The sequence below is a fragment of the Engystomops pustulosus genome, chromosome 7 (genome assembly GCF_040894005.1).
Source record: "Engystomops pustulosus chromosome 7, aEngPut4.maternal, whole genome shotgun sequence".
Taxonomy (NCBI): domain Eukaryota; kingdom Metazoa; phylum Chordata; class Amphibia; order Anura; family Leptodactylidae; genus Engystomops; species Engystomops pustulosus.
In genome coordinates, this window is record NC_092417.1 from 39,295 (window position 1) to 327,652 (window position 288,358).

At 48.0% G+C, this 288,358-nt stretch overlaps 2 protein-coding genes across 2 annotated transcripts; both read right to left on the reverse strand.

The window, feature by feature from the left end:
- Positions 1 to 3,161: 3,161 nt before the first annotated feature.
- Positions 3,162 to 75,305, reverse strand: ARHGAP30 (Rho GTPase activating protein 30). Its single transcript, XM_072114411.1, has 12 exons — positions 74,998 to 75,305; positions 46,136 to 46,238; positions 45,891 to 46,035; positions 27,743 to 27,825; positions 27,443 to 27,550; positions 20,008 to 20,135; positions 19,581 to 19,743; positions 19,340 to 19,440; positions 19,086 to 19,163; positions 8,113 to 8,613; positions 5,876 to 6,045; positions 3,162 to 5,174 (listed from the first exon to the last, which is right to left on the reverse strand). Exons 1-12 carry the CDS (start codon positions 75,101 to 75,103, stop codon positions 3,285 to 3,287), a joined length of 3,576 nt encoding a protein of 1,191 aa, XP_071970512.1. The 5' UTR covers positions 75,104 to 75,305; the 3' UTR covers positions 3,162 to 3,284.
- Positions 75,306 to 75,651: 346 nt separating this feature from the next.
- On the reverse strand, positions 75,652 to 170,148 carry NECTIN4 (nectin cell adhesion molecule 4). Its single transcript, XM_072114412.1, has 9 exons — positions 169,942 to 170,148; positions 99,296 to 99,649; positions 98,925 to 99,215; positions 98,735 to 98,846; positions 90,695 to 90,846; positions 81,507 to 81,654; positions 78,807 to 78,888; positions 77,232 to 77,303; positions 75,652 to 77,001 (listed from the first exon to the last, which is right to left on the reverse strand). The coding sequence occupies exons 1-9, from the start codon at positions 170,000 to 170,002 to the stop codon at positions 76,696 to 76,698; spliced, it is 1,578 nt and encodes a 525-aa protein (XP_071970513.1). The 5' UTR covers positions 170,003 to 170,148; the 3' UTR covers positions 75,652 to 76,695.
- Between the last annotated feature and the right edge of the window lie 118,210 nt (positions 170,149 to 288,358).

Genomic DNA, 288,358 nt, shown 5'->3' on the forward strand with positions numbered 1-288,358 from the left:
CTACTGGTAGGTCAGACCTAGATGAAGGGTTTATTCCTGAGGTGTGAGCCATGTGGACATGATGTGTAGTTATGGGAGCATGTCCATCATTGTGATGGGATAACCTGTATCTACTGGTAGTTCAGACCTTAATGAAGGGTTTTATTCCTGAGGTGTGAGCCATGTGGACATGGTGTGTATTTATGGGAGCATGTCCTTCATTGTGATGGGATAACCTGTATCTACTGGTAGTTCAGACCTCGATGAAGGGTTTTATTCCTGAGGTGTGAGCCATGTGGACAAAATGTGTAGTTATGGGTGCACGTCCTTCATTGTGATGGGATATCCTGTATCTACTGGTAGTTCAGACCTCGATGAAGGGTTTTATTCCTGAGGTGTGAGCCATGTGGACATGATGTGTAGTTATTGGAGCATGTCCCTCATTGTGATGGGATAACCTGTATCTACTGGTAGCTCAGACCTAGATGAAGGGTTTATTCCTGAGGTGTGAGCCATGTGGACATGATGTGTAGTTATGGGAGCACGTCCTTCATTGTGATGGGATAACCTGTATCTACTGGTAGTTCAGACCTCGATGAAGGGTTTATTCCTGAGGTGTGAGCCATGTGGACATGATGTGTAGTTATGGGAGCACGTCCTTCATTGTGATGGGATAACCTGTATCTACTGGTAGTTCAGACCTCGATGGAGGGTTTATTCCTGAGGTGTGAGGCATGTGGACATGATGTGTAGTTATGGGAACACGTCCTTCATTGTGATGGGATAACCTGTATCTACTGGTAGATCAGACCTGGATTGAAGGGTTGTATTCCTGAGGTGTGAGCCATGTGGACATGATGTGTAGTTATGGGAGCATGTCCATCATTGTGATGGGATATCCTGTATCTACTGGTAGTTCAGACCTCGAAGAAGGGTTGTATTCCTGAGCTGTGAGCCATGTGGACATGATGTGTAGTTATGGGAGCACGTCCATCATTGTAATGGGATAACCTGTATCTACTGGTAGTTCAGACCTCGATGAAGGGTTTATTCCTGAGGTGTGAGCCATGTGGACATGATGTGTAGTTATGGGAGCACGTCCATCATTGTGATGGGATAACTTGTATCTACTGGTAGTTCAGACCTCGATGAAGGGTTTATTCCTGAGGTGTGAGCCATGTGGACATGATGTGTAGTTATGGGAGCACGTCCCTCATTGTGATGGGATAACCTGTATCTACTGGTAGGTCAGACCTAGATGAAGGGTTTATTCCTGAGGTGTGAGCCATGTGGACATGATGTGTAGTTATGGTAGCACGTCCATCATTGTGATGGGATAACCTGTATCTACTGGTAGTTCAGACCTCGATGAAGGGTTTATTCCTGAGGTGTGAGCCATGTGGACATGATGTGTAGTTATGGGAGCATGTCCATCATTGTGATGGGATAACCTGTATCTACTGGTAGTTCAGACCTCGATGGAGGGTTTATTCCTGAGGTGTGAGCCATGTGGACATGATGTGTAGTTATGGGAGCATGTCCGTCATTGTGATGGGATAACCTGTATCTACTGGTAGTTCAGACCTCAATGAAGGGTTTATTCCTGAGGTGTGAGCCATGTGGACATTTTGTGTAGTTATGGGAGCATGTCCTTCATTGTGATGGGATAACCTGTATCTACTGGTAGTTCAGACCTCGATGAAGGGTTTTATTCCTGAGGTGTGAGCCATGTGGACATGATGTGTAGTTATGAGAGCACGTCCTTCATTGTGATGGGATAACCTGTATCTACTGGTAGTTCAGACCTCGATGAAGGGTTTATTCCTGAGGTGTGAGCTATGTGGACATGATGTGTAGTTATGGGAGCATGTCCTTCATTGTGATGGGATAACCTGTATCTACTGGTAGTTCAGACCTCGATGAAGGGTTGTATTCCTGAGGTGTGAGCCATGTGGACATGATGTGTAGTTATGGGAGCATTCCCTTCATTGTGATGGGATATCCTGTATCTACTGGTAGTTCAGACCTCGATGAAGGGTTTATTCCTGAGGTGTGAGCCATGTGGACATGATGTGTAGTTATGGGAGCACGTCCATCATTGTGATGGGATAACCTGTATCTACTGGTAGTTCAGACCTCGATGAAGGGTTTTATTCTTGAGGTGTGAGCCATGTGGACATGATGTGTATTTATGGGAGCATGTCCTTCATTGTGATGGGATAACCTGTATCTACTGGTAGTTCAGACCTCGATGGAGGGTTATATTCCTGAGGTGTGAGCCATGTGGACATGATGTGTAGTTATGGGAGCATGTCCTTCATTGTGATGGGATAACCTGTATCTACTGGTAGTTCAGACCTCGATGAAGGGTGTATTCCTGAGGTGTGAGCCATGTGGACATGATGTGTAGTTATGGGAGCACGTCCATCATTGTGATGGGATAACCTGTATCTACTGGTAGTTCAGACCTCGATGAAGGGTTTATTCCTGAGGTGTGAGCCATGTGGACATGATGTGTAGTTATGGGAGCACGACCTTCATTGTGATGGGATAACCTGTATCTACTGGTAGTTCAGACCACGATTGAAAAGTTTATTCCTGAGGTGTGAGCCATGTGGACATGATGTGTAGTTGTGGGAGCATGTCCTTCATTGTGATGGGATAACCTGTATCTACTGGTAGTTCAGACCTCGATGAAGGGTTTTATTCCTGAGGTGTGAGCCATGTGGACATGATGTGTAGTTATGGGAGCACGTCCATCATTGTGATGGGATAACCTGTATCTACTGGTAGTTCAGACCTCGATGAAGGGTTTTATTCCTGAGGTGTGAGCCATGTGGACATGATGTGTAGTTATGGGAGCATGCCCTTCATTGTGATGGGATAACCTGTATCTACTGGTAGTTCAGACCTCGATGGAGGGTTTTATTCCTGAGGTGTGAGCCATGTGGACATGATGTGTAGTTATGGGTGCACGTCCTTCATTGTGATGGGATAACCTTTATCTATAGGACTATTTTTTATCAGAGATGTGTTTCTTCAGCCCTTGATGGAGGGTTCTATCCTAGAATGAGGACATGATGTGTGTGTCTTTCTGACCATGTGGTGCGTTTGTCGTTGAGGTGTGGGCTCACTTGATATTGATGTGGTGACAGTCGTTTGCCTTGAGTTATCAGCTGCCATTGGCTTTTATAAAACATTGATCAGAGGCTTTTATAAAATACATACTTGTTACATGAGGACAATTTACTCGTCTAGAGGGTAAACAGACCCTAAATAACTGCACTTGAGAAGAAGGGGGCATCTTAAAGCAATGACCGGCGCTGCTGGTGACACTTGCTGTGGTCATTGATGGCAGACGGTTGGCCCAGCCGTGGCATGCTCAGTCTCTTACTTTGTGGCACTTCTTTTGTGTAGGAGTCAGGTTCTTGGCTATAAACTGCGTGAAGTCCATGGACGGTCTCTCTTCCTACAATGCTTGAGCCCTGTAGTTCTCCCTCTCCGCATGACATACAGCTATGTGGTCTATGTGTTCTGCTAGAGGCAGACTTCACTGTGAATCTTGGAGCATGAGGAGTTATGTTTAACTTTGACGTGTCCATAATTTCATAGGAGTCTCCTATACAATACGTCTGCATGCGTCTAACTTGGTTCTGAGATTGCCGCTCTTTGGCCAAGGCCATAGCTGTGTCAAAGGAAATACTGGTGGCGTTTCTCCAGCTGGATCGTCTCTCTGGAGCAGCGTCAGACGTCTCGGGTGGTTTCATGTGACTGCTCTTCTCTGGCTTTGGTGACTTTGAGTCCTTGTTTGCTGACAACAAGGGGCTTCCATGTATCTTGCTCTTTAGCGCTGGATGCAACTTAGCGAACTGTGGCTTTGGTGGTACAACAGGTACAGATTTTACTTGCAGGATTTTATTGGCTGTGGCCATCATTTTCATAGACACACTTCTGTCAGGGTGAATGTCTGGCTCAGCTGCCGGCTGAGAGATTTGGTGCAGGCTCGGCCTGATCTGGTAGGTTTCATTGTCTTCCTTTGAGTTGACGTGATCTGTTTCTTCTTGCGCTTGTGAATCCCTTATCTTCTCCTCCAGGGTTCTCTGGTCACACAGCAGATCATCTCCTGTAGCTTCTTCTGATGATATAGTCAGACACAGAGAGTCATCATGAGAACAGCACTGATTGTCAATGATGAACCTAAGGTCTTCTACAGATCTTCCATCAGTGCAGGAATTCTGCACTTGGACTGGAGAAGGAATGGTTTCTGAGCTGCTTTCTCTTCTGAAGGGACAGTGGACTGTGTGGTCTGCGGCATGACCACTGTTGTGTGAGTCGGACATTTCTGCATTGGGGTCTTCCCCCGTTTCACAGTCATCATTCTCTAGTGCGGCATCTGACAGCAGGATGTTGATATCTTGGGCAAAAGTCATTGGTTGTTGGGATAAATCTGGAGCCTCTAGAAGGTCTTCATCCTGTCTGTGACATGTATGAAGCTGCTCTTCTCCACATTCTGTTGTATTCCCAGCTTTTTTATGAAGATCAGACACAATCCTTTCCTCAATTTCTCTACTTTGTACAGTTTCCACTTCATCTTCTACGTAAAGTCCACCATGTTGCACTTCTTCTGGAGAGGGTGGGACAGATCTGATGTCCGAGTTAGGAGGGTCCACAGTCTTCCCTTCTCTAGATCCAGGATCGTCTATGATTTTGTCCCTGTCTACATCATCAGTCGCAGGAGCATCGGACCCTTCTGTGCAGACCACGTGCTCTTTGTTTTCCCAATCTTCTGTGTTACTTTGTTGACTGAGATGATTGTCCACCTCTATGCAGTCTATTTCATTACATTGTGTTTCTGCGTCTGTGAGGAAATGTTCTTGGTGATTGGATGCATCAGATCTGAGGTGATCTTCTTCAATGGTCCCTTTTATCGGGTCTGAATCAGTATGAAGCGTCTCATGTAGAATACACTGCTGCTCCTCAGAAGATGGCTCCTCATTCTCCAGGTTCATCTCTGGAACTTGACTTATTGGACTGAGGTCATCGTGAGCGCTCAGATAAACGTCTTCTAGGCTCTCATGCATCTCCCTCCAATGTCCAGCCTCATCCACAAAGCCCGAAGGAATGAAATACATCTGCCCAGCCTCATCCTCCGTACACAGGTCATCAACTGGAGGTTCTACAGAAAATTCCTGCATCTGAAATACAAAAGCAATAGCAGATTTTGAGACTGGGTTCATATAGAGCAGTGGTGTAGACTGTGAGTTCTGAGGAGACCGGCTCGCTTGTTTCCTGTAAATTCCATCATGGACATAGACTTCATGAGATTATGGCTACGTGTTTATAGTTCACGCAGGCGTCTCATGAAGTCTACGTCCAAGATGTCCAACCAATTAAGAAAAAGATGGATTTTAGAGGAAGCAACGAGCCGGATCACTTTGTTTATCTTTTGCTTTGATTACTTGATCGTGACATTCGAGATCAGACCCGGCGTAGGATGAGGGTGAGCTGAAACATCTCTACAATTATCTCACTAACATTAGATGACCTCATGGAAAGTCTTAAGAGCTTATCATGTATTGGTTACAGAGAGACCAGGTGATCACTGCTGAGGCCACCTTAGCCGGTTCGAGGATGGGTGCAGCCAGCGAGGAGCACATCCAGAGGCCACTAACTGCAGCCGACCTCATGATGTATCTGCAGAGCTGGGGCTATCGTACTATGATAAATGACCTCCAGTGTCTTTTGGGAACCTGCTGGTCCGGACCTCATTGTGTGCATTTGTTACTCTGTATTAGATCTGGTCTCCTGCTTCCTCTATGAAGTGACTTCCTTCATCCCAACATTGACTAAGTCCATGGTGAGGTGGGGCCTGGTGTTTAGGGTGGGGAGGACTCGCCTTGTTTTCAGTGTGCAGGTCATACACCAACATCTCACTGTCCAGGGTGTTCTCTGGTGTTTTCTCAATGCTGGTGTCCTGGGTGTCCAGAAAGGAGAAAGTGTCCTGGACTTCTAGTGAAATCCGGGCAGTGTCGGTTCCTGGCTCCTCTGTCGCTGTGACTTCTGCTCCTAAAATTAGAAAAATGATAGAAATGGCAAGTAAAGGGCAAGAAGTTCTGAATATCTGAATATATTGAAGATGCAGCTGCTATGGGCCCCAACTCTTTCTGACTTCTTAGATAATCCAAGAAGACATGAGAGGTTCTGAGAGTCTTCCTGACTTCTTAGATAATCCAAGAAGACATGAGAGGTTCTGAGGGTCTTCCTGACCTCTTAGATAATCCAAGAAGACATGAGAGGTTCTGAGAGTCTTCCTGACTTCTTAGATAATCCAAGAAGACATGAGAGGTTCTGAGAGTCTTCCTGACTTCTTAGATAATCCAAGAAGACATGAGAGGTTCTGAGGGTCTTCCTGACCTCTTAGATAATCCAAGAAGACATGAGAGGTTCTGAGAGTCTTCCTGACTTCTTAGATAATCCAAGAAGACATGAGAGGTTCTGAGGGTCTTCCTGACCTCTTAGATAATCCAAGAAGACATGAGAGGTTCTGAGAGTCTTCCTGACTTCTTAGATAATCCAAGAAGACATGAGAGGTTCTGAGAGTCTTCCTGACATCTTAGATAATCCAAGAAGACATGAGAGGTTCTGAGAGTCTTCCTGACTTCTTAGATAATCCAAGAAGACATGAGAGGTTCTGAGAGTCTTCCTGACTTCTTAGATAATCCAAGAAGACATGAGAAGTTCTGAGAGTCTTCCTGACTTCTTAGATAATCCAAGAAGACATGAGAGGTTCTGAGGGTCTTCCTGACTTCTTAGATAATCCAAGAAGACATGAGAGGTTCTGAGGGTCTTCCTGACTTCTTAGATAATCCAAGAAGACATGAGAGGTTCTGAGAGTCTTCCTGACCTCTTAGATAATCCAAGAAGACATGAGAAGTTCTGAGAGTCTTCCTGACTTCTTAGATAATCCAAGAAAACATGAGAGGTTTTGAGAGTCTTCCTGATCTCTTAGATAATCCAAGAAGACATGAGAGGTTCTGAGAGTCTTCCTGACGTCTTAGATAATCCAAGAAGACATGAGAGGTTCTGAGAGTCTTCCTGACTTCTTAGATAATCCAAGAAGACATGAGGGTGGTTCTGAGGGTCTTCCTGACTTCTTAGATAATCCAAGAAGACATGAGGGTGGTTCTCAGAGTCTTCCTGACTTCTTAGATAATCCAAGAAGACATGAGAGGTTCTGAAGGGCTTCTTGACTTCTTAGATAATCCAAGAAAACATGAGAGGTTCTGAGGGTCTTCCTGACCTCTTAGATAATTCAAGAAGACATGAGAGGTTCTGAGAATCTTCCTGACTTCTTAGATAATCCAAGAAGACATGAGAGGTTTTGAGAGTCTTCCTGACTTCTTAGATAATCCAGGAAGACATGAGGGTGGTTCTGAGGGTCTTCCTGACCTCTTAGATAATCCAAGAAGACATTAGGGTGGTTCTCAGAGGTTTCCTGACTTCTTAGATAATCCAAGAAGACATGAGAGGTTCTGAGAGTCTTCCTGACTTCTTAGGTAATCCAAGAAGACATGAGAGGCTCTGAGGGTCTTCCTGACTTCTTAGATAATCCAAGAAGACATGAGAGGTTCTGAGAGTCTTCCTGACTTCTTAGATAATCCGAGAAGACATGAGAGGTTCTGAGGGTCTTCCAGACCTCTTAGATAATCCAAGAAGACATGAGGGTGGTTCTCAGAGTCTTCCTGACTTCTTAGATAATCCAAGGAGACATGAGAGGTTCTGAGAGTCTTCCTGACTTCTTAGATAATCCAAGAAGACATGAGAAGTTCTGAGAGTCTTCCTGATCTCTTAGATAATCCAAGAAGACATGAGAGGTTCTGAGAGTCTTCCTGACTTCTTAGATAATCCAAGAAGACATGAGAGGTTCTGAGAGTCTTCCTGACTTCTTAGATAATCCAAGAAGACATGAGAAGTTCTGAGAGTCTTCCTGATCTCTTAGATAATCCAAGAAGACATGAGAGGTTCTGAGGGTCTTCCTGACCTCTTAGATAATCCAAGAAGACATAAGGAGGTTCAGGATTTATTCCTGATCATACATAAATGTGTCTGGCCGGATACAAGGTGGATATTTACCTTGGTGACTTTGGTTCTCTTGTTCCATCACTCGGCTTGGTCTCTGTTGGCAGGTATCATTGGACTCTGCTGGCAGAGCTTCTGCTAGTGAGAACTTCTTGGTGCTTCCTTGTGGAGCCATCACGCTAAGCCCTGGACACTCCATGCCTCGGGTCAGACGAGATAAATTTGATGTAATATGGAAAGGCAGAGTAACAGAGAATGGTCCAGAGATATGGACTCCCACACACTTCTCTGCCCGGTTTTGGGTGGATTTGGGTGAGCGGCCGGTTGGGTTCCCTGTTATGGGAGATCTTTCTAGTTTTGGTGTTGTGGGCTCGGACTTGGCTTGACCTTCTTCCCGATACTCTGCATCATGTGTGTCCATTGAATGTGGATGTTCCTCAGGATCCAAGAATATAAACTCATTCTCTTTGGATGGAGATCCAAGACTTTCTCTTCGGAGTGAGAGTTGGTTTCTGGGAGAGCGTAACGACAAACTGTTCTGCTCCACGTCACTGGCTGTGAGAACAACGGGATAAGATCTTCAGTGTTACACAGAGGAGACTCCACAATAGGTCAAAGTATAGGGAAGAAAAAACATAGCTGTGACAACTGGAAAGAGAGAAGATCTTGTTCTCCTAAAGTAGTGGTGCCCTCAGCACATTACACAGGCAAACTGCACATAGTATACACCCTTCACATAGTACACACATTGTATATACTACACACCCTGCACATAGTACACCACCTGCACATAGTACACACCCTACACATAGTACACACATTGTACATACTACACCCCCTGCATATAGTACACACCCTGCACATAGTACACAGGACCCATGCACATAGTACACTCCCTGCACATAGTACACCCCCCTGCACATAGTACGGCCCCCTGCACATAGTACACACCCTGCACATAGTACACACCCTACACATAGTACACCCCCCCCTGCACATAGTACACCCCCTGCACATAGTACACACCCTACACATAGTACACACATTGTACATACTACACCCCCTGCATATAGTACACACCCTGCACATAGTACACAGGACCCATGCACATAGTACACTCCCTGCACATAGTACACCCCCCTGCACATAGTACGGCCCCCTGCACATAGCACACACCCTGCACATAGTACACCCTCTGCACATAGTACACTCCCTGCACATAGTACACCCCCTGCACATAGTACACACCCCCTGCACATAGTACACACCCCCTGCACATAGTACACCACCTGCACATAGTACACACCCCCTGCACATAGTACACAGGACCCCTGCACATAGTACACCCCCAGCACATAGTACACCCCCTGCACATAGTACACAGGACCCTGCACATAGTACACCCCCTGCACATAGTACACCCCCTGCACATAGTATACACCCTTCACATAGTACACACATTGTACATACTACACACCCTGCACATAGTACACCCCCTGCACATAGTACACACCCTACACATAGTACACACATTGTACATACTACACCCCCTGCATATAGTACACACCCTGCACATAGTACACAGGACCCATGCACATAGTACACTCCCTGCACATAGTACGGCCCCCTGCACATAGTACACACCCTGCACATAGTACACCCCCTGCACATAGTACACTCCCTGCACATAGTACACCCCCTGCACATAGTACACACCCCCTGCACATAGTACACACCCCCCTGCACATAGTACACCACCTGCACATAGTACACACCGTGGCCATAGTACACACTGCACATAGTACACCCCCTGAACATAGTACACCCCCTGCACATAATACAAACCGTGCACATAGTACACACCCCCTGCACATAGTACACCCCCTGCACATAGTATACACCCCCTGCACATAGCACACACTACACATAGTATACACCCCCTGCACATAGTACACACTACACATAGTACACCCCCCCCCTGCACAAAGTACACCGTGCACATAGTACACACCCCCTGCACATAGTACACACCCTGCACATAGTACACACCCTGCACATAGTACACACCGCACATAGTACACACTTCACTGTTAATGAGACATGTGGCCCATATGATGTTTTTCTTACTGTCTAACATGAAATCTTAATAAACCTTTCCTATTTTAGGTCAATTAGGAACCAAAATATACATATATCTATATATACACACAAACACATGTATAAGATGTATAAAGAGGCACATTCAGGTATCTGGAAACTGCAGCCAAGGATGAACCAGACTTGTGCAAGTTCATAATTCTCTTCCTCATATTACAAACATTCCCTTAATGTTACAAAAAGACGTGTTATTCAGATGTGCCTTCAAATACATCCAAAAAAAATCAATGAGTACCCCTGACTATGGGCATCAAGCCGCCACTTAAAAAAATTATTTATACAAAATTACCGTGCAAAAACGTTACCATGTGGTGTGAATAAGCGGCATCGATCTCCTTGTGCTCATCTCTAGTCCATAATCCAATGTCATTCCATGAATATTCGGAAGCCGCACCAAACACACTAACGGGCAGATCACCGAGGGCTGCGCATGCTGTGCCTTTACCTGGGTGAAGTTGTTACAGCGCGAGGTGTAACATGGAAGAGCTGCAGCCGCTCGGTCTAATGAATTATGTCACGTTCTCATGTTCTTGTAATGTTGGTGTTTTGTATTTATGTGAAGCAGGTTAAGTAGGTAAGTAAAGATTTTATGTATTTGTGAGCTGGTGAAATAATGTTATGAGAAGTTTCGGTATAAGCTCATCTGTGATTGCACCGCGCATGTCTGAGGCTTCCACCGCGCATGTCTGTGGCTTCCACCGCGCATGTCTGAGGCTTCCACCGCGCATGTCTGAGGCTTTCCCCGCGCATGTCTGAGGCTTCCACCGCGCATGTCTGAGGCTTCCACCGTGCTTGTCTGAGGCTTTCACCGTGCATGTCTGAAGCTTCCACCGCGCATGTCTGAGGCTTCCACCGCGCATGTCTGAGGCTTCCACCTCGCATGTCTGAGGCTTCCACCGCGCATGTCTGAGGCTTCCACCTCGCATGTCTGAGGCTTCCACTGCGCATGTCCGAGGCTTCCACCGCGCATGTCTGAGGCTTCCACCTCGCATGTCTGAGGCTTTCACCGCGCATGTCTGAGGCTTTCACCGCACATGTCTGAGGCTTCCACTGCGCATGTCCGAGGCTTCCACCGCGCATGTCTGAGGCTTCCACCGCGCATGTCTGAGGCTTCCACCTCGCATGTCTGAGGCTTCCACCGCGCATGTCTGAGGCTTCCACCTCGCATGTCTGAGGCTTCCATAGTATCATAGTATCATAGTATCGTAGTATATAAGGCTGGAAGGAAACGCAAGTCCATCAAGTCCAACCTTTAAGAATTAAATAAATGTTTTATCCCCATGACCTGTGATATTTTTGCTCTCCAGAAAGGCATCCAGGCCTCTCTTGAACATGTACATAGAGTCGGCCATAACAACCTCCTGCGGCAGAGAGTTCCACAGTCTCACTGCTCTTACAGTAAAGTACCTTTGTCTATGATGATGGTAAAATCGCCTCTCCTCTAGGTGTAGAGGATGTCCCCTGTCTATGGTGATGGTAGAACCTCCTCTCCTCTAGGTGTAGAGGATGCCCCCTGTCTATGGTGATGGTAGAACCTCCTCTCCTCTAGGTGTAGAGGATGCTCCTGTCTATGGTGATGGTAGAACCTCCTCTCCTCTAGGTGTAGAGGATGCCTCCTGTCTATGGTGATGATAGACCCTCCTCTCCTCTAGGTGTAGAGGATGCCCCCCGTCTATGGTGATGGTAGAACTGCCTCTCCTCTAGGTGTAGAGGATGTCCCCTGTCTATGGTGATGGTAGAACCTCCTCTCCTCTAGGTGTAGAGGATGCCTCCTGTCTATGTTGATGGTAGAATCGCCTCTCCTCTAGGCGTAGAGGATGCCCCCTGTCTATGGTGATGGTAGAATCGCCTCTCCTCTAGGCGTAGAGGATGCCCCCTGTCTATGGTGATGGTAGAACCTCCTCTCCTCTAGGTGTAGAGGATGCCCCCTGTCTATGGCGATGGTAGAACCTCCTCTCCCCTAGGTGTAGAGGATGCCCCCTGTCTATGGTGATGGTAGAACCTCCTTCACCTCTAGGCGTAGAGGATGCCCCCTTGTCCTGGTCACAGGCCTAGGTATAAAAAGATCTTTGAAGAGATCCTTGTACTGTCCGTTCAGGTATTTGTACATTGTAATGAGGTCTCCCCTCAGTCGTCTTTTTTCTAAACTGATTAATCCCAAATTTTTTAATCTGTCAGTGTAATTCCACCGCGCATGTCTGAGACTTCCACCGCGCATGTCTGAGGCTTCCACCGCGCATGTCTGAGGCTTCCACCGCGCATGTCTGAGGCTTCCACTGCGCATGTCTGAGGCTTCCACCACACATGTCTGAGGCTTCCACTTCGCATGTCTGAGGCTTCCACCACACATGTCTGAGGCTTCCACTTCGCATGTCTGAGTCTTCCACCGCGCATGTCTGAGGCTTTCACCGCACATGTCTGAGGCTTCCACCGCGCATGTCTGAGGCTTCCACCACACATGTCTGAGGCTTCCACCGCGCATGTCTGAGACTTCCACCGCGCATGTCTGAGGCTTCCACCGTGCATGTCTAAGCTTCCACCGCGCATGTCTGAGGCTTCCACCGCGCATGTCTGAGGCTTCCACCGTGCTTGTCTGAGGCTTCCACCGCGCTTGTCTGAGACTTCCACCGCGCATGTCTGAGGCTTCCACCGCGCATGTCTGAGGCTTCCACCGCGCATGTCTGAGGCTTCCACCGCGCATGTCTGAGGCTTCCACCGCGCATGTCTGAGGCTTCCACCTCGCATGTCTGAGGCTTTCACTGCGCATGTCTGAGGCTTTCACCGCACATGTCTGAGGCTTCCACCGTGCTTGTCTGAGGCTTCCACCGTGCTTGTCTGAGGCTTTCACCGCACATGTCTGAGGCTTCCACCGTGCTTGTCTGAGGCTTCCACCGTGCTTGTCTGAGACTTCCACCGCGCATGCCTGAGGCTTCCACCGTGCATGTCTGAGGCTTCCACCGCGCATGTCTGAGGCTTCCACCGCGCATGTCTGAGGCTTCCACCGCGCTTGTCTGAGGCTTCCACCGCACATGTCTGAGGCTTCCACCGCGCATGTCTGAGGCTTCCACCACGCATGTCTGAGGCTTCCACCGCGCATGTCTGAGGCTTCCACCGCACATGTCTGAGGCTTCCACTTCGCATGTCTGAGGCTTCCACCGCGCATGTCTGAGGCTTCCACTGTGCTTGTCTGAGGCTTCCACCGTGCATGTCTAAGCTTCCACCGCGCATGTCTGAGGCTTCCACCGCGCATGTCTGAGGCTTCCACTGTGCTTGTCTGAGGCTTCCACCGCGCTTGTCTGAGACTTCCACCGCGCATGTCTGAGGCTTCCAGCGTGCATGTCTGAGGCTTCCACCGCGCATGTCTGAGGCTTCCACCACACATGTCTGAGGCTTCCACCGCGCATGTCTGAGGCTTCCACCACACATGTCTGAGGCTTCCACCGCGCATGTCTGAGGCTTCCACCACACATGTCTGAGGCTTCCACCGCGCATGTCTGAGGCTTCCACCACACATGTCTGAGGCTTCCATCGTGCTTGTCTGAGGCTTCCACCGCGCTTGTCTGAGGCTTCCACCGCGCTTGTCTGAGACTTCCACCGCGCATGTCTGAGGCTTCCACTGCGCATGTCTAAGGCTTCCACCACACATGTCTGAGGCTTCCACCGCACAAGTATGAGGCTTCCACCGCGCATGTCTGAGGCTTCCACCGCGCATGTCTGAGGCTTCCACCGCACTGTTTGAGGCTTCCACCGCGCCTGTTTGAGGCTTCCACCGCGTATGTCTGAGGCTTCCACCGCGCATGGCTGAGGCTTTGGCCGCGCATGTCTGAGGCTTCCACCACGCATGTCTGAGGCTTCCACTGTGATTGTCTGAGGCTTCCACCGCGCATGTCTGAGGCTTTCACTGTGATTCTCTGAGGCTTCCCCTGCTATTCTCTGAGGCTCCCACCTCGCATGTCTGAGGCTTTCACCGCACATGTCTGAGGCTTCCACTTCGCATGTCTGAGGCTTCCACCGCGCATGTCTGAGGCTTCCACCTTGCATGTTTTAGGCTTTCACCGCACATGTCTGAGGCTTCCACCGCGCATGGCTGAGGCTTTGGCCGCGCATGTCTGAGGCTTCCACCACGCATGTCTGAGGCTTCCACTGTGATTGTCTGAGGCTTCCACCGCGCATGTCTGAGGCTTTCACTGTGATTCTCTGAGGCTTCCCCTGCGATTCTCTGAGGCTCCCACCTCGCATGTCTGAGGCTTTCACCGCACATGTCTGAGGCTTCCACTTCGCATGTCTGAGGCTTCCACCGCGCATGTCTGAGGCTTCCACCTCGCATGTCTTAGGCTTTCACCGCACATGTCTGAGACTTCAACCGCGCATGTCTGAGGCTTCCACCGTGCATGTCTGAGGCTTCCAACGCGCATGTCTGAGGCTTCCACCGCGCATGTCTGAGGCTTCCACCGCACATGTCTGAGGCTTCCACCGTGCTTGTCTGAGGCTTCCACCGCGCTTGTCTGAGGCTTCCACCGCGCTTGTCTGAGACTTCCACCGCGCATGTCTGAGGCTTCCACTGCGCATGTCTAAGGCTTCCACCACACATGTCTGAGGCTTCCACCGCACAAGTATGAGGCTTCCACCGCGCATGTCTGAGGCTTCCACCGCGCATGTCTGAGGCTTCCACCGCACTGTTTGAGGCTTCCACCGCGCCTGTTTGAGGCTTCCACCGCGTATGTCTGAGGCTTCCACTGTGATTGTCTGAGGCTTCCACCGTGCATGTCTGAGGCTTTCACTGTGATTCTCTGAGGCTTCCCCTGCGATTCTCTGAGGCTCCCACCTCGCATGTCTTAGGCTTTCACCGCACATGTCTGAGGCTTCCACTTCGCATGTCTGAGGCTTCCACCGCGCATGTCTGAGGCTTCCACCTCGCATGTCTTAGGCTTTCACCGCACATGTCTGAGGCTTCCACCGTGCATGTCTGAGGCTTTCACTGTGATTCTCTGAGGCTTCCCCTGCGATTCTCTGAGGCTCCCACCTCGCATGTCTGAGGCTTTCACCGCACATGTCTGAGGCTTCCACTTCGCATGTCTGAGGCTTCCACCGCGCATGTCTGAGGCTTCCACCTCGCATGTCTTAGGCTTTCACCGCACATGTCTGAGGCTTCCACCGTGCTTGTCTGAGGCTTCCACCGTGCTTGTCTGAGACTTCCACCGCGCATGTCTGAGGCTTCCACCGCGCATGTTTGAGGCTTCCACCACACATGTCTGAGGCTTCCACTTCGCATTCCTGAGGCTTTCACTGCGCATGTCTGAGGCTTCCACCGCGCATGTCTGAGGCTTCCACCACACATGTCTGAGGCTTCCACCGCGCATGTCTGAGACTTCCACCGCGCATGTCTGAGGCTTCCACCCTGCATGTCTGAGGCTTCCACCTCGCATGTCTTAGGCTTTCACCGCACATGTCTGAGGCTTCCACCGTGCTTGTCTGAGGCTTCCACCGTGCTTGTCTGAGGCTTCCACCGTGCATGTCTGAGGCTTCCACCGCGCATGTTTGAGGCTTCCACCGCGCATGTCTGAGGCTTCCACCGCACATGTCTGAGGCTTCCACCGTGCTTGTCTGAGGCTTCCACCGCGCTTGTCTGAGACTTCCACCGCGCTTGTCTGAGACTTCCACCGCGCATGTCTGAGGCTTCCACCGCGCATGTCTGAGGCTTCCACCGCACATGTCTGAGGCTTCCACCGTGCTTGTCTGAGGCTTCCACCGCGCTTGTCTGAGACTTCCACCGCGCATGTCTGAGGCTTCCACTGCGCATGTCTAAGGCTTCCACCACACATGTCTGAGGCTTCCACCGCACATGTCTGAGGCTTCCACCGCACAAGTATGAGGCTTCCACCGCGCATGTCTGAGGCTTGCACCGCGCATGTCTGAGGCTTCCACCGCACTGTTTGAGGCTTCCACCGCGCCTGTTTGAGGCTTCCACCGCGTATGTCTGAGGCTTCCACCGCGCATGGCTGAGGCTTTGGCCGCGCATGTCTGAGGCTTCCACCACGCATGTCTGAGGCTTCCACTGTGATTGTCTGAGGCTTCCACCGCGCATGTCTGAGGCTTTCACTGTGATTCTCTGAGGCTTCCCCTGCGATTGTCTGAGGCTCCCACCTCGCATGTCTGAGGCTTTCACCGCACATGTCTGAGGCTTCCACCGCACATGTCTGAGGCTTCCAACGCGCATGTCTGAGGCTTCCACCGCGCATGTCTGAGGCTTCCACCGCGCATGTCTGAGGCTTCCACCACACATGTCTAAGACTTCCACCGCGCATGTCTGAGACTTCCACCGCGCATGTCTGAGGCTTCCACCGTGCATGTCTAAGCTTCCACCGCGCATGTCTGAGGCTTCCACCGCGCATGTCTGAGGCTTCCACCGTGCTTGTCTGAGGCTTCCACCGTGCTTGTCTGAGACTTCCACCGCGCATGTCTGAGGCTTCCACCGTGCATGTCTGAGGCTTCCACCGCGCATGTCTGAGGCTTCCACCACACATGTCTGAGGCTTCCACCGCGCATGTCTGAGGCTTCCACCACACATGTCTGAGGCTTCCACTTCGCATGTCTGAGGCTTCCACCGCGCATGTCTGAGGCTTCCACCTCGCATGTCTTAGTCTTTCACCGCACATGTCTGAGGCTTCCACCGTGCTTGTCTGAGGCTTCCACCGTGCTTGTCTGAGGCTTCCACCGTGCTTGTCTGAGGCTTCCACCGTGCTTGTCTGAGGCTTCCACCGTGCATGTCTGAGGCTTCCACCGCGCATGTCTGAGGCTTCCACCGCACATGTCTGAGGCTTCCACCGTTCTTGTCTGAGGCTTCCACCGCGCTTGTCTGAGGCTTCCACCGCGCTTGTCTGAGACTTCCACCGCGCATGTCTGAGGCTTCCACTGCGCATGTCTAAGGCTTCCACCACACATGTCTGAGGCTTCCACCGCACAAGTATGAGGCTTCCACCGCGCATGTCTGAGGCTTCCACCGCGCATGTCTGAGGCTTCCATCGCACTGTTTGAGGCTTCCACCGCGCCTGTTTGAGGCTTCCACCGCGTATGTCTGAGGCTTCCACCGCGCATGGCTGAGGCTTTGGCCACGCATGTCTGAGGCTTCCACTGTGATTGTCTGAGGCTTCCACCGCGCATGTCTGAGGCTTTCACTATGATTCTCTGAGGCTTCCCCTGCGATTGTCTGAGGCTCCCACCTCGCATGTCTGAGGCTTTCACCGCACATGTCTGAGGCTTCCACCGCACATGTCTGAGGCTTCCAACGCGCATGTCTGAGGCTTCCACCGCGCATGTCTGAGGCTTCTATCGCGACTTATAGGACAGCAGCTTTATAACCATCACTGTGTGATCGGAGCTCATGAGCTTCCCCAAGTGGTGGCCACGCTTATGCACATTTTGTCATTGTAGGGATTTGGTTTTGCCGTTATCACTACCACGCATGGAATATTGGAAGAATTTATCGAGCCGCAGGTTCCAGGATCAAAAATTAGCAAAACTTTTTACAATTTCACATTAGTATGAGAGCGTTGTTGAAAATGGAGTAACATATTGGAGCAGACTTAAAGAGGACCTTTCACCACCTCACATGGATGGACATACCATAATGTGGGGGCTGCTTCACAGACTATGGGGCACTTTGAGTTTTATTTCTAGTTGCTGTGATATCAGTCCTGGTATCTGACTATTGTAGTCCTCTGCACTGTCGGAGAGGAGGTGATGGAGCAGAGAAGGAGGAGCATGTATTATGCTAATCTCTGATTAGATTATTGTCACAGGTGCTTCTGCGATCCCTGTCTTGGGACACGTGTCCCTCTGTTTGCCCCTGCTCCGGACTCACCTGTCCCAGCTCCTGCTCCCCAGTGGACTGCTGTGCGCATGCATCCCCCCCTCCTAGGGCACACGCACGCCGACTGTTGGAATATTAAAGGGCCAGCGCACCGCTTAAGAACCAGCGCCTCCCTTCCTTCCCCGCTGGATCTTTGTGTGCCTACGCCATTGTGAAAGCTTCCCTGCGCCATTCCTAAGTATTCCTGCGTTCCTGCTCCTGCATTCCTGCTCCTGAGTCCTGTGTTCCTGCGTTCTCGTGTTCCTGTTTTCCCGTTCCCATCTGCCTGCACCTCCCATTGTTGACCCCGAATTGGACTTGACGTTGCATCTCTGCCGCCTGCCCTGACCCTGTGCCTGGAGCGGACCACAACACTGTCTCCTGCTAAGGTACCTCGACCTCAGCTGCCACCGCGGGCTACTCGCACCTGTGGAACGACCCAGTGGTATCCTGCCGCAGCAAGACCATCCCGCTTTGCGGTGAAGACCAGTTGCCCCTTATATTCCGGTCTCAGGTGTCAGCTTGTACCATCTCCCACAGTAGTCCAGAGGATCCACTGACCCCAAACTCTGACAATTATCATAATACACCCCCTCCTCTTCTGCCCCAGCACCTCCTCTCTGACAATGGAGAGGATTACAATGGTCAGATACCAGCAATAGATCTGCTGCTCTGCCCATGCCCAGGCATGTAACCATGACAAGGGGGCATCTTCTGTCACCATCATCACCATACACAGGATTCTGTACTGTAAGATCAGGGAGACGATGGGTGTCTCTTATGGCTGACACATGGCTCAGGGTCAGGAGGAGCCAGGGTACCTTCCTTATAAGATACTCAATGTTTCCTAACACAAGGCCGTAGACATTCGCCTTTCTCTAGATGGACACTTTGGGATTGCAGAATGGACTTATGGCCTCAGCACTACAGCCCACAACGAGGCGTCTCAGTTTTATGACTCTATACAAACAGATACTTGGACCTTCCCTCACACCTGCCATGGTAAAAGTCTTCTTCTCACCATGTGCAACATCGGGGACTGAGCTCAAGGAATCCATGCTCTTGGCTGGACGAAGGCTCATTTTTCCTGACTTGACATCTGTAAAAGAAATGATTTGAAGATAAGATTCTGGAGGCCACGAAGCCGACATCATTCTCCGAGAGTGCGGGTCCTTCTTACTCAAATGCCTTGGACAGTGCTATAGACCAAGAAATAAGAGGAGAAGGTGGACATTTAGTCAATGACCTGTTCTGTAGAGGACCTTGACCTCTCACCTTTATCCTCAGGTTTATGAGACTTGCGCTTGGAGTCTTGATTGGATCTTCCAAGGTTGAAGATGGATTTCCATTTCTTGGCCTTCAGAGATCCTTTCCTCCTGTGGAGATTATCACAGTTATGGGTCTCTCCATCTCATGTTCATACATTTGGAATTCCTCGATAGGTGCGAGCCACACAAAGGATTGTAGGGTTTCATTAGTGTCACACGTATGTATTCAATGTTCGAAAGGGACTTACTTGTGGTCTGAGAACTCGATGATTGTGTGGTAAGGGCGCATCTGCGGTGGACCGTCACCATGATTCAGCATGTTTGGTAGATTGTAGGACAAGGAGCGGAAATAATCCTCGGGGACGCAGGTTGGCCAGTTCATTGAGACACCAGGGCCTTCATTATCTTTCCCTGGAGGTACAACACAAAACGGACATCAATGGACATCAGCTGCGGAACCTTCTAGGGCGACTGGATGAAGTGACTATTGGGAGAACCTGAGGTAGTAACTGAGGCAGAGGCCATGATGAACATCTAAATATCATACATAACAAAGGTAAATCAGCGGATGACAAAGGGACAGGTAACTGCCAACCAATATGACGACAAAGAAACCATATATGGATCCAGACTTGGCCGTGTTCTGGCCGTGAGATTATGGTGGGAATGTCCTACCATGATTTGTCCCGTCACCAAACAGCTGTTCCACGTGTGTCAGGATGAATTCTACCACAATGGACTGGACTCTGACCTCCATGAAAGCGGCCGTGCTATGAAACCCTGAAGACTCGATGTCCTTGGACCTGTCGGTGGAAATGGGAGTCATCAGAAGAGCGTACATGAGAAATGATTGTCTCACTATTGGCAATGTACACGGTTACTTAGGGTTAGCATTGAGGTATCTGATCTCTGGTGCCCCGTAAAGGGGTCTGCCATTGTGTGAACCTGTCCTGCCCTGACCTTTGCCTGATTACCACGCCTCACCCTTTGCCACTCGTTCTTTTTATAGTCAGTACAGATTTTGCCCTCACTGACCACTCATCATGTTACGCCATTGTCTCTCCACCCCCCGTGGTCCGCTGCCACTGGACAAAGACTTCTCCAGAAGGTGGTGGCCTGTTCTGCTGCCCAACATTCCCAGGAGTCGTCCCGCACCATACTTGTGAGGTGCCATGGGTAACGGGAAATGCACCAAGGTGGCCACCAATGGGGGACAATACTAAAGATGTGAGGGAAAAGCTCCTCTGCTGCTGGACAGTTGGTTGAATGGACACCAGTAATGTCCTCGGGATCCTCTATGGCTGAATGTCTCAGACCTGTCTCTTCTTCTATAACATAAGGGCTAGAGGAGGAGGAGGAGGAGGCTTTTTATTTTTTTAGATTTTAAAACTTTTATTTCATTTTAATAGAGCACAAAAAACCCAATATAAATATCGTTATTTCATTACTATGCAACAACTTTTACAACAATTCCCAAAACCCAACTCGAGTATCAACCCACTCGCTCCCAGACCACCCGACCCAGCCGGGAGAAAAAGAGAGAAAAACCCAACACCCCAGAACAATGGGGGGAGATCCTTAAACCTTTGCCCCCTACCACCCAGATCTCTTCCAGGTATGCTGCCCCCCCCTTTCCCAGGCTTTTACCTTTCTTATCCTTCATGTAGGATGGACTTTGCGGGACGCCCCATTTATTTGCTATCCCTAATCTGGCCAAACACAATATCTTACTAATTACTTGTCTTATAGCAGATTCTTGTCTGCTTGGTTCAAATACCGCAAGAACAGCCGCCTGCGGTGCCCCGGGTAGAGCCATAGACTCCTCTACTAAGGGCAGGACCAGGCGACACGTACGGAGGCAGCGCCTACTAGTGGAGATGACTTTCACATCCGTATTCAGTGATAACTGGGGGTGTAGTATAGCTACACGGAGTCATTCTGGGGACCCAGGACGTCCCATCTCCTTTTCATGTTTTACGGGATGTAATAACTTCAGCCCACGCCTGTAACATTCATTTATAAATAAGTGAAATATTTCTCCGTGATCTCTAATAATGGGGCTCATTTACTAAGGGTCTGAATCGTGCATTTTCTTCGGGTTGCCTGAATTTTTCCATTTTTCCCTGAATTGCCCCGGGATTTTGGCACACCCGATCGGATTGTGGTGCATCAGCGCCGACTTTCACGCGACAGAAATGGGGGGGGGGGGCGTGAGGGTTTCGGAAAAACCGCGGAATTTAATTGTGTTGCAAGATCAGCACTCACATGAACCGGGACGAAGAAGGTGAACTCCGGCGGAATCCCCGCAGAACCCGAATCAGCGTCTGAGAACGCGGCGGTGGATCGCGAATGGACCGGGAAAGTAAATGTGCCCCAATGTGAACATTGAGGGGCAGATTTACTTACCCGGTCCATTCGCGATCCAGCGGCACGTTCTCTGCACTGGATTCGGGTCCGGCCGGGATTTATTAAGGCAGTTCCTCCACCGTCCACCAGGTGGCGCTGCTGCGCTGAAAAGCATCGGAAAGCACTGGAGTACACCGAGCCGGGCTGAGTGAAGGTAAGTGCAAGCTCCGCGACAGATTTTTTGTTTTAAATGCAGTGTTTTTTTCCGAATCCGTTTTCGTTTGGCCACGCCCCCCGATTTCCGTCGCGTGCATGCCGGTGCCAATGCGCCACAATCCGATTGCGTGCGCCAAAATCCCGGGGCAATACAGGGAAAATCGGAGCAAATCGGAAATATTCGGGTAACACGTCGGGAAAACGCGTGTTTCCTATACTTATCGTTATTAACCTATCGCATGCTCTACAGCTGCGTCCACTTACTGAACCTGAGCTGGGACCCCCAGACCCCCGTGTTGTACCGTTACAACCAGAATAGTGAGCTTCATCCGCCCTTATTCTATTCCGTATCAGCTCCGTCACCATTGAATCACGAGTCATTTGTATCAATCCTACCCTATCAGCCCTCGAAGATGGCATTTTCATCCAGGTGGAGACATTGGGGCAGATTTACTTACCCGGTCCAGTCGCGATCCCGCAGTGCGTTGTCCGAGGAAGGATTCGGGTCTGCCAGGATTTATTAACATCGTGTGTCCAACTTCCTGCATCTGTCGCTTCTGTCGGAGTTCTCCTTCTTCTTCCCGGTGCATGTGAGTGCTGATCTTGTGACACAAATCCTTTTTTAAATTCCGCGGTTTCTCCAAATCCATCGGCCACGCCCCTCCCCCCGATTTCTGTCACATGAAAGCCGGGGCCGATGCGCCACAATCCACTCACGTGCGTCAATATCCTGGGGCAATTCTGCTCAAAACGGAAATAGTTGGGAAAGCTTAGAAAAATGTGTCGGACCCTCAGTAGATGAGCCCCGATGTGCCGCATATTATTCATAATTGGGATAATGTTCAGTTCCAGATTTCTGGCGCGGTCAGCTGTTACCATCACCCCCGGTATTTACCGGCGCCGTCCCTACAGTTGTACATCCAGCTCAGGAATTTCCTCAACAAGCAGCAGGACCGACTTTCCCAAATTATTTTTAGCCCCGAAAAATGGGAAAATGTAATAATGAAATTGAGAATCTCCCGGAAAGTGTCGTGTGGTTTCTGTCACCGGGATATGTCATCCCTCTCCCCCCACTTCCCCAGCCCCTAATCCATTCTGGGGTCTGATATATAGGGGGGAGGGGACACCCCGATACAGAGGAGTGTGATACTGATCCTTGCTGTAGCTGTAGAGAACCTGCACCCGGGTAACAGAATCGTCCACAAGAAGCGACGCTCCACCCGCTCAAAGGCCTTAGCGGCGTCTAGCGACAGGATGGAGCCACCTCCCCGCGTCCCGGCTGTATGTCAGATTATAATCCGCTCCTCCTGCCGGGATTAACCCATTGTGGTCCGGATGGACAATGTCGGCTGTTGCACTTTTCAACCTCGTGGCCAAGATTCTTACATCACAATAAGAAAGGTGAGGTCTATACGCAGCCACGTCTGGTGCATCTGACAATGGAGGCCTCCATCATCGAATCCGGGACCAAACCCTTCTTAATGATGCAGGAAAGAATAGGGATCACTGCCTGATGTAGACATTGATAAAGTGCGAGGGGCAGTCCATCTGATCCGCTCCTTTTATCACCAGTCCCCCCAATAGCCCACTCTTTCCCTGTGGGAGTCGAGGGAAGGGAATGGCGCCAAGGAGATCGTCCGCTTCAGCGTCCGAGAGGGTAAGTCCCGACTGGTATAAGGAGGAGTAAGATTTACTGAATGTATTTTTCTCATGGACAGTTTTTCCCTCCTGGTTTCGAGACGAAACATCGGACACTACGCAGGTCACAGAATATAAAAATGAACCTAAGCAGTTTATCCATTTTAGTGGCAATAAACTTAACCCCTTAAGGGCGCAGGGTTTTCGCTCATTTCTCGTTCTCCATCTTCAAAAATCCATAACTCTTTCACTTTTCCGTGTGCGGCTTATTTTGTGTTACTTTCCCGTGATGTTATTTGGAAAAAAATTCCTAATGTGGAAAAATTGAAAAAAAAAAAACGCATGTGCGTCACGTTGTTGTGGCTCAGTTTTTACGCCTCTCACTCTGCGCTCCACATAACACGTCCGCTTTATTCTGTGGTTCTGTGCGATCGCGGTGACACCGGATTTATCGGTTTTATTGTGTTTTATTACATTTTCAAAAATTAAACGAATGTGTAAAAAAAAAGAAAAAAATCGTCTTCTGCCGCTAATAACTTTTTCATACTTTGGTGCACGGGGCGGGGGGCGGGGTCATTTTTTGCGAATTGAGGCGACGTTTTCATTGCTGCCGTTTCGAGATTGGTGCGACATTTTGATCACTTTTTATTTCATTTTTTATGTCATGTAAAAAGGTGTAAGAGTCGCGTTTCGGACATTTGGGCGCCATTTCCCGTGTCGGAGGTCACCGCCGGCCGTAACCGTTTTTATATTTTGATAGATTGGGCATTTGGGCGCCATTTCCCGTGTCGGAGGTCACCGCCGCCCGTAACCGTTTTTATAGTTTGATAGATCGGGCATTTGGGCGCCATTTCCCATCTCGGAGGTCACCGCCGGCCGTAACCGTTGTTATATTACGATAGGGCATTGTGGGACGCGGCGACACCTGATGTGTCTGTGATTTTTTACTGTTTATTATATTTTATATCAGTTCTAGGGAAAGGGGGGGATTAGAATTTTAATATTTTATTACATTTTTTTATTTTTTAAACTTTTTTTTTTCTCCCACTATTTCTTAGACCCTCGGTACATTAACCCTAGATGGTCAGATCCTTCCTACCATATACAAGGCAACTGTATCGCAGTATATGGCGTTTCTGCCACTGGCTCATTGTAACGAATCTGCATAAACCATTCAGCCTCGGGTCAGACAAAGACCCGGGGCTACCGATCACCGCGCCCCAATGACGGTCGGGGGAGAGACAATCGGAATACAGATGGCGATGCCCACGCACTGCCGTCTTTTAAATGCCGGCGGCAACGGAGAGGTTAATAGCTGCGATATGCAACGACCCCCACCCGTGTATGAGGAGGACTCAGCCCGTGAGCAAAGCAGCCGGCAGCCTCAAAAAGATAGCGGCACATGGGCGCCACCATCTTGCCTAGGATGGTCGCTCCCCGTGACGTCATCGGGGAGGGGCGATTCGTCTCCATGGTAACCTCGGGTCTTCCGAAGACCCAAGGCTATTTCGTTTTAACCTCTTCATTACAATGTGCTGATAGAACTGTAGTATGGCAGTATATGATAGGATTGATCAGACAACCTAGGGTTAAAGTACCCCAGGGAGTCTGAAAAATAGTAAAAAGAAAAATTAAAAAAAAAAAATTATAATAAAAAAACCTAAAAATTTCCCTAGAACTGACATAAATATAAATAAACAGTAAAAATCATAAACACATTAGGTATCGACGCGTCCGAAAATGCCCGAAATACCAAAATATATCAACGGTTTTTCAATGCGTTTAACCCCGTAACGGAAAATAGCGCCCAAAGTCGAAAATGGAACTTTTTTGCCATTTTAGAAAAATATTAAAAAATTTATAAAAAGTGATCAGAAGGTCGTACAGTCCTAAAAATGATATCATTGAAAATATTAACAAATGTCACAAAAAAAGACACCACCCACAGCTCCCTACAACAAAGTATAAAAAAGTTATTAGCGCCAGAAGATGGCAAAATAAAAAAAAACATCATGTAAATGTCTGAAAACATTATAAAACCTATACAAATTTGGTATCCCCGTAATCGTACCGACCCAAAGAATAATGTAGACATGTCATTTGGGGCGCTCAGTGAAAGCCGTAATATCCAAGCCCACAAGAAAATGGCAAAAATGCATTTTTTCCCCATTTTCACTGCATTTGGAATTTTTTCCCACTTCCGAGTACATGGCATGGAATATTCAATACCATCACTATGAAGTGCAATTTGTTACGCAGAAAACAAGCCCTCGCGCAGCTCTTTACGTGTAAAAATAAAAAAGTTATAGATTTTTGAAGGTGGGGAGTGAAAAATGGAAATGAAAAAACAGGAAAGGGCCCGGTCCTTAACCTCTGAAAATCTGACCCGTTTCTGACCTTATTTCCCTGATACCTGATATCCCCATTACCCCGAGAAAAACTAATGATCGCATCTCTGTCTTGAAAAGATAATGGGGCTCATTTACTTACCCGGTCCTGTCGTGATCCAGCGGCGCGTTCTCTGTGGAGGATTCGGGTCCGGCTGGGATTCACTAAGGTCGTGCACCCGATGTCCACCAGGTGGCGCTGCTGCGCTGGAGTCCGTCGGAGTTCACTGTCCTATTCCTGGGTGCAGGTAAGTGCGTGTCAAGCCACACTATTTTTTTTAAATTCCGTGTTTTTTCCAAATCCGTCAGGTTTTCCTGGCCAATTAATCCCAGCCACCACTGATTCCTCCGCTGTCACCCTGTTTCTTGTCCAGTAGCGCTGTCCGACCCGCCGGAGGGTCCCATTGCCTTCGCCGTCCGTCCTGTTCCACATCTTCTCCAATGTATCTGATGTCCCATTCTCAGCCCCCGTATGATCTTCTGTTTCCTTCGGGAGCCCCTCCTGCAGATTTACCTCCTCCGGCTACTTCGTTGTACCCGAGAGTGCAGAACAGAACTTTACCACCGGCTCTGACAAACGTCCTGAACTTTCTCACTTTAACCCTTAAACAGCTGGGGTTCCCCTTATCCTGTGCCCTTCCCACAAGCATTGTACATTAAACCAATCCTAGAGAGTGTCAATGTGAAAAAGCATCAAGTAAATAGAGAAATAAACCCAGTTCAAAACAAGTCCAGATAAAAACTCCGGTACCGCCGCAGCTTAGTAATGGGTCAGTCTCCAGAATCGGATCCAGAGCAGATAAGTCCAACAAGAGGCGGAGTCTTGACCAAACAAGGGTTAATGAGGGGTGTTAGTGAAATAGTAAGGGTTAATTACCCCGCCCCACAAGAATTAACCCTTAGTACCCCAGACCGGTATCCAAAAGGAAAACAGATCCAAAGTAGCCTGAAATGAATCAGCAATCGGTAAACCATCATAAAGCTGCAGTACAGCGGAGAAGTCTCCGACCACAGACAGGCCCAACATCCGTCCTATCCATCCAAACTGAGGCTCCAGACAGAAGGTGTCCCCCTCAGGAGAACAGCATGCCCAGGAGCGCTCGCTAAGCAGGGATCACACCTCATGGATTGGGGGTCCGCTGCTGGCACTCCGATTTTTCCTGGGTTCGTCCCGGAACTTTCTTACGCAGGGCGGCTGGTCCGCATAACGTCAAGCCACGCCGGCCAGCGGTCCATCGCCACGTCTACATCCTCTGGACAGAGCTCCTCAGGCAGGTAAGGGAGGAGACGCATGCACCCGTCTGCGCCTTGCATCACGCCATGCAGCGGACCCCCACCCACGATGTATGCGCCAGCACTAGGATGTGTCCGGCCGATGCTCAGTGCGTCCCAGAATCTCCCGACGCTACGATCGCTCCGCGGAGAGGAGGAGAGGAGCCGGAATGACATCTTACACCTGAATGTACCCGAGGGCTAGAGAAGGAGGATGAGCTGTGGACAAGGGGTGAACCACAAGAACCTACCTGAGAAGATTCGGGGCCCACACGATGGCCAGGTTTCTTGTGTGCATGTTGGTTTGAGCGCTGTATGAGGCCATTCTAAGCAGGTGTCTTATTAGATATTCCAAGGTCCTAGAAGACATAGAGAGAGTTGTACATCCATTAAGGATCTCTGATTCTCTAACATGAGATCCATGCTGCAGGACATAAATAGCATTGAGGTCCTGCCTAGGAGAGCATGAGGTCACTTTTTGTGCTCCGCCACCTCCTGGGCACCAATGGTCCATGGACACCTGCCTGCAGAGCTATCAGTAGGGTATCTACCTGTAATGTGGAAGCGGAAGCTCCTTCAGCACTTCTCGTATCTTTACCAGTCGCTGCTCCTCCAGTTGGATGGCCACTGCATCCTGAAGGAACCAAAATGCAAACAAATATCAATGACAATACATTCTAGGATCATCAGAGAGACAGATCTTATGAGTGCTGGGAACATAATGATGTACGTCTCAGGGTGGCGACATCTAGGCTGTGTTGGGAGTAGAGGACCTCTGATGGGGGTCTGGGGATGGTGGGAACAGAATGATGTACGTCTCAGGGTGGTGACATCTAGGCTGTGTTTGGAGTAGTGGAGAGGACCTCTGATGGGGCCTGTGGATGGTGGGAGCATAATGATGTACGTCTCAGGGTGGTGACATCTAGGCTGTGTTGGGAGTAGTGGAGAGGACCTCTGATGGGGGCCTGGGGATGGTGGGAACAGAATGATGTACGTCTCAGGGTGGTGACATCTAGGTGTGTTGGGAGTAGAGGACCTCTGATGGGGCCTGGGGATGGTGGGAGCATAATGATGTACGTCTCAGGGTGGTGACATCTAGGCTGTGTTGGGAGTAGTGGAGAAGACCTCTGATGTGGGCCTGGGGATGGTGGGAACAGAATAATGTACGTCTCAGGGTGGTGACATCTAGGCTGTGTTAGGAGTAGTGGAGAGGACCTCTGATGGGGGCCTGGGGATGGTAGGAACAGAATGATGCACCTCTCAGGGTGGCGACATCTAGGCTGTGTTTGGAGTAGTGGAGAGGACCTCTGATGGGGGCCTTGGGCTGGTGGGAACATAATGATGTACGTCTCAGGGTGGTGACATCTGGGCTGTGTTGGGAGTAGTGGACCTCTGATGGGGGCCTGGGGATGGTGGGAACATAATGATGTACGTCTCAGGGTGGTGACATCTAGGCTGTATTGGGAGTAGAGGACCTCTGATGGGGGCTGGGGATGGTGGGAACATAATGATGTACGTCTCAGGGTGGTGACATCTAGGTGTGTTGGGAGTAGTGGAGAGGACCTCTGATGGGGGCCTGGGGATGGTGGGAACATAATGATGTACGTCTCAGGGTGGTGACATCTAGGCTGTGTTGGGAGTAGTGGAGAGGACCTCTGATGGGGCCTGGGAATGGTGGGAACAGAATGATGTACGTCTCAGGGTGGTGACATCTAGGTGTGTTGGGAGTAGTGGAGAGGACCTCTGATGGGGCCTGGGGATGGTGGGAACATAATGATGTACGTCTCAGGGTGGTGACATCTAGGCTGTGTTGGGAGTAGTGGAGAGGACCTCTGATGGGGGCCTGGGGATGGTGGGAGCATAATGATGTACGTCTCAGGGTGGTGACATCTAGGCTGTGTTGGGAGTAGTGGAGAGGACCTCTGATGGGGGCCTGGGGATGGTGGGAACAGAATGATGTACGACTCAGGGTGGTGACATCTAGGCTGTGTTGGGAGTAGTGCAGAGGAACTCTGATGGGGCCTGGGGATGGTGGGAACATAATGATGTACGTCTCAGGGTGGTGACATCTAGGCTGTGTTGGGAGTAGTGGAGAGGACCTCTGATGGGGCCTGGGATGGTGGGAACAGAATGATGTACGTCTCAGGGTGGTGACATCTAGGTGTGTTGGGAGTAGTGGAGAGGACCTCTGATGGGGGCCTGGGGATGGTGGGAACATAATGATGTACGTCTCAGGGTGGTGACATCTAGGCTGTGTTGGGAGTAGTGGAGAGGACCTCTGATGGGGCCTGGGATGGTGGGAACATAATGATGTACGTCTCAGGGTGGTGACATCTAGGCTGTGTTGGGAGTAGTGGAGAGGACCTCTGATGGGGCCTGGGGATGGTGGGAACAGAATGATGTATGTCTCAGGGTGGTGACATGTAGGTGTGTTGGGAGTAGTGGAGAGGACCTCTGATGGGGGCCTGGGGATGGTGGGAACAGAATGATGTACGTCTGAGGGTGGCGACATCTAGGCTGTGTTGGGAGTAGTGGAGAGGACCTCTGATGGGGGCCTGGGGATGGTGGGAACAGAATGATGTACGTCTGAGGGTGGTGACATCTAGGCTGTGTTGGGAGTAGTGAAGAGGACCTCTGATGGGGGCCTGGGGATGGTTGGAACAGAATGATGTACGTCTCAGGGTGGTGACATCTAGGCTGTGTTGGGAGTAGTGGAGAGGACCTCTGATGGGGGCCTGGGGATGGTGGGAACAGAATGATGTACGACTCAGGGTGGTGACATCTAGGCTGTGTTGGGAGTAGTGCAGAGGAACTCTGATGGGGCCTGGGGATGGTGGGAACATAATGATGTACGTCTCAGGGTGGTGACATCTAGGCTGTGTTGGGAGTAGTGGAGAGGACCTCTGATGGGGCCTGGGATGGTGGGAACAGAATGATGTACGTCTCAGGGTGGTGACATCTAGGTGTGTTGGGAGTAGTGGAGAGGACCTCTGATGGGGGCCTGGGGATGGTGGGAACATAATGATGTACGTCTCAGGGTGGTGACATCTAGGCTGTGTTGGGAGTAGTGGAGAGGACCTCTGATGGGGCCTGGGATGGTGGGAACATAATGATGTACGTCTCAGGGTGGTGACATCTAGGCTGTGTTGGGAGTAGTGGAGAGGACCTCTGATGGGGCCTGGGGATGGTGGGAACAGAATGATGTATGTCTCAGGGTGGTGACATGTAGGTGTGTTGGGAGTAGTGGAGAGGACCTCTGATGGGGGCCTGGGGATGGTGGGAACAGAATGATGTACGTCTGAGGGTGGCGACATCTAGGCTGTGTTGGGAGTAGTGGAGAGGACCTCTGATGGGGGCCTGGGGATGGTGGGAACAGAATGATGTACGTCTGAGGGTGGTGACATCTAGGCTGTGTTGGGAGTAGTGAAGAGGACCTCTGATGGGGGCCTGGGGATGGTTGGAACAGAATGATGTACGTCTCAGGGTGGTGACATCTAGGCTGTGTTGGGAGTAGTGGAGAGGACCTCTGATGGGGCCTGGGATGGTGGGAACAGAATGATGTACGTCTCAGGGTGGTGACATCTAGGTGTGTTGGGAGTAGTGGAGAGGACCTCTGATGGGGGCCTGGGGGTGGTGGGAACATAATGATGTACGTCTCAGGGTGGTGACATCTAGGCTGTGTTGGGAGTAGTGGAGAGGACCTCTGATGGGGCCTGGGATGGTGGGAACATAATGATGTACGTCTCAGGGTGGTGACATCTAGGCTGTGTTGGGAGTAGTGGAGAGGACCTCTGATGGGGCCTGGGATGGTGGGAACAGAATGATGTACGTCTCAGGGTGGTGACATCTAGGTGTGTTGGGAGTAGTGGAGAGGACCTCTGATGGGGGCCTGGGGATGGTGGGAACATAATGATGTACGTCTCAGGGTGGTGACATCTAGGCTGTGTTGGGAGTAGTGGAGAGGACCTCTGATGGGGCCTGGGGATGGTGGGAACATAATGATGTACGTCTCAGGGTGGCGACATCTAGGCTGTGTTGGGAGTAGTGGAGAGGGCCTATGATGGGGCCTGGGGATGGTGGGAGCATAATGATGTACGTCTCAGGGTGGTGACATCTAGGCTGTGTTGGGAGTAGTGGAGAGGACCTCTGATGGGGCCTGGGGATGGTGGGAACAGAATGATGTATGTCTCAGTGTGGTGACATCTAGGTGTTTTGGGAGTAGTGGAGAGGACCTCTGATGGGGGCCTGGGGATGTTGGGAACATAATGATGTACGTCTCAGGGTGGTGACATCTAGGCTGTGTTGGGAGTAGTGAAGAGGACCTCTGATGGGGGCCTGGGGATGGTTGAAACAGAATGATGTACGTCTCAGAGTGGTGACATCTAGGTGTGTTGGGAGTAGTGGAGAGGACCTCTGATGGGGGCCTGGGGATGGTGGGAACATAATGATGCACGTCTCAGGGTGGCGACATCTAGGCTGTGTTGGGAGTAGTGGAGAGGACCTCTGATGGGGGCCTGGGGATGGTGGGAACATAATGATGTACGTCTCAGGGTGGTGACATCTAGGCTGTGTTGAGAGTAGTGGAGAGGACCTCTGATGGGGGCCTGGGGATGGTGGGAACAGAATGATGTACGTCTTAGGGTGGTGACATCTAGGCTGTGTTGGGAGTAGTGGAGAGGACCTCTGATGGGGGCCTGGGGATGGTGGGAACAGAATGATGCACCTCTCAGGGTGGCGACATCTAGGCTGTGTTTGGAGTAGAGGAGAGGACCTCTGATGGGGGCCTGGGGATGGTGGGAACATAATGATGTACGTCTCAGGGTGGTGACATCTAGGTGTGTTGGGAGTAGTGGAGAGGACCTCTGATGGGGCCTGGGGATGGTGGGAGCATAATGATGTACGTCTCAGGGTGGTGACATCTAGGCTGTGTTGGGAGTATTGGACCTCTGATGGGGGCCTGGGGATGGTGGGAACATAATGATGTACGTCTCAGGGTGGTGACATCTAGGCTGTGTTGGGAATAGATGACCTCTGATGGGGCCTGTGGATGGTGGGAACATAATGATGTACGTCTCAGGGTGGTGACATCTAGGCTGTGTTGGGAGTACAGGACCTCTGATGGGGCCTGGGGATGGTGGGAACATAATGATGTACGTCTCAGGGTGGTGACATCTAGGCTGTGTTGGGAGTAGTGGAAAGGACCTCTGATGGGGCCTGGGAATGGTGGGAACAGCATGATGTATGTCTCAGGGTGGTGACATCTAGGTGTGTTGGGAGTAGTGGAGAGGACATCTGATGGGGGCCTGGGGATGGTGGGAACAGAATGATGTACATCTCAGGGTGATGACATCTAGGTGTGTTGGGAGTAGTGGAAAGGACCTCTGATGGGGCCTGGGAATGGTGGGAACAGCATGATGTATGTCTCAGGGTGGTGACATCTAGGTGTGTTGGGAGTAGTGGAGAGGACCTCTGATGGGGGCCTGGGGATGGTGGGAGCATAATGATGTACGTCTCAGGGTGGTGACATCTAGGCTGTGTTGAGAGTAGTGGAGAGGACCTCTGATGGGGCCTGGGGATGGTGGGAGCATTATGATGTACGTCTCAGGGTGGTGACATCTAGGCTGTGTTGGGAGTAGTGGAGAGGACATCTGATGGGGGCCTGGGGATGGTGGGAACAGAATGATGTACATCTCAGGGTGATGACATCTAGGTGTGTTGGGAGTAGTGGAGAGGACCTATGATGGGGCCTGGGGATGGTGGGAGCATAATGATGTACGTCTCAGGGTGGCGACATCTAGGCTGTGTTGGGAGTAGTGGAGAGGACCTATGATGGGGCCTGGGGATGGTGGAAGCATAATGATGTACGTCTCAGGGTGGCGACATCTAGGCTGTGTTGGGAGTAGTGGACAGGACATCTGATGGGGCCTGGGGATGGTGGGAGCATAATGATGTACGTCTCAGGGTGGTGACATCTGGGCTGTGTTGGGAGTAGTGGAGAGGACCTCTGATGGGGCCTGGGGATGGTGGGAGCATAATGATGTACGTCTCAGGGTGGTGACATCTAGGCTGTGTTGGGAGTAGTGGAGAGGACCTCTGATGGGGGCCTGGGTATGGTGGGAGCATAATGATGTACGTCTCAGGGTGGTGACATCTAGGCTGTGTTGGGAGTAGTGGAGAGGACCTCTGATGGGGGCCTGGGGATGGTGGGAACAGAATGATGCACCTCTCAGGGTGGCGACATCTAGGCTGTGTTTGGAGTAGAGGAGAGGACCTCTGATGGGGGCCTGGGGATGGTGGGAACATAATGATGTACGTCTCAGGGTGGTGACATCTAGGTGTGTTGGGAGTAGTGGAGAGGACCTCTGATGGGGCCTGGGGATGGTGGGAGCATAATGATGTACGTCTCAGGGTGGTGACATCTAGGCTGTGTTGGGAGTATTGGACCTCTGATGGGGGCCTGGGGATGGTGGGAACATAATGATGTACGTCTCAGGGTGGTGACATCTAGGCTGTGTTGGGAATAGATGACCTCTGATGGGGCCTGTGGATGGTGGGAACATAATGATGTACGTCTCAGGGTGGTGACATCTAGGCTGTGTTGGGAGTACAGGACCTCTGATGGGGCCTGGGGATGGTGGGAACATAATGATGTACGTCTCAGGGTGGTGACATCTAGGCTGTGTTGGGAGTAGTGGAAAGGACCTCTGATGGGGCCTGGGAATGGTGGGAACAGCATGATGTATGTCTCAGGGTGGTGACATCTAGGTGTGTTGGGAGTAGTGGAGAGGACCTCTGATGGGGGCCTGGGGATGGTGGGAACATAATGATGTACGTCTCAGGGTGGTGACATCTAGGCTGTGTTGAGAGTAGTGGAGAGGACCTCTGATGGGGCCTGGGGATGGTGGGAGCATTATGATGTACGTCTCAGGGTGGTGACATCTAGGCTGTGTTGGGAGTAGTGGAGAGGACCTCTGATGGGGCCTGGGATGGTGGGAACATAATGATGTACGTCTCAGGGTGGTGACATCTAGGCTGTGTTGGGAGTAGTGGAGAGGACCTCTGATGGGGCCTGGGGATGGTGGGAACAGAATGATGTATGTCTCAGGGTGGTGACATCTAGGTGTTTTGGGAGTAGTGGAGAGGACCTCTGATGGGGGCCTGGGGATGTTGGGAACATAATGATGTACGTCTCAGGGTGGTGACATCTAGGCTGTGTTGAGAGTAGTGGAGAGGACCTCTGATGGGGGCCTGGGGATGGTGGGAACAGAATGATGTACGTCTTAGGGTGGTGACATCTAGGCTGTGTTGGGAGTAGTGAAGAGGACCTCTGATGGGGGCCTGGGGATGGTTGAAACAGAATGATGCACCTCTCAGGGTGGTGACATCTAGGTGTGTTGGGAGTAGTGGAGAGGACCTCTGATGGGGGCCTGGGGATGGTGGGAACATAATGATGCACGTCTCAGGGTGGCGACATCTAGGCTGTGTTGGGAGTAGTGGAGAGGACCTCTGATGGGGGCCTGGGGATGGTGGGAACATAATGATGTACGTCTCAGGGTGGTGACATCTAGGCTGTGTTGAGAGTAGTGGAGAGGACCTCTGATGGGGGCCTGGGGATAGTGGGAACAGAATGATGTACGTCTTAGGGTGGTGACATCTAGGCTGTGTTGGGAGTAGTGGAGAGGACCTCTGATGGGGGCCTGGGGATGGTGGGAACAGAATGATGCACCTCTCAGGGTGGCGACATCTAGGCTGTGTTTGGAGTAGAGGAGAGGACCTCTGATGGGGGCCTGGGGATGGTGGGAACATAATGATGTACGTCTCAGGGTGGTGACATCTAGGTGTGTTGGGAGTAGTGGAGAGGACCTCTGATGGGGCCTGGGGATGGTGGGAGCATAATGATGTACGTCTCAGGGTGGTGACATCTAGGCTGTGTTGGGAGTATTGGACCTCTGATGGGGGCCTGGGGATGGTGGGAACATAATGATGTACGTCTCAGGGTGGTGACATCTAGGCTGTGTTGGGAATAGATGACCTCTGATGGGGCCTGTGGATGGTGGGAACATAATGATGTACGTCTCAGGGTGGTGACATCTAGGCTGTGTTGGGAGTACAGGACCTCTGATGGGGCCTGGGGATGGTGGGAACATAATGATGTACGTCTCAGGGTGGTGACATCTAGGCTGTGTTGGGAGTAGTGGAAAGGACCTCTGATGGGGCCTGGGAATGGTGGGAACAGCATGATGTATGTCTCAGGGTGGTGACATCTAGGTGTGTTGGGAGTAGTGGAGAGGACCTCTGATGGGGGCCTGGGGATGGTGGGAGCATAATGATGTACGTCTCAGGGTGGTGACATCTAGGCTGTGTTGAGAGTAGTGGAGAGGACCTCTGATGGGGCCTGGGGATGGTGGGAGCATTATGATGTACGTCTCAGGGTGGTGACATCTAGGCTGTGTTGGGAGTAGTGGAGAGGACATCTGATGGGGGCCTGGGGATGGTGGGAACAGAATGATGTACATCTCAGGGTGATGACATCTAGGTGTGTTGGGAGTAGTGGAGAGGACCTATGATGGGGCCTGGGGATGGTGGGAGCATAATGATGTACGTCTCAGGGTGGCGACATCTAGGCTGTGTTGGGAGTAGTGGAGAGGACCTATGATGGGGCCTGGGGATGGTGGAAGCATAATGATGTACGTCTCAGGGTGGCGACATCTAGGCTGTGTTGGGAGTAGTGGACAGGACATCTGATGGGGCCTGGGGATGGTGGGAGCATAATGATGTACGTCTCAGGGTGGTGACATCTGGGCTGTGTTGGGAGTAGTGGAGAGGACCTCTGATGGGGCCTGGGGATGGTGGGAGCATAATGATGTACGTCTCAGGGTGGTGACATCTAGGCTGTGTTGGGAGTAGTGGAGAGGACCTCTGATGGGGGCCTGGGTATGGTGGGAGCATAATGATGTACGTCTCAGGGTGGTGACATCTAGGCTGTGTTGGGAGTAGTGGAGAGGACCTCTGATGGGGGCCTGGGGATGGTGGGAATAGAATGATGCACCTCTCAGGGTGGCGACATCTAGGCTGTGTTTGGAGTAGTGGAGAGGACCTCTGATGGGGCTTGGGGATGGTGGGAACATAATGATGTACGTCTCAGGGTGGCGACATCTAGGTGTGTTGGAAGTAGTGGAGAGGACCTCTAATGGGGGCCTGGGGATGGTGGGAACAGAATGATGTACGTCTGAGGGTGGTGACATCTAGGCTGTGTTGGGAGTAGTGGAGAGGACCTCTGATGGGGCCTGGGGATGGTTGGAGCATATCGATGTACGTCTCAGGGTGGCGACATCTAGACTGTGTTGGGAGTAGTGAAGAGGACCTCTGATGGGGGCCTGGGGATGGTTGGAACAGAATGATGTACGTTTAAGAGTGGTGACATCTAGGTGTTTTGGGAGTAGTGGAGAGGACCTCTGATGGGGGCCTGGGGATGTTGGGAACATAATGATGTACGTCTCAGGGTGGCGACATCTAGGCTGTGTTGGGAGTAGTGGAGAGGACCTCTGATGGGGGCCTGGGGATGGTGGGAACATAATGATGTACGTCTCAGGGTGGTGACATCTAGGCTGTGTTGAGAGTAGTGGAGAGGACCTCTGATGGGGGCCTGGGGATGGTGGGAACAGAATGATGAACGTCTTAGGGTGGTGACATCTAGGCTGTGTTGGGAGTAGTGGAGAGGACCTCTGATGGGGGCCTGGGGATGGTGGGAACAGAATGATGCACCTCTCAGGGTGGCGACATCTAGGCTTTGTTTGGAGTAGTGGAAAGGACCTCTGATGGGGGCCTGGGGATGGTGGGAACATAATGATGCACGTCTCAGGGTGGTGACATCTAGGTGTGTTGGGAGTAGTGGAGAGGACCTCTGATGGGGCCTGGGGATGGTGGGAGCATAATGATGTACGTCTCAGGGTGGTGACATCTAGGCTGTGTTGGGAGTATTGGACCTCTGATGGGGGCCGGGGGATGGTGGGAACATAATGATGTACGTCTCAGGGTGGTGACATCTAGGCTGTGTTGGGAGTAGATGACCTCTGATGGGGCCTGGGGATGGTGGGAACATAATGATGTACGTCTCAGGGTGGTGACATCTAGGCTGTGTTGGGAGTAGAGGACCTCTGATGGGGCCTGGGGATGGTGGGAACAGAATGATGTACGTCTCAGGGTGGTGACATCTAGGCTATGTTGGGAGTAGTGGAAAGGACCTCTGATGGGGCCTGGGAATGGTGGGAACAGCATGATGTATGTCTCAGGGTGGTGACATCTAGGTGTGTTGGGAGTAGTGGAGAGGACCTCTGATGGGGGCCTGGGGATGGTGGGAGCATAATGATGTACGTCTCAGGGTGGTGACATCTAGGCTGTGTTGAGAGTAGTGGAGAGGACCTCTGATGGGGCCTGGGGATGGTGGGAGCATTATGATGTACGTCTCAGGGTGGTGACATCTAGGCTGTGTTGGGAGTAGTGGAGAGGACATCTGATGGGGCCTGGGGATGGTGGGAACAGAATGATGTACGTCTCAGGGTGATGACATCTAGGTGTGTTGGGAGTAGTGGAGAGGACCTATGATGGGGCCTGGGGATGGTGGGAGCATAATGATGTACGTCTCAGGGTGGCGACATCTAGGCTGTGTTGGGAGTAGTGGAGAGGGCCTATGATGGGGCCTGGGGATGGTGGAAGCATAATGATGTACGTCTCAGGGTGGCGACATCTAGGCTGTGTTGGGAGTAGTGGACAGGACATCTGATGGGGCCTGGGGATGGTGGGAGCATAATGATGTACGTCTCAGGGTGGTGACATCTGGGCTGTGTTGGGAGTAGTGGAGAGGACCTCTGATGGGGCCTGGGGATGGTGGGAGCATAATGATGTACGTCTCAGGGTGGTGACATCTAGGCTGTGTTGGGAGTAGTGGAGAGGACCTCTGATGGGGGCCTGGGTATGGTGGGAGCATAATGATGTACGTCTCAGGGTGGTGACATCTAGGCTGTGTTGGGAGTAGTGGAGAGGACCTCTGATGGGGGTCTGGGGATGGTGGGAACATAATGATGTACGTCTCAGGGTGGTGACATCTAGGCTGTGTTGGGAGTAGTGGAGAGGACCTCTGATGGGGGCCTGGGGATGGTGGGAACAGAATGATGTACGTATCAGGGTGGTGACATCTAGGCTGTGTTGGGAGTAGTGGAGAGGACCTCTTATGGGGGCCTGGGGATGGTGGGAACAGAATGATGCACCTCTCAGGGTGGCGACATCTAGGCTGTGTTTGGAGTAGTGGAGAGGACCTCTGATGGGGCTTGGGGATGGTGGGAACATAATGATGTACATCTCAGGGTGGCGACATCTAGGTGTGTTGGAAGTAGTGGAGAGGACCTCTAATGGGGGCCTGGGGATGGTGGGAGCATAATGATGTACGTCTCACGGTGGTGACATCTAGGCTGTGTTGGGAGTAGTGGAGAGGACCTCTGATGGGGGTCTGGGGATGGTGGGAACGGAATGATGTACGTCTCAGGGTGGTGACATCTAGGCTGTGTCGGGAGTAGTGGAGAGGACCTCTGATGGGGGCCTGGGGATGGTGGGAACATAATGATGCACGTCTCAGGGTGGTGACATCTAGGTGTGTTGGGAGTAGTGGAGAGGACCTCTGATGGGGGCCTGGTGATAGTGGGAGCATAATGATGTACGTCTCAGGGTGGCGACATCTAGGCTGTGTTAGGAGTAGTGGAGAGGGCCTATGATGGGGCTTGGGGATGGTGGGAACATAATGATGTACATCTCAGGGTGGCGACATCTAGGTGTGTTGGAAGTAGTGGAGAGGACCTCTAATGGGGGCCTGGGGATGGTGGGAGCATAATGATGTACGTCTCAGGGTGGTGACATCTGGGCTGTGTTGGGAGTAGTGGAGAGGACCTCTGATGGGGCCTGGGGATGGTGGGAGCATAATGATGTACGTCTCAGGGTGGTGATATCTAGGCTGTGTTGGGAGTAGTGGAGAGGACCTCTGATGGGGGCCTGGGTATGGTGGGAGCATAATGATGTACGTCTCAGGGTGGTGACATCTAGGCTGTGTTGGGAGTAGTGGAGAGGACCTCTGATGGGGGTCTGGGGATGGTGGGAACATAATGATGTACGTCTCAGGGTGGTGACATCTAGGCTGTGTTGGGAGTAGTGGAGAGGACCTCTGATGGGGGCCTGGGGATGGTGGGAACAGAATGATGTACGTATCAGGTCGGTGACATCTAGGTTGTGTTGGGAGTAGTGGAGAGGACCTCTGATGGGGGCCTGGGGATGGTGGGAACAGAATGATGCACCTCTCAGGGTGGCGACATCTAGGCTGTGTTTGGAGTAGTGGAGAGGACCTCTGATGGGGCTTGGGGATGGTGGGAACATAATGATGTATATCTCAGGGTGGCGACATCTAGGTGTGTTGGAAGTAGTGGAGAGGACCTCTAATGGGGGCCTGGGGATGGTGGGAGCATAATGATGTACGTCTCAGGGTGGTGACATCTAGGCTGTGTTGGGAGTAGTGGAGAGGACCTCTGATGGGGGCCTGGTGATAGTGGGAGCATAATGATGTACGTCTCAGGGTGGTGACATCTAGGTGTGTTGGGAGTAGTGGAGAGGACCTCTGATGGGGGTCTGGGGATGGTGGGAACATAATGATGTACGTCTCAGGGTGGTGACATCTAGGCTGTGTTGGGAGTAGTGGAGAGGACCTCTGATGGGGGTCTGGGGATGGTGGGAGCATAATGATGTACGTCTCAGGGTGATGACATCTAGGTGTGTTGGGAATAGTTGAGAGGACCTCTGATGGGCGCCTGGGGATGGTGGGAACATAATGATGTACGTCTCAGGGTGGTGACATCTAGGCTGTGTTGAGAGTAGTGGAGAGGACCTCTGATGGGGGCCTGGGGATGGTGGGAATGGAATAATGTACGTCTCAGGGTGGTGACATCTAGGCTGTGTTGGGAGTAGTGGAGAGGACCTATGATGGGGCCTGGGGATGGTGGGAGCATAATGATGTACGTCTCAGGGTGGCGACATCTAGGCTGTGTTGGGAGTAGTGGAGAGGACCTCTGATGGGGGCATGGGGATGGTGGGAACAGAATGATGTACGTCTCAGGGTGATGACATCTAGGTGTGTTGGGAATAGTTGAGAGGACCTCTGATGGGCGCCTGGGGATGGTGGGAACATAATGATGTACGTCTCAGGGTGGTGACATCTAGGCTGTGTTGAGAGTAGTGGAGAGGACCTCTGATGGGGCCTGGGGATGGTGGGAGCATAATGATGTACGTCTCAGGGTGGTGATATCTGGGCTGTGTTGGGAGTAGTGGAGAGGACCTCTGATGGGGGCCTGGGGATGGTGGGAGCATAATGATGTACGTCTCAGGGTGGTGACATCTAGGCTGTGTTGGGAGTAGTGGAGAGGACCTCTGATGGGGGTCTGGGGATGGTGGGAATGGAATGATGTACGTCTCAGGGTGGTGACATCTAGGCTGTGTTGGGAGTAGTGGAGAGGACCTCTGATGGGGGCCTGGGGATGGTGGGAACAGAATGATGCACCTCTCAGGGTGGCGACATCTAGGCTGTGTTTGGAGTAGTGGAGAGGACCTCTGATGGGGGCCTGGGGATGGTGGGAACATAATGATGTACGTCTCAGGGTGGCGACATCTAGGTGTGTTGGAAGTAGTGGAGAGGACCTCTAATGGGGGCCTGGGGATGGTGGGAGCATAATGATGTACGTCTCAGGGTGGTGACATCTAGGCTGTGTTGGGAGTAGTGGAGAGGACCTCTGATGGGGGCCTGGTGATAGTGGGAGCATAATGATGTACGTCTCAGGGTGGTGACATCTAGGTGTGTTGGGAGTAGTGGAGAGGACCTCTGATGGGGGTCTGGGGATGGTGGGAACATAATGATGTACGTCTTAGGGTGGTGACATCTAGGCTGTGTTGGGAGTAGTGGAGAGGACCTCTGATGGGGGTCTGGGGATGGTGGGAGCATAATGATGTACGTCTCAGGGTGATGACATCTAGGTGTGTTGGGAATAGTTGAGAGGACCTCTGATGGGCGCCTGGGGATGGTGGGAACATAATGATGTACGTCTCAGGGTGGTGACATCTAGGCTGTGTTGAGAGTAGTGGAGAGGACCTCTGATGGGGGCCTGGGGATGGTGGGAATGGAATAATGTACGTCTCAGGGTGGTGACATCTAGGCTGTGTTGGGAGTAGTGGAGAGGACCTATGATGGGGCCTGGGGATGGTGGGAGCATAATGATGTACGTCTCAGGGTGGCGACATCTAGGCTGTGTTGGGAGTAGTGGAGAGGACCTCTGATGGGGGCATGGGGATGGTGGGAACAGAATGATGTACGTCTCAGGGTGATGACATCTAGGTGTGTTGGGAATAGTTGAGAGGACCTCTGATGGGCGCCTGGGGATGGTGGGAACATAATGATGTACGTCTCAGGGTGGTGACATCTAGGCTGTGTTGAGAGTAGTGGAGAGGACCTCTGATGGGGCCTGGGGATGGTGGGAGCATAATGATGTACGTCTCAGGGTGGTGATATCTGGGCTGTGTTGGGAGTAGTGGAGAGGACCTCTGATGGGGGCCTGGGGATGGTGGGAGCATAATGATGTACGTCTCAGGGTGGTGACATCTAGGCTGTGTTGGGAGTAGTGGAGAGGACCTCTGATGGGGGTCTGGGGATGGTGGGAATGGAATGATGTACGTCTCAGGGTGGTGACATCTAGGCTGTGTTGGGAGTAGTGGAGAGGACCTCTGATGGGGGCCTGGGGATGGTGGGAACAGAATGATGCACCTCTCAGGGTGGCGACATCTAGGCTGTGTTTGGAGTAGTGGAGAGGACCTCTGATGGGGGCCTGGGGATGGTGGGAACATAATGATGTACGTCTCAGGGTGGCGACATCTAGGTGTGTTGGAAGTAGTGGAGAGGACCTCTAATGGGGGCCTGGGGATGGTGGGAGCATAATGATGTACGTCTCAGGGTGGTGACATCTAGGCTGTGTTGGGAGTAGTGGAGAGGACCTCTGATGGGGTCTGGGGATGGTGGGAACGGAATGATGTACGTCTCAGGGTGGTGACATCTAGGCTGTGTTGGGAGTAGTGGAGAGGACCTATGATGGGGCCTGGGGATGGTGGGAGCATAATGATGTACGTCTCAGGGTGGTGACATCTAGGCTGTGTTGGGAGTAGTGGAGAGGACCTCTGATGGGGGCCTGGGGATGGTGGGAACATAATGATGTACGTCTCAGGGTGGTGACATCTAGGCTGTGTTGAGAGTAGTGGAGAGGACCTCTGATGGGGCCTGGGGATGGTGGGAGCATAATGATGTACGTCTCAGGGTGGTGATATCTGGGCTGTGTTGGGAGTAGTGGAGAGGACCTCTGATGGGGGCCTGGGGATGGTGGGAGCATAATGATGTACGTCTCAGGGTGGTGACATCTAGGCTGTGTTGGGAGTAGTGGAGAGGACCTCTGATGGGGGTCTGGGGATGGTGGGAATGGAATGATGTACGTCTCAGGGTGGTGACATCTAGGCTGTGTTGGGAGTAGTGGAGAGGACCTCTGATGGGGGCCTGGGGATGGTGGGAACAGAATGATGTACGTATCAGGGTGGTGACATCTAGGCTGTGTTGGGAGTAGTGGAGAGGACCTCTGATGGGGGCCTGGGGATGGTGGGAACAGAATGATGCACCTCTCAGGGTGGCGACATCTAGGCTGTGTTTGGAGTAGTGGAGAGGACCTCTGATGGGGGCCTGGGGATGGTGGGAACATAATGATGTACGTCTCAGGGTGGCGACATCTAGGTGTGTTGGAAGTAGTGGAGAGGACCTCTAATGGGGGCCTGGGGATGGTGGGAGCATAATGATGTACGTCTCAGGGTGGTGACATCTAGGCTGTGTTGGGAGTAGTGGAGAGGACCTCTGATGGGGTCTGGGGATGGTGGGAACGGAATGATGTACGTCTCAGGGTGGTGACATCTAGGCTGTGTTGGGAGTAGTGGAGAGGACCTATGATGGGGCCTAGGGATGGTGGGAGCATAATGATGTACGTCTCAGGGTGGTGACATCTAGGCTGTGTTGGGAGTAGTGGAGAGGACCTCTGATGGGGGCCTGGGGATGGTGGGAACAGAATGATGTACGTCTCAGGGTGGTGACATCTAGGCTGTGTTGGGAGTAGTGGAGAGGACCTCTGATGGGGGCCTGGTGATAGTGGGAGCATAATGATGTACGTCTCAGGGTGGTGACATCTAGGTGTGTTGGGAGTAGTGGAGAGGACCTCTGATGGGGGTCTGGGGATGGTGGGAACATAATGATGTACGTCTCAGGGTGGTGACATCTAGGCTGTGTTGGGAGTAGTGGAGAGGACCTCTGATGGGGGTCTGGGGATGGTGGGAGCATAATGATGTACGTCTCAGGGTGATGACATCTAGGTGTGTTGGGAATAGTTGAGAGGACCTCTGATGGGGGCCTGGGGATGGTGGGAACAGAATGATGTACGTATCAGGGTGGTGACATCTAGGCTGTGTTGGGAGTAGTGGAGAGGACCTCTGATGGGGGCCTGGGGATGGTGGGAACAGAATGATGCACCTCTCAGGGTGTCGACATCTAGGCTGTGTTTGGAGTAGTGGAGAGGACCTCTGATGGGGCTTGGGGATGGTGGGAACATAATGATGTACATCTCAGGGTGGCGACATCTAGGTGTGTTGGAAGTAGTGGAGAGGACCTCTAATGGGGGCCTGGGGATGGTGGGAGCATAATGATGTACGTCTCAGGGTGGTGACATCTAGGTGTGTTGGGAGTAGTGGAGAGGACCTCTGATGGGGGTCTGGGGATGGTGGGAACATAATGATGTACGTCTCAGGGTGGTGACATCTAGGCTGTGTTGGGAGTAGTGGAGAGGACCTCTGATGGGGGTCTGGGGATGGTGGGAGCATAATGATGTACGTCTCAGGGTGATGACATCTAGGTGTGTTGGGAATAGTTGAGAGGACCTCTGATGGGCGCCTGGAGATGGTGGGAACATAATGATGTACGTCTCAGGGTGGTGACATCTAGGCTGTGTTGAGAGTAGTGGAGAGGACCTCTGATGGGGGCCTGGGGATGGTGGGAATGGAATAATGTACGTCTCAGGGTGGTGACATCTAGGCTGTGTTGGGAGTAGTGGAGAGGACCTATGATGGGGCCTGGGGATGGTGGGAGCATAATGATGTACGTCTCAGGGTGGCGACATCTAGGCTGTGTTGGGAGTAGTGGAGAGGACCTCTGATGGGGGCATGGGGATGGTGGGAACAGAATGATGTACGTCTCAGGGTGATGACATCTAGGTGTGTTGGGAATAGTTGAGAGGACCTCTGATGGGCGCCTGGGGATGGTGGGAACATAATGATGTACGTCTCAGGGTGGTGACATCTAGGCTGTGTTGAGAGTAGTGGAGAGGACCTCTGATGGGGCCTGGGGATGGTGGGAGCATAATGATGTACGTCTCAGGGTGGTGATATCTGGGCTGTGTTGGGAGTAGTGGAGAGGACCTCTGATGGGGGCCTGGGGATGGTGGGAGCATAATGATGTACGTCTCAGGGTGGTGACATCTAGGCTGTGTTGGGAGTAGTGGAGAGGACCTCTGATGGGGGTCTGGGGATGGTGGGAATGGAATGATGTACGTCTCAGGGTGGTGACATCTAGGCTGTGTTGGGAGTAGTGGAGAGGACCTCTGATGGGGGCCTGGGGATGGTGGGAACAGAATGATGTACGTATCAGGGTGGTGACATCTAGGCTGTGTTGGGAGTAGTGGAGAGGACCTCTGATGGGGGCCTGGGGATGGTGGGAACAGAATGATGCACCTCTCAGGGTGGCGACATCTAGGCTGTGTTTGGAGTAGTGGAGAGGACCTCTGATGGGGGCCTGGGGATGGTGGGAACATAATGATGTACGTCTCAGGGTGGCGACATCTAGGTGTGTTGGAAGTAGTGGAGAGGACCTCTAATGGGGGCCTGGGGATGGTGGGAGCATAATGATGTACGTCTCAGGGTGGTGACATCTAGGCTGTGTTGGGAGTAGTGGAGAGGACCTCTGATGGGGTCTGGGGATGGTGGGAACGGAATGATGTACGTCTCAGGGTGGTGACATCTAGGCTGTGTTGGGAGTAGTGGAGAGGACCTATGATGGGGCCTGGGGATGGTGGGAGCATAATGATGTACGTCTCAGGGTGGTGACATCTAGGCTGTGTTGGGAGTAGTGGAGAGGACCTCTGATGGGGGTCTGGGGATGGTGGGAACATAATGATATACGTCTCAGGGTGGTGACATCTTGGCTGTGTTGGGATGATGGGAACATTTGATGAATGTTTTCAGGATAATGGACACATCTGATGATTTTTTTTGAATGAAGGACATCCCCTGCAGTTAGTTGGTGGTCAGAACATGTAACGAGTTTGGGTGGATGGTGGGGACACGTGTCTGGCTGTGGAGATCTGGGAGACCATGTAACTTCCCACGGGGAGAAATCTGAACTGGACAACATTATTTTAGTCATTCTGGAGACCGGGCGATGATCGGGGGATTTTTTCTGAGATTGGGAGTCAAGGAGTAATTTTTAGGAGGAGGAAATTGACCTCTGGCTCATGGGGTAAGTGTCCCTCACATACATACAGCAAACTTGTCATAGAGCTGATACGTTAGGAGGGGATTCGGCAGTTCTCTGAAATAAGCTTTGCAGAGGGAGCTGACGCAGTGGACATCCTGTAGGTAGGTACTCTTGTTCAGGTCTGGGGGCTTCTCTATGTCAAACTCTTGTCTGGATTGTTAAAATGATACAAGAAGAATGGATTATTGGACCAATATTAGATCTTTGTTTCCTCTTCTATTTTTAGCATCTTCTTCCATGGCGCACTTACCTCAGCTTCTGGACATTGGAGGCGATGCCACACAACCGGTAGATGCCATCTACAATCCCATGCTCCTCCACAAACTCTGCACAGCTCTTCAGGACCTGAGGAACTGACCACATCGGCCGATTAGTGGTGAAGGTCACGTAGACCAATGGTTGGACTCCATGGTATCAGGAGGGGAAGAGGAGGTTTAGTTATCAGGGTGAACTTGAAGAAATAGTGAAGTGTCACAAATGGAGTAAAAGTGTTGGTGAAAATGTTTGAAGCATTAGAATCAGTTTCATTACTGGAGAGGAGAAAAGAACCTTTCAATTTACAGTAATGGGTTAAGCCCAAAAAGGACGAGCGCCAAACCAGACTGGTATATAGGGGGGACGCCTTCTGGTTGTTCTGTATTGTGGACGGCACATGAGGAAACATATAGGACCTTTGGTAGCTTCAGTGTAAGGGGTCACCGTCATATGTGTTCCTTATCTGCTCCCTGCAATACAAGGTCCCTGCATGCGAGGGCTCACATTCCATATGAGAGCGTGGATGGAGACACGAGGTGAGGACACAATCTATATGGAGGGTATATGGAGACACGAGGTGAGGACACAATCTATATGGAGGTTAGATGGAGACACGAGGTGAGGACACAATCTATATGGAGGGTAGATGGAGACGCGAGGTGAGGACACAATCTATATGGATGGTAGATGGAGACACGAGGTGAGGACACAATCTATATGGAGGATAGATGGAGACACGAGGTGAGGACACAATCTATATGGAGGGTAGATGGAGACACGAGGTGAGGACACAATCTATATGGAGGTTAGATGGAGACACGAGGTGAGGACACAATCTATATGGAGGGGAGATGGAGACACGAGGTGAGGACACAATCTATATGGAGAGGAGATGGAGACACGAGGTGAGGACACAATCTATATGGAGGGTAGATGGAGACACGAGGTGAGGACACAATCTATATGGAGGGTAGATGGAGACACGAGGTGAGGACACAATCTATATGGATGGTAGATGGAGACACTAGGGGAGGACACAAACTATATGGAGGGGAGATAGAGACACGAGGTGAGGACACAATCTATATGGAGGGGAGATGGAGACACGAGGTGAGGACACAATCTATATGGAGGGTAGATGGAGACATGAGGTGAGGACACAATCTATATGGAGGGTAGATGGAGACACAAGGTGAGGGCACAATCTATATGGAGGGTAGATGGAGACACGAGGTGAGGACACAATCTATATAGAGGGTAGATGGAGACACGAGGTGAGGACACAATCTATATAGAGGGGAGATGGAGACACGAGGTGAGGACACAATCTATATGTAGGGTAGATGGAGACACGAGGTGAGGACACAATCTATATGGAGGGTAGATGGAGACACGAGGTGAGGACACAATCTATATGGAGGGTAGATGGAGACACGAGGTGAGGACACAATCTATACGGAGGGTAAATGGAGACACGAGGTGAGGATACAATCTATATGGAGGGTACATGGAGACACGAGGTGAGGACACAATCTATATGGATGGTAGATGGAGACACGAGGTGAGGACACAATCTATATGGGGGGTAAATGGTGACATCAGGTGAGGACACAATCTATATGGAGGGTAGATGGAGACACGAGGTGAGGACACAATCTATATGGAGGGGAGATGGAGACACGAGGTAAGGACACAATCTATATGGAGGGGAGATGGAGACACGAGGTGAGGACACAATCTATTTGGAGGGGAGATGGAGACACGAGGTGAGGACACAATCTATATGGAGGGGAGATGGAGACATGAGGTGAGGACACAATCTGTATGGAGGGTAGATGGAGATGCGAGGTGAGGACACAATCTATATGGAGGATAGATGGAGACACGAGGTGAGGACACAATCTATATGGAGGGTAGATGGAGACACGAGGTGAGGACACAATCTATATGAAGGGGAGATTGAGACACGAGGTGAGGACACAATCTATATGGAGGGTAGATGGAGACACGAGGTGAGGACACAATCTATATGGAGGGGAGATGGAGACACGAGGTGAGGACACAATCTATTTGGAGGGGAGATGGAGACATGAGGTGAGGACACAATCTATATGGAGGGGAGATGGAGACATGAGGTGAGGACACAATCTGTATGGAGGGTAGATGGAGACGCGAGGTGAGGACACAATCTATATGGAGGATAGATGGAGACACGAGGTGAGGACACAATCTATATGGAGGGTAGATGGAGACACGAGGTGAGGACACAATCTATATGGATGGTAGATAGAGACACGAGGTGAGGACACAATCTATATGGAGGGGAGATGAAGACACGAGGTGAGGACACAATCTATATGGAGGGTAGATGGAGACAGGAGGTGAGGACACAATCTATATGGAGGGGAGATGGAAACACGAGGTGAGGACACAATCTATATGGAGGGTAGATGGAGACAGGAGGTGAGGACACAATCTATATGGAGGGTAGATGGAGACACGAGGTGAGGACACAATCTATATGGAGGGGAGATGGGGACTCGAGGTGAGGAGACAATCTATATGGAGGGTAGATGGAGACACGAGGTGAGAACACAATCTATATGGAGGGGAGATGGAGACACGAGGTGAGGACACAATCTATATGGAGGGTAGATGGAGACACGAGGTGAGGACACAATCTATATGGAGGGGAGATGGAGACACGAGGTGTGGACACAATCTATATGGAGGGTAGATGGAGACAGGAGGTGAGGACACAATCTATATGGAGGGTAGATAGAGACACGAGGTGAGGACACAATCTATACGGAGGGTAAATGGAGACACGAGGTGAGGATACAATCTATATGGATGGTACATGGAGACACGAGGTGAGGACACAATCTATATGGATGGTAGATGGAGACACAAGGTGAGGACACAATCTATATGGGGGGTAAATGGTGACATCAGGTGAGGACACAATCTATATGGAGGGGAGATGGAGACACGAGGTAAGGACACAATCTATATGGAGGGGAGATGGAGACACGAGGTGAGGACACAATCTATTTGGAGGGGAGATGGAGACATGAGGTGAGGACACAATCTATATGGAGGGGAGATGGAGACATGAGGTGAGGACACAATCTGTATGGAGGGTAGATGGAGACGCGAGGTGAGGACACAATCTATATGGAGGATAGATGGAGACACGAGGTGAGGACACAATCTATATGGAGGGTAGATGGAGACACGAGGTGAGGACACAATCTATATGGATGGTAGATGGAGACACGAGGTGAGGACACAATCTATATGGAGGGGTAGATGGAGACACGAGGTGAGGACACAATCTATATGGAGGGGAGATGGAGACACGAGGTGAGGACACAATCTATATGGAGGGGTAGATGGAGACACGAGGTGAGGACACAATCTATTTGGAGGGGAGATGGAGACATGAGGTGAGGACACAATCTATATGGAGGGGAGATGGAGACATGAGGTGAGGACACAATCTGTATGGAGGGTAGATGGAGACGCGAGGTGAGGACACAATCTATATGGAGGATAGATGGAGACACGAGGTGAGGACAAAATCTATATGGAGGGTAGATGGAGACACGAGGTGAGGACACAATCTATATGGATGGTAGATGGAGACACGAGGTGAGGACACAATCTATATGGAGGGGTAGATGGAGACACGAGGTGATGACACCATCTATATGGAGGGGAGATGGAGACACGAGGTAAGGACACAATCTATATGGAGGGGAGATGGAGACACGAGGTGAGGACACAATCTATTTGGAGGGGAGATGGAGACATGAGGTGAGGACACAATCTATATGGAGGGGAGATGGAGACATGAGGTGAGGACACAATCTGTATGGAGGGTAGATGGAGACGCGAGGTGAGGACACAATCTATATGGAGGATAGATGGAGACACGAGGTGAGGACACAATCTATATGGAGGGTAGATGGAGACACGAGGTGAGGACACAATCTATATGGATGGTAGATGGAGACACGAGGTGAGGACACAATCTATATGGAGGGGTAGATGGAGACACGAGGTGAGGACACAATCTATATGGAGGGGAGATGGAGACACGAGGTGAGGACACAATCTATATGGAGGGGTAGATGGAGACACGAGGTGAGGACACAATCTATATGGAGGGTAGATGGAGACATGAGGTGAGGACACAATCTATATGGAGGGTAGATGGAGACACGAGGTGAGGACACAATCTATATGGAGGGGTAGATGGAGACACGAGGTGAGGACACAATCTATATGGAGGGGAGATGGAGACACGAGGTGAGGACACAATCTATATGGAGGGGTAGATGGAGACACGAGGTGAGGACACAATCTATATGGAGGGTAGATGGAGACATGAGGTGAGGACACAATCTATATGGAGGGTAGATGGAGACACGAGGTGAGGACACAATCTATATGGAGGATAGATGAAGACATGAGGTGAGGACACAATCTATATAGAGGGGAGATGGAGACACGAGGTGAGGACACAATCTATATGGAGGGTAGATGGAGACAGGAGGTGAGGACACAATCTATATGGAGGGTAGATGGAGACACGAGGTGAGGACACAATCTATATGGAGGGGAGATGGAGACATGAGGTGAGGACACAATCTATATGGAGGGGAGATGGAGACACGAGGTGAGGACACGATCTATATGGAGGGTAGATGGAGACACGAGGTGAGGTAACAATCGATGTGGAGATCACACAAGAGGAGAGCCAAAACATTGTGTATATACTCCACCACAGTGGAGGAGAGCTGACACATCCACTATATACTACACCACACAGGAGGAGAGCCGACATATACTTTATATACTCAATCACACAGGAGGAGAGCCTAAACATCCTCTATATACTACACCACACAGGAGAGCCGACACATCCTCTATATACTACACCAAACACGAGGAGAGCTGACACATTGGGGCAGATTTACTTACCCGGTCCATTCCCAATTCCAGTGGTGCGTTCTCTGCGGTAGATTCGGGTCTTCCGGTGATTCAACCAGTTCCTCCGACGTCAACCAGATGTCGCTGCTGCGCTGAAGTTCCCTGAGGTCTGCCGGAGTTCACGATCCTATACTTGGTGAAGGTAAGTGCATGTCCCACGACACTTTTTTTTAAAAAAAATGCGGCGGTTTCTCCGAATCCGTCGGGTTTTCGTTCGGCCACGCCCCCCGATTTCAGTTGCGTGCACGCCAACGCCGATGCGCCGCAATGCGCTCGCGTGCGCCAAAAACCCAGGGCAATTCAGGAAAAATCGGCGCAAATTGGAAATATTCGGGTAACACCTCCTCCATATACTACACCACACAGGAGGAGAGCTGACACATCCTCTATATACACCACCACACAGGAGGAGAGCCGGCACATCCTCTATATACTCCACCACACAGGAGGAGAGCTGACACTTCTTCCATATACTCCACCACACAGGAGGAGATCCGCCACATCCTCTATATACACCACCGCACAGGAGGAGAGCCGACACATCCTCTATATACTCCACCACACAGGAGGAGAGCTGACACATCCTCCATATACTCCACCACACAGGAGGAGAACCAGCACCTCCTCTATATACTGCACCACACAGGAGGAGAGCTGACACATCCTCTATATACTACACCACACAGGAGAGCCGACACATCCTCTATATACTACACCACACAGGAGGAGAGCCAACACGTCCTCTATATACTACACCACACAGGAAGAGAGCTGACACATCCTCTATATACTAGACCACACAGGAAGAGAGCTGACACATCCTCTATATACTACACCACACAAGAGGAGAGCCGACACATCCTCTATGTACTACACCACACAGGAGGAGAGCTGACACATCCTCTATATACTACACCACACAGGAGGAGAGCCGACACATCCTCTATATACTACACCACACAGGAGGAGAGCCAACACATCCTCTATATACTGCACAACACTGGAAGAGAGCCGACACATCCTCTATATACTACACCACACAAGAGGAGAGCCGACACATCCTCTATATACTATAACACACAGCAGGAGAGCCAACACATCCTCTATATACTGCACAACACTGGAAGAGAGCCGACACATCATCTATATACTACACCACACAGGAGGAGAGCTGACACATGCTCTATATACTCCACCACACAGGAGGAGAGCTGACACATCCTCTATATACTACATCACACAGGAGAAGAGCCGACACATCCTATATATACTACACCACACAAGAGGAGAGCCGACACATCCTCTATATACTACACCACAGAAGAGGAGAGCCGAGACATCCTCTATACACTACACCACACAGGAGGAGAGCTGACACATCCTCTATATACTACACCACACAAGAGGAGAGATGACACATCCTCTATATACTACACCACACAGGAGGAGAGCTGACACATCCTCTATATACTACACCACACAAGAGGAGAGCCGACACATCCTCTATATACTACACCACACAGGAGGAGAGCCGACACATCCTCTATATATTACAACACACAGGAGGAGAGCCAACACATTCTCTATATACTCCACAACACAGGAGGAGAGCCGACACATCCTCTATATACAGCACCACACAGGAGGAGAGCTGACACATCCTATATATACTCCACCACACAGGAGGAGAGCCGACACATCCTCTATATACTACAGCACACAGGAGGAGAGCCAACACATCCTCTATATACTCCACAATACAGGAGGAGAGCCGACACATCCTCTATATACTACACCACACAGGAGGAGAGCCGACACATCCTCTATATACTTCACCACACAGGAGGAGAGCTGACACATACTATATATACTCCACCACACAGGAGGAGAGCCGACACATCCGCTATATAAAGCATCACACATGAGGAGAGCTGACACATCCCTTATATACTCCACCATACAGGAGGAGAGCTGACACATCCTCTATATACTGCATCACACAGGAGGAGTGCTGACACTTCCTCTATATACTACACCACACAGGAGGAGAACCGAAACATCCTCTATGTACTACAACAAACTGGAGGAGAGCCGACACATCCTCCATATACTCCACCACACAGGAAGAGAGCCGACACATCCTCTATATACTGCACAACACTGGAAGAGAGCTGACACATTCTCTATATACTACATTACATAGGAGGAGAGCCGACACATCCTCTATATACTACACCACACAGGAGGAGAACCGAAACATCCTCTATGTACTACAACAAACAGGAGGAGAGCCGACACATCCTCCATATACTCCACCACACAGGAGGAGAGCCGACACATCCTCTATATACTACAACACACAGGAGGAGAGCCAACACATCCTCTATATACTACACCACACAGGAGGAGAGCCGACACATCCTCCATATACTCCACCATACAAGAGGAGAGTCGACACATCCTCTATATACTACAACACACAGGAGGAGAGCCAACACATCCTCTATATACTGTACAACACTGGAAGAGAGCCGACACATCATCTATATACTACACCACACAGGAGGAGAGCCGACACATCCTCTATATACTGTACAACACTGGAAGAGAGCCGACACATCCTCTATATACTCCAGCACACAGGAGGAGAGCCGACACATCCTCTATATACTCCGCCACACAGGAGTAGAGCCGACACCTCCTCTATAGACTACACCACACAGGAGGAGAGCCGACACATCCTCTATATACTCCACCACACAGGAGGAGAGCGGACACATCCTCTATATACTACATCACACAGGAGGAGAGCCGACACATCCTCTATATACTCCACAACACAGGAGGAGAGCCGACCCATCCTCTATATACTCCACCACAAAGGAGGAGAGTAGACACATTCTCTATATATTACACCACACAGGAGGAGAGCTGACGCAACCTCTATATACTACACCACACAGGAGGAGAGCCAACACATCCTCTATATACTACACCACACAGCAGGAGAGATGACACATCCTCTATATACTACACCGGACAGGAGGAGCGCTGACACATCCTCTATATACTACACAACACAGGAGGAGAGCTGACGCAACCTCTATATACTACACCACACAGGAGTAGAGCCGAAACATCCTCTATGTACTACACCACACAGGAGGAGAGCCAACACATCCTCTATATACTACACTACACAGGAGGAGAGCCGACACATCCCTTTATATACTACACCACACAGGAAGAGAGCTGACACATCCTCTATATACTACACCCCACAGGAGGAGAGCCGACACATTGGTGCAGATTTACTTTCCCGGTCCTATCGCTATCCAGCGGCGCGTTCCCTGTCAAGGATCCGGGTCTTCCGTCGATTCACTAAGGTAGTGTTCCCGAGGTCCACCAGGAGTCTGTGCTGCGCTGAAGTCCATCGAAGTGCACTGGAGTTCACAATACTATTTCTTGTGCAGGTAAGTGCGTGTCAAGCGACACTTTTTTAAAAAAATTCCGCTTTTTTTCCGAATCCGTCGGTTTTTCCGATGGCCACGCCTCCCAATCTCTGTCGCGTTAATGGCGGTGCCGATGCGCCACTATCAGATTGCGCGTGCCAAAAATCCGGGGCGATTCGCCATAAATCGGAAAAATTCTCGAAACCCGATGAAAAAAAGGGATTCAGGCCCTTAATAAAACAACACACAGAAGGAGAGCGGACACATCTTATATATACTACACCACACAGGAGGAGAGGGGACACATCTTATATATACTACACCGCACAGGAGGAGAGCCGACACATCCTCTATATACTACATCACACAGGAGGAGAGCCGAAACATCTTATATATACTAAACCACACAGGAGTAGAGCTGACACATCCTATATATACTCCACAACACAGGAGGAGAGCTGACACATCCTCTATATACTACACCAGACAGGAGGAGAGCTGACACATCCTCTATATACTCCACCACAAAGGAGGAGAGCCGAAACATCTTATATATACTACACCACACAGGAGGAGAGCCGACACATCCTACATATACTCCACAACACAGGAGGAGAGCTGACACATCCTCCATATACTACACCACACAGGAGGAGAGCTGACACATCCTATATATACTCCACAACACAGGAGGAGAGCTGACACATCATCCATTTACTACACCACACAGGAGGAGAGCTGCCACATCCTCTATATACTACACCACACAGCAGGAAATCTGACACATCTATTATATACTACACCACACAGGAGGAGATCTAACACATCCTCTATATACTCCACCACACAGGAGGAGAGCTGACACATCCTCTATATACTACACCACACAGGAGGAGAGCCGACAAATCCTCTATACACTCCATTACACAGGAGGAGAGCCGACACATCCTCTATATACTACACCACACAGGAGGAGAGCTGACACATCCTCTATATACTACACCACACAGGAGGAGAGCCGACACATCCTCTATATACTACACCACACAGGAGGAGAGCTGACACATCCTCTATATACTACATCACACAGGAGGAGAGCCGACACATCCTCCATTAACTACACCACACAGGAGGAGAGCTGACACATCCACTATATACTACACCACACAGGAGGATAGCCGACACATCCTCTATGTACTACATCACACAGGAGGAGAGCTGACACATCCACTATATACTACACCACAGAGGAGGAGAGCTGACACATCCTCTATATACTACACCACACAGGAGGAGAGCCGACACATCCTCTATATACTACACCCCACAGGAGGAGAGCCGACACATTGGTGCAGATTTACTTTCCCGGTCCTATCGCTATCCAGCGGCGCGTTCCCTGTCGAGGATCCGGGTCTTCCTTCGATTTACTAAGGTAGTGTTCCCGAGGTCCACCAGGAGTCTGTGCTGCGCTGAAGTCCATCGAAGTGCACTGGAGTTCACAATACTATTTCTTGCGCAGGTAAGTGCGTGTCAAGCGACACTTTTTAAAAAAAATTTCGCTTTTTTTCCGAATCCGTCGGATTTTCCGATGGCCACGCCTCCCAATCTCTGTCGCGTTAATGGCGGTGCCGATGCGCCACTATCAGATCGCGCGCGCCAAAAATCCGGGGCAATTCGCCATAAATCGGAAAAATTCTCGAAACCCAATGAAAAAAAGGGATTCAGGCCCTTAATAAAACAACGCACAGGAGGAGAGCGGACACATCTTATATATACTACACCACACAGGAGGAGAGCGGACACATCTTATATATACTACACCGCACAGGAGGAGAGCCAACACATCCTCTATATACTACACCACACAGGAGGAGAGCGGACACATCTTATATATACTACACCACACAGGAGGAGAGCGGACACATCTTATATATACTACAACGCACAGGAGGAGAGCCAACACATCCTCTACATTCTACACCACACAGGAGGAGAGCTGACACATCCTCTATATACTACACCACACAGGAGGAGAGCTGACACATCCTCGATATACTCCACCACAAAGGAGGAGAGCCGAAACATCTTATATATACTACACCACAAAGGAGGAGAGCCGACACATCCTATATATACTCCACAACACAGGAGGAGAGCTGACACATCCTCCATATACTACACCACACAGGAGGAGAGCTGATACATCCTCTATATACTCCACCACACAGGAGGAGAGCTGACAGATCCTCTATATACTACACCACACAGCAGGAGATCTGACACATCCATTATATACTACACCACAAAGGAGGAGATCTAACACATCCTCTATATACTACACAAATCAGGAGGAGAGCCGACACATCCTCTATATACTACACCACACAGGAGGAGAGCCGACACATCCTCTATACACTCCATTACACAGGAGGAGAGCCGACAGATCCTCTATATACCACACCACACAGGAGGAGAGCTGACACATCCTCTATATACTACACCACACAGGAGGAGAACAGACACATCCTCTATATACTACACCACAGAGGAGGAGAGCTGACACATCCTCTATATACTACACCACACAGGAGGAGAGCTGACACATCCTCCATATTCTACACCTCACAGAAGGAGAGCCGACACATCCATTATATACTACACCACACAGGGGGAGAGCTGACACATCCTCCATATTCTACACCACACAGGAGGAGAGCCGACACATCCTCTATATACTACACTACACAGCAGGAGATCTGACACATTCATTATATACTACACCACACAGGAGGAGATCTAACACATCCTCTATATACTCCACCACACAGGAGGAGAGCCGACACATCCTCTATATTCTACACCACACAGGAGGAGAGCCGACACATCCTCTATATACTACACCGAACAGGAGTAGAGCCGACACATCCTCCATATACTACACCACACAGGAGTAGAGCCGACACATCCTCTATATACTACACCACACAGGCGGAGAGCCGACACATCCTCTATATACTACACCACACAGGAGGAGAGCTGACACATCCTCTATATACTACACCACACAGGAGGAGAGCTGACACATCCTCTATATACTACACCACACAGGAGGAGAGCCGACACATCCTCTATATACTCCACCACACAGGAAGAGAGTTGACACATCCTCTTTATACTCCAACACACAGGAGGAGGGCTGACACATCCTCTATATACTACACCACACATGAGGAGAGCCGACACATCCTCAATATACTACACCACACAAGAGGAGAGCCGACACATCCTCTATATACTACACCACACAGGAGGAGAGCTGACACATCCTCTATATACTCCACCACACAGGAGGAGAGGTGACACATCCTCTATATTAGACACTACACAGGAGGAGATCTAACACATCCTCTATATACGACACCACACAGAAGGAGAGCCGGTACATCCTCTATATACTACACCACACAGGAGGAGAGCCGACACATCCTCTATATACTCCACCACACAGGAGGAGAGCCGACACCTCCTCTATATACTACACCACACAGGAGGAGAGCCGACACATCCTCTATATACTACACCACACAGGAGGAGATCTAACACATCCTCTATATACTACACCACACAGGAGGAGAGCCGACACATCTTATATATACTACACCGCACAGGAGGAGAGCCAACACATCCTCTATATACTACACCACACAGGAGGAGAGCGGACACATCTTATATATACTACACCACACAGGAGGAGAGCGGACACATCTTATATATACTACAACGCACAGGAGGAGAGCCAACACATCCTCTACATTCTACACCACACAGGAGGAGAGCTGACAAATCCTCTATATACTCCACCATAAAGGAGGAGAGCCGAAACATCTTATATATACTAAACCACACAGGAGTAGAGCTGACACATCCTATATATACTCCACAACACAGGAGGAGAGCTGACACATCCTCTATATACTACACCACACAGGAGGAGAGCTGACACATCCTCTATATACTCCACCACAAAGGAGGAGAGCCGAAACATCTTATATATACTACACCACAAAGGAGGAGAGCCGACACATCCTATATATACTCCACAACACAGGAGGAGAGCTGACACATCCTCCATATACTACACCACACAGGAGGAGAGCTGATACATCCTCTATATACTCCACCACACAGGAGGAGAGCTGACAGATCCTCTATATACTACACCACACAGGAGGAGAGCCTCCACATCCTCTATATACTACACCACACAGCAGGAGATCTGACACATCCATTATATACTACACCACAAAGGAGGAGATCTAACACATCCTCTATATACTACACAAATCAGGAGGAGAGCCGACACATCCTCTATATACTACACCACACAGGAGGAGAGCCGACACATCCTCTATACACTCCATTACACAGGAGGAGAGCCGACAGATCCTCTATATACCACACCACACAGGAGGAGAGCTGACACATCCTCTATATACTACCCCACACAGGAGGAGAACAGACACATCCTCTATATACTACACCACACAGGAGGAGAGCAGCCACATCCTCTATATACTCCACCACACAGGAGGAGATCCAACACATCTTCTATATACTACACTACACAGGAGGAGAGCTGACACATCCTCTATATACTACACCACACAGGAGGAGAGCTGACACATCCTCCATATTCTACACCTCACAGAAGGAGAGCCGACACATCCATTATATACTACACCACACAGGGGGAGAGCTGACACATCCTCCATATTCTACACCACACAGGAGGAGAGCCGACACATCCTCTATATACTACACTACACAGCAGGAGATCTGACACATTCATTATATACTACACCACACAGGAGGAGAGCCGACACATCCTCTATATACTCCACCACACAGGAGGAGAGCCGACACCTCCTCTTTATACTACACCACACAGGAGGAGAGCCGACACATCCTCTATATACTACACCACACAGGAGGAGAGCCGACACCTCCTCTTTATACTACACCACACAGGAGGAGAGCCGACACATCCTCTATATACTACACTACACAGGAGGAGATCTAACACATCCTCTATATACTACACCACACAGGAGGAGAGCCGACACATCCTTTATATGCTTCACCACACAGGAGGAGAGCCGACACATCCTCTATATACTCCACCACACAGGAGGAGAGCCGACACATCCTCTATATACTCCACCACACAGGAGGAGAGCCGCCACATCCTCTAAATACTCCACCACACAGGAGGAGAGCCGACACATCCTCTCAATATTTTAACACACAGGAGGAGAGCCGACACATCCTCTAAATACTCCACCACACAGGAGGAGAGCCGACACATCCTCTATATACTACATCACACAGGAGGAGAGCCAGCACATCCTCTATATACTACGCTACACAGGAGGAGAGCCGACACATCCTCTATATACTACATCACACAGGAGGAGAGCTGACACATCCTCTTTATACTACACCACACAGGAGGAGAGCTGACACATCCTCTATATACTACACCACACAGGAGATACATCCTCTATATACTCCAGCACACAGGAGGAGAGCCGACACATCCTCTGTATACTCCATAACACAGTAGGAGAGCCAACACATCCTCTATATACTACACCACACAGGAGGAGAGCCGCCACATCCTCTATGTGCTTCACCACACAGGAGGAGAGCCAACACATCCTCTATACACTACACTACACAGGAGCAGAGCTGACACATCCTCTATATACTCCACCACACACAAGGAGAGCTGACACATTCTCCATATACTCCACCACACAGGAGGAGAGCCAACACATCCTCTATATACTACACCACACAGGAGGAGAGCAGACACCTCCTCTATATACTCCACCACAAAGGAGGAGATCCGACACATCCTCTATATACTACACCACACAGCAGGAGAGCTGACACATCCTCTATATACTACAACAATCAAGAGGAGAGCCCACACATCCTCTATATACTACACTACACAGGAGGAGAGCCGCCACATCCTCTATATACTCCACCACACACGAGGAGAGCTGACACATTCTCCATATACTCCACCACACAGGAGGAGGAGAGCCGACACATCCTCTATATACTCCACCACGCAGGAGAAGAGCCGACACCTCCTCTATATACTACACCACACAGGAGGAGAGCTGACACATCCTCTATATACTGCACAACACAGGAGGAGAGCCGGCACATCCTCTATATACTACACCACACAGCAGGAGAGCTGACACATTCTCTATACACTGCACAGCACAGGAGGAGAGCCTACACATCCTCTATATACTCCACCACACAGGAGGAGAGCTGACACATCCTCTATAAATTGCACAACACAGGAGGAGAGCTGACACATCCTCTATATACTACACCACACAGGAGGAGAGCCGACACATCCTCTATATAATCCACCACATAGGAGGAGAGCTGACACATCCTCTATATACTACACCACACAGGAGGAGAGCCAACACATCCTCTATATACTACACCACTCAGGAGGAGAGCCCACACATCCTCTATATACAGCACCACACAGGAGGAGAGCTGACACATCCTCTATATACTCCACCACACAGGAGGAGAGCCGACACATCCTCCATGTACTCCACCACACAGGAGGAGAGCCGACACATCCTCTATATACTCCACCACATAGGAGGAGAGCCGACACATCCTCTATATACTCCATAGCACAGTAGGAGAGCTAACACGTCCTCTATATACTACACCACACAGGAGGAGAGCCCACACATCCTCTATATACTACACCACACAGGAGGAGAGCCGCCACCTCCTCTATATACTCCACCACATACGAGGAGAGCTGACACATTCTCCATATACTCCACCACACAGGAGGAGAGCCGACACATTCTTTATATACTACACCACACAGGAGGAGAGCCGACACATTCTCCATATACTCCACCACACAGGAGGAGAGCCGACACATCCTCTATATACTCCACCACACAGGAGAAGAGCCGACACCTCCTCTATATACTACACCACACAGGAGGAGAGCAGAAACATCCTCTATATACTGCACAACACTGGAGGAGAGCCGACACATCCTCTATATACTACACCACACAGCAGGAGAGCTGACGCATCCTCTATATACTTCACCACACATGAGAGCCCACACATCCTCTATATACTACAACACTCAAGAGGAGAGCCCACACATCCTCTATATACTACACCACTCAGGAGGAGAGCCCACACATCCTCTATATACTACACCACACAGGAGGAGAGCCGACACATCCTCTATATACTCCACCACACAGGAGGAGAGCTGACACATCCTCTATATACTGCACAACACAGGAGGAGAGCCAACACATCCTCTATATACTACACCACACAGCAGGAGAGCTGACACATCCTCTATATACTCCACCACACAGGAGGAGAGCTGATACATCCTCTATATACACAACACAGGAGGAGAGCTGACACATCCTCCATATACTCCATTACACAGGAGGAGAGCCGACACATTCTCCATATACTCCACCACACAGTAGGAGAGCCGACACATCCTCTATATACTCCACCACACAGGAGAAGAGCCGACACCTCCTCTATATACTACACCACACAGGAGGAGAGCTGACACATCCTCTATATACTGCACAACACAGGAGGAGAGCCGACACATCCTCCATATACTCCACCACATAGGAGGAGAGCTGACACATCCTCTATATACTGCACAACACAGGAGGAGAGCCGATACATCCTCCATATACTCCACCACATAGGAGGAGAGCCGACACATCCTCCATATACTCCACCACACAGGAGGAGAGCCGACACATCCTCTATATACTACACCACTCAGGAGGAGATCTGACACATCCTCTATATAATCCACTACACAGGAGGAGAGCTGACACATCCTCTGTATACTCCACCATATAGGAAGAGAGCTGACACATCCTCTATATACTACACCACACAGGAGGAGAGCAGACACCTCCTCTATATACTCCACCACAAAGGAGGAGAGCCGACACATCCTCTATATACTACACCACACAGCAGGAGAGCTGACACATCCTCTATATACTACACCACACAGGAGGAGAGCCGACACATCCTCTATATACTCCACCACACAGGAAGAGAGTTGACACATCCTCTTTATACTCCAACACACAGGAGGAGAGCCGGCACATCCTCTACATACTACACCACACAGCAGGAGAGCTGACACATTCTCTATACACTGCACAGCACAGGAGGAGAGCCGACACATCCTCTATATACTCCACCACACAGGAGGAGAGCTGACACATCCTCTATAAATTGCACAACACAGGAGGAGAGCTGACACATCCTCTATATACTCCACCACATAGGAGGAGAGCTGACACATCCTCTATATACTCCACCACACAGGAGGAGAGCCGACACATCCTCCATGTACTCCACCACACAGGAGGAGAGCCGACACATCCTCTATATACTCCACCACATAGGAGGAGAGCCGACACATCCTCTACATACTCCATAACACAGTAGGAGAGCCAACCCGTCCTCTATATACTACACCACACAGGAGGAGAGCCCACACATCCTCAATATACTACACTACACAGGAGGAGAGCCGCCACCTCCTCTACATACTCCACCACATACGAGGAGAGCTGACACATTCTCCATATACTCCACCACACAGGAGGAGAGCCGACACATTCTCCATATACTCCACCACACAGGAGGAGAGCCGACAAATTCTCCATATACTCCACCACACAGGAGGAGAGCCCACACATCCTCTATATACTCCACCACACAGGAGAAGAGCCGACACCTCCTCTATATACTACACCACACAGGAGGAGAGCAGACACATTCTCTATATACTGCACAACACTGGAGGAGAGCCGACACATCCTCTATATACTACACTACACAGCAGGAGAGCTGACGCATCCTCTATATAATTCACCACACATGAGGAGAGCCCACACATCCTCTATATACTAAAACACTCAAGAGGAGAGCCCACACATCCTCTATATACTGCACAACAGAGGAGGAGAGCCGACACATCCTCCATATACTCCACCACATAGGAGGAGAGCTGACACATCCTCTATATACTGCACAACACAGAAGGAGAGCCGACACATCCTCCATATACTCCACCACATAGGAGGAGAGCCGACACATACTCCATAGACTCCACCACACAGGAGGAGAGCTGACACATCCCCTATATACTCCACCATATAGGAGGAGAGCTGACACATCCTCTATATACTACACCACACAGGAAGAGAGCCGACACATCCTCTATATACTACACCACTCAGGAGGAGAGCCCACACATCCTATATATACTACACCACACAGGAGGAGAGCCGACACATCCTCTATATACTCCACCACACAGGAGGAGAGCTGACACATCCTCTATATACTGCACAACACAGGAGGAGAGCCGACACATCCTCTATATACTACACCACACAGCAGGAGAGCTGACACATCCTCTATATACTACACCACACAGGAGGAGAGCTGATACATCCTCTATATACACAACACAGGAGGAGAGCTGACACATCCTCCATATACTCCATTACACAGGAGGAGCGCCGACACATTCTCCATATACTCCACACAAACTGTAGGAGAGCCGACACATCCTCCATATACTCCACCACACAGGAGAAGAGCCGACACCTCCTCTATATACTACACCACACAGGAGGAGAGCTGACACATCCTCTATATACTGCACAACACAGGAGGAGAGCCGACACATCCTCCATATACTCCAACACATAGGAGGAGAGCTGACACATCCTCTATATACTGCACAACACAGGAGGAGAGCCGATACATCCTCCATATACTCCACCACATAGGAGGAGAGCCGACACATCCTACATATACTCCACCACACAGGAGGAGAGCTGACACAGCCTCTATATACTCCACCATATAGGAGGAGAGCTGACACATCCTCTATATACTACACCACACAGGAGGAGAGCTGACACATTCTCTATATACTACACCACACAGCAGGAGAGCTGACGCATCCTCTATATACTTCACCACACATGAGGAGAGCCCACACATCCTCTATATACTACAACACTCAAGAGGAGAGCCCACACATCCTCTATATACTACACTACACAGGAGGAGAGCCGCCACATCCTCTATATACTCCACCACACACGAGGAGAGCTGACACATCCTCTATATACTCCAGCACACAGGAGAAGAGCCGACACCTCCTCTATATACTACACCACACAGGAGGAGAGCAGACACATCCTCTATATACTGCACAACACAGGAGGAGAGCCGACACATCCTCTATATACTACACCACACAGCAGGAGAGCTGACGCTTCCTCTATATACTTCACCACACATGAGGAGAGCCCAAACATCCTCTATATACTACACCACACAGGAGGAGAGCAGACACATCCTCTATATACTACAATACACAGGAGGAGAGCCGACACATCCTCTATATACTACACCACACAGCAGGAGAGCTGACGCATCCTCTATATACTCCACCACACAGGAGAAGAGCCGACACCTCCTCTATATACTACACCACACAGGAGGAGAGCTGACACATCCTCTATATACTGCACAACACAGGAGGAGAGCCGACACATCCTCCATATACTCCACCACATAGGAGGAGAGCTGACACATCCTCTATAAACTGCACAACACAGGAGGAGAGCCCACACATCCTCCATATACTCCACCACATAGGAGGAGAGCCGACACATCCTCCATATACTCCACCACACAGGAGGAGAGCTGACACATCCTCTATATACTACACCATATAGGAGGAGAGCTGACACATCCTCTATATACTACACCACACAGCAGGAGAGCCGACACATCCTCTATATACTACACCACTCAGGAGGAGAGCCCACACATCCTCTATATACTACACCACACAGGAGGAAAGCCGACACATCCTCTATATACTCCACCACACAGGAGGAGAGCTGATACATCCTCTATATACACAACACAGGAGGAGAGCTGACACATCCTCCATATACTCCATTACACAGGAGGAGAGCCGACACATTCTCCATATACTCCACCACACAGTAGGAGAGCCGACACATCCTCTATATACTCCACCACACAGGAGAAGAGCCGACACCTCCTCTATATACTACACCACACAGGAGGAGAGCTGACACATCCTCTATATACTGCACAACACAGGAGGAGAGCCGACACATCCTCCATATACTCCACCACATAGGAGGAAAGCTGACACATCCTCTATATACTGCACAACACAGGAGGAGAGCCGATACATCCTCCATATACTCCACCACATAGGAGGAGAGCCGACACATCCTCCATATACTCCACCACACAGGAGGAGAGCCGACACATCCTCTATATACTACACCACTCAGGAGGAGATCTGACACATCCTCTATATACTCCACTACACAGGAGGAGAGCTGACACATCCTCTATATACTCCACCATATAGGAAGAGAGCTGACACATCCTCTATATACTACACCACACAGGAGGAGAGCAGACACCTCCTCTATATACTCCACCACAAAGGAGGAGAGCCGACACATCCTCTATATACTACACCACACAGCAGGAGAGCTGACACATCCTCTATATACTACAACAATCAAGAGGAGAGCCCACACATCCTCTTTATACTACACTACACAGGAGGAGAGCCGCCACATCCTCTATATACTCCACCACACACGAGGAGAGCTGACACATTCTCCATATACTCCACCACACAGGAGGAGGAGAGCCGACACATCCTCTATATACTCCACCACACAGGAGAAGAGCCGACACCTCCTCTATATACTACACCACACAGGAGGAGAGCTGACACATCCTCTATATACTGCACAACACAGGAGGAGAGCCGGCACATCCTCTACATACTACACCACACAGCAGGAGAGCTGACACATTCTCTATACACTGCACAGCACAGGAGGAGAGCCGACACCTCCTCTATATACTCCACCACACAGGAGGAGAGCCGGCACATCCTCTACATACTACACCACACAGCAGGAGAGCTGACACATTCTCTATACACTGCACAGCACAGGAGGAGAGCCGACACATCCTCTATATACTCCACCACACAGGAGGAGAGCTGACACATCCTCTATAAATTGCACAACACAGGAGGAGAGCTGACACATCCTCTATATACTCCACCACATAGGAGGAGAGCTGACACATCCTCTATATACTACACCACACAGGAGGAGAGCCCACACATCCTCAATATACTACACTACACAGGAGGAGAGCCGCCACCTCCTCTACATACTCCACCACATACGAGGAGAGCTGACACATTCTCCATATACTCCACCACACAGGAGGAGAGCCGACACATTCTCCATATACTCCACCACACAGGAGGAGAGCCGACACATTCTCCATATACTCCACCACACAGGAGGAGAGCCGACACATCCTCTATATACTCCACCACACAGGAGAAGAGCCGACACCTCCTCTATATACTACACCACACAGGAGGAGAGCAGACACATTGGGGCACATTTACTTACCCGGTCCAGTCGCGATCCAGCGGCGCGTTCTGTGCTCTGCATTCGGGTCCGGCCGGGATTTATGAATGTAGTTCTTCCGCCGTCCACCAGGTGGCGCTGCTGCGCTGAAAGTCATCTCATCGCGCCGGAATTCACCACCTCGGACCAAGTGAAGGTAAGCGCTCCCCAAGCGACACTTTTTCGGTTTTTAAATGCGGCGGTTTTTCCGAATACGTCGGGTTTTCGTTCGGCCACGCCCCCCGATTTCCGTCGCGCGCATGCCGGCGCCGATGCGCCACAATCCGATCGCGTGCGCCACAATCCCGGGGCAATTCAGGTACAATCGGCGCAAATCGGAAATATTCGCGTAACACGTCGGGAAAACGCGAATCGGGCCTTTAGTAAATGACCCCCATTCTCTATATACTGCACAACACTGGAGCAGAGCCGACACATCCTCTATATACTACACTACACAGCAGGAGAGCTGACGCATCCTCTATATAATTCACCACACATGAGGAGAGCCCACACATCCTCTATATACTAAAACACTCAAGAGGAGAGCCCACACATCCTCTATATACTGCACAACACAGGAGGAGAGCCGACACATCCTCCATATACTCCACCACATGGGAGGAGAGCTGACACATCCTCTATATACTGCACAACACAGAAGGAGAGCCGACACATCCTCCATATACTCCACCACATAGGAGGAGAGCCGACACATCCTCCATAGACTCCACCACACAGGAGGAGAGCTGACACATCCTCTATATACTCCACCATATAGGAGGAGAGCTGACACATCCTCTATATACTACACCACACAGGAAGAGAGCCGACACATCCTCTATATACTACACCACTCAGGAGGAGAGCCCACACATCCTATATATACTACACCACACAGGAGGAGAGCCGACACATCCTCTATATACTCCACCACACAGGAGGAGAGCTGACACATCCTCTATATACTGCACAACACAGGAGGAGAGCCGACACATCCTCTATATACTACACCACACAGGAGGAGAGCTGATACATCCTCTATATACTACACTACACAGGAGGAGAGCTGATACATCCTCTATATACACAACACAGGAGGAGAGCTGACACATCCTCCATATACTCCATTACACAGGAGGAGAGCCGACACATTCTCCCTATACTCCACACAAACTGTAGGAGAGCCGACACATCCTCTATATACTCCACTACACAGGAGAAGAGCCGACACCTCCTCTATATACTACACCACACAGGAGGAGAGCTGACACATCCTCTATATACTGCACAACACAGGAGGAGAGCCGACACATCCTCCATATACTCCAACAAATAGGAGGAGAGCTGACACATCCTCTATATACTACACCACACAGGAGGAGAGCCGACACATCCTCTATATACTCCACCACAAAGGAGGAGAGCCGACACATCCTACATATACTCCACCACACAGGAGGAGAGCTGACACATCCTCTATATACTCCACCATATAGGAGGAGAGCTGACACATCCTCTATATACTACACCACACAGGAGGAGAGCTGACGCATCCTCTATATAGTTCACCACACATGAGGAGAGCCCACACATCCTCTATATACTACAACACTCAAGAGGAGAGCCCACACATCCTCTATATACTACACTACACAGGAGGAGAGCCGCCACATCCTCTATATACTCCACCACACACGAGGAGAGCTGACACATTCTCCATATACTCCACCACACAGGAGGAGAGCCGACACATCCTCTATATACTCCAGCACACAGGAGAAGAGCCGACACCTCCTCTATATACTACACCACACAGGAGGAGAGCAGACACATCCTCTATATACTGCACAACACAGGAGGAGAGCCGACACATCCTCTATATACTACACCACACAGCAGGAGAGCTGACGCTTCCTCTATATACTTCACCACACATGAGGAGAGCCCAAACATCCTCTATATACTACACCACACTGGAGGAGAGCAGACACATCCTCTATATACTACAATACACAGGAGGAGAGCCGACACATCCTCTATATACTACACCACACAGCAGGAGAGCTGACGCATCCTCTATATACTCCACCACACAGGAGAAGAGCCGACACCTCCTCTATATACTACACCACACAGGAGGAGAGCTGACACATCCTCTATATACTGCACAACACAGGAGGAGAGCCGACACATCCTCCATATACTCCACCACATAGGAGGAGAGCTGACACATCCTCTATATACTGCACAACACAGGAGGAGAGCCCACACATCCTCCATATACTCCACCACATAGGAGGAGAGCCGACACATCCTCCATATACTCCACCACACAGGAGGAGAGCTGACACATCCTCTATATACTACACCATATAGGAGGAGAGCTGACACATCCTCTATATACTACACCACACAGGAGGAGAGCCGACACATCCTCTATATACTACACCACTCAGGTGGAGAGCCCACACATCCTCTATATACTACACCACACACTAGGAAAGCCGACACATCCTCTATATACTCCACCACACAGGAGGAGAGCTGACACATCCTCTATATACTGCACAACACAGGAGGAGAGCCGACACATCCTCTATATACTACACCACACAGCAGGAGAGCTGACACATCCTCTATTTACTACACCACACAGGAGGAGAGCTGACACATCCTCTATATACTACACCACACAGGAGGAGAGCCGACACATCCTCTATATACTACACCACACAGGAGGAGAGCTGACACATCCTCTATATACTACACCACACAGGAGGAGAGCTGACACATCTTCTATATACTGCACAACACAGGAGGAGAGCCGACACATCCTCCATATACTCCGCCACACAGGAGGAGAGCCGACACATCCTCTATATACTACACCACACAGCAGGAGAGCTGACACATCCTCTATATACTACACCACACAGGAGGAGAGCTGATACATCCTCTATATACACAACACAGGAGGAGAGCTGACACATCCTCCATATACTCCATTACACAGGAGGAGAGCCGACACATCCTGTATATACTACACCACACAGCAGGAGAGATGACACATCCTCTATATACCACACCACACAGGAGGAGAGCTGACACATCCTCTATATACTGCACAACACAGGAGGAGAGCCGACACATTCTCCATATACTACACCACACAGGAGGAGAGACGACACATCCTCTATATACAACACCACACAGGAGGAGAGACGACACATCCTATATATACTATACCACATAGGAGGAGAATAGCCGACACATCCTCCATATACTCCACCACACAGGAGGAGAGCTGACACATCCTCTTTATACTCCACCACACAGGAGGAGAGCTGACACATCCTTTATATACACCACCACACAGCAGGAGAGATGACACATCCTCTATATACTACATTACACAGGAGGAGAGCCGACACATCCTCTATATACTCCACCACATAGGAGAAGAGCCGACACATCCTCTATATACTACACCACACAGGAGGAGAGCTGACACATCCTCTATATACTACACCACACAGCAGGAGCGCTGACACATCCTCTGTATACTACATCACACAGGAGGAGAGCTGACACATCCTCTATATACTACTCCACACAGGAGGAGAGCCGACACATCCTCTATATACTACACCACACAGGAGGAGAGCTGACACATCCTCTATATACTACACCACACAGGAGGAGAGCTGAAACATCCTCTATATACTACACCACACAGGAGGAGAGCCGACACATCCTCTATATACTCCACCATATAGGAGGAGAGCCGACACATCCTTTATATGCTCCACCACACAGGAGGAGAGCCAACACATCCTCCATATACTACACCACACAGGAGGAGAGCCCACACATCCTCTATATACTACACCACACAGGAGGAGAGACAACACATCCTCTATATACTACACCACACAGGAGGAGAGACGACACATACTCTATATACTACACCACACAGAAGGAGAGCCGACACATCCTCTATATACTCCACCACACAGGAGAAGAGCCGGCACCTCCTCTATATACTACACCACACAGGAGGAGAGCTGACACATCCTCTATATACTGCACAACACAGGAGGAGAGCCGACACATCCTCCATATACTCCACCACATAGGAGGAGAGCTGACACATGCTCTATATGCTGCACAACACAGGAGGAGAGCCGATACATCCTCCATATACTCCACCACATAGGAGGAGAGCCGACACATCCTCCATATACTCCATTACACAGGAGTAGAGCTGACACATCCTCTATATACTGCACCATATAGGAGGAGAGCTGACACATCCTCTATATACTACACCACACAGGAGGAGAGCTGACACATTCTCTATATACTACACCACACAGCAGGAGAGCTGACACATCCTCTATATACTTCACCACACATGAGGAGAGCCAACACATCCTCTATATACTACAACACTCAAGAGGAGAGCCCACACATCCTGTATATACTACACTACACAGGAGGAGAGCCGCCACATCCTCTTTATACTCCACCACACACGAGGAGAGCTGACACATTCTCCATATACTCCACCACACAGGAGGAGAGCCGACACATCCTCTATATACTCCACCACACAGGAGAAGAGCCGACACCTCCTCTATATACTACACCACACAGGAGGAGAGCAGACACATCCTCTATATACTGCACAACACAGGAGGAGACCCGACACATCCTCTATATACTACACCACACAGCAGGAGAGCTGACGCATCCTCAATATACTTCACCACACATGAGGAGAGCTCAAAAATCCTCTATATACTACACCACACAGGAGGAGAGCAGACACATCCTCTATATACTACACTACACAGGAGGAGAGCCGACACATCCTCTATATACTACACCACACAGCAGGAGAGCTGACGCATCCTCTATATACTCCACCACACAGGAGAAGAGCCGACACCTCCTCTATATACTACACCACACAGGAGGAGAGCTGACACATCCTCTATATACTGCACAACACAGGAGGAGAGCCGACACATCCTCCATATACTCCACCACATAGGAGGAGAGCTGACACATCCTCTATATACTGCACAACACAGGAGGAGAGCCGACACATCCTCCATATACTCCACCACATAGGAGGAGAGCCGACACATCCTCCATATACTCCACCACACAGGAGGAGAGCTGACACATCCTCTATATACTCCACCACACAGGAGGAGAGCCGACACATCCTCTATATACTACACCACTCAGGAGGAGAGCCCACACATCCTCTACATACTACACCACACAGGAGGAGAGCCGACACATCCTCTATATACTCCACCACACAGGAGGAGAGCTGACACATCCTCTATATACTGCACAACACAGGAGGAGAGCCGACACATCCTCTATATACTACACCACACAGCAGGAGAGCTGACACATCCTCTATATACTACACCACACAGGAGGAGAGCTGACACATCCTCTATATACTCCACCACAGAGGAGGAGAGCCGACACATCCTCTATATACTACACCACACAGGAGGAGAGCTGACACATCCTCTATATACTACACCACACAGGAGGAGAGCTGACACATCTTCGATATACTGCACAACACAGGAGGAGAGCCGACACATCCTCCATATACTCCGCCACACAGGAGGAGAGCCGACACATCCTCTATATACTACACCACACAGCAGGAGAGCTGACACATCCTCAATATACTTCACCACACATGAGGAGAGCCCAAACATCCTCTATATACTACACCACACAGGATGAGAGCAGACACATCCTCTATATACTACACCACACAGGAGGAGAGCTGACACATCCGCTATATACTACACCACACAGGAGGAGAGCTGACACATCTTCTATATACTGCACAACACAGGAGGAGAGCCGACACATCCTCCATATACTCCGCCACACAGGAGGAGAGCCGACACATCCTCTATATACTACACCACACAGCAGGAGAGCTGACACATCCTCTATATACTACACCACACAGGAGGAGAGCTGATACATCCTCTATATACACAACACAGGAGGAGAGCTGACACATCCTCCATATACTCCATTACACAGGAGGAGAGCCGACACATCCTGTATATACTACACCACACAGCAGGAGAGATGACACATCCTCTATATACTACACCACACAGGAGGAGAGCTGACACATCCTCTATATACTGCACAACACAGGAGGAGAGCCGACACATTCTCCATATACTACACCACACAGGAGGAGAGACGACACATCCTATATATACTATACCACACAGGAGGAGAAGAGCCGACACATCCTCCATATACTCCACCACACAGGAGGAGAGCTGACACATCCTCTTTATACTCCACCACACAGGAGGAGAGCTGACACATCCTTTATATACACCACCACACAGCAGGAGAGATGACACATCCTCTATATACTACACCACACAGGAGGAGAGCCGACACATCCTCTATATACTCCACCACATAGGAGAAGAGCCGACACATCCTCTATATACTACACCACACAGGAGGAGAGCTGACATATCCTCTATATACTACACCACACAGCAGGAGAGCTGACACATCCTCTGTATACTACATCACACAGGAGGAGAGCTGACACATCCTCTATATACTACTCCACACAGGAGGAGAGCCGACACATCCTCTATATACTACACCACACAGGAGGAGAGCTGACACATCCTCTATATACTACACCACACAGGAGGAGAGCTGACACATCCTCTATATACTACACCACACAGGAGGAGAGCCGACACATCCTCTATATACTCCACCACACAGGAGGAGAGCCGACACATCCTTTATATACTCCACCACACAGGAGGAGAGCCAACACATCCTCCATATACTACACCACACAGGAGGAGAGCCCACATATCCTCTATATACTACACCACACAGGAGGAGGGACAACACATCCTCTATATACTACACCACACAGGAGGAGAGACGACACATACTCTATATACTACACCACACAGGAGGAGAGCCGACACATCCTCTATATACACCACCACTCAGGAGGAGAACCGAAACATCCCCTATATACTCCACCACACTGGAGGAGAGCCAACATATCCTCTATATACTCCACAACACAGGAGGAGAGCCAACACATCCTCTATATACTCCATTATACAGGAGGAGAGCCAAAACATCCTCTATATACTCCACCACACAGGAGGAGAGCTGACACATCCTCTATATACTACACCACACAGGATGAGTGCCAACACATCCTCTATATACTACACCACACAGGAGGAGAGCCGACACATCCTCTATATACTCCACCACACAGGAGGAGAGCTGACACATCCTCTATATACTACACCACACAGGAGGAGAGATGACAGATCTTAGAATTATCTGATCTGTGTGTATTGACATTCTGGTCGTTTTTCTTTCCTCTTTCTATAACTCTTCTTATTAATAGATCTTGATTATGGTGGTGTGGCCTACATCAGCATCCGCCTGAGACCCTGACACCTACCGTAAGTTCCATATTGTCCATTGACATATATCCTGCTTCTCTATTGTATCTATTACAAGGAGCTGAGTGTGACCCAAACCCTCCTAGGAATGGTGCTTGTTCTTTTTCTGTGACAGTTATGGTCCCTTATGTAGGAGGTTGGCCGATGTACCATGTCCATCATCCCATAGAGATCTTACATGGACAAGAGTGCAGTAGTGCGGCGATGAAGACAAGTCCACACACTTACCTTCCTGTCCTGATAACTGGAGATGTTCCAGCAAATCACACCCAAAGATTTTGTCTTTGACCGTCTTCTTTTTGACTTTCTGTCTGGCCTTCATGGCTAGCGACATGGCTGTAGACGTTCACGCCTGGCTTTGTGCAAGTGCCGGACTCTCATGGATTTATGGCATCTTCGGCACCTGCTTCTCTGATGTCTCCTTCGTTGTCTACATTTACTTTTCTGCAGATAAGATACTGAACTTAATCATTTACAGGAAGTGGTTCGGGTAGAGGAAGCAGCCGTGTTACAGAGACCATCACCACCCTGATACGATGAATGTTGCACCTAGTCCCTGCCCCTTTTTGCTGCAAATGTAATGATCAGAATTTAGAGGAAGCCCGAGTGACTGTCTGAGAACCACATCCTCCTCAGAGCATCACCCAAACCGCACAACGCTGAAATAAAGTGAGAATCTTGGAGCAGGTTGTTCTGAAGGCCCCACGGACCTTCAAATCCCACCCCCATTGTATCACCGGCAGGGGATGTTCTCAATGAGTGGTGGACACCCAATGGTTAGAAGGTTGGATATTCCATCCACTGGTGATGTGGCCCAGTGTGGGGCCCATTTTTATTATACATGTCCATCACTGTGGCGGAAATGAAGACATTGACACTGGGTCATTTGTGATCTTAGTTTTTGTGATTTACAGACATTGAGCTTCAAGTATCAATCATCATCTATGTACAAGAATTTCCCCTGCGACGACGATAAAAACACCCCAGCCCCCCACATAAATATAGTATGTAGAAAATCTATACAGTACACATAAATATCCGAGACCTCCCTCTCAACTTACATGTTCTTAGACCTGAAAAGACATTTACATCAGTATGTACAATTACTAGAGAGTGCGTAATGTCCAGCATGAAGAGCAGTCCACCACCAGGGGCTGGCTCGTCCGGTGGGGCCCTGCTCAGGCTTCAGTGTCATCTGCACGTCTGTCCCACAATATCTTCTTCATCAAGATCCCTTTTACTTGGGACAAAGTGTGTAAGGTTGGGGTTTTCTTCTGATTGTGGAGTGGACCCTATAAACAATGAGTTAAACCGTAGCTAAAATTTCACAAGAGTCCCACAGTGAGTCATGTTTACGAGGCCTCGGTTCCTCTTCTTGGATGCAACAGAAAGAGAAAACCTACTGCTGTCACCATGTGTTGTCTATGTGGTTATATGGTATGGGACCACCATACCTGGCGTAGGAGGATGACACCTAGCATAAGGAGGGTGCTAAGAGGTTGAGATATCCTGGAGACCTTAGTCTACTCCTCACACAGAAGAGCAAGATCCTACCACAATGAAACCAGTGCAAACCAAGAAAGCAGAGACCCGATTTCAGATACTGAATCCCATGGACCTGGGGAGGATGCCGCGTACATGACTGTGGTGATGCAGTGTTGGTGGTGACACCTGGAATGGCTCCAGTCATCATTAGGACCCCACATTGGGTGTTCAATAGATCTTCTTGGATAAGGACCAGATCAGGATTTAATGATGGTAGGAGGGCATGAGTGGCTTGGAACATGTCTGAAAATCAGCCCCACAGCTGCCATTCCTGCAGCTGCATGGCCCTTGCCCTTCCCCCATGCCAGCACTAAAAAGTCGTCATGATATTGCGTCATGGCTCCTCGCTCACAATGTGAGAGTCTTATATGGAGGTGACAGTTATACGAGGTGTCCTCGGCCATTTATATAGATACCATTAGTTGTCGGCTTGGCTCGTAGAGTCCCATTCTCCTGATAGAAATGGCTCATCCCCTGCTTGATGAATGGTTGGGTGGACAAGATTCCTGTGCTCCCTCTTTCACTCAGCTCAAGTTCTTTCTCCTCCACTGGTTCCTCCGGTGCAATGTCATCTTCTTCCTCCTCCTTCATCTCATCATCTGGAACAGTTGCCAGCAGTTCAGTCTGAGTCTCGATTTCCCGCACGGTGGTCAATGTGGAGTAGCTGCGTCTGTCCGCCTCTTCCCCCTGTCGGGAGGAAAGCAGCAATAATAGGTCAGTATGATACATGTCCAGTCGTCTTGTGGGCCTCCCCTTCTCATATAGGATTGCAAGACATAAATGGAAAAGCCTTGTCCGCTTGGTCGAGATTTTATTTGGGGTTCTCTAAGGCACCATATTTAATCTCTTCCCCTGTTTGGTCCCCTGCCCCTGTTACGGCCCTGTGTACAAGTCTGGATCACACATGATATGCTCACCATCATGGAGCTGATGCTGGGGTCCCTCAGGCTGTCAGGGTGGAGTCCTCTCAGATGCAAACTCTCCTCCAACTAAAAGCAGAGAAAATACCAGAAGATTATTGTGTACACCGCCCTGGTAGGTGACTAAGCAACTGGAGATATCCCCCGAGCACCTCCCCAACAGACACCCAGTGGCAGAATCTTCATCATCTCCAGGCATTAGTATGATGGTGGGACATTTTATGATGTTATTTGCACCACAGCCTGTATGTGGATGTACATACCTGTATACATGTATCTGTGCTGGTCATGTGTGGATGTGCAACACCCTTGTCAATACATGGTCAGAGGGGGAGTTGTGAACAGTGCCCTTCACAGGCTAGGAGCTGACAGAGGGAGTCGCAAACCCTCCAGTAAGGTTCTAGACCTGGTCATCAGGGGTTAACAAGCAGTAGATCCTGCCTGAGCAGGCAAGAGTTAACTATACAAAAGTTATTATCCAATTGTATTCCTTTATGTGAGCTGGAGTGTGATTGGAGAGTGAGCCACCACCTGAACAGGGGATCATAAAACCCCTGGACAGGAAGGGGCAATGCTTCTTAGGATCCAGCTCTGTTACCAGAGAGATCTTAGAGCACATGCTCTGACCACCGGCCTCCTAGGCCTCAGCTCTTAATATAGAGCTCACAGACTGTCAGTGGCCAGACACCTTCAGTGTCACACACAGAACACCCAGCTTCCATACCTGGACACAGCTACCTCCCAGCCTGCACCTACTACCAGGCTGGTGAATCTACTCCCGAGGATCACTCTCCATGACCACTCCAGTAATACGGACTCTCCAACAATCCGGCATCTGTAACAAGATCGTTGCCTCAGTCTGATCCCTGGATACGGCTGTAACACCAAGGGCTCTCCATCCATTACCCAGGGACTGATTCTATGAACATTAAAGGGGTTGCCCCAGGGAGATCCAGTGCATCAGCCTCTCTCTCCATATTTCTTGCACACACCACCTGCTGGAGACCTGCCAGGCTGTAGGACAGCAGCAGGCCGCAACCGCTGGCCACTCTGGTATTCTGGTCCCTGGCTGCCTGCAACCCCCAAGAAAAGGCTAGGCCCCGGTGGGGGATGTTGCAGATGTACATACATGTATCTGTGCTGTCATGTGTGGATGTACATACATGTATCTGTGCTGTCATGTGTGGATGTACATACATGTATCTGTGCTGTCATGTGTGGATGTACATACATGTATCTGTGCTGTCATGTGTGGATGTACATACATGTATCTGTGCTGTCATGTGTGGATGTACATACATGTATCTGTGCTGTCATGTGTGGATGTACATACATGTATCTGTGCTGTCATGTGTGGATGTACATACATGTATCTGTGCTGTCATGTGTGGATGTACATACATGTATCTGTGCTGTCATGTGTGGATGTACATACATGTATCTGTGCTGTCATGTGTGGATGTACATACATGTATCTGTGCTGTCATGTGTGGATGTACATACATGTATCTGTGCTGTCATGTGTGGATGTACATACATGTATCTGTGCTGGTCATGTGTGGATGGAGATACCTGCATCCTTGTATCCGTGCTGGCTGTGTTAGAGTTCAATCTTCTCCGTGACGTCTGCCTGGATAATGTTGATAGCTCCTCACTGAAAAGCATGATACAAAACATGAAGCACAACAAACAAGAAAGTGTACAGACTTACCATAAAATGAACCATAACACAGAGATGGGACTGATCGCTGCTCCCAAACATGGTCACTGGACGAACTGCTGCCCCCTTATACTTGACTGACTGCTCCACCATATCATGGACACAGGACTGACTGCTCCACCATAACATGAACACAGGACTGACTGCTCCACCATAATATGGACATAAGACTGACTGCTCCAATATAACATGGACACAGGACTGACTGCTCCACCATAACATGAACACAGGACTGACTGCTCCACCATAACATGGACATAAGACTGACCGCTCCACCATAACATGGAAAAAGGACTGACTGCTCCCCCATAACATGGACACAAGGCTGACCGCTCCACCATAACATGGACACAGGACTGACTGCTCCACCATAACATGGACACAGGACTGACAGCTCCACCATAACATGGACACAGGACTAACTGCTCCATCATAACAAAGACACAGGACTGACTGCTCCACCATAACAAGGACACAGGACTGATCGCTCCACCATAACATAGACACAGTACTGACTGCTCCACCATAACATAGCCACAGGACTGACTGCTCCACCATAACAAGGAGACAGGACTGATCGCTCCATCATAACATAGACACAGGGCTGATGGCGCCACCATAACATGGACACAGGATTGACAGCTCCACCATAACATGGACACAGGACTGACAGCTCCACCATAACATGGACACAAGACTGACTGTTCCACCATAACATGGACACAGGACTGACGGCTCCACCATAACATGGACACAGGACTGACAGCTCCACCATAACATGGACACAAGACTGACTGCTCCACCATAACATGGACAAAGGACTGACTGCTCCATCATAACATGGACACATGACTGACCACTGTACCATAATATGGACACAAGGCTGACCACTTCACCATAACATGGACACAGGACTAAATGCTCCACCATAATACGCACACAGGACTGACTGCTCCACCATAACAAGGACACAGGACTGATTGCTCCACAATAACAAGGACACAAGATGGATTGCTCCACTATAACATGGACACAGGACTGACTGCTCCCCCATAACAAGGACACAAGACGGATTGCTCCACTATAACATGGATACAGGACTGACTGTTCCACCATAACATGGACACAGGACTGATCGTTCCTTCATAACATGGACACAGGAATGACTGCTCCACCATAACATAGACACAGGACTAAATGCTCCACCATAACATGGACACTGGACTGACTGCTCCACCATAACATAGACAGGACTTACTGCTCCACTATAACATGGAGAGAGGACTAACTGATCCACTGAAACAGGAACACAAGACTATACGCTTCACCCCAAAACGGACAGGGGATGAATGTTCCACCATAACATGGACAATGGATCAACTGCTTCACTATAACAAGGAAAAAGGACTGACTGCTCCACCCCAACATGGACACAGGACTGACCGCTCCACCATAACATGGACACAGGACTGACTGCTCCACCATAACATGGACACAGGACTAACGGCTCCACCATAACATGGACACAGGACTGAGCGCTTCACCATAAAACGGACACAGGACTGACTGCTCCACCATAACATGGACACAGGACTGACTGCTCCACCATAACATTGACACAGGACTGACGGCTCCACCATAACATGGACACAGGACTGAGCGCTTCACCATAACATGGACACAGGACTGACCGCTCCACCATAACATGGACACAGGACTGACTGCTCCACCATAACATGGACACAGGACTAACGGCTCCACCATAACATGGACACAGGACTGAGCGCTTCACCATAAAACGGACACAGGACTAACTGCTCCACCATAACATGGACACAGGACTGACTGCTCCACCATAACATTGACACAGGACTGACGGCTCCACCATAACATGGACACAGGACTGAGCGCTTCACCATAACATGGACACAGGACTGACTGTTCCACCATAACATGGACACAAGACTGACTGCTCCACCATAACATGGACACAGGACTGGCCGCTCCACCCCACAATGGACACAGGACTGACTGCTCCACCATAACATGGACACAGGACTGACAGCTCCACCATAACAAGGACACAGGACTGATTGCTTCCACAATAACAAGGACAGGGGACTGACTGCTCCACCCCAACATGGACACAGGACTGATCGTTCCACTCTTACATGGACGGCTTACACTGACTGCTCTACCCTAACATGGACAGGGGGCTGACCGCTCCCCCATAACATGGATACAGGACTGACCTCTCCACCCTAACATGGACACAGGACTGATCGTTCCACTCTTACATGGACACTGGACTGACTGCTCTACCCTAACATGGACAGGGGGCTGACCGCTCCCCCATAACATGGATACAGGACTGACCTCTCCACCCTAACATGGACACAGGACTGATCGTTCCACTCTTACATGGACACAGGACTGATTGTTCCGCTCTTGCATGGATCACTTTGCCTTATCACGGACACACCTCTACCAACCAGCCAAGGCTCCATCCTCCCAAGTTTAGTCATACATTACCCTCCTCTCCATGGACTTACATTTTCTCTGAGAGTCTCTTTGTTTTCCTTTTGTGATGTTGGTTCACCAGGACCACAATTATGACCAGAATCAGCACAAGGAGAGCCGTCACCACCGCCACCGACACCAGCGACACCGACATGAGGTCCACCTTCCGAGGTTCACTGGCTGGAGAGAGAAAAAGAGGCATGAGTTGCTTTGATTACCTCCATATCATTGTTCCAAAATGACAAATCTTATCCATCAGAGAGCTACAACTATCAGTATGAGAGAAGCAAATAACCCGCTAGGGATCGCTAAAATCCGACTATGTCAGGACTGAATACAGGGAATGCTACAACCCCCACTATGTGTATTCCGACCAACTGAGAGCACTACCACCCCCACTAGGGGACGATACAACCCTCCGTATCTTTAGTCTAACCACCTGGGAGTTCTGACCACAAAAACTACTATGGAAGACATGACCACAATCTCCACTGTGTCAGACATCAGCCCCAGGGAGCTCCAGAGCCCTAACTGTGTCAGACATCATCCCCAGGGAGCTCCAGAGCCCTCACTGTGTCAGACATCACCCTCAGGGAGCTCCAGAGCCCTCAATGTGTCAGACATCACCCTCAGGGAGCTCCAGAGCCCTCACTGTGTCAGACATCATCATCAGGGAGCTCCAGTGCCCTCACTGTGTCAGACATCACCCTCAGGGAGCTCCAGAGCCCTCACTGTGTCAGACATCACCCCCAGGGAGCTCCAGAGCCCTCACTGTGTCAGACATCACCCCGGGGGAGCTCCAGAGCCCTCTCTGTGTCAGACATCACCCTCAGGGAGCTCCACAGCCCTCACTGTGTCAGACATCACCCTCAGGGAGCTCCAGAGCCCTCACTGTGTCAGACATCACCATCAGGGAGCTCCAGTGCCCTCACTGTGTCAGACATCACCCTCAGGGAGCTCCAGAGCCCTCACTGTGTCAGACATCAGCCCGGGGGAGCTCCAGAGCCCTCACTGTGTCAGACATCATCCCCAGGGAGCTCCAGAGCCCTCTCTGTGTCAGACATCACCCCCAGGGAGCTTCAGAGCCCTCTCTGTGTCAGACATCACCCCCAGGGAGCTCCACAGCCCTCACTTTGTCAGACATCACCCTCAGGGAGCTCCAGAGCCCTCACTTTGTCAGACATCACCCTCAGGGAGCTCCAGAGCCCTCACTGTGTCAGACATCCCCCCCAGGGAGCTCCAGAGCCCTAACTGTGTCAGACATCATCCCCAGGGAGCTCCAGAGCCCTCACTGTGTCAGACATCACCCTCAGGGAGCTCCAGAGCCCTCACTGTGTCAGACATCATCCCCAGGGAGCTCCAGAGCCCTCACTGTGTCAGACATCATCCCCAGGGAGCTCCAGAGCCCTCACTATGTCAGACATCACCCCCGGGGAGCTCCAGAGCCCTCACTGTGTCAGACATCACCCCCAGGGAGCTCCAGAGCCCTCACTGTGTCAGACATCACCCCGGGGGAGCTCCAGAGCCCTCACTGTGTCAGACATTACCCTCGGGGAGCTCCAGAGCCCTCACTGTGTCAGACATCACCCCCAGGAGCTCCAGAGCCCTCACTGTGTCAGAAATTACCCCCGGGGAGCTCCAGAGCCCTCACTGTGTCAGACATCAGCCCGGGGGAGCTCCAGAGCCCTCACTGTGTCAGACATCACCCCCGGGAGCTCCAGAGCCCTCACTGTGTCAGACATCACCCCGGGGGAGCTCCAGAGCCCTCACTGTGTCAGACATTACCCCCGGGGAGCTCCAGAGCCCTCACTGTGTCAGACATCACCCCCGGGAGCTCCAGAGCCCTCACTGTGTCAGACATTACCCCCGGGGAGCTCCAGAGCCCTCACTGTGTCAGACATCACTCTCAGGGAGCTTTAGAGCCCTCACTGTGTCAGACATCACCCCCGGGAGCTCCAGAGCCCTCACTGTGTCAGACATCACCCCCGGGAGCTCCAGAGCCCTCACTGTGTCAGACATCACCCCCAGGGAGCTCCAGAGCCCTCACTGTGTCAGACATCATCCCCAGGAGCTCCAGAGCCCTCACTGTGTCAGACATCACCCCGGGGGAGCTCCAGAGCCCTCACTGTGTCAGACATCATCCCCAGGGAGCTCCAGAGCCCTCTCTGTGTCAGACATCACCCCGGGGGAGCTCCAGAGCCCTCTATGTGTCAGACATCACCCCCAGTGAGCTCCAGAGCCCTCACTGTGTCAGACATCACCCCCAGGGAGCTCCAGAGCCCTCACTGTGTCAGACATCCCCATCAGGGAGCTCCAGTGCCCGCACTGTGTCAGACATCACCCCCGGGAGCTCCAGAGCCCTCACTGTGTCAGACATCACCCTCAGGGAGCTCCAGAGCCCTCACTGTGTCAGACATTACCCCCGGGGAGCTCCAGAGCCCTCACTGTGTCAGACCCCAGTGAGCTCCAGAGCCCTCACAGTGTCAGACATCACCCCCGGGAGCTCCAGAGCCCTCACTGTGTCAGACATCACCCCCGGGAGCTCCAGAGCCCTCACTATGTCAGACATCACCCCCAGTGATCTGCAGAGCCCTCACTGTGTCAGACATCACCCCGGGGGAGCTCCAGAGCCCTCACTGTGTCAGACATCACCCCCGGGGAGCTCCAGAGCCCTCACTGTGTCAGACATCACCCCCGGGAGCTCCAGAGCCCTCACTGTGTCAGACATTACCCCCGGGGAGCTCCAGAGCCCTCACTGTGTCAGACATCACTCTCAGGGAGCTTTAGAGCCCTCACTGTGTCAGACATCACCCCCGGGAGCTCCAGAGCCCTCACTGTGTCAGACATCACCCCCGGGAGCTCCAGAGCCCTCACTGTGTCAGACATCACCCCCGGGAGCTCCAGAGCCCTCACTGTGTCAGACATCACCCCCGGGAGCTCCAGAGCCCTCACTGTGTCAGACATCACCCCCGGGAGCTCCAGAGCCCTCACTGTGTCAGACATCACCCCCGGGAGCTCCAGAGCCCTCACTGTGTCAGACATCACCCCCAGGGAGCTCCAGAGCCCTCACTGTGTCAGACATCACCCCCGGGGAGCTCCAGAGCCCTCACTGTGTCAGACATCACCCTCAGGAAGCTCCAGAGCCCTCACTGTGTCAGACATCACCCCCAGGGAGCTCCAGAGCCCTCACTGTGTCAGACATCACCCCCAGGGAGCTCCAGAGCCCTCACTGTGTCAGACATCACCCTCAGGGAGCTCCAGAGCCTTCACTGTGTCAGACCGCATCCTCAGGGAGCTCCAGAGCCCTCACTGTGTCAGACATCACCCTCAGGGAGCTTTAGAGCCCTCACTGTGTCAGACATCACTCCCGGGAGCTCCAGAGCCCTCACTGTGTCAGACATCACCCCCAGGGAGCACCAGAGCCCTCACTGTGTCAGGTCTATCAGGGTGACTGTCAATATGGATGTAACAAATCACAATAGTTATTGGAAGTTATCCTCCTCTCCTTCTTGTATTACACTGAAGTCAGGTCTTGGAGCAAAACAACCCCCTCACATAGGAGCCCTACAACCCTCGCTTTGTCAGGTTTGACCACAAGCCCCTCTATGTCACACCAGACCACCTATGAGGGCTTCAACCCTTTGTGTGTCAGATGTGACCATGAGTAGAGTACTAAACCCTGACATTATATATCAAGACCACTAGGGGGCATTAAATTTCCATTATGTTAGGTCTACTACAAGAGGTGCTACATGAGACATCTGGTTATCTTGAAACTCTGGATCTCGCAGTACATACCTTTTGAATACCCAGAAGGACCTACATTCCTAGCATGACCTAGGGTCATCCAGGAGCAGTAGAACACATCTAGTGTCTACAGTGAGACATCCCATAAACTGAGGAGGTGGGTGTCTGATCTGATCGCTCCATCCGGCATAGGGTGTGACAGAACCAACTTCTCCGGTTATGGAGCAGGAGATGATGACATTGTTAATCTTTGAAGTGCTAAACTCCACCCTGACTACACCTTCATCTCGGATACATTCACTCTCTTGGGTGATGCATCCATGGGAGGTCACATACAAAGTCATCATTATGGTATTTCTTACAATTTTACACTTGTTGCTGTCTGGACACTTGGGACATTGTGCAACGCTAGACTATGGAGGTGGACCACAAGTAGTGGAGGAGGAGAACCATAAATATCCTATTGGAGGATGACAGAGACGCTGGAGGAAGACTATCATAAAAAACTCACTAGATGTGGACAGCCATAAACATCCTACGAGAAGTAGACAGCCATAGCCAACCCATTAATGAAGGACACAGACAAGCATCCCACCAGAAGATGACAACCACAGGCATCCCACCAGAAGATGACAACCACAGGCATCCCACCAGAAGATGACAACCACAGGCATCCCTACAAGAGGTAGACATCCATAAGCATCTAGCAGAAGTGGAAGCACTCCACCACACCTGGCTAAAGGCAAGCACTCCGCCACACCTGGCCACTGGCAAGCACTCCGCCACACCTGGCTACAGGCAAGCACTCCGCCACATCTGGCCACAGGCAAGCAATCCGCCACACCTGGCCACAGGCAAGCGCTCCGCCACACCTGACCACAGGCAAGCAATCCTACACACCTGGCCACAGGCAAGCACTCCGCCACACCTGGCTACAGGCAAGCACTCCGCCACATCTGGCCACAGGCAAGCAATCCACCACACCTGGCAACAGGCAAGCGCTCTGCAACACCTGGCCACAGGCAAGCGCTCCGCCAGATCTGGCCACAGGCAAGCACTCCGCCACACCTGGCCACAGGCAAGCGCTCTGCCACACGTAGTTACAGGCAAGCAACCGGCCACACCTGGCCACAGGCAAGTGCTCCGCCACACCTGACCACAGGCAAGCAATCCTACACACCTGGCCACAGGCAAGCACTCCGCCACACGTAGTTACAGGCAAGCACTCCGCCACACCTGGCCACAGGCAAGCACTCCGCCACACGTAGTTTAAGGCAAGCACTCCGCCACACCTGGCTACAGGCAAGCAATCCTCCACACCTGGCCACAGGCAAGCACTCCGCCACACCTGGCTACAGGCAAGCAATCCTCCACACCTGGCCACAGGCAAGCACTCCGCCACACGTAGTTTAAGGCAAGCACTCCGCCACACCTGGCCACAGGCAAGCTCTCCGCCACACCTGGCCACAGGCAAGCACTCCGCCACACCTGGCCACAGGCAAGCACTCTGCAACACCTGGCCACAGGCAAGCGCTCTGCCACACGTAGTTACAGGCAAGCACTCCACCATACCTGGCCACAGGCAAGCACTCCGCCACACCTGGCTACAGGCAAGCACTCCGCCAGATCTGGCCACAGGCAAGCACTCCGCCACACCTGGCCACAGGCAAGCACTCTGCCACACGTAGTTACAGGCAAGCAATCGGCCACACCTGGCCATAGGCAAGCACTCTGCCACACCTGACCACAGGCAAGCAATCCTACACACCTGGCCACAGGCAAGCACTCCGCCACACGTAGTTACAGGCAAGCACTCCGCCACACGTAGCTACAGGCAAGCAATCCTCCACACCTGGCCACAGGCAAGCACTCCGCCACACGTAGTTTAAGGCAAGCACTCCGCCACACCTGGCCACAGGCAAGCACTCCGCCACACCTGGCCACAGGCAAGCACTCCGCCACACCTGGCCACAGGCAAGCGCTCTGCCACACCTGGCCACAGGCAAGCGCTCTGCCACACGTAGTTACAGGCAAGCACTCCACCATACCTGGCCACAGGCAAGCACTCCGCCACACCTGGCTACAGGCAAGCACTCCGCCAGATCTGGCCACAGGCAAGCACTCCGCCACACCTGGCCACAGGCAAGCGCTCTGCCACATGTAGTTACAGGCAAGCAATCGGCCACACCTGGCCACAGGCAAGCACTCCGCCACACCTGGCCACAGGCAAGCGCTCTGCCACATGTAGTTACAGGCAAGCAATCGGCCACACCTGGCCACAGGCAAGCACTCCGCCACACCTGGCCACAGGCAAGCACTCCGCCACACCTGGCCACAGGCAAGCGCTCTGCCACACATAGTTACAAGCAAGCACTTCGGCACACCTGGCCACAGGCAAGCACTCCGCCACACCTGGCCACAGGCAAGCACTCCACCACACATAGTTACAAGCAAGCGCTCTGCCACACATAGTTACAAGCAAGCACTTCGCCACACCTGGCCACAGGCAAGCACTCCGCCACACCTGGCCACAGGCAAGCGCTCCGCCACACGTAGTTACAGGCAAGCACTCCGCCATACCTGGCTACAGGCAAGCGCTCTGCCACACGTAGTTACAGGCAAGCAATCGGCCACACCTGGCTACAGGCAAACGCTCCGCCACACCTGACCACAGGCAAGCAATCCTACACACCTGGCCACAGGCAAGCACTCCGCCACACGTAGTTTAAGGCAAGCACTCCGCCACACCTGGCTACAGGCAAGCACTCCGCCACACCTGGCTACAGGCAAGCACTCCGCCACACCTGGCCACAGGCAAGCACTCCGCCACACCTGGCCACAGGCAAGCACTCCGCCAAACCTGGCCACAGGCAAGCACTCCGCCACACCTGGCTACAGGCAAGCACTCTGCCACACCTGGCCACAGGCAAGCACTCTGCCACACCTGGCCACAGGCAAGCACTCCGCCAAACCTGGCCACAGGCAAGCACTCCGCCACACCTGGCTACAGGCAAGCACTCCGCCACACCTGGCTACAGGCAAGCGCTCCACCATACCTGGCCATAGGCAAGCACTCTGCCACACCTAGCCACAGGCAAGCATCCGCCTGTATCGCACTTTCGTCAGACTGTTCGTCTTTTTCGGGGATTACACGGCTTGGACAGTTATTTAACAGGTGTCTGCGCTGCTTCCATGTGACATAAATAGATGATCCAACGGATTCAGACTGAGCGCAGGATTTATCTTTCAAATTGTGCCGCAAGCCCCAGCACTTACATTCACCGGGAAGAAGAAGGAGAACTTCAGGGACCTGAGCGGGGAAGCGACACATGCAGGATATCGCGTGCAGGATCTTAGTGACTCCCCGCACAGCACATTATACACGGACAATGCACTTACATGCACCAGGAAGAAGGTGAACTCCAGGGACCTGAGCGGGGAAGCGACACATGCAGGATATCAGACGCAGGATCTTAGTGACTCCGCGCACAGCGCATTATACACGGCCAATGCACTTACATGCACCAGGAAGAAGGAGGTGAACTCCGGGGACCTGAGCGGGGAAGCGACACATGCAGGATATCGGGTGCAGGATCTTAGTGACTCCCCGTACAGCGCATTATACACGGACAATGTACTTACATGCACCAGGAAGAAGAAGGTGAACTCCGGGGACCTGAGCGGGGAAGCGACACATGCAGGATATCGGGCGCAGGATCTTAGTGACTCCCCGCACAGCGCATTATACACGGACAATGCACTTACATGCACCAGGACGAAGAAGGTGAACTCCGGGGACCTGAGCGGGGAAGTGACACATGCAGGATATCGGGCGCAGGATCTTAGTGACTCCCCGCACAGCGCATTATACACGGACAATGCACTTACATGCACCAGGACGAAGAAGGTGAACTCCGGGGACCTGAGTGGGGAAGCGACACATGCAGGATATCGAGGGCAGGATCTTAGTGACTCCCCGCACAGCGCATTATACACGGACAATGCACTTACATGCACCAGGACGAAGAAGGTGAACTCCGGGGACCTGAGCGGGGAAGTGACACATGCAGGATATCGGGCGCAGGATCTTAGTGACTCCCCGCACAGCGCATTATACACGGACAATGCACTTACATGCACCAGGACGAAGAAGGTGAACTCCGGGGACCTGAGCGGGGAAGTGACACATGCAGGATATCGGGCGCAGGATCTTAGTGACTCCCCGCACAGCACATTATACACGGACAATGCACTTACATGCACCAGGAAGAAGGTGAACTCCAGGGACCTGAGTGGGGAAGTGACACATGCAGGATATCGGGTGCAGGATCTTAGTGACTCCCCGCACAGCGCATTATACACGGACATGCACTTACATGCACCAGGAAGAAGAAGGTGAACTCCGGGGACCTGAGCGGGGAAGCGACACATGCAGGATATCAGACGCAGGATCTTAGTGACTCCGCGCACAGCGCATTATACACGGCCAATGCACTTACATGCACCAGGAAGAAGGAGGTGAACTCCGGGGACCTGAGCGGGGAAGTGACACATGCAGGATATCGGGCGCAGGATCTTAGTGACTCCCCGCACAGCGCATTATACACGGACAATGCACTTACATGCACCAGGAAGAAGAAGGTGAACTCCTGGGACCTGAGCGGGGAAGTGACACATGCAGGATATCGGGCGCAGGATCTTAGTGACTCCCCGCACAGCGCATTAAACATGGACAAAGCACTTACATGCACCAGGAAGAAGAAGGTGAACTCCGGGGACCTGAGCGGGGAAGAGAAACATGCAGGATATCGGGCGCATTATACACGGACAATGCATTTACATGCACCAGGAAGAAGAAGGTGAACTCCGCGGACCTGAGCGGGGAAGAGATACATGCAGGATATCGGGCGCATTATACACGGACAATGCACTTACATGCACCAGGAAGAAGAAGGTGAACTCCTGGGACCTGAGTGGGGAAGCGACACATGCAGGATATCGGGTGCACGATCTTAGTGACCCCCCGCACAGCGCATTATACACGGACAATGCACTTACATGCACCAGGAAGAAGAAGGTGAACTCCGGGGACCTGAGCGGGGAAGTGACACATGCAGGATATCGGGTGCAGGATCTTAGTGACTCCCCGCACAGCACATTATACACGGACAATGCACTTACATGCACCAGGAAGAAGAAGGTGAACTCCGGGGACCTGAGCGGGGAAGCGACACATGCAGGATATCGGTCGCAGGATCTTAGTGACTCCCTGCACAGCGCATTATACACGGACAATGCACTTACATGCACCAGGAAGAAGAAGGTGAACTCCTGGGACCTGAGCGGAGAACCTCGGCGCAGCAGCGACACATGCAGGATATCGGGTAACTAAATGAGCCCCAATGTCTCTCTCCCCTAGTAATGTGATTCACCTCCAATAACATCCCTCTTCTCCAGGCCAGCAATGACCTACCTGTAATGTTGACAGTGACCCTGCCTTGTTTGCTGTTGGCTCCATTGGTGGCATGGCAGATGTAGACCCCAGCATCTAAGGCGCTCAGGGGACTGGTAAATTTCAGCTGGTTGCCTTCACTCTTCACATCACTTGGGAGGGAACCATTGACCCTAGACACAAATGTGAGGAATTGATTATTTATTGCATGGGGCTGCTGTAATGTCTGTGCAGTCCTATGTAAGAAAGCTATTCCTAGACAAGGTAGTGGCGGTGTGGAGGGTGATGGGGCAGCAGCCGGGTGGTGAAGGGGTTAGCCTGGAGAAGCAGGAGGTGTCTTCATGGACACAAGTCACAGCTTGCAGGGAAAGGTGCGACCGCTGACATCATCAAGAACTGGTCCAGCCAGAAACTCCAGGCTCCACTTTCCCACAGACTTGCTGGTTAGACAGAAAACAAGGGTCTGTCTGGGCCTGACACCGGGATTCCCAGGTATTGTCATCATAGCAGGTGCCTCAGGGAGGAGAACCACAACTACGACCCTGTTCAGGCCTGGGGCAGGAGTATCAGGGATAAGACCCTGTTCAGACCTGGAGCAGGAATATCAGGAATTAGACGCTGTTCAGACCTGGGGCAGGAATATCAGGGATAAGACCCTGTTCAGACCTGGGGCAGGAATATCCGGGAAAAGACCCTGTTCAGACCTGGGGCAGGAATATCTGGGATAAGACCCTGTTCAGGCCTGGAGCAGGAATATCAGGAATTAGACCCTGTTCAGACCTGGGGCAGGAATATCAGAACTAAGACCCTGTTCAGACCTGGGGCAGGAATATCAGGGATAAGACCCTGTTCAGGCCTGGAGCAGGAATATCAGGAATTAGACCCTGTTCAGACCTGGGGCAGGAATATCAGAACTAAGACCCTGTTCAGACCTGGGGCAGGAATATCAGGGATAAGACCCTGTTCAGACCTGGGGCAGGAATATCAGGGATAAGACCCTGTTCAGACCTGGGGCAGGAATATCTGGGATAAGACCCTGTTCAGGCCTGGGGCAGGAGTATCAGGGATAAGACCCTGTTCTGACCTGGGGCAGGAGTATCAGGGATAAGACCCTGTTCAGACCTGGGGCAGGAATATCTGGGATAAGACCCTGTTCAGGCCTGGGGCAGGAATATCTGGGATAAGACCCTGCTCAGACCTGGGGCAGGAATATCAGGAGTAAGACCCTGCTCAGACCTGGGGCAGGAGTATCAGGGATAAGACCCTGCTCAGACCTGGGGCAGGAATATCTGGGATAAGACCCTGTTCAGACCTGGGGCAGGAGTATCAGGGATAAGACCCTGTTCAGACCTGGGGCAGGAATATCCGGAATAAGACCCTGTTCAGACCTGGGGCAGGAATATCTGGGATAAGACCCTGTTCAGACCTGGGGCAGGAATATCAGGAATTAGACCCTGTTCAGACCTGGGGCAGGAATAACAGAACTAAGACCCTGTTCAGACCTGGGGCAGGAGTATCCGGTATAAGACCCTGTTCAGACCTGGGGCAGGAGTATCAGGGATAAGACCCCGTTCAGACCTGGGGCAGGAATATCAGGAATAAGACCCTGTTCAGACCTGGGGCAGGAATATCAGGAATAAGACCCTGTTCAGACCTGGGGCAGGAGTATCAGGGATAAGACCCCGTTCAGACCTGGGGCAGGAATATCAGGAATAATACCCTGTTCAGACCTGGGGCAGGAATATCAGGGATAAGACTCTGTTCAGACCCGGGGCAGGAGTATCAGGGATAAGACCCTGTTCAGACCTGGGGCAGGAGTATCAGGGATAAGACCCTGTTCAGACCTGGGGCAGGAATATCAGGAATAAGACCCAGTTCAGACCTGGGGCAGGAATATCAGGAATAAGACCCTGTTCAGACCTGGGGCAGGAGTATCAGGGATAAGACCCTGTTCAGACTTGGGGCAGGAATATCAGGGATAAGACCCTGTTCAGACCTGGGGCAGGAGTATCAGGGATAAGACCCTGTTCAGATCTGGGGAAGGAATATCAGGGATAAGACCCTGTTCAGACCTGGGGCAGGAATATCAGGGATAAGACCCTGTTCAGACCTGGGGCAGGAATATCAGGAGTAAGACCCTGTTCAGACCTGGGGCAGGAATATCAGGAGTAAGACCCTGTTCAGACCTGGGGCAGGAGTATCAGGACTAAGACCCTGTTCAGACCTGGGGCAGGAATATCAGGAGTAAGACCCTGCTCAGACCTGGGGCAGGAATATCAGGGATAAGACCCTGTTCAGACCTGGGGCAGGAATATCCGGGATAAGACCCTGTTCAGACCTGGGGCAGGAATATCTGGGATAAGACCCTGCTCAGACCTGGGGCAGGAATATCAGGAGTAAGACCCTGCTCAGACCTGGGGCAGGAGTATCAGGGATAAGACCCTGCTCAGACCTGGGGCAGGAATATCTGGGATAAGACCCTGCTCAGACCTGGGGCAGGAATATCAGGAGTAAGACCCTGCTCAGACCTGGGGCAGGAGTATCAGGGATAAGACCCTGCTCAGACCTGGGGCAGGAATATCAGGGATAAGACCCTGTTCAGACCTGGGGCAGGAGTATCAGGGATAAGACCCTGTTCAGACCTGGGGCAGGAATATCAGGAATAAGACCCTGTTCAGACCTGGGGCAGGAATATCAGGAATAAGACCCTGTTCAGACCTGGGGCAGGAATATCAGGAATAAGACCCTGTTCAGACCTGGGGCAGGAATATCCGGGATAAGACCCTGTTCAGACCTGGTGCAGGAATATCAGGGATAAGACCCTGTTCAGACCTGGGGCAGGAATATCTGGGATAAGAGCCTGTTCAGACCTGGGGCAGGAATATCAGTGATAAGACCCTGTTTAGACCTGGGGCAGGAATATCAGAACTAAGACCCTGTTCAGACCTGGGGCAGGAGTATCAGGAGTAAGACCCTGTTCAGACCTGGGGCAGGAATATCAGGGATAAGACCCTGTTCAGACCTGGGGCAGGAATATCAGGGATAAGACTCTGTTCAGACCCGGGGCAGAAGTATCAGGGATAAGACCCTGTTCAGACCTGGGGCAGGAATATCAGGGATAAGACCCTGTTCAGACCTGGGGCAGGTATATCAGGGATAAGACCCTGTTCAGACCTGGGGCAGGAGTATCAGGGATAAGACCCTGTTCAGACCTGGGGCAGGAGTATCAGGGATAAGACCCTGTTCAGACCTGGGGCAGGAATATCTGGGATAAGACCCTGTTCAGACCTGGGGCAGGAGTATCTGGGATAAGACCCTGTTCAGACCTGGGGCAGGAGTATCAGGGATAAGACCCTGTTCAGACCTGGGGCAGGAATATCAGAACTAAGACCCTGTTCAGACCTGGGGCAGGAGTATCCGGGATAAGACCCTGTTCAGACCTGGGGCAGGAGTATCAGGGATAAGACCCTGTTCAGACCTGGGGCAGGAATATAAGGAATTAGACCCCGTTCAGACCTGGGGCAGGAATTTCAGGAATAAGACCCTGCTCAGACCTGGGGCAGGAGTTTCAGGAGTAAGACCCTGCTCAGACCTGGGGCAGGAGTATCAGGGATAAGACCCTGTTCAGAACTGGGGCAGGAATATCAGGAGTAAGACCCTGCTCAGACCTGGGGCAGGAATATCAGGGATAAGACCCTGTTCAGACCTGGGGCAGGAATATCATGGATAAGACCCTGTTCAGACCTGGGGCAGGAATATCAGGGATAAGACCCTGCTCAGATCTGGGGCAGGAATATCAGGAGTAAGACCCTGCTCAGACCTGGGGCAGGAGTATCAGGGATAAGACCCTGCTCAGACCTGGGGCAGGAATATCTGGGATAAGACCCTGCTCAGACCTGGGGCAGGAATATCAGGAGTAAGACCCTGCTCAGACCTGGGGCAGGAGTATCAGGGATAAGACCCTGCTCAGACCTGGGGCAGGAATATCAGGGATAAGACCCTGTTCAGACCTGGGGCAGGAGTATCAGGGATAAGACCCTGTTCAGACCTGGGGCAGGAATATCAGGAATAAGACCCTGCTCAGACCTGGGGCAGGAATATCAGGGATAAGACCCTGTTCAGACCTGGGGCAGGAGTATCAGGGATAAGACCCTGTTCAGACCTGGGGCAGGAATATCAGGAATAAGACCCTGTTCAGACCTGGGGCAGGAATATCAGGAATAAGACCCTGTTCAGACCTGGGGCAGGAATATCAGGAATAAGACCCTGTTCAGACCTGGGGCAGGAATATCCGGGATAAGACCCTGTTCAGACCTGGTGCAGGAATATCAGGGATAAGACCCTGTTCAGACCTGGGGCAGGAATATCTGGGATAAGACCCTGTTCAGACCTGGGGCAGGAATATCAGTGATAAGACCCTGTTCAGACCTGGGGCAGGAATATCAGAACTAAGACCCTGTTCAGACCTGGGGCAGGAGTATCAGGGATAAGACCCTGTTCAGATCTGGGGCAGGAATATCAGGGATAAGACTCTGTTCAGACCCGGGGCAGAAGTATCAGGGATAAGACCCTGTTCAGACCTGGGGCAGGAATATCAGGGATAAGACCCTGTTCAGACCTGGGGCAGGTATATCAGGGATAAGACCCTGTTCAGACCTGGGGCAGGAGTATCAGGGATAAGACCCTGTTCAGACCTGGGGCAGGAGTATCAGGGATAAGACCCTGTTCAGACCTGGGGCAGGAATATCTGGGATAAGACCCTGTTCAGACCTGGGGCAGGAGTATCTGGGATAAGACCCTGTTCAGACCTGGGGCAGGAATATCAGAACTAAGACCCTGTTCAGACCTGGGGCAGGAGTATCCGGGATAAGACCCTGTTCAGACCTGGGGCAGGAGTATCCGGGATAAGACCCTGTTCAGACCTGGGGCAGGAGTATCAGGGATAAGACCCTGTTCAGACCTGGGGCAGGAATATAAGGAATTAGACCCCGTTCAGACCTGGGGCAGGAATTTCAGGAATAAGACCCTGTTTAGACCTGGGGCAGGAATATCAGGAGTAAGACCCTGCTCAGACCTGGGGCAGGAATATCAGGGATAAGACCCTGTTCAGACCTGGGGCAGGAATATCATGGATAAGACCCTGTTCAGACCTGGGGCAGGAATATCAGGGATAAGACCCTGCTCAGATCTGGGGCAGGAATATCATGAGTAAGACCCTGCTCAGACCTGGGGCAGGAATATCAGGGATAAGACCCTGTTCAGACCTGGGGCAGGATTATAAGGAATAAGACCCTGTTCAGACCTGGGGCAGGAATATCCGGGATAAGACCCTGTTCAGACCTGGGGCAGGAATATCAGGAATAAGACCCTGTTCAGACCTGGGGCAGGAATATCTGGGATAAGACCCTGTTCAGACCTGGGGCAGGAGTATCAGGGATAAGACCCTGCTCAGACCTGGGGCAGGAATATCAGGGATAAGACCCTGTTCAGACCTGGGACAGGAGTATCAGGGATAAGACCCTGTTCAGACCTGGGGCAGGAATATCAGGACTAAGACCCTGTTCAGACCTGGGGCAGGAATATCAGGGATAAGACCCTGTTCAGACCTGGGGCAGGAATATCAGGGATAAGACCCTGTTCAGACCCGGGGCAGGAATATCAGGAATTAGACCCTGTTATGATGTGGGGCAGGAATATCAGGAATAAGACCCTGTTCAGACCTGGGGCAGGAATATCAGGGATAAGACCCTGTTCAGACCTGGGGCAGGAATATCAGAGATAAGACCCTGTTCAGACCTGGGGCAGGAATATCCGGGATAAGACCCTGTTCTGACCTGGGGCAGGAATATCCGGGATAAGACCCTGTTCAGACCTGGGGCAGGAATATCAGGAATAAGACCCTGTTCAGACCTGGGGCAGGAATATCAGGAATAAGACCCTGTTCAGACCTGGGGCAGGAATATCAGGAATAAGACCCTGTTCAGACCTGGGGCAGGAATTTCTGGGATAAGACCCTGTTCAGACCTGGGGCAGGAATATCAGGGATAAGACCCTGTTCAGGCCTGGGGCAGGAATATCAGAACTAAGACCCTGTTCAGACTTGGGGCAGGAATATCAGGGATAAGACCCTGTTCAGACCCGGGGCAGGAATATCAGGAAAAGGACCCTGTTCAGACCTGGGGCAGGAATATCAGGGATAAGACCCTGTTCAGACCCGGGGCAGGAATATCAGGGATAAGACCCTGTTCAGACCCGGGGCAGGAATATCAGGAAAGGACCCTGTTCAGACTTGGGGCAGGAATATCAGGAAAGGACCCTGTTCAGACCTGGGGCAGGAATATCAGAACTAAGACCCTGTTCAGACATGGGGCAGGAATAACAGGGATAAGACCCTGTTCAGATCTGGGACAGGAATATCAGGAATAAGACCCTGTTCAGACCTGGGGCAGGAATATCAGGAATAAGACCCTGTTCAGACCTTTGGACGGAATATCAGGAATAAGACCCTGTTCAGACCTGGGGCAGGAATATTCGGAATAAGACCCTGTTCAGACCTGGGGCAGGAATATCAGAACTAAGACCCTGTTCAGACCTGGGGCAGGAATATCAGAACTAAGACCCTGTTCAGACCTGGGGCAGGAATATCAGGGATAAGACCCCGTTCAGACCTGGGGCAGGAATATCAGGGATAAGACCCTGTTCAGATTTGGGGCAGGAATATTCGGAATAAGACCCTGTTCAGATCTGGGGCAGGAATATCAGAACTAAGACCCTGTTCAGACCTGGGGCAGGAATATCAGGGATAAGACCCTGTTCAGACCTGGGGCAGGAATATCAGGACTAAGACCCTGTTCAGACCTGGGGCAGGAATATCAGGAGTAAGACCCTGTTCAGACCTGGGGCAGGAGTATCAGGGATAAGACCCTGTTCAGACCTGGGGCAGGAATATCAGGGTTAAGATTCTGTTCAAACCTGGGGGTGGTGGGGTCAGAGGAGTGCAGTGGGTTTCGGAGACTAGATGGTGAGAAGAGCCTGGAGGAAGAGATGGAAGTATAGGGGGGTCTGAAGCATAGACTGAGGTCAGGGGGGTCATATGCAGAGGCGGGAAGGAAGAGGGAAAGAGACAGACAGGAAGGAGAGCGACAGACATGAGGGAAGGAGGAAAGAAACACAGCAAAAAGAGACAGAAAGGATAGAAGAGGGAGAGGGGAAAGAGACACAAAGAAGGAAGGACTGAAATAAACCAATAGGAGGGAAGAGAGAAAAGGAAGGGGAACAGAGGAGGGAAGAGACACAGTGGAAGGAAGAGGGAAAGAGACACAGAGGAAGGGGAACAGAGGAGGGAAGAGACACAGAGGAAGGAAGAGGGAAAGAGACACAGAGGAGGGAAGAGGGAAAGAGACACAGAGGAAGGAAGAGACACAGAGGAGGGAATAGGGAAAGAGACACAGAGGAAGGAAGAGACACAGAGGAAGGAAGAGACACAGAGGAGGGAAGAGGGAAAGAGACAGAGAGGAAGAAAGAGAAAGCAGGGAGAATAAACAGAGAGGAAAAAGTATCAAAGAAAGGGAGGGAAGAGACCGAGCAGAGAAATAAGAATAAGGAAGAGCAGAGGAGAATCAAAGGAGAGGACAAAAGAGACAGCAGAGATTAGAGATATAGTAGATCAGATAGAAAAGCGAGAGCAGAAGAGACAAAGCATTAAGGAGCACAGAAAAGGAAGTACAGAAGAAGAAATAGAAAACTCTAAACATAAGGGAGAGAAGAAACGAAGAATGGACAGAGAAATGGGGCAGAGGAGCCTGGAGTAGGAGTTGGGAGGTGTATAGAAGAGTTTGAGAAGGACAGAGGAGTCTGTGAGGAAAAGGGAGGCTGGATTGAGAAGTCTGGAGGATCTGGAGAGCCTCAGCAGTGGAGTCTGTGAGGAAACGGGAGGCTGGATTGAGAAGTCTGGAGGATCTGGAGAGCCTCAGCAGTGGAGTCTGGTTGTGGTAAGATGACACTGAAGGAGGACAATCTGTTTTCGGCTTAGAAGTTCCCATGTTCCAGAAGTTACGTTACCTGGACCAGGTGTAGGTTGGGGTGGGGTGGCCTTCACAGACACACTTCAGAGCTGCATCATCCTTCCCCACAAACCAATGCTCGTGACCTTGTATGGTGACATCTGCCAGGTCTGTGGAGAACATGAGAAGTGTTAGGATCTGCATGGCACTGCCGAGGTGTGGCAAAGCCAAGTAATGGAGATACTTACACTCTACCTCCAGCACGTATGTGATTCTCTTCTCCTGCTGGAAGACGGGATGGGACACTACACAGGTAAGAGGCTTCCGGTGCATATTCCGCGTTGGGACAACAGAAAACTCGCTGGTCACTGAGGCCGAGCGAGCGTGGGAATAAGTGTGGGAGGTATTTTTCCCAGGGACCTCGGTTTCCCATGTCAGGCTTGGAGCTGGGTTCCCTTCAGCGGTGCAGGAGGCTGCAAGAGTCAGGCCTTCGCCCTCCACCAGAGGATGACCAGGGTTCAGCGTGGGCAGAGGTGGAACTAAGAGAGGACAAAAGTCAGAGTATGAAACCATGAGGGGGACCTTCTGCACACATGAAGGACTCGTGATATGCACTTACCAAGCACCTTTAGCACCACCTCAGCCTCAAAGGTTCCTGCTGGGAATGTGTAGACTCGGCAATGGTAGACACCCTCATCGGCCTGGACAACATTTTTCAGGAAGATTGTCCCATCTTGTGGCTTTAATGGAGACTTTTCCTTTACTCGTCCATCATACTCTTTAGTGATATGAGCCCCAAACTCAGGGTTGAGGATAGCCACCTGCATGTTCTGACCAGTCAGCACTTTCTTTGACCAGACAACCTGGGTAACTTTCTCCTCTTCTTGGGCCTCATAAAAACATGTGAGAGAGACGTCTAATCCCAGGACTACAGTCACATCATTGTCTGTCCTTACAATTCCTGCCAGGCACCCTGTGAGGGAAAGGAAAGACATCAATAAGGTTCATCACATTACACCATCTGTGTAGTAAACAGATAATCAGAGCGCCCATGCTGACCCCTGACCACTGCTGGCTATGATAGAAAGGTGTCAGGACACACAGGACATGGCAGCTTGCTGTGTATGGGGGTGTAATAAACAGATAATCAGAGCGCCCATGCTGACCCCTGACCACTGCTGGCTATGATAGAAAGGTGTCAGGACACACAGGACATGGCAGCTCGCTGTGTATGGAGGGTGTAGTCACAGAGAGGTCAGAGCGCCCATGCTGACCCCTGACCACTGCTGGCTATGATAGAAAGGTGTCAGGACACACAGGACATGGCAGCTCGCTGTGTATGGCAGGTGTAGTCACAGAGGGGTCAGAGCGCCCATGCTGACCTCTGACCACTGCTGGCTATGATAGAAAGGTGTCAGGACACACAGGACATGGCAGCTCGCTGTGTATGGGGGGTGTAGTCACAGAGGGCTCAGAGCGCCCATGCTGACCCCTGATCACTGCTGGCTATGATAGAAAGGTGTCAGGACACACAGGACATGGCAGCTCGCTGTGTACGGGGGGTGTAGTCACAGAGGGGTCAGAGTGCCCATGCCGACCCCTGACCACTGCTGGCTATGATAGAAAGGTGTCAGGACACACAGGACATGGCAGCTCCCGGTGTATGGGGGGTGTAGTCACAGAGAGGTCAGAGCACCCATGCTGACCCCTGACCCCTGCTGGCTATGATAGAAAGGTGTCAGGACACAGGACATGGCAGCTCGCTGTGTATGGGGGTGTAGTAAACAGATAATCAGAGCGCCCATGCTGACCCCTGACCACTGCTGGCTATGATAGAAAGGGGTCAGGACACACAGGACATAGCAGCTCGCTGTGTATGGGGGGTGTAGTCACAGAGGGCTCAGAGCGCCCATGCTGACCCCTGACCACTGCTGGCTATGATAGAAAGGTGTCAGGACACACAGGACATGGCAGCTCGCTGTGTACGGGGGGGTGTAGTCACAGAGGGGTCAGAGCGCCCATGCCGACCCCTGACCACTGCTGGCTATGATAGAAAGGTGTCAGGACACACAGGACATGGCAGCTCGCTGTGTATGGGGGGTGTAGTCACAGAGGGGTCAGAGCGCCCATGCTGACCCCTGACCACTGCTGGCTATGATAGAAAGGTGTCAGGACACACAGGACATGGCAGCTCGCTGTGTATGGGGGGTGTAGTCACAGAGGGGTCAGAGCACCCATGCTGACCCCTGACCACTGCTGGCTATGATAGAAAGGTGTCAGGACACACAAGACATGGCAGCTCGCTGTGTATGGGGGGTGTAGTCACAGAGGGGTCAGAGCACCCATGCTGACCCCTGACCACTGCTGGCTATGATAGAAAGGTGTCAGGACACACAGGACATGGCAGCTCGCTGTGTATGGGGGGTGAAGTCACAGAGGGGTCAGAGCACCCATGCTGACCCCTGACCACTGCTGGCTATGATAGAAAGGTGTCAGGACACACAGGACATGGCAGCTCGCTGTGTATGGGGGGTGTAGTCACAGAGGGGTCAGAGCGCCCATGCTGACCCCTGACCACTGCTGGCTATGATAGAAAGGTGTCAGGACACACAGGACATGGCAGCTCGCTGTGTATGGGGGGATGTAGTCACAGAGGGGTCAGAGCCTCCATGCTGACCCCTGTCCACTGCTGGCTATGATAGAAAGGTGTCAGGACACACAGGACATGGCAGCTCGCTGTGTACGGGGGGTGTAGTCACAGAGGGGTCAGAGCGCCCATGCTGACCCCTGACCACTGCTGGCTATGATAGAAAGGTGTCAGGACACAGGACTTGGCAGCTCGCTGTGTATGGGGGTGTAGTCACAGAGGGGTCAGGGCGCCCATGCTGACCCCTGACCACTGCTGGCTATGATAGAAAGATGTCAGGACACACAGGACATGGCAGCTCGCTGTGTATGGGGGGTGTAGTCACAGAGGGGTCAGAGCCTCCATGCTGACCCCTGACCACTGCTGGCTATGATTGAAAGGTGTCAGGACACAGGACTTGGCAGCTCGCTGTGTATGGGGGTGTAGTCACAGAGGGGTCAGGGCGCCCATGCTGACCCCTGACCACTGCTGGCTATGATAGAAAGGTATCAGGACATGGCAGCTCGCTGTGTATGGGGGGTGTAGTCACAGAGGGGTCAGAGCGCCCATGCTGACCCCTGACCACTGGTGGCTATGATAGAAAGGTGTCAGGACACACCGGACATGGCAGCTCTCTGTGTATGGGGGTGTAGTCACAGAGGGGTCAGAGCACCCATGCTGATCCCTGACCATTGCTGGCTATGATAGAAAGGTGTCAGGACACAGGACATGGCAGCTCGCTGTGTATGGGGGGTGTAGTCACAGAGAGATCAAAACACCCATGCTGACCCCTGACCACTGCTGGCTATGATAGAAAGGTGTCAGGACACACAGGACATGGCAGCTCGCTGTGTATGGGGGTGTAGTCACAGAGGGGTCAGAGCGCCCATGCTGACCCTGGACCACTGCTGGCTATGATAGAAAGGTGTCAGGACACACAGGACATGGCAGCTCTCTGTGTATGGGGGGTGTAGTCACAGAGGGGTCAGAGCACCCATGCTGACCCCTGGCCACTGCTGGCTATGATAGAAAGGTGTCAGGACACACAGGACATGGCAGCTCGCTGTGTATGGGGGGTGTAGTCACAGAGGGGTCAGAGCGCCCATGCTGACCCCTGACCACTGCTGGTTATGATAGAAAGGTGTCAGGACACACAGGACATGGCAGCTCGCTGTGTATGGGGGGTGTAGTCACAGTGGGGTCAGAGCACCCATGCTGACCCCTGACCACTGCTGGCTATGATAGAAAGGTGTCAGGACACACCGGACATGGCAGCTTGCTGTGTATGGGGGGTGTAGTCACAGAGGGGTCAGAGCGTCCATGCTGACCCCTGACCACTGCTGGCTATGATAGAAAGGTGTCAGGACACACAGGACATGGCAGCTCGCTGTGTATGGGGGGTGTAGTCACAGAGGGGTCAGACCGCCCATGCTGACCCCTGACCACTGCTGGCTATGATAGAAAGGTGTCAGGACACACAGGACATGGCAGCTCACTGTGTATGGGGGGTGTAGTCACAGAGGGGTCAGACCGCCCATGCTGACCCCTGACCACTGCTGGCTTTGATAGAAAGATAGAAGTATATTTTTTTGGTAATGTTGCGGCGCGTCTACTATATTTATGATTAGACTCCGGATCAGCGGATCATGTGAGCATTTTTTTCAGGGATCAGAGGGACCCATATTATATCGAGAGCCAGGCACCAGGCAGAGGTCGTGTACTGGCCTCTGCTCCTTCTTGGGTTGACCCCATCTCCTGTGTAGGGTAACTCCTGGGAGTGGGGTAAGTGTAGAACAATGTGATCAGTAATGGAGGACTTGCCTTGGGCCGGGCTCTCGGGGCAGGTTATGGCTCTTGAGAGATCTGTGACCATCACACAACATCAGAGGAACCTGACTGGAGACCTCATCATCACGAGGATTGGTAGAGTCAGCTTTGTATTAGAAAATTGGGCTAAAGTCAGACAATTGAGAGAAGGGGGAGATTTATAAGGAAGTCAGTTTTCTGGCGTCCAAGTCGTGAAATAATCACAACTACTGGCGCACCAGAGGTAATGGCGATTCTTCCCCCCTTTATGCCCCGTCCGTGCCGTGTGGGTGTGCAGGGTCCGGGGCTGGTGATGGAGTGGTGGAGCGTCGGGCCTTTACATGTGCTCCAGCCTGTAGGATTGTCCGCCATCACAGCGACCCCACTGAATACATCAGGAGACCGGAGTCTGTGGTATCAGAGGGACTGGCGCCCGCATGCAACACTTCCCCCAGTGCCTAAAAATGTTGGTGTGTCGGCAAGTCTAACCCCCGCCTACAGCAGATGTGGTAAAATTGTCCAACTCACGGTGTATAAAAGTGGTGGAGATAGAAACACAAGTGAAGAGACGAGCAAATTGATTCGTAGATCGAATACGAATCTGGCAATTGTCCAGCAGACTTATTCTGACTCGTTTTAGACTGATCTTTCCAAATAGCGGCTATCGCAACATAGGGCTGAAGCATGTACCCAAGCTTTAAATCTGAGCCTTCTACATGTACCCGAGCTTTGTATCTGAGCCTTCTACATGTTCCCGAGCTTTGTATCTGAGCCTACTACCTAGGACTTATACATGTACCCGAGCTTTGTATCTGAGCCTATTACCTAAGACTTATACATGTACCCAAGCTTTGTATCTGAGCATTCTACATGTACCCAAGCTTTGTATCTGAGCCTTGTATATAGGACAAATACATGTACCCGAGCTTTGTATCTGAGCCTTCTACCTAGGACTTATACATATACCAGAGCTTTGTATCTGAGCCTTCTACATGTACCCAAGCTTTGTGTCTGAGCCTTCTACCTAGGACTTAAATGTGTACCCGAGCTTTGTATCTGAGCCTTCTACCTAGAACTTATACGCGTACCCGAGCTTTGTATCTGAGCCTTCTACTTAGGACTTATACATGTACCCAAGCTTTGTATCTGAGCCTTCTACCTAGGACTTATACATGTACCCGAGTTTTGTATCTGAGCCTTCTACCTAGGACTTATACGAGTACCCGAGCTTTGTGTCTGAGCCTATTAACTAGGACTTATACGTGTACCCGAGCTTTGTATCTTAGCTTTCTACCAAGGACTTATACATGTACCCGAGCTTTGTATCTGAGCCTTCTACCTAGGATTTATACATGTACCCGAGCTTTGTATCTGAGCCTTCTACCTAGGATTTATTCATGTACCCGAGCTTTGTATCTGAGCCTTCTACATGTACCCGAGCTTTGTGTCTGAGCCTTCTACCTAGGATTTAAACGTGTTCCCGAGCTTTGTATCTGAGCCTTCTACCTAGAACTTATACGTGTACCCGAGCTTGTATCTGAGCCTTCTACCTAGAACTTATACGCGTACCCGAGCTTTGTATCTGAGCCTTCTACATAGGACTTATACATGTACCCAGGCTTTGTATCTGAGCCTTCTACCTAGGACTTATAAATGTGCCTGAGCTTTGTATCTGAGCCTTCTACCGAGGACAAACACGTGTACCCAGGCTTTGTATCTGAGCCTTGTATATAGGACAAATACGTGTACCCGAGCTTGTATCTGAGCCTTCAACCTAGGACTTATACATGTACCCGAGCTTTGTATCTGAGCATTGTATATAGGACAAATACATGTACCCGAGCTTTGTATCTGAGCCTTCTACCTAGGGCTTATACGCGTACCCGAGCTTTGTATCTGAGCCTTCTACCTAGGACTTATACATGTACCCGAGCTTTTTATGTGAGCATTGTATATAGGACAAATACATGTACCCGAGCTTTGTATCTGAGCCTTCTACCTAGGACTTAAACATGTTCCCGAGCTTTGTATCTGAGCCTTCTACCTAGGACTTATACATGTACCCAAGCTTTGTATCTAAACCTTCTACATGTACCCGAGCTTCTACCTAGAACTTATACATGTACCTGAGCTTGTATCTGGGCCTTCTACCTAGAACTTATACGCGTACCCGAGCTTTGTACCGAGCCTACTACATAGGACTTATACATGTACCCAGGCTTTGTATCTGAGCCTTCTACCTAGGACTTAAACGTGTACCCGAGCTTTTTATCTGAGCCTTCTATCTAGGACTTATACATGTTCCCGAGCTTTGTATCTGAGCCTTCTACCTAGGACTTATACATTTTCCCGAGCTTTGTATCTGAGCCTATTACCTAAGACTTATACATGTACCCAAGCTTTGTATCTAAACCTTCTACATGTACCCGAGCTTCTACCTAGAACTTATACGTGTGCCCGAGCTTGTATCTGAGCCTTCTACCTAGAACTTATACGCGTACCCGAGCTTTGTATCTGAGCCTTCTACATAGGACTTATACATGTACCCAGGCTTTGTATCTGAGCCTTCTACCTAGGACTTATAAATGTGCCTGAGCTTTGTATCTGAGCCTTCTACCGAGGACAAATACGTGTACCCAGGCTTTGTATCTGAGCCTTGTATATAGGACAAATACGTGTACCCGAACTTTGTATCTGAGCCTTGTATATAGGACAAATACGTGTACCCGAGCTTGTATCTGAGCCTTCAACCTAGGACTTATACATGTACCCGAGCTTTGTATCTGAGCATTGTATATAGGACAAATATGTGTACCCGAGCTTTGTATCTGAGCCTTCTACCTAGGACTTATACGTGTACCCGAGCTTTGTATCTGAGCCTTCTACCTAGGACTTATACATATACCTGAGCTTTGTATCTGAGCCTTCTACATGTACCCGAGCTTTGTATCTGAGCATTGTATATAGGACAAATATGTGTACCCGAGCTTTGTGTCTGAGCCTTCTACCTAGGACTTAAACGTGTACCCGAGCTTTGTATCTGAGCCTTCTACCTAGAACTTATACGTGTACCCGAGTTTGTATCTGAGCATTCCACCTAGAACTTATACGCGTACCCGAGCTTTGTATCTGAGCCTTCTACCTAGGACTTATACATGTTCCCGAGCTTTGTATCTGAGCCTTCTACCTAGAACTTATACGTGTACCCGAGTTTGTATCTGAGCCTTCCACCTAGAACTTATACGTGTACCTGAGCTTGTATCTGAGCCTTCTACCTAGGACTTATACATGTTCCCGAGCTTTGTATCTGAGCCTTCTACATAGGACTTATACATGTACCCAGGCTTTGTATCTGAGCCTTGTATCTAGGACTTATAAATGTGCCTGAGCTTTGTATCTGAGCCTTCTACCGAGGACAAATACGTGTACCCGAGCTTTGTATCTGAGCCTTGTATATAGGAAAAATACGTGTACCCGAGCTTGTATCTGAGCCTTCAACCTAGGACTTATACATGTACCCGAGCTTTGAATCTGAGCCTTCTACCTAGAACTTATACACGTACCTGAGCTTTGTATCTTAGCCTTCTACATAGGACTTATACATGTTCCCGAGCTTTGTAGCTGAGCCTTCTACCTAGGACTTATACATGTACCCGAGCTTTGTATCTGAGCCTATTACCTAAGACTTATACATGTACCCAAGCTTTGTATCTGAGCCTTCTACATGTACCCGAGCTTTGTATCTGAGCCTTGTATATAGGACAAATACATGTACCCGAGCTTTGTATCTGAGCCTTCTACCTAGGACTTATACATATACCTGAGCTTTGTATCTGAGCCTTCTACATGTACCCGAGCTTTGTGTCTGAGCCTTCTACCTAGGACTTAAACGTGTACCCGAGCTTTGTATCTGAGCCTTCCACCTAGAACTTATACGCGTACCCGAGCTTTGTATCTGAGCCTTCTACCTAGGACTTATACGAGTACCCGAGCTTTGTGTCTGAGCCTATTAACTAGGACTTATACGTGTACCTGAGCTTTGTATCTGAGCTTTCTACCTAGGACTTATACATGTACCCCAGCTTTGTATCTGAGCCTATTACCTAGGACAAATACATGTACCCGAGCTTTGTATCTGAGCCTTCTACCTAGGACTTATACATGTACCCGAGCTTTGTATCTGAGCCTTCTACCTAGGATTTATACATGTACCCGAGCTTTGTATCTGAGCCTTCTATCTAGGATTTATACATGTACCCGAGCTTTGTATCTGAGCCTTCTACACATACCCGAGCTTTGTGTGTGAGCCTTCAACCTAGTACTTAAACGTGTACCCGAGCTTTGTATCTGAGCCTTCTACATAGGACTTATACATGTACCCAGGCTTTGTATCTGAGCCTTCTACCTAGGACTTATAAATGTGCCTGAGCTTTGTATCCGAGCCTTCTACCGAGGACAAATACGTGTACCCAGGCTTTGTATCTGAGCCTTGTATATAGGACAAATATGTGTACCCGAGCTTGTATCTGAGCCTTCAGCCTAGGACTTATACATGTACCCGAGCTTTGTATCTGAGCCTTGTCTATAGGACAAATACGTGTACCCGAGCTTTGTATCTGAGCCTTCTACCTAGGACTTATACATGCACCCGAGCTTTGTATCTGAGCCAATTACCTAAGACTTATACATGTACCCAAGCTTTGTATCTGAGCCTTCTACATGTACCCGAGTTTTGTATCTGAGCCTTGTATATAGGACAAATACATGTACCCGAGCTTTGTATCTGAGCCTTCTACCTAGGACTTATACAAATACCTGAGCTTTGTATCTGAGCCTTCTACATGTACCCGAGCTTTGTGTCTGAGCCTTCTACCTAGGACTTAAACGTGTACCCGAGCTTTGTATCTGAGCCTTCTACCTAGAACTTATACGCGTACCCGAGCTTTGTTTCTGAGCCTTCTACATAGGACTTATACATGTACCCATGCTTTGTATCTGAGCCTTCTACCTAGGAGTTATACATGTACCCGAGTTTTGTATCTGAGCCTTCTACCTAGGACTTATACGAGTACCCGAGCTTTGTGTCTGAGCCTATTAACTAGGTCTTATACGTGTACCTGAGCTTTGTATCTGAGCTTTCTACCTAGGACTTATACATGTACCCGAGCTTTGTATCTGAGCCTATTACCTAGGACAAATACATGTACCCGAGCTTTGTATCTGAGCCTTCTACATGTACCAGAGCTTTGGGTCTGAGCCTTCTACCTAGGACTTAAACATGTACCCGAGCTTTGTATCTGAGCCTTCTACCCAGAACTTATACGTGTACCCGAGCTTGTATCTGAGCCTTCTACCTAGAACTTATACGCGTACCCGAGCTTTGTATCTGAGCCTTCTACATAGGACTTATACATGTACCCGAGCTTTGTATCTGAGCCTTGTATTTAGGACAAATACATGTACCCGAGCTTTGTATCTGAGCCTTCTACATAGGACTTTTACATGTACCCGAGCTTTGTATTTGAGCCTTCTACCTAGGACTTAAACGTGTACCCAAGCTTGGTATCTGAGCCTTCAACCTAGGACTTATACGTGTACCCGAGCTTGTATCTGAGCCTTCTACCTAGGACTTATACGTGTACCCGAGTTTTATGTCTGAGCCTTCTACCTAGGACTTATACATGTACCCGAGCTTTGTATCTGAGCCTTGTATATAGGACAATTACGTGTACCCGAGCTTTGTATCTGAGCCTTGTACCTAAGACCTATATGTGTACCCGAGCTTTGAATCTGAGCCTTCTACATATACCCGAGCTTTGTATCTGAGCCTTCTACCTAGGACTTATACATGTACCCGAGCTTTGTATCTGAGCCTTCTACCTAGGACTAATACATGTACCAGAGCTTTGCATCTGAGCTTTCTACCTAGGACTTATACATGTACTTGAGCTTTGTATCTGAGCTCTGCATATAGGACAACTACGTGTAACTCAGCTTTGTATCTGAGCCTTGTATATAGGACAAATACGTGTACCCGAGCCTTGTATATAGGACAAATACATTTACCCGAGCTTTGTATCTGAGCCTTCTACATAGGACTTTTACATGCACCCGAGCTTTGTATCTGAGCCTTCAACCTAGGACTTATACGTGTACCCGAGCTTGTATCTGAGCCTTCTACCTAGGACTTAAACGTGTACCCAAGCTTTGTATCTGAGCCTTCTACCTAGAACTTATATGTGTACCCGAGCTTGTATCTGAGCCTTGTATATAGGACAAATACGTGTACCCAAGCTTTGTATCTGAGCTTTCTACCTAGAACTTATACACGTACCCGAGCTTTGTATCTGAGCCTCCTACATAGGACTTATACATGTAACTGAGCTTTGTATCTGAGCCTTCTACCGAGGACAAATACGTGTACACGAACTTTGTATCTGAGCCTTCTACCTAGGACTTATACATGTACTCGAGCTTTGTATCTGAGCTCTGTATATAGGACAACTATGTGTACCCGAGCTTTGTATCTGAGCCTTGTATATAGGACAAATACGTGTATCTGAGCCTTCTACATAGGACTTATACATGTACCCGAGCTTTGTATCTGAGCCTTCTACCTAGATTTATACACTTACCCGAGCTTTGTATCTGAGCCTTCTACATAGGACTTATACATGTAACTGAGCTTTGTTTCTGAGCCTTCTACCGAGGACAAATACGTGTACCCGAACTTTGTATCTGAGCCTTCTACCTAGGACTTATACATGTACCCGAGCTTTGTATCTGAGCTCTGTATATAGGACAACCATGTGTACCCGAGCTTTGTATCTGAGCCTTGTATATAGGACAAATACGTGTACCCGAGCTTTGTATCTGAGCCTTCTACCTAGAACTTATACATGTACCCGAGCTTTGTATCTGACCCTTCTACCTAGAACTTATACATGTACCTGAGCCTGTGTCTGAGCCGTCTACTTAGGACTTATACATGTACCCGAGCTTTGTATCTGAGCCTTGTATATAGGACAAATACATGTACCCGAGCTTTGTATCTGAGCCTTGTACCTAAGACCTATATGTGTACCCAAGATTTGTGTCTGAGCCTTCTACATAGGACTTATACATGTACCTGAGCTTTGTATCTGAGCCTTCTACTGAGGACAAATACGTGTACCCGAACTTTGTATCTGAGCCTTGTATATAGGACAAATACGTGTACCCAAGCTTTGTATCTGAGCCTTGTATATAGGACAAATACGTGTACCCGAACTTTGTATCTGAGCCTTGTATATAGGACAAATACGTGTACCCGAGCTTTGTATCTGAGCCTTGTATTTAGGACAAATACGTGTACCCGAACTTTGTATCTGAGCCTTGTATATAGGACTTATACATGTACCCGAGCTTTGTATCTGAGCCTTGTATATAGGACTTATACATGTACCCGAGCTTTGTGTATGAACCTTAGGTATAAACCTTGCACCTAATTCTTGTATCTGTTCTTTGTGTGGTCCTGAGCCTTGTATCTGATCCTTGCTTGTTGGACGCCCATGATCAGTTTCGGGCAGGAAGGGTGGGTGACTGGGCGATCAGTCACATTCTAAACTTCCTATCAGCCAGATCAAGCAGAAGGTGTTGACAGGTTCCTCATACAAGAAAAACCTGAAGCTCTGGATTCCACCCATTGCACATCATGCGAAAACAAGTTACTCCTCAGCCAAGTCCCGGGCAAAGCAGAACCCAGAAGAAGGGGCCCAAAACATTACTCAGCAACTTCTCTCCTACCTGGAAGCCACGACAGCTCACCATGAGGACTCCGGGAGGAGGAGAGAAACAGAACCAAAACCAAAAGAGAGACAAACATAATGGACAAACCCAAAGTGAGAACCACAGGGAACAGCACAATGGTGGATGGTAAAGCCTGTACAACCACCTATAGGCATGGAGGGACATCCCCGATAACTATCACCACACAGACAGCGAAGGCCAGAGACTGGGTCTGTACAGGGACTTACTGGCCTGGAGGCATGGACAGCTCACCATGAGGACTCCGGGAGGAGGAGAGAAACAGAACCAAAACCAAAAGAGAGACAAACATAATGGACAAACCCAAAGTGAGAACCACAAGGAACAGCACAATGGTGGATGGTAAAGTCTGTACAACCACCTATAGGCATGGAGGGACATCCCCGATAACTATCACCACACAGACAGGGAAGGCCAGACTCTGGGCCTGTACAGGGATTTACTGGCCTGGAAGCATGGACAGCTCACCATGAGGACTCCGGGAGGAGGAGAGAAACAGAACCAAAACCAAAAGAGAGACAAACATAATGGACAAACCCAAAGTGAGAACCACAAGGAACAGCACAATGGTGGATGGTAAAGCCTGTACAACCACCTATAGGCATGGAGGGACATCCCCGATAACTATCACCACACAGACAGGGAAGGCCAGAGACTGGGACTGTACAGGGACTTACTGGCCTGGAGGCATGGACAGCTCACCATGAGGACTCCGGGAGGAGGAGAGAACCAAAACCAAAAGAGAGACAAACATAATGGACAAACCCAAAGTGAGAACCACAGGGAACAGCACAATGGTGGATGGTAAAGCCTGTACAACCACCTATAGGCATGGAGGGACATCCCCGATAACTATCACCACACAGACAGGGAAGGCCAGAGACTGGGCCTGTACAGGGACTTACTGGCCTGGAAGCATGGACAGCTCACCATGAGGACTCCGGGAGGAGGAGAGAAACAGAACCAAAACCAAAACAGAGACAAACATAATGGACAAACCCAAAGTGAGAACCACAAGGAACAGCACAATGGTGGATGGTAAAGCCTGTACAAACACCTATAGGCATGGAGGGACATCCCCGATAACTATCACCACACAGACAGGGAAGGCCAGAGACTGGGTCTGTACAGGGACTTACTGGCCTGGAAGCATGGACAGCTCACCATGAGGACTCCGGGAGGAGGAGAGAAACAGAACCAAAACCAAAACAGATACAAACATAATGGACAAACCCAAAGTGAGAACCACAAGGAACAGCACAATGGTGGATGGTAAAGCCTGTACAACCACCTATAGGCATGGAGGGCCATCCCCGATAACTATCACCACACAGACAGGGAAGGCCAGAGACTGGGCCTGTACAGGGACTTACTGGCCTGGAGGCATGGACAGCTCACCATGAGGACTCCGGGAGGAGGAGAGAAACAGAACCAAAACCAAAAGAGAGACAAACATAATGGACAAACCCAAAGTGACAACCACAAGGAACAGCACAATGGTGGATGGTAAACCACCTATAGGCATGGAGGGACATCCCCGATAACTATCACCAGACAGACAGGGAAGGCCAGAGACTGGGCCTGTACAGGGACTTACCGGCCTGGAGGCATCAAAGAGCAGAAAAGGTGTAATAAGAATCGTGTGAGGTCACAGCTGGTGGTAAGAGTGGTCACCCACCTCCAGCTACTTATCAAATGTGTTTTAATACCAGATAAACCTTTTAAGATTGATGTACCATCTCTTACACCTTTATGAGAGTGTCCATTATGACGAGTCCATTATGTCTATACATAAAGGTCCTGGCCTGGTTTCAGAGCTGTTTGGGGGCTGATATTTAGGACGATGTAAGAAGCTGGGGCCACACCATGATACTAGCCCCTGCTGAGGTTAAGTGACTCACTGTCAGACTTATTCCCATAGGTAGTGGTCTCCTTTATCCAGATCTCTACTATACTTCAGAAATACAGAACCTCTTCAGATCATCTCAAGTACTCTCCTGACCCAGAATGGTTCTGCTTATCATTTTAAGGTCATTTGATCAGCAGCTTTCAGAAATCCATAACATCGTTCTCCACAGATAGAAAGGATCGATACTGCAGTCCGACTCATCCGGGGCACGGCCTTCTGATAGAAAGAACCAATAAACCCCAGTACAGGGCAGACAAAGTGGGCAGAACTAAAAGTGGGGCCCAAAATAAAACAATTTTATGAACAGTCAGTTGGATAGACAGATATATAGATAGATAACTAGATGTATAGACGGGAGATAGATGAGAAGCATCTGCACCCGGGCATCAACCAAGGGGTAGTAAAGAGCAAAACATCCCCTGCCCACAAGAGTCCACATGCAGGGGGCCACTCTATGACAGGGGCCCTGGGCAAATGCCTAGTTTGCCGTCCCTAACCCCAGGACATGGCTCGCTGCCACAGGTCGCACAAGAATCCACTTCAGAATGTCACAAATACCATAACAAAATGAGAAAGACCAACATGACAGACAATCCTGACCCAAAACCACAAGGAGACATGCACAAGACCAGAATGGAGGATCATACGATGATTACAATCTCTAGTCCCTACTAACCATCACCACAAAAATCCCTTACAAAAAGTATTGGTCCCAGCTGAGGAGAGAGAGCACAAGACCAGCATGGAGGATTGTACAACCACTACCAGCAGTCACCGGAGGGAGATCCCTCAGAACTATCACCACAGAGTATCTGTCCAGACCCCACACAGAGGGATAGACCAGCTGGACATGGCCTTAGAGAGAAGGGAACTGACGGAGAGAGAGCACAAGACCAGCATAGAGGATTGTACCACCACTACCAGCAGTCACCGGAGGGAGATCCCTCAGAACTATCACCACAGAGTATCTGTCCAGACCCCACACAGAAGGATAGACCAGCTGGACATGGCCTTAGAGGGAAGAGAATTGACGGAGAGAGAGAGAGCACAAGACCAGCATGGAGGATTGTACAACCACTACCAGCAGTCACCGGAGGGAGATCCCTCAGAACTATCACCACAGAGTATCTGTCCAGACCCCACACAGAAGGATAGACCAGCTGGACATGGCCTTAGAGAGAAGGGAACTGACAGAGAGAGAGAGCACAAGACCAGCATGGAGGATTGTACAACCACTACCAGCAGTCACCGGAGGGAGATCCCTCAGAACTATCACCACAGAGTATCTGTCCAGGCCCCACACAGAAGAATAGACCAGCTGGACATGGCCTTAGAGGGAAGAGAATTGACGGAGAGAGCACAAGACCAGCATGGAGGATTGTACCACCATTACCAGCAGTCACCGGAGGGAGATCCCTCAGAACTATCACCACAGAGTATCTGTCCAGACACCACACAGAAGGATAGACCAGCTGGACATGGCCTTAGAGAGAAGAGAACTGACGGAGAGAGAGAGAGCACAAGACCAGCATGGAGGATTGTACAACCAGTACCAGCAGTCACCGGAGGGAGATCCCTCAGAACTATCACCACAGAGTATCTGTCCAGGCCCCACACAGAAGGATAGACCAGCTGGACATGGCCTTAGAGAGAAGAGAACTGACGGAGAGAGAGAGAGCACAAGACCAGCATGGAGGATTGAACAACCACTACCAGCAGTCACCAGAGGGAGATCCCTCAGAACTATCACCACAGAGTATCTGTCCAGGCCCCACACAGAAGGATAGACCAGCTGGACATGGCCTTAGAGAGAAGAGAACTGACGGAGAGAAAGCACAAGACCAGCATGGAGGATTGTACCACCACTACCAGCAGTCACCGGAGGGAGATCCCTCAGAACTATCACCACAGAGTATCTGTCCAGGCCCCACACAGAAGGATAGACCAGCTGGACATGGCCTTAGAGAGAAGAGAACTGACGGAGAGAGAGAGCACAAGACCAGCATGGAGGATTGTACCACCACTACCAGCAGTCACCGGAGGGAGATCCCTCAGAACTATCACCACAGAGTATCTGTCCAGGCCCCACACAGAAGAATAGACCAGCTGGACATGGCCTTAGAGAGAAGGGAACTGACCTAGAGAGAGAGAGAGAGAGAGAGAGCACAAGACCAGCATGGAGGATTGTACAACCACTACCAGCAGTCACCGGAGGGAGATCCCTCAGAACTATCACCACAGAGTATCTGTCCAGGCCCCACACAGGAGGATAGACCAGCTGGACATGGCCTTAGAGAGAAGAGAACTGACGGAGAGAGAGCACAAGACCAGCATGGAGGATTGTACCACCACTACCAGCAGTCACCGGAGGGAGATCCCTCAGAACTATCACCACAGAGTATCTGTCCAGACCCCACACAGAAGGATAGAACAGCTGGACATGGCCTTAGAGAGAAGGGAACTGACCTAGAGAGAGAGAGAGAGAGAGCACAAGACCAGCATGGAGGATTGTACAACCACTACCAGCAGTCACCGGAGGGAGATCCCTCAGAACTATCACCACAGAGTATCTGTCCAGACCCCACACAGAAGGATAGACCAGCTGGACATGGCCTTAGAGAGAAGGGAACTGACAGAGAGAGAGAGCACAAGACCAGCATGGAGGATTGTACAACCACTACCAGCAGTCACCGGAGGGAGATCCCTCAGAACTATCACCACAGAGTATCTGTCCAGGCCCCACACAGAAGAATAGACCAGCTGGACATGGCCTTAGAGGGAAGAGAATTGACGGAGAGAGCACAAGACCAGCATGGAGGATTGTACCACCATTACCAGCAGTCACCGGAGGGAGATCCCTCAGAACTATCACCACAGAGTATCTGTCCAGACACCACACAGAAGGATAGACCAGCTGGACATGGCCTTAGAGAGAAGAGAACTGACGGAGAGAGAGAGAGCACAAGACCAGCATGGAGGATTGTACAACCAGTACCAGCAGTCACCGGAGGGAGATCCCTCAGAACTATCACCACAGAGTATCTGTCCAGGCCCCACACAGAAGGATAGACCAGCTGGACATGGCCTTAGAGAGAAGAGAACTGACGGAGAGAGAGAGAGCACAAGACCAGCATGGAGGATTGAACAACCACTACCAGCAGTCACCAGAGGGAGATCCCTCAGAACTATCACCACAGAGTATCTGTCCAGGCCCCACACAGAAGGATAGACCAGCTGGACATGGCCTTAGAGAGAAGAGAACTGACGGAGAGAAAGCACAAGACCAGCATGGAGGATTGTACCACCACTACCAGCAGTCACCGGAGGGAGATCCCTCAGAACTATCACCACAGAGTATCTGTCCAGGCCCCACACAGGATAGACCAGCTGGACATGGCCTTAGAGAGAAGAGAACTGACGGAGAGAGAGAGCACAAGACCAGCATGGAGGATTGTACCACCACTACCAGCAGTCACCGGAGGGAGATCCCTCAGAACTATCACCACAGAGTATCTGTCCAGGCCCCACACAGAAGAATAGACCAGCTGGACATGGCCTTAGAGAGAAGGGAACTGACCTAGAGAGAGAGAGAGAGAGAGCACAAGACCAGCATGGAGGATTGTACAACCACTACCAGCAGTCACCGGAGGGAGATCCCTCAGAACTATCACCACAGAGTATCTGTCCAGGCCCCACACAGGAGGATAGACCAGCTGGACATGGCCTTAGAGAGAAGAGAACTGACGGAGAGAGAGCACAAGACCAGCATGGAGGATTGTACCACCACTACCAGCAGTCACCGGAGGGAGATCCCTCAGAACTATCACCACAGAGTATCTGTCCAGGCCCCACACAGAAGAATAGACCAGCTGGACATGGCCTTAGAGAGAAGGGAACTGACCTAGAGAGAGAGAGAGAGAGAGCACAAGACCAGCATGGAGGATTGTACAACCACTACCAGCAGTCACCGGAGGGAGATCCCTCAGAACTATCACCACAGAGTATCTGTCCAGACCCCACACAGAAGGATAGACCAGCTGGATATGGCCTTAGAGGGAAGAGAACTGACGGAGAGAGAGCACAAGACCAGCATGGAAGATTGTACCACCACTACCAGCAGTCACCGGAGGGAGATCCCTCAGAACTATCACCACAGAGTATCTGTCCAGACCCCACACAGAAGAATAGACCAGCTGGACATGGCCTTAGAGAGAAGGGAACTGACGGAGAGAGAGAGCACAAGACCAGCATGGAGGATTGTACCACCACTACCAGCAGTCACCGGAGGGAGATCCCTCAGAACTATCACCACAGAGTATCTGTCCAGGCCCCACACAGAAGAATAGACCAGCTGGACATGGCCTTAGAGAGAAGAGAACTGACGGAGAGAGAGAGAGAGCACAAGACCAGCATGGAGGAATGTACAACCACTACCAGCAGTCACCGGAGGGAGATCCCTCAGAACTATCACCACAGAGTATCTGTCCAGGCCCCACACAGGAGGATAGACCAGCTGGACATGGCCTTAGAGAGAAGAGAACTGACGGAGAGAGAGCACAAGACCAGCATGGAGGATTGTACAACCACTACCAGCAGAACTATCACCACAGAGTATCTGTCCAGACCCCACACAGAGGGATAGACCAGCTGGACATGGCCTTAGAGAGAAGAGAACTGACGGAGAGAGAGAGAGAGCACAAGACCAGCATGGAGGATTGTACCACCACTACCAGCAGTCACCGGAGCGAGATCCCTCAGAACTATCACCACAGAGTATCTGTCCAGGCCCCACACAGAGGGATAGACCAGCTGGACATGGCCTTAGAGAGAAGAGAACTGACGGAGGGAGAGAGAGCACAAGACCAGCATGGAGAATTGTACAACCAGTACCAGCAGTCACCGGAGGGAGATCCCTCAGAACTATCACCACAGAGTATCTGTCCAGGCCCCACACAGAAGGATAGACCAGCTGGACATGGCCTTAGAGAGAAGAGAACTGACGGAGAGAAAGCACAAGACCAGCATGGAGGATTGTACAACCACTACCAGCAGTCACCGGAGGGAGATCCCTCAGAACTATCACCACAGAGTATCTGTCCAGACCCTACACAGAAGGATAGACCAGCTGGACATGGCCTTAGAGAGAAGAGAACTGACGGAGAGAGAGAGAGCACAAGACCAGCATGGAGGATTGTACCACCACTACCAGCAGTCACCGGAGGGAGATCCCTCAGAACTATCACCACAGAGTATCTGTCCAGGCCCCACACAGGAGGATAGACCAGCTGGACATTGCCTTAGAGAGAAGGGAACTGACAGAGAGAGAGAGCACAAGACCAGCATGGAGGATTGTACAACCACTACCAGCAGTCACCGGAGGGAGATCCCTCAGAACTATCACCACAGAGTATCTGTCCAGGCCCCACACAGAAGAATAGACCAGCTGGACATGGCCTTAGAGAGAAGGGAACTGACCTAGAGAGAGAGAGAGAGAGAGCACAAGACCAGCATGGAGGATTGTACAACCACTACCAGCAGTCACCGGAGGGAGATCCCTCAGAACTATCACCACAGAGTATCTGTCCAGGCCCCACACAGGAGGATAGACCAGCTGGACATGGCCTTAGAGAGAAGAGAACTGACGGAGAGAGAGCACAAGACCAGCATGGAGGATTGTACAACCACTACCAGCAGTCACCGGAGGGAGATCCCTCAGAACTATCACCACAGAGTATCTGTCCAGGCCCCACACAGAAGGATAGACCAGCTGGACATGGCCTTAGAGAGAAGGGAACTGACGGAGAGAGAGAGCACGAGACCAGCATGGAGGATTGTACAACCAGTACCAGCAGTCCCCAGAGGGAGATTCCTCAGAACTATCACCACAGAGTATCTGTCCAGGCCCCACACAGAAGAATAGACCAGCTGGACATGGCCTTAGAGAGAAGAGAACTGACGGAGAGAGAGAGAGAGCACAAGACCAGCATGGAGGAATGTACAACCACTACCAGCAGTCACCGGAGGGAGATCCCTCAGAACTATCACCACAGAGTATCTGTCCAGGCCCCACACAGAAGGATAGACCAGCTGGACATGGCCTTAGAGAGAAGAGAACTGACGGAGAGAGAGAGAGAGCACAAGACCAGCATGGAGGAATGTACAACCACTACCAGCAGTCACCGGAGGGAGATCCCTCAGAACTATCACCACAGAGTATCTGTCCAGGCCCCACACAGAGGGATACACCAGCTGGACATGGCCTTAGAGAGAAGAGAACTGACAGAGAGAGAGAGAGAGCACAAGACCAGCATGGAGGATTGTACCACCACTACCAGCAGTCACCTGAGGGAGATCCCTCAGAACTATCACCACAGAGTATCTGTCCAGACCCCACACAGAAGGATAGACCAGCTGGACATGGCCTTAGAGAGAAGAGAACTGACGGAGAGAGAGCACAAGACCAGCATGGAGGATTGTACAACCACTACCAGCAGTCACCGGAGGGAGATCCCTCAGAACTATCACCACAGAGTATCTGTCCAGGCCCCACACAGAAGAATAGACCAGCTGGACATGGCCTTAGAGAGAAGGGAACTGACCTAGAGAGAGAGAGAGAGAGAGCACAAGACCAGCATGGAGGATTGTACAACCACTACCAGCAGTCACCGGAGGGAGATCCCTCAGAACTATCACCACAGAGTATCTGTCCAGACCCCACACAGAAGGATAGACCAGCTGGACATGGCCTTAGAGAGAAGAGAACTGACGGAGAGAGAGAGCACAAGACCAGCATGGAGGATTGTACCACCACTACCAGCAGTCACCGGAGGGAGATCCCTCAGAACTATCACCACAGAGTATCTGTCCAGGCCCCACACAGAAGAATAGACCAGCTGGACATGGCCTTAGAGAGAAGAGAACTGACGGAGAGAGAGAGAGAGCACAAGACCAGCATGGAGGAATGTACAACCACTACCAGCAGTCACCGGAGGGAGATCCCTCAGAACTATCACCACAGAGTATCTGTCCAGGCCCCACACAGGAGGATAGACCAGCTGGACATGGCCTTAGAGAGAAGAGAACTGACGGAGAGAGAGCACAAGACCAGCATGGAGGATTGTACAACCACTACCAGCAGAACTATCACCACAGAGTATCTGTCCAGGCCCCACACAGAGGGATAGACCAGCTGGACATGGCCTTAGAGAGAAGAGAACTGACGGAGAGAGAGAGCACAAGACCAGCATGGAGGATTGTACAACCACTACCAGCAGTCACCGGAGGGAGATCCCTCAGAAGTATCACCACAGAGTATCTGTCCAGGCCCCACACAGGAGGATAGACCAGCTGGACATGGCCTTAGAGAGAAGAGAACTGACGGAGAGAGAGAGAGCACAAGACCAGCATGGAGGATTGTACAACCACTACCAGCAGTCACCGGAGGGAGATCCCTCAGAACTATCACCACAGAGTATCTGTCCAGACCCCACACAGAAGGATAGACCAGCTGGACATGGCCTTAGAGAGAAGGGAACTGACAGAGAGAGAGAGCACAAGACCAGCATGGAGGATTGTACAACCAGTACCAGCAGTCACCGGAGGGAGATCCCTCAGAACTATCACCACAGAGTATCTGTCCAGGCCCCACACAGAAGGATAGACCAGCTGGACATGGCCTTAGAGAGAAGAGAACTGACGGAGAGAAAGCACAAGACCAGCATGGAGGATTGTACAACCACTACCAGCAGTCACCGGAGAGAGATCCCTCAGAACTATCACCACAGAGTATCTGTCCAGACCCTACACAGAAGGATAGACCAGCTGGACATGGCCTTAGAGAGAAGAGAACTGACAGAGAGAGAGAGAGAGCACAAGACCAGCATGGAGGATTGTACCACCACTACCAGCAGTCACCGGAGGGAGATCCCTCAGAACTATCACCACAGAGTATCTGTCCAGACACCACACAGGAGGATAGACCAGCTGGACATGGCCTTAGAGAGAAGAGAACTGACGGAGTGAGAGAGAGCACAAGACCAGCATGGAGGATTGTACAACCACTACCAGCAGTCACCGGAGAGAGATCCCTCAGAACTATCACCACAGAGTATCTGTCCAGACCCCACACAGAGGGATAGACCAGCTGGACATGGCCTTAGAGAGAAGGGAACTGACGGAGAGAGAGAGCACAAGACCAGCATGGAGGATTGTACAACCACTACTAGCAGTCACCGGAGGGAGATCCCTCAGAACTATCACCACAGAGTATCTGTCCAGACCCCACACAGAAGGATAGACCAGCTGGACATGGCCTTAGAGAGAAGGGAACTGACGGAGAGAGAGAGCACAAGACCAGCATGGAGGATTGTACAACCACTACCAGCAGTCACCGGAGAGAGATCCCTCAGAACTATCACCACAGAGTATCTGTCCAGGCCCCACACAGAGGGATAGACCAGCTGGACATGGCCTTAGAGAGAAGGGAACTGACACAGAGAGAGAGAGAGAGCACAAGACCAGCATGGAGGATTGTACCACCACTACCAGCAGTCACCGGAGGGAGATCCCTCAGAACTATCACCACAGAGTATCTGTCCAGGCCCCACACAGAGGGATAGACCAGCTGGACATGGCCTTAGAGAGAAGGGAACTGACGGAGAGAGAGAGAGAGAGAGCACAAGACCAGCATGGAGGATTGTACAACCAGTACCAGCAGTCACCGGAGGGAGATCCCTCAGAACTATCACCACAGAGTATCTGTCCAGACACCACACAGAGGGATAGACCAGCTGGACATGGCCTTAGAGAGAAGGGAACTGACGGAGAGAGAGAGAGAGAGAGCACAAGACCAGCATGGAGGATTGTACCACCACTACCAGCAGTCACTGGAGGGAGATCCCTCAGAACTATCACCACAGAGTATCTGTCCAGGCCCCACACAGAGGGATAGACCAGCTGGACATGGCCTTAGAGAGAAGAGAACTGACAGAGAGAGAGAGAGCACAAGACCAGCATGGAGGATTGTACCACCACTACCAGCAGTCACCGGAGGGAGATCCCTCAGAACTATCACCACAGAGTATCTGTCCAGACACCACACAGAGGGATAGACCAGCTGGACATGGCCTTAGAGAGAAGAGAACTGACGGAGAGAGAGAGAGCACAAGACCAGCATGGAGGATTGTACCACCACTACCAGCAGTCACCGGAGGGAGATCCCTCAGACTTATCACCACAGAGTATCTGTCCAGACCCCACACAGAAGGATAGACCAGCTGGACATGGCCTTAGAGAGAAGGGAACTGACGGAGAGAGAGAGCACAAGACCAGCATGGAGGATTGTACAACCACTACTAGCAGTCACCGGAGGGAGATCCCTCAGAACTATCACCACAGAGTATCTGTCCAGACCCCACACAGAAGGATAGACCAACTGGACATGGCCTTAGAGAGAAGGGAACTGACGGAGAGAGAGAGCACAAGACCAGCATGGAGGATTGTACAACCACTACCAGCAGTAACCGGAGAGAGATCCCTCAGAACTATCACCACAGAGTATCTGTCCAGGCCCCACACAGAAGGATAGACCAGCTGGACATGGCCTTAGAGAGAAGGGAACTGACGGTGAGAGAGAAAGCACAAGACCAGCATGGAGGATTGTACCACCACTACCAGCAGTCACCGGAGGGAGATCCCTCAGAACTATCACCACAGAGTATCTGTCCAGGCCCCACACAGAAGAATAGACCAGCTGGACATGGCCTTAGAGAGAAGAGAACTGATGGGGAGAGGGAGCACAAGACCAGCATGGAGGATTGTACCACCACTACCAGCAGTCATCGGATGGAGATCCCTCAGAACTATCACCACAGAGTATCTGTCCAGACCCCACACAGAAGGATAGACCAGCTGGACATGGCCATAGAGAGAAGGGAACTGACCTAGAGAGAGAGAGCACAAGACCAGCATGGAGGATTGTACCACCACTACCAGCAGTCACCTGAGGGAGATCCCTCAGAACTATCACCACAGAGTATCTGTCCAGGCCCCACACAGAAGGATAGACCAGCTGGACATGGCCATAGAGAGAAGGGAACTGACCTAGAGAGAGAGAGCACAAGACCAGCATGGAGGATTGTACCACCACTACCAGCAGTCACCTGAGGGAGATCCCTCAGAACTATCACCACAGAGTATCTGTCCAGGCCCCACACAGAAGGATAGACCAGCTGGACATGGCCTTAGAGAGAAGGGAACTGACAGAGAGAGAGAGAGCACAAGACCAGCATGGAGGATTGTACCACCACTACCAGCAGTCACTGGAGGGAGATCCCTCAGAACTATCACCACAGAGTATCTGTCCAGGCCCCACACAGAAGGATAGACCAGCTGGACATGGCCTTAGAGAGAAGGGAACTGACGGAGAGAGAGAAAGCACAAGACCAGCATGGAGGATTGTACCACCACTACCAGCAGTCACCAGAGGGAGATCCCTCAGAACTATCACCACAGAGTATCTGTCCAGACCCCACACAGAAGGATAGAACAGCTGGACATGGCCTTAGAGAGAAGAGAACTGACGGAGAGAGAGAGAGAGCACAAGACCAGCATGGAGGATTGTACCACCACTACAAGCAGTCACCGGAGGGAGATCCCTCAGAACTATCACCACAGAGTATCTGTCCAGGCCCCACACAGAAGGATAGACCAGCTGGACATGGCCTTAGAGAGAAGGGAACTGACGGAGAGAGAGCACAAGACCAGCATGGAGGAATGTACAACCACTACCAGCAGTCACCGGAGGGAGATCCCTCAGAACTATCACCACAGAGTATCTGTCCAGACCCTACACAGAAGGATAGACTAGCTGGACATGGCCTTAGAAAGAAGAGAACTGACGGAGAGAGAGAGCACAAGACCAGCATGGAGGATTGTACCACCAGTACCAGCAGTCACCGGAGGGAGATCCCTCAGAACTATCACCACAGAGTATCTGTCCAGACCCCACACAGAAGGATAGACCAGCTGGACATGGCCATAGAGAGAAGGGAACTGACCTAGAGAGAGAGAGAGCACAAGACCAGCATGGAGGATTGTACAACCACTACCAGCAGTCACCGGAGGGAGATCCCTCAGAACTATCACCACAGAGTATCTGTCCAGACCCCACACAGAAGGATAGACCAGCTGGACATGGCCTTAGAGAGAAGAGAACTGACAGAGAGAGAGAGAGCACAAGACCAGCTTGGAGGATTGTACCACCACTACCAGCAGTCACCGGAGGGAGATCCCTCAGAACTATCACCACAGAGTATCTGTCCAGCTCCCACTCAGAAGAATAGACCAGCTGGACATGGCCTTAGAGAGAAGGGAACTGACGGAGAGAGAGAGAGAGCACAAGACCAGCATGGAGGATTGTACAACCACTACCAGCAGTCACCGGAGGGAGATCCCTCAGAACTATTACCACAGAGTATCTGTCCAGACCCCGCACAGAAGGATAGACCAGCTGGACATGGCCTTAGAGGGAAGAGAACTGACGGAGAGAGAGCACAAGACCAGCATGGAGGATTGTACAACCACTACCAGCAGTCACCGGAGGGAGATCCCTCAGAACTATCACCACAGAGTATCTGTCCAGGCCCCACACAGAAGGATAGACCAGCTGGACATGGCCTTAGAGAGAAGAGAACTGACGGAGAGAGAGCACAAGACCAGCATGGAGGATTGTACAACCACTACCAGCAGTCACCGGAGGGAGATCCCTCAGAACTATCACCACAGAGTATCTGTCCAGACCCCACACAGAAGGATAGACCAGCTGGACATGGCCTTAGAGAGAAGAGAACTGACGGAGAGAGAGAGAGCACAAGACAAGCATGGAGGATTGTACCACCACTACCAGCAGTCACCGGAGGGAGATCCCTCAGAACTATCACCACAGAGTATCTGTCCAGACCCCACACAGAAGGATAGACCAGCTGGACATGGCCTTAGAGAGAAGGGAACTGACGCAGAGAGAGAGAGCACAAGACCAGCATGGAGGAATGTACAACCACTACCAGCAGTCACCGGAGGGAGATCCCTCAGAACTATCACCACAGAGTATCTGTCCAGACCCTACACAGAAGGATAGACCAGCTGGACATGGCCTTAGAGAGAAGAGAACTGACAGAGAGAGAGAGAGAGCACAAGACCAGCATGGAGGATTGTACCACCACTACCAGCAGTCACCGGAGGGAGATCCCTCAGAACTATCACCACAGAGTATCTGTCCAGACACCACACAGGAGGATAGACCAGCTGGACATGGCCTTAGAGAGAAGAGAACTGACACAGAGAGAGAGAGAGAGCACAAGACCAGCATGGAGGATTGTACAACCACTACCAGCAGTCACCGGAGGGAGATCCCTCAGAACTATCACCACAGAGTATCTGTCCAGGCCCCACACAGAAGGATAGACCAGCTGGACATGGCCTTAGAGAGAAGAGAACTGACGGAGTGAGAGAGAGCACAAGACCAGCATGGAGGATTGTACAACCACTACCAGCAGTCACCGGAGGGAGATCCCTCAGAACTATCACCACAGAGTATCTGTCCAGGCCCCACATAGAGGGATAGACCAGCTGGACATGGCCTTAGAGAGAAGAGAACTGACGGAGTGAGAAAGAGCACAAGACCAGCATGGAGGATGTTACAACCACTGCCAGCAGTCACCGGAGAGAGATCCCTCAGAACTATCACCACAGAGTATCTGTCCAGACCCCACACAGAGGGATAGACCAGCTGGACATGGCCTTAGAGAGAAGGGAACTGACGGAGAGAGAGAGCACAAGACCAGCATGGAGGATTGTACCACCACTACCAGCAGTCACTGGAGGGAGATCCCTCAGAACTATCACCACAGAGTATCTGTCCAGGCCCCACACAGAGGGATAGACCAGCTGGACATGGCCTTAGAGAGAAGAGAACTGACGGAGAGAGAGAGAGCACAAGACCAGCATGGAGGATTGTACCACCACTACCAGCAGTCACCGGAGGGAGATCCCTCAGAACTATCACCACAGAGTATCTGTCCAGACCCCACACAGAGGGATAGACCAGCTGGACATGGCCTTAGAGAGAAGAGAACTGACGGAGAGAGAGAGAGCACAAGACCAGCATGGAGGATTGTACCACCACTACCAGCAGTCACCGGAGGGAGATCCCTCAGACTTATCACCACAGAGTATCTGTCCAGACCCCACACAGAAGGATAGACCAGCTGGACATGGCCTTAGAGAGAAGGGAACTGACGGAGAGAGAGAGCACAAGACCAGCATGGAGGATTGTACAACCACTACTAGCAGTCACCGGAGGGAGATCCCTCAGAACTATCACCACAGAGTATCTGTCCAGACCCCACACAGAAGGATAGACCAACTGGACATGGCCTTAGAGAGAAGGGAACTGACGGAGAGAGAGAGCACAAGACCAGCATGGAGGATTGTACAACCACTACCAGCAGTAACCGGAGAGAGATCCCTCAGAACTATCACCACAGAGTATCTGTCCAGACCCCACACAGAAGGATAGACGAGCTGGACATGGCCTTAGAGAGAAGGGAACTGACAGAGAGAGAGAGCACAAGACCAGCATGGAGGATTGTACAACCACTACCAGCAGTCACCGGAGGGAGATCCCTCAGAACTATCACCACAGAGTATCTGTCCAGACCCCACACAGAAGGATAGACCAGCTGGACATGGCCTTAGAGAGAAGAGAACTGACGGAGAGAGAGAGCACAAGACCAGCATGGAGGATTGTACAACCATTACCAGCAGTCACTGGAGGGAGATCCCTCAGAACTATCACCACAGAGTATCTGTCCAGGCCCCACACAGAAGGATAGACCAGCTGGACATGGCCTTAGAGAGAAGAGAACTGACGGAGAGAGAGAGAGCACAAGACCAGCATGGAGGATTGTACAACCACTACCAGCAGTCACCGGAGGGAGATCCCTCAGAACTATTACCACAGAGTATCTGTCCAGACCCCACACAGAAGGATAGACCAGCTGGACATGGCCTTAGAGAGAAGGGAACTGACGGTGAGAGAGAAAGCACAAGACCAGCATGGAGGATTGTACCACCACTACCAGCAGTCACCGGAGGGAGATCCCTCAGAACTATCACCACAGAGTATCTGTCCAGGCCCCACACAGAAGAATAGACCAGCTGGACATGGCCTTAGAGAGAAGGGAACTGACGGAGAGAGAGAGAGAGCACAAGACCAGCATGGAGGATTGTACAACCACTACTAGCAGTCACCGGAGGGAGATCCCTCAGAACTATCACCACAGAGTATCTGTCCAGGCCCCACACAGAAGAATAGACCAGCTGGACATGGCCATAGAGAGAAGGGAACTGACCTAGAGAGAGAGAGCACAAGACCAGCATGGAGGATTGTACCACCACTACCAGCAGTCACCTGAGGGAGATCCCTCAGAACTATCACCACAGAGTATCTGTCCAGGCCCCACACAGAAGGATAGACCAGCTGGACATGGCCTTAGAGAGAAGGGAACTGACGGAGAGAGAGAGAGAGCACAAGACCAGCATGGAGGATTGTACCACCACTACCAGCAGTCACTGGAGGGAGATCCCTCAGAACTATCACCACAGAGTATCTGTCCAGGCCCCACACAGAAGGATAGACCAGCTGGACATGGCCTTAGAAAGAAGGGAACTGACGGAGAGAGAGAAAGCACAAGACCAGCATGGAGGATTGTACCACCACTACCAGCAGTCACCAGAGGGAGATCCCTCAGAACTATCACCACAGAGTATCTGTCCAGACCCCACACAGAAGGATAGAACAGCTGGACATGGCCTTAGAGAGAAGAGAACTGACGGAGAGAGAGCACAAGACCAGCATGGATGATTGTACAACCAGTACCAGCAGTCACCGGAGGGAGATCCCTCAGAACAATCACCACAGAGTATCTGTCCAGGCCCCACACAGAAGGATAGACCAGCTGGACATGGCCTTAGAGAGAAGAGAACTGACAGAGAGAGAGAGAGAGCACAAGACCAGCATGGAGGAATGTACAACCACTACCAGCAGTCACCGGAGGGAGATCCCTCAGAACTATCACCACAGAGTATCTGTCCAGACCCCACACAGAAGGATAGACCAGCTGGACATGGCCTTAGAGAGAAGGGAACTGACGGAGAGAGAGCACAAGACCAGCATGGAGGAATGTACAACCACTACCAGCAGTCACCGGAGGGAGATCCCTCAGAACTATCACCACAGAGTATCTGTCCAGACCCTACACAGAAGGATAGACTAGCTGGACATGGCCTTAGAAAGAAGAGAACTGACGGAGAGAGAGAGCACAAGACCAGCATGGAGGATTGTACCACCAGTACCAGCAGTCACCGGAGGGAGATCCCTCAGAACTATCACCACAGAGTATCTGTCCAGACCCCACACAGAAGGATAGACCAGCTGGACATGGCCATAGAGAGAAGGGAACTGACCTAGAGAGAAAGAGAGCACAAGACCAGCATGGAGGATTATACAACCAGTACCAGCAGTCACCGGAGAGAGATCCCTCAGAACTATCACCACAGAGTATCTGTCCAGACCCCACACAGAAGGATAGACCAGCTGGACATGGCCTTAGAGAGAAGAGAACTGACAGAGAGAGAGAGAGCACAAGACCAGCTTGGAGGATTGTACAACCACTACCAGCAGTCACCGGAGGGAGATCCCTCAGAACTATCACCACAGAGTATCTGTCCAGACCCCACACAGAAGGATAGACCAGCTGGACATGGCCTTAGAGAGAAGAGAACTGACAGAGAGAGAGAGAGAGCACAAGACCAGCATGGAGGAATGTACAACCACTACCAGCAGTCACCGGAGGGAGATCCCTCAGAACTATCACCACAGAGTATCTGTCCAGACCCCACTCAGAAGAATAGACCAGCTGGACATGGCCTTAGAGAGAAGGGAACTGACGGAGAGAGAGAGAGAGCACAAGACCAGCATGGAGGATTGTACAACCACTACCAGCAGTCACCGGAGGGAGATCCCTCAGAACTATTACCACAGAGTATCTGTCCAGACCCCGCACAGAAGGATAGACCAGCTGGACATGGCCTTAGAGGGAAGAGAACTGACGGAGAGAGAGCACAAGACCAGCATGGAGGATTGTACAACCACTACCAGCAGTCACCGGAGGGAGATCCCTCAGAACTATCACCACAGAGTATCTGTCCAGGCCCCACACAGAAGGATAGACCAGCTGGACATGGCCTTAGAGAGAAGAGAACTGACGGAGAGAGAGCACAAGACCAGCATGGAGGATTGTACAACCACTACCAGCAGTCACCGGAGGGAGATCCCTCAGAACTATCACCACAGAGTATCTGTCCAGACCCCACACAGAAGGATAGACCAGCTGGACATGGCCTTAGAGAGAAGAGAACTGACGGAGAGAGAGAGAGCACAAGACAAGCATGGAGGATTGTACCACCACTACCAGCAGTCACCGGAGGGAGATCCCTCAGAACTATCACCACAGAGTATCTGTCCAGACCCCACACAGAAGGATAGACCAGCTGGACATGGCCTTAGAGAGAAGGGAACTGACGCAGAGAGAGAGAGCACAAGACCAGCATGGAGGATTGTACCACCACTACCAGCAGTCACCGGAGGGAGATCCCTCAGAACTATCACCACAGAGTATCTCTCAAGACCCCACACAGAAGGATAGACCAGCTGGACATGGCCTTAGAGAGAAGAGAACTGACGGAGAGAGAGAGCACAAGACCAGCATGGAGGATTGTACCACCACTACCAGCAGTCACCGGAGGGAGATCCCTCAGAACTATCACCACAGAGTATCTGTCCAGACCCCACACAGAAGGATAGACCAGCTGGACATGGCCTTAGAGAGAAGAGAACTGACGGAGAGAGAGAGCACAAGACCAGCATGGAGGATTGTACAACCACTACCAGCAGTCACCGGAGGGAGATCCCTCAGAACTATCACCACAGAGTATCTGTCCAGGCCCCACACAGAAGGATAGACCAGCTGGACATGGCCTTAGAGAGAAGAGAACTGACGGAGAGAGAGAGAGCACAAGACCAGCATGGAGGATTGTACCACCACTACCAGCAGTCACTGGAGGGAGATCCCTCAGAACTATCACCACAGAGTATCTGTCCAGGCCCCACACAGAAGGATAGACCAGCTGGACATGGCCATAGAGAGAAGGGAACTGACGGAGAGAGAGCACAAGACCAGCATGGAGGATTGTACCACCACTACCAGCAGTCACCGGAGGGAGATCCCTCAGAACTATCACCACAGAGTATCTGTCCAGACCCCACACAGAAGGATAGACCAGCTGGACATGGCCTTAGAGAGAAGGGAACTGACGGAGAGAGAGAGCACAAGACCAGCATGGAGGATTGTACAACCACTACTAGCAGTCACCGGAGGGAGATCCCTCAGAACTATCACCACAGAGTATCTGTCCAGACCCCACACAGAAGGATAGACCAACTGGACATGGCCTTAGAGAGAAGGGAACTGACGGAGAGAGAGAGCACAAGACCAGCATGGAGGATTGTACAACCACTACCAGCAGTAACCGGAGAGAGATCCCTCAGAACTATCACCACAGAGTATCTGTCCAGACCCCACACAGAAGGATAGACGAGCTGGACATGGCCTTAGAGAGAAGGGAACTGACAGAGAGAGAGAGCACAAGACCAGCATGGAGGATTGTACAACCACTACCAGCAGTCACCGGAGGGAGATCCCTCAGAACTATCACCACAGAGTATCTGTCCAGACCCCACACAGAAGGATAGACCAGCTGGACATGGCCTTAGAGAGAAGAGAACTGACGGAGAGAGAGAGCACAAGACCAGCATGGAGGATTGTACAACCATTACCAGCAGTCACTGGAGGGAGATCCCTCAGAACTATCACCACAGAGTATCTGTCCAGGCCCCACACAGAAGGATAGACCAGCTGGACATGGCCTTAGAGAGAAGAGAACTGACGGAGAGAGAGAGAGCACAAGACCAGCATGGAGGATTGTACAACCACTACCAGCAGTCACCGGAGGGAGATCCCTCAGAACTATTACCACAGAGTATCTGTCCAGACCCCACACAGAAGGATAGACCAGCTGGACATGGCCTTAGAGAGAAGGGAACTGACGGTGAGAGAGAAAGCACAAGACCAGCATGGAGGATTGTACCACCACTACCAGCAGTCACCGGAGGGAGATCCCTCAGAACTATCACCACAGAGTATCTGTCCAGGCCCCACACAGAAGAATAGACCAGCTGGACATGGCCTTAGAGAGAAGGGAACTGACGGAGAGAGAGAGAGAGCACAAGACCAGCATGGAGGATTGTACAACCACTACTAGCAGTCACCGGAGGGAGATCCCTCAGAACTATCACCACAGAGTATCTGTCCAGGCCCCACACAGAAGAATAGACCAGCTGGACATGGCCATAGAGAGAAGGGAACTGACCTAGAGAGAGAGAGCACAAGACCAGCATGGAGGATTGTACCACCACTACCAGCAGTCACCTGAGGGAGATCCCTCAGAACTATCACCACAGAGTATCTGTCCAGGCCCCACACAGAAGGATAGACCAGCTGGACATGGCCTTAGAGAGAAGGGAACTGACGGAGAGAGAGAGAGAGCACAAGACCAGCATGGAGGATTGTACCACCACTACCAGCAGTCACTGGAGGGAGATCCCTCAGAACTATCACCACAGAGTATCTGTCCAGGCCCCACACAGAAGGATAGACCAGCTGGACATGGCCTTAGAAAGAAGGGAACTGACGGAGAGAGAGAAAGCACAAGACCAGCATGGAGGATTGTACCACCACTACCAGCAGTCACCAGAGGGAGATCCCTCAGAACTATCACCACAGAGTATCTGTCCAGACCCCACACAGAAGGATAGAACAGCTGGACATGGCCTTAGAGAGAAGAGAACTGACGGAGAGAGAGCACAAGACCAGCATGGATGATTGTACAACCAGTACCAGCAGTCACCGGAGGGAGATCCCTCAGAACAATCACCACAGAGTATCTGTCCAGGCCCCACACAGAAGGATAGACCAGCTGGACATGGCCTTAGAGAGAAGAGAACTGACAGAGAGAGAGAGAGAGCACAAGACCAGCATGGAGGAATGTACAACCACTACCAGCAGTCACCGGAGGGAGATCCCTCAGAACTATCACCACAGAGTATCTGTCCAGACCCCACACAGAAGGATAGACCAGCTGGACATGGCCTTAGAGAGAAGGGAACTGACGGAGAGAGAGCACAAGACCAGCATGGAGGAATGTACAACCACTACCAGCAGTCACCGGAGGGAGATCCCTCAGAACTATCACCACAGAGTATCTGTCCAGACCCTACACAGAAGGATAGACTAGCTGGACATGGCCTTAGAAAGAAGAGAACTGACGGAGAGAGAGAGCACAAGACCAGCATGGAGGATTGTACCACCAGTACCAGCAGTCACCGGAGGGAGATCCCTCAGAACTATCACCACAGAGTATCTGTCCAGACCCCACACAGAAGGATAGACCAGCTGGACATGGCCATAGAGAGAAGGGAACTGACCTAGAGAGAAAGAGAGCACAAGACCAGCATGGAGGATTATACAACCAGTACCAGCAGTCACCGGAGAGAGATCCCTCAGAACTATCACCACAGAGTATCTGTCCAGACCCCACACAGAAGGATAGACCAGCTGGACATGGCCTTAGAGAGAAGAGAACTGACAGAGAGAGAGAGAGCACAAGACCAGCTTGGAGGATTGTACAACCACTACCAGCAGTCACCGGAGGGAGATCCCTCAGAACTATCACCACAGAGTATCTGTCCAGACCCCACACAGAAGGATAGACCAGCTGGACATGGCCTTAGAGAGAAGAGAACTGACAGAGAGAGAGAGAGAGCACAAGACCAGCATGGAGGAATGTACAACCACTACCAGCAGTCACCGGAGGGAGATCCCTCAGAACTATCACCACAGAGTATCTGTCCAGACCCCACTCAGAAGAATAGACCAGCTGGACATGGCCTTAGAGAGAAGGGAACTGACGGAGAGAGAGAGAGAGCACAAGACCAGCATGGAGGATTGTACAACCACTACCAGCAGTCACCGGAGGGAGATCCCTCAGAACTATTACCACAGAGTATCTGTCCAGACCCCGCACAGAAGGATAGACCAGCTGGACATGGCCTTAGAGGGAAGAGAACTGACGGAGAGAGAGCACAAGACCAGCATGGAGGATTGTACAACCACTACCAGCAGTCACCGGAGGGAGATCCCTCAGAACTATCACCACAGAGTATCTGTCCAGGCCCCACACAGAAGGATAGACCAGCTGGACATGGCCTTAGAGAGAAGAGAACTGACGGAGAGAGAGCACAAGACCAGCATGGAGGATTGTACAACCACTACCAGCAGTCACCGGAGGGAGATCCCTCAGAACTATCACCACAGAGTATCTGTCCAGACCCCACACAGAAGGATAGACCAGCTGGACATGGCCTTAGAGAGAAGAGAACTGACGGAGAGAGAGAGAGCACAAGACAAGCATGGAGGATTGTACCACCACTACCAGCAGTCACCGGAGGGAGATCCCTCAGAACTATCACCACAGAGTATCTGTCCAGACCCCACACAGAAGGATAGACCAGCTGGACATGGCCTTAGAGAGAAGGGAACTGACGCAGAGAGAGAGAGCACAAGACCAGCATGGAGGATTGTACCACCACTACCAGCAGTCACCGGAGGGAGATCCCTCAGAACTATCACCACAGAGTATCTCTCAAGACCCCACACAGAAGGATAGACCAGCTGGACATGGCCTTAGAGAGAAGAGAACTGACGGAGAGAGAGAGCACAAGACCAGCATGGAGGATTGTACCACCACTACCAGCAGTCACCGGAGGGAGATCCCTCAGAACTATCACCACAGAGTATCTGTCCAGACCCCACACAGAAGGATAGACCAGCTGGACATGGCCTTAGAGAGAAGAGAACTGACGGAGAGAGAGAGCACAAGACCAGCATGGAGGATTGTACAACCACTACCAGCAGTCACCGGAGGGAGATCCCTCAGAACTATCACCACAGAGTATCTGTCCAGGCCCCACACAGAAGGATAGACCAGCTGGACATGGCCTTAGAGAGAAGAGAACTGACGGAGAGAGAGAGAGCACAAGACCAGCATGGAGGATTGTACCACCACTACCAGCAGTCACTGGAGGGAGATCCCTCAGAACTATCACCACAGAGTATCTGTCCAGGCCCCACACAGAAGGATAGACCAGCTGGACATGGCCATAGAGAGAAGGGAACTGACGGAGAGAGAGCACAAGACCAGCATGGAGGATTGTACCACCACTACCAGCAGTCACCGGAGGGAGATCCCTCAGAACTATCACCACAGAGTATCTGTCCAGACCCCACACAGAAGGATAGACCAGCTGGACATGGCCTTAGAGAGAAGAGAACTGACGGAGAGAGAGAGAGCACAAGACCAGCATGGAGGATTGTACAACCACTACCAGCAGTCACCGGAGGGAGATCCCTCAGAACTATCACCACAGAGTATCTGTCCAGGCCCCACACAGGAGGATAGACCAGCTGGACATGGCCTTAGAGAGAAGGGAACTGACGGAGAGAGAGAGAGCACAAGACCAGCATGGAGGATTGTACAACCACTACCAGCAGTCACCGGAGGGAGATCCCTCAGAACTATCACCACAGAGTATCTGTCCAGGCCCCACACAGAAGGATAGACCAGCTGGACATGGCCTTAGAGAGAAGAGAACTGACGGAGAGAGAGAGAGATCACAAGACCAGCATGGAGGATTGTACCACCATTACCAGCAGTCAACGGAGGGAGATCCCTCAGAACTATCACCACAGAGTATCTGTCCAGACCCCACACAGAAGGATAGACCAGCTGGACATGGCCTTAGAGAGAAGAGAACTGACGGAGAGAGAGAGAGAGCACAAGACCAGCATGGAGGATTGTACAACCACTACCAGCAGTCACCGGAGGGAGATCCCTCAGAACTATCACCACAGAGTTTCTGTCCAGGCCCCACACAGAGGGATAGACCAGCTGGACATGGCCTTAGAGAGAAGAGAACTGACGGAGAGAAAGAGAGCACAAGACCAGCATGGAGGATTGTACAACCACTACCAGCAGTCACCGGAGGGAGATCCCTCAGAACTATCACCACAGAGTATCTGTCCAGACCCCACACAGAAGGATAGACCAGCTGGACATGGCCTTAGAGAGAAGAGAACTGACAGAGAGAGAGAGAGAGCACAAGACCAGCATGGAGGAATGTACAACCACTACCAGCAGTCACCGGATGGAGATCCCTCAGAACTATCACCACAGAGTATCTGTCCAGGCCCCACACAAAAGGATAGACCAGCTGGACATGGCCTTAGAGAGAAGGGAACTGACGGAGAGAGAGCACAAGACCAGCATGGAGGATTGTACAACCAGTACCAGCAGTCACCGGAGGGAGATCCCTCAGAACTATCACCACAGAGTATCTGTCCAGGCCCCACACAGAAGGATAGACCAGCTGGACATGGCCTTAGAGAGAAGAGAACTGACGGAGAGAGAGAGCACAAGACCAGCATGGAGGATTGTTCCACCACTACCAGCAGTCACCGGAGGGAGATCCCTCAGAACTATCACCACAGAGTATCTGTCCAAGCCCCACACAGAAGGATAGACCAGCTGGACATGGCCTTAGAGAGAAGAGAACTGACGGAGAGAGAGAGAGAGCACAAGACCAGCATGGAGGATTGTACCACCACTACAAGCAGTCACCGGAGGGAGATCCCTCAGAACTATCACCACAGAGTATCTGTCCAGGCCCCACACAGAAGGATAGATCAGCTGGACATGGCCTTAGAGAGAAGGGAACTGACGGAGAGAGAGAGCACAAGACCAGCATGGAGGATTGTACAACCAGTACCAGCAGTCACCGGAGGGAGATCCCTCAGACTTATCACCACAGAGTATCTGTCCAGGCCCCACACAGAAGGATAGACCAGCTGGACATGGCCTTAGAGAGAAGGGAACTGACCTAGAGAGAGAGAGAGAGAGAGCACAAGACCAGCATGGAGGATTGTACCACCACTACCAGCAGTCACTGGAGGGAGATCCCTCAGAACTATCACCACAGAGTATCTGTCCAGACCCTACACAGAAGGATAGACCAGCTGGACATGGCCTTAGAGAGAAGAGAACTGACGGAGAGAGAGCACAAGACCAGCATGGAGGATTGTACCACCACTACCAGCAGTCACCGGAGGGAGATTCCTCAGAACTATCACCACAGAGTATCTGTCCAGGCCCCACACAGAGGGATAGACCAGCTGGACATGGCCTTAGAGAGAAGAGAACTGACGGAGAGAGAGCACAAGACCAGCATGGAGGATTGTACAACCACTACCAGCAGTCACCGGAGGGAGATCCCTCAGAACTATCACCACAGAGTATCTGTCCAGGCCCCACACAGAAGGATAGACCAGCTGGACATGGCCTTAGAGAGAAGGGAACTGACGGAGAGAGAGAGAGCACAAGACCAGCATGGAGGATTGTACCACAACTACCAGCAGTCACCGGAGGGAGATCCCTCAGAACTATCACCACAGAGTATCTGTCCAGACCCCACACAGAGGGATAGACCAGCTGGACATGGCCTTAGAGAGAAGGGAACTGACGGAGAGAGAGAGAGCACAAGACCAGCATGGAGGATTGTACCACCACTACCAGCAGTCACCGGAGGGAGATCCCTCAGAACTATCACCACAGAGTATCTGTCCAGGCCCCACACAGAGGGATAGAACAGCTGGACATGGCCTTAGAGAGAAGAGAACTGACGGAGAGAGAGAGCACAAGACCAGCATGGAGGATTGTACAACCACTACCAGCAGTCACCGGAGGGAGATCCCTCAGAACTATCACCACAGAGTATCTGTCCAGACCCCACACAGAAGAATAGACCAGCTGGACATGGCCTTAGAGAGAAGGGAACTGACGGAGAGAGAGCACAAGACCAGCATGGAGGATTGTACCACCACTACCAGCAGTCACCGGAGGGAGATCCCTCAGAACTATCACCACAGAGTATCTGTCCAGGCCCCACACAGAAGAATAGACCAGCTGGACATGGCCTTAGAGAGAAGGGAACTGACGGAGAGAGAGAGAGAGCACAAGACCAGCATGGAGGATTGTACAACCACTACCAGCAGTCACCGGAGGGAGATCCCTCAGAACTATCACCACAGAGTATCTGTCCAGACCCCACACAGAAGAATAGACCAGCTGGACATGGCCTTAGAGAGAAGGGAACTGACGGAGAGAGAGCACAAGACCAGCATGGAGGATTGTACCACCACTACCAGCAGTCACCGGAGGGAGATTCCTCAGAACTATCACCACAGAGTATCTGTCCAGGCCCCACACAGAAGAATAGACCAGCTGGACATGGCCTTAGAGAGAAGAGAACTGACGGGGAGAGAGAGAGCACAAGACCAGCTTGGAGGATTGTACCACCACTACCAGCAGTCACCGGAGGGAGATCCCTCAGAACTATCACCACAGAGTATCTGTCCAGGCCCCACACAGAAGGATAGATCAGCTGGACATGGCCTTAGAGAGAAGAGAACTGACGGAGAGAGAGCACAAGACCAGCTTGGAGGATTGTACAACCACTACAGCAGTCACCGGAGGGAGATCCCTCAGAACTTTCACCACAGAGTATCTGTCCAGGCCCCACACAGAAAGATAGACCAGCTGGACATGGCCTTAGAGAGAAGAGAACTGATGGGGAGAGGGTTCTATAAACTGCCTTGTGCATTATTGACCCTGACATTTCTCCAGAGATGTCACCAGTTATCTGACACCAAAGTCTTTTTAAGATACTACACTGGCCTCGCAGTCAGGTGGAAGTAATGTCCCTTTAAGGTTGATTTATATAACTCCTTAGACAACACCCCTTGTCTGCTTTTGCCTCATTGCTTTCTCTGTGGGTACCTTAGAAGTTTCTTACTTTATTTATCTCTCCATCTTCACCACTTGACTTCGCTCTTTAAGGGCTGGTGCCAAGTTTTTATGCACAATAAGTACTGTGTATAGTATAGCGACCTTTCCACTATGCTGAGGAGAAGCCAAGCAGGTCCATGGTCTTCAACAACATGGAGGAACCTCTAATCACCATGTGGAAGTCAAATGGTCCACCAGGCTTTAAGGGTCCACATTCCGAGCAGAAATATCTTATACTTTGATCTTGCACATGCCATGAGCTTCAGATTACGGCCTCCATCCTCAAGCAATGAGAAGCAATGAACAAGAAAATAGGATCTATGGTGGCAATGAGAAAGCAGACACTCCATCTATGAAATTCCTACCAAACCTCCATGAAAGAGCACACATATAGATTGCATCAACAAAATCATATCTTTATTGCAAAATTCATCTACCTTACATCAAAGCACACGTTTAAAAAACCCCATTAAAAATGGACATATAAAAACAAGACAAAACTATTCAGACAGTGTGGGAAACACTCGGAGGGCCTGTGATAAATATATCAGTAAATTATAGGCGATGGTGAAACTCATCAAATGCCCCAAAGACAAAAAGAGACCAAGTACAGCGTATAGACACCAATCATTAAGAGTGTAGCTCTTACAAACATCAAATGATGAACACCTCGAGGCAATACATCAATACCCACCCGACGCCATAATGCCCGCTAGTACCACACGCCCGACACCCCCTCATTTGGTGGTCCTTCTAACTGTGAGCTATATTGATGAGTAATTTAATATTTACCCTGTAGTTGGAGTTTTTTGGCTCCATCTATGAAATACCTATCCCCTCCACTCCCCCTAGGGGGAAATAATCGCTAGTGCTAGAAATACACCAGCATTTGCGATTATTTCAGGGTTTTAGTCCTGATTATACCCCCCAGTGGGACTTAATTACCCAGTGTCTGGAGGTGCCATTTTTTGCTGGACAGGCTGTCCAGAAGTTCTTTAGCCCAAGTCAGTTCTATTAGTGTTATCCTATAACGTTCTGTTTATGGACTGTGTGTATATTCTATATAATTTATTTCTATTTGTTTATGTTTGCACTGCACATCAGTGTATTAAATGTATGAAACTTAATATGTGTCTGCTTGTAGTCTTAAAGAACTTAAAGTTGAAATAGGCAATGCTGTCTCTTCTGAAACGTAACTAATCGTATAGCCAACTGTATAAACCCTAAAAAGTGTTTCTAAATTGTTGAGGGACTTGTGCAGTGAGGCTCTCTAGCATGAGTGCCCTCTGTGATGTGACTCGAGAGTGGGGGTACATGGTCTGCACCCACCAACATGAATTGAGTACCACAATAAGGACGAGCTTCTTTCATCTGACAAACTGGCATGTACTTAGGGGCGCTGACATCTGTCTGGACCTACTAATACCAGAGGAAGTGAACAGAGCAACGATCAACGGAAGCCAAGGTAAGGGCCAAAACAGAGGATATCAGAAAAAGCCGAAAATCCAAGTTTGAAAAGAGCAACATCAGGAAGTCAAAACCTGAAGGTCTTCAAATCATTCTCTGAAGAATATCATCAAGAAGAGCCAGGACCGACCACATCAGACCTTAGGGGGACACTCACAACCACAGGAACTTCCCCAGAGCAGGGGGGACAGTGTAAAAAAAGGAGGCATATGAGGAGGCACATGATGAGGTACGTGGGGAGGTATATGAGGAGGTACATGGGGAGGTATATGAGGAGGTACATGGGGAGGTATATGGGGAGGTACATGGGGAGGTACATGGGGAGGTATATGGGGAGGAATATGGGGAGGTACATGGGGAGGTACATGGGGAGGTATATGGGGAGGTACATGGGGAGGTACATGGGGAGGTACATGGGGAGGTACATGGGGAAATATATGGGGAGGTACATGGGGAGGTATATGGGGAGGTACATGGGGAGGTATATGGGGAGGTATATGGGGAGGTATATGGGGAGGTACATGGGGAGGTATATGAGGAGGTACATGGGGAGGTATATGAGGAGGTACATGGGGAGGTATATGGGGAGGTACATGGGGAGGTACATGGGGAGGTACATGGGGAGGTATATGGGGAGGAATATGAGGAGGTACATGGGGAGGTACATGGGGTGGTATATGGGGAGGTACATGGGGAGGTACATGGGGAGGTACATGGGGAGGTACATGGGGAGGTACATGGGGAAATATATGGGGAGGTACATGGGGAGGTATATGGGGAGGTACATGGGGAGGTATATTAGGAGGTACATGGGGAGGTATATGAGGAGATATATAAGCCAGATAGGATCTCCCTCCCTACACCCGGAGCTACCAGACTAGTCATCACAGTTAGCAATGGTTATTCTTGTGAATCCTCCTTTGTTATGTGTCCCGCTGCTCCCTACTCGCGGTGCTGGTGCCCTGACTGTTGTCAAAGAGAAGGTCCTCTCTGGAGCACTCATAGCGTCTGTATTTCTTTTGGTCTGGCTGCAGGGGGGGTGGGCTGACAGTTTGCATCCAAAATAGGGGGATGAGTGTTTTTGCTGCCGCTATCAGGTGTGTAGCTCATTTTGATGCTGATAGGCAAAGCCCCTCCGGAGACATCACTAGGCCTGCTAGAGGCATACAATGGGCAGCTTTGGTGGATTTCTGATTTTGTCTTATATAGCTGCCCAGAAGGGGGCAATCAAATGGCAAGCCCACCAGATATGTCCCATACAGTGCCAGCAGTCTCTGCACGGGCAGATGCCCACCAGATATGTCCCATTCAGTGCCAGCAATCTCCGCACAGGCAGATGCCCGACAGATATGTCCCATACAGCGCCAGAAGTCTCCGCACAGGCAGATGCCCACCAGATATGTCCCATACAGCGCCAGCAGTCTCTGCACAGGCAGATGCCCACCAGATATGTCCCATACAGCGCCAGCAGTCTCTGCACAGGCAGATGCCCACCAGATATGTCCCATACAGTGCCAGCAGTCTCTGCACAGGCAGATGCCCACCAGATATGTCCCATACAGTGCCAGCAGTCTCTGCACAGGCAGATGCCCGACAGATATGTCCCATACAGTGCCAGAAGTCTCCTTACGGGCACATGCCCACCAGATATGTTCCATACAGTGCCAGCAGTCTCTGCACAGGCAGATGCCCACCAGATATGTCCCATACAGTGCCAGCAGTCTCCGCACAGGCAGATGCCCACCAGATATGTCCCATACAGTGCAAGCAGTCTCCTTACGGACACATGCCCACCAGATATGTTCCATACAGTGCCAGCAGTCTCTGCACAGGCAGGTGCCCACCAGATATGTCCCATACAGTGCCAGCAGTCTCTGCACAGGCAGATGCCCACCAGATATTTCCCATACAGCACCAGCAGTCTCCGCACAGGCAGATGCCCACCAGATATGTCCCATACAGTGCAAGCAGTCTCCGCACAGGCAGATGCCCACCAGATATGTCCCATACAGTGCCAGTAGTCTCCTTACGGGCACATGCCCACCAGATATGTTCAATACAGTGCCAGCAGTCTCTGCACAGGCAGATGCCCACCAGATATGCCCCATACAGTGCCAGCAGTCTCCGCACAGGCAGATGCCCACCAGATATGTCTCATACAGTGCCAGCAGTCTCTGCACAGGCAGATGCCCACCAGATATGTCCCATACAGTGCCAGCAGTCTCTGCACAGGCAGATGCCCACCAGATATGTCCAATACAGCGCCAGCAGTCTCCGCACAGGCAGATGCCCACCAGATATGTCCCATAGAGCACCAGCAGTCTCCGCACAGGCAGATGCCCACCAGATATGTCCCATACAGTGCCAGCAGTCTCCGCACAGGCAGATGCCCACCAGATATGTCCCATACAGTGCCAGCAGTCTCCGCACAGGCAGATGCCCACCAGATATGTCCCATACAGTGCCAGCAGTCTCCGCACAGGCAGATGCCCACCAGATATGTCCCATACAGTGCCAGCAGTCTCTGCACAGGCAGATGCCCACCAGATATGTCCCATACAGTGCCAGCAGTCTCCGCACAGGCAGATGCCCACCAGATATGTCCCATACAGCGCCAGCAGTCTCCGCACAGGCAGATGCCCACCAGATATGTCCCATACAGTGCCAGCAGTTTCCGCACAGGCAGATGCCCACCAGATATGTCCCTTACAGTGCCAGCAGTCTCCGCACAGGCAGATGCCCACCAGATATGTCCCATACAGTGCCAGCAGTCTCTGCACAGGCAGATGCCCACCAGATATGTCCCATACAGTGCCAGCAGTCTCTGCACAGGCAGATGCCCACCAGATATGTCCCATACAGTGCCAGCAGTCTCTGCACAGGCAGATGCCCACCAGATATGTCCCATACAGCACCAGCAGTCTCTGCACAGGCAGATGCCCACCAGATATGTCCCATACAGTGCCAGCAGTCTCTGCACAGGCAGATGCCCACCAGATATGTCCCATACAGTGCCAGCAGTCTCCGCACAGGCAGATGCCCACCAGATATGTCCCATACAGTGCCAGCAGTCTCCGCACAGGCAGATGCCCACCAGATATGTCCCATACAGTGCCAGCAGTCTCCGCACAGGCAGATGCCCACCAGATATGTCCCATACAGTGCCAGCAGTCTCCGCACAGGCAGATGCCCACCAGATATGTCCCATACAGTGCCAGCAGTCTCTGCACAGGCAGATGCCCACCAGATATGTCCCATACAGTGCCAGCAGCCTCTGCACGGGCAGATGCCCACCAGATATGTCCCATACAGTGCCAGCAGTCTCTGCACAGGCAGATGCCCACCAGATATGTCCCATACAGTGCCAGCAGCCTCTGCACGGGCAGATGCCCACCAGATATGTCCCATACAGTGCCAGCAGTTTCCGCACAGGCAGATACCCACCAGATATGTCCCATACAGTGCCAGCAGTCTCCGCACAGGCAGATGCCCACCAGATATGTCCCATACAGTGCCAGCAGTCTCCGCACAGGCAGATGTCCACCAGATATGTCCCATACAGTGCCAGCAGTCTCCGCACAGGCAGATGCCCACCAGATATGTCCCATACAGTGCCAGCAGTCTCTGCAGAGGCAGATACCCACCAGATATGCCCCAAACAGTGCCAGCAGTCTCCGCACAGGCAGATGCTCACCAGATATGTCCCATACAGTGCCAGCAGTCTACGCACAGGCAGATGCCCACCAGATATGTCCCGTACAGCGCCAGCAGTCTCTGCACAGGCAGATGCCCACCAGATATGTCCCATACAGTGCCAGCAGTCTCCGCACAGGCAGATGCCCACCAGATATGTCCCATACAGCGCCAGCAGTCTCCGCACAGGCAGATGCCCACCAGATATGTCCCATACAGTACCAGCAGTCTCCGCACAGGCAGATGCCCACCAGATATGTCCCATACAGTACCAGCAGTCTCCGCACAGGCAGATGCCCACCAGATATGTCCCATACAGTGCCAGCAGTCTCTGCACAGGCAGATGCCCACCAGATATGTCCCATACAGTGCCAGCAGTCTCTGCACAGGCAGATGCCCACCAGATATGCCCCATACAGTGCCAGCAGTCTCCGCACAGGCAGATGCCCACCAGATATGTCCCATACAGTGCCAGCAGTCTCCGTACAGGCAGATGCCCACCAGATATGTCCCATACAGTGCCAGCAGTCTCCGCACAGGCAGATGCCCACCAGATATGTTCCATAGAGTGCCAGCAGTCTCTGCACAGGCAGATGCCCACCAGATATGTCCCATACAGTGCCAGCTGTCTCTGCACAGGCAGATGCCCACCAGATATGTCCCATACAGTGCCAGCAGTCTCCGCACAGGCAGATGCCCACCAGATATGTTCCATAGAGTGCCAGCAGTCTCTGCACAGGCAGATGCCCACCAGATATGTCCCATACAGCGCCAGCAGTTTCCGCACAGGCAGATGCCTACCAGATATTTCCCATACAGTGCCAGCAGTTTCCGCACAGGCAGATGCCCACCAGATATGTTCCATACAGTGCCAGCAGTCTCTGCACAGGCAGATGCCTACCAGATATGTCCCATACAGTGCCAGCAGTCTCCGCACAGGCAGATGCCCACCAGATATGTCCCATACAGCGCCAGCAGTCTCCGCACAGGCAGATGCCTACCAGATATGTCCCATACAGTGCCAGCAGTCTCTGCACAGGCAGATGCCTACCAGATATGTCCCATACAGTGCCAGCAGTCTCTGCACAGGCAGGTGCCCACCAGATATGTCCCTTACAGTGCCAGCAGTCTCTGCACAGGCAGCTGCCCACCAGATATGTCCCATACAGTGCCAGCCGTCTCTGCACAGGCAGATGCCCACAGATATGTCCCATACAGTGCCAGCAGTCTCCTTACGGGCACATGCCCACCAGATATGTCCCATACAGCACCAGCAGTCTCCGCACAGGCAGATGCCCACCAGATATTTCCCATACAGTTTTAGCAGTTTCCTCACAGGCAGATGCCCAACAGATATGTCCCTTACAGTTCCAGCAGTCTCTGCACGGGCAGATGCCCACCAGATATGTCCCATACAGCACCAGCAGTCTCTGCACAGGCAGATGCCCACCAGATATGTCCCATACAGTGCCAGCAGCCTCTGCACGGGCAGATGCCCACCAGATATGTCCCATACAGCACCAGCAGTCTCCGCACAGGCAGATGCCTACCAGATATTTCCCATACAGTGCCAGCAATCTCCGCACAGGCAGATGCCCACCAGATATGTCCCATACAGTGCCAGCAGTCTCTGCACGGGCAGATGCCCACCAGATATTTCCCATACAGCACCAGCAGTCTCCGCACAGGCAGATGCCCACCAGATATTTCCCATACAGTGCCAGCAGTTTCCGCACAGGCAGATGCCCACCAGATATGTCCCATACAGCGCCAGCAGTTTCTGGAAGAGCAGATGCCAGGAGATATGTCTCATACAGTGCCAGCAGTCTCCGGATAGGAGCCAATTGCTGATGACAGGTTCGCTTTAATAAAGTTTTTTCTCCCCTCCATGAAATGCGTGGCAGATCAATAGGTGTCTGGTAGTTGCTTTATGGTCGTGAAGATGGGAGGGAAATGGGACTTGTAAATACTTTTGGGAGCAGTTGGTAAATCCTAAGTATTTAGTGGATTCAGTTTGCCCCCTCCCCAGCGCTACGTGGAAGGCAGTGATATTTACGATTTCATAATACAGGAAAGGCCTCGCTAGAATGAGGAAGACCATGTAGTCAGCACATGCCGCTAGGTGCGTTCTACCATTTGTAGGGGTGAATGTCCTGCCTGGGGTGTCCTGCCTTGGGTGTCCTGCCTGGGGTGTCCTGCCTGGAGTGTCCTGCCTGGGGTGTCCTGCCTGGAGTGTCCTGCCTGGGTGTCCTGCCTGGGGTGTCCTGCCTGGAGTGTCCTGCCTGGGGTGTCCTGCCTGGAGTGTCCTGCCTGGGTGTCCTGCCTGGAGTGTCCTGCCCGGGGTGTCCTGCCTGGAGTGTCCTGCCTGGGGTGTCCTGCCTGGGGTGTCCTGCCTGGAGTGTCCTGCCTGAGTGTCCTGCCTGGGGTGTCCTGCCTGGAGTGTCCTGCCTGGGGTGTCCTGCCTGGAGTGTCCTGCCTGGGTGTCCTGCCTGGGGTGTCCTGCCCGGGGTGTCCTGCCTGGAGTGTCCTGCCTGAATGTCCTGCCTTGGGTGTCCTGCCTGGAGTGTCCAGCCTGGGGTATCCTGCCTGGAGTGTCCTGCCTGGGGTGTGCTGCCTGGAGTGTCCTGCCTGGGGTGTCCTGCCTGGAGTGTCCTGCCTGGGTTGTCCTTCCTGGGGTGTCCTGCCTGGGGTGTTCTGCCTGGAGTGTCCTGCCAGGGGTGTCCTGCCTGGAGTGTCCTGCCTGGGGTGTCCTGCCTGGGGTGTCCTGCCTGGAGTGTCCTGCCTGGAGTGTCCTTCCTGGGGTGTCCTGCCTGGGGTGTCCTTCCTGGAGTGTCCTGCCTGGGGTTTTCTTCCTGGAGTGTCCTGCCTGGGGTGTCCTGCTTGGGGTGTCCTGCCTGGAGTATCCTGCCTGGAGTTTCCTGCCTGGGGTGTCCTGCCTGGGGTGTGCTGCCTGAGTGTCCTGCCTAGGGTGTCCTGCCTGGGGTGTCCTGCCTGGAGTTTCCTGCCTGGGGTGTCCTGCCTGGGGTATCCTGCCTGGAGAGTCCTGCCTGGGGTGTGCTGCCTGGGGTGTCCTGCCTGGAGTGTCCTGCCTGGGGTGTCCTGCCTGGAGTGTCCTGCCTGGGGTGTGCTGCCTGGGGTGTCCGGCCTGGGGTGTCCTGCCTGGAGTGTCCAGCCTTGGGTATCCTGCCTGGAGTGTCCTGCCTGGTGTGTGCTGCCTGGAGTGTCCTGCCTGGAGTGTCCTGCCTGGGGTGTCCTGCCTGGAGTGTCCTGCCTGGGGTGTGCTGCCTGGGGTGTCCTGCCTGGGGTGTGCTGCCTGGGGTGTCCGGCCTGGGGTGTCCTGCCTGGAGTGTCCAGCCTTGGGTATCCTGCCTGGAGTGTCCTGCCTGGTGTGTGCTGCCTGGAGTGTCCTGCCTGGAGTGTCCTGCCTGGGGTGTCCTGCCTGGGGTGTCTTGCCTGGAGTGTCCAGCCTGGGGTGTCCTGCCTGGAGTGTCCTCTCTGGAGTGTCCTGCCTGGGGTGTTCTGCCTGGAGTGTCCTGCCAAGGGTGTCCTGCCAAGGGTGTCCTGCCTGGAGTGTCCTACCTGGAGTGTCCTGCCTGAGTGTCCTGCGTGGGGTGTCCTGCCTGGGGTATCCTGCCTGGAGTGTCCTGCCTGGGATGTCCTGCCTGGAGTGTCCGGCCCTGGGTTTCCTGCCTGGAGTGTCTTGCCTGGGGTATCCTGCCTGGAGAGTCCTGCCTGGGGTGTGCTGCCTGGGGTGTCCTGCCTGGAGTGTCCTGCCTGGGGTGTCCTGCCTGGAGTGTCCTGCCTGGGGTGTGCTGCCTGGGGTGTCCGGCCTGGGGTGTCCTGCCTGGAGTGTCCAGCCTTGGGTATCCTGCCTGGAGTGTCCTGCCTGGTGTGTGCTGCCTGGAGTGTCCTCTCTGGAGTGTCCTGCCAGGGGTGACCTGCCTGGGGTGTTCTGCCTGGAGTGTCCTGCCAAGGGTGTCCTGCCAAGGGTGTCCTGCCTGGAGTGTCCTACCTGGAGTGTCCTGCCTGAGTGTCCTGCGTGGGGTGTCCTGCCTGGGGTATCCTGCCTGGAGTGTCCTGCCTGGGATGTCCTGCCTGGAGTGTCCTGCCTTGGGTTTCCTGCCTGGAGTGTCTTGCCTGGGGTATCCTGCCTGGAGTGTCCTGCCTGCGGTTTTCTGCCTGGAGTGTCCTGCCTGGGGTGTCCTGCTTGGGGTGTCCTGCCTGGAGTGTCCAGCCTGGAGTGTCCTGCCTGGGGTGTCCTTCCTGGAGTGTCCTGCCTGGGGTTTTTTGCCTGGAGTGTCCTGCCTGGGGTGTCCTGCTTGGGGTGTCCTGCCTGGAGTGTCCTGCCTGGAGTGTCCTGCCTGGGGTGTCCTGCCTGAAGTGTCCTGCCTGAAGTGTCCTGCCTGGGGTGTCCTCCCTGAGGTGTCCTGCCTGGAGTGTCCTGCCTGGAGTGTCCTGCCTGAGGTGTCCTGCCTGGAGTGTCCTGCCTGGAGTGTCCTGCCTGAGGAGTCCTGCCTGGAGTGTCCTGCCTGGGGTGTCTTGCCTGGAGTGTCCAGCCTGGGGTGTCCTGCCTGGAGTGTCCTCTCTGGAGTGTCCTGCCTGGGGTGTCCTGCCTGGGGTGTTCTTCCTGGAGTGTCCTGCCAAGGGTGTCCTGCCTGGAGTGTCCTACCTGGAGTGTCCTGCCTGAGTGTCCTGCGTGGGGTGTCCTGCCTGGGGTATCCTGCCTGGAGTGTCCTGCCTGGGATGTCCTGCCTGGAGTGTCCTGCCTTGGGTTTCCTGCCTGGAGTGTCCTGCTTGGGGTGTCCTGCCTGGAGTGTCCTGCCTGAGGTGTCCTGCCTGGAGTGTCCTGCCTGGAGTGTCCTGCCTGAGGAGTCCTGCCTGGAGTGTCCAGCATGGGGTATCCTGCCTGGAGTGTCCAGCATGGGGTATCCTGCCTGGAGTGTCCTGCCTGGAGTGTCCTGCCTGGAGTGTCCTGCCTGGAGTGTCCTGTCTGGGGTGTTCTGCCTGGAGTGTCCTGCCTGGGGTGTCCTGCCTGGAGTGTCCTGCCTGGAGTGTCCTGCCTGGGGTGTCCTGTCTGGGGTGTCCTGCCTGGAGTGTCCTGCCTGGAGTGTCCTGCCTGGAGTGTCCGGCCTGGGTTGTCCTGCCTGGGGTGTCCTGCCTGGGGTGTCCTGCCTGGAGTGTCCTGCCTGGGTTTTTTGCCTGGAGTGTCCTGCCTGGGGTGCCCTGCTTGGGGTGGCCTGCCTGGAGTGTCCTGCCTGGAGTGTCCTGCCTGGAGTGTCCTTCCTGGGGTGTTCTGCCTGGAGTGTCCTACCTGGGGTGTCCTGCTTGGAGTGTCCTGCCTGGGGTGTCCTGCCTGGGGTGTCCTGCCTGGGGTGTACTGCCTGGAGTGTCCTGCCTGGAGTGTCCTGCCTGGAGTGTCCTGCCTGGAGTGTCCGGCCTGGGGTGTCCTGCCTGGGGTGTCCTGCCTGGAGTGTCCTGCCTGGGGTGTCCTGCCTGGAGTGTCCTGCCTGGGGTGTCCTGCCTGGGGTGTCCTGTCTGGAGTGTCCTGCCTGGAGTGTCCTGCCTGGGGTGTCCTGCCTGGAGTGTCCTGCCTGGGGTGTGCTGCCTGGAGTGTCCTGCCTGGAGTGTCCTGCCTGGGGTGTTCTGCCTGGAGTGTCCTGCCTGGGGTGTCCTGTCTGGAGTGTCCTGCCTGGGGTGTCCTGCCTATGGTGTCCTGCCTGGTCCTCGCCAGGTCATGTGATTACTTGTTTGTTGTATTAGGTAGGTGATGGTCAGGGGGTCATTCCCGCTCCTCGCCAGGTCATGTGATGACTTGTTGGTTGTATTAGGTAGGTAGTGGTCAGGGGGTCATTCCCGGTCCTCGCCAGGTCATATGATGACTTGTTGGTTGTATTAGGTAGGTGATGGTCAGGGGGTCATTCCCGGTCGTCGCCTGGTCATGTGATGACTTGTTGGTTGTATTAGGTAGGTCATGGTCAGGGGGTCATTCCCGGTCCTCGCCAGGTCATATGATGACTTGTTGGTTGTATTAGGTAGGTGATGGTCAGGGGGTCTTTCCCGGTCCTCGCCAGGTCATGTGATGACTTGTTGGTTGTATTAGGTAGGTAGTGGTCAGGGGGTCATTCCCAGTCCTCGCCAGGTCATGTGATGACTTGTTGGTTGTATTAGGTAGGTGATGGTCAGGGGGTCATTCCCTGTCCTCGCCTGGTCATGTGATGACTTGTTGGTTGTGTTAGGTAGGTGATGGTCAGGGGGTCATTCCCGGTCCTCGCCTGGTCATGTGATGACTTGTTGGTTTTATTAGGTAGGTGATGGTCAGGGGGTCATTCCCGCTCCTCGCCAGGTCATGTGATGACTTGTTGATTGTATTAGGTAGGTAGTGGTCAGGGGGTCATTCCCGGTCCTCGCCAGGTATTATGATTACTTGTTGGTTGTATTAGGTAGGTGATGGTCAGGGGGTCATTCCCGGTCCTCGCCAGGTCATTTGATGACTTGTTGGTTGTATTAGGTAGGTAGTGGTCAGGGGGTCATTCCCAGTTTTCGCCAGGTCATGTGATGACTTGTTGGTTGTATTAGGTAGGTGATGGTCAGGGGGTCATTCCCGGTCCTCGCCAGGTCATGTGATGACTTGTTGGTTGTATTAGGTAGGGGATGGTCAGGGGGTCATTCCCGGTCCTCGCCAGGTCATGTGATGACTTGTTGGTTGTATTAGGTAGGTATTGGTCAGGGGGTCATTCCCGGTCCTCACCAGGTCATGTGATGACTTGTATCCTGATGATGCAGATTGGACGGGAAGGTGATTGACATAAGGAGGAAGAAATAGACCCGGAACCAATGGAAATGAAGCGGCAGAGCAGGTAAGTACAGACGGAGCCGGGAAAATGAGGAGCAGCCATAAGGTGCCCCATCATGTCGTGTAATCTCCTCATTGCGGCTGGGAGGGGGTGTACGGTAAGTACCTGACGTCAGGAGATTATACAAGGGGGAGGGGCTCTTGGTTTTTTCTCTTCCTGGGAATGGAAAGTCCCCGGGGGCCCGCGGGCGGCAGATGTCACTGCAGAGCTGCATAAATGAATGATGAGGCAGATACTGCACACAAAGGGAGTAGTGGTCATACTCCAGGTCCTGTGTGTGTAGTGTGCGGGTGTATACTCCAGGTCCTGTGTGTGTAGTGTGCGGGTGTATACTCCACGTCCTGTGTGTGTAGTGTGCGGGTGTATACTCCACGTCCTGTGTGTGTAGTGTGCGGGTGTATACTCCAGGTCCTGTGTGTGTAGTGTGCGGGTGTATACTCCACGTCCTGTGTGTGTAGTGTGCGGGTGTATACTCCACGTCCTGTGTGTGTAGTGTGCGGGTGTATACTCCAGGTCCTGTGTGTGTAGTGTGCGGGTGTATACTCCACGTCCTGTGTGTGTAGTGTGCGGGTGTATACTCCAGGTCCTGTGTGTGTAGTGTGCGGGTGTATACTCCAGGTCCTGTGTGTGTAGTGTGGAGGTGTATACTCCAGGTCCTGTGTGTGTATTGTGCGGGTGTATACTCCAGGTCCTGTGTGTGTAGTGTGCAGGTGTATACTCCAGGTCCTGTGTGTGTAGTGTGCGGGTGTATACTCCAGGTCCTGTGTGTGTAGTGTGCGGGTGTATACTCCAGGTCCTGTGTGTGTATTGTGCGGGTGTATACTCCAGGTCCTGTGTGTGTATTGTGCGGGTGTATACTCCAGGTCCTGTGTGTGTAGTGTGCAGGTGTATACTCCAGGTCCTGTGTGTGTAGTGTGCGGGTGTATACTCCAGGTCCTGTGTGTGTAGTGTGCGGGTGTATACTCCAGGTCCTGTGTGCGTAGTTTACGGGTCCCTGGTTCTGTGTGTGTAGTGTGCGGGTCCCTGGTTCTGTGTGTGTAGTGTGCGGGTCCCTGGTCTGTGTGTGTAGTGTGCGGGTCCCTGGTTCCGTGTGTGTAGTGTGCGGGTCCCTGGTTCTGTGTGTGTAGTGTGCGGGTCCCTGGTCTGTGTGTGTAGTGTGCGGATACCTGGTTTCCGTGTGTGTAGTGTGCGGGTCCCTGGTTCCGTGTGTGTAGTGTGCGGGTCCCTGGTTCTGTGTGTGTAGTGTGCAGGTCCCTGGTTCTGTGTGTGTGTAGTGTACAGGTCCCTGGTCTGTGTGTGTAGTGTGCGGGTCCCTGGTTCTGTGTGTGTAGTGTGCGGGTCCCTGGTTCTGTGTGTGTAGTGTGCGGGTCCCTGGTCTGTGTGTGTAGTGTGCGGGTACCTGGTTTCCGTGTGTGTAGTGTGCGGGTCCCTGGTTCCGTGTGTGTAGTGTGCGGATCCCTGGTTCTGTGTGTGTAGTGTGCAGGTCCCTGGTTCTGTGTGTGTATAGTGTACAGGTCCCTGGTCTGTGTGTGTAGTGTGCGGGTCCCTGGTTCTGTGTGTGTAGTGTGCGGGTCCCTGGTTCCGTGTGTGTAGTGTGCGGATCCCTGGTTCTGTGTGTGTAGTGTGCAGGTCCCTGGTTCTGTGTGTGTATAGTGTACAGGTCCCTGGTTCTGTGTGTGTGTAGTGTGCGGGTCCCTGGTTCTGTGTGTGTAGTGTGCGGGTCCCTGGTTCTGTGTGTGTAGTGTGCGGTCCCTGGTTTCCGTGTGTGTAGTGTTTGGGTCCCTGGTTCTGTGTGTGTAGTGTGCGGGTCCCTGGTTCTGTGTGTGTAGTGTGCGGGTCCCTGGTTTCCGTGTGTGTAGTGTGTGGGTCCCTGGTTCTGTGTGTGTAGTGTGCGGGTCCCTGGTTCTGTGTGTGTAGTGTGCGGGTCCCTGGTTCTGTGTGTGTAGTGTGCGGGTCCCTGGTTCTGTGTGTGTAGTGTGCGGGTCCCTGGTTCTGTGTGAGCGCCGGTGCTTTGGACTGTAGGGGGTGCACCAGCCCCCAGATGCCTCCATGTCACGAGGTGTTGTGCTTTCAGATACTTCTCGGGTGCTTTGTGTACTTTGTGTTGTGCATAGTCAGACAGGGAGGGACCCACCGGCAGTCGCCCATCACTTTTCCTCCACTTTGTGTTTTCACGGCCACTTACTACCGACTTTCATTGGCAGCCGCCATTACCAGAAGCTTTGACTACGCTGAGAGCCTGAAGAAGCCGCTAAGACAACAGAGAACAGGAGCCCCACCAAGACTCATCGGACCAGAACCAAACCAGTCCAACAACCCCCCCCCCCCCCGACATCACCGAGAATCCATGTACAGAGGCCAAAGGATGAGCCATAGGTCCAGTTACAGGACATAGGGAGCTGATCCATCCCAGAATTTATAGAGGATAACGTCCCCTATAGAATACATACACACACCTATGTGCTCTCATATATACAGAGGATAACGCCCAACATCCCCTATAGAATACATACACACAGAACTATGTATAGAGACTATCTCCCAACATCCCCCTATAGAATACATACACACAGCCCTATGTGTAGAGACTATCTCCCAACATCCCCCTATAGAATACGTACACACGGATAACTCCAAAATCCCCTATAGGATACATACGGGCTTGTGTATAAGTATAAGGTGTTGTATAATGTATACAGTGTAGTGATAGTTGTATGATGTCTATAGGGTCGGGGCAGTATATACTCTGCATAGTAGACGCTCCTGGAGACGGATTCATGGAGATCCGTCGGAGGATTTATGAGGCGACACCTGAGACAATGGTCTGGGTGGAGCAGGGTGGGTGTGAACGCCCGGGCTGGGCATGAAAGCTGCATAACAAAGCAGGAGAACCAGGCGGGCGGCTTCTGATGCCACCATGTGGGTCACGTCCTACAACCTGGTGACCCTTCCAGCCGCATAATAGAAGTCTCCAAATGAGAGAGGAGGAGCCCAGGAAGTTCCTGCAAACACGGGAATCTCAACAGCCGATGTTTACTCTGTGTCATGGAGACCAAGTCTAATGCGTCTACCAGGCCTGAGCCGAGCAGGACCTCACCGCGACATCTCTAATGCGTCTACCAGGCCTGAGCCAAGCAGGACCACAGCAGGACATCTCTAATGCATCTACCAGGCCTGAGCCGAGCAGGACCTCACCAGGACATCTCTAATGCGTCTACTAGGCCTGAGCCTAGCAAGACCTCACCAGGACATCTCTAATGCGTCTACCAGGCCTGAGCCGAGCAGGACCTCACCAGGACATCTCTAATGCGTCTACCAGGCCTGAGCCGAGCAGGACCTCACCGCGACATCTCTAATGCATCTACCAGGCCTGAGCCGAGCAGGACCTCAGCAGGACATCTCTAATGCATCTACCAGACCTGAGCCGAGCAGGACCTCAGCAGGACATCTCTAATGCGTCTACCAAACCTGAGCCGAGCAGGACCTCACCGGGACATCTCTAATGCATCTACCAGGCGTGAGCCGAGCAGGACCTCACCGCGACATCTCTAATGCGTCTACCAGGCCTGAGCCGAGCAGGACCTCACCAGGACATCTCTAATGCGTCTACCAGGCCTGAGCCGAGCAGGACCTCACTGCGACATCTCTAATGCGTCTACCAGGCCTGAGCCGAGCAGGACCTCACCAGGACATCTCTAATGCGTCTACAAGGCCTGAGCCGAGCAGGACCTCACCGCGACATCTCTAATGCGTCTACCAGGCCTGAGCCGAGCAGGACCTCAGCAGGACATCTCTAATGCATCTACCAGACCTGAGCCGAGCAGGTCCTCAGCAGGACATCTCTAATGCGTCTACCAGGCATGAGCCGAGCAGGAACTCACCGCGACATCTCTAATGCGTCTACCAGGCCTGAGCCGAGCAGGACCTCAGCAGGACATCTCTAATGCATCTACCAGACCTGAGCCGAGCAGGACCTCACCAGAACATCTCTAATGTGTTTACCAAACCTGAGCCGAGCAGGACCTTAGCAGGACATCTCTAATGCGTCTACCAGGCCTGAGCCGAGCAGGACCTCAGCAGGACATCTCTAATGCATCTACCAGACCTGAGCCGAGCAGGACCTCACCAGAACATCTCTAATGTGTCTACCAAACCTGAGCCGAGCAGGACCTTAGCAGGACATCTCTAATGCGTCTACCAGGCCTGAGCCGAGCAGGACCTCAGCAGGACATCTCTAATGCATCTACCAGGCCTGAGCCGAGCAGGACCTCACCAGGACATCTCTAATGCATCTACCAGGCCTGAGCCGGGCAGGAACTCACCAGGACATCTCTAATGCATCTACCAGGCCTGAGCCGAGCAGGACCTCAGCAGGACATCTCTAATGTGTCTACCAGGCCTGAGCCGAGCAGGACCTCAGCAGGACATCTCTAATGCATCTACTAGGACTGAGCCGAGCAGGACCTCACCGCGACATCTCTAATGCGTCTACCAGGCCTGAGCCGAGCAGGACCTCAGCAGGACATCTCTAATGCATCTACCAGACCTGAGGCGAGCAGGACCTCACCAGGACATCTCTAATGCGTCTACCAGGCCTGAGCCGAGCAGGACCTCACCGCGACATCTCTAATGCGTCTACCAGGCCTGATCCGAGCAGGACCTCACCAAGACATCTCTAATGCATCTACCAGGCCTGAACCCAGCAGCACCTCACCAGGACATCTCTAATGCGTCTACCAGGCCTAAGCCGAGCAGGACCTCACCACGACATCTCTAATGCATCTACCAGGCCTGAGCCGAGCAGGACCTCACCGTGACATCTCTAATGCATCTACCAGGCCTGAGCCGAGCAGGACCTCACCGTGACATCTCTAATGCGTCTACCAGGCCTGAGCCGAGCAGGACCTCACCGGGACATCTCTAATGCGACTACCAGGCCTGAGCTGAGCAGGACCTCACCGGGACATCTCTAATGCATCTACCAGACCTGTGCCGAGCAGGACCTCACCGGGACATCTCTAATGCATCTACCAGGCCTGAGCCGAGCAGGACCTCACCGGGACATCTCTAATGCATCTACCAGACCTGAGACGAGCAGGACCTCACCAGGACATCTCTAATGCGCCTACCAGGCCGGAGCCGAGCAGGACCTCACCAGAACATCTCTAATGCATCTACCAGGCCTGAGCCGAGCAGGACCTCACCATGACATCTCTAACGCGTCTACCAGGCCTGAGCTGAGCAGGACCTCACCGGGAAATCTCTAATGCGTCTACCAGGCCAGAGCCGAGCAGGACCTCACCAGGACATCTCTAATGCGACTACCAGACCTGTGCCGAGCAGGACCTCACCGGGACATCTCTAATGCATCTACCAGGCCTGAGCCGAGCAGGACCTCACCGGGACATCTCTAATGCATCTACCAGACCTGAGCCGAGCAGGACCTCACCAGGACATCTCTAATGCGTCTACCAGGCCTGAGCTGAGCAGGACCTCACCAGGACATCTCTAATGCGTCTACCAGGCCTGAGCCAAGCAGGACCTCACCGGGACATCTCTAATGCGCCTACCAGGCCTGAGCCGAGCAGTACCTCACCGCGACATCTCTAATGCATCTACCAGGCTTGAGCCAAGCAGGAACTCACCAGGACATCTCTAATGCATCTACCAGGCCTGAGCCGAGCAGAACCTCACCAGAGCATCTCTACTGCATCTAACAGGCCTGAGCCGAGCAGGACCTCACCAGGACATCTCTAATGCATCTACCAGACCTGAGCCGAGGAGGACCTCACCGGGACATCTCTAATGCGTCTACCAGGCATGAGCAGAGCAGGACCTCACCAGGACATATCTAATGAGTGTACCAGGCCTGAGCCGAGCAGGACCTCACCAGGAAATCTCAAATGCATTTCCCAGGCATGAGCCGGGCAGGACCTCACCAGAGCATCTCTAATGCGCCTACCAGGCCTGAGCCGAGCAGGACCTCAGCAGGACATCTTTAATGCAACTACCAGGTATGAGCCGAGCAAGACCTCACCAGGACATCTCAAATGCGTCTACCAGGCCTGAGCCGAGCAGGACCTCACTAGGACATCTCTAATCGTCTACCAGGCCTGGGCTAAACAGGACCTCACCAGGACATCTCTAATGCATCTACCAGACCTGAGCCGAGCAGGACCTCACCAGGACATCTCTAATGCATCTACCAGACCTGAGCCAAGCAGGAACTCACCAGGACATCTCTAATGCATCTACCAGGCCTGAGCCGAGCAGAACCTCACCAGAGCATCTCTAATGCATCTACCAGGCCTGAGCCGAGCAGGAACTCACCAGGACACCTCTAATGCATCTACCAGACCTGAGCCGAACAGGACCTCACCGGGACATCTCTAATGCGTCTACCAGGCATGAGCCGAGCAGGACCTCACCAGGACATATCTAATGAGTCTACCAGACCTGAGCCGAGCAGAACCTCACCAGGAAATCTCAAATGCATTTACCAGGCGTGTGCCGGGCAGGACCTCACCAGAGCATCTCTAATACGTCTACCAGGCCTGAGCCGAGCAGGACCTCAGCAGGACATCTCTAATGCGTCTACCAGGCCTGATCCGTACAGGACCTCACCAGGACATCTCTAATGCATCTACCAGGCATGAGCCGAGCAAGACCTCACCAGGACATCTCTAATGCGTCTACCAGGCCTGAGCCGAGCAGGTCCTCACCAGGACATCTTTAATGCATCTACCAGGCCTGAGCCGAGCAGGACCTCACCAGGATATCTCTAATGCGTCTACCAGGCCTGAGCCGAGCAGCACCTCACCAGGACATCTCTAATGCGTCTACCAGGCATGAGCCGAGCAGGACCTCACCAGAACATCTCTAATGTGCCTACCAGGCCTGAGCCGAGCAGGACCTCACCAGGACATCTCTAATGCGTCTGACAGGCATGAGCTGAACAAGACCTCACCAAGACATCTCTAATGCGTCTAACAGGCCTCAGCCGAGCAGGACCTCAGCAGGACATCTCTAATTCGTCTACCAGGCGTGAACCAAGCAGGACCTCACCAGGACATCTCTAATGCTCTACCAGGCCTGAGCCGAGCAGAACCTCACCAGAGTATATCTAATGCGCCTACCAGGCCTGATCCGAGTAGGACCTCACCGGGACATCTCTAATGCGTCTACCAGGCTTTAGCCGCGCAGGAACTCACAGGACATCTCTAATGCGTGTACAAGGCCTGAGCCAAGCAGGACCTCAGAGGGACATCTCTAATGCGTCTACCAGGCCTGAGCCGAGCAGGACCTCACCGGGACCTCTCTAATGCATCTACCATGCGTGAGCCGAGCAGGACCTCACCAGGACATCTCTAATGCGTCTACCAGGCCTGAGCCGAGCAGGACCTCACCGGGACATCTCTAATGCGCCTACAAGGCCTGAGCCGAGCAGGACCTCACCAGGACATCTCTAATGCATCTACCAGGCCTGAGCCGAGCAGGACCTCACCAGGACATCTCTAATGCGTCTACCAGGCCTGAGCTGAGCAGGACCTCACCGTGACATCTCTAATGCGTCTACCAGGCCTGAGCCGAGCAGGACCTCACCGCGACATCTCTTATGCATCTACCAGGCTTGAGCCAAGCAGGAACTCACCAGGACATCTCTAATGCATCTACCAGGCCTGAGCCGAGCAGAACCTCACCAGAGCAATCCTGCTCCATCTAACATTCCTGAGCCGAGCAGGACCTCACCAGGACATCTCTAATGCATCTACCAGACCTGAGCCGAGCAGGACCTCACTGGGACATCTCTAATGCGTCTACCAGGCATGAGCTGAGCAGGACCTCACCAGGACATATCTAATGAGTCTACCAGGCCTGAGCCGAGCAGGACCTCAGCAGGACATCTCTAATGCGTCTACCAGGCCTGACCCGAGCAGGACCTCACCAGGACATCTCTAATGCGTCTACGAGGCCTGACCCGAGCAGGACCTCACCAGGACATCTCTAATGCGTCTAACAGGATTGATCCGTGCAGGACCTCACCAGGACATCTCTAATGCGTCTACGAGGCCTGAGCCAAGCAGGACCTCACCAGGACATCTCTAATGCACCTATCAGGCCTGAGCAGAGCAGAACCTCGGTAGGACATCTCTAATGCGTCTACTAGTCCTGAGCTGAACAGGAACTCACCAGGACATCTCTAATGAGTCTACCAGGCGTTTACTGAGCAGGACCTCACCCGGACATCTCTTATGTGTCTACCACGCCTGAGCCGAGCAGGATCTCACTGGGACATTTCTAATGCGTCCACAAGGCCTGATCCAAGCAGGACGGCACCAGGACAACTCTAATGCGTCTACCAGGCGTGAGCCACGCAGGACGGCACCAGACCACCTTTTAATGCGCCTACCAGGCCTGATTCGATCAGGACCTCACCGGGACATCTCTAATGCGTCTAACAGCCCTGAGCGGAGCAGGACCTTATCGGGACATCTCTAATGTGCCTACCAGGCCATAGCCAAGCAGGTACTCACCAGGGCATCTCTAATGCGTCTACCAAACCTGAGCCGAGCAGGACCTCAGCAAGAAATCTCTAATGCGTCTACCAGGCCTGAGCCGAGCAGGACCTCAGCAGGACATCTCTAATGTGACTACCAGGCTTGAGCCGAGCAGGACCTCACCAAGCAATCTCTAATGCGTCTACCAGGCCTGAGCCGAGCAGGACCTCACCAGAGCATCTCTAATGCATCTACCAGGCCTGAGCAGAGCAGGACCTCACCAGGACATCTCTAATGCGCCTACCAGGCTTGAGCCGAGCAGGACCTCACCCGGACATCTCTAATGCGTCTACCAGGCCTGAGCCGAGCAGGACCTCAGCAGGACATCTCTAATGCATCTACAAGGCCAGAGCCGAGCAAAACCTCACTGGGACATCTCTAAATCGTCTATCAGGCCTGACCCAAGCAGGACCTCACTGGGACATCTCTAATGCGTCTATCAGACATGAGCCGAGCAGGACCTCACCGGGACATCTCTAATGCGTCTACCATTCCTGAGCCAAGCAGGATCTCAGCAGGACATCTCTAATGTGTCTACCAGGCCTGAGCCGAGCAGGACCTCACCGGGACCTCTCTAATGCGTCTACCAGGCCTGAGCCGAGCAGGACCTCACCAGATCATCTCTAATGCTTCTACCAGGCCTGAGCGAAGCAAAACCTTGCCGGGACATCTCTAATGTGTCTATCAGGCGTGAACCGAGCAGGACCTCACCAGGACATCTCTAATGCATCTTCCAGGCCTGAGCCAAGCAGGACCTCACCAGGACATCTCTAATGCGCCTACCAGGCCTGAGCCGAGCAGAACCTCAACAGGACATATCTAATGCGTCTACCAGGCTTGAGCCAAACAGGACCTCACCGGGACATCTCTAATGCGTCTATCAGGCCTGAGCCTAGCAGGATCTCACCGGGACCTCTCTAATGCGTCTACGAGGCATGAGCCGAGCAGAACCTTACCTGGACATATCTAATGCGTCTACCAGCCTTGAGCCGAGCAGGACCTCACCAGGACATCTCTAATGCGTTTACCAGGCCTGAGCCGAGCAGGACCTCACCAGGATATCTCTAATGCGTCTACCAGTCCTGAGCCGAGCAGATTCTCACTGGGACATCTCTAACGCGTCTACCAGGCCTGAGCCGAGCAGGACCTCACCAGGACATCTCTAATATGCCTACCAGGCCTGAGCCGTGCAGGACCTCACCAGAGCATCTCTAATTCGTCTACCAGACCTGAGCCAAGCAGGACCTCACCGGGACATCTCAAATGCGTCTACCAGGCGTGAGCCGAGCAGGACCCCACCAGACCATCTCTAATGCGTCTACCAGGCCTGAGCCGATCAGGACCTCACCAGGACATCTCTAATGCGTCTACCAGGCATGAACCGAGTAGGACCTCACCAGGACATCTCTAATGCGTCTACCAGGCATGAACCGAGTAGGACCTAACCAGGACATCTCTAATGCGTCCATCAGGCCTGAGCCGAGCAGGACCGAACCGGGACCTCTCTAATGCGTCTATCAGGCCTGAGCCGGGCAGGACCTCAACATAGCATCTCTACTGCGCCTACCAGGCCTGAGCCGAGCAGGACCTCACCAGGACATCTCTAATGCGTCTACCAGCCTTGAGCCGAGCAGGACCTCACCAGGACATCTCTAATGCGCCTACCAGGCCTGAGCCGAGCAGAACCTCACCAGAGCATCTCTAATGCGCCTACCAGGCCTGAGCCTAGCAGAACCTCACCAGAGCATCTCTAATGCGTCTACCAGGCTTGAGCCGAGCGGGACCTCACCAGGACATCTCTAATGCGTCTACTAGGCCTGAGCCGAGCATGACCTCAACAGGACATATATAATTTGTCTACCAGGCCTGAGCCGAGCAGGACCTCACCAAAGCACCTCTAATGCGCCTACCAGGCCTGAGCCGAGCAGGACCTCAGCAGGACATCTCCAATGCATCTACCAGCCTTGAGCCGAGCAGAACCTCACCAGGACTTCTCTAATGCGCCTACCAGGTCTGAGCCGAGGAGGACCTCAGCAGGACATCTCTAATGCGCCTACCAGGCCTGAGCCAAGCAGGACCTCACCAGAGCATCTCTAATGCGTCTACCAGGCCTGAGCCGAGCAGAACCTCACCAGGACATTTCTAATGCGTCTACCAGGCTTGAGCCGAGCAGGACCTCACCAGGACATCTCTAATGTGCCTACCATGCCTGAGTCAAGCAGGACCTCAGCAGGCCATCTCTAATGCGTCTACCGGGCTTGAGCCGAGCAGGACATCACCAGGACACCTCTAATGCGTCTACCAGGCGTGAGCCGAGCAGGACCTCACGGGGACATCTCAAATGCGTCTACCAGGCCTGAGCCGAGCAGGACCTCACCAGAGCATCTCTAATTCGTCTACCAGACCTGAGCCGAGCAGGACCTCACCAGGACATCTCTAATGTACCTACCAGGCCTGTGCCGAGCAGGTCCTCACCAGGACATCTCAAATGCGTCTACCAGGCCTGAGCCGAGCTGGACCTCACCGGGACATCTCAAATGCGTCTACCAGGCCTGAGCCGAGCAGGACCTCACCAGGACATCTCTAATGTATCTAACAGGCCTGAGCCGAGCAAGACCTCACCAGGACATCTCTAATGTATCTAACAGGCCTGAGCCATGCAGGACCTCACCAGGACATCTCTAATGCGTCTACCAGGCCTGAGCCAAGCAGGACCTCACCAGGACATCTCTAATGTATCTAACAGGCCTGAGCCGAGCAGGACCTCACCGGGACATCTCAAATGCGTCTACTAGGCCTGAGCCAAGCAGGACCTCACCAGGTCATCTCTAATGCGTCTACGAGGCGTGACCCGAGCAGGACCTCAGCAGGACATCTCTAATTCGTCTACCAGGCCTGAGCCGAGCAGAACCTCACCAGAGCATCTCTAATGCATCTACCAGGCCTGAGCCGAGCAGAACCTCACCAGAGCATCTCTAATGCATCTACCAGGCCTGAGACGAGCAGGACCTCACCAGGACATCTCTAATGCTTCTACCAGGCGTGACCCGAGCAGGACCTCACCAGAACATCTCTAATTCGTCTACCAGGCCTGAGCCAAAAAAGACCTCACCAGGACATCTCTGATGCATCTGTATTTTATTTGTAACTATATAATTGGGTGCGCCTTATACCGGTGATCAGGACACTTTGTAAAACGTCTACATTCATGTCCCTTCCCTTATATAACACGTCTCCATCAGTGTCCCCTCCCTCATATAACATGTCTCCATCCGTGTCCCCTCCCTCATATAACACGTCTCCATCCGTGTCCCCTCCCTCATATAACATGTCTCCATCCGTGTCCCCTCCCTCATATAACACGTCTCCATCCGTGTCCCCTCCCTCATATAACACGTCTCCATCCGTGTCCCCTCCCTCATATAACACGTCTCCATCCGTGTCCCCTCCCTCATATAACACGTCTCCATCCGTGTCCCCTCCCTCATATAACACGTCTCCATCCGTGTCCCCTCCCTCATATAACACGTCTACATCCGTGTCCCCTCCCTCACATAACACGTCTACATCCATGTTTAGATGTTGATAATTTTCCGGGTTTGCTGTTAGTTTGGTCGGACACGGGGCCTCGGTCAATAAGGGGAATACATCCGTGGGGAGTTTTGTGGCTGGTGATGGGGCTGATGTGCGGCATTAGGTGGTCTGTATCTCCGGGATGATGGGGGCCATAGGAATGATGTGGGATTCGATTTGTTTACCGGTGTGGGGGGACGGCAGGGTGTAAGGGGTCACACGTGAGGGGTGCTCGAATGTTACCCATTAAGGTAATTGGACTGTGAAAGGGGCAGTTCTTAGTGTGGGGTAATTGCAGTTGAGCTGGGGTAGCTGTCCAGCTTGTCAGGGGGCTTCCTGCCCCCGGGTCTCCAGGCTCGGTTGCCGGTGGAGACATTGATAAGGGTGCGCCTTCCAGGACTCCGCACTTCTTTTTGGATCGTTGTTAAAACAATTGTTAAATAAATGAGCTGAACGTGTTGTGTCTTTATTGAAGCGATGAGGGGCGGGGGGGGGCTGCAATGTTTGGGGGGGGGGCTGCAATGCTGGGGGGGGCTGCAATGTTTGGGGGGGGGGCTGCAATGCTGGGGGGGCTGCAATGTTTGGGGGGGGGTATAAGGCACAGGTAAGAACTCAGTGTCCCTCAGTCATGGTTGAACCTACATTGACCATTGCTCGGCACCCGTCCAGGATGGCAGCACTCCAGCAGATCCATGAGTCACCTGCCCGGATCAGGTAGGTGGGTCAGGTAGGTGGCCCTTTCTCCCGGCCTCCTGGAATGTGTGATTGCTTCATGCAGGGATACAATGACACCTTCCATGTCACAATCACCTGCCGGAGCCGCCCTGACACCCAGCAATGTGCCCAGACCTGAGGGCTGCACCCGTGTCCTCATATCAGTGTGAGTAACACAGAATCCTGCGCACACCTGAGAGCCCCAGGAGCTTACACTCTAATGCACACACCCCGAGAGCCCCAGGAGCTTACACTCTAATGCACACACCCCCCGAAAGCCCCAGGAGCTTACACTCTAATGTACACACCTCGAGAGCCCCAGGAGCTTACACTCTAATGCAGACACCCCGAGAGCCCCAGGAGCTTACACTCTAATGCAGACACCCGAGAGCCCCAGGAGCTTACACTCTAATGTACACACCCCGAGAGCCCCAGGAGCTTATACTCTAATGTACACACCCCGAGAGCCCCAGGAGCTTACACTCTAATGCAGACACCCGAGAGCCCCAGGAGCTTACACTCTAATGTACACACCCCGAGAGCCCCAGGAGCTTACACTCTAATGCACACACCCCCCGAAAGCCCCAGGAGCTTACACTCTAATGTACACACCTCGAGAGCCCCAGGAGCTTACACTCTAATGCAGACACCCCGAGAGCCCCAGGAGCTTACACTCTAATGCAGACACCCGAGAGCCCCAGGAGCTTACACTCTAATGCAGACACCCGAGAGCCCCAGGAGCTTACACTCTAATGCACACACCTCGAGAGCCCCAGGAGCTTACACTCTAATGCACACACCCCGAGAGCCCCAGGAGCTTACACTCTAATGTACACACCTCGAGAGCCCCAGGAGCTTACACTCTAATGCAGACACCCCGAGAGCCCCAGGAGCTTACACTCTAATGCAGACACCCGAGAGCCCCAGGAGCTTACACTCTAATGCACACACCCGAGAGCCCCAGGAGCTTACACTCTAATGCAGACACCCCTGAGGGCACATGCGTTTTGACCGAACCCCCTCGCACTTTTGTTTGGATGAGTTTAAAAACGTCACGTAGGAATCCCCCCTCAGGGCTCCTTCACGCGTTGCGTTGTGTGTTACGTTGTGCATTGCGTTGTGCGTTGCGTTGTGTGTTACGTTGTGCATTGCGTTGTGCGTTACGTTGTGCGTTACGTTGTGCATTGCGTTGTGCGTTACGTTGTGCATTGCGTTGAGCGTTATGTTGTGCATTGCGTTGTGCGTTGCGTTGTGCATTGCGTTGCGTTGAGCGTTGCGTTGTGCGTTGCGTTGTGCATTATATACTGAGGTTACATTGTATCTCCGCTGCATCCGCTAAAACACAACGTAACCTCAGCGAGTATCAGGGCTGAACCCAGTGAAATGCTTCAAAATCGCAACGTACAACGCAAGGTGTGACTGCGCCCTGAGGCTTTGGAGTGGATGAGCGGGCTAGCACCTACCACGGCGAGAAGCTGCTGCGCCTCTTTTTTTATCTATGTTTGGCGCGGTTGTGTCTTGTGACTTTCCATGACAGGACGCTGCAGCCGCGCTCAGTATTTGGAGTCCGGTTTCTACAAAACTGAACCGAATTCATCATTTACAACGACTCCAGGCACCGCCGGGCGCAGAAACGGGAGAAAAACTACAGATTCACCGAGACATGAAGGACGCGCCAAAGAAACAGCAACCAAAAACAAAGAAAAGACGACCGCGTCACAGACAAATGATGACCCCCAATGTGCAGGGCCTCAGGCAGCAGAGGGTTAAAGGGAACCTGTCATCAGTACATTATCAGATAGATGAGCAGCTTCTAGATGATGTTTCTTTCGTGGCCGAGCGCCGTGGCATCATCCAGAAAATCTACTATGAAGTCAGGTTCAATTGAAATGTATAAAGTCAGGGAGGCAGAGAGATTATCACTGAAGTCAAGCTCTCCTGCCTCTGGACACCTCCTCCTGTTATTGACATCATGTGCCGGACGATCTGATCAGTGATGTCCCTGGATGGGGCATTTTAAGGCAGGGAGAGCTTGACTTCAGTGTTAGACTCTCCACCTCCTTGACTTCAGTGTTAGACTCTCCGCCTCCATGACTTCAGAGATAGACTCTCCACCTTCTTGACTTCAGTGTTGGACTCTCCACCTCCTTGACTTCAGTGTTAGACTCTCCGCCTCCGTGACTTCAGAATACAAATTTACATCTTACTTCAATGTAGATTTTCTGGATGATGCCGGCACCAGGGGATGGAAGAGACATCACCACGAAGCTGCTCCACTGCTGACAATAAACTGCTGGTGGTTTGTTAGGCCAATTTCTGATGACAGGTTCCCTTTAAGATTTACCCCTGCCGGCTGCACCCCTATAACTCCATCCGTGTGAGGGGACTCCAGGACTCGGCTGCACCTCGTATACCTCCATTCATGTATCTAGTATAAGGTGACCCCACTGCACCCCTATAGCTCCATCCCTGAGGCCAGTATGAGGTGACCCCACTGCACCCCCTATAGCTCCATCCCTGAGGCCAGTATGAGGTGACCCCACTGCACCCCCTATAGCTCCATCCCTGAGGCCAGTACGAGGTGACCCCACTGCACCCCCTATAGCTCCATCCCTGAGGCCAGTATGAGGTGACCCCGCTGCACCCCCTATAGCTCCATCCCTGAGGCCAGTACGAGGTGACCCCACTGCACCCCTATAGCTCCATCCCTGAGGCCAGTATGAGGTGACCCCACTGCACCCCCTATAGCTCCATCCCTGAGGCCAGTACGAGGTGACCCCACTGCACCCCCTATAGCTCCATCCCTGAGGCCAGTATGAGGTGACCCCGCTGCACCCCCTATAGCTCCATCCCTGAGGCCAGTATGAGGTGACCCCACTGCACCTCTATAGCTCCATCCCTGAGGCCAGTATGAGGTGACCCTGCTGTACCCCCTATAGCTCCATCCCTGAGGCCAGTATGAGGTGACCCCACTGCACCTCTATAGCTCCATCCCTGAGGCCAGTATGAGGTGACCCCACTGCACCCCTATAGCTCCATCCCTGAGGCCAGTATGAGGTGACCCCACTGCACCCCCTATAGCTCCATCCCTGAGGCCAGTATGAGGTAACCCCACTGCACCCCTATAGCTCCATCCCTGAGGCCAGTATGAGGTGACCCCGCTGCACCCCCTATAGCTCCATCCCTGAGGCCAGTATGAGGTGACCCCACTGCACCTCTATAGCTCCATCCCTGAGGCCAGTATGAGGTGACCCCACTGCACCCCCTATAGCTCCATCCCTGAGGCCAGTATGAGGTGACCCCACTGCACCCCTATAGCTCCATCCCTGAGGCCAGTATGAGGTGACCCCGCTGCACCCCCTATAGCTCCATCCCTGAGGCCAGTACGAGGTGACCCCGCTGCACCCTCTATAGCTCCATCCCTGAGGCCAGTATGAGATGACCCCACTGCACCCCTATAGCTCCATCCCTGAGGCCAGTATGAGGTGACCACACTGCACCCCTATAGCTCCATCCCTGAGGCCAGTATGAGGTGACCCCACTGCACCTCTATAGCTCCATCCCTGAGGCCAGTATGAGATGACCCCGCTGCACCCCCTATAGCTCCATCCCTGAGGCCAGTGTGAGGTGACCCCACTGCACCCCTATAGCTCCATCCCTGAGGCCAGTATGAGGTGACCCCGCTGCACCCCCTATACCTCCATCCCTGAGGCCAGTTTGAGATGACCCCACTGCACCCCTATAGCTCCATCCCTGAGGCCAGTATGAGGTGACCCCGCTGCACCCTCTATAGCTCCATCCCTGAGGCCAGTATGAGATGACCCCACTGCACCCCTATAGCTCCATCCCTGAGGCCAGTATGAGGTGACCCCACTGCACCCCCTATAGCTCCATCCCTGAGGCCAGTATGAGGTAACCCCACTGCACCCCTATAGCTCCATACCTGAGGCCAGTATGAGATGACCCCGCTGCACCCCTATAGCTCCATCCCTGAGGCCAGTAAGAGGTGACCCCGCTGCACCCCTATAGCTCCATCCCTGAGGCCAGTATGAGGTGACCCCGCTGCACCCCCTATAGCTCCATCCCTGAGGCCAGTATGAGGTGACCCCACTGCACCCCTATAGCTCCATCCCTGAGGCCAGTATGAGGTAACCCCACTGCACCCCTATAGCTCCATCCCTGAGGCCAGTATGAGGTGACCCCAGTGCACCCCTATGGCTCCATCCCTGAGGCCAGTATAAGGTGACCCTGCTGTACCCTATAGCTCCATCCCTGAGGCCAGTATGAGGTGACCCCACTGCACCACTATAGCTCCATCCCTGAGGCCAGTATGAGGTGACCCCACTGCACCCCTATAGCTCCATCCCTGAGGCCAGTATGAGGTAACCCCACTGCACCCCTATAGCTCCATCCCTGAGGCCAGTATGAGGTAACCCCACTGCACCCCTATAGCTCCATCCCCGAGGCCAGTATGAGGTGACCCCACTGCACCCCTATAGCTCCAGCCCTGAGGCCAGTACGAGGTGACCCCGCTGCACCCCCTATAGCTCCATCCCTGAGGCCAGTATGAGGTGACCCCACTGCACCCCTATAGCTCCATCCCTGAGGCCAGTATGAGGTGACCCCACTGCACCCCTATAGCTCCATCCCTGAGGCCAGTATGAGGTAACCCCACTGCACCCCTATAGCTCCATCCCCGAGGCCAGTATGAGGTGACCCCACTGCACCCCTATAGCTCCAGCCCTGAGGCCAGTACGAGGTGACCCCGCTGCACCCCCTATAGCTCCATCCCTGAGGCCAGTATGAGGTGACCCCACTGCACCCCTATAGCTCCATCCCTGAGGCCAGTATGAGGTGACCCCACTGCACCCCTATAGCTCCATCCCTGAGGCCAGTATGAGATGACCCCACTGCACCCCTATAGCTCCATCCCTGAGGCCAGTATGAGGTGACCCCACTGCACCCCTATAGCTCCATCCCTGAGGCCAGTATGAGGTAACCCCACTGCACCCCTATAGCTCCATCCCCGAGGCCAGTATGAGGTGACCCCACTGCACCCCTTTGGCTCCATCCCTGAGGCCAGTATGAGGTGACCCTGCTTTACCCTATAGCTCCATCCCTGAGGCCAGTAGCCCATAAACCAAGGCTCCTCCACACTACATAGTCCTAGTCATGGACCAATTGTCCTTTGGAGAGCTGGAGAAGTTTTTTATTTTGGCACCTGCTTCAGCGCGGAAATCCGTGCACACTCTGGACGTATGAGGGTCAGGTGGGATGAGTTTGTGGACTTCTTAATGGGCCAAGTGTGAGGTGAGTTTGGGACCCGGCTGCACCCCCTATCATTCCATCCATGGGGCCACAATAGGGTGACTTCTAGCCCCGCTGCCCCATAAAGCTCCATCCATGGGGCCACAATAGGGTGACTTCTGGCCCCGCTGCCCCATAAAGCTCCATCCATGGGGCCACAATAGGGTGACTTCTGGCCCAGCTGCCCCATAAAGCTGCATCCATGTGGCCACTATAGGGTGACTTCTGCCCATTTGCCCCATAAAGCTGCATCCATAGGGCAATGATAGGGTGACTTCTGCCCAGCTGCCCTATAAAGATCCATCCATGGGGCCACTATAGGGTGACTTCTGCCCAGCTGCCCTATAAAGATCCATCCATGGGGCCACTATAGGGTGACTTCTGCCCAGCTGCCCCATAAAGCTGCATCCATGGGGCCACGATAGGGTGACTTCTGCCCAGCTGCCCCATAAAGCTCCATCCATGGGGCCACGATAGGGTGACTTCTGCCCAGCTGCCCCATAAAGCTCCATCCATGGGGCCACTATAGGGTGACTTCTGCCCAGCTGCCCCATAAAGCTCCATCCATGGGGCCACTATAGGGTGACTTCTGCCCAGCTGCCCCATAAAGCTCCATCCATGGGGCCACTATAGGGTGACTTCTGCCCAGCTGCCCCATAAAGCTCCATCCATGGGGCCACTATAGGGTGACTTCTGCCCAGCTGCCCCATAAAGCTCCATCCATGGGGCCACTATAGGGTGACTTCTGGCCCAGCTGCCCCATAAAGCTGCATTCATGGGGCCACGATAGGGTGACTTCTGCCCAGCTGCCCCATAAAGCTGCATCCATGGGGCCACGATAGGGTGACTTCTGCCCAGCTGCCCCATAAAGCTCCATCCATGGGGCCACTTCTGCCCAGCTGCCCCATAAAGCTCCATCCATGGGGCCACTATAGGGTGACTTCTGCCCAGCTGCCCCATAAAGCTCCATCCATGGGGCCACTATAGGGTGACTTCTGCCCAGCTGCCCCATAAAGCTCCATCCATGGGGCCACTATAGGGTGACTTCTGCCCAGCTGCCCCATAAAGCTCCATCCATGGGGCCACTATAGGGTGACTTCTGCCCAGCTGCCCCATAAAGCTCCATCCATGGGGCCACTATAGGGTGACTTCTGGCCCAGCTGCCCCATAAAGCTGCATTCATGGGGCCACGATAGGGTGACTTCTGGCCCAGCTGCCCCATAAAGCTGCATTCATGGGGCCACGATAGGGTGACTTCTGTCCAGCTGCCCCATAAAGCTCCATCCATGGGGCCACTATAGGATGACTTCTGCCCAGCTGCCCCATAAAGCTCCATCCATGGGGCCGGTGTGCGGTGACTCCAGGACCCATAATTACAGATGATGGTGAGGGGTGGATCAGCCAAATCCTGTAAAACTCCTTGTGTGAGCGTGCGAGGCTCCGAGGGCTGGAATCACATCACAACATGATTCACCCTGACTGGCGGCTCCTCCATACATGACATAGGGATGATCACACGCGATGCCGCCTCATCACCCTCATCATCCTCATCACCCTCATCATAACAGCAGTGACAACACCATGAGGTGCTCAGAAACACAGGAAGAAGGCTGCTGAGCATGGCGGCCGCCCAGGGGGGAACAGATACCTACACATCTATATGTTCTCATGTATAGGGGTCTGGGCACTACATGGTCACGTCTGTCCTGCTTCCTCTCTCTATGGAACCATCTTCACTTCTGAGAACTTCCATCACACATAGACCTCCTCGGTGGGACCCACCTCTCAGTCCCCAAACAAGTACTGTCCACTTACCTGTGCAGGTAGCCATCACCAGTAGAACTGCCCTCCAGAGACCCCAGTGTCCTCCAGGCATTGTAACTGCCCCAGCAGCTTCCTGTAGTCCAGTGTGTATCCCAAGAAGAGATGGTACCCCACAATCCTGGCAAACTGAACCCCCCGGCAGCAGGGTGGCGACTAGTCTGTCTGTTTCACTCTTCCCTCTCACTGTTCAGTTCCGGATTAAAAAGTAGACAAACTAGTTCCAAAAAGCTAATCCACTAGTAGGTGTGGATGAAGGAGAGGAGGAGGAGGAGGAGGAGGGTGAAACCAGGGCGAGGATCCTGAGACTGCTAACCATAACATCTGACTGCTACACCCTAAACCAGCCCAAACCCGAGTCCTAACCTGACCATCCCAACCCTGCTCAGCCTAACCATGACCAGAACCCATATCTCACCAGAACCCACCATGAAGGATGATGAGGTGAAACCCAAGACGAGGATCCCAAGACTGCTAACCCTAACATCTCACTGCTACACCCTAAACCAGCCCGAATCCCGAGTCCTAACCCCCTAATCTGACCATCCTAAACCTGCTAAGCCTAACCATGACCAGAACCCATATCTCACCAGAACCCACCATGAAGGATGATGAGGTGAAACCCAAGACGAGGATCCCGAGACTGCTAACCTTAACATCTCACTGCTACACCCTAAACCAGCCCTGACCCAAGTCCTAACCCGAGTCCTAACCTGACCATCCCAACCCTGCTCAGCCTAACCATGACCAGAACCCATATCTCACCAGAACCCACCATGAAGGATGATGAGGTGAAACCCAAGACGAGGATTCTGAGACTGCTAACCATAACATCTCATGGCTACACCCTAAACCAGCCCGAATCCCGAGTCCTAACCCCCTAATCTGACCATCCTAAACCTGCTCAGCCTAACCATGACCAGAACCCATATCTCACCAGAACCCACCATGAAGGATGATGAGGTAAAACCCAAGACGAGGATCGCGAGACTGCTAACCTTAACATCTCACTGCTACACCCTAAACCAGCCCTGACCCGAGTCCTAACCCGAGTCCTAACCTGACCATCCCAACCCTGCTCAGCCTAACCATGACCAGAACCCATATCTCACCAGAACCCACCATGAAGGATGATGAGGTGAAACCCAAGACGAGGATTCTGAGACTGCTAACCATAACATCTCATGGCTACACCCTAAACCAGCCCGAATCCCGAGTCCTAACCCCCTAATCTGACCATCCTAAACCTGCTCAGCCTAACCATGACCAGAACCCATATCTCACCAGAACCCACCATGAAGGATGATGAGGTGAAACCCAAGACGAGGATCCCGAGACTGCTAACCTTAACATCTCACTGCTACACCCTAAACCAGCCCTGACCCGAGTCCTAACCCGAGTCCTAACCCCCTAATCTGACCATCCTAACCCTGCTCAGCCTAATCATGACCAGAACCCATATCTCACCAGAACCCACTGATAGATGTAGATGATGGATGATGAGGTGAACCCCAAGACAAGGATCCTGAGACTGCTAACCCTAACATCTCACTGCTACATCCTAAACCCGCCCTAACCCGAGTCCTAACCCCCTAATCTCACCATCCCAACCCTGCTCAGCCTAACCATGACCAGAACCCATATCTCACCAGAACCCACCATGAAGGATGATGAGGTGAAACCCAAGACGAGGATCCCGAGACTGCTAACCTTAACATCTCACTGCTACACCCTAAACCAGCCCTGACCCGAGTCCCAACCCGAGTCCTAACCCCCTAATCTGACCATCCTAACCCTGCTTAGCCTAATCATGACCAGAACCCATATCTCACCAGAACCCAGTGAGAGGTGTAGATGATGGATGATGAGGTGAACCCCAAGACAAGGATCCTGAGACTGCTAACCCTAACATCTCACTGCTACACCCTAAACCCGCCCTAACCCGAGTCCTAACCCCCTAATCTCACCATCCCAACCCTGCTCAGCCTAACCATGACCAGAACCCATATCTCACCAGAATCCACCATGAAGGATGATGAGGTGAAACCCAAGACGAGGATCCCGAGACTGCTAACCTTAACATCTCACTGCTACACCCTAAACCAGCCCTGACCCGAGTCCCAACCCGAGTCCTAACCCCCTAATCTGACCATCCTAACCCTGCTTAGCCTAATCATGACCAGAACCCATATCTCACCAGAACCCAGTGAGAGGTGTAGATGATGGATGATGAGGTGAACCCCAAGACAAGGATCCTGAGACTGCTAACCCTAACATCTCACTGCTACACCCTAAACCCGCCCTAACCCGAGTCCTAACCCCCTAATCTCACCATCCTAACCCTACTCAGCCTAACCATGACCAGAATCCACAATCTTACCAGAACCCACTAAGAGGTGTGGATGAAGGATGATGAGGTAAACCCCAAGAGGAGGATCCTGAGACTGCTAACCCTAACATCTCATGGCTACACCCTAAACCAGCCCGAACCCGAGTCCTAACCCCCTAACCTGACCATCCTAACCCTACTCAGCCTAACCATGACCAGAACCCATATCTCACCAGAACCCACTGAGAGATGTAGATGATGGATGATGAGGTGAACCCCAAGACGAGGATTCTGAGACTGCTAACCATAACATCTCACTGCTACACCCTACACCAGCCCGAAACCGAGTCCTAACCCCCTAATCCTACTCAGCCTAACCATGACCAGAACCCATATCTCACCAGAACCCACCATGAAGGATGATGAGGTGAAACCCAAGACGAGGATCCCAAGACTGCTAACCCTAACATCTCACTGCTACACCCTAAACCAGCCCTGACCCGAGTCCTAACCCGAGTTCTAACCCCCTAATCTGACCATCCTAAACCTGCTCAGCCTTACCATGACCATAACCCATATCTCACCAGAACCCACCATGAAGGATGATGAGGTGAAACCCAAGACGAGGATCCCGAGACTGCTAGCCATAACATCTCACTGCTACACCCTAAACCAGCCCTGACCCGAGTCCTAACCCGAGTCCTAACCCCCTAATCTGACCATCCTAACCCTGCTCAGCCTAACCATAACCATAACCCATATCTCACCAGAACCCAGTGAGAGGTGTAGATGAAGGATGATGAGGTGAACCCCAAGATGAGGATCCCGAGACTGCTAACCATAACATCTCATGGCTACACCCTAAACCAGCCCGAACCCGAGTCCTAATCCCCTTATCTGACCATCCTAACCCTACTCAGCCTAACCATGACCAGAACCCATATCTGACCAGAACCCACTGAGAGGTGTAGATGATGGATGATGAGGTGAACCCCAAGACGAGGATCCTGAGACTGCTAACCATAACATCTCACTGCTACACCCTAAACCCGCCCGAAACCGAGTCCTAACCCCCTAATCTCACCATCCTAACCCTACTCAGCCTAACCATGACCAGAGCCCTAATCTGACCATCACAACCCACTGAGAGGTGTAGATGAAGGATCATGAGGTGAACCCCAAGACGAGGATCCCGAGACTGCTAACCCTAACATCTCACTGCTACACCCTAAACCAGCCCTGACCCGAGTCCTAACCCGAGTCCTAACCCCCTAATCTGACCATCCTAACCCTGCTCAGCCTAACCATAACCATAACCCATATCTCACCAGAACCCAGTGAGAGGTGTAGATGAAGGATGATGAGGTGAACCCCAAGATGAGGATCCCGAGACTGCTAACCATAACATCTCATGGCTACACCCTAAACCAGCCCGAACCCGAGTCCTAATCCCCTTATCTGACCATCCTAACCCTACTCAGCCTAACCATGACCAGAACCCATATCTGACCAGAACCCACTGAGAGGTGTAGATGATGGATGATGAGGTGAACCCCAAGACGAGGATCCTGAGACTGCTAACCATAACATCTCACTGCTACACCCTAAACCCGCCCGAAACCGAGTCCTAACCCCCTAATCTCACCATCCTAACCCTACTCAGCCTAACCATGACCAGAGCCCTAATCTGACCATCACAACCCACTGAGAGGTGTAGATGAAGGATCATGAGGTGAACCCCAAGACGAGGATCCCGAGACTGCTAACCCTAACATCTCACTGCTACACCCTAAACCAGCCCGAACCCGAGTCCAAACCCCCTAATCTGACCATCCTAACCCTACTCAGCCTAACCATGGCCAGAACCCACAATCTGACCATCACAACCCACTGGTGAACCCCAAGACAAGGATCCTGAGACTGCTAACCCTAACATCTCACTGCTACAACCTAAACCAGCCTGAGAACGAGTTCTAACCCCCTAATCTCACCATCCTAACCCTACTCAGCCTAACCGTGACCAGAACCCATATCTCACCAGAACCCACCATGATGGATGATGAGGTGAACCCCAAGACAAGGATCCTGAGACTGCTAACCCTAACATCTCACTGCTACAACCTAAACCAGCCCGAGAACGAGTTCTAACCCCCTAATCTGACCATCCTAACCCTACTCAGCCTAACCATGACCAGAACCCATATCTCACCAGAACCCACCATGATGGATGATGAGGTGAACCCCAAGACGAGGATCCCGAGACTGCTAACCCTAACATCTCCCTGCTACACCCTAAACCAGCCCGAATTCCCAGTCCTAACCCGAGTCCTAACCCCCTAATCTGACCATCCTAACCCTACTCAGCCCAACCATGACCAGAACCCATTGAGGGCTGCGCATGAATGAGAGAAGAACAAGTATAAGTCCAGGACAATGATCCTGAGATGTTCCATAACCCACAATCTAAAGCTGCTCAACCCAGTCTTTGGGGGGTGGGGGTGATTCTTCAGTGGATCCCTGGGGGGTCAGTGTCTTGGGGTGTGTTTGAGTTCTTCGCTATGGAGTGGGTGACGTGGGATGAGTTCCAAGGGTTTGGGGGTGACTTGAGGTGGGTTCCTAGGGATTGGGGGTGACTTGGGGTGATTTTCAAGGGTTTGGATGTGATTTGGGGTGGGTTCCTAGGCTTTGGGGGTGACTTGGGGTGAGATCCTAGTGTTTGGGGGTAACTTGGGACGGGTTCCTAGGGTTTGGGGGTGACTTGGGGTGAGATCCTAGTGTTTGGGGGTAACTTGGGGCGGGTTCCTAGGGTTTGGGGGTGACTTGGGGTGAGTTCCTAGGGTTTGGGGGTGACTTGGGGTGGGTTCCTAGGGTTTGGGGGTGACTTGGGGTGGGTTCCTAAGGTTTGGGTGTGACTTGGGGTGATTTCCGAGAGTTTGGGGGTGACTTGGGGTGAGTTCCTAGGATGTGGGGGTGAATCCCTAGTGAGTCTATGGAAGAGTTTGTGTTGGGGTCCCAGCAGGGCGATGTGATAGAGGACACAGCCTCCCGCACCATGTATACGCCACCTGCTTTGTACTGTGTCACCTTGCTGATAACAGCGAGACAATAGAGCAGCTCTGGGCAGATGTGACAGAGGAGTCTTTGTCTCCAGGAGAACCAGTTTAGATTTTGGAGCCTGGGACTGTCATCTTTAACCCCTCATGTCCTGGGGCTCGTCAGGAGCTGTTTTTCAGGATGTGCAACCTGAATGTATGTGACCCCCCTGAGGGTGGAGGGGGAGGGTTAAAAGCCATGGGGAGGGGGGGGGGTGAGAGCAAGGAGGGGGGGGCGGGGTGAGAGCCATGAGGGGGCAGAAGAGGAAGGTTCTACATAACAACATACATGACATGAGATCCATATATAACACATATATGAACCCCCAAATATATACTACACCAGCACCCCCATTTCTGCTATCCCCATAATTGACCTGTATTATAATAGCACCCCTGTATCTACTACCCCCAATAACTGACCTGAATTATAACAGCACCCCCATATCTACTACCCCATAACTGACCTGTATTATAACAGCACCCCCATATCTGCTACCTCCATAACTGACCTGTATTATAACAGCACCCCCATATCTGCTACCCCCATAACTGACCTGTATTATAACAGCACCCCCATATCTGCTACCCCCATAACTGACCTGTACTATAACAGCACCCCCATATCTGCTACCTCCATAACTGACCTGTACTATAACAGCACCCCCATATCTGCTACCCCCATAACTGACCTGTACTATAACAGCACCCCCATATCTGCTACCTCCATAACTGACCGGTATTATAACAGCACCCCCATATCTGCTATCCCCATAACTGACCTGTACTATAACCGCACCCCCATATCTGCTACCCCCATAACTGGCCTGTATTATAACAGCACCCCCATATCTGCTACCCCCATAACTGACCTGTACTATAACAGCACCCCAATATCTGCTACCCCCATAACTGTCCTGTATTATAACAGCACCCCCATATCTGCTACCACCATAACTGACCTGTACTATAACAGCACCCCCATATCTACTACCCCCATAACTGACCTGTATTATAACAGCACCCCCATATCTACTACCCCCATAACTGACCTGTATTATAACAGCACCCCCATATCTGCTACCCCCATAACCGACCTGTATTATAACAGCACCCCCATATCTGCTACCCCCATAACTGACCTGTATTATAACAGCACCCCCATATCTGCTACCCCCATAACCGACCTGTATTATAACAGCACCCCCATATCTGCTACCCCCATAACTGACCTGTACTATAACAGCACCCCCATTTCTGCTACCCCCATAACTGACCTGTATTATAACAACACCCCCATATCTGCTACCCCCATAACTGACCTGTATTATAACAGCACCCCCATATCTGCTACCCCCATAACAGACCTGTATTATAACAGCACCCCCATATCTGCTACCCCCATAACTGACCTGTACTATAACAGCACCCCCATATCTACTACCCCCATAACTGACCTGTATTATAACAGCACCCCCATATCTACTACCCCCATAACTGACCTGTATTATAACAGCACCCCCATATCTGCTACCCCCATAACTAACCTGTATTATAACAGCACCCCCATATCTGCTACCCCCATAACTGACCTGTATTATAACTGCACCCCCATATCTGCTACCCCCATAACTGACCTGTATTATAACACCACCCCCATATCTACTACCCCATAACTGACCTGTACTATAACAGCACCCCCATATCTACTACCCCCATAACTGACCTGTATTATAACAGCACCCCCATATCTGCTACCCCCATAACTGACCTGTATTATAACACCACCCCCATATCTACTACCCCCATAACTGACCTGTATTATAACAGCACCCCCATATCTACTACCCCCATAACTGACCTGTATTATAACAGCACCCCCATATCTACTACCCCCATAACTGACCTGTACTATAACAGCACCCCCATTTCTGCTACCCCCATAACTGACCTGTATTATAACAGCACCCCCATATCTGCTACCCCCATAACTGACCTGTATTATAACAGCACCCCCATATCTGCTACCACCATAACTGACCTGTACTATAACAGCACCCCCATATCTACTACCCCCATAACTGACCTGTATTATAACACCACCCCCATATCTACTACCCCCATAACTGACCTGTATTATAACAGCACCCCCATATCTGCTACCCCATAACTGACCTGTATTATAACAGCACCCCCATATCTGCTACCCCATAACTGACCTGTATTATAACACCACCCCCATATCTACTACCCCCATAACTGACCTGTATTATAACAGCACCCCCATATCTGCTACTCCCATAACTGACCTGTATTATAACAGCAACCCCATATCTGCTACCCCATAACTGACCTGTACTATAACAGCACCCCCATATCTTCTACCCCCATAACTGTCCTGTACTATAACAGCACCCCAATATCTGCTACCCCCATAACTAACCTTTATTATAACAGCACCCCTATATATTCTACCCCCATAACTAACCTTTATTATAGCAGCACCCCCATATCTGCTACCCCCATAACTGTCCTGTACTATAACAGCACCCCCATATCTGCTACCCCCATAACTGACCTGTACTATAACAGCACCCCCATATCTACTACCCCCATAACTGACCTGTACTATAACAGCACCCCCATATCTGCTACCCCCATAACTGACCTGTACTATAACAGCACCCCCATATCTACTACCCCCATAACTGACCTGTATTATAACACCACCCCCATATCTACTACCCCCATAACTGACCTGTATTATAACAGCACCCCCATATCTGCTACCCCATAACTGACCTGTATTATAACAGCACCCCCATATCTGCTACCACCATAACTGACCTGTACTATAACAGCACCCCCATATCTGCTACCCCATAACTGACCTGTATTATAACACCACCCCCATATCTACTACCCCCATAACTGACCTGTATTATAACAGCACCCCCATATCTGCTACTCCCATAACTGACCTGTACTATAACAGCACCCCCATATCTACTACCCCCATAACTGACCTGTATTATAACAGCAACCCCATATCTGCTACCCCATAACTGACCTGTATTATAACAGCACCCCCATATCTGCTACCCCATAACTGACCTGTATTATAACAGCACCCCCATATCTGCTACCCCCATAACTGACCTGTACTATAACAGCACCCCCATATCTTCTACCCCCATAACTGTCCTGTACTATAACAGCACCCCAATATCTGCTACCCCCATAACTAACCTTTATTATAACAGCACCCCTATATATTCTACCCCCATAACTAACCTTTATAATAGCAGCACCCCCATATCTGCTACCCCCATAACTGACCTGTATTATAACAGCACCCCCATATCTGCTACCCCCATAACTAACCTTTATTATAGCAGCACCCCCATATCTGCTACCCCCATAACTGACCTGTATTATAACAGCAACCCCATATCTGCTACCCCCATAACTGACCTGTACTATAACAGCACCCCCATATCTTCTACCCCCATAACTGTCCTGTACTATAACAGCACCCCAATATCTGCTACCCCCATAACTAACCTTTATTATAACAGCACCCCCATATCTTCTACCCCCATAACTGTCCTGTACTATAACAGCACCCCAATATCTGCTACCCCCATAGCTAACCTTTATTATAACAGCACCCCCATATCTACTACCCCCATAACTGACCTTTATTATAACAGCACCCCCATATCTGCTACCCCCATAACTGACCTGTATTATAACAGCACCCCCATATCTGCTACCCCCATAACTGACCTGTATTATAGCAGCACCCCCATATATACAACCTCCATAACTGACCTGTATTATAACAGCACCCCCATATCTGCTACCCCATAACTGACCTGTATTATAACAGCACCCCCATATCTGCTACCCCCATAACTGACCTGTACTATAACAGCACCCCCATATCTGCTACCCCCATAACTGACCTGTACTATAACAGCACCCCCATATCTGCTACCCCCATAACTGACCTGTACTATAACAGCACCCCCATATCTACTACCCCCATAACTGACCTGTATTATAACAGCACCCCCATATCTGCTACCCCATAACTGACCTGTATTATAACAGCACCCCCATATCTGCTACCCCCATAACTGACCTGTACTATAACAGCACCCCCATATCTGCTACCTCCATAACTGACCTGTACTATAACAGCACCCCCATATCTGCTACCCCATAACTGACCTGTATTATAACAGCACCCCCATATCTGCTACCCCCATAACTGACCTGTACTATAACAGCACCCCCATATCTGCTACCCCATAACTGACCTGTATTATAACAGCACCCCCATATCTACTACCCCCATAACTGACCTGTATTATAACAGCACCCCCATATCTACTACCCCATAACTGACCTGTACTATAACAGCACCCCCATATCTACTACCCCCATAACTGACCTGTATTATAACAGCACCCCCATATCTGCTACTCCCATAACTGACCAGTATTATAACAGCACCCCCTTGAGCACTCTCTGAGCAGACACTTCATGATTCCTCTGTGTTGTGAGCGGGGACTCTCTGAGCAGACACTTCATGATCCCTCTGTGCTGTGAGCGGGGACTCTCTGAGCAGACACTCCATGATTCCTCTGTGCTGTGAGCGGGGACTCTCTGAGCAGACACTTCATGATCCCTCTGTGCTGTGATCGGGGACTCTCTGAGCAGACACTTCATGATCCCTCTGTGCTGTGAGCGGGGACTCTCTGAGCAGACACTTCATGATCCCTCTGTGCTGTGAGCGGGGACTCTCTGAGCAGACACTTCATGATCCCTCTGTGCTGTGATCGGGGACTCTCTGAGCAGACACTTCATGATCCCTCTGTGCTGTGAGCGGGGACTGTCTGAGCAGACACTTCATGATTCCTCTGTGCTGTGAGCGGGGACTCTCTGAGCAGACACTTCATGATCCCTCTGTGCTGTGAGCGGGGACTCTCTGAGCAGACACTTTATGATCCCTCTGTGCTGTGAGCGGGGACTCTCTGAGCAGACACTTCTTGATCCCTCTGTGCTGTGAGAGGGGATTCTCTGAGCAGACACTTCATGATTCCTCTGTGCTGTGAGCGAGGACTCTCTGAGCAGACACTTCATGATTCCTCTGTGCTGTGAGCGGGGTCTCTTTGAGCAGACACTTCATGATCCCTCTGTGCTGTGAGCGGGGACTCTCTGAGCAGACACTTTATGATCCCTCTGTGCTGTGAGCGGGGACTTTCTGAGCAGACACTTCATGATTCCTCTGTGCTGTTAGTGGGGACTCTCTGAGCAGACACTTCATGATCCCTCTGTGCTGTGAGCGGGGACTCTCTGAGCAGACACTTCATGATTCCTCTGTGCTGTGAGCGGGGACTCTCTGAGCAGACACTTCATGATCCCTCTGTGCTGTGAGCGGGGACTCTCTGAGCAGACACTTCATGATCCCTCTGTGCTGTGAGCGGGGACTCTCTGAGCAGACACTTCATGATCCCTCTGTGCTGTGAGATGCTTTGAGAGGGAACTCTCTGAGCAGACACTTCATGATTCCTCTGTGCTGTGAGCGAGAACTCTCTGAGCAGACACTTCATGATCCTTCTGTGCTGTGAGATGCTTTGAGCGGGAACTCTCTGAGCAGACACTTCATGATTCCTCTGTGTTGTGAGCGAGGACTCTCTGAGCAGACACTTCATGATTCCTCTGTGCTGTGAGCGGGGACTCTCTGAGCAGACACTTCATAATCCCTCTGTGCTGTGAGCGGGGACTCTCTGAGCAGACACTTAATGATCCCTCTGTGCTGTGAGCGGGGACTCTCTGAGCAGACACTTCATGATCCCTCTGTGCTGTGAGCGAGGACTCTCTGAGCAGACACTTCATGATCCCTCTGTGCTGTGAGCGGGGACTGTCTGAGCAGACACTTCATGATTCCTCTGTGCTGTGAGCGGGGACTCTCTGAGCAGACACTTCATGATCCCTCTGTGCTGTGAGCGGGGACTCTCTGAGCAGACACTTTATGATCCCTCTGTGCTGTGAGCGGGGACTCTCTGAGCAGATACTTCTTGATCCCTCTGTGCTGTGAGAGGGGATTCTCTGAGCAGACACTTCATGATTCCTCTGTGCTGTGAGCGAGGACTCTCTGAGCAGACACTTCATGATTCCTCTGTGCTGTGAGCGGGGTCTCTTTGAGCAGACACTTCATGATCCCTCTGTGCTGTGAGCGGGGACTCTCTGAGCAGACACTTTATGATCCCTCTGTGCTGTGAGCGGGGACTTTCTGAGCAGACACTTCATGATCCCTCTGTGCTGTGAGAGGGGACTCTCTGAGCAGACACTTCATGATTCCTCTGTGCTGTGAGCGGGGACTCTCTGAGCAGACACTTCATGATCCCTCTGTGCTGTGAGCGGGGACTCTCTGAGCAGACACTTCATGATCCCTCTGTGCTGTGAGCGGGGACTCTCTGAGCAGACACTTCATGATCCCTCTGTGCTGTGAGATGCTTTGAGAGGGAACTCTCTGAGCAGACACTTCATGATTCCTCTGTGCTGTGAGCGAGAACTCTCTGAGCAGACACTTCATGATCCTTCTGTGCTGTGAGATGCTTTGAGCGGGAACTCTCTGAGCAGACACTTCATGATTCCTCTGTGTTGTGAGCGAGGACTCTCTGAGCAGACACTTCATGATTCCTCTGTGCTGTGAGCGGGGACTCTCTGAGCAGACACTTCATAATCCCTCTGTGCTGTGAGCGGGGACTCTCTGAGCAGACACTTCATGATTCCTCTGTGCTGTGAGTGGGCACTCTCTGAGCAGACACTTCATGATCCCTCTGTTCTGTGAGCGGGGACTCTCTGAGCAGACACTTCATGATCCCTCTGTGCTGTGAGCGAGGACTCTCTGAGCAGACACTTCATGATTCCTCTGTGCTGTGAGCGAGAACTCTCTGAGCAGACACTTCATGATCCCTCTGTGCTGTGAGATGCTTTGAGAGGGAACTCTCTGAGCAGACACTTCATGATTCCTCTGTGCTGTGAGCGAGAACTCTCTGAGCAGACACTTCATGATCCCTCTGTGCTGTGAGATGCTTTGAGCGGGAACTCTCTGAGCAGACACTTCATGATTCCTCTGTGCTGTGAGCGGGGACTCTCTGAGCAGACACTTCATGATCCCTCTGTGCTGTGAGCGGGGACTCTCTGAGCAGACACTTTATGATCCCTCTGTGCTGTGAGCGGGGACTCTCTGAGCAGACACTTCATGATCCCTCTGTGCTGTGAGTGGGGACTCTGAGCAGACACTTCATGATCTCTCTGTGCTGTGAGCGGGGACTCTCTGAGCAGACACTTCATGATCCCTCTGTGCTGTGAGTGGGGACTCTCTGAGCAGACACTTCATGATCCCTCTGTGCTGTGAGCGGGGACTCTCTGAGCAGACACTTCATGATCCCTCTGTGCTGTGAGCGGGGACTCTCTGAGCAGACACTTCATGATTCCTCTGTGCTGTGAGCGGGGACTCTCTGAGCAGACACTTCATGATCCCTCTGTGCTGTGAGCGGGGACTCTCTGAGCAGACACTTCTTGATCCCTCTGTGCTGTGAGCGGGGACTCTCTGAGCAGACACTTCATGATCCCTCTGTGCTGTGAGCGGGGACTCTCTGAGCAGACACTTCATGATCCCTCTGTGCTGTGAGCGAGGACTCTCTGAGCAGACACTTCATGATTCCTCTGTGCTGTGAGCGGGGTCTCTTTGAGCAGACACTTCATGATCCCTCTGTGCTGTGAGCGGGGACTCTCTGAGCAGACACTTTATGATCCCTCTGTGCTGTGAGCGGGGACTTTCTGAGCAGACACTTCATGATCCCTCTGTGCTGTGAGCGGGGACTCTCTGAGCAGACACTTCATGATCCCTCTGTGCTGTGAGCGGGGACTCTCTGAGCAGACACTTTATGATCCCTCTGTGCTGTGAGCGGGGACTCTCTTAGCAGACACTTCTTGATCCCTCTGTGCTGTGAGCGGGGACTCTCTGAGCAGACACTTCATGATCCCTCTGTGCTGTGAGCGGGGACTCTCTGAGCAGACACTTCATGATTCCTCTGTGCTGTGAGCGAGGACTCTCTGAGCAGACACTTCATGATTCCTCTGTGCTGTGAGCGGGGTCTCTTTGAGCAGACACTTCATGATCCCTCTGTGCTGTGAGCGGGGACTCTCTGAGCAGACACTTTATGATCCCTCTGTGCTGTGAGCGGGGACTTTCTGAGCAGACACTTCATGATCCCTCTGTGCTGTGAGCGGGGACTCTCTGAGCAGACACTTCATGATCCCTCTGTGCTGTGAGCGGGGACTCTCTGAGCAGACACTTCATGATCCCTCTGTGCTGTGAGATGCTTTGAGAGGGAACTCTCTGAGCAGACACTTCATGATTCCTCTGTGCTGTGAGCGAGAACTCTCTGAGCAGACACTTCATGATCCTTCTGTGCTGTGAGATGCTTTGAGCGGGAACTCTCTGAGCAGACACTTCATGATTCCTCTGTGTTGTGAGCGAGGACTCTCTGAGCAGACACTTCATGATTCCTCTGTGCTGTGAGCGGGGACTCTCTGAGCAGACACTTCATAATCCCTCTGTGCTGTGAGCGGGGACTCTCTGAGCAGACACTTAATGATCCCTCTGTGCTGTGAGCGGGGACTCTCTGAGCAGACACTTCATGATCCCTCTGTGCTGTGAGCGAGGACTCTCTGAGCAGACACTTCATGATCCCTCTGTGCTGTGAGCGGGGACTCTCTGAGCAGACACTTCATGATCCCTCTGTGCTGTGAGCGGGGACTCTCTGAGCAGACACTTCATGATCCCTCTGTGCTGTGAGATGCTGTGAGCGGGGACTCTCTGAGCAGACACTTTATGATTCCTCTGTGCTGTGAGTGGGCACTCTCTGAGCAGACACTTCATGATCCCTCTGTTCTGTGAGCGGGGACTCTCTGAGCAGACACTTCATGATCCCTCTGTGCTGTGAGCGAGGACTCTCTGAGCAGACACTTCATGATTCCTCTGTGCTGTGAGCGAGAACTCTCTGAGCAGACACTTCATGATCCCTCTGTGCTGTGAGATGCTTTGAGAGGGAACTCTCTGAGCAGACACTTCATGATTCCTCTGTGCTGTGAGCGAGAACTCTCTGAGCAGACACTTCATGATCCCTCTGTGCTGTGAGATGCTTTGAGCGGGAACTCTCTGAGCAGACACTTCATGATTCCTCTGTGTTGTGAGCGAGGACTCTCTGAGCAGACACTTCATGATTCCTCTGTGCTTTGAGCGAGAACTCTCTGAGCAGACACTTCATGATCCCTCTGTGCTGTGAGATGCTTTGAGCGGGATCTCTCTGAGCAGACACTTCATGATTCCTCTGTGTTGTGAGCGAGGACTCTCTGAGCAGACACTTCATGATTCCTCTGTGCTGTGAGCGAGAACTCTCTGAGCAGACACTTCATGATCCCTCTGTGCTGTGAGATGCTTTGAGTGGGAACTCTCTGAGCAGAAACTTCATGATTCCTCTGTGTTGTGAGCGAGGACTCTCTGAGCAGACACTTCATGATTCCTCTGTGCTGTGAGCGGGGACTCTCGGAGCAGACACTTCATAATCCCTCTGTGCTGTGAGCGGGGACTCTCTGAGCAGACACTTAATGATCCCTCTGTGCTGTGAGCGGGGACTCTCTGAGCAGACACTTCATGATTCCTCTGTGCTGTGAGCGGGGACTCTCTGAGCAGACACTTCATGATCCCTCTGTGCTGTGAGCGAGGACTCTCTGAGCAGACACTTCATGATCCCTCTGTGCTGTGAGCGGGGACTCTCTGAGCAGACACTTCATGATCCCTCTGTGCTGTGAGCGGGGACTCTCTGAGCAGACACTTCATGATCCCTCTGTGCTGTGAGATGCTGTGAGCGGGGACTCTCTGAGCAGACACTTTATGATTCCTCTGTGCTGTGAGTGGGCACTCTCTGAGCAGACACTTCATGATCCCTCTGTGCTGTGAGCGGGGAGTCTCTGAGCAGACACTTCATGATCCCTCTGTGCTGTGAGCGGGGACTCTCTGAGCAGACACTTCATGATCCCTCTGTGCTGTGAGCGAGAACTCTCTGAGCAGACACTTCATGATTCCTCTGTGCTGTGAGCGAGAACTCTCTGAGCAGACACTTCATGATCCCTCTGTGCTGTGAGATGCTTTGAGCGGGAACTCTCTGAGCAGACACTTCATGATTCCTCTGTGTTGTGAGCGAGGACTCTCTGAGCAGACACTTCATGATTCCTCTGTGCTGTGAGCGGGGACTCTCTGAGCAAACACTTCATGATCCCTCTTTGCTGTGAGCGGGGACTCTCTGAGCAGATACTTCATGATCCCTCTGTGCTGTGAGCGGGGACTCTCTGAGCAGACACTTCTTGATTCCTCTGTGCTGTGAGCGGGGATTCTCTGAGCAGACACTTCATGATCCCTCTGTGCTGTGAGCGGGGACTCTCTGAGCAGACACTTCATGATTCCTCTGTGCTGTGAGCGGGGACTCTCTGAGCAGACACTTTATGATTCCTCTGTCCTTTGAGTGGGGACTCTCTGAGCAGACACTTCATGATTCCTCTGTGCTGTGAGATGATGTGTGCTGACAATGTGCTTAGAATATCAGGGTACAGGGTTTATCTACACTTTCATTTACCTCCTGATCATTCTATTAGTGCTCCCGCCTCCTGCCCCTCCCCCTGCAATACAAGAGAAGCCAGAGGAATCCGACCAAACATATTCAGGACTTTATGGTCGTATCCAGGGACAACCAAAATATAAACAGCAAGACTGATAAAGACTGGTTGGAATTTTATCTGTGAAATGCGGAATGTGTTATGTGTTGTTTTGTTAGCCTGAGCAAATTTAAAGGGGGTTTCCTCCTAAACAAGTTAGGCCCCATCTACTGAGCCCCCCACAGATCATGAGAACTGGGGTCTGCGCATCTCCTGAAACATACATTGGAGATAAATTGAACTCATGGCTCTCAGCATTGATCCGGTGGATAACTTGTTTTATGGGTAACCACTTTAAGAATCTTGTCTTTGTGGGATACTCCTTTAACTGACTTTACTATAACAGATCCAGGTATAGCTATATATAGATATTGTAACAGAACCAAACTTCATGTATAGGCATGGTAACAGAACCAAGCTTACTAAATACTCTACATAGAGTAACAGAACCAAGTTTACTAAATGCATACAGTAACAGAACCAAGATTGCTGTGTATATGTATACAGTAACAATGTGTAGTGATGAGCGGCCCCAAATGAAAAGTTCATGTCCCTACCAAATTTGGAGGCTTTAGCACCCACACTAAACAAGTGTTGCTGTTTGGGAGTTGGGTCTTAGCAGTTACAGCCATGTCCTCTGTAGGCATGTCTGTGATAGGTTGGGGTGGACAGAGTAACACCTCTAGATGCCATTACACACAGGAGAGGTTGCTGCTCATCCTAGGGTCAGTCAGAAAGGCAGTGGCTATATCCCTTAAGGGCAGTTAGGAATAGAGAGGAGGCTGCTGTGATTAGGGACAGGAGGAAATGAGAAATAATTGCCCTTTTTAGGGCACTTGTAGAACTGCATTATGCTACTCATAGGCTGCTATAGTACAGGGATAGTCTTCCCGATGATAGAGAATTATGCAAAAGAAGAAAAAAGAAATGCACAAAAAGAGAATTATGCAGCAATATTTGCTAAGACCAAACAGGAATATTAGCATTTACTGGATCACCCAGCTGGATCTTGAAGGTTCTGTCTCTGTATAGCTTTCAGATCCAGAAAAATCATAAAGGGGGTGTTGTTAGTGAATAGTGTCCAGTAATGCGTTGATTGTAAAGGTGCTGTTCCTATAGTTTGGTACTGCAGGTCTTTCAAAATGAGGAAAGCAGGAATTAAGGGGGCGTGACGCTGCTGGTGGTGGTGATGGAGCTGGTGCTGCTGGGAAAGTAGGTGTAAGTAGGTACCAGGATGTGTGGCCTGTACTTGTAGACTCCAATAGGCTACACAAAGTTGAGGCATTGGTCAATTACATTGCAGACAGTGCCTCAACTTCTGTTGGATTATCTTCGCTTCGCTCATCCTCAGCAGGGCCCTTCACCTCATCTTCTTCAGCTGTGATTTCCTGTCCAAGTAGCAGACATAGAGTTCCAAGATTCCCAAGATCTTTTTTTTGAGGATGAGGGTGTGGACAGTGGGACATCAGAGGAGACCTATGATCAAATACAACTACTTACGGCTGTGGCTTTCTGCGATGTGCAGACGAAGGAGATGGGCAATGGTAAGGGCTCTTGGTAGAAGAGGCGAGCAGTGATGATGAGGTCCTAGACCCTACATAGGTGGAAGGCAGTGATACTTAGCAAAGGATGCAGCAGTCAGCCCATAGCTACATTGACGTCTGCTACTGTCCATGCCGGGGCACCCTGGAGACAAAGGACTTTCCACAGGGTATCTACAGCGTAGCATTTTTTCTCACCGATTCAATTCTGCATTCCTGGAATTCCATGTTCAAATATTTCAATCCCACATTCCCAGAACTCCAATTATATTTTTAAATTCTGCATTCCCGGTACTTCATTTTCCAATTTGTCAATTCTGCATTTCTGGAACTTTAACTTGAAATTTTTAAATTCAGCATTTCCAGTTCAAATTCTTTATCCGCAGTGAGGAGATACTATTAGGAGAATAACTGGGTCTGAACACCCAGAGCACCTTAATCCACAGTGAGGAGATACTATTAGGAGAATAACTGGGTCTGAACACCCAGAGCACCTTAATCCACAGTGAGGAGATACTATTAGGAGAATAACTGGGTCCGAACACCCAGAGCACCGTTATCCGCAGTGAGGAGTTACTATTAGGAGAATAACCGGGTCTAAACACCCAGAGGACCTTTATCCGCAGTGAGGAGATACTATTAGGAGAATAACTGGGTCCGAACATCCAGAGCACCTTAATCCACAGTGAGGAGTTACTATTAGGAGAATAACTGGGCCGGAACACCCAGAGCACCGTTATCCGCAGTGAGGAGATACTATTGGGAGAATAACTGGTTCTGAACACCCAGAGGACCTTTATCTGCAGTGAGGAGATACTATTAGGAGAATAACTGGGTCCGAACACCCAGAGCACCTTAATCCACAGTGAGGAGTTACTATTAGGAGAATAACTGGGCCGGAACACCCAGAGCACCGTTATCCGCAGTGAGGAGATACTATTAGTAGAATAACTGGTTCTGAACACCCAGAGGATCGTTATCCGCAGTGAGGAGATACTATTAGGAGAATAACTGGTTCTGAACACCCAGAGGACCGTTATCCGCAGTGAGGAGATACTATTAGGAGAATAACTGGTTCTGAACACCCAGAGAACCGTTATCCGCAGTGAGGAGATACTATTAGGAGAATAACTGGGCCGGAACACCCAGAGGACCTTTATCCGCAGTGAGGAGATACTATTAGGAGAATAACTGGGTCTGAACACCCAGAGCACCGTTATCCGCAGTGAGGAGATACTATTAGGAGAATAACTGGTTCTGAACACCCAGAGGACCTTTATCCGCAGTGAGGAGATACTATTAGGAGAATAACTGGGTCCGAACACCCAGAGCACCTTAGTCCACAGTGAGGAGTTACTATTAGGAGAATAACTGGGCCGGAACACCCAGAGCACCGTTATCCGCAGTGAGGAGATACTATTAGGAGAATAACTGGTTCTGAACACCCAGAGGACCGTTATCCGCAGTGAGGAGATACTATTAGGAGAATAACTGGTTCTGAACACCCAGAGGACCGTTATCCGCAGTGAGGAGATACTATTAGGAGAATAACTGGTTCTGAACACCCAGAGGACCGTTATCCGCAGTGAGGAGATACTATTAGGAGAATAACTGGGCTGGAACACCCAGAGGACCTTTATCCGCAGTGAGGAGATACTATTAGGAGAATAACTGGGTCTGAACACCCAGAGGACCGTTATCCGCAGTGAGGAGATACTATTAGGAGAATAACTGGTTCTGAACACCCAGAGGACCGTTATCCGCAGTGAGGAGATACTATTAGGAGAATAACTGGTTCTGAACACCCAGAGGACCGTTATCCGCATCGAGGAGATACTATTAGGAGAATAACTGGGCCGGAACACCCAGAGGACCTTTATCCGCAGTGAGGAGATACTATTAGGAGAATAACTGGGTCTGAACACCCAGAGGACCGTTATCCGCAGTGAGGAGTTACTTTTAGGAGAATAACTGGTTCTGAACACCCAGAGGACCTTTATCCGCAGTGAGGAGATACTATTAGGAGAATAACTGGGTCTGAACACCCAGAGGACCGTTATCCGCAGTGAGGAGTTACTTTTAGGAGAATAACTGGGCCGGAACACCCAGAGGACCTTTATCCGCAGTGAGGAGATACTATTAGGAGAATAACTGGGTCTGAACACCCAGAGCACCGTTATCCGCAGTGAGGAGATACTATTAGGAGAATAACTGGTTCTGAACACCCAGAGGACCTTTATCCGCAGTGAGGAGATACTATTAGGAGAATAACTGGGTCCGAACACCCAGAGCACCTTAATCCACAGTGAGGAGTTACTATTAGGAGAATAACTGGGCCGGAACACCCAGAGCACCGTTATCCGCAGTGAGGAGATACTATTAGGAGAATAACTGGTTCTGAACACCCAGAGGACCGTTATCCGCAGTGAGGAGATACTATTAGGAGAATAACTGGTTCTGAACACCCAGAGGACCGTTATCCGCAGTGAGGAGATACTATTAGGAGAATAACTGGTTCTGAACACCCAGAGGACCGTTATCCGCAGTGAGGAGATACTATTAGGAGAATAACTGGGCCGGAACACCCAGAGGACCTTTATCCGCAGTGAGGAGATACTATTAGGAGAATAACTGGGTCTGAACACCCAGAGGACCGTTATCCGCAGTGAGGAGATATTATTAGGAGAATAACCGGGTCTAAAAACCCAGAGGACCTTTATCCGCAGTGAGGAGATACTATTAGGAGAATAACTGGTTCTGAACACCCAGAGGACCGTTATCCGCAGTGAGGAGATACTATTAGGAGAATAACTGGGCCGGAACACCCAGAGGACCTTTATCCGCAGTGAGGAGATACTATTAGGAGAATAACTGGGTCTGAACACCCAGAGGACCGTTATCCGCAGTGAGGAGTTACTTTTAGGAGAATAACTGGTTCTGAACACCCAGAGCACCGTTATCCGCAGTGAGGAGATACTATTCGGAGAATAACTGGGTCTGAACACCCAGAGGACCGTTATCCGCAGTGAGGAGTTACTTTTAGGAGAATAACTGGGCCGGAACACCCAGAGGACCTTTATCCGCAGTGAGGAGATACTATTCGGAGAATAACTGGTTCTGAACACCCAGAGCACCGTTATCCGCAGTGAGGAGATACTATTAGGAGAATAACTGGTTCTGAACACCCAGAGGACCGTTATCCGCAGTGAGGAGATACTGTTAGGAGAATAACTGGTTCTGAACACCCAGAGGACCGTTATCCGCAGTGAGGAGATACTATTAGGAGAATAACTGGGCCGGAACACCCAGAGGACCTTTATCCGCAGTGAGGAGATACTATTAGGAGAATAACTGGTTCTGAACACCCAGAGAACCTTTATCCACCGTGAGGGGAGGGGGTGGGGTGCCCCAAAGCTTCTTTTACTGTTAGGAGAAAAACTGGGTTTGAACACCCAGAACTCCTTTATCCGCAGTGAGAGGCAAGGGTGTGGGGTGTCTGATGGCTTCTTTTACTGTTAGGAGAATAACTGGGTCTGAACACCCAGAGCACATATAACTGCTGCAAAAATATTTTTTTAAATTTTATTTCTCTGTTTATTTTATATAATGTTCAGTTATTATTTCCTTAGCTCATTGTGGGCAGGGCAACGACACATTTATTCCCACAATTTTTCAGCAGCTGTTTTTTAGGTGTCAATATCCGGGTTCCCATTGACTTAATTGGGGTTCATCTTTGGCTAAAAGCTTGGTCCAAGTCCCAAACTGAATTTGTTAAGGTAAACCTAGCTGATAGATCAAATCCTGTCATGTCTACTTGTCTTATTTTTCTGAAAAGTACTGTAATAGAAAAAATTAACTTAAGATTGCGGCGCACCTAAAACTTCAAGGCTAAGGAATGTGGACGTGATGTGAACCTGAGACAGTAGAAAACTCTCCAATCAAAAGACTATGGGGAATATTTACCAGGACCTGAAATAATCGCAAATGCTAGCTTATTGCTAGCTTTTGTGATTATTTGCCCCGATCCGCCACCTTCACACCAGTGGGGTGTGAAGGGGGGGGCGCGACCGGCCGAGCGGAGGGCCCGGCCAGCCCAGAGTGGACCGGTGTGGGGCGTTACTGTTTCTGCGCCTGCGCACTCGCTGCTGCCGGCGACTTTTCCTGCCTGGCGTAAGATAAACGCTGTGCAGCCGGCTGCCCCGATACATCAAGAGGCGGAAGCCTCTTGATGTATCGGGCTGCGAGCATGCAGCGGCGGGGCTATCATACGCTGGCACTCGTGCCAATGTGCTGATATTGTTATGCTTTGTTTGTTCCTCCTTTTCTACTTTTTCCCGGCTTTTCTATATAAACTTATGAAACCAAATAAACTTGCGCAGTGCTGATTCTTGCCCCAGGCGATAGCATGAGCATGTCTTGCATCAGTAGTGGTCTGATTCATTTCCTTGTGACCATGCACACATGCAATAATATGAAACACTCAATTGATACACTATAATGAGGATATCTTAAATCCTACCCTAACAGTTGGAGGCACTGCTGAGATCCCGTGCAGGGTGCCCCCTCATTCCGGCAGTGGCTCTAGCCTCAGGATCACCGCTCCCCGACTGGGACTGATCCACCCACGATCACGGTAAGTTTCAGATTACATATGTTACCTTGTTTCTTGCCTATGACTTGAGGGGTGGTGATACTGTGCTTGTAGGTAGCCGGGATTGGAGGGAAAGATATATATAGTCAACCGGTGCCCTGCACGCTTGCTGAGCCAGAACAGAAAGGGAGGGGGAGGACTTTTGAAGGTCAGACAAGATACTGAAAGGAGTACAGCGAAGCTGCAGTGAAGAGCAGACATAGGGGCCGTCGAAGGAGAAAAGGACAGGTGTCTGCACATCAGACACAGGCCGCTAGAGTAGTGGAACAAGAAAAGGACGGGTGTCTGGAATTTTGACAGGAACTAGGAGAAGAGGGAGATCATTAAGGGGGGGCCTTCTGATAAACTTCTGTAACTGACAGGCGGTGAGCTAGGTCTCTGTAACCGGTGATCGGTGAGCTTAAAGGTCAGCCATTAGGCCGGTGAGCAGCTGCACCGATAAGGATCTCGGGATAAATTATGCTGTGGTCTCAAAAGAGAAAGAATGTCCTCCTGAAGGGAACCACTGGCGCGCTAGCGATAGTTCAGTGCAGGGAAGGGAAAGATGCATGGACAGAAGGTTGATGTGAGTAGACAGAGGGTTGTTGAGTTACGTAAGACTGTTGGAAAAGTGCAAGTTGACTTAATGGAACATAAGGGCTGGTAGCATTGTGGTGAAAAGAAAAGTAGTAGTGGAGGTTTGGAGGTTTTGGGATGTGTCAGAGGATCTGATGAACTTAGAGCCTGGACAGAGTGACAGGAATCCTTCTGAGTGCCCATTGAAGAAAGAGACAGGCAATAAGGGACATTTCAAAGTTTTTGATGTGGAAAGAATTTGAGAAAAAAATAGATTTTATTGGGGGGGGAGGAGGGCCTGTCCAACCGCCATGCTGCTTAGACGCACCTAAAAGAGCTCCGCTTCGGGCCATCCGACAGAGAGGTATTTAAGTTCCTTTATATGGGGAAATCGGGCACCAGGAGAACTTCCACAAGGCTCTTGAACCCACCAGAGGCGAGTACGCTGATATTTAACTTTTTCCGACCACTCAAGGATTGTTCCCCCTCCACAGGCAGCCGCTCCCGCCGTCTAACACCTTTCGGTCAGCAACAGCACGCTGAAAAGAGGAGCACAGTGAGTACTGCGGCCGGTTCCCCTCCACCGCTCAGGAAGGATAATAAATGGAGGAAGAAAAGGGGTGAGCTCCCCAGTCCTGTCACTCCCCGCACTCACCGAGGGGCACAGCAATCTACTCCGTCCCCCGAACACGGTACAACGTGCTCCAACAACAGGCTCATTCTCCTCCAGCAGTAAGAGGACAGAATTAGGCACACAGAGGGAGATGGCTCCCCCGCTTAAGTCCCAAGAGAATCCCAGCCACAACCACAAAAAGGATGTCCCAAGTAATAGGCCACCCTCAAAACGAACCCTGTTTCGGTCCCCTACTACTCCACAAGCAGGGGAGATGAGGCCAGCATCCAAGCAAAGGGCAGAGAAGACTCAGTGCCCAGTTCCTCCTCACTGGCTGGGGTAAGCACATCACTTCAGCAAGGGGCTACAACATCTCTGCAAGGGGCTACAACCTCACAATTTGAACACACTAACATGCTGGTCAGTCTCCCACCCCCTGAAGAGGCAGCATTGGAACTAAGAAGTCACCCTGAACTCCAAGCTTTACCAGCCCTCAGACCCTCAAAAAGGGACATGGATATACTAGCTGCGAATCTCAAAGGCGCCTGGCGAAAGGACCTGCAAAAGGTCCAATCTGACGTATCATCATTACAGGAGAGGGTAGAGGAGCTTGAATTCAAAACTGAAATCTTGTCCACAATACTTGGAGCTACAAGCTGCTACTAGCACCCAAGAAAGTCAACAGTGCCATCTAGCTGCCCAAATAGATGACCTTGAAAACAGAAGCAGAGGGAATAATATCCGTATAAGAGGTCTCCCAGAAGCTACACAGGCTGTGGACTTAATCCCCAACCTCACGGGTATCTTCAATAGCCTCCTAGAAAGCCTGATTAGCACTCCAATAGAAATAGATCGGGATCACAGCTCTAAGAGCCAAGAGCACAGACCCTACTAGACCACGTGATGTAATCTGTCGTATACACCACTACGCCCTCCAAGAACAGATAATGCAAAATTACACGGAGCGAAGATCACTCTCTTTCCTGACTTATCTAGAAGAACACTTTGTCAAAGAGCAATGCCTCGTCCACTACTCTCGCTGTTACAAGACATATTACCTATAGATGGGGTTTCCCTTTCGCCCTTTATGCCAAGAATGGAAACAGGCAAGCAACACTAATGCACCCAGAAGACCTAACATCCTATCTAGAAGATCTAAACCTTCTTTCAATAACTCTTCCTGACCGGGATGAACCATTCAATGAACAAGGTCAACGCCAACCTACAAGATCTCAAACCTGGAACCAAGACCTCAACCTGAGCTTCAACGCTCCGCGCCCACAGAGACAAAGAGCAACAAGGAGCTTTTCCATCGAGAGACTACAGGAAGATTAAAGTGATTACTAGCCTCCAAAATGTAGTAAGATCGAGCTCGATTTGTTTGTATTCATGATTATTCTCTTCTCTGCTGATTGTTAGAGATACAATCTTACTTCCCTACTTACTATGTTGCATATTAACTTTGTACACTTGATTGTGTTCTCTGTATAGTCAGGGACTCTAGGCGTCCTTGTGGCTCCCGTCATCAACAACACAACACACACTGATGGATAACATCACCCTCAGCAACATGTATTGGGAGCTCGCCAGACCGCATGGGGTCCTCTGTAAAGTAGTTCACTCCGGCTTATCCTATCCAAGACCGCTTCTCTCACCCAACAACTTTTTTCTGTTCCTCTACATCCCTCCCCCAACTTATCCGGGTACATCCTCCATAACGACCAGGAAGCAAACCAATTGTCCTTCCACCTCTAATCAAGATGACCTCATCACTAAAATTGGCCCCCCTCAATGTAAAGGGTCTATACCAGGGGTCCCCAAACTACGGCCTGCGGGCCACATGCGGCCCAAGGACCATTTCTATCCAGCCCCCGTCATCATTGGCGCTCTTGGAGCGGCAGCCCCGTCCCCCCTTCCCCCGATCCGGATTTATTGGTTGGGGGCCCCTGGGCTGGTGCACCAAAAGCGCCGATGATTAGGCTCCTGCCCGTCACTGTGTAGTGCTCGATGCGGCCCGGAAACGGCCACTCGAGCACTATTACTGGAGCGATGTGGCCGGAAGACAACCACGGCGCACATCGCTCCATGAAGTAGGCTGCACAACGTCATCACACGGCCACGCACCCCTTCCTGTCTGGCCGCGGCAAGAAGAAAGAAGACGCAGGAGCCAGAAGGAGCCAGAGGTGAGTATAGGGTTTTTTATTTATTTATTATACAGCAGTAAAAACATTCTGCATCACTGGGGCCCAACATATAAAACAATTCATTATAGGAGCAAATAAAATAATTCATTGTGGGGGAAGCATATGTAATAATTAATGATGGTGGGGGAAGCATATGTAATAATTAATGATGGTGGGGGAAGCATATGTAATAATTAATGATGGTGAGGGAAGCATATGTAATAATTAATGATTGTGGGGGAAGCATATGTAATAATTAATGATGGTGGGGGGAAGCATATGTAATAATTAATGATGGTGGGGGGAAGCATATGTAATAATTAATGATGGTGGGGGAAGCATATGTAATAATTAATGATGGTGGGGGGAAGCATATGTAATAATTAATGATGGTGGGGGGAAGCATATGTAATAATTAATGACGGTGGGGGGAAGCATATGTAATAATTAATGATGGTGGGGGAAGCATATGTAATAATTAATGATGGTGGGGGGAAGCATATGTAATAATTAATGATGGTGGGGGAAGCATATGTAATAATTAATGATGGTGGGGGGAAGCATATGTAATAATTAATGATGGTGGGGGAAGCATATGTAATAATTAATGATGGTGGGGGGAAGCATATGTAATAATTAATGATGGTGGGGGAAGCATATATAATAATTAATGATGGTGGGGGGAAGCATATGTAATAATTAATGATGGTGGGGGAAGCATATGTAATAATTAATGATGGTGGGGGGAAGCATATGTAATAATTAATGATGGTGGATGAAGCATATGTAATAATTAATGATGGTGGGGGAAGCATATGTAATAATTAATGATGGTGGGGGAAGCATATGTAATAATTAATGATGGTGGGGGAAGCATATGTAATAATTAATGATGGTGGGGGAAGCATATGTAATAATTAATGATGGTGGGGGAAGCATATGTAATAATTAATGATGGTGGGGGGAAGCATATGTAATAAGTAATGATGGTGGAGGAAGCATATGTAATAATTAATGATGGTGGGGGGAAGCATATGTAATAATTAATGATGGTGGGGGGAAGCATATGTAATAATTAATGATGGTGGGGGAAGCATATGTAATAATTAATGATGGTGGGGGGAAGCATATGTAATAATTAATGATGGTGGGGGAAGCATATGTAATAAGTAATGATGGTGGGGGAAGCATATGTAATAATTAATGATGGTGGGGGGAAGCATATGTAATAATTAATGATGGTGGGGGGAAGCATATGTAATAATTAATGATGGCGGGGGAAGCATATGTAATAATTAATGATGGTGGGGGGAAGCATATGTAATAATTAATGATGGTGGGGGAAGCATATGTAATAATTAATGATGGTGGGGGGAAGCATATGTAATAATTAATGATGGCGGGGGGAAGCATATGTAATAATTAATGATGGTGGGGGGAAGCATATGTAATAAGTAATGATGGTGGAGGAAGCATATGTAATAATTAATGATGGTGGGGGAAGCATATGTAATAAATAATGATGGTGGTGGAAGCATATGTAATAATTAATGATGGTGGGGGGAAGCATATGTAATAATTAATGATGGTGGGGGAAGCATATGTAATAATTAATGATGGTGGGGGGAAGCATATGTAATAATTAATGATGGCGGGGGGAAGCATATGTAATAATTAATGATGGTGGGGGGAAGCATATGTAATAAGTAATGATGGTGGAGGAAGCATATGTAATAATTAATGATGGTGGGGGGAAGCATATGTAATAAGTAATGATGGTGGAGGAAGCATATGTAATAATTAATGATGGTGGGGGAAGCATATGTAATAATTAATGATGGTGGGGGAAGCATATGTAATAATTAATGATGGTGGGGGAAGCATATGTAATAATTAATGATGGTGGGGGAAGCATATGTAATAATTAATGATGGTGGGGATAGCATATGTAATAAGTAATGATGGTGGGGGGAAGCATATGTAATAAGTAATGATGGTGGGGGAAGCATATGTAATAAATAATGATGGTGGGGGAAGCATATGTAATAAATAATGATGGTGGGGATAGCATATGTAATAAGTAATGATGGTGGGGGGAAGCATATGTAATAAGTAATGATGGTGGGGGGAAGCATATGTAATAAGTAATGATGGTGGGGGAAGCATATGTAATAATTAATGATGGTGGGGGGAAGCATATGTAATAATTAATGATGGTGGGGGAAGCATATGTAATAATTAATGATGGTGGGGGGAAGCATATGTAATAAGTAATGATGGTGGGGGGAAGCATATGTAATAATTAATGATGGTGGGGGAAGCATATGTAATAATTAATGATGGTGGGGGAAGCATATGTAATAATTAATGATGGTGGGGGGAAGCATATGTAATAATTAATGATGGTGGGGGGAAGCATATGTAATAATTAATGATGGTGGGGGAAGCATATGTAATAATTAATGATGGTGGGGGGAAGCATATGTAATAATTAATGATGGTGGGGGAAGCATATGTAATAATTAATGATGGTGGGGGGAAGCATATGTAATAATTAATGATGGTGGATGAAGCATATGTAATAATTAATGATGGTGGGGGAAGCATATGTAATAATTAATGATGGTGGGGGAAGCATATGTAATAATTAATGATGGTGAGGGAAGCATATGTAATAATTAATGATGGTGGGGGAAGCATATGTAATAATTAATGATGGTGGGGGAAGCATATGTAATAATTAATGATGGTGGATGAAGCATATGTAATAATTAATGATGGTGGGGGGAAGCATATGTAATAATTAATGATGGTGGATGAAGCATATGTAATAATTAATGATGGTGGATGAAGCATATGTAATAATTAATGATGGTGGGGGGAAGCATATGTAATAATTAATGATTGTGGGGGAAGCATATGTAATAATTAATGATGGTGGGGGAAGCATATGTAATAATTAATGATGGTGGGGGGAAGCATATGTAATAATTAATGATGGTGGGGGGAAGCATATGTAATAATTAATGATGGTGGGGGAAGCATATGTAATAATTAATGATGGTGGGGGGAAGCATATGTAATAATTAATGATGGTGGGGGGAAGCATATGTAATAATTAATGATGGTGGGGGAAGCATATGTAATAATTAATGATGGTGGGGGGAAGCATATGTAATAATTAATGATGGTGGGGGAAGCATATGTAATAATTAATGATGGTGGGGGGAAGCATATGTAATAATTAATGATGGTGGATGAAGCATATGTAATAATTAATGATGGTGGGGGAAGCATATGTAATAATTAATGATGGTGGGGGAAGCATATGTAATAATTAATGATGGTGGGGGAAGCATATGTAATAATTAATGATGGTGGGGGAAGCATATGTAATAATTAATGATGGTGGGGGGAAGCATATGTAATAATTAATGATGGTGGGGGGAAGCATATGTAATAATTAATGATGGTGGGGGAAGCATATGTAATAATTAATGATGGTGGGGGGAAGCATATGTAATAATTAATGATGGTGGGGGAAGCATATGTAATAAGTAATGATGGTGGGGGAAGCATATGTAATAATTAATGATGGTGGGGGGAAGCATATGTAATAATTAATGATGGTGGGGGGAAGCATATGTAATAATTAATGATGGTGGGGGAAGCATATGTAATAATTAATGATGGTGGGGGGAAGCATATGTAATAATTAATGATGGCGGGGGGAAGCATATGTAATAATTAATGATGGTGGGGGGAAGCATATGTAATAAGTAATGATGGTGGAGGAAGCATATGTAATAATTAATGATGGTGGGGGGAAGCATATGTAATAAGTAATGATGGTGGAGGAAGCATATGTAATAATTAATGATGGTGGGGGAAGCATATGTAATAATTAATGATGGTGGGGGGAAGCATATGTAATAATTAATGATGGTGGGGGGAAGCATATGTAATAAATAATGATGGTGGGGGAAGCATATGTAATAATTAATGATGGTGGGGGAAGCATATGTAATAATTAATGATGGTGGGGGAAGCATATGTAATAATTAATGATGGTGGGGATAGCATATGTAATAAGTAATGATGGTGGGGGGAAGCATATGTAATAAGTAATGATGGTGGGGGAAGCATATGTAATAAATAATGATGGTGGGGGAAGCATATGTAATAAATAATGATGGTGGGGATAGCATATGTAATAAGTAATGATGGTGGGGGGAAGCATATGTAATAAGTAATGATGGTGGGGGGAAGCATATGTAATAATTAATGATGGTAGGGGGAAGCATATGTAATAATTAATGATGGTGGGGGGGAGCATATGTAATAAGTAATGATGGTGGGGGAAGCATATGTAATAATTAATGATGGTGGGGGGAAGCATATGTAATAATTAATGATGGTGGGGGAAGCATATGTAATAATTAATGATGGTGGGGGGAAGCATATGTAATAAGTAATGATGGTGGGGGGAAGCATATGTAATAAGTAATGATGGTGGGGGAAGCATATGTAATAAGTAATGATGGTGGAGGAAGCATATGTAATAATTAATGATGGTGGGGGAAGCATATGTAATAATTAATGATGGTGGGGGGAAGCATATGTAATAATTAATGATGGTGGGGGGAAGCATATGTAATAAATAATGATGGTGGGGGGAAGCATATGTAATAAATAATGATGGTGGGGATAGCATATGTAATAAGTAATGATGGTGGGGGGAAGCATATGTAATAATTAATGATGGTGGGGGGAAGCATATGTAATAATTAATGATGGTGGGGGGAAGCATATGTAATAATTAATGATGGTGGGGGGAAGCATATGTAATAAATAATGATGGTGGGGATAGCATATGTAATAAGTAATGATGGAGGGGGGAGCATATGTAATAATTAATGATGGTGGGGGAAGCATATGTAATAAGTAATGATGGTGGGGGGAAGCATATGTAATAAGTAATGATGGTGGAGGAAGCATATGTAATAAGTAATGATGGTGGGGGGAAGCATATGTAATAAATAATGATGGTGGTGGAAGCATATGTAATAATTAATGATGGTGGGGGAAGCATATGTAATAAGTAATGATGGTGGAGGAAGCATAGGTAATAATTAATGATGGTGGGGGGAAGCATATGTAATAATTAATGATGGTGGGTGGAAGCATATGTAATAATTAATGATGGTGGGGGGAAGCATATGTAATAATTAATGATGGTGGGGGGAAGCATATGTAATAATTAATGATGGTGGGGGGAAGCATATGTAATAATTAATGATGGTGGGGGGAAGCATATGTAATAAGTAATGATGGTGGAGGAAGCATAGGTAATAATTAATGATGGTGGGGGGAAGCATATGTAATAATTAATGATGGTGGGGGGAAGCATATGTAATAATTAATGATGGTGGGGGAAGCATATGTAATAATTAATGATGGTGGGGGAAGCATATGTAATAATTAATGATGGTGGGGGAAGCATATGTAATAATTAATGATGGTGGGGGAAACATATGTAATAATTAATGATGGTGGGGGAAGCATATGTAATAATTAATGATGGTGGGGGAAGCATATGTAATAATTAATGATGGTGGAGAAGCATATGTAATAATTAATGATGGTGGGGGAAGCATATGTAATAAGTAATGATGGTGGAGGAAGCATATGTAATAATTAATGATGGTGGGGGAAGCATATGTAATAATTAATGATGGTGGGGGAAGCATATGTAATAAGTAATGATGGTGGAGGAAGCATATGTAATAATTAATGATGGTGGGGGAAGCATATGTAATAATTAATGATGGTGGGGGAAGCATATGTAATAATTAATGATGGTGGGGGAAGCATATGTAATAATTAATGATGGTGGGGGAAGCATATGTAATAATTAATGATGGTGGGGGGAAGCATATGTAATAATTAATGATGGTGGAGAAGCATATGTAATAATTAATGATGGTGGGGGAAGCATATGTAATAAGTAATGATGGTGGAGGAAGCATATGTAATAATTAATGATGGTGGGGGAAGCATATGTAATAATTAATGATGGTGGGGGAAGCATATGTAATAATTAATGATGGTGGGGGAAGCATATGTAATAATTAATGATGGTGGGGGAAGCATATGTAATAAGTAATGATGGTGGGGGAAGCATATGTAATAATTAATGATGGTGGGGGGGGAAGCATATGTAATAATTAATGATGGTGGGGGAAGCATATGTAATAATTAATGATGGTGGGGGAAGCATATGTAATAATTAATGATGGTGGGGGAAGCATATGTAATAAGTAATGATGGTGGAGGAAGCATATGTAATAATTAATGATGGTGGGGGAAGCATATGTAATAATTAATGATGGTGGGGGAAGCATATGTAATAAGTAATGATGGTGGAGAAGCATATGTAATAATTAATGATGGTGGAGGGGAAGCATATGTAATAATTAATGATGGCGGGGGAAGCATATGTAATAATTAATGATGGTGGGGGAAGCATATGTAATAATTAATGATGGTGGGGGAAGCACATGTAATAATTAATGATGGTGGGGGAAGCATATGTAATAATTAATGATGGTGGGGGGAAGCATATGTAATAATTAATGATGGTGGAGAAGCATATGTAATAATTAATGATGGTGGGGGAAGCATATGTAATAAGTAATGATGGTGGAGGAAGCATATGTAATAATTAATGATGGTGGGGGAAGCATATGTAATAATTAATGATGGTGGGGGAAGCATATGTAATAAGTAATGATGGTGGAGAAGCATATGTAATAATTAATGATGGTGGGGGAAGCATATGTAATAATTAATAATGGTGGGGGGGGAAGCATATGTAATAATTAATGATGGTGGGGGGGAAGCATATGTAATAATTAATGATGGTGGGGGGAAGCATATGTAATAATTAATGATGGTGGGGGGAAGCATATGTAATAATTAATGATGGTGGTGGGGGAAGCATATGTAATAATTAATGATGGTGGGGGGGAAGCATATGTAATAATTAATGATGGTGGGGGGAAGCATATGTAATAATTAATGATGGTGGGGGGAAGCATATGTAATAATTAATGATGGTGGGGGGAAGCATATGTAATAATTAATGATGGTGGTGGGGGAAGCATATGTAATAATTAATGATGGTGGGGGAAGCATATGTAATAAATAATGATGGTGGTGGAAGCATATGTAATAATTAATGATGGTGGGGGAAGCATATGTAATAAATAATGATGGTGGGGGAAGCATATGTAATAATTAATGATGGTGGGGGGAAGCATATGTAATAATTAATGATGGTGGGGGAAGCATATGTAATAATTAATGATGGTGGGGGAAGCATATGTAATAATTAATGATGGTGGGAGAAGCATATGTAATAATTAATGATGGTGGGGGAAGCATATGTAATAATAATGATGGTGGGGGAAGCATATGTAATAATTAATGATGGTGGGGGGAAGCATATGTAATAAATAATGATGGTGGGGGAAGCATATGTAATAATTAATGATGGTGGGGGAAGCATATGTAATAATAATGATGGTGGGGGAAGCATATGTAATAATTAATGATGGTGGGGGGAAGCATATGTAATAAATAATGATGGTGGGGGAAGCATATGTAATAATTAATGATGGTGGGAGAAGCATATGTAATAATTAATGATGGTGGGGGAAGCATATGTAAGAATTAATGATGGTGGGGGAAGCATATGTAATAATTAATGATGGTGGGGGAAGCATATGTAATAATTAATGATGGTGGGGGAAGCATATGTAATAAATAATGATGGTGGGGGAAGCATATGTAATAAATAATGATGGTGGTGGGGGAAGCATATGTAATAATTAATGATGGTGGGGGAAGCATATGTAATAATGAATGATGGTGGGGGAAGCATATGTAATAATTAATGATGGCGGGGGAAGCATATGTAATAATTAATGATGGTGGGGGGAAGCATATGTAATAAATAATGATGGTGGAGGAAGCATATGTAATATATAATGATGGTGGGGGAAGCATATGTAATATATAATGATGGTGGGGGAAGCATATGTAATAATTAATGATGGTGGAGGAAGCATATGTAATAAATAATGATGGTGGGGGGAAGCATATGTAATAATTAATGATGGTGGGGGAAGCATATGTAATAATTAATGATGGTGGGGGAAGCATATGTAATAATAATGATGGTGGGGGGAGCATATGTAATAATTAATGATGGTGGGGGAAGCATATGTAATAATTAATGATGGTGGGGGAAGCATATGTAATAATTAATGATGGTGGGGGGAAGCATATGTAATAATTAATGATGGTGGGGGGAAGCATATGTAATAATTAATGATGGTGGGGGAAGCATATGTAATAATTAATGATGGTGGGGGAAGCATATGTAATAATTAATGATGGTGGGGGAAGCATATGTAATAAATAATGATGGTGGGGGAAGCATATGTAATAAATAATGATGGTGGTGGGGGAAGCATATGTAATAATTAATGATGGTGGGGGAAGCATATGTAATAATTAATGATGGTGGGGGAAGCATATGTAATAATTAATGATGGCGGGGGAAGCATATGTAATAATTAATGATGGTGGGGGGAAGCATATGTAATAAATAATGATGGTGGAGGAAGCATATGTAATATATAATGATGGTGGGGGAAGCATATGTAATATATAATGATGGTGGGGGAAGCATATGTAATAATTAATGATGGTGGAGGAAGCATATGTAATAAATAATGATGGTGGGGGGAAGCATATGTAATAATTAATGATGGTGGGGGAAGCATATGTAATAATTAATGATGGTGGGGGAAGCATATGTAATAATTAATGATGGTGGGGGGAAGCATATGTAATAATTAATGATGGCGGGGGAAGCATATGTAATAATTAATGATGGTGGGGGGAAGCATATGTAATAATTAATGATGGTGGGGGGAAGCATATGTAATAATTAATAATGGTGGGGGAAGCATATGTAATAATTAATGATGGTGGCGGGAAACATATGTAATAATTAATGATGGTGGGGGGAAGCATATGTAATAATTAATGATGGTGGGGGAAGCATATGTAATAATAATGATGGTAGGGGGAAGCATATGTAATAATTAATGATGGTGGGGGAAGCATATGTAATAATAATGATGGTAGGGGGAAGCATATGTAATAATTAATGATGGTGGGGGAAGCATATGTAATAATTAATGATGGCGGGGGGAAGCATATGTAATAATTAATGATGGTGGATGAAGCATATGTAATAAGTAATGATGGTGGAGGGAAGCATATGTAATAATTAATGATGGTGGGGGAAGCATATGTAATAATTAATGATGGTGGGGATAGCATATGTAATAAATAATGATGGTGGATGAAGCATATGTAATAAGTAATGATGGTGGAGGGAAGCATATGTAATAATTAATGATGGTAGGGGGAAGCATATGTAATAATTAATGATGGCGGGGGGAAGCATATGTAATAATTAATGATGGTGGATGAAACATATGTAATAATTAATGATGGTGGGGGAAGCATATGTAATAAGTAATGATGGTGGAGGGAAGCATATGTAATAATTAATGATGGTGGGGGAAGCATATGTAATAATTAATGATGGTGGGGGAAGCATATGTAAGAATTAATGATGGTGGGGGAAGCATATGTAATAAGTAATGATGGTGGGGGGAAGCATATGTAATAATTAATGATGGTGGGGGAAGCATATGTAATAATTAATGATGGTGGGGGAAGCATATGTAAGAATTAATGATGGTGGGGGGAGGCATATGTAATAATTAATGATGGGATCATGATGACGTGATGACGTTGCACGCGCACGTCTCGAGGCAACGCTGCGCTCGCCTAACTAAGCTAATGTTGAACAATACCGCTCTTCACCACGGGTCAACTTGACACGTCAGGAAGCGAGGTATGAGCGAGATCTGGAGATCGGAGCCCCGTGCTCGAAAAGACTAACAAGGTTGCAGCCAGGCGGTGGATGCTGCAACCAGCGGGCGGTGACTGGCGAGTGGAATGAGTGATCTGAGCCAACTTGGTCCTAACAACAAGACGGAGAGAGGTGTTCTGTCGGGGAGACGGGGTCAGTGACGGAGTATCTGGCTGCAACACCATTTTATCACGTTATCTAATAACATCTGTCACAAGAAAGGAGTACGTAGGAGTAAGCAGAGGAAAAGAAGGGTGAGATAAAAGCGGTATTTCATTGCGGAGGCTGGTTTGTTTCAATACGGAGGAGCAGCGGAGGTGTACAACACGACAGTGTGTGGCGGGGGTGGGGCTGCGGGAGTGGCCTGGGCTGTGTGGTGCCAAGCTTTGCTGGGGGCTAACCGTCTGTCGCTCAGTGCAACAATCTCCTGCTAGGGGTGGGCCCCTTTCGGAACTGACGGTGGGTGGTCCGGTGTAATTACCTGGTCCAGACACCGGCGGAGACGAGGTGGGGGCGCTACCGGTGGGGGAAAATGTGGCTGTGGTGTGGCGGGGCCACCAGGTGCGAGGTCCCATGTTGATCTAGTTGCCTCTCCTAGCTGTTCTACTGCCCGATGCCGAGGCTGTGATATATCAACTCTAGCAACCTATAACTAGCTCCGCAAAAAGCACTCTAACCTAATATCTACATATACTGTCCGTTTGTCTATTGTTACCTACCTAACCAGTAACTAAAAAGGAAAAAGAAAACCCCTAATTACACCGGTGGAACTTTTCCTGTTATGTCTATCTTCTGGCCTGTGGAGCAAGCGCTTCTGGGTAACCATTTAGCAGTGCAACAGCCCCCCCCCCCCCCCCGGCTATTAATACTGAGTCCTATATAAAAGCTGCGAGTATATAGAAATAGTACGAACTTGTAGAAGAAGGAAGACTTGCATATTATATATACTTCCTTAACTAGGCTGCGGGGAGATAGAAGAGGGGAAAGGAATATTGGATAGCTGTATATATTTTTAGAAAACTGTTTGATAACCAAATAGACCCTTCGATGGGCCGCCCTAAGAAACATCAACCGACAGGACCTCGTCTGACAAGATACTTTGCCCCTAGATAGACTGTAGATAGAGGAAGGAAAATACAAGGAAAAACAAATAGCAACTGTGAGACGAGTCAACGAGATTCCTCGGACGTATCAGAAAATTTGCTTGAGAATTGTTTAGCGTGTAGTCAGGCCTTATCTGAACACACACAAACTAATACAGGTTCAACTGTGTCTGAATCTACCTTCCAGAGAATGTTAGATAAATTAGAAAATAACATCTCCCTAAAGCTTACATCAAAAGCCGATCTAAATATACTAGCAGAGCCAACTGATACATTGGAAAGCTGTACCGATAGCTTAGCTACAACCTGCAGACCTAAGGGAACAACTGGACAGACAAGCTTTCAAAATGTGTGACTTAGAGCAGGGCCGATTCTAGCCATTTTGCTGCCTGAGGCGAAAATTGAAACTGCTGCCCCCTGACCACCATTTTAAAAATGTTGGATTGTCATAAGAACCAGGAGTAACACTAAGGGTGAAGACACACATGGCGTTTTTGGGCCGTTTTTGGGCCGTTTTTACTAAGTGCGTTTTCAGATCGTTAAAAACGCATGCGTTAAAAACGCATCCGTTTTTTAAAAACGCATCCGTTATTTGAAAACGCATCCGTTATTGTCCGTTTTTCATTGCGCAATTTCGGAAAAACGGACAAAAACGCATGCGTTTTCAAAAAACGCATGCGTTTTTAACTATCTGAAAACGCACTTAGTAAAAACGGCCCAAAAACGGCCCAAAAACGCCATGTGTGTCTTCACCCTAAAGCTTCATTACAGACACCGGTGATAACTGTTACAGCTGATTATTGTAGCCTAGGACTAAAGTACAGTAAATTACCAATATCCAGAGATCCGTTTGTAACTAGGGGTCGTCTGTAAGTCGGGTGTTAAGTAGGGGACCGCCTGTAGTTGATAAGATCTTATGCAGATGAAGTGTACTGCTATACCGATAGAATATACAGTAGACACCAGATTAGTTCAGTCGCTACAAATGGAAAATAATATTCGTAGCTGATAAAGGCTTAGCTTAGTCCATGCAGGTGGAATATACAGTATTTGGTAGAGAATTAGTTCACTTTATGCACAGGGGGTATAATATAGTTGCTATACAGCTGGAATATACAATAGCGGATACCAGATTAGTTCAGTATATGAAGAATACCATTTGTAGCTGAATTAGTTCAGTCTGTGCAGGTGACATAAGCAGTAGCGGATGGAGGACTAGGTGATGCAAGTGAAGTATATACAGACAGTCCCCGGGTTACGTACAAGATGGGTTCTGTAGGTTTGTTCTTAAGTTGAGTTTGTATGTAAGTCGGAACTGTATATTTTATTATTGTAACCCCAGTCAAACTTTTTTTGGTCTTTGTGACAGTTGGGTTGTCATAAGAATCAGGATTAACAATAAATCTTCATTACAGACGCCTGTGATATCTGTTACAGATGATTATTGTAGCCTGGGACTAAAGTACAGTAAATTACCAACATCCAGAGGTCTGTTTGTAACCAGGGGTTGTATGTAAGTCAGGTGTTCTTAAGTAGGGGACCGCCTGTAGTAGTTACTAGTATCCCTCAGCCTATCTATACAAAGCAGAGCAAAAATCAGTAGGTAAGAGTTGAGGTAAAGAGTTTATAAAATCTTTGGGGAAGTTTTGCCTCCCTGCACACACCAAGGGTTAACAACCTGATATTGGAGCACATCCAGCCCCTCTGCTTCTGGTCAGTACCTGAGCTCTGTTCTTTACTGCTCTCTGGCACAGCAGGGGTTACAGTCAGCATTGTCAGAGGCTCCTGCCTGTAAACCTGTGACACCCGACACCCGGTCTGCACTTGTGTAGCTGTGATCCAGTGACTCTTCTTCCTGAGACTCGGCCTGAGACTCGGCACATTCCTGGGCTCCTCCACCTGCAGTCTCCTGCTGCTCCTCCTGTCCTCTGGTCTCCCTGCACAAGGTCCTGAGAGCGGGAGCTTCAATCATTGCTCCTCACTGCTGTTAGCTGCACATGGAGGCCGGAAGGACAGGAGAACCTGTCAGCAGGCTGGAGATGCTTGCAGTGCACGCTGTTAGGTCACATCATGTCTACACACCACGCCCCATCTCCGCTCTGTATATTAATCGCGTCTGTGTTCTTAAAGAAACAGACGCGATTAATTTCATGGTGGGTGATTCGGGCGTTACTGGGCGCCCGAATCACCCACATTACAGACGCCCAGGGTGCCGCTCTAATCAAGGCTCGGGCATCTGCCGCCTGAAGCGAGATTTTCATCTCGCCTCATGGCAGATGCGGCCCTGACTTAGAGGACAGATCAAGACGGAATAACTTACGTATTAGAGGGATCTCAGAACTTGTTAAAAATGCAGAACTGCCAGATTTTGTGTGGGAACTGTTCTCGACAATCCTGCCAGATAGCTGCTATACAGACCTTACAATAGATAGAGCACATCGACTCACTAAACCGAGATTTCTCCCAACCACAGTACCAGCAGACGTTCTGGCGAGAGGGCACTTTGTTCACATAAAGGAAGAAATATTATATCAAATGAAACATAAATGCCCACTACCAGTAAAATCCAAGATCTACTTCTACTGCTACACTAGCAAAACGTAAGGAGTTGTGGGACTTCACTAGGACCCTTAGTGAGAAGGGTATAACTTATAGGTGGGGACACCCTTTTCAAACTAATTTTTAGAAAAGATGATTCCACTTATGTTTGCACATCGGGTAGTGAGCTTACTGAACTATTCAAAAAATGGGATTGGCCAAGAATCGGTTAAAATTAAAATCCCCAAAAAACTTACAATGGAGTGGGCCAAAACTGAAGAAAGTCATTAAGGATGTGGTTTTCTCTTGGTTTGATTTTCTTTCCTTTTCTCTTTTTTTATGATACATTAGTGGTTGGGCCAGTCAGCAGCAACTCGAATAATAGAACGTAAAAATGTTTTTCTTTTTGTTTTTCTTTCTGCTGGTTTTAAAGGAAATCTACCACCAGGATAATGAATTGTAAACCAAGCACACTGACATACTGGTGAGTGCCCCCTCTGATAGGTTCTGCTTTTCTTTTAGCTTCTTAGGACCTTATGTTTACAAGAAAAAGGTTTCACGAATTATGCAAATGAGCCTTCGGGGCTCCAGACTCTATATATGTCAATGGAACTTGGAGCCCCGAAGGGTTAATTGCACAATTTTTAAAACCTCTCTTTTTAAAAAACAAAGCCATACGAAGATACAAGAAGACCAGATCCTTCCAGAGGGGGCGCACACCGGTATCTCAGTGTGCTTGGTTTACAATCCTTCATCCTGGTGGTAGATTTCCTTTAAGCCGATACCAGAAGTTACTAAATTATGGAAGATGCATAATGGTAACTGCTAGAAAAATCCAAAAAAGGCTTGCGATCCCATTTGTGTTTATGTTGTTGAATGTTATAATTACAAGAACTCCAAGGTTATTGCGGTATAGAGTATGGTTGCTAATTATGTGTTGGTTTTTACTCTTATTAATAAACTGCAACTTAAATAATGGCTATAAAAATACTGTCATTAAATGTTAATGGTTTGAACTGCCCCTATAAAAGAGCCCTAACTCGGCAAACTATAAAAATGATAACAGGAAACTCACCTGGTGGTAGGTAACAATAAATTCCCTCATATCTATCATTCACATTCTCTAAAGAAAAAAGCAGGAGTTTTAGTGGCAATAGGAGCCTCAATAAATTGGCAAGTAATTAAAACTGTTTCCCCGATAGTAAGACACCCCTGATAGTAAGACGTAGTGAGGGTTTTAGGGGGGTTGGCTAATGTAAGACGTCCCCCGAAAGTAAGACATAGTAAACTGTACGTTGGAAAAATATAAGCCATAGAACCGGTACCTTTTGCTGCATTAACTGCGGGATCCGCATGGTTAGAGCGGGATGCGGATGGTTAGAGTGGGATTTGGCCAGTTAGAGCGGGATGCGGATGGTTAGAGTGGGATTTGGCCAGTTAGAGCGGGATGCGGATGGTTAGAGTGGGATTTGGCCAGTTAGAGCGGGATGCGGATGGTTAGAGTGGGATTCGGCCAGTTAGAGCGGGATGCAGATGGTTAGAGCGGGATGCGGATGGTTAGAGCGGGATGCGGATGGTTAGAGCGGGATGCGGATGGTTAGAGCGGGATGCGGATGGTTAGAGTGGGATTCGGCCAGTTAGAGCGGGATCCGCATGGTTAGAGCGGGATGCGGATGGTTAGAGTGGGATTCGGCCAGTTAGAGCGGGATGCGGACGGATCTGGAGCGGAATGAGCGGAGGGATGTGGAGGCCGCGGGAGCAGCAGTATGTGTTGTCCGTGGTTCATCAGGATCATGGACAACATACAAAAACACGCAGCCTCAGTGCCCTCATGTGCAGCCGCTGGTGGCCCCTATGACTGGCCCAGCGGCTTCTGCATGAGGAAGAAGAAGCCACACCTGTACCCAGCACCACAGAGGAATTGATCCGATCGCCATTACACTATCAAGTAAGCAATTCACAAAATGCACCATGTAAAGTTTTCTTAAGTTTTTCCAATATAAGACATACCCTGAAAGTAAGACATAGTGGGACTTTGGGGGGTAAAAAGAATGTATGACACTGTCTTACTTTCGGGGAAACACGGTAGGTGAAGATGGTCGATATATAATAATCGTAGGAAAGATCGACAACACAGTATATACCCTAGTGAATCTGTATGCTCCTAATAGAGGGCAATTAAAATTCCTGCGCAATCTATGAAAAAATACTTGAGAAACTGAATCAATCGCAGATTATTGTAGGAGGAGATTTCAATAGCATAGTGTCACGGGTGGTCCCGCGTTCCCCGTCGCGGATCGCGGGCTCACCCGTGCTGTCGGTCCCCCGCCAGCGCGCCGCAAGCGCTACTCACGGGTCCCGGCTCCGTCCCCTTCGGCTGTGCGCGCGCGTCCCCGACAGCTAGGGCACGCGCGCGGCAAGTTCTGCAAATTTAAAGGGCCAGTGCGCCACTAATTGGCGCTGGTCCTTTCCCTTTAAACTATTTAACCCTGCCTCTTCCTGTTACCCTTGCCGGATCTTTGTGCCTTGCGCCCTAGAGAAAGCTGTATTTGATGCCTTGTGCTGTTCTTGTGATTTCCTGTTGTGACCCCAGTTCCGTTTCTGACTACGCTCCTTTGCCGCCTGCCCTGACCTGTTGCTACGACTCTGACTTCGAACCTGTGCTGCCCGTCCTGACCTCCTGCCTGACCCCGACTACGAGATTGCCTGCCGATTCTGTACCCCGACCTTGGCTGCCACTGCGGACAAGTCACGCCTGCGGAACGACCTGGTGGTACCACGCCGCAGCTTGTCCAACCCGCTTTGCGGCGGGCTCTGGTGAAAACCGGGTACCACTTAGACTCCGGTCCCAGGTAGTGGCTTGTGCCATCGTCCGCAGTGGTTCAGAGGATCCACTACCTCTAAGCCTGACACATAGTAAATCATGAAAGGGATGTCTCTAATCCTGATACGTCTTCAAGAGTAATAAACGGAAGTGTACTATCAGAGTATTATCTTCATGATATTTGGCGTTATACACATCCACAAGTAAGAGATTAAAGGTTTTTTTTAGTCATGTTCTAGAATTGACTTTTTCTGATTAGTACAGATCTGATGAAAAGAACTATCGCCACCACAATAGAGCAACACGTTTGGTCAGACCACGCTCCCTTAACAGTAGAGTTGAGGCCATTGGGATCACCCCAAGAAGTATTTCCCTGGAAAATGTATCTGTCAGCTATAAAAGAGGAGAAACAGACTCTAGCAAGATCTTTGACAGAATAAATTGCATGGAATGGATGTTCAGCCTCACCTCCGAGCGCGTGGTGTGCGCACAAGATGACCATGAGAGAAAAAGAAAATACAAAGGGGGAAGATAAGAGAGCAGAAGTTACAACTCACATCAAACTTAGATCAGATAGAAATATTAGAGAAAAAACATAAAAATAAAAAAGAGTTGGGAAAACTTCGCCTGGAAGTTCAAACAATATGGATAAAAGAATACGGTAATAATTAAAAAAAAAACCAAAGCAAAAAACTATGCTATAGAGCATTGATGGCAAACCTTTTAGAGACCGAGTGCCTAAACTACAACATAGTCCCGCTTATTTATCGCAGAGTGCCAGCACAGAAATGTAATTTGTGATTTATACTCCCTTCTCTGTCACAGTTTTCATTGATACCAGTCCCTGAGGCACCAATAAAGCAGAAAATAGTCCCAGGTACAGCTGTCACTTTAAAATACCTCTGTGCACAGCAAGTCCTGGGCTGTCTGGGACTGCAGGAAGATACCTGGAGTCATCTCTGGTGATGGCCTGAGTGCCCACAGAAAGGGCTCCGAGTGCCACCTCCACCACCAGTGCCATAGGTTACCCATCACTGCCCTAGTGCTACAAGTCCTGGGCTGTCTGGGACTGCAGGAAGATACCTGGAGTCATCTCTGGTGATGGCCTGAGTGCCCACAGAAAGGGCTCTGAGTGCCACCTCCACCACCAGTGCCATAGGTTAGCCATCACTGCCCTAGTGCTACAAGTCCTGGGCTGTCTGGGACTGCAGGAAGATACCTGGAGTCATCTCTGGTGATGGCCTGAGTGCCCACAGAAAGGGCTCTGAGTGCCACCTCCACCACCAGTGCCATAGGTTAGCCATCACTGCCCTAGTGCTACAAGTCCTGGGCTGTCTGGGACTGCAGGAAGATACCTGGAGTCATCTCTGGTGATGGCCTGAGTGCCCACAGAAAGGGCTCTGAGTGCCACCTCCACCACCAGTGCCATAGGTTAGCCATCACTGCCCTAGTGCTACAAGTCCTGGGCTGTCTGGGACTGCAGGAAGATACCTGGAGTCCTCTCTGGTGATGGCCTGAGTGCCCACAGAAAGGGCTCCGAGTGCCACCTCCACCACCAGTGCCATAGGTTCGCCATCACTGCTATAGGGGACAGGGTAGGCAAATCCTTAGCAAATAAAATTAGAAAAATGAAACAAAATAAGAAGATTGAGAAAATTCAAAATGAGAAGGGAGAATTCATTCATAACCCTGTTTTCAGAATGACTTTTCTAAACTCTACAATATTGGAACGGCTGAGGATGAGGCCTCGGATTGGGACAAAAATATTGTGGAGTTTTTTGATAAATTGCATTTACCTAGTCTTTCTAAAGAGCAAATCGAGATTTTAAATACTCCCTTTATATAAAGGGAGTCATTATCTCTTTGCAGACATCTAAAGCTCCAGGTCCGGACGGCCTTATTAACGAATATTACAAACATTTAGCATCTGTACTTACGCCATATCTGACGGCACTTTGTAACTAATTCTGTAATGGTACGGCAATACCTAAAGAGATGCTTGAGGCGCGTATTATAGTCATCCCGAAAGGAAATAAAGACCCTACTATCTTAGGTAACTATCGACCGATAGTGATATAAAGATCTTTGCCTCAGCTTTAGCAGGGCGCATGAAACAAGTTATTAAATTCTTAATACCAAAGGACCAAATGGGCTTCCTACCGGGACTTGAAGTCCGGGACGCAACTAGGCGAGTGATAGATTTGCTGCAAATAGCACATAGTACCTTACAACTACCCTTGAGAAGTTTGGTTTCAGAGGTAATTTGCCCTCTATAACAACCCAACAGCACGCATAGCCAATGCAGGCTTCGTCTCAAAACTGCTTAATATCAGCAATGGTACCAGGCAAGGATGTCCCCTTTCCCCTTATATTTTTAACTTGGTTATTGAACCTTTAGCTCAAGCAATAAGAAATAACTCTGCGATTAATAGTTTATGTGGAAAAGCGGGCAACTTTGCAATAACTCTATACAGGGCCCGATTAAGGTTGGTGGGGGCCCCTTTAAAGGTGAAGTGGTGGGGGCCCCGGGGCACTCGCCCCGCGAGCCCCCCCTATGATCCGGCTCTGACTCCATATGCAGATGATATAGTATGCACTTGTATAAACCCTGAAATATCATTAAAGCACTTGTTACAGATTAATGAAACCTACTCAGCTATCTCTTATTATAAACCTAATCTCACCAAATGTCAGCTAATGGGGATCAATGGAGGAACAAAATTGGAAAGTAATTTATCAACTTTATTTCCGTTTAAAATAGTGAAAAAGGGATTTACATATTTAGATATTTTTATAGCAAACAACCTTGAGAAAACACTAAAGTACAACTCAGAAGATCTAATAAAACATATCAAAACTGAAATACAAAAATCAGAAAAAATTAATCTGTCTTGGATTGCAAGAATAAATATAAATAAAATGAATATACTGCCTATAACACTATTCTACTTTACATCTATACCATTACATTTCCCTAGTAAAGTAATAGGGGAAATCCAAAAGTTAACTTTAAATTTTATATGGCAAAAAGGTAACCAAAGGGGGCATAGGCGTGCCATGTTTTGAACTCTATTGGATGGCGTGCCTACCAGACTTTGTTAAAGAATCCTGGATAACATTAAGAGCCAGAAATTGGGAATATTTAGAAAAACAATTAAATAACAATTAGAGATGAGCGAGCACTAAAATGCTCGGGTACTCGTTATTCGAGACAAACTTTTCCCGATGCTCGAGTGCTCGTCTCGAATAACGAGCCCCATTGAAGTCAATGGGAGACTCGAGCATTTTTCAAGGGGACCAAGGCTCTGCACAGGGAAGCTTGGCCAAACACCTGGGAACCTCAGAAAAGGATGGAAACACCACGGAAATGGACAGGAAACAGCAGGGGCAGCATGCATGGATGCCTCTGAGGCTGCTTAATCGCACCATTATGCCAAAATTATGGGCAACAGCATGGCCATGACAGAGTGACCGAATGAGGCTAGATAGCATCTAAAACATCCAATAATTGACCCTGACACTATAGGTGACGGCATGCAGAGGCAGCGGCAGCAGCGGCAGGCTAGAGAGTCTCATGGCGACATACCCTAAATGGACTCAGGCTTCACCAAAGGAGGTGAAATGATTTCCTATGCGAACAAAAGGTTGACGGTATATTTAGTCGATAACACAGCATGGTGGCGACATAGTGACCAAGTTCCATAACGTATCTGGTGAAACACCCAAAAAATGAGCCTGACACAGCTCTTTTGATAAGGGGACGACATGTGGAGGCAGCCATGGAGACGACTTCCATGATTAAGAGTGACAGTATGGGGCATTCATATTGCGCTGCTATGATTGCAACTTCAGGTCTCCAGCATGGCGGCGACAGATGGGCCGAGTTCCACTATGTATCTGGTGAAACACCTGAAAATTCTGCCTGACACAGCTCGTTTGATAAGGGGACGATGTATGAAGGCAGTGAACTAGTAGTAGATTAAAGGTGCTGCAGTTAAAACTATGTTAGTTGGATCTTGGGATGGAGCTGGCGCTCCGCTGCCAGGTGAGCTTTCGCCAATCCAAGCCCCTGTCTCTAGGCTACTCCCCAAACAGCACTTATAAGAACCTTTTGTATAAGATCAAGTGTAGTAGCGTTCTTATAAGTTTAGGATATGGCGGGTGAGGGGAATGTAAACAGATGCGCAAGAAGCGCTGAAATAATATTGGTAAATGATAAAAGTTTGCCAGTATATTTTGTGGATTACACAGCAGGGTGGCGACAAAGTTAACAAGTTTGATGTGGAAGCCATGAAAACAACCCAAAATTCTGCCTGACACAGTTTGTTTGATAAGGGGACGATGTATGGAGGCAGCTATATGGACGACTTTTGGAGGCAGCTATGGCGATGACGTGTGGAGGCAGCTAAAAAGACGACATGTGGAGGCTGCTATGGAGACAATTTAATTTGGATAGTGCCTGTATGTGGCAGTCCAAAAAAGTTTTCAAACCAGAGGAGCAGGTAGGTGGTCCTCCAGAAAAATTAAATAGATTGAGTGCCTGTATGTGGCACTCCCAAAAATTGTTTAAAACAGAGGACCGGGTAGGTGGCCCTCCAGAAAAATTAAATACATAGAGTACTATAGCTAGAGCCAGTTGGCCCTGGCAAAAAATAGCCAGTTTCCTCTGCTTTAGTGTACAAAGAGGAGGAGAAGGAGGACAATGAGGAGGAGGAGTGCATACATTATTCAAGTTGAGCTTCTTTCACCTGGTGGAGAATGGAAATCCGGAGAACTCCAGGCTTTATTCATAATTCATAATTAATACACATACAGGAACAAAGAAAAAAATCAATGAATATAGACAACCTAGTGCAGTGATGGCTAACCTATGACACGCGTGTCAGTGCTGACACACGTAGCCATTTTTACTGACACGCGGTTGCCTGAGAGTTAAGTTTCATCCTACATGATCAGGTGCAGTAGCCGGGAGGCTGAGAGATTGCACTGAGCTTCCAGCACTCCCCCCTCCTCCTCCCCCGGGCCAGCCCCTCTCCATGTGTGAGCTGTGCCTAGTGTCTCCAGTCAGCACAGGTATCAGCACAGGGCACAGCAGGAGAGGTGACCCGGCCATACACCCAGGAGGCTCCTCTGCAGCTCCTGATAGTTGTGGTGGGGGAGGGATGGCAACACAGTCAGAGGCCACATTGCTGCTGCCTTGTGTCATGTCCCAGCAGCTGCAACCTCTACACTGACCATCTCCAGAGCAGGGATGAGGGAGGACAACCACTCTCATCATATAGTAAGTAAGGTCAGTGCACTGTATGATAGAAGACAGTCATCAGGGCTTGTGTGTCAGTTTTGTGATGTACAAGCCCTGAAATAATCGCAACGCCTTGCAAATCGCCAGACATTGCGATTATTTTGCTCCGCACACCTTCTCCATGCCAAGAGGGCATGAAGTAAATGTGGACAACGGCGACTGCGCCCTCGCTATAACCTGTGAACTTTCATGACTGAAAGTTTGCAGGTTACTAAGCAATTTCACACCTGTCTGATTGTATGGCAGTACATGGTAGGATCAATCAGACAATCCACGGTTAAAGTACCCTAGAAGTTAAATAGTTTACATATTTGTTATTTAAACTATAAATATCACAAAAATATGTTTTTTGTCAAGGTGACACACCACCCGAGTTATGCTCGTTTTTTTGGCGAATTTTGACACACCAAGCTCAAAAGGTTGCCCATCACTGACCTAGTGGTTAAAAATCTATTTCATTTTATTATTGTATATATATTAAATGACAAACATGAATAGGGCAAGACACAGAAAACATTGCACAATACCCGATGTAAACTTAGATCTATAGCAGCAAAGGGTTCCCTAGAATGCCAAGGTAAGGCGGCTAATACAAAAATACATTGTTATTACAGTAAATGAAGGGAGAACCACATATTATGCATATAGATAAATAGATCACATACAGACCAGTGGTGGTGTGCAATGACCCCGACACCAGGAAACGGCTTCGTCTGGGGGACTACAAAGCAAGGGGAGGATACAGATTAAAAGCACAGGCCGTCCAATCAGAAATCATCACTGGATTGTTATAATGTAAATTACCTGGAAGAGATCATAGATGGAAGAGGATGTAGAATGTCCCGGATCGAGGCAACAGGGCCAATGACGTGGGTGGAAAGGCATACAGGGATGAGAGCACCGGAAAATCCAGATGGGCGGCCACTAGAAAAACATTAAAAAACAATAAACAACAAGAAAACAGGATAAAAACAGGATAAAAACAAGTAGTAACGGAAAAAATACTAGTACTATCTCCAATTACTCAGCAAATGACCCAAACCTCTAAAAATATGAAAAAAAAGGAAAAGAAAAACAGAAAATAACCTAACATTTATAAAAATGGCACAAAACTAAGGTTTTCATTCAACCCATAGGGGGAAATGGTATTCAGTATGAAAATCCATCTAGCCTCTTTCTGTGCTAGAGTGCGTCTCCAATTCCCCCCTCTGCCATCCAAGAGGACCCTATCAATACCCCTTACCTTCAGGAGGGAGCCGTCACTATCATGATGTTGCTTGAAATGTCGTGGAAGGGTTTTTAGATTGCTGTCAAATTCTGCATCTTTAGCTGATTCAATGCCGAGGACGTGTTCTCTAATCCTTCTTCGCAATTCCCATGATGTAAGGCCAACGCATGATAAACCACACGGACAGGTCGCCAGGTATATGACCCCTACAGTAGTACAGCTAATGGAGTGAGGGATCATAAACTTTTTTTCGCTGAGATGCATCCCAAAAGTCAGTAGAGTTTTCAACATTCGGACAGGCTACACATGACCCACAAGGACGACATCCCCATTTGGGTCCCCTGGATCCAATAGCTTTATTAGGTACTTGTCCCCTATGGTAACTTTTAACTAGTTGGTCTCTCAGGTTCCTAGATCTTCTAAATGTGATAGAGGGTTTTTTAGGGAGATATTTATACAAAGTAGGATGTGCCCTTAGGATGGACCAGTATTTGGTGAGAATAGATCTAACCTTTTTGAAAATCATAAGTGGTAATGAATCTCACCAAATCTTTATCCTCCTGTTGTTTAGGCTTTACTGTCAACATGTCCGCCCGTTTTGCTTGTTTCGCTCGTTGATATCCTCTCTCAATTGATCTCTTGGAATATCCCCCTTCCGCAAAACGTAGTTTCATGTCACTGTCCTGTTTCTCAAAATCAGTATCCGTGGTACAAATTCTGCGAATTCGTAAGAATTGTCCAACAGGTATGTTGTCAATCAGATTTTGTGGATGTGCAGAAGAGGCGTGTAGGAGGGCATTTGTCGCGGTTTCCTTTCTGTATACATCACATGTCACCAGGCCATCATCTCTAACTCCAAATAAGACGTCCAAAAATTCAATGTTGTTTCTGCCCATCCTGTAAGTGAGTTTAATATTGATGTCATTTTGGTTCAATACCTGCATAAACTCATGCAACTCATTGTCAGTACCTTGCCATACCATCACCACATCATCTATGTACCTTCTCAGCATGACGTGTGGGGTTAACCAAGAATATTTCCCTCTCCCACAGCCCCAGGAACAGATTTGCATATGAGGGCGCACATGAGGCCCCCATAGCTGTACCCTGGAGCTGTAGGTAGAGGGTTTTCTCGGAACATAAAGAAGTTGTGGGTCAACGCAAATTCCAGAAGTGTCACCAAAAAGGTCACCATTTCTGGGTCCAAATCAGACATGCTCAGGAAAAATCTGGTGGCATTAATGCCGTCACAATGACGTATGGACGTGTATAGCGACTCCACGTCACAAATTACCAGAAGCATGTCTGGTTCAAGGTGAATGCCATCCATCTTTCTCAAAATGTCAGTCGTATCCTTTAAGTACGAGGGAAGACATTCAACTAGGGGGCGTAAGAAGTGATCAACATACCTGCCGATCGGTTCACACAGGCTCTCTACGCCGGAAACAATCGGTCGTCCAGGGGGGTTTTCCAACCCCTTATGGATTTTAGGGAGTAGGTAGAAGCTTGATACCTTGGGATGTTGTGGCAAAAGAGCACCGCACTGGATTCGTGTAATAATGCCATGATCAACCGATCTGAGAGAGTTCAGCCGAATATTTAGTAAGGGGATTGAAGGTAAGTCTCCTGTAACAAGAAGCGTCCCTTAATTGCCGGAACACTTCTCTATCGTAAGATTTTACTGGCCAAATCACCACATTTCCCCCTTTATCAGAGGGTTTGATAACCACATCCCTCATCTGTTTCAATTCATCAATGGCTATTCTTTGGGCTGGTATACAGTTATTCCCATCATTAGCCTTCCTAGAAAGTTTTTGTAGATCATTCGTTACCAGTTTGACAAACAGCTCAATATTCGGATGACCCGAAAAGGAAGGAAAAGATTTAGACTTGGGAATTAAAGAGGTAGGAAACTTACTTGAAGTTGGAGTCTCATGTTCCACTGCTAATTCCTCCAATGCTCTCAAAGCCTCTTGTTCTTGTGTTGACGGGAATAAATGTGGGTCAATTTCTCAATGAAAAAATTTTTTAAAACACAATTTTCTGGCGAATAGTTGAAGGTCCTTTACTGCTAGAAAGCAATCGAAGGAAGAGGTAGGTGAAAATGTCATACCCAGGCTCAGCACATCCTGCTGTGCCTGGGATAAAACAATCTCTGATGAATTAATTACCTTGGATGACGTTTTCCGATCTTGGCTTTTTTCTCTGACCCATCTCCTAGGTTGCTGTCTCCTATATGGATCAAAGCGTCTGTTGTTCCCACGTTTGGAGCGTGATTCCTGGCTATCCAAAGATGTGTTGGAATCACCAACCATGGAAGAAAGCGACAGCATCGAAGATGTCCGGTGCCGAGAATTATCTTTTCTTGTTTTCCACTGTGAGACACTGAAGGGGTTAACTGTGGATGGGCGGTATGTTTCCCCTAGGTTTTGCTATTATGCAAGGCCTTAGTGCTGAGGTTGTGTTGTCCAGCACCTTGGACACAGGTGGTGGGAGCAGCCTAATCAGTCTGCATAAAGCTGCTGAGCAGAGCTGAGAGTGTTGTCTCTCTGGAAGGAGGCTGGAGAGCACACAGCCCTGACCTCTGTGCCTGGAGCAGCAACGTCTTTTTGTTAGTGGTGAGTTAGAGAATCACTGTATAGTTAGCACCTGACGGGTAGGATTTTTGTTTATTTGATGCCTGAATGTGAAGGCTGTTTTATTTTGTTCCTACTGCAATAAACGCAGGCGAGACCTGTTTTGGACTGTACTTTGGTGTCACTGTCTTGAACTGCATCACAGCACCCCGCTACCACGGTCTCTACTGGGCCAAATCTCCCACACCACTTATAGACCCTTCCCAGGGAGTCATCCTGTGAATCTCTTTGGAATTTTTTGGCTTTCATATCTTTAATCTGCTTTTCCCATAAAATAATTCCCTTATTAAAGAGCTCCAGCTCTCCTGTTGATAGAAGTTGGTTAATCTGTGTTTGTACATTGGAGATTTCTGTATCCAGATTCTCCATTTGTTTAGAATTATGCTCTATAATCAATTGCATAAAGGCTATAAAGGTTTTGTTGCAAATTTCTTCCCACCTTGTACTGAACAAAGGGTCCTCTAGGCCAAAGGAAGGAAAAACTTGGATCCTTAGACCACGTGGTATTAGGTTCCTTTTAATATATGTTTCCAATGATACTTTGTTCCACCACATCTTAGTCCTACGATGTAGCGAATTTCAGAATTTAAATTTCTTTTTTTGTATCTTTCTTTTTATTGTTTTTTTTTTTTAAAAACAGTATGTAACAAAAATACAATGCATGTGTTACCGTGGTTACAAATGTTAGCACATGAAATCAGATTTTCAAAATGTAGACGTAAGTCAGGCAATACATGTTATAACAGAAAAATAATTAACATGTAACATAAAATATTTCCAGAATTGTAATAAATGAAATGCTGCTGAGAGTTACATAGCCCATATTGTTAATCATAATGGATGAGCAGACAGGAACTCCGTCCATACGGCCCATTGTTTTTCGCATATACTTTGTTGACCTTTTGTTTTTGCAATAAGAATTTCCATCTTATAATTATTATTAACTGTATGAAAAATTTCTTGTATAGAGGGAAGACTAGAAGATTTCCAATTTTTAGCTCTAAGATTCCTAGTTGCATTTAAGCAATGAGAAATAATTGTCGCAAGAAAGAGTGGAATGTTTTCCATACCGGGAGACAGCAAGGCGATACCTGGGTCCCATGGGGTTGGATACGGGACAATCGCTCTTAATTTAAGATATATTGAATTCCACAGTTCCTGAACATTTCTACAATGCCAACAAATGTGAAGTAGGGAGCCTATTTCTTTTTTACATCTCCAACAGAGGTTTGTGGAGTTTGGGTAGATTTTTGCTAATCTATAGGGCAGTGGTGGCGAACCTATGGCACTGGTGCCAGAGGTGGCACTCAGAGCCCTCTCTGTGGGCACCCTTGCCATCACCCCAGCGCAGAGTTCGCCAGGCAGGACTTGAGGCCTCTTGCAGTCCCAGGCAGCTCAGGATCCTAGAAGGAAGCTACAATGATAATCCAAACTTCTTCTCCTTCTTTCTACTGTATTGGTGTCCTCAGGTGCCTATACAATTTAAATCTGTGACACAGCAGGTAGTAATACGTTACTGCTTAAATTGTCGCATCGGCACTTTGCGAAAAATATGTGGGTTTTGGTTGTAGTTTGGGCACTCAGTGTCTAAAAGGTTTGACATCACTGCTATAGGGTGTTAGGTACCACCTATACATTAGTTTCCTTGCTGTCTCTTGGTGATTGATACATTTGGACGTTCTTGCAGAGAGGGAAAAGGCCTAATCCCATGAAGAGGAGTCATAGATTTTACCCAGTTCTTGTTCCCATTTTATCTGGAATGGTAATTTGTTTTCGTTATCTAGAAGAAGTTTTTCTCTATACCTTTACTAATACCCTTCTATATAGTGGCCCCTGACATTTAGGGAGAGATTGAAAAATATTCAGAATTTCTTTTATTCTAAGGTATTTATAGAAATCACTTTTAGGAATTTTTCTCTAATATTTTGGAAGGTATTTAATAACTTATCCGAAGAAGAAATATCCTTGATACTGGTGATCCCTGAATTGGACCAGTTTGAGTCATCTATTTTGTGTGGATCGTATCCATAGATATTTCTGTTATATCAAGTGAAATTAACTTCTTTGCGGGGAAGTCTCTATTCCATAAAGATAATCCTGCATTAACGGTAGGTGAGATACATTTCTTCATGTAATAGCTGTCTGCCACAACAAGGAATGCATATTAATTTGGTTCGTAATATCAGATTCCATTTTGAGCCATTGTTTAGTGGGATCCTTATTCCACCAGGTTTTCACTTGGTCTAGTGTCGTAGCTTGATAGTAAGCTTTTATAAAGGGGCTGTTTACCCCACCTTTTTCCATGGGTAGATGTAATATTTTGGCTGCAACCCCTGCAGAACTTGTTGTATGCGTAAGAGGGTATTGTTTGGAACTGTAACAGGAATATTATGAAGAAAGTACAGTATTTTAGGTAATAATATCATTTTAGTTACTGCTAGAAATTGGATAGTTAGAGAAAGAGTGAACATCCTTTTGTAGCTGCTCTATAAGGGAAGAATAGTTCATTGAAGTCATGTTTCTTAAGGGATAGGTAAGTGATATTCCCAGGTATGGTAATTTATCTTTAACCCATGTATATGGGAATTTAGCTTCAATTATTTCTTTAGAGGTTTGAGATATTCCCATATTCAGAATCAAGGATTTTGACTCATTGGGGGTCATTTACTAAGGGCCCGATTCGCGTTTTCCTGACGTGTTACCCAAATATTTCCGATTTGCGCCGATTGTACCTGAATTGCCCCGGGATTGTGGCGCACGCGATCGGATTGTGGCGCATCCGCGCTGGCATGCGCGCGACGGAAATCGGGGGGCGTGGCCGAACTAAAACCCGACGTATTCGGAAAAACCGCCGCATTTAAAAACCGAAAAAGTGTCGCTTGGGGAGCGCTTACCTTCACCTGGTCCGAGGTGGTGCATTCCGGCGCGATGAGATGACTTTCAGCGCAGCGGCGGAAGAACTACATTCATAAATCCCGTCCGGACCCGAATGCAGAGCAGAGAACGCGCCGCTGGATCGCGACTGGACCGGGTAAGTAAATCTGCCCCATTAACTTTATAGGAGCTGACTGAACTAAATTCACTAATAATTTGAGATACGTGAAATAGGGAACTTTCTGGGGACGTCAGACAGATGATTACATCGTCCGCGAACAGACCTATTTTGTGATTTGTGGGTCCTATTTGGATCCCTGTTATATGTGGGGAGTTTCTTATTTGTTGTGCAAAAGGTTCCATCATAAGAGCACAAATTAATGGTGATAGCGGACACCTTGCCGTGTTCCATTTTTTATTTTGAAGTATTTGGATACAGAGGCTGATGTGTGAGCCCTTGCTGCTGGGTTAGTATATAAGGCTTCTGTAAAATAAATTGCTGTGGTAACCCAAATTCTTTCAAAGTTTCCCTCATATATGACCAATGGATCCTGTCATACGCCTTCTCTGCATCCAAGGATAGAAGCAGACAAGGCCTTCGGGCCGCTTCTGCTTTTGCTATGATATTAATGAAGCGTCTAGATGCATCCACCGTCTGACCCATCCCACCTGGTCATAGTGGACTATGGTTGGTAAGATATCTGTCACGGGTGGACCACATCGCGGGTCGCGGGCTCACCCGTGCCTCTCGCTCCCCGCAGGCGCCACGCCAGCGCATCTCACCTCTCCCCGCTCCCGAGTCCCGGCCTCGCTCCGTGCGCGAGCGGTCCCGTGCCTCTGGGCGCGCGCGCGACTCTTCTAGGAAATTTAAAGGGCCAGTGCGCCATTAATTGGCGCTGGCCAAATTGTCCAATTCTATTTAAGCCTGCCTCTTCCTGCAAGCCCTGCCGGATCTTTGTGCCTTGCGCCCTAGAGAAAGCTGTTTTGATGCCGTGTGCTGTTCTTGAGATTTCCCGTTGTGACCCCTGCTCCGTTTCTGACTACGCTCCTGTGCCGCCTGTCCTGACCTGTTGCTACGACTCTGACTACGAACCTGTGCTGCCCGTCCTGACCTCCTGCCTGACCCCGACTACGAGATTGCCTGCCGATTCTGTACCCCGACCTTGGCTGCCACTGCGGACAGGTCACGCCTGCGGAACGACCTGGTGGTACCATGCCGCAGCAAGACCATACTGCTTTGCGGCGGGCTCTGGTGAAAACTGGGTATCACTTAGACTCCGGTCCCAGGTTGTGGCTTGTGCCATTGTCCGCAGTGGTTCAGAGGATCCACAACCTCTAAGCCTGACAATATCTACCAATCTATTTGCAAGTATTTTTGCATATAGCTTTAAGTCAGAATTTAATAGTGAAATGGGTCTAAAATTAGCCGGATTTGTAGTTGGTTTTCCTGGTTTTGGCAATGTTATAATTATTGCTTCTAACATACTGTTAAAGCTTTTTTCCATATGTGGAATGAGGAGGTTTTGGCCCCGGTGCTTTGCTAAGTTTTAATGTGCCAATCGCGTCTCTAATCTCTTCTTCTGTGAATGGTTTAGTTAAAGGTGGTATATCTTTTTGTGAAATGGTAGGGAGATTTGCTTTTTTAGGAATTTTTTCATCTCATCTATGGTTGGTTGCGGTGTCTTGACATCTTTATGTAAATTATAAAGCGATGAATAGTAGTCAGCAAATTCATTAGCTATACCCTGCGGATCCATTATTCTATTATTGTTGGGGGAGATTATATATGGAATCCTAGTTGTTTGGCTAATAATTGCCCCTGACTTGTTACCCTGCCAATAATGGTTCATTTTTACTCTTTGAATTGCCAATTCATGTTTGGAATTGTTAATGGCATGCAGTTGGTTCTGAAGTGTAGGCTGATATATTTTTTGCCCTTTCGTGGGAAAATGACATTTTATTTCATCTTATGCAGTTCAGCTAATTCCTTGTTAATTGAGAATGTTTGCTTGTTTCCAATCTTCTTTTCGTGTGCTGCTATACTCATATAATGGCCTCTGACTGAGTTTTTGAAGGTACACCACAATTTACTCTGTGACGTCTTTAATGTAGGAAATAGTCTGTCCTGTATATTCTTTATTCTGTAGTAAGTAATTATTTCATCTCCACAAAGCATTGGGTGAGCTGTTATATTGTTCGTTGATTTTTAGTGAAATTGGAGCATGGTCTGACCATGTAATTGTATGTATGTTAGAGTCAAGTACTTATCTGTGAGAAAGAAATCTATCCTTGAATATATTTTGTGTGGATGGGAATAGAAGGTGAAATCCCTATCTAGGGGATGTTGGGCTCTCCATACATCAACTATTTCATATTTGTGTAATAGATCTGGTAAGAAAGGGGGGTTAATATTACTTCTCTGAGAAGTAATCGTAGAGTTAAAGTCCCCAACTATTATAGTAGAATTTTGCCTAATTTTTAGTATTTTTGTTAGAATTTTTTCTATGAATTTTTTTTGTTTTTTGCTGGGGGCATAGATCGTTGTTAGGGAGTATGTTCTATTGTTTATTGTGCAGTTTAATATAATGTATCTCCCTTCTTTATCAATGATTGATTTGTTTAATGTAAAAGAGAGTGTGTTGCTAATGGCAATGGCTACTCCTCCTTTTTTGTTAGGTGCGGGAGCTGCCCCAATGTGTGAGTAATTCTTATGTTTTAATGTGATCAGGTCATTTTCTTGTAAATGAGTCTCTTGAAGACATAGAATATCCGCTTTATGAATTTTGGCCTCTTTCCATCCTAAAGATCTTTTAAAAGGTGAGTTTAGACCCTTTACATTAATTGATAGCATATTGAAAACCATTTCTAATTAACATTGATTTTGTGGATTGATCTTATAAAGGCCAAAATATTGGGTATGTATTTTGTATAGAGTTTCACTATTGTAGCGTGTGTACCAATATGCGGAGGATGGGCAATTATACAATAAAACAAAAACAGAAACAATGCGATGATCAACGTAGTGACCAAAAACAATAATCTAAGTGTCTACATAGATGTTTTGTACCGGGGACTTGGGTTGTCCAGATTACCAGAGCAATTATGTTTTGTGGCTAGGGCCTAGGGCAGTGATGGCTAACCTATGGCACTGGTGGTGGAGGTGGCACTCGGAGCCCTTTCTGTGGGCACTCAGGCCATCACCAGAGAGGACTCCAGGTATCTTACTACAGTCCCAGACAGCCCAGGACTTGTAGCACTAGGGCAGTGATGGCTAACCTATGGCACTGGTGGTGGAGGTGGCACTCGGAGCCCTTTCTGTGGGCACTCAGGCCATCACCAGAGATGACTCCAGGTATCTTCCTGCAGTCCCAGACAGCCCAGGACTTGTAGCACTAGGGCAGTGATGGCTAACCTATGGCACTGGTGGTGGAGGTGGCACTCGGAGCCCTTTCTGAGGGCACTCAGGCCATCACCAGAGAGGACTCCAGGTATCTCCTGCAGTCCCAGACAGTCCAGGACTTGTAGCACTAGGGCAGAGATGGCTAACCTATGCCACGGGTGCCGGAGGTGGCACTTGGAGCCCTTTCTGTGGGCACTCAGGCCATCACCAGAGATGACTCCAGGTATCTTCCTGCAGTCCCAGACAGCCCAGGACTTGTAGCACTAGGGCAGTGATGGCTAACCTATGGCAATGGTGGTGGAGGTGGCACTCTGAGCCCTTTCTGTGGGCACCCAGCCATCACCAGAGATGACTCCAGGTATCTTCCTGCAGTCCCAGACACCCCAGGACTTGTAGCACTAGGTCAGTGATGGCTAACCTATGGCACTGGTGCCAGAGGTGGCACTCGAAGCCCTTTATGTGGGCACCCAGCCATCACCAGAGAGGTCTCCCGGTATCTTCCTGCAGTCCCAGATACCCCAGGACCTGTAGCACTAGGGCAGAGATGGCTAACCTATGGCACTGGTGGTGGAGGTGGCACTCGGATCCCTTTCTGTGGGCACTCAGGCCATCACCAGAGAGGTCTCCCGGTATCTTCCTGCAGTCTCAGACAGCCCAGGACTTGTAGCACTAGGGCAGTGATGGCTAACCTATGGCACTGGTGGTGGAGGTGGCACTCGGATCCCTTTCTGTGGGCACTCAGGCCATCACCAGAGAGGTCTCCCGGTATCTTCCTGCAGTCTCAGACAGCCCAGGACTTGTAGCACTAGGGCAGTGATGGCTAACCTATGGCACTGGTGCCAGAGGTGGCACTCAGAGCCCTTTCTGTGGGCACTCAGGCCATCACCAGAGATGACTCCAGGTATCTTCCTGCAGTCCCAGACAGCCCAGGACTTGTAGCACTAGGGCAGAGATGGCTAACCTATGGCACTGGTGCCAGAGGTGGCACTCGGATCCCTTTCTGTGGGCACTCAGGCCATCACCAGAGATGACTCCAGGTATCTTCCTGCAGTCCCAGACAGCCCAGGACTTGTAGCACTAGGGCAGTGATGGCTAACCTATGGCAATGGTGGTGGAGGTGGCACTCTGAGCCCTTTCTGTGGGCACCCAGCCATCACCAGAGATGACTCCAGGTATCTTCCTGCAGTCCCAGACACCCCAGGACTTGTAGCACTAGGTCAGTGATGGCTAACCTATGGCACTGGTGCCAGAGGTGGCACTCGAAGCCCTTTATGTGGGCACCCAGCCATCACCAGAGAGGTCTCCCGGTATCTTCCTGCAGTCCCAGATACCCCAGGACCTGTAGCACTAGGGCAGAGATGGCTAACCTATGGCACTGGTGGTGGAGGTGGCACTCGGATCCCTTTCTGTGGGCACTCAGGCCATCACCAGAGAGGTCTCCCGGTATCTTCCTGCAGTCTCAGACAGCCCAGGACTTGTAGCACTAGGGCAGTGATGGCTAACCTATGGCACTGGTGGTGGAGGTGGCACTCGGATCCCTTTCTGTGGGCACTCAGGCCATCACCAGAGAGGTCTCCCGGTATCTTCCTGCAGTCTCAGACAGCCCAGGACTTGTAGCACTAGGGCAGTGATGGCTAACCTATGGCACTGGTGGTGGAGGTGGCACTCGGAGCCCTTTCTGTGGGCACCCAGCCATCACCAGAGATGACTCCAGGTATCTTCCTGCAGTCCCAGACAGCCCAGGACTTGTAGCACTAGGGCAGTGATGGCTAACCTATGGCACTGGTGGTGGAGGTGGCACTCGGAGCCCTTTCTGTGGGCACCCAGCCATCACCAGAGATGACGCCAGGTATCTTCCTGCAGTCCCAGGCAGCCCAGGACTTGTAGCACTAGGGCAGTGATGGCTAACCTATGGCACTGGTGGTGGAGGTGGCACTCGGAGCCCTTTCTGTGGGCACTCAGGCCATCACCAGGCAGGACTCCAGGTATCTTCCCTCAGTCCCAGAAAGCCCAGGACTTGTAGCACTAGGGCAGTGATGGCTAACCTATGGCACTGGTGCCAGAGGTGGCACTCTGAGCCCTTTCTGTGGGCACTCAGGCCATCACCAGAGAGGACTCCAGGTATCTTCCTGCAGTCCCAGACAGCCCAGGACTTGTAGCACTAGGGCAGTGATGGCTAACCTATGGCACTGGTGGTGGAGGTGGCACTCGGAGCCCTTTCTGTGGGCACCCAGCCATCACCAGAGAGGACTCCAGGTATCTCCTGCAGTCCCAGACAGTCCAGGACTTGTAGCACTAGGGCAGAGATGGCTAACCTATGCCACGGGTGCCGGAGGTGGCACTTGGAGCCCTTTCTGTGGGCACTCAGGCCATCACCAGAGATGACTCCAGGTATCTTCCTGCAGTCTCAGACAGCCCAGGACTTGTAGCACTAGGGCAGTGATGGCTAACCTATGGCAATGGTGGTGGAGGTGGCACTCTGAGCCCTTTCTGTGGGCACCCAGCCATCACCAGAGATGACTCCAGGTATCTTCCTGCAGTCCCAGACACCCCAGGACTTGTAGCACTAGGTCAGTGATGGCTAACCTATGGCACTGGTGCCAGAGGTGGCACTCGGAGCCCTTTATGTGGGCACCCAGCCATCACCAGAGAGGTCTCCCGGTATCTTCCTGCAGTCCCAGATACCCCAGGACTTGTAGCACTAGGGCAGAGATGGCTAACCTATGGCACTGGTGGTGGAGGTGGCACTCGGATCCCTTTCTGTGGGCACTCAGGCCATCACCAGAGAGGTCTCCCGGTATCTTCCTGCAGTCTCAGACAGCCCAGGACTTGTAGCACTAGGGCAGTGATGGCTAACCTATGGCACTGGTGGTGGAGGTGGCACTCGGATCCCTTTCTGTGGGCACTCAGGCCATCACCAGAGAGGTCTCCCGGTATCTTCCTGCAGTCTCAGACAGCCCAGGACTTGTAGCACTAGGGCAGTGATGGCTAACCTATGGCACTGGTGGTGGAGGTGGCACTCGGAGCCCTTTCTGTGGGCACCCAGCCATCACCAGAGATGACTCCAGGTATCTTCCTGCAGTCCCAGGCAGCCCAGGACTTGTAGCACTAGGGCAGTGATGGCTAACCTATGGCACTGGTGGTGGAGGTGGCACTCGGAGCCCTTTCTGTGGGCACCCAGCCATCACCAGAGATGACGCCAGGTATCTTCCTGCAGTCCCAGGCAGCCCAGGACTTGTAGCACTAGGGCAGTGATGGCTAACCTATGGCACTGGTGGTGGAGGTGGCACTCGGAGCCCTTTCTGTGGGCACTCAGGCCATCACCAGGCAGGACTCCAGGTATCTTCCTGCAGTCCCAGGCAGCCCAGGACTTGTAGCACTAGGGCAGTGATGGCTAACCTATGGCACTGGTGCCAGAGGTGGCACTCTGAGCCCTTTCTGTGGGCACTCAGGCCATCACCAGAGAGGACTCCAGGTATCTTCCTGCAGTCCCAGACAGCCCAGGACTTGTAGCACTAGGGCAGTGATGGCTAACCTATGGCACTGGTGGTGGAGGTGGCACTCGGAGCCCTTTCTGTGGGCACCCAGCCATCACCAGAGATGACTCCAGGTATCTTCCTGCAGTCCCAGACAGCCCAGGACTTGTAGCACTAGGGCAGTGATGGCTAACCTATGGCACTGGTGGTGGAGGTGGCACTCGGAGCCCTTTCTGTGGGCACCCAGCCATCACCAGAGATGACGCCAGGTATCTTCCTGCAGTCCCAGGCAGCCCAGGACTTGTAGCACTAGGGCAGTGATGGCTAACCTATGGCACTGGTGGTGGAGGTGGCACTCGGAGCCCTTTCTGTGGGCACTCAGGCCATCACCAGGCAGGACTCCAGGTATCTTCCCTCAGTCCCAGAAAGCCCAGGACTTGTAGCACTAGGGCAGTGATGGCTAACCTATGGCACTGGTGCCAGAGGTGGCACTCTGAGCCCTTTCTGTGGGCACTCAGGCCATCACCAGAGAGGACTCCAGGTATCTTCCTGCAGTCCCAGACAGCCCAGGACTTGTAGCACTAGGGCAGTGATGGCTAACCTATGGCACTGGTGGTGGAGGTGGCACTCGGAGCCCTTTCTGTGGGCACCCAGCCATCACCAGAGAGGACTCCAGGTATCTCCTGCAGTCCCAGACAGTCCAGGACTTGTAGCACTAGGGCAGAGATGGCTAACCTATGCCACGGGTGCCGGAGGTGGCACTTGGAGCCCTTTCTGTGGGCACTCAGGCCATCACCAGAGATGACTCCAGGTATCTTCCTGCAGTCCCAGACAGCCCAGGACTTGTAGCACTAGGGCAGTGATGGCTAACCTATGGCAATGGTGGTGGAGGTGGCACTCTGAGCCCTTTCTGTGGGCACCCAGCCATCACCAGAGATGACTCCAGGTATCTTCCTGCAGTCCCAGACACCCCAGGACTTGTAGCACTAGGTCAGTGATGGCTAACCTATGGCACTGGTGCCAGAGGTGGCACTCGGAGCCCTTTATGTGGGCACCCAGCCATCACCAGAGAGGTCTCCCGGTATCTTCCTGCAGTCCCAGATACCCCAGGACTTGTAGCACTAGGGCAGAGATGGCTAACCTATGGCACTGGTGGTGGAGGTGGCACTCGGATCCCTTTCTGTGGGCACTCAGGCCATCACCAGAGAGGTCTCCCGGTATCTTCCTGCAGTCTCAGACAGCCCAGGACTTGTAGCACTAGGGCAGTGATGGCTAACCTATGGCACTGGTGGTGGAGGTGGCACTCGGATCCCTTTCTGTGGGCACTCAGGCCATCACCAGAGAGGTCTCCCGGTATCTTCCTGCAGTCTCAGACAGCCCAGGACTTGTAGCACTAGGGCAGTAATGGCTAACCTATGGCACTGGTGGTGGAGGTGGCACTCGGAGCCCTTTCTGTGGGCACCCAGCCATCACCAGAGATGACTCCAGGTATCTTCCTGCAGTCCCAGACATCCCAGGACTTGTAGCACTAGGGCAGTGATGGCTAACCTATGGCACTGGTGGTGGAGGTGGCACTCGGAGCCCTTTCTGTGGGCACCCAGCCATCACCAGAGATGACGCCAGGTATCTTCCTGCAGTCCCAGGCAGCCCAGGACTTGTAGCACTAGGGCAGTGATGGCTAACCTATGGCACTGGTGCCAGAGGTGGCACTCTGAGCCCTTTCTGTGGGCACTCAGGCCATCACCAGAGAGGACTCCAGGTATCTTCCTGCAGTCCCAGACAGCCCAGGACTTGTAGCACTAGGGCAGTGATGGCTAACCTATGGCACTGGTGCCAGAGGTGGCACTCAGAGCCCTTTCTGTGGGCACTCAGGCCATCACCAGAGATGACTCCAGGTATCTTCCTGCAGTCCCAGACAGCCCAGGACTTGTAGCACTAGGGCAGAGATGGCTAACCTATGGCACTGGTGCCAGAGGTGGCACTCGGATCCCTTTCTGTGGGCACTCAGGCCATCACCAGAGAGGTCTCCCGGTATCTTCCTGCAGTCTCAGACAGCCCAGGACTTGTAGCACTAGGGCAGTGATGGCTAACCTATGGCACTGGTGGTGGAGGTGGCACTCGGAGCCCTTTCTGTGGGCACCCAGCCATCACCAGAGATGACTCCAGGTATCTTCCTGCAGTCCCAGACATCCCAGGACTTGTAGCACTAGGGCAGTGATGGCTAACCTATGGCACTGGTGGTGGAGGTGGCACTCGGAGCCCTTTCTGTGGGCACCCAGCCATCACCAGAGATGACGCCAGGTATCTTCCTGCAGTCCCAGGCAGCCCAGGACTTGTAGCACTAGGGCAGTGATGGCTAACCTATGGCACTGGTGCCAGAGGTGGCACTCTGAGCCCTTTCTGTGGGCACTCAGGCCATCACCAGAGATGACTCCAGGTATCTTCCTGCAGTCCCAGACAGTCCAGGACTTGTAGCACTAGGGCAGTGATGGCTAACCTATGGCACTGGTGCCAGAGGTGGCACTCGGAGCCCTTTCTGTGGGCACTCAGGCCATCACCAGAGAGGACTCCAGATATCTTCCTGCAGTCCCAGACAGCCCAGGACTTGTAGCACTAGGACAGTGATGGCTAACCTATGGCACTGGTGGTGGAGGGGGCACTCGGAGCCCTTTCTGTGGGCACTCAGGCCATCACCAGAGAGGACTCCAGGTATCTTCCTGCAGTCCCAGACAGCCCAGGACTTGCTGTGCACAGAGCTATTATAAAGTGACAGCTCTACCTGGGACTATTTTCTGCTTTATTGGTGTCCTCAGGGGCTGGTATCAATGAAAACTGTGACGGAGAAGGGAGTATAAATCACACATTACATTTCTGTGTTGGCACTTTGCGATAAATAAGCGGGTCTATGTTGTAGTTTGGGCACTCGGTCTCTAAAAGGTTTGCCATCACTGGCCTCGGCCATTCAAGTGAATTTTAAGGTAGCCCACACCGCCAGATCCAGAACATAAGTGTAGACGAGCATTTAAATGGTTAAGATAATATATATAAGGGAAGGGGGGGAGAAGGAATAAAAAAGAAGAAAAACATTCTAACAATATATGAAAGAATTATCCATAGAAAGAACACATGTGGTTATCCGGTAAGATGAAGAGATTAAGGCCAATGTATGTAACAGGCACAAGAAAAAAAAACTTTCCTTACATCTCACCCGTCACATAGTTTTCCTTTTACGGTGCGACGCGGTGATCCATTCTTCTGTTAAGCGTTGTTCAGAGCTGGAGTATCTTCTTCTGAAGTGAGATCCCATTCTTTACACATTTTAATAGCTTCTTCTGGTGAATTTGCTATGTGCTTATACCCGTTTTTTGTCATGATCAATTTAACAGGGAATCCCCATTTGTACTGCACGTTATTAGTGCGTAGTCATTTTGTGCTATGTATGAATTCTCTTCTTCTTGACAGAGTTGTGGCAGAGAGATCTTTCGGGCAGCTGTACTTTAGTACGCGAAATCTCCATTAGCTTTTCTTTTATGTGAAAGAAATGAATTCTTGCTATTACGTCCCTTGGAACGGATTGTGGAAGCGACTTGGGTTTGGGTAGACGGTGCACTCTATCAATTGTTAAATCACACTCTGATGCATCCGGTATCATACAAGTGAACATATCAGTCAGAAATACTTGTAGTTCGTCTGTTTTGGCATTTTCTGGAATTCCTCTAAATCTAACATTGTTCCTCCTGGAACGCTCTTCCATGTCAGCAATTTTATTTTTGAGGGTTGTTATTTCATCCTCTACAGAATTGGTGAATTGTGCGCAGATGTTATTTCCGCCATTTTGTTTTCCATGTGAGTGGCTCTATTACCCAGACCTACTATTTCCTGGTGTAATTGGAGAGAACTGATTGCAGATCAGCTTGAGTAGATACTTTTAGGTCAGCTATTAAAGCTCTCATCAAATTCTCTGTAACAGGAGTGTTGTGTGAGGTTTGAGAGCTGTCTTGTGATATAAATGATACTGCTATGTCCTGTTCTTTATCTCCTCTCCCTTTCCCCTTTTTACTTAAGACTTTAAAGCTGCTATTTGAGGAGGAGGCTTGAGCTGCAGCTACAGATTTTGTAGAAATAATACTTGCCGGGGATGAGCTGGAGGGAGTCAGCACTGTGTTCAGGCTTAGTGGAGACGATCCTCCACTTTGCAGGAGGAGCTCTTCTTGTTGCTCCACGCTGGTGCCGGCGCCATTTTGTGGAGACCGGAGTGCGGGTTTGAAGGAGGAGAGCTTCGCTGGGCTCTTTTTAGCCCGTTTTTTTGCAGCCCTCAATGCTGGGGACATTCTTCTCTCCTTGCTGTGCAAGGTAAGACTGGATCCGACGGGGGGATGTCGCGATGTGCCACTGCTATAGGACTTCGACCCCGGAGCTACCCGCTTATGCGTCCAGCTCCATGCGCCGCTAGACCACGCCCATCCAGAATTTAAATTTCAATTCCTTACTTGTCTTAAGGTTTGGATCATCTGTGATAGCCCCTTGATTGCCAAACAATGCGTCTATTTCAGACCGCCAATTCGTCTCACGTGCCCGATAGTCCATTAGGACAAAAAAGACTTCTGCAATAAACAAAGTATTACAGGAACTAATGAACACCAAAAGGAAAACGGGGGTGAGGTCAATGGGCCACTGACCCCAAACCACCCAAAAGAGCAATACACATACAGGAAGAAAGAAAAAAATCAATGAATATAGACGACCTAGTGGTTAAAAATCAATTTCATTTTATTATTGTATATGTATTAAATGACAAACATGAATAGGGCAACACACAGAAAACATTGCACAATACCCGATGTAAACTTAGATATATAGCAGCAAAGGGTTCCCTAGAATGCCAAGGTAAGGCGGCTAATACAAAAATACATTGTTATTACAGTAAATGAAGGGAGAACCACATATTATGCATATAGATAAATAGATCACATACAGACCAGTGGTGGTGTGCAATGACCCCGACACCAGGAAACAGCTGTCAGCCTGTCAGCGCTGTCAGTCGACAGGCGTGTACACTTATCGGTGATGATGCCACCAGCTGCACTGAAAACCCGCTCGGACAAGACGCTAGCGGCAGGGCAGGCAAGAACCTCCAAGGCGTACAGCGCCAGTTCGTGCCACATGTCCAGCTTTGAAACCCAGTAGTTGTAGGGAGCTGTGTGATCATTTAGGACGATGGTATGGTCAGCTACGTACTCCCTCACCATCTTTCTGTAAAGATCAGCCCTACTCTGCCGAGACTGGGGACAGGTGACAGTGTCTTGCTGGGGTGACATAAAACTGGCAAAGGCCTTGTAAAGCGTACCCCTGCCAGTGCTGGACAAGCTGCCTGCTCGCCTACTCTCCCTCGCTACTTGTCCCGCAGAACTACGCACTCTGCCGCTAGCGCTGTCAGAAGGGAAATACTGTTTCAGCTTGTGCACCAGGGCCTGCTGGTATTCATGCATTCTCACACTCCTTTCCTCTCCAGGGATGAGAGTGGGAAGATTTTGCTTGTACCGTGGGTCCAGGAGAGTGAACACCCAGTAATCGGTGCTGGAATAAATTCTTTGAACGCGAGGGTCACGGGATAGGCAGCCTAGCATGAAATCTGCCATATGCGCCAGAGTACCAACGCGCAAGAATTCACTCCCCTCACTGGCCTGACTGTCCATCTCCTCCTCCTCCAACTCCTCGAATTCCTCTTCTTCTGCCCATACACGCTCAACAGTGAAGGACTCAACAATGGTCCCCTCTTGTGTCTCGCCAACATTCTCCTCCTCTTCCTCCTCATCCTCCTCCACCTCCACCTCCTCCGATATGCGCTGAGAAACAGACCTAAGGGTGCTTTGGCTATCAACAAGGGAATATTCTTCCCCCGTCTCTTGTGACGAGCGCAAAGCTTCCGACTTCATGCTGACCAGAGAGTTTTTCAACAGGCCAAGCAGCGGGATGGTGAGGCTGATGATGGCGGCATCGCCACTGACCATCTGTGTTGACTCCTCAAAGTTACTCAGCACCTGACAGATATCAGACATCCACGTCCACTCCTCATTGTAGACTTGAGGAAGCTGACTGACCTGACTACCAGTTCTGGTGGAAGGTGACATCTGGCAGTCTACAATCGCTCTGCGCTGCTGGTAAACTCTGGATAACATGGTCAGTGTTGAATTCCACCTCGTGGGCACGTCGCACAACAGTCGGTGAGCGGGCAGTTGGAGGCGGCGCTGCGCTGCCCTGAGAGTGGCAGCATCTATGCTGGACTTCCTGAAATGCGCACAGATGCGGCGCACCTTCGTGAGCAAATCAGACAGATTGGGGTATGTCTTGAGGAAACGCTGAACTATCAGATTTAACACATGGGCCAGGCAAGGCACATGTGTCAGTCTGCCGAGTTGCAGAGCCGCCACCAGGTTACGGGTTATCTAGTTTGCCAGTGGCAAATTTGTAAATACTATTGAGTCTTATATCCCTGCCGACACATAAGGTCCGCTGTTTTTTGTATTATATTCACTAAGAGCTAAACACAACGGTCGCAGGTCTCCCAGCAAATTCCTCACAATATGGTACTAGCTGCACTACTAATGCCAGCAAGGCTAGCCTCAAGCAAACAAAAAAAAAGGAAAATATATATAACGCTATTGTAGGCCTAAGTAAGCCGTTGGGGTTCTCCTATGGCTATTTTCTAGCCTACAGTGAAAGCACACTGCTTTGGCAGATAACTTTAAGTTATAAAAAGAAATAAACGTAAAAAATAAATCAGAAGTCTGTGCCTAATTAAAGGGAAAATAGGTCATATGATAGTGACTTTGGTATGTATTTATGCCCCGAACACAGGCCAAGCTACATGGCTTAGGAGTGCGTTAAGACAAATTGACACCTTGGCGAAAGGGTATAAAATATACGGGGGAGATATCAACATCGCTTTAGACCCCCTCATAGACTGCTCAGAGGGATGCTCCTCACAATCACAAAAATCGCTGAGAATTATACAAAAAACCATCCATGAAGCAGGGCTACTTGACACATGGAGGCTAATCCACCCAACAGGGAAAGACTTTTCTCACTACTCGGCAGTACATAAAACTTTCCAGCGTCTAGATTACATATTCACACCTATTAGCCACCCTGATATTATCAAAACCGCTGAAATTGGACCAAGCACAATATCGGACCACTCCCCGGTATCAATAACATTTTCGATAACAGGTCTAGCAAACAAGCCCCCATTGTGGCGCCTCAATGAGACGCTTCTAGATGACCCCAAACAAGTTAAGAGAATAGAGGAAAAACTAGAGGACGGCACTTCTCAAACCATAAGGTGGGAGTCCCATTAAGTAGCAATAAGAGGGGAGTTGATGGCATTAGGAGCATGGCATAAGAAGAAAAGAGAATCAAAGATACAAAATTTATTATCACGCATTTTAGCTATAGAGTCAGCAGAAATATGGAAGATTTAACAAATCTTAGAAAGGAGCTTCTAGACCTCCTTAACCAACGAACAGCAAGAAGATATCAGTACGCCAAATTCACACAATACGCACACGGGGACAAAGGTGACAAACTAATTTCATATTTAATTAAAAAAGAAAGGGAACAAGCCTTTGTAGACTCATTAACGACCCATGAAGGTAAAAAGTGTACCCAAACTAACGAAATAGCAGAAGCTTTTCGTGAGTTCTATCAAGAGCTATACAACCCAGATAAGGAAAATGACACCAATACTCCCGACAGACAAAAACTAATAGAGAGTTTCCTGGGGAAGATAAAGCTACCAACACTAAACGACGAAGGGCAATTAAACCTTACAAAACCCATAACTGTACAAGAAGTAAAAGAAATAATAACCTCCCTACCCCTAAAGAAAAGTCCAGGCCCGGACGGATTCCCTCCCGGATATTATAAAGAATTTGCAACAATATTATCACCCTACCTAACCGACTGGTGTAATGCAATGATGGAAGGAGAACCACTACCGAAACTATCAGGGTTCTCCCCAAGCCAGGCAAGAATCCAGAAAATTGCGGTAGCTACCGCCCTATTTCTCTATTAAACTCGGACATTAAGATATGGGCGAAGCTTCTATCAAAAAGACTGAGCCCTTATCTTCCCGAGTTGATAAACAAAAAGAACAAACTGGATTCGTTCCTGGTAGAGAGGGAAACCACAACTCAATAAGGGTTATCCACGCCATTCATTATGCCTCGATCAAGAAACTTCCACTGGTCCTTCTCAGCACTGATGCCGAGAAGGCATTTGATAGAGTCTCATGGCAATACATGATAGCGACATGTGAAAAATTCGGTATCCCACAGAAATGTATCCAAGCCGTGATGTCATTGCACTCCAATCCTTCGGCTTGCATCAAAGTAAATGGGACTTTGTCAAAATCCTTTAATATCAAGACAAGGCTGCCCATTATCACCAACACTCTTTATAATGGTGATGGAAACATTACTACAAACCCTGAGAGAACACCCACATATTCATGGGCTAAAAGTAGGGAAAACAACTCACCTAAATGCAGCATTTGCCGATGATCTCCTACTGATGCTCACTAAACCGACCCAATTGATACCAAAAGTAATGGAAACTTTCCAGGAATTTGGCAAAATATCAAACTTTAAAATACATTTCGGAAAGTCAGAAGCACTTAACGTATCCACATCCGAAGGAGTAGTTAAAAAACTACAGGAAACCACCCCATTCCATTGGCAACCATCAAAGATTACTTACTTGGGGATACAAATGACTAAAAACATAAATTCACTATATAAAGAAAATTACGCTCCATTAATAAACCAGATACAATCCACCCTAGATACATACGCCCTTCCATTTGTGTCCTGGATGGGCAGGAAGAACCTGCTCAAACCTTCACAATGCCTAAAGTCTTATACCTGCTGCAAATGATCCCAAGAGATCTACCAAGCACATTTTTCTCAAAAATACAAACACTTTTCTCCAAATTCCTGTGGAGAGGTTCAAAGGCGAGCGTAGCATATGATAGATTAACACTTAAAAAACAAGATGGCGGCTTTGGGCTACCAGACGCTAAAGTATAGCAAAAAGCGATTCACCTTAAAAGATGGACGCAGCTACATAATCCTAAGTTCTTCAACTTAAGCACAGATATTGAATTAGCCTCCATAGAACCAAAGCACAGGGCGAAACTATGGAATATTACATCTAAATCACAATGCACAAACCCTATCACCTGACAGTGACCTCCCTAGGAAAACAAAAGAATCTTATACACCCCCCCCCACCATTAATGCCCAGCAACCTGATTCCATACTGGATCAATATGTGGGACACGTGGAATGAGACCCCCCTCAGAGTAGTAGAACAACGACCGGGTGTCACTTTTATACACGAACTCGAGTCCACACATGAAGACCTGACAAAGAAAATCTCCCTTGTAAAAGACCCGACATGGCCTGAATCATGGCTGAAAAAGATAAACTCCCTAAAAGTACTATCCCAATGTTCTATGAATACATTCTAAACGAAACTTCCAACCCCAAACCAGCACATGTTTTAGGCTGGGAAAAAGATCTCAAAACAACATTCACAGACGCACAAGACCATTCATAGACACTCACATGGATTCTCGAAATGTGTGACACATACAAGACCGTCACCAGATGGTACAATACACCGGGCTAACTGGTTCACAAATCTGCTGGAGGTGCAAGAAGGAGAAAGGGACATTGGGGCACACTCTGTGGGGCCGCCCTCTAATTAGACCCTATTGGTCAGACATAGAAAGGCAAATATCACAAATAATGGGGAAAAATGAATACTAACATCAGAGTCAGTCCTATTATGGCTGCCCCATAAAACGTGCACCCCAAACAAAAAGAATCTCACCACACACCTAATACAAGCCGCCAAACTAGTAATTCCAGCAAAATGGTTACAAACAGACCCACCTACCATTAAGGACTGGACTGAGAAGGTTCTGAGAATGGAAGAACTAGTTATCTGGGAAATCAGATCACATGACCGATTCTCTCTCTTATGGGAACCCAAATGAAGACCAAACACACAAACCGATATAACAAACAACGCCATGGCCTCAGAGGAGCATTAAGACTATACTTAGGCCGCACTAGACACTGAATATAAGATTGAACTTACCTTCAACCTCAACTTTTGGACAAGTTAAAATCACAGCAAATCAAAAGCAGAATGACCGAAGACTCATGGATGGATCTCAAGTTACTCACTGTAACCAAACTGTTAGAAGATATTATATGACTTAAAAGTTAATACGGTAATACATTTTACATTTTCGGTACAGTAAGAATTCTTAAGATGTACCCCCCCAACCCATCTTCACCCCCCCCCCTCAACCCATCCAACCTTCACCCATCCCGCTACAGATATTTGGAGCACACAACAAAATAGAGATAAAAGAGGATAAGAGAGTCATCATAACTGCGAGCGGATCTAGTGATTTGTGGGAAAACTCACTCCAAAGAAGCAAACATTATCTATACCCTTTTTCCCTCTTCCCTCATCCTCTCCTCTTCCTACCTTCACCCCCCCCTTACCCTAACTTATATAGTCTTCTCTGAAGAGTACGTAGATTAACCTTAATGCTCCTGCGCAAGCAAAGTGTAAAATGCCTTGTCCTATCAGAGAATTAATAGAAATATGTTTTTGCTGTTCCTTTATTACAAAAAACAATAAAAAGATTTAAACAAAATAAATCAGCAGACTGTGCCTAATTCTACTCAAACCCCTAATAAATTGTCCCACTTTGGTGTTTGAGGTGGATATGTTTGTCACTAAGAGCTAAACACAACGGTAGCAAGTCCCCCTGCTAATTCCTCACAATATGGTACTAGCTGCACTACTAGTGCCAGCAAGCCCAGCCACAAGCAAATAAAAAAAAAGTAGAACGTTATTGTAGCCCTAAGAAGGGCTGTTGGGATCTTGTAGAATCACTCCTGCCTAACAGTAAGCTAATAGAACACCCTAACGCTTTCCCTGACCAGCAGCAGCTCTCTCCCTAGCGGCATCCAGAGACAGAATGATCCGAGCAGTGCGGGCAGGGGCTAGTCTATCCCAGGGTCACCTGATCTGGCCAGCCAACCACTGCTATCGACGTGTAAGGGTACCACGTCATGCTGGGTGGAGTGCAGAGTCTCCTGGCTTGTGATTGGCTCTGTTTCTGGCCGCCAAAAAGCAAAACGGCGGGAGCTGCCATTTTCTCGAGCGGGCGAAATACTCGTCCGAGCAACGAGCAGTTACGAGTACGCTAATGCTCGATCGAGCATCAAGCTCGGACGAGTATGTTCGCTCATCTCTAGTAGTCAGTAATAAATGTGGAGCAGTCAGTAATAAATGTGGAGCAGTCAGTAATAAATGTGGTGCAGACAGTAATAAATGTGATGCAGTCAGTAACATATGTGGAGCAGTCAGTAATAAATGTGATGCAGTCAGTAATAAATGTGGAGCAGTCAGTAATAAATGTGATGTAGTCAGTAATAAATGAGATGCAGTCAGTAATAAATGTGATGCAGTCAGTAATAAATGTGGAGCAGTCAGTAATAAATGTGGAGCAGTCAGTAATAAATGTGGAGCAGTCAGTAATAAATGTGATACAGTCAGTAATAAATGTGGAGCAGTCAGTAATAAATGTGATACAGTCAGTAATAAATGTGATGCAGTCAGTAATAAATGTGATGCAGTCAGTAATAAATGTGGAGCAGTCAGTAATAAATGTGGAGCAGTCAGTAATAAATGTGGAGCAGTCAGTAATAAATGTGATACAGTCAGTAATAAATGTGGAGCAGTCAGTAATAAATGTGATACAGTCAGTAATAAATGTGATGCAGTCAGTAATAAATGTGATGCAGTCAGTAATAAATGTGGAGCAGTCAGTAATAAATGTGGAGCAGTCAGTAATAAATGTGGTGCAGTCAGTAATAAATGTGGAGCAGTCAGTAATAAATATGGATCAGTCATTAATAAATGTGGAGCAGTCAGTAATAAATGTGATGCAGTCAGTAATAAATGTGATACAGTCAGTAATAAATGTGGAGCAGTCAGTAATAAATGTGATGCAGTCAGTAATAAATGTGAAGCAGTCAGTAATAAATGTGGAGCAGTCAGTAATAAATGTGGAACAGTCAATGATAAATGTGGAGCAGTCAGTAATAAATGTGATGCAGTCAGTAATAAATGTGGAGCAGTCAGTAATAAATGTGATGCAGTCAGTAATAAATGTGAAGCAGTCAGTAATAAATGTGGAGCAGTCAGTAATAAATGTGGAACAGTCAATGATAAATGTGGAGCAGTCAGTAATAAATGTGATGCAGTCAGTAATAAATGTGGAGCAGTCAGTAATAAATATGGAGCTGTCAGTAATAAATGTGGAGCAGTCAGTAATAAATGTGATGCAGTCAGTAATAAATGTGGAGCAGTCAGTAATAAATGTGGAGCAGTCAATAACATATGTGGAGCAGTCAGTAATAAATGTGATGCAGTCAGTAATAAATGTGATGCAGTCAGTAATAAATGTGGAGCAGTCAGTAATAAATGTGATGCAGTCAGTAATAAATGTGATGTAGTCAGTAATAAATGTGATACAGTCAGTAATAAATGTGGAGCAGTCAGTAATAAATGTGATATAGTCAGTAATAAATGAGATGCAGTCAGTAATAAATGTGGAGCAGTCAGTAATAAATGTGGAGCAGTTAGTAATAAATGTGATGCAGTCAGTAATAAATGTGGAGCAGTCAGTAATAAATGTGGAGCAGTCAGTAACATATGTGGAGCAGTCAGTAACAAATGTGGAGCAGTCAGTAATAAATGTGATGCCGTCAGTAATACATGTGATACAGTCAGTAATAAATGTGGAGCAGTCAGTAATAAATGTGATACAGTCAGTAATAAATGTGATACAGTCAGTAATAAATGTGGAGCAGTCAGTAATAAATGTGATACAGTCAGTAATAAATGTGATGCAGTCAGTAATAAACGTGATACAGTCAGTAATAAATGTGATGCAATTAGTAATAAATGTGATACAGTCAGTAATAAATGTGATGCAGTCAGTAATAAATGTTTTGCAGTCAGTAATACATATGGAGCAGTCAGTAATAAATGTGGTGCAGTCAGTAATAAATGTGATACAGTCAGTAATAAATGTGGAGCAGTCAGTAATAAATGTGGAGCAGTCAGTAATAAATGTGAAGCAGTCAGTAATAAATGTGATACAGTCAGTAATAAATGTGGAGCAGTCAGTAATAAATGTGGAGCAGTCAGTAATAAATGTAGAGCAGTCAGTAATAAATGTGATACAGTCAGTAATAAATGTGGAGCAGTCAGTAATAAATGTGGAGCAGTCAGTAATAAATGTGATGCAGTCAGTAATAAATGTGATACAGTCAGTAATAAATGTGGAGCAGTCAGTAATAAATGTGATGCAGTCAGTAATAAATGTGGAGCAGTCAGTAATAAATGTGGAGCAGTCAGTAATAAATGTGATGCAGTCAGTAATAAATGTGATACAGTCAGTAATAAATATGATGCAGTCAGTAATAAATGTGATGTAGTCAGTAATAAATGTGAAGCAGTCAGTAATAAATGTGGAGCAGTCAGTAATAAATGTGGAGCAGTCAGTAATAAATGTGATGCAGTCAGTAATAAATGTGATACAGTCAGTAATAAATGTGATGTAGTCAGTAATAAATGTGGAGCAGTCAGTAATAAATGTGATGCAGTCAGTAATAAATGTGGAGCAGTCAGTAATAAATGTGGAGCAGTCAGTAATAAATGTGGAGCAGTCAGTAATAAATGTGATGCAGTCAGTAATAAATGTGATACAGTCAGTAATAAATATGATGCAGTCAGTAATAAATGTGATGTAGTCAGTAATAAATGTGGAGCAGTCAGTAATAAATGTGGTGCAGACAGTAATAAATGTGATGCAGTCAGTAACATATGTGGAGCAGTCAGTAATAAATGTGATGCAGTCAGTAATAAATGTGGAGCAGTCAGTAATAAATGTGATGTAGTCAGTAATAAATGAGATGCAGTCAGTAATAAATGTGATGCAGTCAGTAATAAATGTGGAGCAGTCAGTAATAAATGTGATGTAGTCAGTAATAAATGAGATGCAGTCAGTAATAAATGTGGAGCAGTCAGTAATAAATGTGGAGCAGTCAGTAATAAATGTGGAGCAGTCAGTAATAAATGTGATACAGTCAGTAATAAATGTGGAGCAGTCAGTAATAAATGTGATACAGTCAGTAATAAATGTGATGCAGTCAGTAATAAATGTGATGCAGTCAGTAATAAATGTGGAGCAGTCAGTAATAAATGTGGAGCAGTCAGTAATAAATGTGGTGCAGTCAGTAATAAATGTGGAGCAGTCAGTAATAAATGTGATGCAGTCAGTAATAAATGTGATGCAGTCAGTAATAAATGTGAAGCAGTCAGTAATAAATGTGGAGCAGTCAGTAATAAATGTGATGCAGTCAGTAATAAATGTGGAGCAGTCAGTAATAAATGTGATGCAGTCAGTAATAAATGTGATGCAGTCAGTAATAAATGTGAAGCAGTCAGTAATAAATGTGGAGCAGTCAGTAATAAATGTGGAACAGTCAATGATAAATGTGGAGCAGTCAGTAATAAATGTGATGCAGTCAGTAATAAATGTGGAGCAGTCAGTAATAAATGTGGAGCAGTCAGTAACATATGTGGAGCAGTCAGTAATAAATGTGATATAGTCAGTAATAAATGTGGAACAGTCAGTAATAAATGAGATGCAGTCAGTAATAAATGTGGAGCAGTCAGTAATAAATGTGGAGCAGTTAGTAATAAATGTGATGCAGTCAGTAATAAATGTGGAGCAGTCAGTAATAAATGTGATGCAGTCAGTAATAAATGTGGAGCAGTCAGTAATAAATGTGGAGCAGTCAGTAATAAATGTGATACAGTCATTAATAAATGTGGAGCAGTCAGTAATAAATGTGGAGCAGTCAGTAATAAATGTGATACAGTCATTAATAAATGTGGAGCAGTCAGTAATAAATGTGGAGCAGTCAGTAATAAATGTGATGCATGCAGTAATAAATGTGAAGTAGTCAGTAATAAATGTGATGTAGTCAGTAATAAATGTGATGCAGTCATTAATAAATGTGATATAGTCAGTAATAAATGTGGAACAGTCAGTAATAAATGTGGAGCAGTCAGTAATAAATGTGGAGCAGTCAGTAATAAATGTGATACAGTCAGTAATAAATGTGGAGCAGTCAGTAATAAATGTGGAGCAGTCAGTAATAAATGTGGAGCAGTCAGTAATAAATGTGATACAGTCAGTAATAAATGTGGAGCAGTCAGTAATAAATGTGGAGCAGTCAGTAATAAATGTGATACAGCCAGTAATAAATGTGATGCCGTCAGTAATAAATGTGATGCCGTCAGTAATAAATGTGGAGCAGTCAGTAATAAATGTGATGCAGTCAGTAATAAATGTGGAGCAGTCAGTAATAAATGTGATGCAGTCAGTAATAAATGTGATACAGTCAGTAATAAATGTGATGCAGTCAGTAATAAATGTGGAGCAGTCAGTAATAAATGTGATGCAGTCAGTAATAAATGTGGAGCAGTCAGTAATAAATGTGATGCAGTCAGTAATAAATGTGGAGCAGTCAGTAATAAATGTGATACAGTCAGTAATAAATGTGATGCAGTCAGTAATAAATGTGGAGCAGTCAGTAATAAATGTGATGCAGTCAGTAATAAATGTGGAGCAGTCAGTAATAAATGTGGAGCAGTCAGTAATAAATGTGATACAGCCAGTAATAAATGTGATGCCGTCAGTAATAAATGTGATGCCGTCAGTAATAAATGTGGAGCAGTCAGTAATAAATGTGATGCAGTCAGTAATAAATGTGGAGCAGTCAGTAATAAATGTGATGCAGTCAGTAATAAATGTGATACAGTCAGTAATAAATGTGATGCAGTCAGTAATAAATGTGGAGCAGTCAGTAATAAATGTGATGCAGTCAGTAATAAATGTGGAGCAGTCAGTAATAAATGTGATGCAGTCAGTAATAAATGTGGAGCAGTCAGTAATAAATGTGATACAGTCAGTAATAAATGTGATGCAGTCAGTAATAAATGTGGAGCAGTCAGTAATAAATGTGATGCAGTCAGTAATAAATGTGGAGCAGTCAGTAATAAATGTGGAGCAGTCAGTAATAAATGTGATACAGCCAGTAATAAATGTGATGCCGTCAGTAATAAATGTGATATAGTCAGTAATAAATGTGATACAGTCAGTAATAAATGTGATGCAGTCAGTAATAAATGTTTTGCAGTCAGTAATAAATGTGATACAGTCAGTAATAAATGTGATATAGTCAGTAATAAATGTGGAGCAGTCAGTAATAAATGTGGTGCAGTCAGTAATAAATGTGATACAGTCAGTAATAAATGTGATACAGTCAGTAATAAATGTGGAGCAGTCAGTAATAAATGTGATACAGTCAGTAATAAATGTGATATAGTCAGTAATAAATGTGGAGCAGTCAGTAATAAATGTGGTGCAGTCAGTAATAAATGTGATACAGTCAGTAATAAATGTGATACAGTCAGTAATAAATGTGGAGCAGTCAGTAATAAACGTGGAGCAGTTAGTAATAAATGTGATGCAGTCAGTAATAAATGTGATACAGTCAGTAATAAATGTGATACAATCAGTAATAAATGTGGAGCAGTCAGTAATAAATGTGATACAGTCAGTAATAAATGTGATACAGTCAGTAATAAATGTGATGTAGTCAGTAATAAATGTGGAGCAGTCAGTAATAAATGTGGTGCAGTCAGTAATAAATGTGATACAGTCAGTAATAAATGTGATACAGTCAGTAATAAATGTGATACAGTCAGTAATAAATGTGGAGCAGTCAGTAATAAATGTGATGCAGTCAGTAATAAATGTGATACAGTCAGTAATAAATGTGGAGCAGTCAGTAATAAATGTGATGCCGTCAGTAATAAATGTGAAGCAGTCAGTAATAAATGTGATATAGTCAGTAATAAATGTGGAGCAGTCAGTAATAAATGTGGAGCAGTCAGTAATAAATGTGGAGCAGTCAGTAATAAATGTGATACAGTCAGTAATAAATGTGATACAGTCAGTAATAAATGTGATACAGTCAGTAATACATGTGCAGCAGTCAGTAATAAATGTGATACAGTCAGTAATAAATGTGGAGCAGTCAGTAATAAATGTGATGCAGTCAGTAATAAATGTGTAGCAGTCACTAATAAATGTGATACAGTCAGTAATAAATGTGGAGCAGCCAGTAATAAATGTGATGCAGTCAGTAATAAATGTGGAGCAGTCAGTAATAAATGTGATGCAGTCAGTAATAAATGTGGAGCAGTCAGTAATAAATGTGGAGCAGTCAGTAATAAATGTGATGCAGTCAGTAATAAATGTGGAGCAGTCAGTAATAAATGTGGAGCAGTCAGTAATAAATGTGATACAGTCAGTAATAAATGTGGAGCAGCCAGTAATAAATGTGGAGCAGTCAGTAATAAATGTGATGCAGTCAGTAATAAATGTGATACAGTCAGTAATAAATGTGGAGCAGTCAGTAATAAATGTGGAGCAGACAGTAATAAATGTGGAGCAGTCAGTAATAAATGTGATACAGTCAGTAATAAATGTGAAGCAGTCAGTAATAAATGTGATACAGTCAGTAATAAATGTGGAGCAGTCAGTAATAAATGTGGAGCAGTCAGTAATAAATGTGGAGCAGTCAGTAATAAATGTGGAGCAGTCAGTAATAAATGTGATATAGTCAGTAATAAATGTGATACAGTCAGTAATAAATGTGGAGCAGTCAGTAATAAATGTGGAGCAGTCAGTAATAAATGTGGAGCAGTCAGTAATAAATGTGGAGCAGTCAGTAATAAATGTGATGCAGTCAGTAATAAATGTGATATAGTCAGTAATAAATGTGGAGCAGTCAGTAATAAATGTGATGTAGTCAGTAATAAATGTTATGCAGTCAGTAATAAATGTGATACAGCCAGTAATAAATGTGGAGCAGTCAGTAATAAATGTGATGTAGTCAGTAATAAATGTGGAGCAGTAAGTAATAAATGTGATACAGTCAGTAATAAATGTGATACAGTCAGTAATAAATGTGATACAGCCAGTAATAAATGTGATACAGTCAGTAATAAATGTGATACAGCCAGTAATAAATGTGATGCCGTCAGTAATAAATGTGATACAGTCAGTAATAAATGTGTAGCAGTCAGTAATAAATGTGATGCAGTCAGTAATAAATGTGGAGCAGTCAGTAATAAATGTGATGCAGTCAGTAATAAATGTGGAGCAGTCAGTAATAAATGTGATACAGTCAGTAATAAATGTTATGCAGTCAGTAATAAATGTGATACAGCCAGTAATAAATGTGGAGCAGTCAGTAATAAATGTGATACAGCCAGTAATAAATGTGGAGCAGTCAGTAATAAATGTGATACAGTCAGTAATAAATGTTATGCAGTCAGTAATAAATGTGATACAGCCAGTAATAAATGTGATACAGCCAGTAATAAATGTGGAGCAGTCAGTAATAAATGTGATGTAGTCAGTAATAAATGTGATATAGTCAGTAATAAATGTGGAGCAGTCAGTAATAAATGTGATGTAGTCAGTAATAAATGTTATGCAGTCAGTAATAAATGTGATACAGCCAGTAATAAATGTGGAGCAGTCAGTAATAAATGTGATGTAGTCAGTAATAAATGTGGAGCAGTAAGTAATAAATGTGATACAGTCAGTAATAAATGTGATACAGTCAGTAATAAATGTGATACAGCCAGTAATAAATGTGATACAGTCAGTAATAAATGTGATACAGCCAGTAATAAATGTGATGCCGTCAGTAATAAATGTGATACAGTCAGTAATAAATGTGTAGCAGTCAGTAATAAATGTGATGCAGTCAGTAATAAATGTGGAGCAGTCAGTAATAAATGTGATGCAGTCAGTAATAAATGTGGAGCAGTCAGTAATAAATGTGATGCAGTCAGTAATAAATGTGGAGCAGTCAGTAATAAATGTGGAGCAGTCAGTAATAAATGTGATACAGCCAGTAATAAATGTGATGCCGTCAGTAATAAATGTGATATAGTCAGTAATAAATGTGATACAGTCAGTAATAAATGTGATACAGTCAGTAATAAATATGATGCAGTCAGTAATAAATGTGGAGCAGTCAGTAATACATGTGATGCAGTCAGTAATAAATGTGGAGCAGTCAGTAATAAATGTGATACAGTCAGTAATAAATGTGATGCAGTCAGTAATAAATGTGATACAGTCAGTAATAAATATGATGCAGTCAGTAATAAATGTGATGCAGTCAGTAATAAATGTGGAGCAGTCAGTAATACATGTGATGCAGTCAGTAATAAATGTGGAGCAGTCAGTAATAAATGTGGTGCAGTCAGTAATAAATGTGATACAGTCAGTAATAAATGTGATACAGTCAGTAATAAATGTGGAGCAGTCAGTAATAAACGTGGAGCAGTTAGTAATAAATGTGATGCAGTCAGTAATAAATGTGATACAATCAGTAATAAATGTGGAGCAGTCAGTAATAAATGTGATACAGTCAGTAATAAATGTGGAGCAGTCAGTAATAAATGTGGAGCAGTCAGTAATAAATGTGATGCAGTCAGTAATAAATGTGATACAGTCAGTAATAAATGTGGAGCAGTCAGTAATAAATGTGGAGCAGACAGTAATAAATGTGATGTAGTCAGTAATAAATGTGGAGCAGTCAGTAATAAATGTGGTGCAGTCAGTAATAAATGTGATACAGTCAGTAATAAATGTGATACAGTCAGTAATAAATGTGGAGCAGTCAGTAATAAATGTGATGCAGTCAGTAATAAATGTGGAGCAGTCAGTAATAAATGTGATGCCGTCAGTAATAAATGTGAAGCAGTCAGTAATAAATGTGATATAGTCAGTAATAAATGTGATGCAGTCAGTAATAAATGTGGAGCAGTCAGTAATAAATGTGGAGCAGTCAGTAATAAATGTGAAGCAGTCAGTAATAAATGTGATGCAGTCAGTAATAAATGTGGAGCAGTCAGTAATAAATGTGGAGCAGTCAGTAATAAATGTGATGTAGTCAGTAATAAATGTGATACAGTCAGTAATAAATGTGATGCCGTCAGTAATAAATGTGAAGCAGTCAGTAATAAATGTGGAGCAGTTAGTAATAAATGTGATACAGTCAGTAATAAATGTGATACAGTCAGTAATAAATGTGGAGCAGTCAGTAATAAATGTGATACAGTCAGTAATAAATGTGATGTAGTCAGTAATAAATGTGATACAGTCAGTAATAAATGTGGAGCAGTCAGTAATAAATGTGATACAGTCAGTAATAAATGTGGAGCAGTCAGTAATAAATGTGATGCAGTCAGTAATAAATGTGGAGCAGTCAGTAATAAATGTGATGCCGTCAGTAATAAATGTGAAGCAGTCAGTAATAAATGTGATATAGTCAGTAATAAATGTGATCCAGTCAGTAATAAATGTGGTGCAGTCAGTAATAAATGTGATACAGTCAGTAATAAATGTGATACAGTCAGTAATAAATGTGGAGCAGTCAGTAATAAATGTGATGCAGTCAGTAATAAATGTGGAGCAGTCAGTAATAAATGTGATGCCGTCAGTAATAAATGTGAAGCAGTCAGTAATAAATGTGATATAGTCAGTAATAAATGTGATCCAGTCAGTAATAAATGTGGAGCAGTCAGTAATAAATGTGATGCCGTCAGTAATAAATGTGAAGCAGTCAGTAATAAATGTGATATAGTCAGTAATAAATGTGATGCAGTCAGTAATAAATGTGATATAGTCAGTAATAAATGTGGAGCAGTCAGTAATAAATGTGGAGCAGTCAGTAATAAATGTGGAGCAGTCAGTAATAAATGTGGAGCAGTCAGTAATAAATGTGGAGCAGTCAGTAATAAATGTGATATAGTCAGTAATAAATGTGATATAGTCAGTAATAAATGTGATACAGTCAGTAATAAATGTGATGCAATTAGTAATAAATGTGATACAGTCAGTAATAAATGTTTTGCAGTCAGTAATAAATGTGATATAGTCAGTAATAAATGTGATGTAGTCAGTAATAAATGTGATGTAGTCAGCAATAAATGTGATGCAATTAGTAATAAATGTGATACAGTCAGTAATAAATGTTTTGCAGTCAGTAATACATATGGAGCAGTCAGTAATAAATGTGGTGCAGTCAGTAATAAATGTGATATTGTCAGTAATAAATGTGATACAGTCAGTAATAAATGTGGAGCAGTCAGTAATAAATGTGATGCAGTCAGTAATAAATGTGATATAGTCAGTAATAAATGTGATACAGTCAGTAATAAATGTGATGCAGTCAGTAATAAATGTTATACAGTCAGTAATAAATGTGATACAGTCAGTAATAAATGTGAAGCAGTCAGTAATAAATGTGATGTAGTTAGTAAGAAATGTGGAGCAGTCAGTAATAAATGTGATGCAGTCAGTAATAAATGTAATACAGTCAGTAATAAATGTGGAGTAGTCAGTAATAAATGTGGAGCAGTCAGTAATAAATGTGATACAGTCAGTAATAAATGTTTTGCAGTCAGTAATAAATGTGGAGCAGTCAGTAATAAATGTGGTGCAGTCAGTAATAAATGTGATACTGTCAGTAATAAATGTGATACAGTCAGTAATAAATGTGGAGCAGTCAGTAATAAATGTGAAGCAGTCAGTAATAAATGTGGAGCAGTCAGTAATAAATGTGAAGCAGTCAGTAATAAATGTGGAGCAGTCAGTAATAAATGTGGTGCAGTCAGTAATAAATGTGATACAGTCAGTAATAAATGTGATGCAATTAGTAATAAATGTGATACAGTCAGTAATAAATGTTTTGCAGTCAGTAATAAATGTGATACAGTCAGTAATAAATGTGATGCAGTCAGTAATAAATGTGGAGCAGTCAGTAATAAATGTGGAGCAGTCAGTAATAAATGTGGTGCAGTCAGTAATAAATGTGATACTGTCAGTAATAAATGTGATACAGTCAGTAATAAATGTGGAGCAGTCAGTAATAAATGTGATGCAGTCAGTAATAAATATGGAGCAGTCAGTAATAAATGTGATGCAGTCAGTAATAAATGTGGAGCAGTCAGTAATAAATGTGGTGCAGTCAGTAATAAATGTGATACTGTCAGTAATAAATGTGATACAGTCAGTAATAAATGTGGAGCAGTCAGTAATAAATGTGATACAGTCAGTAATAAATGTGGAGCAGTCAGTAATAAATGTGGTGCAGTCAGTAATAAATGTGATACTGTCAGTAATAAATGTGATACAGTCAGTAATAAATGTGGAGCAGTCAGTAATAAATGTGAAGCAGTCAGTAATAAATGTGGAGCAGTCAGTAATAAATGTGAAGCAGTCAGTAATAAATGTGGAGCAGTCAGTAATAAATGTGGTGCAGTCAGTAATAAATGTGATACAGTCAGTAATAAATGTGATGCAATTAGTAATAAATGTGATACAGTCAGTAATAAATGTTTTGCAGTCAGTAATAAATGTGATACAGTCAGTAATAAATGTGATGCAGTCAGTAATAAATGTGGAGCAGTCAGTAATAAATGTGGAGCAGTCAGTAATAAATGTGGTGCAGTCAGTAATAAATGTGATACTGTCAGTAATAAATGTGATACAGTCAGTAATAAATGTGGAGCAGTCAGTAATAAATGTGATGCAGTCAGTAATAAATATGGAGCAGTCAGTAATAAATGTGATGCAGTCAGTAATAAATGTGGAGCAGTCAGTAATAAATGTGGTGCAGTCAGTAATAAATGTGATACTGTCAGTAATAAATGTGATACAGTCAGTAATAAATGTGGAGCAGTCAGTAATAAATGTGATACAGTCAGTAATAAATGTGGAGCAGTCAGTAATAAATGTGGAGCAGTCAGTAATAAATGTGATGCAGTCAGTAATAAATATGGAGCAGTCAGTAATAAATGTGATGCAGTCAGTAATAAATGTTATACAGTCAGTAATAAATGTGATACAGTCAGTAATAAATGTGCAGCAGTCGGTAATAAATGTGATGTAGTTAGTAATAAATGTGATACAGTCAGTAATAAATGTGGAGCAGTCAGTAATAAATGTGATGCAGTCAGTAATAAATGTGATACAGTCAGTAATAAATGTTTTGCAGTCAGTAATAAATGTGGAGCAGTCAGTAATAAATGTGGTGCAGTCAGTAATAAATGTGATACTGTCAGTAATAAATGTGATACAGTCAGTAATAAATGTGGAGCAGTCAGTAATAAATGTGAAGCAGTCAGTAATAAATGTGGAGCAGTCAGTAATAAATGTGAAGCAGTCAGTAATAAATGTGGAGCAGTCAGTAATAAATGTGATGCAGTCAGTAATAAATGTGATACAGTCAGTAATAAATGTGGAGCAGTCAGTAATAAATATGATGCAGTCAGTAATAAATGTGATGTAGTCAGTAATAAATGTGGAGCAGTCAGTAATAAATGTGATGCAGTCAGTAATAAATGTGATGTAGTCAGTAATAAATGTGGAGCAGTCAGTAATAAATGTGGAGCAGTAAGTAATAAATGTGATGCAGTCAGTAATAAATGTGATGTAGTCAGTAATAAATGTGGAGCAGTCAGTAATAAATGTGGAGCAGTAAGTAATAAATGTGATGCAGTCAGTAATAAATGTGATACAGTCAGTAATAAATGTGGAGCAGTCAGTAATAAATGTGGAGCAGTCAGTAATAAATGTGATGCAGTCAGTAATAAATGTGATACAGTCAGTAATAAATGTGGAGCAGTCAGTAATAAATGTGATGCAGTCAGTAATAAATGTGATACAGTCAGTAATAAATGTGATACAGTCAGTAATAAATGTGGAGCAGTCAGTAATAAATGTGATGCAGTCAGTAATAAATGTGATACAGTCAGTAATAAATGTGATGCAGTCAGTAATAAATGTGATGCCGTCAGTAATAAATGTGGTGTAGTCAGTAATAAATGTGATATAGTCAGTAATAAATGTGGAGCAGTCAGTAATAAATGTGGAGCAGTCAGTAATAAATGTGATGCCGTCAGTAATACATGTGATACAGTCAGTAATAAATGTGGAGCAGTCAGTAATAAATGTGATACAGTCAGTAATAAATGTGATGCAGTCAGTAATAAACGTGATACAGTCAGTAATAAATGTGATGCAATTAGTAATAAATGTGATACAGTCAGTAATAAATGTGATGCAGTCAGTAATAAATGTTTTGCAGTCAGTAATACATATGGAGCAGTCAGTAATAAATGTGGTGCAGTCAGTAATAAATGTGATACAGTCAGTAATAAATGTGGAGCAGTCAGTAATAAATGTGGAGCAGTCAGTAATAAATGTGAAGCAGTCAGTAATAAATGTGATACAGTCAGTAATAAATGTGGAGCAGTCAGTAATAAATGTGGAGCAGTCAGTAATAAATGTAGAGCAGTCAGTAATAAATGTGATACAGTCAGTAATAAATGTGGAGCAGTCAGTAATAAATGTGGAGCAGTCAGTAATAAATGTGATGCAGTCAGTAATAAATGTGATACAGTCAGTAATAAATGTGGAGCAGTCAGTAATAAATGTGATGCAGTCAGTAATAAATGTGGAGCAGTCAGTAATAAATGTGGAGCAGTCAGTAATAAATGTGATGCAGTCAGTAATAAATGTGATACAGTCAGTAATAAATATGATGCAGTCAGTAATAAATGTGATGTAGTCAGTAATAAATGTGAAGCAGTCAGTAATAAATGTGGAGCAGTCAGTAATAAATGTGGAGCAGTCAGTAATAAATGTGATGCAGTCAGTAATAAATGTGATACAGTCAGTAATAAATGTGATGTAGTCAGTAATAAATGTGGAGCAGTCAGTAATAAATGTGATGCAGTCAGTAATAAATGTGGAGCAGTCAGTAATAAATGTGGAGCAGTCAGTAATAAATGTGGAGCAGTCAGTAATAAATGTGATGCAGTCAGTAATAAATGTGATACAGTCAGTAATAAATATGATGCAGTCAGTAATAAATGTGATGTAGTCAGTAATAAATGTGGAGCAGTCAGTAATAAATGTGGTGCAGACAGTAATAAATGTGATGCAGTCAGTAACATATGTGGAGCAGTCAGTAATAAATGTGATGCAGTCAGTAATAAATGTGGAGCAGTCAGTAATAAATGTGATGTAGTCAGTAATAAATGAGATGCAGTCAGTAATAAATGTGATGCAGTCAGTAATAAATGTGGAGCAGTCAGTAATAAATGTGATGTAGTCAGTAATAAATGAGATGCAGTCAGTAATAAATGTGGAGCAGTCAGTAATAAATGTGGAGCAGTCAGTAATAAATGTGATACAGTCAGTAATAAATGTGGTGCAGACAGTAATAAATGTGATGCAGTCAGTAATAAATGTGGAGCAGTCAGTAATAAATGTGATACAGTCAGTAATAAATGTGGTGCAGACAGTAATAAATGTGATGCAGTCAGTAATAAATGTGGAGCAGTCAGTAATAAATGTGGTGCAGTCGGTAATAAATGTGGAGCAGTCAGTAATAAATGTGGAGCAGTCGGTAATAAATGTGATACAGTCAGTAATAAATGTGATGCCGTCAGTAATAAATGTGATACAGTCAGTAATAAATGTGGAGCAGTCAGTAATAAATGTGGAGCAGTCAGTAATAATTGTGATACAGTCAGTAATAAATGTGGAGCAGTCATTAATAAATGTTGAGCAGTCAGTAATAAATGTGATGCAGTCAGTAATAAATGTGATACAGTCAGTAATAAATATGATGCAGTCAGTAATAAATGTGGAGCAGTCAGTAACATATGTGGAGCAGTCAGTAATAAATGTGATGCAGTCAGTAATAAATGTGATACAGTCAGTAATAAATATGATGCAGTCAGTAATAAATGTGATGCAGTCAGTAACATATGTGGAGCAGTCAGTAATAAATGTGATACAGTCAGTAATAAATGTGAAGCAGTAAGTAATAAATGTGATACAGTCAGTAATAAATGTGATGTAGTCAGTAATAAATGTGGAGCAATCAGTAATAAATGTGGAGCAGTCAGTAATAAATGTGGAGCAGTCAGTAATAAATGTGATACAGTCAGTAATAAATGTGGAGCAGTCAGTAATAAATGTGATGCAGTCAGTAATAAATGTGGAGCAGTCACTAATAAATGTGATGCAGTCAGTAATAAATGTGATGCAGTCAGTAATAAATGTGGAGCAGTCAGTAATAAATGTGGAGGAGTCAGTAATAAATGTGGAGCAGTCAGTAATAAATGTGGAGGAGTCAGTAATAAATGTGAAGCAGTCAGTAATAAATGTGAAGCAGTCAGTAATAAATGTGATGCAGTCAGTAATAAATGTGATGCAGTCAGTAATAAATGTGATGCAGTCAGTAATAAATGTGGAGCATTCAGTAATAAATGTGATGCAGTCAGTAATAAATGTGATACAGTCAGTAATAAATGTGATGCAGTCAATAGTAAATGTGGAGCAGTCAGTAAAAAATGTGATGCAGTCAGTAATAAATATGGAGCAGTGAGTAAAAAATGTGATGTAGTCAGTAATAAATGTAGAGCAGTCAGTAATAAATGTGGAGCAGTGAGTAAAAAATGTGATGTAGTCAGTAATAAATGTGAAGCAGTCAGTAATAAATGTGGAGCAGTCAGTAATAAATGTGATGCAGTCAGTAATAAATGTGATGTAGTCAGTAATAAATGTGAAGCAGTCAGTAATAAATGTGGAGCAGTCAGTAATAAATGTGATGCAGTCAGTAATAAATGTGGAACAGTCAGTAATAAATGAGGAGCAGTCAGTAATAAATGTGGAGCAGTCAGTAATAAATGTGATGCAGTCATTAATAAATGTGATGCATGCAGTAATAAATGTGGAGCAGTCAGTAATAAATGTGATGCAGTCAGTAATAAATGTGGAGCAGTCAGTAATAAATGTGATGCAGTCATTAATAAATGTGATGCATGCAGTAATAAATGTGGAGCAGTCAGTAATAAATGTGATGCAGTCAGTAATAAATGTGGAGCAGTCAGTAATAAATGTGATGCACTCATTAATAAATGTGATGCATGCAGTAATAAATGAGGAGCAGTCAGTAATAAATGTGGAGCAGTCAGTAATAAATGTGATGCAGTCATTAATAAATGTGATGCATGCAGTAATAAATGTGGAGCAGTCAGTAATAAATGTGATGCAGTCAGTAATAAATGTGATGTAGTCAGTAATAAATGTGAAGCAGTCAGTAATAAATGTGGAGCAGTCAGTAATAAATGTGGAGCAGTCAGTAATAAATGTGATACAGTCAGTAATAAATGTGATGCAGTCAGTAATAAATGTGATGCAGTCAGTAATAAATGTGGAACAGTCAGTAATAAATGAGGAGCAGTCAGTAATAAATGTGGAGCAGTCAGTAATAAATGTGATACAGTCATTAATAAATGTGATGCATGCAGTAATAAATGTGGAGCTGTCAGTAATAAATGTGCAGCAGTCAGTAATAAATGTGATGTAGTCAGTAATGAATGTGCAGCAGTCAGTAATAAATGTGATGCAGTCAGTAATAAATGTGATGTAGTCAGTAATGAATGTGCAGCAGTCAGTAATAAATGTGATACAGTCAGTAATAAATGTGGAGCAGTCAGTAATTAATGTGATACAGTCAGTAATAAATGTGGAGCAGTCAGTAATAAATATGGAGCAGTCAGTAATAAATGTGATACAGTCAGTAATAAATGTCATGCAGTCAGTAATAAATATGGAGCAGTCAGTAATAAATGTGATACAGTCAGTAATAAATGTGATACAGTCAGTAATAAATGTGATGTAGTCAGTAATAAATGTGGAGCAGTCAGTAATAAATGTGATGCAGTCAGTAATAAATGTGATACAGTCAGTAATAAATGTGGAGCAGTCAGTAATAAATGTGGAGCAGTCAGTAATAAATGTGATACAGTCATTAATAAATGTGGAGCAGTAAGTAATAAATGTATTACAGTCAGTAATAAATGTGATACAGTCAGTAATAAATGTGATGCAGTAAGTAATAAATGTGATACAGTCAGTAATAAATGTGGAGCAGTCAGTAATAAATGTGATGCAGTCAGTAATAAATATGGAGCAGTCAGTAATAAATGTGGAGCATTCAGTAATAAATGTGATGCAGTCAGTAATAAATGTGATGCAGTTAGTAATAAATGTGGAGCAGTCAGTAATAAATGTGATACAGTCATTAATAAATGTGGAGCATTCAGTAATAAATGTGATGCAGTCAGTAATAAATGTGGAACAGTCAGTAATAAATGTGGAGCAGTCAGTAATAAATGTGATACAGTCAGTAATAAATGTGGAGCAGTCAGTAATAAATGTGATGCAGTCAGTAATAAATATGGAGCAGTGAGTAAAAAATGTAATGTAGTCAGTAATAAATGTGGAGCAGTCAGTAATAAATGTGGAGCATTCAGTAATAAATGTGATGCAGTCAGTAATAAATGTGGAACAGTCAGTAATAAATGTGGAGCAGTCAGTAATAAATGTGATGCAGTCAGTAATAAATGTGATGTAGTCAGTAATAAATGTGGAGCAGTCAGTAATAATTGTGATACAGTCAGTAATAAATTTGGAGCAGTCAGTAATAAATGTGGAGCAGTCAGTAATAAATGTGATACAGTCAGTAATAAATGTGGAGCAGTCAGTAATAAATGTGATACAGTCATTAATAAATGTGGAGCAGTCAGTAATAAATGTGATACAGTCAGTAATAAATGTGGAGCAGTCAGTAATAAATGTGATACAGTCAGTAATAAATGTGATGCATTCAGTAATAAATGTGATGCAGTCAGTAATAAATGTGATACAGTCAGTAATAAATGTGATACAGTCAGTAATAAATGTGGAGCAGTCAGTAATAAATGTGGAGCAGTCAGTAATAAATGTGATACAGTCAGTAATAAATGTGATGCAGTCAGTAATAAATGTGGAGCAGTCAGTAATAAATGTGGAGCAGTCAGTAATAAATGTGATACAGTCAGTAATAAATGTGGAGCAGTCAGTAATAAATGTGGAGCAGTCAGTAATAAATGTGAAGCAGTCAGTAATAAATGTGGAGCAGTCAGTAATAAACGTGATGCAGTCAGTAATAAATGTGATACAGTCAGTAATAAATGTGGAGCAGTCAGTAATAAATGTGAAGCAGTCAGTAATAAATGTGGAGCAGTCAGTAATAAATGTGGAGCAGTCAGGAATAAATGTGATACAGTCAGTATTAAATGTGGAGCAGTCAGTAATAAATGTGGAGCAGTCAGTAATAAATGAGATGCAGTCAGTAATAAATGTGGAGCAGTCAGTAATAAATGTGATGTAGTCAGTAATAAATGTGGAGCAGTCAGTAATAAATGTGGAGCAGTCAGTAATAAATGTGATACAGTCAGTAATACATGTGGAGCAGTCAGTAATAAATGTGATGTAGTCAGTAATAAATGTGGAGCAGTCAGTATTAAATGTAGAGCAGTCAGGAATAAATGTGATACAGTCAGTAATAAATGTGGAGCAGTCAGTAATAAATGTGATGCAGTCAGTAATAAATGTGATACAGTCAGTAATAAATGTGATACAGTCATTAATAAATGTGGAGCAGTCAGTAATAAATGTAATGCAGTCAGTAATAAATGTGATACAGTCAGTAATAAATGTGATACAGTCAGTAATAAATGTGCAGCAGTCAGTAATAAATGTGATACAGTCAGTAATAAATGTGGAGCAGTCAGTAATAAATGTGGAGCAGTCAGTAATAAATGTGAAGCAGTCAGTAATAAATGTGGAGCAGTCAGTAATAAACGTGATGCAGTCAGTAATAAATGTGATGCAGTCAGTAATAAATGTGCTACAGTCAGTAATAAATGTGGAGCAGTCAGTAATAAATGTGATACAGTCAGTAATAAATGTGATGTAGTCAGTAATAAATGTGGAGCAGTCAGTAATAAATGTGATGCAGTCAGTAATAAATGTGGAGCAGTCAGTAATAAATGTGGAGCAGTCAGTAATAAATGTGGAGCAGTCAGTAATAAATGTGATGCAGTCAGTAATAAATGTGGAGCAGTCAGTAATAAATGTGAAGCAGTCAGTAATAAATGTGGAGCAGTCAGTAATAAATGTGATGCAGTCAGTAATAAATGTGATACAGTCAGTAATAAATGTGATACAGTCAGTAATAAATGTGGAGCAGTCAGTAATAAATGTGGAGCAGTCAGTAATAAATGTGAAGCAGTCAGTAATAAATGTGATACAGCCAGTAATAAATGTGGAGCAGTCAGTAATAAATGTGATACAGTCATTAATAAATGTGGAGCAGTCAGTAATAAATGTGATGCAGTCAGTAATAAATGTGATACAGTCAGTAATAAATGTGGAGCAGTCAGTAATAAATGTGATACAGTCAGTAATACATGTGGAGCAGTCAGTAATAAATGTGGAGCAGTCAGTAATAAATGTGGAGCAGTCAGTAATAAATGTGATACAGTCATTAATAAATGTGGAGCAGTCAGTAATAAATGTGATGCAGTCAGTAATAAATGTGGAGCAGTCAGTAATACATATGGAGCAGTCAGTAATAAATGTGGAGCAGTCAGTAATAAATGTGGAGCAGTCAGTAATAAATGTGCAGCAGTCAGTAATAAATGTGGAGCAGTCAGTAATAAATGTGGAGCAGTCAAAAATAAATGTGATGCAGTCAGTAATAAATGTGGAGCAGTCAGTAATAAATGTGGAGCAGTCAGTAATAAATGTGATACAGTCAGTAATAAATGTGGAGCAGTCAGTAATAAATGTGATACAGTCAGTAATAAATGTGATACAGTCAGTTAAAAATGTGGAGCAGTCAGTAATAAATGTGGAGCAGTCAGTAATAAATGTGATACAGTCAGTAATAAATGTGGAGCAGTCAGTAATAAATGTGGAGCAGTCAGTAATAAATGTGATGTAGTCAGTAATAAATGTGATGCAGTCAGCAATAAATGTGATGTAGTCAGTAATAAACGTGGAGCAGTCAGTAATAAATGTGGAGCAGTCAGTAATAAATGTGATACAGTCAGTAATAAATGTGATGCAGTCAGTAATAAATGTGGAGCAGTCAGTAATAAATGTGGAGCAGTCAGTATTAAATGTGATACAGTCAGGAATAAATGTGGAGCAGTCAGTAATAAATGAGATGCAGTCAGTAATAAATGTGGAGCAGTCAGTAATAAATGTGGAGCAGTCAGTAATAAATGTGATGCAATCAGTAATAAATGTGGAGCAGTCAGTAAAAAATGTGATGTAGTCAGTAATAAATGTGGAGCAGTCAGTAATAAATGTGGAGCATTCAGTAATAAATGTGATGCAGTCAGTAATAAATGTGGAACAGTCAGTAATAAATGTGATGCAGTCAGTAATAAATGTGATACAGTCAGTAATAAATGTGATGTAGTCAGTAATAAACGTGGAGCAGTCAGTAATAAATGTGATGCAGTCAGTAATAAATGTGGAGCAGTCAGTAATAAATGTGATACAGTCAGGAATAAATGTGGAGCAGTCAGTAATAAATGTGATGTAGTCAGTAATAAATGTGGAGCAGTCAGTAATAAATGTGGAGCATTCAGTAATAAATGTGATGCAGTCAGTAATAAATGTGGAACAGTCAGTAATAAATGTGATGCAGTCAATAGTAAATGTGGAGCAGTGAGTAAAAAATGTGATGTAGTCAGTAATAAATGTGGAGCAGTCAGTAATAAATGTGGAGCAGTGAGTAAAAAATGTGATGTAGTCAGTAATAAATGTGAAGCAGTCAGTAATAAATGTGGAGCAGTCAGTAATAAATGTGATGCAGTCAGTAATAAATGTGATGTAGTCAGTAATAAATGTGAAGCAGTCAGTAATAAATGTGGAGCAGTCAGTAATAAATGTGGAGCAGTCAGTAATAAATGTGGAGCAGTCAGTAATAAATGTGGAGCATTCAGTAATAAATTTGATGCAGTCAGTAATAAATGTGGAACAGTCAGTAATAAATGAGGAGCAGTCAGTAATAAATGTGGAGCAGTCAGTAATAAATGTGATGTAGTCAGTAATAAATGTGATACAGTCAGTAATAAATGTGATACAGTCAGTAATAAATGTGATGCAGTCAGTAATAAATGTGATGTAGTCAGTAATAAATGTGGAGCAGTCAGTAATTAATGTGATACAGTCAGTAATAAATGTGCAGCAGTCAGTAATAAATGTGATACAGTCAGTAATAAATGTGGAGCAGTCAGTAATTAATGTGATACAGTCAGTAATAAATGTGGAGCAGTCAGTAATAAATATGGAGCAGTCAGTAATAAATGTGATACAGTCAGTAATAAATGTGGAGCAGTCAGTAATAAATGTGATACAGTCAGTAATAAATGTCATGCAGTCAGTAATAAATATGGAGCAGTCAGTAATAAATGTGATACAGTCAGTAATAAATGTGATGTAGTCAGTAATAAATGTGGAGCAGTCAGTAATAAATGTGATACAGTCATTAATAAATGTGGAGCAGTCAGTAATAAATGTGATACAGTCAGTAATAAATGTGGAGCAGTCAGTAATAAATGTGATGCAGTCAGTAATAAATATGGAGCAGTCAGTAATAAATGTGGTGCAGTCAGTAATAAATGTGATGTAGTCAGTTATAAATGTGATGCAGTCAGTAATAAATATGATGTAGTCAGTAATAAATGTGATGTAGTCAGTAATAAATGTGGAGCAGTCAGTAATAAATGTGGAGCATTCAGTAATAAATGTGATGCAGTCAGTAATAAATGTGATACAGTCAGTAATAAATGTGATACAGTCAGTAATAAATGTGGAGCAGTCAGTAATAAATGTGGAACAGTCAGTAATAAATGTGGAGCAGTCAGTAATAAATGTGATGCAGTCAGTAATTAATGTGATGTAGTCAGTAATAAATGTGGAGCAGTCAGTAATAAATGTGATATAGTCAGTAATAAATGTGATGCAGTCAGTAATAAATGTGATGTAGTCAGTAATAAATGTGGAGCAGTCAGTAATAAATGTGGAGCAGTCAGTAATAAATGTGATACAGTCAGTAATAAATGTGGAGCAGTCAGTAATAAATATGATACAGTCAGTAATAAATGTGGAGCAGTCAGTAATAAATGTGATACAGTCAGTAATAAATGTGGAGCAGTCAGTAATAAATGTGATGCAGTCAGTAATAAATGTGATGTAGTCAGTAATAAATGTGGAGCAGTCAGTAATAAATGTGGAGCAGTCAGTAATAAATGTGATACAGTCAGTAATAAATGTGGAGCAGTCAGTAATAAATGTGATACAGTCAGTAATAAATGTGGAGCAGTCAGTAATAATTGTGATACAGTCAGTAATAAATTTGGAGCAGTCAGTAATAAATGTGGAGCAGTCAGTAATAAATGTGATACAGTCAGTAATAAATGTGGAGCAGTCAGTAATAAATGTGATACAGTCATTAATAAATGTGGAGCAGTCAGTAATAAATGTGATACAGTCAGTAATAAATGTGGAGCAGTCAGTAATAAATGTGATACAGTCAGTAATAAATGTGGAGCAGTCAGTAGTAAATGTGATGCAGTCAGTAATAAATGTGAAGCAGTCAGTAATAAATGTGATGTAGTCAGTAATAAATGTGATGCAGTCAGTAATAAATGTGATACAGTCAGTAATAAATGTGATACAGTCAGTAATAAATGTGGAGCAGTCAGTAATAAATGTGGAGCAGTCAGTAATAAATGTGATACAGTCAGTAATAAATGTGATGCAGTCAGTAATAAATGTGGAGCAGTCAGTAATAAATGTGGAGCAGTCAGTAATAAATGTGATACAGTCAGTAATAAATGTGGAGCAGTCAGTAATAAATGTGGAGCAGTCAGTAATAAATGTGAAGCAGTCAGTAATAAATGTGGAGCAGTCAGTAATAAACGTGATGCAGTCAGTAATAAATGTGATACAGTCAGTAATAAATGTGGAGCAGTCAGTAATAAATGTGAAGCAGTCAGTAATAAATGTGGAGCAGTCAGTAATAAATGTGGAGCAGTCAGGAATAAATGTGATACAGTCAGTATTAAATGTGGAGCATTCAGTAATAAATGTGGAGCAGTCAGTAATAAATGAGATGCAGTCAGTAATAAATGTGGAGCAGTCAGTAATAAATGTGATGTAGTCAGTAATAAATGTGGAGCAGTCAGTAATAAATGTAATGCAGTCAGGAATAAATGTGATACAGTCAGTAATAAATGTGGAGCAGTCAGTAATAAATGTGATGTAGTCAGTAATAAATGTGATACAGTCAGTAATAAATGTGATACAGTCATTAATAAATGTGGAGCAGTCAGTAATAAATGTAATGCAGTCAGTAATAAATGTGATACAGTCATTAATAAATGTGGAGCAGTCAGTAATAAATGTAATGCAGTCAGTAATAAATGTGATACAGTCAGTAATAAATGTGATACAGTCAGTAATAAATGTGCAGCAGTCAGTAATAAATGTGATGTAGTCAGTAATAAATGTGGAGCAGTCAGTAATAAATGTGGAGCAGTCAGTAATAAATGTGAAGCAGTCAGTAATAAATGTGGAGCAGTCAGTAATAAACGTGATGCAGTCAGTAATAAATGTGATGCAGTCAGTAATAAATGTGCTACAGTCAGTAATAAATGTGGAGCAGTCAGTAATAAATGTGATACAGTCAGTAATAAATGTGATGTAGTCAGTAATAAATGTGGAGCAGTCAGTAATAAATGTGATGCAGTCAGTAATAAATGTGGAGCAGTCAGTAATAAATGTGGAGCAGTCAGTAATAAATGTGGAGCAGTCAGTAATAAATGTGATGCAGTCAGTAATAAATGTGGAGCAGTCAGTAATAAATGTGAAGCAGTCAGTAATAAATGTGGAGCAGTCAGTAATAAATGTGATGCAGTCAGTAATAAATGTGATACAGTCAGTAATAAATGTGATACAGTCAGTAATAAATGTGGAGCAGTCAGTAATAAATGTGAAGCAGTCAGTAATAAATGTGATACAGCCAGTAATAAATGTGGAGCAGTCAGTAATAAATGTGATACAGTCATTAATAAATGTGGAGCAGTCAGTAATAAATGTGATGCAGTCAGTAATAAATGTGATACAGTCAGTAATAAATGTGGAGCAGTCAGTAATAAATGTGATACAGTCAGTAATACATGTGGAGCAGTCAGTAATAAATGTGGAGCAGTCAGTAATAAATGTGGAGCAGTCAGTAATAAATGTGATACAGTCATTAATAAATGTGGAGCAGTCAGTAATACATATGGAGCAGTCAGTAATAAATGTGGAGCAGTCAGTAATAAATGTGGAGCAGTCAGTAATAAATGTGATACAGTCAGTAATAAATGTGGAGCAGTCAGTAATAAATGTGATACAGTCAGTAATAAATGTGGAGCAGTCAGTAATAAATGTAATACAGTCAGTAATAAATGTGATACAGTCAGTAATAAATGTGGAGCAGTCAGTAATAAATGTGATACAGTCAGTAATAAATGTGCAGCAGTCAGTAATAAATGTGGAGCAGTCAGTAATAAATGTGGAGCAGTCAAAAATAAATGTGATGCAGTCAGTAATAAATGTGGAGCAGTCAGTAATAAATGTGGAGCAGTCAGTAATAAATGTGATACAGTCAGTAATAAATGTGGAGCAGTCAGTAATAAATGTGATACAGTCAGTAATAAATGTGGAGCAGTCAGTAATAAATGTGCAGCAGTCAGTAATAAATGTGGAGCAGTCAGTAATAAATGTGGAGCAGTCAAAAATAAATGTGATGCAGTCAGTAATAAATGTGGAGCAGTCAGTAATAAATGTGGAGCAGTCAGTAATAAATGTGATACAGTCAGTTAAAAATGTGGAGCAGTCAGTAATAAATGTGGAGCAGTCAGTAATAAATGTGATACAGTCAGTAATATATGTGATACAGTCAGTAATAAATGTGGAGCAGTCAGTAATAAATGTGGAGCAGTCAGTAATAAATGTGATGTAGTCAGTAATAAATGTGATGCAGTCAGCAATAAATGTGATGTAGTCAGTAATAAACGTGGAGCAGTCAGTAATAAATGTGGAGCAGTCAGTAATAAATGTGATACAGTCAGTAATAAATGTGATGCAGTCAGTAATAAATGTGGAGCAGTCAGTAATAAATGTGGAGCAGTCAGTAATAAATGTGATACAGTCAGGAATAAATGTGGAGCAGTCAGTAATAAATGAGATGCAGTCAGTAATAAATGTGGAGCAGTCAGTAATAAATGTGGAGCAGTCAGTAATAAATGTGATGCAGTCAGTAATAAATGTATTACAGTCAGTAATAAATGTGGAGCAGTCAGTAATAAATGTGGAGCAGTCAGTAATAAATGTGATGTAGTCAGTAATAAATGTGATACAGTCAGTAATAAATGTGGAGCAGTCAGTAATAAATGTGATGCAGTCAGTAATAAATGTGAAGCAGTCAGTAATAAATGTGATACAGCCAGTAATAAATGTGGAGCAGTCAGTAATAAATGTGATACAGCCAGTAATAAATGTGAAGCAGTCAGTAATAAATGTGATACAGCCAGTAATAAATGTGGAGCAGTCAGTAATAAATGTGATGCAGTCAGTCATAAATGTCAGTCAGTAATAAATGTAATGCAGTCAGTAATAAATGTGATACAGTCAGTAATAAATGTGATACAGTCAGTAATAAATGTGGAGCAGTCAGTAATAAATGTGATACAGTCAGTAATAAATGTGGAGCAGTCAGTAATAAATGTGGAGCAGTCAGTAATAAACGTGATACAGTCAGTAATAAATGTGATACAGTCAGTAATAAATGTGATACAGTCAGTAATAAATGTGGAGCAGTCAGTAATAAATGTGAAGCAGTCAGTAATAAATGTGGAGCAGTCAGTAATAAATGTGGAGCAGTCAGGAATAAATGTGATACAGTCAGTATTAAATGTGGAGCAGTCAGTAATAAATGAGATGCAGTCAGTAATAAATGTGGAGCAGTCAGTAATAAATGTGATGCAGTCAGTAATAAATGTGGAGCAGTCAGTAATAAATGTGATACAGTCAGTAATAAATGTAATGCAGTCAGTAATAAATGTGATACAGTCAGTAATAAATGTGGAGCAGTCAGTAATAAATGTAATGCAGTCATTAATAAATGTGGAGCAGTCAGTAATAAATGTGGTGCAGTCAGTAATAAATGTGGAGCAGTCAGTAATAAATGTGATGCAGTCAGTAATAAATGTGCTACAGTCAGTAATAAATGTGATACAGTCAGTAATAAATGTGGAGCAGTCAGTAATAAATGTGATGCAGTCAGTAATAAATGTGCAGCAGTCAGTAATAAATGTGATACAGTCAGTAATAAATGTGGAGCAGTCAGTAATAAATGTGGAGCAGTCAGTAATAAATGTGAAGCAGTCAGTAATAAATGTGGAGCAGTCAGTAATAAACGTGATGCAGTCAGTAATAAATGTGATACAGTCAGTAATAAATGTGGAGCAGTCAGTAATAAATGTGGAGCAGTCAGTAATAAATGTGATACAGTCAGTAATAAATGTGGAGCAGTCAGTAATAAACGTGATGCAGTCAGTAATAAATGTGATACAGTCAGTAATAAATGTGGAGCAGTCAGTAATAAATGTGGAGCAGTCAGTAATAAATGTGATACAGTCAGTAATAAATGTGGAACAGTCAGTAATAAATGTGAAGCAGTCAGTAATAAATGTGGAGCAGTCAGTAATAAATGTGGAGCAGTCAGTAATAAATGTGGAGCAGTCAGTAATAAATGTGGAGCAGTCAGGAATAAATGTGATACAGTCAGTATTAAATGTGGAGCAGTCAGTAATAAATGTGGTGCAGTCAGTAATAAATGAGATGCAGTCAGTAATAAATGTGGAGCAGTCAGTAATAAATGTGAGCAGTCAGTAATAAATGTGATGCAGTCAGTAATAAATATGGAGCAGTCAGAAATAAATGTAATACAGTTAGTAATAAATGTGGAGCAGTCAGTAATAAATGTGGAGCAGTCAGTAATAAATGTGATACAGTCAGTAATAAATGTGATTCAATCAGTAATAAATGTGGAGTAGTCAGTAATAAATGTGGAACAGTCAGTAATAAATGTGAAGCAGTCAGTAATAAATGTGATACAGTCAGTAATAAATGTGGAGCAGTCAGTAATAAATGTGGAGCAGTCAGTAATAAATGTGATGTAGTCAGTAATAAATGTGATACAGTCAGTAATAAATGTGGAGCAGTCAGTAATAAATGTGATGCAGTCAGTAATAAATGTGAAGCAGTCAGTAATAAATGTGATACAGCCAGTAATAAATGTGGAGCAGTCAGTAATAAATGTGATACAGCCAGTAATAAATGTGAAGCAGTCAGTAATAAATGTGATACAGCCAGTAATAAATGTGGAGCAGTCAGTAATAAATGTGATGCAGTCAGTCATAAATGTCAGTCAGTAATAAATGTAATGCAGTCAGTAATAAATGTATTACAGTCAGTAATAAATGTGGAGCAGTCAGTAATAAATGTGGAGCAGTCAGTAATAAATGTGATACAGTCAGTAATAAATGTGGAGCAGTCAGTAATAAATGTGATACAGTCAGTAATAAATGTGGAGCAGTCAGTAATAATTGTGATACAGTCAGTAATAAATTTGGAGCAGTCAGTAATAAATGTGGAGCAGTCAGTAATAAATGTGATACAGTCAGTAATAAATGTGGAGCAGTCAGTAATAAATGTGATACAGTCATTAATAAATGTGGAGCAGTCAGTAATAAATGTGATACAGTCAGTAATAAATGTGGAGCAGTCAGTAATAAATGTGATACAGTCAGTAATAAATGTGGAGCAGTCAGTAGTAAATGTGATGCAGTCAGTAATAAATGTGAAGCAGTCAGTAATAAATGTGATGTAGTCAGTAATAAATGTGATGCAGTCAGTAATAAATGTGATACAGTCAGTAATAAATGTGATACAGTCAGTAATAAATGTGGAGCAGTCAGTAATAAATGTGGAGCAGTCAGTAATAAATGTGATACAGTCAGTAATAAATGTGATGCAGTCAGTAATAAATGTGGAGCAGTCAGTAATAAATGTGGAGCAGTCAGTAATAAATGTGATACAGTCAGTAATAAATGTGGAGCAGTCAGTAATAAATGTGGAGCAGTCAGTAATAAATGTGAAGCAGTCAGTAATAAATGTGGAGCAGTCAGTAATAAACGTGATGCAGTCAGTAATAAATGTGATACAGTCAGTAATAAATGTGGAGCAGTCAGTAATAAATGTGAAGCAGTCAGTAATAAATGTGGAGCAGTCAGTAATAAATGTGGAGCAGTCAGGAATAAATGTGATACAGTCAGTATTAAATGTGGAGCATTCAGTAATAAATGTGGAGCAGTCAGTAATAAATGAGATGCAGTCAGTAATAAATGTGGAGCAGTCAGTAATAAATGTGATGTAGTCAGTAATAAATGTGGAGCAGTCAGTAATAAATGTAATGCAGTCAGGAATAAATGTGATACAGTCAGTAATAAATGTGGAGCAGTCAGTAATAAATGTGATGTAGTCAGTAATAAATGTGATACAGTCAGTAATAAATGTGATACAGTCATTAATAAATGTGGAGCAGTCAGTAATAAATGTAATGCAGTCAGTAATAAATGTGATACAGTCATTAATAAATGTGGAGCCGTCAGTAATAAATGTAATGCAGTCAGTAATAAATGTGATACAGTCAGTAATAAATGTGATACAGTCAGTAATAAATGTGCAGCAGTCAGTAATAAATGTGATACAGTCAGTAATAAATGTGGAGCAGTCAGTAATAAATGTGGAGCAGTCAGTAATAAATGTGAAGCAGTCAGTAATAAATGTGGAGCAGTCAGTAATAAACGTGATGCAGTCAGTAATAAATGTGATGCAGTCAGTAATAAATGTGCTACAGTCAGTAATAAATGTGGAGCAGTCAGTAATAAATGTGATACAGTCAGTAATAAATGTGATGTAGTCAGTAATAAATGTGGAGAAGTCAGTAATAAATGTGATGCAGTCAGTAATAAATGTGGAGCAGTCAGTAATAAATGTGGAGCAGTCAGTAATAAATGTGGAGCAGTCAGTAATAAATGTGATGCAGTCAGTAATAAATGTGGAGCAGTCAGTAATAAATGTGAAGCAGTCAGTAATAAATGTGGAGCAGTCAGTAATAAATGTGATGCAGTCAGTAATAAATGTGATACAGTCAGTAATAAATGTGATACAGTCAGTAATAAATGTGGAGCAGTCAGTAATAAATGTGAAGCAGTCAGTAATAAATGTGATACAGCCAGTAATAAATGTGGAGCAGTCAGTAATAAATGTGATACAGTCATTAATAAATGTGGAGCAGTCAGTAATAAATGTGATGCAGTCAGTAATAAATGTGATACAGTCAGTAATAAATGTGGAGCAGTCAGTAATAAATGTGATACAGTCAGTAATACATGTGGAGCAGTCAGTAATAAATGTGGAGCAGTCAGTAATAAATGTGGAGCAGTCAGTAATAAATGTGATACAGTCATTAATAAATGTGGAGCAGTCAGTAATACATATGGAGCAGTCAGTAATAAATGTGGAGCAGTCAGTAATAAATGTGGAGCAGTCAGTAATAAATGTGATACAGTCAGTAATAAATGTGGAGCAGTCAGTAATAAATGTAATACAGTCAGTAATAAATGTGCAGCAGTCAGTAATAAATGTGGAGCAGTCAGTAATAAATGTGGAGCAGTCAAAAATAAATGTGATGCAGTCAGTAATAAATGTGGAGCAGTCAGTAATAAATGTGGAGCAGTCAGTAATAAATGTGATACAGTCAGTAATAAATGTGGAGCAGTCAGTAATAAATGTGATACAGTCAGTAATAAATGTGGAGCAGTCAGTAATAAATGTGCAGCAGTCAGTAATAAATGTGGAGCAGTCAGTAATAAATGTGGAGCAGTCAAAAATAAATGTGATGCAGTCAGTAATAAATGTGGAGCAGTCAGTAATAAATGTGGAGCAGTCAGTAATAAATGTGATACAGTCAGTTAAAAATGTGGAGCAGTCAGTAATAAATGTGGAGCAGTCAGTAATAAATGTGATACAGTCAGTAATATATGTGATACAGTCAGTAATAAATGTGGAGCAGTCAGTAATAAATGTGGAGCAGTCAGTAATAAATGTGATGTAGTCAGTAATAAATGTGATGCAGTCAGCAATAAATGTGATGTAGTCAGTAATAAACGTGGAGCAGTCAGTAATAAATGTGGAGCAGTCAGTAATAAATGTGATACAGTCAGTAATAAATGTGATGCAGTCAGTAATAAATGTGGAGCAGTCAGTAATAAATGTGGAGCAGTCAGTAATAAATGTGATACAGTCAGGAATAAATGTGGAGCAGTCAGTAATAAATGAGATGCAGTCAGTAATAAATGTGGAGCAGTCAGTAATAAATGTGGAGCAGTCAGTAATAAATGTGATGCAGTCAGTAATAAATGTATTACAGTCAGTAATAAATGTGGAGCAGTCAGTAATAAATGTGGAGCAGTCAGTAATAAATGTGATGTAGTCAGTAATAAATGTGATACAGTCAGTAATAAATGTGGAGCAGTCAGTAATAAATGTGATGCAGTCAGTAATAAATGTGAAGCAGTCAGTAATAAATGTGATACAGCCAGTAATAAATGTGGAGCAGTCAGTAATAAATGTGATACAGCCAGTAATAAATGTGAAGCAGTCAGTAATAAATGTGATACAGCCAGTAATAAATGTGGAGCAGTCAGTAATAAATGTGATGCAGTCAGTCATAAATGTCAGTCAGTAATAAATGTAATGCAGTCAGTAATAAATGTGATACAGTCAGTAATAAATGTGATACAGTCAGTAATAAATGTGGAGCAGTCAGTAATAAATGTGATACAGTCAGTAATAAATGTGGAGCAGTCAGTAATAAATGTGGAGCAGTCAGTAATAAACGTGATACAGTCAGTAATAAATGTGATACAGTCAGTAATAAATGTGATACAGTCAGTAATAAATGTGGAGCAGTCAGTAATAAATGTGAAGCAGTCAGTAATAAATGTGGAGCAGTCAGTAATAAATGTGGAGCAGTCAGGAATAAATGTGATACAGTCAGTATTAAATGTGGAGCAGTCAGTAATAAATGAGATGTAGTCAGTAATAAATGTGGAGCAGTCAGTAATAAATGTGATGCAGTCAGTAATAAATGTGGAGCAGTCAGTAATAAATGTGATGTAGTCAGTAATAAATGTGGAGCAGTCAGTAATAAATGTGATGCAGTCAGTAATAAATGTGGAGCAGTCAGTAATAAATGTGATACAGTCAGTAATAAATGTAATGCAGTCAGTAATAAATGTGATACAGTCAGTAATAAATGTGGAGCAGTCAGTAATAAATGTAATGCAGTCATTAATAAATGTGGAGCAGTCAGTAATAAATGTGGTGCAGTCAGTAATAAATGTGGAGCAGTCAGTAATAAATGTGATGCAGTCAGTAATAAATGTGCTACAGTCAGTAATAAATGTGATACAGTCAGTAATAAATGTGGAGCAGTCAGTAATAAATGTGATGCAGTCAGTAATAAATGTGCAGCAGTCAGTAATAAATGTGATACAGTCAGTAATAAATGTGGAGCAGTCAGTAATAAATGTGGAGCAGTCAGTAATAAATGTGAAGCAGTCAGTAATAAATGTGGAGCAGTCAGTAATAAACGTGATGCAGTCAGTAATAAATGTGATACAGTCAGTAATAAATGTGGAGCAGTCAGTAATAAATGTGGAGCAGTCAGTAATAAATGTGATACAGTCAGTAATAAATGTGGAGCAGTCAGTAATAAACGTGATGCAGTCAGTAATAAATGTGATACAGTCAGTAATAAATGTGGAGCAGTCAGTAATAAATGTGGAGCAGTCAGTAATAAATGTGATACAGTCAGTAATAAATGTGGAACAGTCAGTAATAAATGTGAAGCAGTCAGTAATAAATGTGGAGCAGTCAGTAATAAATGTGGAGCAGTCAGGAATAAATGTGATACAGTCAGTATTAAATGTGGAGCAGTCAGTAATAAATGTGGTGCAGTCAGTAATAAATGAGATGCAGTCAGTAATAAATGTGGAGCAGTCAGTAATAAATGTGAGCAGTCAGTAATAAATGTGATGCAGTCAGTAATAAATATGGAGCAGTCAGAAATAAATGTAATACAGTTAGTAATAAATGTGGAGCAGTCAGTAATAAATGTGGAGCAGTCAGTAATAAATGTGATACAGTCAGTAATAAATGTGATTCAATCAGTAATAAATGTGGAGTAGTCAGTAATAAATGTGGAACAGTCAGTAATAAATGTGAAGCAGTCAGTAATAAATGTTTTGCAGTCAGTAATAAATGTGATACAGTCAGTAATAAAGTTGATGCAATCAGTAATAAATGTGGAGCAGTCAGTAATAAATCTGATGCAGTCAGTAATAAATGTGGAGCAGTCAGTAATAGAGATGAGCGAACACTAAAATGCTCGGGTACTCGTTATTCGAGACGAACTTTTCCCGATGCTCGAGTGCTCGTCTCGAATAACGAACCCCATTGAAGTCAATGGGAGACTCGAGCATTTTTCAAGGGGACCAAGGCTCTGCACAGGGAAGCTTGGCCAAACACCTGGGAACCTCAGAAAAGGATGGAAACACCACGGAAATGGACAGGAAACAGCAGGGGCAGCATGCATGGATGCCTCTGAGGCTGCTTAATCGCACCATTATGCCAAAATTATGGGCAACAGCATGGCCATGACAGAGTGACAGAATGAAGCTAGATAGCATGTAAAACATCCAATAATTGACCCTGACACTATAGGGGACGGCATGCAGAGGCAGCGGCAGCAGCGGCAGGCTAGAGAGTGTCATGGCGACATACCCTAAATGGACTCAGGCTTCAAACCAATGGGTGGCAGAGAGGAACCAAAGGAGGTGAGCAAGAAGCGCTCAAATAATATCGGTACATGATAAAAGTTTGCCAGTATATTTTGTGGATTACACAGCAGGGTGGCGACAAAGTTAACATGGAAGCCATGAAAACAACCCAAAATTCTGCCTGACACAGCTCGGTTGATAAGGGGACCATGTATGGAGGCAGTGAACTAGTAGTAGATTAAAGGTGCTGCAGTTAAAACTATGTTAGTTGGATCTTGGCATGGAGCTGGCGCTCCGCTGCCAGGCGAGCTTTCGCCAATCCAAGCCCCTGTCTATAGGCTACTCCCCAAACAGCACTTCTAAGAACCTTTTGTATAAGATCAAGTGTAGTAGCGTTCTTATAAGTTTGGGATATGACGGGTGAGGGGAATGTAAACAGATGCGCAAGAAGCGCTGAAATAATATCCCTAAATGGTAAAAGTTTGGCAGTATATTTTGGGGATTACACAGCAGGGTGGCGACAAAGTTAACAACTTTGATGTGGAATGCCCTGTAATAGCTCTTGGGCGGTGTGCCTTTTATCGCCTAGGCTCAGCAGTTTCAGCACCGCCTGCTGTCGCTTAGCGACGGCACTGCTGCTGTGCCTAGAGCTACCGACTGATGGCGCCATGCCCACGGATGGTAATTCGGAGGAGGAGGAGGTGGAGGAGGGGTGGGAGGAGGTATAGTAGGCCTTTGAGACCTGGACCGAGGTAGGCCCCGCAATTCTCTGCGTCGGCAGTATATGACCAGCCCCAGGGTCAGACTCGGTCCCAGCCTGCACCAAGTTAAGTGTAGTAGCGTTCTTATAAGTTTGGGATATGGCGGGTGAGGGGAATGTAAACAGATGCGCAAGAAGCGCATGATGCGCATGGAGCTGGCGTTCCGCTGCCAGGCGAGCTTTCGCCAATCCAAGCCCCTGTCTCTAGGCTACTCCCCAAACAGCACTTCTAAGAACCTTTTGTATAAGATCAAGTGTAGTAGCGTTCTTATAAGTTTAGGATATGCCGGGTGAGGGGAATGTAAACAGATGCGCAAGAAGCGCTGAAATAATATCCCTAAATGGTAAAAGTTTGCCAGTATATTTTGTGGATAACACAGCAGGGTGGCAACAAAGTTAACAACTTTGATGTGGAATCCATGAAAACAACCCAAATTTCTGCCTGACACACCTCGTTTGATAAAGGGACGATGTATGGAGGCAGCTATATGGACGACTTTTGGAGGTAGCAATGGAGACAACGTGTGGAGGCTGCTATGGAGACAATTCAATTTGGATAGTGCCTGTATGTGGCAGTCCCAAACATTTTTCAAACCAGAGGAGCAGGTAGGTGGCCCTGCAGTAAAATGGAATAGATTGAGTGCCTGTATGTGGCAGTCCCAAAAATGTTTCAAACCAGAGGAGCAGGTAGGTGGCCCTGCAGTAAAATGGAATAGATTGAGTGCCTGTATGTGGCAGTCCCAAAAATGTTTCAAACCAGAGGAGCAGGTAGGTGGCCCTGCAGTAAAATGGAATAGATTGAGTGCCTGTATGTGGCAGTCCCAAAAATTTTTCAAACCAGAGGAGCAGGTAGGTGGCCCTCCAGTAAAATGGAATAGATTGAGTGCCTGTATGTGGCAGTCCCAAAAATGTTTCAAACCAGAGGAGCAGGTAGGTGGCCCTGCAGTAAAATGGAATAGATTGAGTGCCTGTATGTGGCACTCACAAAAATTGTTTCAAACAGAGGACCGGGTAGGTGGCCCTCCAGAAAAATTAAATGCATGAAGTACTATAGCAAGAGCCAGTGGGCCCTGTCAAAAAATAGCCATTTTCCTCTGCTTTACTGTACAAAGAGGAGGAGAAGGAGGAAAATGAGGAGGAGGAGGAGTGGATCAATTATTCAGGTTGAGCTTCCTTCACCTGGTGGAGATTGGAAATTCTGAGAAATCCAGCCTTTATTCATTTTAATAAGCGTCAGCCTGTCAGCGCTGTCAGTCGACAGGCGTGTACGCTTATCGGTGATGATGCCACCAGCTGCACTGAAAACCCGCTCGGACAAGACGCTAGCGGCAGGGCAGGCAAGAACCTCCAAGGCGTACAGCGCCAGTTCGTGCCACATGTCCAGCTTTGAAACCCAGTAGTTGTAGGGAGCTGTGTGATCATTTAGGACGATGGTATGGTCAGCTACGTACTCCCTCACCATCTTTCTGTAAAGATCAGCCCTACTCTGCCGAGACTGGGGACAGGTGACAGTGCCTTGCTGGGGTGACATAAAGCTGGCAAAAGCCTTGTAAAGCGTACCCTTGCCAGTGCTGGACAAGCTGCCTGCTCGCCTACTCTCCCTCGCTACTTGTCCCGCAGAACTACGCACTCTGCCGCTAGCGCTGTCAGAAGGGAAATACTGTTTCAGCTTGTGCACCAGGGCCTGCTGGTATTCATGCATTCTCACACTCCTTTCCTCTGCAGGGATGAGAGTGGCAAGATTTTGCTTGTACCGTGGGTCCAGGAGAGTGAACACCCAGTAATCGGTGCTGGAATAAATTCTTTGAACGCGAGGGTCACGGGATAGGCAGCCTAGCATGAAATCTGCCATATGCGCCAGAGTACCAACGCGTAAGAATTCACTCCCCTCACTGGCCTGACTGTCCATTTCCTCCTCCTCCAACTCCTCCAACTCCTCTTCTTCTGCCCATACACGCTGAACAGTAAAGGACTCAACAATGGTCCCCTCTTGTGTCTCGCCAACATTCTCCTCCTCTTCCTCCTCATCCTCCTCCACCTCCACCTCCTCCGATATGCGCTGAGAAACAGACCTGAGGGTGCTTTGGCTATCAACAAGGGAATATTCTTCCCCTGTCTCTTGTGACGAGCGCAAAGCTTCCGACTTCATGCTGACCAGAGAGTTTTTCAACAGGCCAAGCAGCGGGATGGTGAGGCTGATGATGGCGGCATCGCCACTGACCATCTGTGTTGACTCCTCAAAGTTACTCAGCACCTGACAGATATCAGACATCCACGTCCACTCCTCATTGTAGACTTGAGGAAGCTGACTGACCTGACTACCAGTTCTGGTGGAAGTTGACATCTGGCAGTCTACAATCGCTCGGCGCTGCTGGTAAACTCTGGATAACATGGTCAGTGTTGAATTCCACCTCGTGGGCACGTCGCACAACAGTCGGTGAGCGGGCAGTTGGAGGCGGCGCTGCGCTGCCCTGAGAGTGGCAGCATCTGGGCTGGACTTCCTGAAATGCGCACAGATGCGGCGCACCTTCGTGAGCAAATCAGACAGATTGGGGTATGTCTTGAGGAAACGCTGAACTATCAGATTTAACACATGGGCCAGGCATGGCACATGTGTCAGTCTGCCGAGTTGCAGAGCCGCCACCAGGTTACGGCCGTTGTCACACACAACCATTCCCGGCTTGAGGTTCAGCGGTGCCAGCCACAGATCAGTCTGCGCCGTGATGCCCTGTAATAGCTCTTGGGCGGTGTGCCTTTTGTCGCCTAGGCTCAGCAGTTTGAGCACCGCCTGCTGTCGCTTAGCGACGGCACTGCTGCTGTGCCTAGAGCTACCGACTGATGGCGCCGTGCCCACGGATGGTAGTTCGGAGGAGGAGGTGGAGGAGGGGTGGGAGGAGGAGGAGGCATAGTAGGCCTGAAACACCTGGACCGAGGTAGGCCCCGCAATCCTCGGCGTCGGCAGTATATGAGCAGCCCCAGGGTCAGACTCGGTCCCAGCCTCCACCAAGTTAACCCAATGTGCCGTCAGAGATATATAGTGGCCCTGCCCGGCAGCACTCGTCCACGTGTCCGTGGTCAGGTGGACCTTGTCAGAAACGGCGTTGGTCAGGGCACGGATTATGTTGTCTGACACGTGCTGGTGCAGGGCTGGGACGGCACATCGGGAAAAGTAGTGGCGGCTGGGGACCGAATACCGAGGGGCGGCCGCCGCCATGAGGTTGCGAAAGGCCTCGGTCTCTACTAGCCTATAGGGCAGCATCTCCAGGCTAAGCAATCTGGAGATGTGCACATTAAGGGCTTGGGCGTGCGGGTGGGTTGCACTATATTTGCGTTTCCGCTCCAGCGTCTGGGGTATGGAGAGCTGAACGCTGGTGGATGCTGTGGAGGATCGTGGAGGCGACGATGGGGTTTTTGTGCCAGGGTCCTGGGCAGGGGGCTGACTAGCAGCTGACACAGGGGAAGGAGCAGTGGTGTGCACGGCCGGAGGTGAACGGGCTTGTTGCCACTGAGTGGGGTGCTTAGCATTCATATGCCTGCGCATACTGGTGGTAGTTAAGCTAGTAGTGGTGGAACCCCTGCTGAGCCTGGTTTGGCAAATGTTGCACACCACAGTCCGTCGGTCATCCGGTGTTTCCTTAAAGAACCTCCACACTTCTGAAGATCTAGCCCTCGCCGCAAGAGCCCTCACCACGGGAGCTTCACTAGTTGACAGTGGCGCTGATGCACCAGCTCTGGCCCTGCCTCTCCGTCTGGCCCCACCACTGCCTCTTCCAACCTGTTCAGGTCGAGGACTCTCCTCCGTCTCAGAAGCACTGTGTTCACCCGGCCTCTCAACCCAGCTTGGGTCTGTCACCTCATCATCCTCCGATCCCTCAGTCTGCTCCCCCCTCGGACTTCCTGCCCTGACAACAACTTCCCCACTGTCTGACAACCGTGTCTCCTCATCGTCGGACACCTCTTTACACACTTCCACTACGTCAAGAAGGTCATCATCACCCACAGACTGTGACTGGTGGAAAACCTGGGCATCGGAAAATTGCTCAGCAGCAACCGGACAAGTGGTTTGTGACTGTGGGAAGGGTCCAGAAAACAGTTCCTCAGAGTATGCCGGTTCAAATGCCAAATTTTCCTGGGAGGGGGCAGACTGGGGGGGAGGAGGCTGAGGTGCAGGAGCTGGAGGAGTGGCGATTTCGGTGACATGGGTGGACTGCGTGGAAGACTGACTGGTGGTGGACAAATTGCTCGAAGCATTGTCAGCAATCCACGACATCACCTGTTCGCACTGTTCTGGCCTCAACAGTGCTCTACCACGAGTCCCAGTAACTTCAGACATGAACCTAGGGAGTGTAGCTCTGCGACGTTCCCCTGCTCCCTCATCAGCAGGTGGTGTCTCACCCCGCCCAGGACCACGGCCTCTGACCCCTGCAGTAGTTGGACGCCCTCATCCCCGCCCTCGTCCTCTACCCCTAGCCCTCGGGTTAAACATTTTTAAAATGAGAGTTATAACTTTTTTGTTTTTTTTACTTCTTTTTGTTTTTTTTGGTGTTTTTTTTTTTTTTTTTTTTTTTTTTGTGTTTTTTGTTTTTTTTTGAGTTTTTAAAACCAAACAATCCTATCCTATTGCTATGGCTATTTTCTAGCCAAGTATCAAAGGAAGCACACTACTATGCCAGATGAGATGACACTGAGTTATTGCCTAATAGAAATCCAACCCCTACTGAATTTTGCCACTTCAGCCTTTGCTATGGATATGTGCGCCACTAAGCGCAGAACACAGCGGTCGCAAGTCCCACTACAAATTGCTCAGAATTGGCAAGTACATGCACTGCAGAAACTACAGCCACCAGCAGATCAACCAGAAATCAAATATATAGAACGCTACTGTAGGCTTCAAGAAGCTGTTTGTATTCTCCTATGGCTATTTTCTAGCCAAGTATCAAAGGAAGCACACTACTATGCCAGATGAGATGACACTGAGTTATTGCCTAATAGAAATCCAACCCCTACTGAATTTTCCCACTTCGGCCTTTGCTATGGATATGTGCGCCACTAAGCGCAGAACACAGCGGTCGCAAGTCTCACTACAAATTGCTCAGAATTGGCAAGTACATGCACTGCAGAAACTACAGCCACCAGCAGATCAACCAGAAATCAAATATATAGAACGCTACTGTAGGCTTCAAGAAGCTGTTTGTATTCTCCTATGGCTATTTTCTAGCCAAGTATCAAAGGAAGCACACTACTATGCCAGATGAGATGACACTGAGTTATTGCCTAATAGAAATCCAACCCCTACTGAATTTTCCCACTTCGGTCTTTGCTATGGATATGTGTGCCACTAAGAGCTAAACACAACGGTAGCAAGTCCCCCTGCTAATTCCTCACAAAATGGTAAAAGATGCAAATTAAAATAAAAAAAGTAGAACGTTATTGTAGCCCTAAGAAGGGCTGTTGGGTTCTTTGAGAATCACTCCTGCCTAACAGTAAGCTAATAGAACACCCTAACGCTTTCCCTGACCAGCAGCAGCTCTCTCCCTAGCGGCATCCAGAGACAGAATGATCCGAGCAGCGCGGCCAGCGGCTAGTCTATCCCAGGGTCACCTGATCTGGCCAGCCAACCACTGCTATTGACGTGTAAGGGTACCACGTCATGCTGGGTGGAGTGCAGAGTCTCCTGGCTTGTGATTGGCTCTGTTTCTGGCCGCCAAAAAGCAAAACGGCGGGAGCTGCCATTTTCTCGAGCGGGCGAAGTATTCGTCCGAGTAACGAGCAGTTTCGAGTACCCTAATGCTCGACCGAGCATCAAGCTCGGACGAGCATGTTCGCTCATCTCTAGATACAGTCAGTAATAAATGTGATGTAGTCAGTAATAAATGTGATGCAGTCAGTAATAAATGTGGAGCAGTCAGTAATAAATGTGGAGCAGTCAGTAATAAATGTGATACAGTCAGGAATAAATGTGGAGCAGTCAGTAATAAATGTGATGTAGTCAGTAATAAATGTGGAGCAGTCAGTAATAAATGTGGAGCATTCAGTAATAAATGTGATGCAGTCAATAGTAAATGTGGAGCAGTCAGTAAAAAATGTGATGCAGTCAGTAATAAATATGGAGCAGTGAGTAAAAAATGTGATGTAGTCAGTAATAAATGTGGAGCAGTCAGTAATAAATGTGATGCAGTCAGTAATAAATGTGGAGCAGTCAGTAATAAATGTGATACAGTCAGTAATAAATGTGATGCAGTCAGTAATAAATGTGGAGCAGTCAGTAATAAATGTGGAGCAGTCAGTAATAAATGTGATACAGTCAGGAATAAATGTGATGCAGTCAGTAATAAATGTGGAGCATTCAGTAATTAATGTGGAGCAGTCAGTAATAAATGTGATGTAGTCAGTAATAAATGTGATACAGTCAGTAATAAATGTGATGCAGTCAGTAATAAATGTGATACAGTCAGTAATAAATGTGGAGCAGTCAGTAATAAATGTGGAGCAGTCAGTAATACATATGGAGCAGTCAGTAATAAATGTGGAGCAGTCAGTAATAAATGTCGATCAGTCAGTAATAAATGAGATGCAGTCAGTAATAAATGTGGAGCAGTCAGTAATAAATGTGATACAGTCAGTAATAAATGTGATACAGTCAGCAATAAATGTGATGCAGTCAGTAATAAATGTGATGCAGTCAGTAATAAATGTGATGCAGTCAGTAATAAATGTGGAGCAGTCAGTAATAAATGAGATGCAGTCAGTAATAAATGTGGAGCAGTCAGTAATAAATGTGGAGCAGTCAGTAATAAATGTGGAGCAGTCAGTTAAAAATGTGGAGCAGTCAGTAATAACTGTGGAGCAGTCAGTAATAAATGTGATACAGACAGTAATAAATGTGATACAGTCAGTAATAAATGTGATACAGTCAGTAATAAATGTGAAGCAGTCAGTAATAAATGTGGAGCAGTCAGTAATAAATGTGATGTAGTCAGTAATAAATGTAATGCAGTCAATAATAAATGTGATGTAGTCAGTAATAAACATGAAGCAGTCAGTAATAATTGTGATGCAGTCAGTAATAAATGTGGAGCAGTCAGTAATAAATGTGGAGCAGTCAGTAATAAATGTGGAGCAGTCAGTAATAAACGTGATGCAGTCAGTAATAAATGTGATACAGTCAGTAATAAATGTGATACAGTCAGTAATAAATGTGGAGCAGTCAGTAATAAATGTGAAGCAGTCAGTAATAAATGTGGAGCAGTCAGTAATAAATGTGGAGCAGTCAGTAATAAATGTGATGCAGTCAGTAATAAATGTGATACAGTCAGTAATAAATGTGCAGCAGTCAGTAATAAATGTGAAGCAGTCAGTAATAAATGTGATACAGCCAGTAATAAATGTGAAGCAGTCAGTAATAAATGTGATACAGTCATTAATAAATGTGGAGCAGTCAGTAATAAATGTGATGCAGCCAGTAATAAATGTGATGCAGTCAGTAATAAATGTGGAGCAGTCAGTAATAAATGTGATACAGTCAGTAATAAATGTGGAGCAGTCAGTAATAAATGTGATGTAGTCAGTAATAAATGTGGAGCAGTCAGTAAAAAATGTGATACAGTCAGTAATAAATGTGAAGCAGTCAGTAATAAATGTGATACAGTCATTAATAAATGTGGAGCAGTCAGTAATAAATGTGATGCAGCCAGTAATAAATGTGATGCAGTCAGTAATAAATGTGGAGCAGTCAGTAATAAATGTGATACAGTCAGTAATAAATGTGGAGCAGTCAGTAATAAATGTGATGTAGTCAGTAATAAATGTGGAGCAGTCAGTAAAAAATGTGATACAGTCAGTAATAAATGTGGAGCAGTCAGTAATATATGTGAGCAGTCAGTAATAAATGTGATGCAGTCAGTAATAAATGTGGAGCAGTCAGTAATAAATGTGGAGCAATCAGTAATAAATGTGATGCAGTCAGTAATAAATATGGAGCAGTCAGTAATAAATGTGATGCAGTCAGTAATAAATGTGGAGCAGTCAGTAATAAATGTGGAGCAGTCAGTAATAAATGTGGAGCAGTCAGTAATAAATGTGATGCAGTCAGTAATAAATGTGGAGCAGTCAGTAATAAATGTGGAGCAGTCAGTAATAAATGTGATGCAGTCAGTAATAAATGTGATACAGTCAGCAATAAATGTGGAGCAGTCAGTAATAAACGTGATGCAGTCAGTAATAAATGTGATACAGTCAGTAATAAATGTGATACAGTCAGTAATAAATGTGGAGCAGTCAGTAATAAATGTGAAGCAGTCAGTAATAAATGTGGAGCAGTCAGTAATAAATGTGGAGCAGTCAGGAATAAATGTGATGCAGTCACTAATAAATGTGATACAGTCAGTAATAAATGTGCAGCAGTCAGTAATAAATGTGGAGCAGTCAGTAATAAATGTGGAGCAGTCAGTAATAAATGTGATACAGTCAGTAATAAATGTGGAGCAGTCAGTAATAAATGTGATACAGTCAGTAATAAATGTGAAGCAGTCAGTAATAAATGTGGAGCAGTCAGTAATAAATGTGGAGCAGTCAGTAATAAATGTGATGCAGTTAGTAATAAATGTGGAGCAGTCAGTAATAAATGTGATGTAGTCAGTAATAAATGTGATGCAGTCAGCAATAAATGTGATGTAGTCAGTAATAAATGTGGAGCAGTCAGTAAAAAATGTGATACAGTCAGTAATAAATGTGGAGCAGTCAGTAATAAATGTGATACAGTCAGTAATAAATGTGGAGCAGTCAGTAATAAATGTCGTGCAGTCAGTAATAAATGTGGAGCAGTCAGTAATAAATGTGATGCAGTCAGTAATAAATGTGGAGCAGTCAGTAATAAATGTGATGCAGTCAGTAATAACTATGGAGCAGTCAGTAATAAATGTAATACAGTTAGTAATAAATGTGGAGCAGTCAGTAGTAAATGTGATGTAGTCAGTAATAAATGTGAAGCAGTCATTAATAAATGTGGAGCAGTCGGTAATAAATGTGATACTGTCAGTAATAAATGTGGAGCAGTCAGTAATAAATGTGATACAGTCAGTAATAAATGTGATTCAATCAGTAATAAATGTGGAGCAGTCAGTAATAAATGTGGAGCAGTCAGTAATAAATGTGGAACAGTCAGTAATAAATGTTAAGCAGTCAGTAATAGATGTGGAGCAGTCAGTAATAAATCTGACGCAGTCAGTAATAAATGTGATGTAGTCAGTAATAAATGTGATACAGTCAGTAATAAATGTAATACTGTCAGTAATTAATGTGGAGCAGTCAGTAATAAATATGATGCAGTCAGTAATAAATGTGATGTAGTCAGTAATAAATGTGGAGCAGTCAGTAATAAATGTGATGCAGTCAGTAATAAATGTGATGTAGTCAGTAATAAATGTGATACAGTCAGTAATAAATTAGGAGCAGTCAGTAATAAATGTGATACAGTCAGTAATAAATGTGGAGCAGTCAGTAATAAATGTGGAGCAGTCAGTAATAAATGTAAAACTGTCAGTAATTAATGTGGAGCAGTCAGTAATAAATGTGATACAGTCAGTAATAAATGTGATGCAGTCAGTAATAAATGTGATACAGTCAGTAATAAATGTGGAGCAGTCAGTAATAAATGTGGAGCAGTCAGTAATACATATGGAGCAGTCAGTAATAAATGTGGAGCAGTCAGTAATAAATGTCGAGCAGTCAGTAATAAATGAGATGCAGTCAGTAATAAATGTGGAGCAGTCAGTAATAAATGTGATACAGTCAGTAATAAATGTGATACAGTCAGTAATAAATGTGATGCAGTCAGTAATAAATGTGATGCAGTCAGTAATAAATGTGGAGCAGTCAGTAATAAATGAGATGCAGTCAGTAATAAATGTGGAGCAGTCAGTAATAAATGTGGAGCAGTCAGTAAAAAATGTGGAGCAGTCAGTTAAAAATGTGGAGCAGTCAGTAATACCTGTGGAGCAGTCAGTAATAAATGTGATACAGACAGTAATAAATGTGGAGCAGTCAGTAATAAATGTGATGTAGTCAGTAATAAATGTGGAGCAGTCAGTAATAAATGTGATACAGTCAGTAATAAATGTGGAGCAGTCAGTAATAAATGTGATGTAGTCAGTAATAAATGTGGAGCAGTCAGTAATAAATGTGATACAGTCAATAATAAATGTGGAGCAGTCAGTAATAAATGTGATGCAGTCAGTAATAAATGTGGAGCAGTCAGTAAAAAATGTGGAGCAGTCAGTTAAAAATGTGGAGCAGTCAGTAATACCTGTGGAGCAGTCAGTAATAAATGTGATACAGACAGTAATAAATGTGGAGCAGTCAGTAATAAATGTGATGTAGTCAGTAATAAATGTGGAGCAGTCAGTAATAAATGTGATACAGTCAGTAATAAATGTGGAGCAGTCAGTAATAAATGTGATGTAGTCAGTAATAAATGTAATGCAGTCAGCAATAAATGTGATGTAGTCAGTAATAAACATGGAGCAGTCAGTAATAAATGTGATACAGTCAGTAATAATTGTGATGCAGTCAGTAATAAATGTGGAGCAGTCAGTAATAAATGAGATGCAGTCAGTAATAAATGTGGAGCAGTCAGTAATAAATGTGGAGCAGTCAGTAATAAATGTGGAGCAGTCAGTATTAAATGTGAAGCAGTCAGTAATAAATGTGGAGCAGTCAGTAATAAACGTGATGCAGTCAGTAATAAATGTGATACAGTCAGTAATAAATGTGATACAGTCAGTAATAATTGTGATGCAGTCAGTAATAAATGTGGAGCAGTCAGTAATAAATGAGATGCAGTCAGTAATAAATGTGGAGCAGTCAGTAATAAATGTGGAGCAGTCAGTATTAAATGTGAAGCAGTCAGTAATAAATGTGGAGCAGTCAGTAATAAACGTGATGCAGTCAGTAATAAATGTGATGCAGTCAGCAATAAATGTGATGTAGTCAGTAATAAATGTGGAGCAGTCAGTAAAAAATGTGATACAGTCAGTAATAAATGTGGAGCAGTCAGTAATAAATGAGATGCAATCAGTAATAAATGTGGAGCAGTCAGTAATATATGTGAGCAGTCAGTAATAAATGTGATGCAGTCAGTAATAAATGTGGAGCAGTCAGTAATAAATGTGGAGCAGTCAGTAATAAATGTGATGCAGTCAGTAATAAATATGGAGCAGTCAGTAATAAATGTAATACAGTTAGTAATAAATGTGGAGCAGTCAGTAATAAATATGGAGCAGTCAGTAATAAATGTGGAGCAGTCAGTAATAAATGTGGAGCAGTCAGTAATACATATGGAGCAGTCAGTAATAAATGTGGAGCAGTCAGTAATAAATGTCGAGCAGTCAGTAATAAATGAGATGCAGTCAGTAATAAATGTGGAGCAGTCAGTAATAAATGTGATACAGTCAGTAATAAATGTGATGCAGTCAGTAATAAATGTGATGCAGTCAGTAATAAATGTGGAGCAGTCAGTAATAAATGAGATGCAGTCAGTAATAAATGTGGAGCAGTCAGTAATAAATGTGGAGCAGTCAGTAATAAATGTGGAGCAGTCAGTTAAAAATGTGGAGCAGTCAGTAATAACTGTGGAGCAGTCAGTAATAAATGTGATACAGACAGTAATAAATGTGATACAGTCAGTAATAAATGTGGAGCAGTCAGTAATAAATGTGAAGCAGTCAGTAATAAATGTGGAGCAGTCAGTAATAAATGTGATGTAGTCAGTAATAAATGTGATACAGTCAGTAATAAATGTGATGCAGTCAGCAATAAATGTGATGTAGTCAGTAATAAACATGGAGCAGTCAGTAATAAATGTGATACAGTCAGTAATAATTGTGATGCAGTCAGTAATAAATGTGGAGCAGTCAGTAAAAAATGAGATGCAGTCAGTAATAAATGTGGAGCAGTCAGTAATAAATGTGGAGCAGTCAGTAATAAATGTGGAGTAGTCAGTAATAAATGTGATGCAGTAAGTAATAAATGTGAAGTAGTCAATAATAAATGTGATACAGTCAGTAATAAATGTGATGCAGTCAGTAATAAATGTGGAGCAGTCAGTAATAAATGTGATGTAGTCAGTAATAAATGTGATGTAGTCAGTAATAAATGTGATGCAGTCAGTAATAAATGTGGAGCAGTCAGTAATAAATGTGATACAGTCAGTAATAAATGTGATGCAGTCAGTAATAAATGTGATGCAGTCAGTAATAAATGTGATGCAGTCAGTAATAAATGTGATGCAGTCAGT

Coding starts and splice junctions, on each gene's coding strand:
- ARHGAP30 (XM_072114411.1), bottom strand. CDS start 75,103: ATGTCGCTAGCCATGAAGGCCAGACAGAAAGTCAAAAAGAAGACGGTC. Junction 46,036..46,135: donor TCCAATGTCCAGAAGCTGAG/GTAAGTGCGCCA, acceptor TTAACAATCCAG/ACAAGAGTTTGACATAGAGA. Junction 20,136..27,442: donor TGGGCCCCGAATCTTCTCAG/GTAGGTTCTTGT, acceptor TTCCACCGACAG/GTCCAAGGACATCGAGTCTT.
- NECTIN4 (XM_072114412.1), bottom strand. CDS start 170,002: ATGCCTGGAGGACACTGGGGTCTCTGGAGGGCAGTTCTACTGGTGATG. Junction 90,847..98,734: donor CCAACCTACACCTGGTCCAG/GTAACGTAACTT, acceptor ATTTGTGTCTAG/GGTCAATGGTTCCCTCCCAA. Junction 78,889..81,506: donor AAGAGACTCTCAGAGAAAAT/GTAAGTCCATGG, acceptor CATGCTTTTCAG/TGAGGAGCTATCAACATTAT.